The sequence below is a fragment of the Dipteris shenzhenensis genome, chromosome 15 (genome assembly GCF_047967505.1).
Source record: "Dipteris shenzhenensis isolate YYH24624 ecotype China chromosome 15, Dip_SZ_1.0, whole genome shotgun sequence".
NCBI lineage: Eukaryota > Viridiplantae > Streptophyta > Polypodiopsida > Gleicheniales > Dipteridaceae > Dipteris > Dipteris shenzhenensis.
The window spans coordinates 40,983,098-41,271,455 of record NC_141610.1 but is presented as its reverse complement, the minus strand read 5'-3'; the positions used below and the strand labels follow the sequence as shown (position 1 = coordinate 41,271,455).

The window sequence follows — 288,358 nt, the reverse complement described above, 5'->3', positions numbered from 1 at the left end:
TCATCAATGCAACCTTCCACATAGGTGGGGTGTTTCCAAGGACTCCTTGCATGGATTAGTCTAGATTCCATGCATATGTAAATGCTTAGCTTTTTTAACTCTGTTCACTCTTGGAATGAAACCCATGTTTCTTTGTTACTGGGAAAATATCCTTCCCTAATGATTTATTCTTACCTCCCACTAATCTAACCAAAGCAACAAATTAACCACAAATTCATATTTTGGTGCATTAAATTTTACTAGATGGTACACAAAGACATGATAATCATCTAAAGTATGCGTTGCCATTTCATTTGATATGTAACATGACCCTATTTGGACTTGTAAATCAAAAGATCATACAAGGATGTGAAAATATCCTCTTTTGGGCCAAAACAGGGACCGCGTTCCCTGTTTTGGCCCAAAAGAGGACATTTTCACATCCCTTTATTTTTGCAAGATGTCAACATATGATTTTTTTGGCCCAAAAGATGAGTTTTTAACATCCCTACATCTTTTTATTATCAAATATAAATGGCATAATGTTACATATCAAATCAAATGACAAGGCATGATTTAGATCAATATCATGCCTTTTTGCACCATCTAAAAAAATTGTGTGCATCAGAATATGAATTTTGTGAAATTCTGTCCAATTTTTTGCACTAAAGCAAGGTTTCCCATAATGGGGAGTGAGAAGACACTATCTATTTTGGCAAAAAAAAAACCAAAATTTAAAATCCTCTACCTTTTAATTGTACTCTAGGATCACTCTTCATAAACCCATAAAGCATGTGCAAGCAAGCATGTATTAAAAATTACCCCTATTCTTACAATTTACATTGTCATGTAAATGGTTAAACCCATGTATGTGTTTACATTTTAAAATATCTACATATATAAATTACATTAAGTTGCTATTTTATAAATCCCCTCATGCACACAAACAACATGTAAGTCCCCCCACTAAAAAATACCCCTCAATGCACAAAAGTGGTATGTTACATGTTTATGAGTGACCCCCCAAGATAATTGCCAAACCCAAATGGGGTCATGTTACAATAGTCCTTAACTTTAGACTAGTCGATTTCAAGAAATGTGACACATAACCACTCTTTTGAATACTTTATACTTCAAGCAATTACTTTATAAAAAACTTGGATTCTTTGTTTGCTTGCTTGATTTTCCAATCACTTCAACTAATTGTCGCTCGCTTTTTTGGGCTTGCTCGCTTTTTCTCGCTTGCTCTGTTGACTGCCTCATTTCTACAGTGTGCAATTTAATTCTTGCAACCAAATGCATTTTAATTAGTACGATTGGCATTTTAATTAGCATGATTCCACACACGTCTATAGCCGATGATTATAATTCCGAATAAAACATTACAACTCCAAAATGTTTAGTTCACAAGGCATTCATTTATAGAACATTTCACAAGAAAATTGAACTCCTTCATCTAATGTCTATAGATATAATTTTGGCCTTTCTCATGATACTCATAAGCAAACTACATAGGTCATTAGGGGGATTTGGGACTCAAAAAGTGCCTCATAAGGAGTGGATTAGCAAAAGGGATTCAGAACTAATAAGGCCTATAGAGGGTCACATCACCCCATATGGGGACAAAAAGGTACATCTCCCTATAGGCCTGTGGGGGTCCCAAATGTTGAGAGAGAAGAAGAAGAGATGATAGACACAACAAATAAACTCCCAAAGATTGATTCATATTGATCACAAGTTACACATATATAGGTGAGACCTAGTTCAAGTTAAAGCGAGCTATATATAGCTCTAACACCCCCACTCAAACAAAGGTCTCTAGCTACGATGAAAAAACCATTGGGGAGCACAAGGGGAAAACCCAAGCTCCTATATACAAATATACAAGTTGATCATAGAGTTAAAGTGATGCATTTGTACAATTATTTACAAGTATGTATTGCTGATCATAAATTGCCAGCAATGCAGATGTGCATCTATATACAAATGTTAAAAGTCAACCATAGGTGTGTTAATCTTGGAAGAGAGGGGCTGCAAGAACTCCAAGTTCTCGTCATAGCATTGTGAAGCATGCCTCACTAAGTCCGTTAGTGAGAATGTCCGCAAGCATCTGAGAAGTGGGACAATGTTCAATAATTATCATCCCTTTCTTCACTTCATGTCTAACATAACGATAATGAACAGCAATATGCTTGGATTTGTTATCCTAAACATAGTCCCTGAACATAGTCTTTAGCCAGACTAATGGCACTTTGATTATCACATCTGAGAGGAATACTGGATGAGGGAGGATGTCCAATACCTGTAAGCAATTGGTGCAACCAAACAAATTCTTGAGCTGCTAGAGAGACCATTACATACTCAGATTTTGTGGTAGAAACAGCAACACAATGCTGCTTCTTACTTGCCCAAGAGATCAAGCAACCATTGATAAAGAAGCAATTACCACTTGTAGACTGCATAGAGAAGTGAGAGCTTGCCCAATATGCATTGTATATCCCAAAAGATCAAGAGACATCACAAAAGATGATTTTGTATGACATCGATAAACTAATCCAAAGTCAGAAGTGCCTTTCAAATACTTTAGAACATGTTTTACTGCAGACCAATGTTGCATTGAGGGAGTAGCCAAATATTGACCTAGAAAATTGGCATTAAAAAGAATATCTAGTTGAGTGTTCAACCCAACAAACTACAAGCAACCAACAAGATTGGCATGGGTTTGATGTGAAACCACAACATCATGAGTTGATCGAGTAATTTTTATAGAGGTCACAAGACAAGGAGTGGTTGTAGAGTGAGCATTCATCAAGCCAAACTTTTGAACTACATCTTGAATTAATTTTGTTTGTCAAAGTAGCAGGATTCCCTTGTGACAATATCACTGAACTTGAATACCAAGACATGAATGAATGTCACGAAGATCAACCATATCAAATGCTGAGGATAAAATTTTCTTGACATGTTGCAAGAAACCGAGATTGTTGGAAACAAGTATGGTGTCATCCACATAAAGAGCAAGGATGACAAACTGTCAGCAAGCAGGGTCTTGAACTTTGTTGACAAAGAAATAGTTCTTGGCCATTTCTAGAAGTTCGAATTCTTTCTGCATGTCAGCTTCCATATTCTTGTCATAAGTGTCCTCTTCTTATGTGAGGGGAAGGTTGAACACATACGAGCTGACAGTTGGCATTGCCATTAGAGTAGGTCTCATCATTCATCCAGTCTTTTAGAAGTGCTTGTATAGCTTCATAGCATCAGGCTAGGACTTCCATGTGTTAGAGGGAAAATTTGTATAATCCAAAAGATTAACTTTCTTCAGCCATTTGATGTGCTATGTGGGGTCGAGTGACACATAAAATTCCTTGAAACTTGCCTAGATCATTTACTTTTTTGTTGGGTGCATGATATATTCATGATCTGATTCTTCATTTGGAAAAGCCATGGCAATGAGTTCCGAATCTGCAACTTCCTTCTTCCTTAGGCTTTTTTGAATTTGTGTTTGGCCTTTCTTCTTTCCCATTGTGTCCTCTTGTATAGCTGTGTTGCTTAGCAACGTCAATTGCAAGCTTGCTACTACATTTTCAGATGTATGGGCGAGTGCACCTGAGCATTTCAGGGCCATATAGATGGAGAAGCAATATTTGGAGCTCGAGTAGGCTATAAATTAGAGATCACAGAGTGTGAACTGGGCTAAAGTGTGCATCCTGCTTGTAGTCAATGGTTGGCACTTGTGAATGTTGCACACATCCAATGAATGTTGATGGATGATCACTATGCATGATAAGTCGGGATCCAATGGAATGTTTGATTTTTGCACCCAAAATGCATGAGAGAGCTTGTCAACAATGAGTTTCATGTGATCCCATACGTCCAGCTTTTGGCCTGATGATAGATGTTCCTTAGTTCTCATGGTCGGAGCTGTGGGAGGTAGTTGGATGTATGTATGGTGGAGTGCAGTCGGATCCTGAGTTATCTTTATTGGTCAAATCAATGTCATATGTACCAATGGGATCTCAATAGTGTTGTTGCTAGTTGGACTAGCATCGAAAATCCTTTTTCTTTTTGTGCCTTGTAGAGTCAGATCCTGGTCGGCGGACCCATTTTTGGTGGAGTGTAGTCAGATTCCATATTTTTTATTATACCTGGCAAAATGTTCTTTCAATGAGTATAGGCCATTTATGGGCAGTCGGCTAGCTCCATGTCATCACTGGGTGCCATATTGTACTAAGGATTGCAAACGGTTGGACTTGTGACTCTTTTTATGTGTCGATTGGGTGGTACCTTTGTCCATATGAATGTGCATGGTCACGGATAGCTTTTTGCCTTGCTTCTTGATTGCGCCTAGCAATCCAATTTTGCATATGTGCCATTCTTATTAGACTGATTGCCATTGCACTGTTGCTCCATGTTGCATCCATGAGGCTTGTCTTTGCTTGAGTTTTGGGGTGTTGGTGTTGCTGGTGAAGTTAATTTTCCTTTGAGTATGATATGGGTATTGGTTGGAACAGTTTTTCTCTTCCTCCACGTTGGGTCGGATTAAGATTTGGATAGTTGTCGATGACTAGTTGTCTAGAGTCAGTTGTCGTAGTCTTTTCCAATTTTTCACTATTCTCAGTGGTGTTTCCATGTCATCATGAGAGCTGCTTCTCTCAATTCATTTTTCATTTTCTCTTTTTGCTCCTTATACTTTGGGTATGTCAGGGAATTGCACATATATTTTGCCATTGCATTGATTGGAATCAACTTACTAGTAATAGTTGGCACTACAAAGCTAGTGATATCCTATAATTGAGCAATTGGCTTGTGCTCAATTGGGGTAAACTGGGACTTTGGTGTAGCTATTTGCTCTTTGGCAGTGTCAGATTGCTATCGGCAGCTTGTTTTCTCCATGTATATCATATTGATAGTAATCACAACTTGATATACATCAGTATAGGCTTGGATACATACCAGATTAATCTTTGTTTTTAATAGATCAGGACCCGCATATGGTTTGAGCCAAATCCATTAACAAGCTTGTCAAAAACATTGCCATGAAGATCAGTTGGGCTGAATGTTCCTTGATTAAAAACTTCCATGACCCTGAAAGGTCCATGAAATCTTAGCTTGAACTTTCTTGGCCTCTTGCCTAGATTTGTGTTAAACATTAAAACTAGATCGCCTTTTTGGAACAATTTGAATTTGACATTTCTGTTGATCCAAGTAGCTCTTCTCTTTTGAATGATGTTTGCAATGTATGAGCTCTGAAGCCTGTCTTCATCTAATTGCAATAATTGCTGTAATTTGAAATTAACTTTTCTTCTATTGAAAGAATGTGCTCTACAATCACTCTTAGGCTTCCTACAAAAAACTCCATTGGAACTATAACCTCACAACCATAGACCAATCAAAATGGTGTCAGACTTGTGGCAATTTTTTAGGCTATTCTTAATGCCCATATGACTGAATCCATTTTTTGATCCCAATCTATAAGATTGTCTGCCACTTTCCTCCTGAATATCTTCTTCATTATTTTTTTGGTACTTTCATCTTCACCATTTCCTGGAGGGCAGTAAGCTGTTGACTTTCTATGTAGCATCATGTGGAGCTTTGTCATTTTCTTGATTGTTTTGTTAATGAAGTGTGTTTCTCTGTCTGATATAGGTACACCAAATCTTGTAATGATATTATGATATATGCAATAGTTCTAGCTTTATTGTCTTTGAGGACTACTGCTTCCACTCATTTTGTGCAATAATCAGTTGCACCAAGTATGTATTGATTACATGTGTACTTTGATTACCTGTGCACCAAGTATGTATTGATTACCTGTGTACTTTGTTGCTAGTTTGATAGGTCCTACCAAGTCCAGCCCCCACTTTTGAAAAGGTCCTAATGCTAGAATGGGCTAATGTGGCATTCTATCATCATCCAGTGGCCTATCATCTCTTTGGCATGTTAAACAAGATTTTGCATAGTTATGAGCATCTTTTAGGACTGTGGGCCACCATAGGCTTGCTTGCAATATTTTTCTACCTGTGATCTCTCTTGAAAAGTGTCCTCCTACTAATCCTCCATGAGCCTCTACCAAAACAGCTTTTGCTCATGAGTTTGGACACATCTTCTAGTGACTTGGTCTATTCCTCTTCTATAGAGAACTCCAGCAATCACTAGGAAGGGCTTGCTCTATAAAACAAGCTTTTTTCTCTGATCTCTAGTCAAGGATTCAAGGATTATACCATCAATAAGAAAGACATTAGGGGAGAATTGGGGTCTCAAAAGGGCCTCATAAGGAATGGATTAGGGAATGCTTAGTGGGCTAATGCAAGGGGCTTGGAGGGTCCCAAAGAGGCCTAACTAGCCCAACCTAGGTGGGTTACATTTGAGCCCACCTCTCCCCCCATGAATGAGGGTAGGGGGCCACTTTTTGAAATTTGAATTTTAAATTTTGAATCTCTGTCCCTCCCTCTTTCTCTCTCTCCCTCCCTCCCTCTCCCTCCCTCTCTCTACCTCCCTCCCTACCTCCCTCCCTCCTCCTCCTCCCTCTCCCTCTCCCTCTCCCTCCCTCCCCCTCCCTCCTCCTCTCCCCTCCTCCGTCTTGCTCCTCCTCCTCCCTCCTCCCTCTCCCCTCCTCCTCCTTCTGGCTCCTCCTCCTCCTTCTAGCTCCTCCCTCCTTCCTCTCCCCTCCTTCTCCAGCTGCCCAGGATCCCTCTCCTTTGCTCCTCCCTCCTGCAGAATCTCTCCCCTCATCCTCCCTCTTGTAGCATCTCTCCCCTCCTCCTCCCTTCTATAGCAGCTCCTTCCCTCCCTTCTACACCTGTCGCCCTACTCTTCTCCTCCTCTTCCTCTTGCCCTCATCTGCTTCTCCTCCTCCCTCTTCCTTGCTACTCTCTCCCTCTCACTACTCCATCTTTGCTAGCTCTCCCCTACAGTTTAGCCTACATCACTGATACCTCTCTTTAAGTACTCATGGCACCATTCGAGGACATATCCAACAAGTACCATGTGAACCTACAACTGGAGGCAGAATAGCCAAGCACACGTTCTTTGGGATATAGTGGAACTCCTCAAAGTGTGCTCCACAGTCTTCGATTGCAAGAGAAGAAGCATCTTAGCCTTTGGGTGGATGGAAACTTGTATCCTTTAGACCCTGCCACCCAAAAGAGTCCTCCTTTTCATACAGTGCATGATGTTGTTCGGTTTGTTGGCAAGGGACATGCTAGATTGCTCGATTATTGCAATCGATTGAACCATTCTCAGACATTGGCTATGCAAGCAAGCGAGATGTAGAGAGCCTAAGAAGAAGAACTTGCACGTTTGGGAAATATTACCATTGTGGCAATGCATAATAGTATGCAGGATCTCCAATTGCAAAACAAAGAACTGAGTGACAAAGCACATGCACTGGACTTGGAGTGACATGAATTGGAAGAATCAATCCAGAAGCTTGCTAAAAGCAAACAAGATTTGGAAAGGTCTATGAGAGGTCTATCTATGGCCAAGTTCAATGTGCTGTGGAGAAGGAACGAGAGAAGTCGATAGAACGAGTACAAAAGTTGAAGGGAACACCTTTGGGACTGAAGGAGAGGAAAAGAAAATTGCAATCTATGGATGCATTGTCAACCAATAGTGGTGCGTGAAAGAGGAGAATACGGGCTGCAAGGTTAGCTCCCCAAATTTTCAATGAAATTTCTTACCCCAAAATATTTGCGGTGTTGCATTCTTTCCACTAAGACTCATTTTACTTTACTTTAGGAATTTCATGGAGGATGTGATGGCAATGATGGAAATGGATGATAGTGATCCTTCATATGTTCTAAGAAGTTTAATAAAGCCAAGTGATGTCATGGAAGTGTTGAAGGACCCTAGACAAAAAGGGCTACGTAAACAAGTTGCTAGAGAGGTAATGACGGATTTCAAGGGCCTTGTCCAAGCAAAGGAGGTGCTTGGAACTTGTGATGCTGCTGGCGTAAGTCGTGAAGCTTACAACTCTATTTTTAAAATTGCCAAGTCTGCTATGGAGGAAAACTATAAGATATCTACAATGCGATTACCAACATCATGGTCTGTAAGGCTTGCATGTCAAGAAACAAACCAATGTGCTAGAGAAAAGCTTGGAGAATACCATTGTGTAAGTGGCACAATGACTTGGAAGAGTAAAAAGAAATATGGCATCCAAATGTTTGAGAGGAATGCATTCAAAAATTTTTTCGTGGATGTAGAGAATTTGCAGAGAGCCATGGTCAAATTCTATGGGATGAGCCAAGAAGGTAAGAGAAATTCCCTCTTCATATTCAACTTTATTTCTTTTGATTTCTATATCCTTACTAAATTTCTCTTTCATTGTACAGATGGCAAGCTAGTATTTGTTATAAAAATGGATGAAGCTCAGTTGGTAAAAGAGCACAAGCTAGAGAGGGTGAGCATTTGTATTATGAATGATGCCTTGCATTTTGCTCAAGGGGATGAGGAATTTGAGCAGGGTTTCTCAGTCCAATTTGAGGACATATGGTGGCTTGCAGCCTTTGAGACCCCAAAGGAGTGCCACGAGACATTGAAGTGGGTTTTGGAGAGAACCGACATCTCGTCGATTATTCGAAGACAAGAGGCAGGGCAAACAATAATTGTGGATGGGCATGGAACATTTCAAGTTGAATGGCACCTAGCTAGTGATTTGAAGACCCTTAAGTGCTTGTATGGTTGTGATACAGGTGCAGATGCAAAATGGACATGCTTGTATTGCACCCACTCTCAGAAGATGCAAAAGGAAAGCCTACAATGGGAAAATGGTATCCTTTCTTGCAACCAAAGTGCAGCCCCTGATCGTCACAAAAAGGATCCTAAGTGGGACCCCATTCTACCAATTCCATTGGAGCGGGTACACGTGTGTACTTTGCATGTTGAACTGCGTATGCTTGATAAGTTACTCTATCTCCATCTAGTTTATGCTTGGAATTTGAGGCCACAGCAAGTATCTGCACAATGCATTGCAAAAGCTGAAGAACTACTCTCACTAATGGGACTTCACGGAGGCAATGTGAAGCTTAAGCAGGACAAAAAACAATCAAGAAAGACACAAAATCTTCCTGTTAAAGTGTCCATGGGTGGAGGAAAGGCAAGGAGGTTCTTGTCCAACCACAATGCTGATAAAGAAAAACATACATTGGCTCAAAGCACCCTAGGTTGGGAGTATTGGAAAGATTTGTGTGAGTGCACCACAAATCAAGCTTCACATCTGCGAATTGCTACTTTTAGAGCAAAACTGTGGACAAAGCTTGATGCATTTATAAAGTAGCTTAGACAAGGTCAAACAGATGAGCTTTATTATGAGAGATTCAGGACAGCATTGGGAGAATTCATATCATTGATGGTAGAAGCATGGGGGGAGTCACATATTACACATTACATGGTAATCCTCCTTGGGTTGAAATTTTGTGCTTTAAACTTGAGTCAGTTTATGTTCCTAATACAATGTTTTTCTTTACAGCATATTCTTTATGCACATGCACCATGGTTTGTGGAGCAATGGGGCCCTCTGTCCATTTGGAATACTCAAGGAATGGAGAAATCACACTACAGAGCAAAGGCAACATACTTCAAGAATACAAGGCATGGGGGTAGTATCGCCCGAAGCAATGCACTACACAAAATGTTCGATTGGTTTTATAGATGTCTAGAGGCCAGGACTCTCAAGCACGATAAGGTAGAGTTCTCAAGTCTCAAAAAAGCGGTTCAACATGTCAAGAAGACAAGGAGATGTGTTGCTTGGAAGTCCTCAACAGGGAGCCAAGGGGTTGCGGCTTTGGTTGCAACGTAGAGTCAAATAGGGGAGGCGTTGGATCCTAAGAGAGCCCCAAATGTAAAATGTTTGATGAATAAAGTTAACACTATTTTGAGTCAATTATAGATTCCAAAATTCACAAATTTGTTTGGAAATTGTAGAATTGCATGTGCAACATGGCAGGGCAGAGGGGTGAGTGGGTTGGGAGGGAGGGTGGTGAAGATTAAGTATTATAGAATTGGCAACAAAAGACTAGGGGGGAGGAGGTGCACTCAAAAAACCCTAATTGAAAAGAAAAACCATAAAGTGCTTTAAAAAAGACTATATAAAGCACTTCAAAACCCTAAAATCCCTCATTTCTATAGCACGAGTTAAACAAACTGCTAGACCCACTGGATGCCGTTTAGACAATGCCGTTTAGACACTACCCGTTGTCCTCCTCACAACACACTGCAAGCCCACCAGTGGCCAAGAGGGCAATGATCACCAAGGATCTGAAGGCGGTTCTCCTCATCAAGAGTCGAAGCAACACGAGTCCCCACCATCCGACTCTCATGGGGGATCCCAGGGATCTCAGCACCATGAGGAATCCCAACACGATGAAGGATCCAAGCACGATGAGAGGTCCTCTTAGTCCTTCCACACAACTAATCGTAGAAGTAGAGAGGTCTATCGAGAGGGGCAAAATAGTCCAATCAATCCTGATCAACTACCCTCCCTCCTCCGTGGGGTCCTGGTGTGGAGCATCTAGACCAACAAGGGGAGCAAGAAAGGCAAAGAGAGGAGATGGAGAGATTATAGGGGCCACAACAAGAGGAAGTATTTGGCGGGCTTACAGATATAATGAACCTTGGCCCCAATCCTCCAACCAAGCAAACTGCACGAAAGAGCACCATCAACCCTTTGTGCCTCGAGATGATCAGATATGAGGAGCCTCTAGTACGAGCTGAGCAAGAGCCTCAACCTGTTGTCTCATAGCCTCGTGAAAAGGAAAAGAGACCAAGGACAAAGCAGACCCCTAGGTGCAAGAGGCCACCTTGAATGACCCAGCAGACATAGGAAGAGGAGTCTAAAGAGGTGGTTGCAAGTGAGGAGAGGCGAAAGAAGTTCAAAGCATACAAGCGGCCATGGAGCCATGTCCAAAGGCCAGTGCAGGGTCCCCCAAAGATTAAGAGGTGCAAAAAATCAGGAGTGAAGGCACTTCAGGAGATTCGCAAGTTCTAAACCACTGTGGGCAATCTCATTCCCCGTGCACCCTTCCAGCGTGTTGCATGTGAAATAGCACAGCATTACAAGAGTGATGTGCATTTCACTTCACGTGCTATGGGAGCAATTCAGGGGGCAACAGAGCAGATAACAATAGGTCTTTTTGAAGATGCAAACTTATGTGCTATCTATGCCAAAAGAGTCACAGTGATGGACAAGGACCTTACACTCGCCAAGCACATCCGCTCCGATCCCTCCCTTAGGCCCTAGATGTTGTTTAGGTTCATTTGTTGTAACCTTAATCATTTTGTAAATCTTTGCCCTTTGAGGCCAATGAATAAAAGATATTTTTATGTTCTACTACTATTCCCATGTTATTATACATGTTACGTGATGCTTTCCATCAGTTTATGCAAGTTCAGTTGGTCAAATGATGTTTTTTCACCATGTGGCAGAAGGCAAATGTGTTCGGCAAGTCAAACAAGCCCCATATGCACCATAGAGCGTTTTGCCATTTTCGGGCTCCTCACACGATGCCGAACACATTTGCCTTCTGCCGTGCAGTGAGATTCTTACTGGATTGCTCAGAAATGACAATTATAGTGCAAATATTTATCTGATTGCATGCTTTGAATAGAATAGTGAATGAAAATATTAATGCCAACAACAATTAAAGTTACAAAATACAATGACAGTATAAAATAAATTTTGTATAAGAACACAAAATGGGGCACTGTATAAAAAGTATAGCTGTATTCATATAAAATAAAATTTCTATACAATAAGGCTTTAGAGCCTTTCTCTCTTCTCTAAAACACTAAGAACATTGGGCTTTGAATTCCCAAATACACTCCTAGCTCTAAACCTAGTCGATAGAGAGTCATTGCTATTGTCGTTGCTGGCTAGGGACATGGTTGCTGCCGTCAATGCCATACCTTGAAAATTGGTTCCAAAGGCATTGAGGGTAGCCATGCGGTTCACAAAAATGACCTTGTCAGCATTGCAATTGATGTCATCATGACCAATCACTCTTGACGAGGCCTTGCACTTCAGGAGGCCATCAGTGCCATGTGGAAAAAACTTTTTGTGGATAACCACAAAGTGCCCTTTTGCTTGGCCAAGGTAATGTGCCAGTGAGTGATCTCGGCCGAAGCTACTGCAAACAAGGTGTTGTCAAGATGAGAATAGGTCGACCTCAAATGCCTCCTGCAACAGTCCAACATTACATTAGAATTCCATTAAAGCAAAATTATACCAAGGGAGAAGAAATTCAAAGCTCATAGTTTCTTACCACTATGGAGTCATCATGCTCAATCCCTTCCTCTTTGTCAATGAGGATGGATCCAGAGGCCTCTTGTTGTTTAGAGTGAGATGTTGAGGCTTCTTCTAGAACATCAGGTACGTCGGAGTAGATTGATGTCTCTGCATCTTTGATTTGGGCCAGTGTTAAAGCAAGAACCTTTTCTATTGAATCATTTGCTCCCAAAACCCTAGGTTCTTGCATAGTCGTGTCGACCTCATATCCACATAGGATACAAGAGCTTCATCCTCTCGGAGACCAAACATAACCTCTATGTCATGGAGAAAGAGGTATTGTTCTCCATCAACAAGAAGGGGAGCAAGAAACCATATCATTGTTGCGGGGTCAACAGAGGTGGTGCCCAAGGTGGATGGAATTTGAGAAGTAGAATGGGGTGCAGGAGGTCGCTGGAGCACTTCCAGGGCCAATGCAGCTTCCTACTCCTCATCTTCTTCATCTATGTGCTCTTCATTGTAGATGTTGGGCTCATCTACAGAAATAAGAGGATCAAAAATGGCAAGGGCAGGGTCAGGGCTTGAGGTCGAGGCCTCCTCTTCCATTTGTCCCTCCTGGAGAAGGAAAATAAAGGTCATTTCCTAGGATAGTAACCTATTTCCTATGTTTTCGATGACTCCACATGCTAGGAGGTCATCAGGGTCCACCTCCCTAAACCCTAGGGGTGTGAACTGGGCGATCTAAATGCTTCATGAACCTGGGTTCTTGATTGAACAAGTACTTCAAATAATCAATTGGGACCCATCTTTTGTAGACTCATCAAGTTGATATGCAAAACTCACAATGTAGTCTTGCATGTACTTGATGAGGTCTTCAAAATCATCTCGGTCTCCCAAGTAGGTGCCTAGGACATCTATGCTCTTATCAAAGACTGGAAATAACTCCTCCTCTCTTTCAATTAATGGAGTACGGGAGATTAAATCATGGAAGGCAAACCTAGCAGAATCCATGGTAGTTTGGTAGCTAGGAGAACTATGGCTATGATAGTGAAACTTTGAAACTAAAGTAACTTTATAACCTATATATACCCAAATGTTCTAAATATAAAAAATAAAAAGAATCATAAAATTATTGGGAAAAACTTCACATTGACATGAAACAAAACCATTCAAAACATCAAAATTAATTGCACCACTATTAATTGGAAAATGTCAAAATCCACAATTGTCCCACCACACATTTTCTAGACAATCTTCAATATTGCAGGAGGGATAAAAGTGGCACTATGCACAAGCTTCTCTGCATGCTTTCCTACCTCTTAACCATTTAAGGTAAAGTGAAAGGACCCAGACATGCCATTCTCCATGACCAATAGGTATTCCTGCACGTCCCTGAGAGTCCACTGTGACGTGACAGTCACATTCTTAACATCTCCTAAATGAGAACCACTACATAAACTTACCCCTATATTATCATCATTGTTAGAGTCAAGGGGGAGCCAATTGTCACCTGTTTTCTTCTAGCACCTATATTGGAAAGCAAAATATAACATTTGGCGGGAGATGTGGTACTTGACAACCACATTGTCCTTACATACATGGCATTGAAATAGATCACCCTTTTGTTCACCTGACCTGCTTCCCCAATTCATCCCAAGCAATTCCTCAAGGGAATTCTCATGTAGGCACTTGCATGACCACATGGTTTTTGTTCTGTGCATTTGGATATTATGAAAACAAGAAGCAAAAATGTGCAGAGGCATAAACCAAGACAACCTTACCCATTTAGAGCCAAATGTAAACTTCATGGCCATGTCCACATCCTTTGCAATCTTTTCCTTGTATGATTGCATTGTTCTTGTGTCCACCATGCTACAATCCATGTCTTTAAGTTGTGGTGTTGCAATGCATTGAAGATGGCCATAGCCTGATGCCATCCTTGGAGTAATGTACTTGGCATTATACCAATAGATATTTCTCTGTTTCAAAGTAGAGGACTTCTCTCCAGCATGCATTTGCCTTCTAAATCCTCATGAATGGCAGCAAACTTACCTAAGAAGCACTCGACTGGTTGCCACTCCTCAAAGTCTGAAGGAAATACATCTGCTATACACAAGTGCTATTTCAAAATACAATTTCAAACTGACTCATTATACTGGTTCTATTTCAAAATACAATTTCAAGCTGACTCATTACACTTCAAAATCTTACACAAAATGCAGACTTACAATGCGATGGTATTGTCGATTGATTGCTTGACAGAGGAAGGCGCATGTCCTTCCCCATGTAGATGTGTTGCACCTTTGCAAGCAATCCTTTCTTCCTAAGCTTGAACTTCATGATGCGGCCCTTCCATTCGTGCAAAAAATCACCTCTTTTGCTCTTGGGAAGCTTATGTGGACCCTTGGCAGATCCTCTCATGACTATCTTATCATTCAAGCTGTAGGTGCAAGGCACCCATTCACCTAGTGCATTTTTGCTCCTGTGGGACATAGAGTACATGTATGGTCTCCTCACCATTCTTGTACAGAGGTCACAATAGCAATAGTGGACTAAAAAGTGCAGCTTGGAGGGAGAGAGTAGCTCCGATAGAGGGAGAGAGAGGGAGAAGGTATAGAGGGTGCAACTGAAGCTTGAGAGAAGCTCCAAGAGGTGCTATAGCTAGGAATGGAGGGAGAAAGAGTAGAGGGGGATGAGCAGCTGCTCTAGGAGGTGTTGTAGCTAGGAATGGAGGGAGAAAGAGCAAAGGGGAATGAGCAGCCACTACAGGAGGTACTATAGCTAGGAATGGAGGAAGAAAGAGCAGAGGGGGATAAGCAGCTGCTTCTGTAGGAGGTGTGTAGCTAGGAGTGGAGAGAGAATGAGCAGCTACTACAGGAGGTGCTGGAGAGAGAGAAACATAGTGGACTAGAGTAGGAGGGGGCAGAGAAGATGCCAAATGCATTCCCACATTTGAAAAATGGAGGGAGAATGGAGCTGGACCAGAGAAGAGGAGTGGGCAGGCCTGTAACAAGCTGAGGGGGGAAATTTTCACCTAGAAGGGCCCACCGCCTCTTGAATGACTTGTAGGTTTGTTTGGGGGAGGTGCATATGGGAGAAGGGTCAAGCATGGGTTGAGGGGGGGGGATGGTTTGAGTGGTCCCCGATGTAAGAGGAGTAGCCAATAGGGGCTGCTTGCAGGTCTGCCCACCCTCCACCTCAACATGGCATTGCCCCACAAAAACGAGCACTCCCATTGGTACACCTCAAATACCTCACTAATCCCTTGAAATTAGGAAACACTAATTGGGGGCCCTTTGGAGACCCCAATTCTCCCCTAATGATTGCCTTTTTTCATACCAATCTAAAGGATCCTCTATTTGGACCATAAATATGCCAGCATCAGGCAGGTCATCTAGAATCCCAATTGGAGCTTCTCTTGATGTTAGTCTGCTGAGATAATCTATAATAGCATGTTGTTTTCCAAGTCTATGAACAATTGTATAGTCAAATTCTTGTAGTAGGAGCATCCACCTAGCAAGTCTGCCTGTGAGTTGTGGTTTATTAGCCAAATATATCAATTCTTGGTGGTCCACATGAAAATTTATATTTGTTGCCCAATAGGTAGTGTCTGAACTTATGAAATGCATATACCATCCCAAGTGCTTCTCTCTCAGCTAACAGCATAGTTCCTTTCATGCTTTGTGAGGATTCTACTTGCATAGTTCACTAGTTTGAGCCTTTTTTTTTTCTTTTTTTGCATTAATACTGCACCAACAGTTGTGTCTGATGCATCCACAAAGACCTCAAATGGTAAACTCCAATCAGGTGGTTGCAAGATGGGTGCTATAACTAGCATCTTTTTAAGGATATTGAAAGCTTCATCTTTTTCTTTTCCCCATACATATGGCTTTATTTCTCTAGTTATCTTTGAAAGTGGATAGCATATCTCAGCCAAGTATCTCAAAAATCTACAATGCCATTTGACTTTCCCAACAAACCTTTGTAATTGTTTCACATTCTTTGGTGGACTTGCCTTTTGAATGATGGAGACTTTCTTAGGATCAATTTCCATCCCCTCCTCTAATATGATATGTCCTCCATCACTCAAGACATCTGAGTATTCTTTGCCTTTTGTACTCAATATTAATTGTTGGAATTGTATAATCCACCTCTTCTATTGTTGATGTATAGATTTCTGGAGATTCCTCTTCAAGCATAGTTTGTGGTGCTTCTGAGAATCATGATAACTTCCTCCAAGAACACTCTCTTGGGCTTTTATCTCTAGAATGATTCCTACAGCAGTCGACTGTTATCAGACTACAACCTTACTGATGTATTAGTCTAGTTTTGTCTCAAGCAAAGCTGGGTTGTTCAAAGATTAATACAATAAGATAGAGCTTGTGTTCAGCTCTCCTATACATTTGGATGCTTTGAATTATATTTGTAGTCCTTCTTTTAGTTATCATTTCTATTTTCAACCGTGTGTTGCTCCCCAAGATTTCATTGCTTATAGTTAAAGTTATTTAAGTGTTTTGCATTGTGAATGAACCTGGAACACATTTGGCAATCTTACTCAACGTTTGAACTCAGAATAACATAAAAATGGTGCTGAAAGGTGATGGACAATAATCAAAGAACATTCTGATTCAACAAAGAGCAACGCAACAAGAAAACCACTTCACCACATGTGACCTCCATTGCCACATTACCCTCCATCCATCTCATCCTTTGATCACCCTCTTGGGATCCTCATCATCGAAACCACCTCTTGATCCTCTTGAGTGCACCCAACACTCAAAATGAATTAAGATAAAATTCTTTGGCTGCATTTTGCAATTCAACATGTAGTCTAGCTGTAGACTAGCACCACCATAACGGAGATCCAACTCCACCAAGCCAAGTAAGCCATTGCCGCATTACCTGATTAGTTCCCATTGGCATCAATTTCATCAGATCTATCATTGATATACACATTCACACACTGACACCAGTTTGGTTCTCTTGGCATTTGGCACTTTATCACCTCAGTGTGACACTTGGCAGAGTTCTCCCTCTTAGATTCAGGATTGGCTGCATACTTCTTACATGCACATATGCCACCCATGTACAGTCATTTTCATTGACTATTTTTGGCATTGGTTCCTTGCACATACACATCAGTCTTGTACAACCTCTTGGCTACTCTTGACATGCAGTTGTCATCGCTTTACTATAGGCTTGATCCTTGGCATACAGATGTTCTCACATGGCTTGGTCTTGACCGTTCAGTGTAAGCCCCCCAGTGGCAGCTCTTTCACAATGTTCTCATGGGTAGACACCCTCGCCGGTACATAGGTAAGCCTCTTGCATAGAGCACCAGACTACCTCCAGCATGGAGTTATCCACATCACTTCATTGATGATACACTAGTCATGACTCCGGATGAGATCCGTGAGTGGAAAGAGAACCTTCTTTGACCATTCATTGCCATAGGGTATGTACTAGTCTATGATGCAGACTCAAGCCTCATTGGCCTTGACAGATCAGATGCAGATGCTAATACTTCACATGTTAGCATGGATCAACCTGTAGTTTCTGATCATGCACATTTTTTAGTAAGCCCTTAGCATGAGGCACACTTCTCAGTAATCCCTCAACACGAGGCACATTCAATAGTAAGCCCTCAGCACAAGGCATATTTGACGGTAAGTCCTCAGTACGAGGTAGCCCCATCTACATCATCACAGCCTAATTCTAGTGAAGTATAGCCATCACATTCATGCATGGATCCGACTCCATCCTTTACCACAAATGCAGATAATCAGTAGAGGTTCACCATTGATCATGCAATTCTTTAGCAGGTGAGTCCTCGGTACTACAAGGCACTCACATCTCCAGCTGCATGCGGAGATATATGCCACAGTGCATCCATCTCTTCATGTGATTCCATTCCAACATCCATCACTGATGCTTTCACCTCTGACATAGGGTATACCATGGATTTAGTTCCCTTCATCAATTTAGATCAGCAGATCAGTCTTTGAGACGTTTTGCCATCAGCTCAGTCATGCCGCATTGCACCCTTGGATCTAGTTATTACCACCACTTTCGATTAGCATATCATTCCTCAACACAAGGATACCTATACTATGCATAAGTGTGGTCCTGCCCCAGTGCAGTGGACATCATCAGGTTCAGCCATAGCAAAACCCAGGGAGACTCAGTGTTTCATCATGCACTTATGGTTGTCGTATACAGTCCATACCTGATGCAAATCAATGGTTGGTGGATCCAAGATTACAGATCAGTCCCTACATCAGTATAAGGCACAGCATATGCTTCAAGGACTTTTATGCATTCACAGTTGTGCTTCAGGCTTCTAGGCCTTTCTATTGTTAGCTCCTTCTTAATGAGCCTTTGTTAGATGCTACATCCCATTCTGATGGATGTTTAGCCATGCACACATCACCTTCAACTCATGACAGTTGAGCATATAGGTTTGACAGGCTCCTATACCTTGTCATTTGTATGGACCTCCTCTTCAACAAAGCAGTGTATCATACTTGCACCTTCGGCCCCATATTTTTGGCCCCTAAATCACTCGATCCACATCGACTATGCAATCTTCTTTGACCCCGCATCATTCAACAAAGATTAAATTACTATAGCATACCTTGCACATTGCTATCAGTTCTTTTGTGTTGGTGACACCCTTGTATGTCACAACCTACCGGATCACATCGCCATAGCTACATCGACTAGCCTCACATTCGGATTCCTCTTCTACAGAGCAGTTGCACAATCCATGATGACTTATGACATGTTCAGTCTTGACATGTCTAACATGCAGCCATATACACTGTTATTCACGCAGTCATCTTTTGATTGACTAGTCTTTGATCTAGGTGGACCTGACTTTCTGCATATTTCCTTCCTCTTACCTTCATCCTATCTTCTGGGTTTTATTCCCAAAGGCAAAGTATGACCCACAAATTAAGAGGGGGAAATCCACATTATGTAAAGGATCGTAAGTTATACTCATTGTACATGCTTTTGTTACATAGTCACTATGTTCACATACGCACATACTACTCTGATTTCTTTTAGTTTTCTTTTCTAGTTTTGGATGCTATCATACACACCAAATACACACCAAATGAAAAATCACAAAAAGGTCTTATACAAGCACCCTCTACTTACCTAGTGGAATTTAAGAGGGGGTGTTAAAGATAGTGTAAATTGCACTATCCACATAGGCGTAGGGGCAAACCCTAACCCTAACCCTAAGGGGTTCACATGTATATCTTCACGTTCATTGTCAATACACTTAGTGTACATGTAGCTATATCATGTGCACTCCTCTCTCTCTCCCTCTCTCACTTCCGCTATCATGTAACATTGGTATAGAAGTAAAAGGTGAGCTACACGAGGGTGGGCGACCATATGGGTACGAGGTGCAAGCCATGAAACTTTCCTAGAAGCAAGAGCCTCTTCTATAATCCTATGTATTCCATTAATAATTGAAAGAAAGTGCATATATTTATATCTATCATTTTTTAAATCAAATATTGGGATGAAGAATAGCTACCTTGCATAAAGAAATCATAGCAATGCTCATCACTGCAGCTCTCCGTTACATCGTCGGCCATTGTAACATCCCAAAATTCCTTTTGACAACTTTGCAAAGCTTTGGATCTAGTCCTTCTACAAAAAGGATTTGGAATTGTTGTTCACTGCTGCCATGATTAACAATTGATGTAAAGTAAGCATAGAAGTAGGAGAGAGCATGAGGATTAGAATATGATACTTGCCTTGGAGCCGAATGGGCCCAAGTGGTTGTAAAATGAGAATGAAGGAGGTACATGAGAGTACAAGGGTAAGCCCTCCATTCAAAAGGTGGAAATGTATATAAGGCCAAAAATTTAACTTTCGTCTTTATTGTGTACTTGCAAGTTTTGGAATAGAAGCTCTCTCTTCTCTTCATTCTCTTGCATTGAGTCTTCTTGCTTCCTCTTTCTAATTTGTCTTGTGATTGCCACCTTCCCTTACTCTCATCCTATTCTTCCTTTCCCTCCCCCCTTCCCCCTCTCTCTTTTCGGCCTCCTAGAATCCCTTGCACACAATCCCCTCGATGCTTGGGTGACACAAGCAGTTGTCTTGCACATACAAAGATCCCAAAAGGAGTTGTTTGGGAGTAGAGGCTTTGACGGCATTCTTCTAAGATCCCCACGACACGTGATTCATAGCTCAAACTACACATTTTTGGTGCCGCTACCAAGGAATTCGAGGTATGCTTTCATATTGCACAAGCCCTCTATTGCTATCTACCCATTGCACAATGCTCCTAGCTTATCTAGAAGTGTTGTTAGTGGAGTATAGTTTGTGTTTGAAGGAGGAAGGTGTGAGTTTGGAGTAGGGAAAGTAGAAACTGACACTTCTGTCCAAAGAGTGTTTTTCACACATTTGAGCTTGTTGTTTGGTGCTTTTTGTTTTGTCACATTGTGGGAACAGATAATTGGGATGATCATTAAAGTTTGTGTGGTGTTAGATCTCACTTAAAAACACTAAAAATTGAGTTCGAATCAGATTGAGTTGACACAAGAGGGAGTTCTTAGCCACCCTCTTCAAAAATCTCACATTTGATGCTTTTAATTTGTTATTTTTTGTGCTTTTTGGTTTGGGTAGGTAGAATAGGTAGTATAGCACCCATTTATTCTCACGAACCTTGCATAAAAACTCAAAAGTCTTCAAAGAGCATCAACAACTAGTCGGCGATTAAGCCAAACTATGAGTCACTACTTTACAAATAACCTAGTGATTCAGTCAATCATTGCTACTTTATAACACAACGAGTGACATGTCGACTGCTAGTTGGCCACCCACCTCACCTAACACCATGTGGTAGTTAATGAACTCACAACTGTCACTTCAGATGTCAACCCCTGCTTTAAGGCTATATTTGACTCGCTACTTTACTAGTCACCGCTGTATTTGACCCATTGTATCAAGCAATTCTTGCTTTATCGATCACCGCTTTAGCAGTTGCCTACTTTACCAATCATTGCTTTACCTAGTCTCGCTACTATACCATCTTGCTGCATTATTCAGTCATCGCCACTTTAATAGTCGTCGCTGCTATATTGCTAATGCAATGACGATGACTACTATTGTATTGCTAACGTGGAGACGAATGACAACATAGCAATTCCTAGAGTCACTGCTTTAAGGCTAACACAACGACTAATGTTTTAAGGGACAGAAAGGCATAGAGATTGGTTTTGCTTGGGCATCCACACTAAGTAGGCAACATATGCACTTGAGGTCTATGAGAGTGCTCTCAACAGAAGTAAGAACGGAAGAGGGAGAGAGAGAAACAGAGAGCCACACAAGTTTTGGTGGGTGCAAAACCACCCTAATCTTCTTTTTCATTCATTTATATATGTGTTTGAGTATTGTACATAACCGGGGTAAAGGCACAGTGACCTTTAACCCCCACAACCTCCCACTTAAAGGACAATGTGCCTTTAAGGGAGAACAACCAGTGAGCATACTATCCAATGCCCATCAATACACGACAATACTCAAACCGCTGACTAGGTAGACTCTTTGTCAGCATATCTGTAGGGTTATCATCTGTATGAACCTTGACAAGCTCTATGCGCTTGTCCTCAAGTACCTCCCTGATGAAATGGTACCTGACCTCAATGTGTTTGGTCTTTGCATGAAAGACCGGATTCCGTGCTAGCTGAATAGCACTCATGGAATCACTATGCAATGTCAGTACACCTGTATGAATCCCCAAATCTCCCACTAGCCGATCAAGCCATATAGCCTCCTTGCAACCCTCTCTACAACATACTCAGCCTCTGTGGTAAACAAAGCAATGCACTTCTGTGTGCAAGACATCCATGACACTACACCACCTACAAAGGTGAATACATAACCAGAAGTGGATCTCCTACTATCCACATGCCCTGCATAGTCTGAATCTATGTACCCAAGTACACGCATGTCTCCTTTACCAAAGCAGATGCACATCTCCTTGGTACCCTTCATGTACCTCATGATGCATTTAACTGCCTCCCAATGCCTCTTTCTTGGATTAGCCATATACCGGCTAACAACTCCCATTGTAAATGTATCCGATCTAGTAGCTATCATAGCATACATAAGACTTCCAACTGCTGATGCATAAGGAACCTTGGCCATCATGGCCCTTTCCTCATCTGATTTGGGACTATCTGTATGACTTAGTTTCACATATGGAGGCAATGGAGTACTCACTGCCTTCCCCCCCTCCATATTGCAACGCTGCAATACTTTCGTAACATACTCTTTTTGTGAAAGCCAAAGGAGTTTCCTACTCCGATCATGCGTGATGCGCATACTAAGAATATGACCTACAAGTCCCAAATCCTTCATATCAAAGGCCTCATGCAACTTGGCCTTTAATGCATCTCGCTCATAAGTATTCTTGCTAGCCAATAGCATATCGTCCACATATAGTGCTAAGATTATCAGGCTACTATCCTTAGCCCTTTTAGTGTAGAGGCAGTGATCAATTTCACTCCTTCTAAAACCCTGGGACCGAATGAAAGCATCAAACTTCTGATACCATTCTCTAGGCGCTTGCTTAAGACCATAGAGACTCTTCTTCAGCTTGCAAACTAAACGCTCTTTGCCCTTTTTTTCAAAGCCTTCCGGCTGCACCATGTAAATTTCCTCATGCAAATCCCCATGCAAGAAAGCTGTCTTGACATCCATCTGCATAAGCTCCATATCCTCTGATGCCACTAGTCCAAGCATGCATCTAATTGTGGTCATCTTCACAATCGGAGAGAATATCTCATCAAAGTCCACACCCTTCTCTTGCTTGAACCCTTTAGCGACCAAACGGGCCTTGTACCTAGGCACATCATCACTTGTGACCTTTTGTAGACCCATTTACATGGCAATGCTTTCTTTCCATGTGGCAAAGAAACCAAGTCCCAAGTCTTATTCTTCATAAGTGAACTCATCTCTAATTGCATAGCATACTCCCACTTGCGTTGATCCTCACGCATTATAGCCTCTTTGTAGCAAGAAGGCTCCCTGTAATCAGTAAGCATCACATAGTCTACCCCTGGAACAAACCTATCAGGCAGTCTAGACACTCTAGATGATTTTCTCAAGGGCATTTTAGCTTGTTATCCCACCTGCATATCAGCCACATTTGGCTCATCATTTCCACCAATAGATGATCCATCATCTACCCTTGATTGTATACCTGTGGGAGTACTTGGTGGTACCATTTCTTGCACATTTTGGTGCATGGACAACTTGCTGTCTATCAACATATGTAGGTGGATTCACATCCTGGAAAGTGATTCCCCTCATTTCCACATCCCCCATGAGTGCCTTATGCATCTTCTTCTCATTGAATACTACATCATGGCTGCGTATGATCTTCTTTGCTTCTGGATCCTAGAGACGATAGCACATTTCTCCACTTTCACCATAACCCAGAAAGATGCATTTCCTAGACTTAGGATCTTGCTTCTTTTGAAGGTCTTTTGGCACATGTGCATATATATGCCTCACACCCAAATATACGCAAATGAGAGTAAGAGGGCTTCTTGCCACTCCATGCCTCTTCAGGAATACCACCATCCAAACTCTTACTAGGTGATCTATTGATCACATGCACTACAGTCTTCATTGCCTCAGCCCAAAAACCACCAGAAAGACTTGCATTGGAAAGCATGCATTGCAACCTTTCTTGAATGGTACGGTTCATCTTTTCTGCAACTGGATTTTGCTCTGGAGTACGAGGGGATGTGAGCTTCCTCTTAATCCCACGTGTATCACAGAAATGCTGAAAGTCATGAAAGAGATACTCTCCACCATTGTCAGTCCGTAGGCATTTAAGTGTTCTACCTGACTGATTCTCAACCAAGGCCAGCCATTTCTGAAATACCTGGAACACATCACTCTTCCGAGCTATAGCATAAGCCCACACTTTCCTAGTTGCATCATCAATGAACGTCACATAGTATTCAGCCCTGCCTAATGACCATGTAGGCACATATGTCTGAATGCACCAAATCAAGCTTTTCAAACTCTTTCTTTCCCCCTCTTTTATGGGCTGATTTAGTCTGCTTCCCATAAAGATAGTGCTCACAAAATTCAAAATCAAAGAAACTCAAATGCGGTACATAACCCGAACGGCATAAGAGTTTCATTCCATTTTGGCTCATGTGCCCCAACCTGCAATGCCACAAAGAAGTGCTTGGCTGCTTGGTTATTGCAACAACATGATCAAATACCCCTGATACATGTAAGGGATACAAAGTCCCACACTTGGCACCCCTGGCCAAAAGCATAGAGCCCTTCTGAATTTTCCAACTCTGAAAGCCAACAAAAGTGGTGTAAAAACCAGCATCATCTAGCTGACCCACTGAAATAAGACTCTTGGTCAACTTAGGCACATGTCTCACATGTTTCAAAATAAATACAGACCCATTTGCAAAAGAAAACTTTATGTAACCTCCTACTCCCACTATGTCACATGCATAGTCATTTCCAAGATGCACACAACCTGTTTTTCCACTGTCATAAGTGGAGAACCATTCCCTGTGGGGAGTAACATGGAATGAAGCACCAGAATCCAAAATCCAATCCTGGGAATATGCATCATCTGAAGTGGTAAGCAACTCTGTAGATAAACTAGACATGAAGAGAACGTCATTATCACTATCATGTGTGACTGCATTGATCTCCTCGATATTCACTTTTCCTTTGTCCTCCCTTGGACTCTCTTCCTTTTGATTTGCACCCCAATTTGCATTCTTTTTCTTATCCTTTTGCTCTCTTTTCAGCTTGTAGTAATCCTTTTTCATATGGCCCTTCTTGCCACAGTGGTAACACTCAATGTTCCGTGCCCTAGATTTGCTACGAGACTTCCCTCTTTCTTGGGACTTCCCCCTGAACTGTGATCTGCCCCTTTGCACATTTAAGGCTGCATCCTACTTGTTGCCATCCATAAACTTCCATCTAATCTCCTCGGCCAACAAGCTACCCACAACATCATCAAATTTCAGTACTCCACCAGGTGCAGAGTTACTAACAGCTGTACGGAAGGTATCCCATGAGGATGGCAATGAACATAAGAGAAATATTGCCTTAGTCTCCGCATCAAAATTCATCTTCTGAGCCTGAAGCTCGCTGAAAATAATATTGAATTCATTCAAGTGAGAAGCAATGGAGACCCCTTCCTTCATCTGCAACTCAAACAACCTCTTCATGAGGTAAACTTTATTAGAGGCAGTTTCCTTTTCATAAGTGGCACACAGTTTCTTCGACAAATCTTCCGTAGTCTGCTCATTTACTACTGTGAAATAAACTGACTCTGCAAGATGAAGTCTAATAGTAGATTTTGCTAATGCATCCAACTCATTCCAATCATCCTCAGACATATTTGCAGGCTTAGCTTCAATCCCTGCCAAGGGTTTAATCTGCTTCTTTTGAATAAGCACATCCCTTATTTGTTCTTTTTACAAAGAAAAGTTTGTCCCATCAAACCTTTTAATGCTAAAAAACTCCTTTTCAGACATGGAAGAGGATGCCATGATGCAATTGAAGCAAAAATCCCAAATGCTAGTGCCTACAAGAGAGAATCACACCAAATACCAGATGCACCCAAATGTGTATGCCACAATAGAGTGAAATATCACCAAAACTCATGTCTCAAAGCATCTGACTCATGTGCATATACTATGCATCCATATGAGCAAATCTGGCCCAAATGAAAATGCCAACTGCAATGGCAATCCAAAATGCCAATAAGTGCCAAATGACTCAAGCATAAATACCGTCCACTGGCATATGCATTAATAATATCTCATCCAAGAGAGCATAGCACTATCAGTGCATCACCTGCAATGTGTCAAAGCTGTCCCTCAGCATAAAATAGCATCCATGTGCAAAAAATCCATGTGCAAAGCATCCATAAAAATAGCATCCCACAAGGCAATTTGGGCCTATCAGCACATCCAATAAGGACCTCAATGCATCCAAATGGCCTATAAATCATCCACTACAACCCAATGCACACCATGAATGAGTGCACAAACTGCGACCAAAGTGATCTGCATAAGGTATGGTCAAGAAATCATAGTCCCACGGTAATGACCCCTACTGAAAATAGAACCTGAGATGCCTCAAAACATGGGCACCATTGCATAATCGGACTTAGCAAGAAAATCTACAAATATCTCTCTTCTACTGGAACTCCAAAATCCCAACCGATGAGTGAGAAATGGGAGTCAACACTTATCCACTGCCATGTGGCATAAATCTAAGGTTTCAAAACCTTAGAATGAAAAATGCATAACAGAGAGACGAAATCGATTACATAGAGATCTATAACTCTGAAAATCCTCCACCGAATCACATAAGAACTGATAGCTAGGGGTTTTTGGGCGTCCGAAACGCAATGGGACAGACGATTTTGGAAACCGTGGTCTCAATCACTGGGTGCAACACATGGACTCAAAAACGTTTTTGGAAACAGAGCTATTTGTAAACTCCACCGGAGTGCGAATGATGAGCAACATAGAAGTTTTAGGACCTCCTGAGTCGACCGGAACTGACAGATTTGCAAATAATTGCTCCAAACTTGAGTTCCAACACCCGGGCAGAAAAACGCAAAAACTGACACAGTGAGTCAGAAATCCAATGAAATGATCCCAGATTCAAGAATGAAGGTGTTTCCAAGCTCTTGAAGTGAAGTGGACACCAAAAGCAAGCAATAATTGCCTCTACAAGTCAATACGGAGTCTCTGTCATCGAACAGAACAGGGAAAAGCTCAAAAAACGACTTTTTCTTTGAAAACACTTAACAGGCTCTCCGAACCACTTCGCAAAACCAAAGTGACTTTTCCAAAGGTTCCTCCAAGTCTCTACACACTCGGATGCAAGTAAAGTCACCCACAAAGCTTCCCACAGAGCTTCTCCTTCCTCCCACAGAGCTGTTGAGCTTCAAGCATTCATGCACACTCAGCTAGAGCACCCGGGCTCTGATACCAGTTGAGAGTGCTCTCAACGGAAGCAATAACGGAAGAGGGAGAGAGAGAAATAGAGAGCCACACAACTTTTGGTGGGTGCAGAACCACCCTAATCTTCTTTTTCATTCATTTATATATGTGTTTGAGTATTGTACATAACCGGGGTAAAGGCACAGTGACCTTTAACCCCCACAATCTGGGAGTGTGATAGGTATTGAATCTGAACTGGAGGATAGTGCTTCAAACAACGTCCTAATCAATCCATCTAATGCCGCACTATCAGTTCCATCTGGGATATCAACCTTGAGTTCATACTCAGTTTACAGTCCCCCACACATAAAATCCTCGATTTGGGAGGAAGCTATGATCTTCAAAGTTTAAATGGGAGAAAACTTGGCTCCTAACTCCAGCTCTATACGACCCCAATCCCCCAATCCTTCTTCTACAATGAGGAAGTCATTCTCCAATCTCATGGAAGAGCTTGCTTGTCTAACCTCAACCTAGTAAACCCCTTTGCCAAGCAAACTAGAGTGGCCGAGGGACTACAAGACCCCCCACCAACATCTGTATCAGGTAATGCTCAAAAAAATTATATACATGTCTTAGTTGGGGAACCTACAAGGCCACATGTTCAATAATATGAGGGTGAAGCATCCTTCACAAGAATGTATGAGCCTTGGGTACCTAGAATCTAGCCACCAAACCGCAATGGGTAGGGAAATGATCAAACGGACTTTGGGGAAAGCACCTTACCACATCCAATGGTCCCTCATCCAAATTTGTACACCACTTGGGGAGAGCTTTATAAGGTACTTCTTTCCCCATGGCTCCATCTTACAAGCCTATGCCTAATGTAAGAATATCTATGCCAAGGCCCATATCGATGAGACCAGTAAACCCAAGCCCACCATGGATGTTGACCCTAGGTCCCACAAGGCCAGGACTAGCGAACCCAATTCCTATCTGACTGCCAAACTTCTATAATCCACCCCAAGGTGTTCAATAGTATTGTGTGGGGTGAATATGAGCTGATTGTGGAGGAGACTGTTGCTCCCTCCTGGTTGCTTCCTATATCTCTCTTCTTGTTTTTTCTTAATATGGTATCAAAGCTATCATTCCTTGCCTTCTAGTTACCCACTACTTGTGGAAGCTTGCGGGAGTGCTTCTCCTACTCTGAAGCTTCGAAGTGATGAGAAGAGATCTTGTTTTTTGGACTGAAGTGGCAATCTCCAGCTTTTGTTTGGCTTGGGAGCTATCCAATTGATGTCTTTTTGCTAAGGGGAGATCACTATTACCCATATATTGCTCGTGGGAGATGTATTTTGATAAAACACGAGTCGTTTTTACTGTTTGGGTGTGATAGAATGGAGCTGATCTCTTTTCTAGACAACTATTACTTGGTTTGAGCCAAGCAAGAGATATATACAGCAGTAAGAAGCAAAAATGTCTCTTCAAACCTCATGGCACAGCTCTCTGGAGGTTGTTTGTGAAACGTCTCTCCAAACCTCATTGCCCAACTCTCTAAAGGTTGTTTATGGCTGGAAAAACCTCTCCTACATCTCCTATCAAGTTAGGAGAACCTTCGGCTTGTAGATCTCGTTTTTTTGCTCCTGGACAGCATTTGGAGACTTCAAAAGTGATATATGACTTGCTTTCTTCCTCTTCCAGCACCCCAAAGGTTTGCTACATGCTCATACATCATTTTTGTGGAGTCTTAGTCTCTCTCTACCAAGACTCCCGTGTTCCTCCGAACACAAAGTGCTACTGCTGCTTTTTTGTTCAAAAGTGATCGAATTGTCACTTTTCGGACTGTTTATTTCTCAAACTGTGTGGATTTGGATGTTGGTCTGAACTGAGAAGTTTGAGGCAAGTATACAAGCTCCGACTTTGCTTTTGGAAGCAAGTTCATTTGGATTTATTGTCAAAAGTTATGAGCTTGGGAAAATCAGAAAAAGTCACAGTTTACAACTTACTGTCAAATTGTCAGGTGCAGTTGCAGGCATGATACTGCAATGTTCATGGATATATGTGATGGTATTTGGATGCCTAGTGGTTGGATGTTAATGTCAAGTAGCTTGACAGATGCTATGCCTTGTCAGTGATAGTAGCAAAGTGGCATTTTGAGTCCGGTTGATCCCATTGGACTACTAACTAAAGTTTCTAGACTGCTGTCAAAAGTGTGCAGGTGCCTATTTTCAGTAGTCGATATCAGAAAATCCTTAAGGAATTTGGATCTACACTAAACTGGAAGTTTGTAGATCCATGCATTGGCTACATTTTTGCTTTTGACAGTATTTGCATCCAAGCTAAGTTGTGAAAGATATTGATAGTCCAAAACAATAAAAAGTTGTAAGAATCTGTTTTTTTGTAATTATGGCAAATGCAAGTGGGTCTAATAATATCATTCAGATTGTTGGTGAGAAATTAGATTACCATAACTATTCCATTTGGAAATTTAGAATGGAGAACTTTTTGATTGGAAAAGGCTATTGGGATTTGGTTACAGGTGATGAGAAAGAGCCTAATTTGCCAGAAAGAAATGCCACTGCAGAACAAGTTAAGAATCATAAAGCTTGGCTGGAAAGAGCATGGAGGGTACTTCACTGGTTTTCAATATCTATTTCAAATGCCATGGTTATGCAAATTTTGAACTGCAAGTCTCCCAAGAATGCATGGGATATCTTGACAAGATATTATGGCACAACTACAAGTGCCAGGAAAATTCAGTTGAAGCAAAAGTTCAATAATATGTCAAGGCGGGGTAGAACAATACAGGGGTACGTGATTGAAATCAAAACCATAGCTGATCAATTAGCTTCTATTAATGCTTCTGTGGATGATGATGACATGGTTGCAGTCACTTTGAATGCACTTGGTCATAAATATAAGTCTTTTGACACTTACTATTTCTATGAGATAGAATATGCCAGATTTCAATGAGCTGGTTGCTCTTTTGATCCATGAGGAAGTGAAGTTTGGGCTGAATACCAATGGCAGTAGCTCAAGGAATAGTGATGCAGTGTTACTCTGATCAGAGAGGCCATGGTGGACGACACAGAGGTTCATTTTGTGGTAGAGGTGATGGCAGGCATGTCCCTAAAACCCCTAGTCAGTCACCTCAGAGAGGAGGTAGAGCCTTTAGAGGTAGGGGGACAGGTGCTTCTCATGGTAGAGGTACTTGGCAGCAACCGCAACAAATAGTGCATAATCCTAATAGTGATAAGACATGTCATTACTGTGGCAAGGTTGGCCATATTGCCAAAGATCTATTTCAAGAAGCAAGCAAATCAAAGAGGAAAGGCAAATCAACATGGTCATTTTGCCTCTTCTAGTCATGCGCATGAGACATCCTCAGATTAGCTATTTGCTATGATGCATGTGCAGGATCATGAGCCTACTGATGGTGGCTTGGATGATATATGGTATATTGATTCAGGAGCATCTAATCACATGACACCACATGGAGAGTGGTTTGATGAAATGACTCCTAGTGTGCATGGTTATGTTTGCATAGGAGATGATACAGAGCATGACATTACACACAAGGGTGTTGTGCCTCTGGTGATGCATGATGGTCAGACCAAGAAGCTGTGTGAAGTGTTGCGTGTGCCTTTGATCACCAAGGACTTGTTGTCTGTTGGACAAATGGCTGAGCAGAACTTGCAAGTCTGGTTTAATAAGGATGGATGCTTCATTGAGGAGTTTGGTAATGGCTACAAGTTGATTGCAAAAGGGAAAAGGTAAGGAAGAATGTTTACTTTAGATGTAGGCATGCTGGAACTAAAGGCTGCCATGTTTACCCATGGTACGTGTGTTGTCTCTGATTTGAAAATTTGGCACAAACGCATTGGTCATATTAATATTCAGAAGCTGAAAAATATGCAGCATAAAGGCATTGTTGTTGGCCTACCAAAGTTCAAGTATACTGCTTTAGAGCATGTTTGTCCTGCATCCCAGTTTGGAAAACAATCAAGGTTTCCATTCACTAAGCATCTGCGGGAGAGTAGTAGACCTTTGCTGTTGATTCACTCTAATGTCTGGGGTCCCACACACACTACCTCGATGGGAGGTTCATCATATTATGTCACATTTATTGATGATTTCAGCTAGTATACATGGCTGTATTTTTTGAAACATAAGGATGAGGTCCTGCCAGCCTTCAAGCATTTCAAGCAACATGTTAAAAAGGATTTTCGGTCATATATCACATGCTTGAGATCAGATAATGGAGGTGAATATATGTCAAATGAATTTGATGACTTCTTGGCCTATCATAGGATTAGACGCGAGCTTACATGCCCATATACACCATAGCAGAATGGAGTGGCTAAACGTAAGAATGGGGTGATTGGTTCGTGTGGTAGAGCCATGTTGAATGAAAAGAACTTACCTAATGATTATTGGGTAGAAGCACTTGCAACTACAGTGTATGTGCTGAATCGCACTCCTACTGCTAGCATTCATATGCTCACACCATATGAGAAATTGTATCGACAGAAGCCTGATGTCAGTCATTTAAAAGTGTTTGGTAGTTTGGCATATGTGCATATACCAAATGAAAAGAGACGGAAGTTGGATCCCAAAGCTGAAAGATGTGTGTTTATTGGCTATGCACAAAATCGAAAGGGTTACAAATGCTACAACCCATCGACCAAGAAGACTATGGTGAGTCGAGATGTTGTTTTTGATGAGCTGGAATCTTGGTATGGCAAGCCAAAAGTGGTTGTTCCAAATGATGCATCTGCAAGTCATGCATATGATAAAAATCAGCAAATTAGTACATCCATATCTAGGCCTACATCTACTGGTTCTACTACAGTGAATCCTTGGTCTATTAGGTTATGCAATTCCACTGACACTTCTATGTCAATGAGGGGGAGAGATAAAGGGAAATCCAGGGTTGTTGAGGTGCTTCGCAAGCTGAAAATGATATCCTTGGGACATCAAATTGTGGCTATGATTCGTCATGTAGTGACAGTTTGGATAGTGAGCTGGGTATACCATCTGTGTCTACACTTGGAGTCAAGGGAAGCAGGTACATACCTCCTCATGAACGTGGAGAGTCAAGCACTCTAGTAAGAAGGTCACAAAGAGTCAGGTATCCTATTGACAGGTTAACTTATATTGGTTATGCTACTCCGCATTATGCATATATGACAAAAGTTATGGGACATACTAAGCCAACTATCTTTGGTGAGGTTGTGCAACATGGTCATTGGCAGAATGCCATGGATGAGGAGATGGATGCCCTTGCCACTAATCAGACTTGGGATTTGGTGGAGTTTCCTGAAGGCAAGAATCCTATTGGTTGCAAATGGGTCTACAAAGTAAAATACAAGTCTGATGGATCAATGGAAAGGTATACAGCAAGGCTGGTTGCCAAAGGGTATGCACAGCAGTATGGGCTAGATTATGAGAAAACTTTCAGCCCTATTGCCAAGATGGAAACTGTAGAACTATCATAGCATTGGCTGTTGCAAATGGCTGGAAATTATAGAAAATGGATGTCAAGAATGCTTTCCTAAATGGTGACTTGTTGGAGGAAGTCTATATGGTTCAGCCCGAGGGTTATGTACACCCTGACTATCCCAACTATGTTTGCAAGTTGAAGAAAGCTCTCTATGGGCTGAAGCAAGCACCTAGAGCATGGAATGAAGGATCAGTAGATACCTACAGGAGCTTGGTTTTGCAGTTGGGAAGGCTGATCATTCACTGTTCACAAAGAAGACAATTGCTAGATATGTTGTGATCGTGATTTATGTTGATGATCTGATTCTGACTGGTAGTGATGATGATGGCATTGTTGAAATTAAGAGCAAGCTGAAAATGGAGTTTGATATGATGGATATAGGGGACTTGAAGTTCTTTCTTGGCATAAAGGTGTTGAGAACACCTGATGGCATTTGGTTTATAGGTGCACAAATTGATGGAAGGTTTTCTAGGGATAGAGGTATACAAAACTGTCGAGCCATGCTCATCCAATATGGATTCATTCCACATAACTGGCTACTGCCCCAAGCTTTTAGAATGAAAGCCATGAGAGGGGAAGAAGTAGAGTACAAATGTGCAGCATTAGCTGCATGTGAGATTTCTTGGCCTCAGAAGCTTTTGCAGGATTTGGGACTGCATGTGGAAAAACCAATTAGACTTTATTGTGACAACATGAGTAGTGTGCAGTGTGCAGTTGGCAAGTAATCCGGTTTATCATGCTAGAACTAAGCATATTGAGGTACACTACCATTTCATTAGAGAGATGGTGTTATCAAAGAAGATTGATCTCATACATGTGAAGACTGAAGATCAGGTTACAGATATCTTTACCAAGTCATTGGTGGGTAGAGATAAGTTTACATACTTTAGAGAGCTACTTGGTGTTATGCTCCCTACTTGAGCTTGAGGGGGAGTGTTGGAAATCAAGCTCTCGGTTATTGTTCCTGTTGTGTGAGTAGGTGAATAAGGTGAGTCACACTGACTCAACCATAGTTAGTTCTTATCTACTATGTATGGGTGTGGTCTTAAAAGTGTTCAATAGTATTGTGTGGGGTGAATATGAGCTGATTGTGGAGGAGACTATTGCTCCCTCCTGGTTGCTTCCTATATCTCTTTTCTTGTTTTTTCTTAATAATAATAGTAACCAATTAGAACATGCCAAGGTTTGCACCATGCTAATGAGTGTCTGTATGAGGTAGTTGCCAATTAGGACATTGCATGTTATAAATGCCAGGGACCTCACTTTCTTCAAGACTTCCCCTATAAGGATGACCAACTTGCACCTGAGACCCGCACCTGAGACAATAGTAACCAATTAGAACACCCCCTTTTGCTCCAATTATGGTGTACACCATCTGTATAAAGATTGTCCCATGAGGAGGGCTCCCAAATCGGCTCCTCTGACCCTAAAGTTAATACTGAGTATTGAGAGAGGCTAATTGTCCTTAGTATCACTGAATGTGATCACAAGGGCCTAGACTAAGGCCATGAATAAGGAGATCCACAAATAGGCTAATAGGAAAAAAGAAACCACCTCTCAATCTAAGGGTAAGGGCCGTGCTAGTGCAGTTAAGGTAGGAAAAGGCTTAGATCACGGGTCATCATCCAGAGCACTCAGATGAGGAGACCATAATGGTCTCTACCTCCATAGGACCTACACGGTTGATCATAAACCCCACTACACCATGGCCTAAGGAGAAGGGTAGGACAGGTGAAGCATAGCCACAAAGATGGGATGTAAGTCTAGTGGATCAAAATAAATACCCTGATCCAGCCATGGAGAAGCAACATCCACTGGCAGAGGCACAGTAGTTAGTCCGATAATATCAAGAAAGATTTGAGCAGTAGCTCAGGACTAACAAAGGCATCGACACCATCCATCCCAAACATTAGATCCCAAAAGGGGGTTTAAAGCCCTTGACTACCCTAGATAAGGTGGATGAAATAGTCACAAATAGCACATCATCAGGAAAGTCTCTCCTACATTATAAGATGTTTGATGAAGACCCTACTTGCCAATAGGTTGTAGATGAGGACCTCACATCCTTTTATGGGTTGGAAGAACCACAGTCTAAAGGCCAAGATCCAGTTGGCCAATCTTGGGATGTTGCCAAACTTGCTGCATTCTTGTCCACAGAGGTAAAAATGCCCATAGCAGCCCTATTAAGAGGCCTTTAAGAGGGAACCCCATCCTTTGGAGAGATCTCTCTAATTGGTTGAATGGATAGATGGTCACCCTAGAAGAGGTGGCTCCCAAGGAAGTCAAAGCTCCTCTTGAAGAGCCAACATTATTCAAGACACTAGTCAACAAGTTGGATCAATACTCTCTAAGAGTGATGACACCAATGCTATAATCCCATTCTTCTACCGAAATAAGAAGGCTATGATAATATTGGATGGTGGAGCAGGTGTCAGCATTGCCAAAAAATGGTTCTTGGCAAGATGGGGAAAGCGTGAAATGGAGAGCACCAACTTGATTGTAAAACTAGATGATGGTGCTATGGCCCAATGGGAGTCCTAAAGAACATAAAGATCAAGACATTTGGTCTCACCTACCTATTTTGGTTTGACTTCCACCGACAAGCTAGATGGCTATGATGCCATCCTAGGAAGACCCTTTATGCATGTTGTAGGTCTAGTGGGCCTCGAATAGCGTTTATTTGCTCAAGGATGAGGTCATGATAACATCCTTGGTTATAATGAACATGTGCTTGACTAGATCATAGTCAATATCCCTTCAACTCTGTAGCATATTGAAGAAAAATACACTTAATTGATTTGACATCAAAATTAGTCCTAAGTGTGTCATTGAGCATAAGAAAGAGAGCCAAACACTCTCAAGTGATGAATAGAGGGCTTTGTTCCTATGAATGCCTCTTCTGGTGTCATGTTTTGTGTTGAAGTAGTGGGATTCATCACGTACACAACTGTGTAACATGCCTTGGCCCAATATTGTCTTGGAACATTCTTCTCATCAAGCATCCATCTAGATGACTCTACAATCACCCTGTTCTTTTGTTCACCAACCCCACTTTGTTGAGGGTATATATGCATGTGAACTGATGTGTGATGCCATGACATCTGCAAAAGTCGTTGAGCTCTATGGACTTGTATTCACCTCCATTGTCACAATGGAGGACCTTTAGGTACTTGCCAATCTACTTTTCTACCAAGACTTTGAAGTCTTAGAAAGTGTTAAATGCATTAGACTTCTGTTTTAGGAAGTAGATCCAAGTCTTCCATGAGTAATCATCGATGAAGGTCATGAAGTACATAGCCTTGCCAAGAAACACTACAGAAGTTGGATCCCATAGATCTAAGTGTATGATCTTAAGGACATCAATGCTTTGAGTTGAAGATGTTGGAAAGGGCTATCTCTGTTGCTTACCCATGCAACAAGCCTCACATACATCTTTTTGAAAGTACAACTATAGAAGCCCTTGTACCTTGTTTGTCTTTATGAGGGATAGAAGGCTTTTGAAGTTGAGGACTCAAGTGCCACAATGTATTCGAATAAGCATTCTTATTCTAATGATGAGCTACTAGGGCTCTCTAGATCAACATGGTAGAAGCAATCTTGAACATTCTTCCAATCTTGATACCCTGAGCAATAATGAACTTGGGACTCGAGAGCTGTCTCATGATGCATCCATACTTGTTGAAGATGACTTCCATATCACTCTCAATCATCTTTCCAACAAAGAGAAGGTTTTTTTCCATTGTGGGGACATAGAATGCATCTCCAACACTGCGTGCAGTGCTTGCATTACTATGTAGGGGTATGCTTTTGATCCCTTGAATTTCCCATCATGACGTTCTCTCTTGGGTTCCGGTTGGGATGGAGATTGGAGTACCATTATTTCTCAAGTGTCATGTGGTTGCTTGCACCAGAGTCAAAAAGCCACCATGTGTCCTCATCCTTTTGTGTCTGAGTTGTGGACTTCTCAAATTGAGCATATTGTGATATGAGAACTTTGTGCTGATAGTCTTGATAGTTGTCTTCATCATAGGCATAGTGGATAGATTGCCATTGATGATGGTTGCCTCGATGAGGGTTGTGAGACCTGCTTGACTGGTGTGCATTGGCTAAATCCCTTTGTTTCTTTTTGCATTCTGGATCCCAATGGCCTGGGATGCCATAATAGTTGCAATTTCCATCTTGTTTAAGAGTACTTTCCTGATTTCCTCCTCTTTCAGAGTTACCTCTACCTTTGGGATTGCATGTCCCCCTCTATACGAGAGGACCATGACTCTGAGTTAATGAAGATGGAGACCATTTGCCCTGGTATTGACCTTTTCCTTGATTACTAGAGCATCCAAAATTCTTGCATCTTCCTCTGTATGACCCTCTTTTGCTTCCTCTTGCTGTGAAGGTGGTGTCATGATTCTTTGAATTTGTTTTGAGACTGTGTCTCAATTTCTCCTACATGAGCATGTCTGACATGAGTTGAAATGTTGGAGGTGCATCTCAAGTGACTAATGCAGTCACAAACTACCCATAATCTAGTCCAAGTCCATTGATGGCAAGCTGGACTAGTCTCTCTTCTTTGACCTCTTGCCCAAGTGATGTGAGCTTATAACCTTAAATTTAAGTGATGTGAACTTATAACCTCATAGTGCCACCTCAGCATCAGTGCTTCACATCATAATGATGTGTGCATGTCCAAAAGCACAATGTGCTTGTGAAGCACTGATGCTGAGGTGGCACTATGAGCTAGCACTACCACATGTCAGGTGACGTGGCTAACTAGACCTATTGATGTGGTAAGGTTTAGTCAAATTTAACCATAGTTAGTTAAACCATCATTAAAGGTAATCATGGTCAAAGGTAATAGGAGTGGTAGATAAGGTTGGGAAAGGGTGCCACATGGCTAAAAATTGACCACCCCCAAACCCAAGTTCAACTTAAGCTAGGCAATGGTTGAGCTCATCTACCATGTGGCAGAGAGACGATATGCCATGCGTTAAAGAGATACGAAAGAGAGAGATTATAGAGAGAGGTATAAGCTCTATGCATGGGGATTTAGAAGCCAACAAAGGAGATGGATGTTTGCTACTAGTCTATATTGTAGGAGCCGTGGGCTTCATTGCATTACATGCCTTGCCTGGAGTAGGAGGAGTAGGAGTGGAGGATCAACTACTTAGAGTCCAAGTCACTGTAGTGGAGACTAGAGGCGACTGAACTCCATCTGGTTGTGACCCGCCAGTATGCTCTATTGATCAAATCTTGAGAGAGTGCAATGCAATCATCGTGTCTTGAAGATGGCACAATGAAGACACCCTAAGGTCATGGTTGCATCGCCTATAGAGGCTAGTCTTTGAGCTAGGACATTGCTCCTAGAAGCCTAGAGGTTGATTGACATCTAGTGCAATTGGCTACTGAGCTACATGCAAGGGTGCTTTGTATGGAGTCTATGCATTGAAGTTGGCCATTTTCTCGAGGCTTTGTTGCAGTAGGTGAGGTCAAGGAGTTGAGTTTTTCATTGAATATCCGATCCGGGAGCTACTAAATAGTCGAGAGATTCTATGGAGTCCTCTATTGCAAAAGGCGCTAGAGATTTCCATGAAGGTCATTGATGGATTTACCCATCTTGGTTGTTGGAGCTGCACATCATCAGCTATTAGGAGGTGATATTTGAGTGCCGGTTTGATGAAGGGTTGTTGGAGGCCATTTAGTCATCGATAGCCTTCTCGGTTAGAGTCGACAGGTCAAGCTATAGTCCATTGCAACGTGGTCCTTGGCATTGGACACAGATGTCTATAGCCTCTATTGGTTGGTGTCGCTGGTGGTTTTGGAGTGCTACAAGTCATTGCTTTGTTGCTTTGAGTCACTGCTATGCACCCATGTCTAGAGTATGTTTCTTGAATGTGAGCATTGTGGAGCTTAGTAGATGGTTGTTGGCTACAAGGGATGTGCTGCAGTCCATTGCTGAAGGGAGCCTAGAGGTCATTTATGCCTTGTTGGTAGCTTTTGAAGCTCCTTGCTTATCTCTCTTCAAAACAAGGTCTATGAGACTTACTATGTCTCTCTCTCTCACACAAGGAAACCTTCTCTTAATCAAGGAGAATGGATCTCTCTCAATCACTCTCTTAAAGTCAAACTCAATGAATCTCTCACACAATGGAAATGGACCTCTTCTCACATGAAATTAAGAAGAAAGAATGAAAACTCTCAATGGAACTAATGAAAGCTCAAACCTCACATAGCAATCTCAAAGAATGCAAGTGATGGATGGAAATCTCTCTCAAATGGATGGAAATCTAAAGAACTCTCTCAAACTCTAAAGCTCAAATGCCTCAATGGAGGGCTTATTGCCTCATCTCCAATCCCATTCTACATTCATAAAAGTTCAAGATAAGCCATGGCAGAAGGCCAGTTCTCGAAGATGCAAGCAAACGAAAGGTCAAAGGCGGCAACACTCCTCGTGGAAACCCAAAAAGTTGGTAGAGGCTCAAGGGTTTTACCAAGGCAATAGCGTCATATGGGTTCCTAGAGTGCACAAGCCTCTAGTGGGTACCACTCAATGCCCTACATCATCCAAATTCCATAGTAGTACCACAAGAACCTGCCTCTAAAAATGAGCTAAATACACAAGAACCTACTATTAGAAGCCCACAAGAACCTACTATTAGAAGCTCATAAGAAAATACAACCGAAATACTCCCATGGGACTCTCCCATGTATCCTCGCATGATCATGTTGTAGGAATCAGCAACATGAGCAATTGTGGTAATTACACAAGAACTTGCTCCTAAAAAGGGGATAACAACACAAGAACCTATTGCACTCAAAGGGAAGGGCAAGGCCCGCTAGTTTCCTAAGTGCACATGCTTAATTTCATCCTTATGTGCTGCTTCGACAACAACACCCAACATGGTAGACCACAAGAACTTTTCCCTAAAAAGGTGATAGACCCACAGGAACCTACCATTGTTCTTGCACCCCAAACACTAGATGAGAATTCCAATTCCCTCACAACAACTTCTGGATCTCGATGGATTGCACAAGTTTATGGCGAGCTTCAAGAAATGCTACAATCAATTGAAGAAGGCACCAATGAACATGTGACACCACTTTTGCAAGCATCCTGAACACTCTTTACAAGCATGCGAAGCAAGTATGCTACCTAGAGAGATGCAAGGTACTATGAATTTTAAGGTTTTTGGTCCATTATCCATGAAATAGGCCTAGGTGAGAGAGTAGAGAGTCAATGTGATAGGTGAGAATAGGGCATGGTCCACACCACATCATCATTCGATAAAAATGAGTTCTTGCCATCCATTGTTGAGGCCTCTACTTCGTAAAAAGGGTTCAGCCCATCTCCTCTAGGTGACTAGCTTCCACACGTTCACTTGCTCTCCATTCACCAATTCACTCACCCACCAACATGCGGCCATGGTTACATCATAATACTTTCAATTTTCACGACTGTTGCATCATCCGCACCACTTCACATGCACTCACACACTAAGGTGAAGTCTAAAGCAGTGAGTCAGGTAGTCAAATTCCTCAACAAGGCCCACAAAATTGATTCACTGCTATAACGATAGCACAAAATCATAACGCGATGACTGACTAAGTTGCGCTACTATATAACTAACGCAATGATTCCCACCCATTGTACTAAAAATAATGCTAGTCTCATTGCTATAATAATGCCACTAGCTACTTACTGATAATCCCCCCATCTCTAATGTAGCAACATGTCATCCAATTAATGCCAATCATTTCTTTAACAAAGCTAAACACTGCTATAATAATGCTTACCCATTACTTTATTAATGCTGAGTCATTGCTATATTTCACTGGTAATGCTAGTCACTGCTTTATTAATGCTAGCCATCACTACATGAATGCTAAAGCTACATCATTCTGCAAAACCTCACTTTCTCTCTTACCAAAACTTTGCCGATATTTCTTTTGAATTTTGACTTCCCTTAAATGCTCTCAAAATCACTCCCACTCCCCATCACTCTACATGTCCACCACCTCCTTGCACTCCATCAGTGTCCATGACCTCTTTTCCGTAGAAGAGCTAACCAACAAATTTTCATCTGCCATCCCCCACTTTGCTACACCTTCATCTTCACATACCATCTCCATTCCACTACCCATCCAGATGGAGCAAGAATAGTGCGCTCAACAAACTACCTATGAGCCCAAATCCTCCGCTCAGCATTTGACCACTTGCATGCTCCACAAGCATTGCATCCTAGATACCATCGACATCTATAACTTTTTAGAGCATGTGACCTAAGTAACCTGGTTCTCACCCCTTGGACAAGATTGGCTCGAACAGCTTCAGGTCCGTAGCTTAGAAAATGGTAGGGAGTGTATTGAGAGATTGAATGCATGCTAAACCATTTCTCTCATGAATTGGTAGTAGTGATACTTCCCATCTGCATGTACCTAGTGTGAAGAGAGTGGGAGAGAAGTAAGGAGTCTCACTTGTAGCTTTCTCACATACACAATGGGGGAATACACACAAAGGTGGAGGCTGAAAACAGTTTTCCTCTTCTTAGTTGTGAAAGCCAAAAGAACTCTCTAAGTACAAAAGGAATACGTGAACCCTATATGTGGGTCTCAAACCAAACTCAGCTAGCCTAGGTGGCATACTAACTGAGCCACTAACTAGAGTACATAAAGATAGCTGTCATCCAGCTATTATTCATGGGTGGTGTACCAACCGCATCTACAGCTAACAAGTCAGTGACATAAATGCACAATGGTCACCTTGGCATATCACGAGTGGAGCTCGATATCTCAACACTCCCCCTCGAGCTTGATCCTGATTCTTGCACACCAAGCAGGTCTCTGAACTTGCGCAGCTTCTCTATGCCCAATGCCTTCATGAATATGTCAGCTACCTAATCCTCTGTGTTGACATAAACTAGATCAATAAAACCTACTAGAACCTTCTCCCACACATAGTGATAATGGACCTCAATGTGCTTTGTTCTAGCATGATAGACTGGGTTATTTGCCAAGTGTATATTGCTCATGTTGTCATAATAAATGACAACTTGCCCATCTATAGACTGATGCATATCATAAAGTAGCTTATGCAACCAAGCTACCTCACATGCAGCCATTGCTGCACCCCTGTACTCAGCCTCTGTGCTCGACAAGCAACTGTAGGCTATTTCTTACTGCTCCGGTTGACTGCAGCACTCCCAAAAGAGAACACGTATCCACTGGTAGATTGTCTATCAGAAATACTACCAGCCCAATTAGCATCAGTGTATCCATGCAACTGTATCTGAACCCCAATCTCATAAAATAGTCCATATTGCAATGTGGACTTCATACCTCAATATGCGTCTAACTACATTCATATGTGGTTTCCTTGGAGCTTGCATAAACTAACTTACCAACCCAATAGCATAGCTCAAATCTGGCCTAGTAATAGTCATATAAATCAAACTTCCTACTATGCATCTGTACATAGTAGGGTCTTCCACACCTGCATCTGTGCTCAACTTCACATTCTGCTCCAAAGGAACTGAAATAGGCTTACAGCCTGTCATCCCATATTTGGATAGCATGTCCAATCCATACTGCCTCTGTAAGAGCCATATCCCACTTGTGGATCTAATCACCTCAATGCCCAAGAAGCAATGCAACTCTCCCAAATCCTTCATCTCAAACTTCTGCTTCAATAGCATTTTCATATGAAGAATATCTTCATCACTATCACCTGTGATGATCAAATCATCAACATAAATAACAAGCAGCATAATACCTTTCTCTGTTTTTCTCACATAAAGTGAGAAATCTGCCTTGGAAATCTGAAAGCCAATAGTGACAAGATACTATCCTATCTTGTCAGACCATGCTCTGGGTGCTTGCTTCAAGCCATACAAGGCTTTCTTCAACCTGCAAACAAGCTTAGGATGAACAGCATGAACATAACATGGTGGCTACCCCATATAGACCTCCATTTTACCACAATAGTAGCATTCAACATTGTTGTTTGCATTTTGGCCTCTCTGCCATCCACCACGACCTGCCACACCACGAAGAGCGTCCCAATCTGAGATAGTGACTCTTGCACTTTCCGGCTATGCTACCTATAGAGATTTGCTCCCAAACTCAAAAAAGGTAAGCAACATTGATCCTCTTACCAAGACACCGTGAACTTGGTTTGCTTTCTTGAGCTCCTTACCACAAACCGAGCTCTAATACCATGTGAAGAGAGTGGGAGAGAAGTAAGGAGTCTCACTTGCAGCTTTCTCACGTACACAATGGGGGAATACACACAAAGGTGGAGGCTAAAAATAGTTTTTCTCTTCTTAGTTGTGAAAGCCAAAAGAACTCTTTAAGTACAAAAGGAATACGTGAACCCTATATGTGGGTCTAAAACCAAACTCAGCTAACCTAGGAGGTATACTAAGTGAGCCACTAACTAGAGTACATAAAGATAGCTGTCATCCAGCTATTATTCATGGGCGGTGTACTAACCGCATCTGCAGCAGCTAACAAGTCGATGACATAAATGCACAACAGTCACCCTGGCATATCACGAGTGGAGCTCGATATCTCAACATCTAGCTGGTGGTGCTCGTCGCTTGATTGTAACAGTCAATGAATTTGATTGCCTGTGGTGGAGATTGAAGTGGCAAGGAAATCTATTGATGATTGATTGCAGACTCAATGATCACAGGTAAGGTACCACATCAGGGTCTCGAAGCACCTAGTAGTCTACACCATTGTTATAGTATTGCTAATAGTCCTTGGGATTGTATTTGAACTATGAATGTATCACCACCCCTTCATGGAGAAGAGGTTGGATACGATGGCCGACTATAACCTAAAAGTACACTAGGGTGACATTCCCATTAACCTCATCAAGGATGCAATATTGGCTCTCGAGCAGCTCACGCCATCACCTTGCTTGTGTAGATCTAACTTACAAAGCATCACAATGTGGTGCTATCCAATTTCTTGGCTCGCCTCCACAAGACCAAACCCATGAATTGGGTAGATTTCTTCTATCAAACAAGAAATTATCGGCATCTGCACACATGGCAAAAAGATTCGCAACTTGATGTTCTTGATGCCCATCATACATCACTTGTCCAATGTGGGAGACATGGGAGACGACATGTGAGGGATGAAGCAACAGTAGAGCAAAGGTAGAAAAGGCACAGGAGGAAGCAGCTACTAAAAGGTAGCAAGACAAAGAAGCTACACCCAGACTCCATAAAGGTGTAGGATTGTCCAAGTCTATTGGGTTTATCTGGCCTCCCGATCTTCTTTTTTGCCCCCTTGTTCTTTTAGCCACTTTCATGCCCGCTCTAGTAGATGCAAGTGCCTTCGCCTTGCTTGCTTCACTTTCCTATAGTGTAGAGTCCTTTGTAAGTACATAAAATAACCTAGAAGAGAAATCTTTTGGGGGACACTTGAGTTTGTACATACCGTCATTGCAAGCTTTTGTGGTTCTTTGGGCCCCCTTAGTTTGTTGTATGTTATGTACATTTCTTTCTCCTCTCATGGGTGCTCCCCTTCAAGGTAATCCAAGAATAGTGGGCACTCTTTGTACACTTCCTCTAGCCACTTTTGATCCAACTAGAACTCCTCATACATTGATACATCCGAATCATGAATCGTGGCCCAATCCTCTCGCCCGACAAATGGCGCACAGCCCAGTTTGCCACTTCTGTAGACATGAAACTGGCAAATCCAAAAGGACGAGCCTGCCAGGTTAGTCTCTTGTGTTTGAAACACAAATTCATCTCACAAAAAAACATGTATCATGAAAGCATACCGATACACATGCCTCCAGCTTGTGAGCTTTGCACCTTCTTGGGCTATCAAGGCAATATCGGGCTTGAAATTTTTATGGACCTACATGAAGAGGCGCTCCTTGTGTTTGTGCTTGGTTTCTTGCATGTGTCTAAATAACTTATTCTCATCACATTCAATTGAGTAGAAATTTCTCCAGTGCAATAAAATGTGGAGTCCAGCTTCATGCATTTTGGACCACAGTGTCTCCCATCTTAGCCAAGTCCTGAAAACCACACTTCCATCTGCAGAAAAGTGCCCAAAACAAGTGTTCATCAATTGAGCAATGACAACACGATTCAAAAGCAAAGCAGCGTATTCACCATGGGTTAAGGGTGTGCTGAAGCATACACTCAAGAATGCCCGTCATGACACGCATCTCCTTCTCGTCGCTTGCTAGAGCTTCCATAGAACTTACTTTATCATCCTCGATCGTGACCTCGACATTGTGAGGCTATACAGCCTCTCCTCATTGATCACCCCCGGGGGCTTCATCCTCCAGTCCAAAGTGGTGACAGTCCTGCAAACCAAAAGTGGTTTTAATAAACAATCACTTTATACATAAGATTGTCATCTAATCGTTGTCATTCCACATGTAATCCCCACAATTTACTTACTTGTACCATCTTGCCCCTAGTGTGGGGTCAGCCAACTTCAGGAGTCGACGCGTATGCTTTAAGAGCTTGTCGTTCACACTGTAGTATGCTTCGTTCCATTTCTTTCGAAAGTCAGCATCTGACAACTCGTTGTGGTTGTGCATGACTGGATGCAAGTGTTTGTCATACGTGTCCTGCACATGCATTAGTTGCCTTGTCATCAAACATATTACAAAAACATATTACGAAAACTAGAGAAGGAAAGGGAAAAGTGTCCCATTATTGATCCTTACCTTCCACATCACCTGTGCGATGACTGGAAGAGGGTTTTTATCCCAATGCACTTTCATGATGCCTTCTTCTTGTGGACGTCCAGCCACTGTTTTTGCTCTGTTGATAATCTTCGATGGATTTCCACATCTGATACAGCACCCAACATTCTAGCCTTGCAAATGAGGTCCGAAAAAGTGGTGGTGAGTCAATCCCCTTCTGTGCTAGCCTGGAGTCAAAAGCAACATATTAAATGATCCTTCAGTGAGGGCGAGGCATCTAAAGACACAGTGCGTTTATCAAGAATCATCTAACTCACATATTTGTCCTTGATAACATAGATAATAACTCTTCTTCATCTTTCAAAGGCACCTCCACTACACATATATGCTGGCACTCGTCATTAGGAAAGGCTGGCATTCAAAAGAAAAAAAAGAATTCATGAGTTGAAAACAAATGAAACGTGGCTACTAATGTTGAATCACCCAAATCAATGGACTACAATACTTACATGTCCTAATCTCGATCATCCACCCTGTTTGGCGATGGTTCCCATCCCAAATATAAAATAAGGAATTCAACAAGAATGCCCACTCTGTGTTCTAATTTCTTCCTCAAATTCTTCGTGCTTCTGGTGCCAATGCGCATTCCACTCCCTTTTGACATCCTCATCCATGTCTCTCTTTTGCATCTTTGGTGTGGTGGTGGACATGATGAAGACACCCAAACCCGGCAAGTACCCACTTGAGAAGAATGTTTCATGCATCTCTTGGGTGCGGTATGTGATCTAGAGGATAGTAGGCATTGGGAGCAATCGACACAAGGGGATTGGGGACAGAGGCATATTTTTTTCCACCTACAAAGGAAATTTTTTTATTTAGCCCAAACATTCATTCTCACTCCATGCCTTGAGATTATAGACCTTCAAAAGACCGAACTACTCATAGTGAATGATTGTAGCTGGTCCTCAATGCATTCTCGCATGATTGTCTTATCGCAGGAGGCGCTCTGTGCCATCTCTCCAAGGACACCCTCCTCGTCATCATCCTCAGAATCCTCTCTGGCCAGTCACTTTGATGCACGTTGACCTCTACCTTTGTTGCGTCGCCCCTGGAAGAGGGTGTGCTCACACTTTCACTACGCTCACTGGAGTAACTATCCTCCTCCTACTCTTCTTGGCCTGGGGCCTTATCATACATGCACGAAATGATGACACCAACGTCGTTGGATTGAATGCCTTCTTACTCATGTGTCTGACGGATGTGTGCTTGAGCCATGGGATCATAATTGTCATCATACAAGATGATGATGTCATCTCACTTGAGTACGCATGATGCCATTCTTGCTAGGATGCGGATTGAGGATACAGTGGAAAGTTAGGGTTTGCAAGACCTACATTCATGGCACAAAAACCCTCATTACAAGACAAAAAAGAGAAAGATAGGGGGGAAAGATAGAGGCCTTTCTGAGGCACGGAGAGAGAGAGAGAGAGAGAGAGAGAGAGAGAGAGAGAGAGAGAGAGATGTGTGTGTGTGTGTGTGTGTTTCAAATTCATTATCCCCTCAATAATTGAACCATACAATCGATTCAGTTGGCCAAAAATCTAAACAATTAAAATTTTAAAAATAATTCAAATATGGAGATTTAAACATTTAAAACAAATGAGATATAATTTTATTTCGAAGGTATTACATCCAAACAAGGTAGGCTTACAAAAGTGTAGAATCCATCAAGTAGTCGAGGCTCTGAGGTCAGGGTTCACTTACCTACCACCATCCAAAAAAAATGAGGTATTAGAATATCATCATTTCAAATGGGTAGATAGGTAATGCCTATATCCCCTAGCATGTTATTGCTTTACCAAGGAACATAGACAACCGTCTAGATTCACAAGTAAATTTTTGAAAATACCATAAGAGAATAATGCAAAAGTAGCATCACATGTGACATCAGGGGTGTTCCATATCCATAATTAATAAACCTTTCAAAATCTCATAAATAAATAAATAAATAACCTCCTAAAGGAAATTTTACTAGAATTACTAGAGATAAAAGAGAAAAATTGAAACCAGCTATGGGAACCACCACAAAAAATATTATTGAGGGGGTTAGTCCATATCCTTAAATTTAGTAAAAAAATAAATTCTCTCTTTCTTTATAAAAACAACCAAGGGGGGTATTCCACACCCTTGTAAAAGAAAGAGAATTATCAAAGATTAATGGGACAAACTATGCCTAGGGGGGATTCCACACCCATAATGAGAAGCAATGAGGGCGTGGTCCTCACCATCATGACCTAACTGAATTAAAAGAGTTAAATTGGGGGGTACACCCTTCTTTCAAGAAACCAAAATTATTTTAAGAAAGTGAAAAAACAACTTAGCTCAAAAGAACTAAATAAGCATATTGTATGTTTAAGTAGAGTATATCTCAATTATCTATATTTAACTAAATAGGAAAAAAGGTTAGACATACAACCCAAAAAGGAAATCTTAGACTTTATTAAAATTACTAGTAATGCAAAAAGACTTTACACTTAGGCATATTTAATGTTTTCTTCTTTTTATTTTGTAAATAAATAAGCAACAAATCTTTGCATAGAACATTTTATGTTACAAAATTTCCATAAAGGAAATAAAGTCATTTACTTATTGTATGTATTTATTGGACACATTAAAATATGAAAGAAAAAAGGAAGTAAATTTATTTATACTTAAACAAAAGTAAAAGAGCATAGAGAAACAATAAAGAGAAAAAGTACTATAAAGAAAAATTGGGGTATCACCATAAAAAAGTACCTATATATATGGAAAAGAAGGCATCTATGATAATTCTCAAAGCATCGAACAGAAAACAAATGACTAAAAGAGACTACTCCACATAAGTTAAAAAACTAATAGACTGCAAATGAAAGAGTAAATTTTTGAAAAAAAGGAAACTAAAGAAAGAGGGGGGCCAGTTGAAACAACTAGGCAAAGGTAAGACAGTCAACCATAAGGTTGACTAGGTAGTCAACCATATGGTTAACTAAGTAAAAGGTAAAGGATTTGGTTAACAAATACATGGGGACCAAGTGTACAAGGCATGCAGCTACATAAACATGAGATGCACAATAGAAGATAATCGTGGAGCAAGGGAAGAGAAATGAGAAGCCACCTAAGGTGCTCCATGAGACAAAAGGCTAGCCAAAACTAGATGAGGTGAACGTGACAAGAGAGAAGAGGGAAGAATAGGACAAGAGAACATGAAGCCAAGTGGAGAGAAAGGGAGGAGCAAGAAGGTAAAGAGGATAGCTAAGAACTGCGGTTCGCAAGAGAGAAACTAAGGACCGTGATACGGGAGAGTAATCAAAAGGGTTTCACAGCCAAGTAGAGGAGCATCATCAGTACGTTGAGCTAGCTAATGATCAGTTCTTTGTTCTAAACCAATCTAAAAGGCAAAGCAACTATGGGAGAGGACAAGAACTAAGCCACTAGTGAATGCAAAAAGAAAAAAAGGAACTTGCGAAGAGTTACAGGTAATCTACAAACTACAACAAGTCCATAGTAGTAGGAGAAGAATTCTATAATAGTTGGAGAAGAAGTCGAATGAAAGGAGCCCAAGGCATTACAATAGAGAGGAAATTAGCACCGAGAAGGAGCTTTGCAGATAAGTAATAAGAGGGGCTTATCATTGTAAGAGAGGAAGGAGATGTGCATGCAGAGGCAAAGGAGATGAAGCACATAAGAACAAGTGCAATGCATCACTGCAAAGTACAATAGAACAACTATACTATTGCAAGTGCAAGTCTGAACCAAATAACATAAGCCGACCAAAAAAGGGGTACGTAATAAGCTTTAAAAACTATCAAAGAACTAAACAATCATTAGAACTGTAAGGACCTACGAAAGAGTTGTGGATCTAGTTGTCGTAAGTTATTTTGCCAACATGCTAGCCATCTACTAAGAGTAGGAGCAACACTAGTAATCAAGTGCTTAGGGCCAGTGAGTAGCAAGACATGAGACAAGAGACTCATTGTGCAATTGTGTAGCCCGAGCTTGTGAGTTGTCTAAGATAAGGAAGAATGTCTGCCCGAAGGTTACCAAGCCAGCCAAAGAAAGTGTTGTGAACATGGAGGTTGGGGAGTACATGGCCAAAAGGTCACAAGATGTACCTTAAGAAAAATTGGAGGAAGAAGATAGTCATGCTTGCATAGTTTGAAGAGAAGGCAGCGAGAAAGAAGAGTAGATAAAGGAGCTACAAACAAAGCTATGGATAGCGAGAAGGAGTCAGTACAAGAGCTAATGAACACTAAGAGAGCACACCTCACGGGGCAAATATAAACAAAAAAGTACACAACGGATTACCAAGAAAAGCAAGGGCGGTGGGATAACATTGGTAGTGGTGGCAATAAATAAACAAGTAGTTGGGAGAGGGTCACGTAACAGGGAGAGTTAGGTAGGAGGTGCATTAAAGGTTTGGAACTTTGGAGGTTTGGAAGATGTGGGCGTAAGATGTGGCTACGGGTTTAGAGAAGGTGTGTGTAAGTGTGAGTGTGTGTGTGTGTGACAGAATGGTTGGGGATGGTAAATTTTTAATGGGGGGTTATGGGTAGGTGAATTAAGTAAGCAAAGCAAGGGGAGGCAAGTAGGAGTAAGAGCAAGCATGTGGGCTACACTGATTGCTTAGATCAAAGGGAAACGAGGAAATTTTACTAATACATAACAATACAGGTGCAATTAAAGTAACTTAAAGAGGGTTTTTTGGGAGTAAGGTAGGGGGCTAGGGAGGTCCATATAGTTAAAGTGTATATCAGGGAGAAGGAGAGTTAGTAGCATAATAATAATTAAGCAATAATAATAATAAATTAAGCAATGGACAAAGAATAAAAAAATAAATATAAACATGAAGAGTTTTAGGGAGTAGGATAGGGGCCTAGGGAGAGGTTAGGGGGTATGTGCATGTGTGTGAATGTGTAATAATACATTGTGCTAAAAAAGAGACCATGGGGCAAAGTGTATAAATTGGGTGTGTGTGTGTGTGTGTGTGAATTAATAAAATAAAATGTTTAAAATGTAAAATAAATTTTATAAGGGTTTAATAAAATGTAAAATTTGAAACAATTAGACTATAAAAAATGAAAGAAAAGGGGAAATAGATACCAAAAGGGGAAGCAAAAAACTTTTAAAAAATACCAAACATAGAAGCGGAAACAAAGGGGGAAATTTTTTGGGAATTTTTAAAGAGAAAATTATATGCGTGTGTATGTGTGTTTGTGTGTGTGTGTGTGTGTGTGTGTGTGTGTGTGTGTGTGTGTGTGTGTGTGTGAGAGAGAGAGAGAGAGAGATGTGTGTGTGTGTGTGTGTGTGTGTGTGTATGTGTGTGTGTGTGTGTGTGTGAGAGAGAGAGAGAGAAAGAGAGATGGGAGTGTGAATGTGTGTGTGTGTGTGTGTGTGTGTGTGTGTGTGTGTAAGTGAGAGAGCAAGAGAAAGAGAGAGAGAGAGAGAGAGAGATGGGTGTGTGTGTGTGTGTGTGTTTGTGTGTGTGAGAGAGAGAGTATCATGGGGGGGGATTCATATAGGGTGGGGGGGGGGGGGGGGCCGGGGTAGCTTTTCCCAAAAGCATGTTTTTTTTGTTTTTTGAAAAGCTTGTTTTTTCAAAAAAAATATTTTTTTAAGGGAAATTTTTAAAATAGGGGCCATGTTTGGTGCCCAGAGGGGGGCGCTGGCACATGGCCCAGAGGAGGGTGCCCTCCTCTGGGTGCTAAACATGGCCCCTACGCCATCCTCTCGGCGCCAAACATGGCCCCTTTTTTTAAATTTTCCCTTAAAAAAATAATTTGTTAAAACAATTTTGCTTTTTTTCATATATTTTTTTTAATATCCAAAAAAAGGGTGAAGGTGCCCAAAGGAGGGCGCAGGCGCTTAAGAAATTTTTTAAAAAAAATTTAATTAGCTTTTTTTTTAATAGAAAAAATATCCAAATAAAGGGTGAAGCTGGCGCCCAAAGGAGGGCGCCGATGCCCTCCTCTGGGTGCCAACTTCACCCTTTTTTTGGATTATTTTTTCTATTTTTTAAAAAAAACTTTTTTTTTAATTCTTAAATTAAAATAACAAAAAAAAGGGCAAAGTTGGCACCCACAAGAGGGACTTTGCCCCTTTTTTTGTTATTTTCATAAATTAAAAAAATAAAAAAATTCACAACATGAAAAATTTTGCACAATTTTTTACCCCCTAGCAAAGAGGGCCCTTTTTGAGGGCCTTCCACTTCGAATTTGGCCAATGATGCTTCCAAAAAGGAAAATTTTGAAATTTGTGCATAGATCTCTCTCTCTCTCTCTCTCTTTCTCTCTCTCTCTCTCTCTCTCTCTCTCTCTCTCTCTCTCTCTCTCTCTCTCTCTCTCTCTCTCTCTCAAATCCCTCTTAAAATGGATGGCCCAATTGGTGTAGGGTCTAGCAACCTCAACGAAGTGCGGATCTATTTGGACTCCCTCTCGTCGGATCCAATGATACGAGATGCAAATGGCAGAATCATTGTGCTAAGTGAGGATGACCCTATGATAGGCAAGGGCATTCAGAGGCCATGGCACAGTACTGATCGATGATGACAATGATATAGTAGCCGTAATGGAGGGTCCTCAAGCAATCATTAGCATGTCATCGTACATCAGGTCAACATCATCGACTGCTTCATCAACTATTGCACAATTCAACCACAGTGGAGAAGTTGATGGAAGTTCCAACAATGTACAATGGGAATGTTGTGTTCGAATTGTCGCCCACGCCACATGGAGCGAGTGTAATGGACTGCATGGAGCAAAAGTATGATGGCCATTGTTGGACGAAACCAATGTCAACAACAATGACATTTCCTAGCAAAGTTCGTTGCCACGGTAGGTGTGTGGGGGAACTAGAGTGTACAAACCCCCTTTGGTTCGATAGGTCGATTAATGGATTATCGAACCGCACTGCATGGATAGGTTGGTCCATAGCACACCTATTGCCAAGAAATTGAGTTAGAGAATGTTGACTATGTCTCTTTGAGTGCATGTTATAATCTTCTCTCATTTGGTGTAGGAAAAATGAACAACAACATTCCGGCTGTTGGAATGTCTGCTAGTAGCTTGGGAACCTTGGCCTGTTTCTTTTGCAAAAGGTCCCCCATTCTTTTGAAGCAATGCAAATGTGTGGCATACTATGTGATGGCGGGGCCCAAAATGATGAGACTCTTTTTCCACGTGGGCATGCATAATCACGAGGTGCAAAGAGATACCTGTAGAGCCCACGTAAATACCTTAGGTGCACGGTCGAAGAGATGGTGAAGGACTTTAGTGCAACAGGTCCCAAACACCTACAAATGGTAGTCACAACAAAATAGTCTCAAGTGCCCTCATCCAGGCATCTCCCTTATGGATAATGAGTTGATGGCAATGCTTGAGGAGTTGGAGCCTCTTGTCCAAAGGCACAGGTAAAGCATACAGGGCCAACCCAATGGCAACTACATGCAAATGTGTTTTCTTTGCATTCTTAGAAGCAACATAACGCATAGCTGAATGGACAACCTGGCTCAGGTTCAAGCATATGCTCGTGCTGAAAGTGATGAAGGCATGGATTCCAGGGTCTTGAAGCTGAAGCAAAGATGTGCTTACTGATTTTTCCATGGGAGCCTCTTCCCTAGTCAAGCAGTCAATAATGAAAGCAAATGTTTTATCTTCAAGATGTCGACAATAGGGCCCGGTTTAGGGGTAGATTTGGTGAATTGCATGCGCTGCACTGGTGGTGGTGATCTACAAAATAGCTGGATATGTTTTGACCATGTACGGCACATATGCGGGTGGACAACGATGGATGCTCACGTATATGATCCTAGGTAATGCAAATGCTAGTATTCCTACATTCCCTCCAGCACTGAAAGTATGATGCTTATGCCTAACTTTAGTTGTATGATGCAGCGTCCAAGAGATGATGACTGTTGTCATGTGCGAGATGAAAGAGGAGGACACTGAGGCTTAGATCATTTTCTGGTTGAAGCTAAATGATGTCATGGAGAAGTGTGGGCACCCCACTGTGGACTTTAAAGGCTTCATGGTAGACAAGGCTGGCACAAATTGGAGGGCAGTACGAACAGTCTTCAATAATGGACAAGAGAACGTGATACATGGCGAGGAATGGCGGGGAAAGGTCTTGCCTTTTCCATTGGCAACAAGCCTACACATCCACACCGCGTAGTACGTGCATAGGAGCTTCCAAGATGAGCACAAACACCTATGCTGACTGTGGAGGTATGCATCAACAGAGGAGGATGTAACCACACAGCAAAGGTACAATTGGGCTTGGTGGGCCATAGGGAAGGTTTCTGATTCAAACATCCTTGTGATGGATTGTTGGCTGAGCTAGTGGCATGTTCGATATTCGCATTGGCAGAAGCACTTTGTTGGTGTGAGTATCCATTCACAAATACAAAATTTTATTTTCCCACCAAATTTTGCAAATGAACCACTCACTATACTTCACTCTTGATAGGATGTGGAGGACATATCGCATGTGCCCACGACATATCTTACTGAGCCTGTACATGCAAGTTGGCTAGCTACCAAAGGATTCAAGGGGATGTTGAATCTGTATGATACATGTGTCAGTGACTTGGCCAATGCATTATTGCAAAGCACCAAGAGACACACATTCATTGGAGGGAAGTATCATGGTGCCGCCAGCCCTAGTGCAAAGAACCTTGCAAGGCGAGCTCAGTAAGGGAAAAGCCCAACCCCTGTAGCAACATCGAGGATGGTGGAGGGTGTCATAAGCAAGAGACACACATTCATTGGAGGGAAGTATCATGGTGCCGCCAGCCCTAGTGCAAAGAACCTTGCAAGGCGAGCTCAGTAAGGGAAAAGCCCAACCCCTGTAGCAACATCGAGGATGGTGGAGGGTGTCATAAGCAGCACTCCTATGCATCAAGAGCCTGAATTTAGGGGCGACAACATAACAGTGGCTCATAAGCATAAAAGCATCAATAAGGTGACAACAAAGGAGGAAAATGCCACTCACAGGCTAGAATTTGTGGCAACAAACTAGCCTCACAAGAAAGGAGCAAGAAACTCAACTTTGAAAGCACAACGGAATAAGTAGAAACAAAGCCCACGATGGTCGATACATCTTTGGAGAAGGTGATGGAGACTGAAGTTCACAATATCGTATGGCAATTAGAAGGATCCCACCGCACAGCAGAGTGCAATGTCAAGGATGGCTAGGGGTACGATAAGAGAAGTGCAAGAAAATATCAAGAACACAGTAGTAGGAGTGCCAGCTCCATCCTTATGGGGGATGATTGAGTGGTCCACCTCACAAGGGCAACCAAGCAATCAATCGAGCTCGCAAAGGCAATACATGTGGTTTTGCAATGACCATGTTGACCATACTTGGAATATATGCTCCTCGATCAAAAATTCCCTAGCCAGAGTTCCACAAGTATGGCCAGTAGCTCATGGAACAAATCTCACTGAGAATGAGATAAACTCCCTAGAGACGAGAGGATTTCTTCTACACAAGGCCCTGATACAATGTCATTCGAATTCATCTGCACCAAGATATCGATCGCGAGTCTCAAAAGCTACAGCTACAAGGATCAATTTCGCCCTTGCTCTAAGCAACAATAAAGGACCACATAGTATTGAAAGCCTTAAAACATGAAGTTTTCAAGTTAGAGATTGAAAACTCTAGAGTGATGGGGGAAAGTTATAATGTTGACATTGCCAAGAACCCAGTATGTAGTTGTCGGGATTTCATGGATCAAGTGACAGAGGGGAAGGCATTCCTTGCATGCAAGCATTTGTATTTTGTTTACCTCCGCATGTTTGGGATGGATGCCAATGCGAACATTTTCATACACCAATCCATGCTTTTAGATGACAATTTGCAAGTCCTTTTCGGCAACAGGAGAACATTCCCAAAACCCCAAATATGTAGCAAAACTATTTATTTGCTTTTTTCCTTGGAACATAATTTAGGTGCAATTATGTATCATACACCAATATCATGGAGAAATTTGGAGTATTGTGTCCTTTGTAATGTTGGGTTTAATTTACCAAAAAAATGTGTGATTAGCATGGACTTGAATGCATTATTTTTTCTTCTTTCGTAGAAGTATTGTTGTTCTAAATGGTTTCTTGTTCTTACACAAAACTAGAGCACAAACCTTAAACCATCATTGTTAATTGGCCAATGATTGCAAAACCCATCATGAAAAATAGAATGCAAGGATTTTGAGTTTACAAAGCACATGCCATGTACAATTGCTAAAGACCAAAGAGAGAGAGAGAGAGAGAGAGAGAGAGAGAGGGGGGGGGGGGAGGGGGGTGAGAGAGTTATATGCACTCGCATGTGCACACACACACAAAGCTATTTTAATGTGGTAGGAACAATCCCAAGATGCCTCAAAGGCATATCCCACGATCCAAGTATTGAGCTAGGTGGACTCAACCTTGAATAGTTGAAAGAGATGTCACAAAGAGAGAGAGAGAGAGAGTTTCACACACACAGTGTTGGGAGGGACACAGAGAGAGAGAGAGAGAGAGAGAGAGAGAGAGAGAGAGCAGTTTTAATATGGTAGGAACAATCCCAAGATTCCTCAAAGGCATATCCCATGATCCAAGTGTTGGATACGGGTGGACTCAACCTTGAATAGTCGAGAGAGATGTCAGAAAGAGAGAGAGAGAGATCATCTGAGAGAGAGAGAGAGAGAGGACTAACTGGAATAGGTGGAATAAGAAATAGTGGGTTGCCAAAAAGAAATCACTCGAAAAACTTGCTCCTCGCACACACTCCATAGATGCCACCTATAAGACCCCCACATTCCAAGTCCTACCATATCCTACATGGCTACTATACTTGGGGGCATGCTAGATCTGACTGCTTTGGCCTATAAGCCTACACCTGGGGCAATGTGCCAATGCCCAAAGGACCATTGGTCCAACCTACAAAACCAAACCAATCCCATGTAACAATTTAACAAACTAGTGTCTTGGTGCTACAAAGCCAACTTTTGTACAACCTCCAAACACATGGGCTCCCACATAAGGACCTCCAATGTATGGAGCGAGATCCCCAACTCCTCAAACCCCACCTATATCACAAATGGCTCTTAGCAGTGAGGCTATGAGAACCTTGGTGCAAGCACTAGGAAGGGGGGCACACCCATGCCAACTCACCCAAGGGAACCTAATCTCTCTAGAAGAAAACATGTTACAATCTCAAAATTAATCACCAAGTTCCTAAGAGAAGGAGACAAAATCTCCCATTTGGAACGCTTCAAGAAAATATGCAAAACCTTTGGTGAGTAGGGGATCTGAACAACATCGATGCTTTTGGTTTGAGTTTGGATGGCAAGGATAGACAATGGTTCAGAGCCTTAAACTAGGAGGAGAAATTAAATTGGGACCCATTGCAAAAATCTTTCATATCGCGTTCGCCCCTAGTGGTCCTAAGTGGGGTCCCATTAACCAAATTTACAATGTTAAAAACAAGGAGACAAAGTCCTTAAAAGACTATATCACCAAGATTAAACACTTGAACTCCTTACATTTATTTTTAAAAACTTGTAACATCAGTTGCACAAGAGGATGAGTGATGCGCAACTTTTGCCATGCTTCCTCATAAGGATATGAGATTATGAGCTTCATGACCATCTATTTGCCATGAATCCCAGGTCATTTGAGTTATGTAGCAAGATGGAAATATGCCTAGGATAACATGATGAAGGAGGCCCAAAAGTTTGAATACTCAACCACCTTTGATGTTAATTACTAGCCCTATGATACTAGTTGGAGTGTAATTAAAGATGCTTGAGTGTTAGAGGTTCTCCTCCAATTATGAAAGGAAATTTTTTTGTACTTTGTCAATTCAACGACAACCCACATTAAGTTTTGTTTAAGCCAGCAAAAGCCAATTTTGATAAGTTACCTGACATTGGTGCTACTAAAAAGCTAATAATGCTCACTACCATTTAAAGTTGGACATTGGTACATGTGCCTACTATGAGAGTTTAGGACTCAGATTTATCTCCCTCCCTCCGTCCCTCCCTCCCTCCCTCCCTCCCTCTCTCTCTCTCTCTCTCTCTCTCTTACAAATTTTACTTAATCATGACATGGTCTTTCTTACTTGGGCTCTACTTTTTCAAAGCTTAAGTTTGCATATTCTTCTTGCTTCTCTTGGCATGTGGTCCCTTTTTTGCATGTCCTCCCTTCTTTTTGCCTTGGCTTTGGGTTGGTTGACTTAGGCTTTCATTATATCTTTGGATTATCGCTTTGTATTTGGATCAAAATGAGAAAAGGAAAAAGGGGAGTGTTTGCTCACCCCTCTTTCTCACTTCGTTGTTTGGGTCTTTCTGTAGCTATGATAAAAACCTCTTTTGATGCAATATGCCATCCAAATCCTAATAGGTCTTTGACATCTTTGTGTGTATACATATTTGGGCCGTTGCTTGGAGGGGGGGGGAAGAGAGAGAGAGAGAGAGAGAGAGAGCATTTTCAAAGGATCAAAGAGTCTATGAGACTGAAAAAATCAAATACAATGAGCTGGATGGGTGGTCACTAAGGAGGTATAAATACCCAAGACAAATAGAAATATAGATACAAATACTAATGGAATGGACCCCATGGAAAGAAAGAACGATTGGCAATATTGTATCATTTTTTGTGGTCCTTTTTATATTGTTTGAGGAACTAGGTCCATCAAGTGATTGAGAATGGATAGGAGGGTCTCATTAATAAAGGCTTCGACGGAGGTCTGGGATGTGGAGGGATAAAACCCATGATAGAGCACTGATGTTGATCAACTTGCATGGTCTATTGTGGTCTCCCCATAGTAGCTTTCAATCAGACAAGTGCTATGTCACCCCCATCGGCTTAGAGCTCTATCGGATCTCTCTCTTTCACATGGATCTTGGTTGCATTCTCCTTGGGGACTTTTGGTCCATGCTATTTGGATTGAAAAAATTAGTAATCACCCTCTATGTGAGCCTAGTTGGGTCTCATGGTCTCATCTTTGTATAATCGATCGCTGTGTCATATGGCCATGTGAATGAAGATTGCTACTCATCTATGACTAAAGTGAAGCAAGAGGCTAGAGAGGGGTTCAAATCCATCTTAAAAAGACAATGATGGTGACCTCGATTCTCATACGACAAAAGACATTTGAAAGAAAAATGCTTCTTTGAATTGACCTCCTATAGATTGCAGAGTGTACCCTCCCTAGGTATGCCCTCAGCCTATTCGACCTCAATATGTGATCAGTGGGAAGAAACACAAAACTACCCAATCAAGAACCTCAAAGAGTGGGGAATGTGGATCCATATATAGGCCGATGGGTCGATGAAGCCCACCTCTGATATGAGTAGGTAGTCTCTCTATAGAAGCTAAGCTTTATGGGCAGCTTGCTATGTGCCAGTTGGGTCCTCTGTGTGTAGGCGTATGAGATCCTCTTAAATGCCTTGGTTAGCCTCATGACAAGTAAGCAAAATAGAGGCTGCCTCAAGGCTATACTAAAAAGAAGGCAACCTATCCATGTAAATCCCAAGGCTCGCAAACTATCTACATATATGGGCATGCCAACACCTCTGGTGACCCTCAATTTTGCTAACTTCATGGGATGCTAATAAGGCCACCCATGGTAATCTCATTGGCCTGAGGTCATGGAACCAAATCCCTAACTCAATAGAGGTATATGGTCACTTGGAATGATGCATTAAGCTAGAGTGGGAGACTCAAGATGTGGTCAAGATGATCAGGTGTGGGATTGATGGCTTAAGGGTCCATGTGTGGGGAAAATTGATGTACACCATTTCTTTAAAAGATTTACCAAGATCAGCAGGGCTAGGGTACTTAGTCCAGATACAATGTATTCAGAAATGCAACCCCTCATAATGTTTGTCTCGGCCATTATATAGCTTCAAAGCTATGTATCGAATGTCACCAATGGTGAAAAATGCACATTAGGTGGAGCAAGGTAGCCATTATAGGTCAGAGTGATGGCTAGTGCATAGGAATGCCAAAGTTTCATGTTGGTGAGAGGAGAAGGGTCCTATCACACTTAAGAAACTTCTGCTAGAATTCTTTGGAGTTCTTGCTAAATAGGATGTTTAGCAACACCCCCTCATTTGGCCAAACAAATTCCTACTTCTTTTGGTAGACTAGATAAAAAAAAGAGGGGACTGAGCCAATAAGTTGGAGGCAAGAAAAACATGTCATGTATGAAAGGTGTGGAGGTGAGAGTGCTCTCAACGAAATTGGAATGGAAGAGGGTGAGAGACAAGGAGAGCCACACAAGTTTTTTGGTGGACCCTAATAAATACTCAAATACATATATATATATATATATATATGTATTTGAGTATTGTACATAATTGGGGTTAAGGTACAGTGGCCTTTAAACCCCAGAACCTCCCACTTAAAGGCCAATGTGCCTTTAAGGGAGAACAACCAATGGATATACTATCCAATACACATCAATACATGACAATATTCAAACCAATGACTAGGTAGACTCTTCATCAGCATATTGGCAGGGTTATCATGTGCAGGAACCTTGACAAGCTCTATGCGCTTGTCCTCAAGTACCTCCCTTTAAAAATGGTACCTAACCTCAATGTGTTTTGTCTTTCCATGAAAGACCGAATTTCATGTTAGGTAGCTGAATAGCACTCATGGAATCACTATGCAATGTCGGTACAACTATATGAATCCCCAAATCTCCCACTAGCTGATCAAGCCATATAGCCTCCTTGCAACCCTCTATGGCTACAACATACTCGGCCTCTGTGTAAGACAAAGCAATGCACTTCTGTGCGCGAGACATCCACGACATTGCACCACCTGCAAAGGTGAACACATAACCAAAAGTGGATCTCCTGCTATCCACATGCCCTGCATAGTCTGAATCTATGTACCCATGTACACATATCTCTCCTCTATACACATCTCCTTGGTACCCTTCATGTACTTCATAATGCATTTAATTGACTCCCAATGCCTCTTTCTTAGATTAGCCATATACCGGCTAACAACTCCCATTGCAAATGCAATGTCCAGTCTAGTAGCTATCATGGCATACATAAGACTCCCAACCATTGATGCATAAGGAACTCTGGCCAACATGGCCGTCTCCTCATTTTATTTGGGACTATCTTCCTGACTCAATTTCACATATGGAGGCAATGGAGTACTTACTGCCTTCCCCCCCTCCATATTGAAAAAAGGCAAAACTTTTGTAACATACTCGTTCTGTGAAAGCCAAAGGAGTTTCCTACTCCGGTCATGCATGATGTGCATACCAAGAATATGACCTCTAGGTCCCAAATCCTTCATGTCAAAGGCCTCATGCAACTTATCCTTCAATGCATCTAGCTCATAAGTGTTCTGGCTAGCCAATAGCATATCATCCACATAAAGTGCCAAGAGTATTATTCTCTTATCCTTAGCCATTTTAGTGTAGAGGCAATGATCAATCTCACTTCTTCTGAAACCCTGGGATCGAATGAAAACATCAAACTTCTGATAGCATTCTCTAGGCGCTTACTTAAGGCCATAGAGTCTCTTTTTTAGCTTGCAGACCAAATCGTCTTTCCCACTTTTTTCAAAGGCCTCTGACTGTACCATGTAAATTTCCTCATGCAAATCCCCATGCAAGAAAGTTCTCTTGACATCCATCTGCATAACCTTCATATCCTCTACTGCCACAAGTCCAAGTATGCATCTAAGTGTGGTGATCTTCACAACTGGAGAGAATATCTCATCAAAGTCCACACCCTTCTCTCGCTTGAACCCTTTAGCAACCAAAGGGCCTTGTACTTAGGACCATCATCATCTGTTACCTTCATCTTGTAGTCCCATTTACATGGCAATGCTTTCTTTCCATGTGGCAAAGAAACCAAGTCCCAAGTCTTATTTTTCATGAGTGAATTCATCTCTGATTGCATACCACACTCCCACTTGCACTGATCCTCATGCAGCATAACCTCTCTATAGTCCATCAATAGATGATCCATCATCTGCCTTGATTGTGTATCTGTGGGAGTACCTGGGGGCACCATTTCCTACACATTTAGTGCATGGACATCTTGCTTTCTATCAACATATGCGGGTGGATTCACCTCTTGGAAAGTGATTCTCCTCATTTCCACATCCCTCATGGGTGTCTTATGCATCTTCTTGTCATTGAAGACCATATCATGGCTTTGTATGCTCTTCTTTGCTTCTCACTCCAACAGACGATCGCGCATCTCTCAACTTTCACCATAACCTAGAAAGATGCATTTCTTAGACATAGGATCTAGCTTCTTATAAAGCTCTTTTGGCACATGTGCATATGCCTCACACCCAAACATATGCAAATGAGAGTAAGAGGGCTTCTTGCCACTCCATGCGTCTTCGGGAATACCACCATCCAAACTCTTACTAGGTGATCTATTGATCACATGCATTGCATTCTTCATTGCCTCAGCCCAAAAACCACCAGAAAGACTTGCATTGGAAAGCATACATTGCAACATTTCCTGAATGGTGCGGTTCATCTGTTCAGCAACTAGATTTTGCTATGGAGTACGAGGGGCTGTGAGTTCCCTCTTGATCCCACATGTATCATAGAAATTATAAAAGTCATGAGAGAGATACTCTCCACCATTGTCAATCCGTAGGCATTTAAGCATTCTACCTTACTGATTTTCAACCAAAGCCAACCATTTCTAAAATACCTGGAACCCATCGCTCTTTTGAGCTATAGCATAAGCCCACGCTTTCCTAGTTGCATCACTAATGAATGTTACATACTATTTAGCCTCGCCTAATGACCATGTAAGCATGGGACTACATACGTCTAAATGCACCGAATCAAGCCTTTCAAGCTCTTTCTTTTCCCTTCCTTTATGGGCTGATTTAGTCTGCTTCCCATAGAGAAACCTGGGGTGCCAACTCCCTTTAGTAAGAAAACCTATCAAAATCTTGAGTATGAGATGAATTTAACAATATGCCATGATTAGTAATTATTCAAATTAACATGGTTGTGTTCTACACTATAAGAGCTTCAAATATGTCTTTACACCTTGAAATTGGGGCAACACATGCAAAAGTTACATTAATTTAAAAGGATATGGGTTTTCATATTTTAGTGTATTTTTTATTTTACCCCCCCTCATCCAAAAGACCCCCCCCCTTGAGCCTCACACATTATGAAAAATAACAAATCTTAAAATCTTGCATATTTTTCAAGGTATATACCTTATATTTTGTGGGAGGGGGGACATGAAATTTTCATATTTTTCCCTTGCATATTTGAAATTTTTAAAGAAAATCCATGCATATTATATATGGACCTTGTCCCCCCATACCCTAGATTTTGGACAAGGGTAGTAACATATTACATATTGAGTTGGTGCCCCAGGTAGAGACAATACTCACAAAATTCAAAGTAAAAAAAACTCAAATGCGGTACATAACCTAAACGGCATAAGAGTTTCATTCCATTCTGGCTCATGTGCCCCAACCGACAATGCCACAAAGTACTTGGTTGCTCAGTTATTACAACAACAACATGATCAGACACCCCTGATACATGTAAGGGATACAAAGCCCACACTTGGCACCCCTGACCAAAATCATAGAGCCCTTCTGAATTTTCCATCTCTAGAAACCAAAGGTGGTCTAATAACCAATATCATCTAGCTGACCCACTCAAATGAGACTCTTCGTCAACTTAGGCTCATGGCTCACATTTTTCAAAATAAAAGTAGACCCATTTGCAAAAGAAAACTTTATGTACCCTACTCCCATTATGTCACATGCATAGTTATTTCCAATATTCACACAACCTATCTTTCCACTATCATAAGTGGAGAACCATTCCCTATGGGGAGTAACATGGAATGAAGCACCAGAATCAAAAATCCAATCCTGGGAATATGCATCATTTGAAGTGATAAGCAAGTCTGCAAGTAGACTAGACATGAAGAGAATGTCATTGTCACTATCATTAGTGACTGCATTGATCTCCTCAATCTTAAATTTTTCATTTGTCCTCCCTTGGACTCTCTTCTTTCTTATTCGCACCCCAATTTGCATTCTTTTTCTTATCCTTTTTCTCTCTTTTTGGCTTGTATCAATCCTTTTTCATGTGGCCCTTCTTGCCACAATGGTAACAATCAATGTTCCATGCCTTGGATCTGCTATGAGACTTCCCTCTTTCTTGGGACATCCCCTTGAACTATGATCTTCCCCTTTGAACACTTAAGGCTGCATCCTGCTTGTTGCCATCCATAGACTTCCATCTAATCTCCTCGGCCAACAAGCTACCCACAACATCATCAAACTTCAGTACTCCACCAAGTGGAGAGTTACTGATAGTTGTATGGAAGGTATCCCATGAGGATGGCAATGAACATAAGAAGAATATTTCCTTAGTCTCTACATCAAAATTCATCTTCTGAGACTAAAGCTGGTTGAAAATAATATTGAATTCATTCAAGTGAGAAGCAATGGAGATCCCTTCCTTCGTCTGCAGCTCAAACAACCTTTTTATGAGGTAAAATTTATTAGAGGCAATTTCCTTCTTATAAGTGACACATAATTTCTTCTGCAAATCTTTTGTAGTCTGCTCATTTACTACTGTGAAATAGATTAACTCTGCAAAATGAAGTCTAACAGTCGACTTTGCTAATGCATCCAACTCATTCCAATCATTCTTAGACATATCTATAGGCTTAGCTTCAATCCCTGCAAAGGGTTTAATCTGCTTCTTTTGAATAAGCACATCCCTTATTTGTTCTTTTCACAAAAAAAGGTTTGTCCCATCAACCTTTTTAATGCTGAAAAACTCCTTTTTAGACATGGAAGAGGAAGCCATGAAGGAAATGAAACAAAATCCCAAATGCTACTACCTATAAGAGAGAAATCACACCAAATACCAGGTGCACCCAAATGTGTATGCCAAAATGGAAGGTGATATCACCAAACCTCAAAGGCTGAAAGCATCAAAATGCATCTAACTCATGTGCATATGCTATGCATCCATATGAGCAAATTTGACCCAAAAGAAAGTGCCAACTGCAATGGCAAAACAATGGCAATCCCAATGCCAATAAGTGCCAAAATGCCTCAAGCATTAATGTTATCCATGAGCATATGCCTCAACAAAATCCCATCCAAGAGATCATAGCACAACTTGTGCATCCATTGCAATATGTCAAAGTTGTTCCTCAGCATACAATAGCATCTATGTGCTAAACATCCATCAACCACAAGGCAATGTGGGCCTACTAGCAAATCCAACAAGGATCGCAATGCATCCAAATGGCTTGTAAAGCATCCACTGCAACCTAATGCAAACCACGAAGAACTGCACATGGCTCAGACTGCAACTAGAGTGATCTACATAAGGTATATCCAAAAGAATCACGGCCTCACAGTAATGACCACTAGTGAAAACAGAACCTAGGATGCCTCAAAACATGGGCGTCATTGTATAATCAGAATCAAAGAAAATATGCAAATATCTCTCTTCTGCCACGACTCCAAAATCTCATCCAAGGATGGAGTAAGAGGCAGTCAACCCTTGCATTTACTTACAAAAATGAACCTTAGAAAACTTAAACTTAGCCAAATTGCCATGCGGCACCTGTGTAGAAATTTCAAGAAATCTACAACAACAAAGAAGAAGAACGTCGACTCGAAGAATACTTCACTGAATTGTGCAAGAATTTACAAATAATAGTTCGGCCATCCCCAATCCACCAGAATAGATAGATCTAGAAATGATGGCTTCGGGTCCAAACCATGGGCGTCTCGATGTAGGAAGAGCTTAGAGAGATGGAACTTCTCCAAATCTCCACAGAATTGGAAGAAGCTTCACAAGTAGAAGTTTTGGACCCACTCTGAATCCACCGACAGTGTCGAAACTGCAAATGGTGGTCTCTACGAGCGGGTCTAGCACACAAGCATCGAAACATAGAAGAGGATCAAAAACTCGACACAAATTGTTTTCTTTATCCAAACTTGCTTAGTTATTGGTGGCTACTCAAGCTGCTGTCCTCCAGGTGCGGCTTGTTGCTCATAGCAGTAGAGTCTCTCCAGAAAGTAACTCGTTTTTTTTCTTTTGAAGGCCAAAAAACAGTAAACCACAAGTTGGAATCACGCTGTAGGAGGTCGTTTTTGCTTTCCAGGGGATAATAGTTTACCTTCTGCTCTTGAATCAAGCCACAAGCTATCCAAAAGGGAGGGGCAGCCTATTGTATACACCTCGAATAGTAAAAACAACCTAGAATATGTCAAAATATAGCTCATGAGCACAAGGAGACTTCACACAATAACTATGAGCAAAGATAACCCTTCCTAGGTTGGAAACAAGCAAGAAAGGAAGCAGGAAACAGGCTGGAATCACTGCTGCAATAAGAAAAATGAGATTCCCTTCCTCTATTTCGAAGCCACAAGCGAATAGAAGATCTCCCGCAAGCTTCCATAGTAATAGGGAAGCAAAGGGCAGCAAGAAGGCAAGAAATGATAGCTCTGATACTAGTTGAGAATGCTCTCAATGGAAGCGGAACCGAAGAGGGTGAGAGAGAGGGAGAGCCACACAAGTTTTTCGGTGGGTGCATGTGTTTGAGTACTATACATAATCAGGGTTAAGATATAGTGGCCTTTAGCCCCCACAAGAGGTAGTCTCATGGAGGGGATGGGTGATCAGAGTAGCTCAATCTTCTAGGTGTAGAATGTCCTCAAGATCCATGAGCAAGGTAGAAAGACAAGCAATGTAGTCAAGGAATGAGCTATAGTCAAACTTGATGTGATGGTATGCAGTGTATGTAGATGGTATCATGGTGTGTCTCCTTGGTGTGGAATGATACAATAAAGAAAAGATAAGTATGACCAGTTCTAGATGGCAGTGCAGAAATCGAGAACTTAGAGATGAAGAGAAGGCTAGGGATCCCAAGAGGTAGTCAAGTATGCTAGAACAACACTTGCGCCACCCCCCCAACCCCTACCCCCACCTCTCCCCAATGTGGGAAACAAATGAATCCACCGAAGGAGGGCCAATGGTCCAAATCATTGCAAATGATAAGATCATTATCAACCCATGTCCAAGAAAGGATGCCCATGTGAAGTGATTGAGGCTCACTTGACTCTAGAGGTACTCAGGATCTCTTTGCCCCATCCACATCAACATCAATCCCTCTAGAATAGAATCTTCTCAAAAATCAATAAGCAGTACCTATTGTGTAGCCATCCTTGTGTCAAAGTCTCCAACAAAAAGGACTTTCCCATGGCTTAAGAAGTCCAAGACATCTAGATGTAGGGTTGCATATGGTGAGGTCTCAACTTCCTCATAGAGATCTCAAGAAAAATGTAAGGTATTGGGGAATAATACCCTACACTGAAGACATCGTGTTGAGAGATGCATCGGCTCCGAATCCCAAAAAATATGGCATTTGAGTTATGCCTCTCGACATAGATCATCCAAGTGAGAGAGAGAGGGGTGAGAGATGATGTGTATAGTATAGCTATTCCTCCTGATCACGAACTTCACTTGTCTCTCAAGTCTTGCATTGGTATGCTTACTGCCATTTATATATGCAAACTAAGGGTAAAGGGTTCCCTAAGCCTCTGATCGGTCTCAATGTAGAAAACTATATCTCATCCTGTGTATGACTCTAAGATTTTCCCTATATCAAACCATAGGGTAAAATTACATCCCCAAATGGTACAGGTCAAGGTATAAGTGCTCTAAGTCTTATAAACCTTATCCTATTATGTCAGGGATCACCGTCAGATGCCCATTACGAGCGTATTAGGAGATTCCCATCTTAAACAACTGCCCACTTCCCCTCATGTACTTGTAGGGGTATGAGGCCCTCATCCATGTGAATTTGGGGATGGCCATGTAACACTATATGCTTTCATAATGCTATAAGATAGGTGTGGGTATCTCTGAAACAGATGATAAGAGGTTGATCATGAGTGGTATGGCAACCTATGCATTAGGTACCCTCAATGCGATGCTCCTCAATCCACGGGGGGGATGTCATGAAACCGGTAGCATCAGTGCATGGGATCCCCCAAACTCTGATGTTGAGGGCCCTATTAGCTCTTTGCTGCTACTCAAGAATGGTGGTTGAAATGGTGGCATTCATCGGATCCCATTTTGCAATGTCCAACCATCCATTAGGTGACTGCATGGTGGCTACCCTCTCCTCCACTATTTGTCCATCACTTGGTTTGCCATTTGATGACGTAAATTGACAAGCACTTTATGGAGATGTGGGACCTCTACCTAAGGCTTTAAATATAACTATCATGTGCGACCTCTCACACATGAAGACAATGAACCTCCACGAGAATTTGCTCCAAGACATCCAAGGCAACTGAAATTTTCCTAGCAATAAAGAGGGAGGTTCGGAAAGGGGGTTCGATTAAGACAAAGAGCCTCCACAAGGATTTGATTTCGAGAGGTTGGAAGGGGTCAAGGGGCTAGGGAATCAACAAGTGAGGGGTTTATAGATTCAAGGGGGGGGATAGAGAGGTTCGAAGGGGTCGAGGAGGCAAGGTGAGCTAGAGCACTACAAGGGGGTAGAGTGGAGCATTGGAAGGGGGTGGGTTGGAGCGATGGAAGGGAGGCACATTTGGAGTGACGTCAAGTTAGATGGCATTGAAAAGGTGGGTGAGGAGAAGAAAAAAGTTTCTTAGCAAGGTCTGTGTGTGTGTGTGTGTGTGTGTGTGTGTGTGCATGTGTGAGAGAGAGAGAGAGAGAGAGAGAGAGATGCACTAGCGGTAGAGCTAGTATATACCTATTATGTCAATACTTATCTCCTTTACTATCTAAGATATCAATTACAGTGGAAGTCAAGGACTAATCACTAAGCTAGTATATCCCTATTATGTCAGTACTTCTCTCCTTTACTCTCTAAGATATCAACAATAAGAGTGGAAGTTAAGCACTAAGCATGAGATTCAATGAACAAGCATGAGATTTAATGAAAGTTAAGCGCTAAGTATGAGATTTAGTGAGCAAGTGTAAGCTTGAGCAGGAAAAAAACTCATTCCAAAGTGACTATATATCCTGCCAAACTTATGAAATCAAGCTCGAGGGACAAAAAACTCATCTCAAAGTGAATATAAGTTTGCTAGATATGGCCAAACTTACAAAGGTAAAGCTTGAGCAACAAAAAAACCTCATCCCAAATTGAATCCCAAACTCATCCCAAAATGGGTGGTGATAGGGGGAAGAGAGAGAGAGAGATCGGGCACATGTTTGGGGGAGATTGCAATCTATGTTTAATGCTGCCTATCGAATTCTATCAAAATTATCGGGAGTCGGCCGGACCTTATCAGAGTTGAGGACACATGATCCTTCGGCAATCCTCTATTTATGAAGAGATGGAGTGGCTCATCATAATGCAGACATGGTGTCACGTGGCACCTTTTTACTCGTTATGGTAAAGGGACCGGCCTGCCAAAAGGCAACCATTTTGGGTATGTTTCCCTGCCATGGGGTGCAGTGGCGGTGGCATTAGATTCTGCCACTAGTGGCCAATAGAATCCACATAGGCTCTCGTGGTCTGTTTTGGCCAAATGCCCATCAGTCATTGTCAAACTCCTGGGTGCGCGCACTTGCATGGTGCGGAAACAAGCCCTTTCCAGCCCGCCACCTATCCAAATGTCTAAGGCTTACGTTCTGTACATATTGGGCCAAAAGTATGAAATTTTTAAATCCACATTACTGGCACTGAGGAACCTCTTAATCGTAATTTCCTGCCATAGATTCCAGGTACACAATCCTTCAAATGGAGTTGGCAGAACTTTGAACGGAGGTTGCTAGCTACATTACTAGCACCTACCTTCTCTTTCATGGTCTTATCTGTCACATATTTCCACCTGCGTAATCCTACAACAGGCACAATCGTGGCTCTAGACATGCAAATCTCCATCATTTATCACAGCCACGCTACTTTGCATTGACCGTCTTGTAACCTCTTGAAGTCCTTTGTGCTGAAATCAACGGCCCAATCCATCTCATTGTCCCACAACCAATCAAGGTAGTCTTCCCAAGTTTGCAAACATCAATAAGAATAATAGAAATCAATAGAAAAATGATGCTCAAGATGCAATCACTTGAGCCACCCTGTGAATGCAAAAAGTGCTTGATTGAGAGATACCCATTCTTAAGCGACATTCTGTGTTGTGATGTCTTGCTTCACTCCAGAGGCTTTAGAGTTTGTAGATGTGGGGGGATTCACATAAAACACTGCTAGACACAGCCAACAAACAAAGGTCTTTGCAAAGCCACCTCATATGATTCTAATCAAGCAACGTCAAGTGTAGCACCAACAAAAAAGAAAAGCAAGTTCTCCGTTAGAGACTACGATCACCTGCTTCAATAGATGTGAATGGTTCGTGACGTTGCCTACTCATTTTGTTAGGCTTTAACATTTCTAACTCATGTTGTCAAGCTAAAGCCTTGTGACCAAAATAGAGCCAAGTCTCTCATCAAGCCATGTTGTCTAGTCACTTATCCTATTTAAAAATGCATGAACATCATCTATTCAAGGTTATTTTGCTTTTTGGGGATAAAATGATGTGGTCCACCTAGATCTGTGAAAACCAATTGCTACTATAGCACAAGCTGCAAAAATGGAGATAAATGGCATTGTCTAGCCACAGTTGTGAAAATAAGCTACTAATGCCTCACAAGCAGCAAAAATTCCTGATGTTTAACAATCCTATATAGTAGAAGGTCATTAGACTGTCAAGATTTTATCCATATATGCAAAATCAATTTAGATGCATAATTAGCATTGGTTATGTGCTTAGTTGGCATCATTATGCTTAGTTACTATCAGCTTATATGCTTAGTTATTTCTTGTCCTTTCTTGTTTCTTGTTTTCTTTCTTGTATTCACTTAGCATTATTATGCTCTTTTACCATTGATTGTCTTTCCCTTTTGTGTTTGGATAGAACAACTCCACATATTGTTGTATGTGTTTCTGAACACACACTTCTGTTTCTCAACACACGACCACCACACACTATTTTGTGTGTTTGTCAACACACAACACAAGTGCATTGGTATCATGAGAACCATGAAAACGAGAAGCACTCAACCTTCTAAAGGAAGGAGAGAGAGTTCCCATTGCCTATTTAGAAGACCAAGAGTGTTATGGCCCTCCACAAATGCGTGGTCCCCCACCAATGAGTGGCCCCCCAATGGTTATTCATCCTCTACCAACTGCATGTGCAATCCCACCAACAAGACCTGCTTGTACCAAGAAAAGAGTAGAGAGAGATTGGACTGAACAAGACATGCATGCTGCAATGGAGGCACATGAAAATGGATTGTCAATGCAAGTTTGCTCAAAACGGTGGGGCATGAGTTGGTCTGCCTTGGCTGCACGGTTGGAAGGAAGAACAACTAAAAAACACAAGGGACTAGCACCTGTACTATCTAAAGAAGAGGAGAAGGCATTGGTGAGTGGTGCTTTGGAATGCAAGAGTCAACAAGTCGGGGCATTATAGTTTATGATTTGAGCCTGAAAGTAGCCACTATATGCCAGACACGGCACACCCCATTCACAAATGGTGTTCTTGGCAAAAGTTGGTGGATCTCTTTCGCAAAAGGCATCCAGAGCTAGCATTTTGAGTTGTAGAGCCACGATCAGTGAGTCTTTGCGCCGAAATAGTTGCTTCATTCCATGACAACTTGGAGACAATGTACAATACCCACCTCATAACATATGGAATGCAAATGAGACTGGGGTGCAAGGCTCCAAAGATAGAGGAATGAAAGTGCTTACTCAGAAAGGGAATACTACATATTCAAAGGCAAGAAAGCAATGCAAAACTATCTAACCAATGTGAGGATGGAGCTATTACATCAATGCAGAACAAGGCTTGTACAACAGGCCAACTGTTTGCTGTAAGGCTTGAGCACTTCAAGAACTCCCTTCCAAACGGAGTCACACCAATCAATATAAACTTGCTTATAATTGATGGACATGGGAGGCACACTGGTTTGGATGTTGTGGCTAAGGCAGCTGAATGGGGTGTTGATATTGTTACATTATCGGCACACACTTCCCACAAGCTCCAACCCCTTGATGTTTTAATCTTCAAGTCTCTCAAGAGCAACTTTAACAAGGAGAGATCAGTTTGGCTAATAAACAAATTTTGCCCCCAAGTTTCAAAAATTGATCTTGTTGGCATATCAGCCCGAGCTCTAGCTGCCACTCTCATAGAGTCAAACATAAATGCAGGATTTTGTGCCACTGGGATTTGGCCATTCAATAGGGAAGCTCTTTGTTTTGATCACTTGCCATGTAGAAGCATTCAGGTTAGATGGATACCATGCGAGCCAAGAATGCTAAGAAGATGGAGAGAATGAAAGAGGCAAGGAGGAGGAAAAAAGAGCTAAAGTAAAGGGAATCACAACAAGCAACACTGGCCAAGGAAACACAAAGAATTGAGGAACAACAAGCCAAGGTAGCCAAAAAGGCATGGGAGATTCAACAAGCCCAATTTGAGGTGCAATTAAGGGGTGCCCTCTTGGGAGGTGTTCCTCTGCATAGTGAGAGTCAAATCTCCCTACATGCTCCTGCTATGGAGCAGCACATGGCTCGTGTCCATCAGTTTGAAGCTTTGAGGAGTAAGAGGACACACAATCGACTGAATTTGTATGCCCCCCTAACCTTTAAAATGGAATGCCCATCTGCTTGCTGCACCTTGGGCCCAACACCTTTTTGGAATGCCCATCTGCTAGCTTTATCTTGAGCTCTATCTTACGTAGTTGATTGAAACAATTTTTGAAAGCCAAGCATTCATAAATGATATAGTTGCTAAGTGAATACATGATGTAGTTGTCATTAAGGAAACAAGTTTTGAAAGCCAAGCATAAGCTACAATCTGGGTGTCTATCCCTAAGTTTTTAGAACAATGTAGATCTTATATTCACTTCTTTAAAATAATTTGTAACATGAGGTCAATTGTTAGAAACATATTCACCGAGATTTTTTGGGGCATTTTGTACATCAATATATGACTCATATTTACTTCCTTCCATGTAGACATGTATCTACATTGCTTCAGTTGAGCTTACCTTGTTGGCAAATGTTGAAACAATGGTAACTGCTAACCTAATATGGCATCACTCCTTCCGTTGCATCTCGTTTGCATTTGATAAAAGAGTCTCGCTGATGATTGTTGTGTCCATGCTGATCATACATGCTGATCATACATTGCAATCAAAACAGTCCATGTAATTGCATCTCCAAGACTTATATCAGACTTGAATCCCATGCTTACATATTGAGAATGATAGCTCCAAGACCTTAGCACCTGACTCAAGTCCCCTCCTTACAATGCGAGAGTGCATCCATTTGCATTCAACTAAAGCTGCATGGCTTGTGTACACAGGAAGAATGCTGACAAATGTGGCCTTCTCAGGGATCAAACCTTTAGGTTGCATTTGTTAAAAGAGTTTAAGGGCTTCCAAGTGCTCTCTAGAGATATGCAACACTCAGGGTTGCAATAGTCTTGCTTGGCCGCCACATGCATCAAGCATGGTGACAAAGGTTACCTTGGTTGGTGTCAACCCTTGCCTTTGCATTTATTCAAAGAGGTAAAGGGCCTCCTTGCCTTGGCTGTTTTAAGCACAGGCTACGTCGATCATGGCATTCTAAAGAATAACATCCTGCTCAAGCATTTTGTTAAAGATCCTCCTTGCTTCCCATAAACTCTCATAGACAAAGATTTTCTTTTTTGGCATTCCACCTTCCTCCTGCATTCTTTCAAGAAGTCCACAAAATCATTGGCTTGCTCATGCTAAGCATATGCTATAATAATGGTATTCCATAAGATCACGGACAGTCCACTATGCTGAGCTTCATAAGCATGAGTGACATTGTTGACAAGACAACGTTGCAAGTATTGGTTGCTTGTTGGATGGCATTTACTTTGTTGTCTCCTAGCTCATTCATACATGCAATTTGTGGCTTCCCATATCACTAGTCTCTAACCCATACGATCACAAGTCTATGCCATGAGCTGCTTTTGGTTTTAAACACAACATAGTAGAATAATTAAAAGTCTCTGCAGCTTTTTGCCTCTAGCGACTGTTTATTTACATCAAACGTCTCCTGTGCTTCAAACATTTATTAAACCTCTGGTGCCTATTTATTCAGCTGCAAACAACTCCTAAGCATTTTCTACGCATAGCATCTTGAGCATCCTCTATGTTGATCATCCCCTATTGCCAAATGTCTCCTTAGCATCCTCTATGCTGCCACATTAACATGCACTACAATCAAGGAAGTTGCAACAAAGTGGTGTGCCTAGAATCCATTTGTACTAATGCAAGCATCCATCATATTACCTTTTCATAAGGTTGTGTTAATAGAAGATGCAAGCAAGCATGGCGCAATGCAATGCTTGACGTCTAATAGACCTTGAGATTTCTGGACCACCACTGGAGTACTGAAGTTTGATGATGTTGTGGGTAGCTTGTTGGCTGAGGAGATTAGACGAAAGTCAATGGATGGCAACAAGCATGATGTAGCCTTAAAAGTGCAAAGGGGAAGATAAGAGTTCAGGGGGATTTCCCAAGAAAGAGGGAAGTCTCATAGCAAATCCAGGGCACGAAACATTAAGTGTTACCACAGTGGCAAGAAGGGCCACATGAAAAAGGATTGCTACAAGCTGAAAAGAGATCAAAAGAATAAGAAAAAGAATGCGAATTGGGGTGCAAATAAGAAGGAAGAGAGTCCTAGGGAGGACAAAGGAAAAATGAAGACCGAGGAGATTAATGCAGTCACTGGTAATAGTGACAATGACATTCTCTTCATGTCTAGTCTACTTGTAGACTTGCTTGCCACTTCAGATGATGCATATTCCTAGGATTGGATTTTGGATTTTGGTGGTTCATTCCATGTTACTATCCATAGGGAATGGTTCTCTACTTATGTCAATGGAAAGACAGGTTGTGTGCATCTTGAAAATAACTATGCATGTGACATAGTGGGAGCAAGTGACATAAAGTTTTCTTTTGCAAATGGGTCTGCATTTGTTTTTAAAACTAGGAAAGTGTGGGCTTATGCTATAGCTAGCAAGAGCGATGTGTTTCAAAAATGGTTGGCTTTGGCTGAAAATCAATCAGGTAGAATGCTTAAATGCCTACGGACTGATAATGGTGGAGAAAATATCTCTCATGATTTTCAGCATTTCTATGATATACGTGGGATCAAGAGGAAGCTCACGTCTAATACTCCAGAGCAGAATCCAGTTGCAAAACAGATGAGCTGCATCATTAAGGAAAGGTTGCAATGTATGCTTTCCAATGCAAGTATTTATGGTGGTTTTTGGGCTAAGGCAATGAAGACTGTAGTGCATGTGATTAATAGATCACATAGTAAGAGTTTGGATGGTGGTATTCCCGAAGAGAAATGGAGTGGCAAGAAGCCCTCTTACTCTCATTTGCGTATATTTGGGTGTGAGGCATATGCACATGTGCCAAAAGAGCTTCGAAAGAAGCTAGATCCTAAGTCTAGGAAATTCTTTTCGGGTTATGGTGAAAGTGGAGAGATGGGCTATCGTCAATGGGATCTAGAAGCAAAGAAGACCATACAAAGCCATGATGTGGTCTTCAATGAGAAGAAGATGCATAAGACGCGATGTGGGAATGAGCAGAATCACTTTCTAGGATGTGAATCCACCCGCATATGTTGATGGACAGCAAGCTGTCCATGCACCAACTGTAGGAAATGGTACCCCCAGGTACTCCCATAGGTACACAATTGAGGGCAGATTATGGATCATGTATTGGTGGAAATGATGAGCCAAATGTGGCTGATATGCAAGCGGGAAAGCAAGCTGAAATGCCCTTGAGAAGATCATTTAGAGTGTATAGACTGCTGACTGAGATGTTCCAGCAGCAGACTATGTGATGCTTACTCATTGCAGGGAGTCTTCTTGCTACAGAGAGGCTATGATGCACGAGGATTAGTGCAAGTGGGAGTGTGCTACGCAATCAAAGATGAATTCATTCATGAAAAATAAGACTTGGGACTTGGTTTCTTTGCCACATGGAAAGAAAGCATTGCCATGTAAATGGGTCTACAAGATGAAGGTAACAGATGATGATGTGCCTAAGTACAAGGCCCGTTTGGTTGCTAAAGGGTTCAAGCAAGAGAAGGGTGTGGACTTTGATGAGATCTTCTCTCCAGTTGTGAAGATGATCACACTTAGATGTGTACTTGGACTTGTGGCAGCAGAAGATATGGAGCTTATGCAGATGGATGTCAAGGCAGCTTTCTTGCACGTGGATTTGCATGAGGAAATTTAAAGACACGAAAATGTTGCAGTAGCCCATGTCTGCCTGATGAAGCACACCCCTTTTTCCTTGTTGTATTTTGTCAATCCCTGCAAATGATGTGTTTACGATTGCTGAATTCTGCCCAAAGTTTTGTTGGAACATGATCTTTGCACCTCGAAGGCATTTCCCACTCCAATTGTGTAGAAGAACACCTAAATTGGATGCCGAGCGACCTGCAAGGTAGGGGGTATAACACTGGCCCCTTTGCCCTATTGGCTGATTGCCTGCTTGTGCACTTCGAGGTGCAGGGTGTGGGGCACGGGAAAAGCCTTCTGTTTGTTTTGTTCTGTTTTGATAGTAGTCGGCTTTGCTATGTGAGGCAATTACACCCACTAGACATCTCATGGAGAACACTTTCCCCTCAAGTTATGTATTCGATGCCAAAAGCCTTTTGTTGTCGGGCTCGAGCATAGAGTCACTCAGGGTGAGCGAGATGATGAGTATAAAACAAGTGTGGAGGAGGAGAGGGCAACAAGAAAGGAAGATATGACAATATCGCCAACGTTCCAATCGATTCTGCCCATCACCACCTTCCTTCTGTCCTCAACCCTAACAGCAACAACAAAAATAACAACAAGGGCCTTTGTACATCTTCCCCAATGCCCCCTTAAACCTCCCAAAAACCCTTTATCTTTCTGCCCTGCCGCTCTTCTTCCGCCCCTTCGTCCATTCCCACCTCCTCCTTCCCCTTTCTGCTCCATGGCTTCCCTCGTTGCTTCCCCCGAATCCACCTCCCTCGACAACCCCTTGCTCCTCCATGGCCCCTTCCCTTGCTTCGATGCCGTGCAGCCCCATCATGTTGTCCCTGGCATTCGTTCTATCCTCCAACAGTTGGTACCTTCCAGCTCCTTGCTTTTTCGGTTCATTTTGTTTTGATTTGTGTTCCCTTGCTTTTGGGTTTTCTCTATTAGTCTATTGAATTTGAATTCACTCATCCAAATCCATCATTTGGAGATATCTCGCACTTTCGAGCTCGGAGCTTGTTGATAGTTTTGTTCAAGTGAATTGGATGAACTTTGTGATTCGTCGAAGGCTTTAACGTCTTGACCGAATACTCAATTGCTTACAAGTTCGTGTCCCAAATGCTTATGTGTTTTCGGCGTCAGAAGTCAATGGTCTTAGTATTATTGCCGCTATGCCCTTCATTTGTAGCTCGCTCACTTTGCATCATGTTCCTACTACCGCCCTCATTTGAATTTGAGCATATAATCACTAGCGCGCCGCAATCACAATCCTTTCTTGTTGTCCATTAGCCGGATAAAGCTAAGAACGAGACGTTCAAATTTGCCATGGCTAAGCTGAGAAATATTCTCATCAGTGTCATAGATCAAATTGCAAGGGAAATCACTATCAAAGCAGAACGCTTCCAAGCTTTATAATTGAAGCCAGCAAGTATAGATTGCGGCTGATTCTTTAGTGTCCGTGATCTAAATTTCTAATATTTACTACTTCCGTGATTTCTTCCTCAAATTTTCAGAACGCTTACTTTTTTAAGGTGTTTGAATTGGTACTCTGAGTACGTTTGCTTGCGTTGCATCATTTTGGGGAACTGACCCCATGTCTTCTTTTGAGCTTCCCAACCGTTTCTTACCAGTGGGGTGATCCAAAGCCCATATCCAGCTAGATACAGTCTTTGAAGTTTGATCAATGCACTAATAGATTCAGGACTTCATTTGTTGATGTTCGATTAGTTAGGATTGAACTAACAAACTAGACATCATTGCAAACAATTTTAAATAAAAGAGTGATATATTCCATTCAAAACAAATGATACAACAGGTGGGAGAGAAAGTACTCAATCCCTAGCCTCAACAATGTGGCAAAAAAGCCATGGAGGTGGTCTAAAATGCCACAACATCCCAAAAGGGGTCAAATGAAAAAATAATGAGCAGTCCCATGTCCTCATGAAGGATATAAGTCTCCCACGAGCTGCCAAAGAGGTGCCTGTACACCACTCCCACTAACTCTTGAGAGTGAAGATAATCTCCGCCCAAATGGAAGCGAGAGTGTCAGCCTCCGTGCATAAATGGCCCCCAAGGACAAAAGAACATTGTGAACACCATATCCGCCATAGGGTAATGCTGGAAGTCACCTCCCAGGCTGACCCTGCAGCTGAAGTAGGCATGGAATCCTGAGCTGGTACCGGTACCAAAAGTAAATCCTGCGGCTCCATGATGCTGGCCTCTGTGAGACCCTGTCTCTGGCGACGCTGCATGAAGAAACCGTGGTCTCTTGGCTCTGACTCAAAGAGAGTAAAGGCTCCAGATCCTCTCCCCCAAAGGGCAGCGCCCCAAGTCATCAGAAAGGACTCAGATGTAACATATGAGAACAACCTGAAGATACCTGTCCATACCACTCTAGAGCTGGTGCAACTCCATAAACAATGCTTGCTAGATTCCTCTGCAAGCTGACAACGCATACACAAGGAGGGTCTACCCATCTGTTGAAGCCAAGTACCCCTAGGTATGCCCCTATGTATAGTGAGCCAAAGAAAGTAGGAGACTTTCTTGGCTCTACTGATGCCCCAAAAGTGGGTCCAGTAGCTCTGCAAGAGCTCTGCAGTAAGTCCCTGTGCGTGCCAATGCTGGGAAGCGGATGGTAGGTGATGAGAGTCTCTCTGCTGAAGCTTGTAACCTGCCCTCGTCGAGTACTGGAAAAATGAAAGAGGACGAACGCCTGCCACCGGAGCACGTCATGCCCACTCACCTGGGTCCCAGTCAAGCTTCGCAAGAGGTCGACCCTGAAAAATCCAAAGTCTCCATCTAGTATCCTCTGCAATGGTCAACTTGGAGGATCTGTGGCCCATTCCTTACCCAGGCAACCAATGACCCTGTCTCTCTGCCAAAGGAGCTCGTGTCGATCCAGGGGCTGAGTGGGATGATACGATTTGTGAGAGGAGTCCATCTCAAAATAAATAAACGGTGCAGGTCCTAAACGAACTCCAATGCATAGCCTAGCCTCACTAAAACAACCTGACCAAGTAGAGATGGGATGAACATAGTCTGGATCTGTAAGTATATCCCTCCACTCATGAGGAATAGCTCTCGTGGTCAGTAATCTGGTGGCAGCAATCTGTCCAAGTGGCCCATGTCTATCTCTGATCATCTCCTCTGACATCTCCACACCTCCTGTGAACCAATCTCCGACTGTCACAACCCCCTGAGCATGCCATCTGGCCAAGGGAGTCCTAAGTTCTATACCAGGGGATGATCCCTGGTACTGAACCAGGGGGTTATGGTAAAGTGGCTGTCTGGTAATTTCCTCTCTGGAGGAGGAAACTGCTCTGATGAGGTGCTGTAAAAAATGATCCCATATTTGAATAAGCCTTTTCACAAGTGGTGAGGAAGGTTGAGAATGCTGGTCCGTCAGGAAGATCCAACTGACTCTACCTGCCCACTGACCTGCTGCTCTTGGGGTGCACTGGTGAATCCCATGCAGGAGGAACTGCTTCCAACGGCTGGTCTCCTGGAGTCAAACCTCTAACAAGAAGTTTGACTAAAAGGACTCTGCTCTGCATCTTCGGATCAAGATTCCCAAGTCCTCCCTACGAGAAGGGTAAAGTGATAGTATTCCATGAAACTCTGGCCCTAGTGTCCTTAGAACCATCACCACCACTCCAGAGAAAGTTCCGAAGCAATCTCCTCACCTGACGGATCGAGTCAGCATGAAAGCACCAACATGACGCAACGTACCACATAGTCGCTAGTAGAACCTGGTTGAGTACCAGCGCTCTTTCGGCCAAAGAAAGTCTAGCCGTACTCTAGTAGGCTAGCTTTCTCCGGATACTCTCAAGAACTGGGGCAAACTGTTGCGTCGGGGACACCTCAATGCCAACCTGGAAGCCTAGATATCTCATGGAGGTGCCTCTGGGTATCCATACAAAGCCTCTGTCTCCTCCCCATGTTGGGGTATCCTGCTGAGCTCCAGTCTAGATGCCTTTTGATTTGTTCCAATTGACAAGTCCCCCTGAGGCTAGGCAGAACTTGTCAATTGAATTTGCAGCAGTAGCAAGACTATATGCATCTCCTCTGACTGTCAGTGCCGTGTCATCAGCAAACTCAGTGTCCAGAAGCTCCTACTCCTACCGGATAGGTAGATGAAGGCCCAAAGTGCCATGATTGGTAGCCTGCATAAAGTATCCCATAGCCTCCGCTACGAAAAGGAAAAGGTAAGGTGCAAGCGGGCATCCTTGTTGTGCCGATCTGGATAGCTGAAAAGCCGGTCCTCTGCCTCAGACCACCATCTTGCTAGAGGAGTGAGAGTAAAGTGAGGAGACCCATAAAATCCATCTATCACTGAAGCCTAGCCTCCTCATAGTGCCCTCTAAGAAACCCCAGTCCACCCTGTCATAAGCCTTCTCAAAATCGAGAAGGAGAATTGCAATCTCCTGCTGACTCTCCTTTGCTCAGTGAGTGGCCTCCCAAAAAGTGAAGATATTATCCAAGATACTCCGATCTTGGACAAATCTTGTCTGAGTAGCTCTGATGATATTTGGCAGCATAGGCTTTAAGCGAAGAGCCAAGGTCTTCGCTAGGATCTTGTAGGCTATCCCTAGAAGTGTAATGGGTCTCCAATTACGTAGGATTGTCTTGTCTCCCCCTTTCGGGATGAGACAAATCGTACTTGTGCATAATGTCTCACCCAAAGATCCTGTATCGAGAGCCTCTGAAAAGGCTGAAAGTAGATGAGGCCCAATCGTATTCCAAAGAGCTCTAAAAAGAAGTGGTGACAAACCGTCCTCCCCTGGGCATCTGTCTCTGGGCAGCTCATGTAACGCATCCGTGATCTGTAGGAGTGATAGTGGGCTATCCAAAACATGACTCATCCTGTCTGAGACCATCTGGGGGACATGACTCCAAATCTCCTCTCTAGCTCTGATCATCTCCTCAGTGACTAGATTGGCGGTGTAAAGAGTGGAATATAAATCAGAAGTGATCTCAACAAGACGGTGAGGGTCCGTCTGAAGAGACCCGGCCTTATGCACAAGTCTACAAAGACTGTCCGAAGAGTATCTCTGACCCACTGCCCTGAAGAACTCTCTAGGGCATCTATCCCCCTTCTGGATCCAGAAAGTCTGCTGGGAGTAAAACCTGAATTGGGCCCTCCTGCCCTGAATCTCCTCTAGTCTCTCCTGAGCCTCCGAAAGCTGCCCTTTGATGAAAAGAGAATGAGGAAAACTCTGATTCTGACCTTTTCCTTCTCCTCTTTTGCCCTCAACTAGCAGGCCATGCTGACTCTAGCCAAAACCCCCTCTACCCACATCAACCAGCCTTGATCCACAGGAGTGTCCTCTGACAACCAAGCCTCTCTCAACCGTTCCATGAACTTTGTGTCCTGAAAAACAAAGTCCGGAACTCTCATAGAGCCTGTGCTCTCCAATCGAGAGGTAGGGAGAATGTGTAATAGTACTGGAGCATGGTCAGATAAAACATAACCCGGATCCCAATTTGTCCTCCTCTGGCTTGGCCCCATTGGCCAATATAAAACCTATCAAGTCTGACCAAAGAAAGAGAGCCATGGCAAACCCCGGACCAAGAGAATTGAAGACTGTCAACCAAGTGACGAAAGTCGTCCAATCGAGCTGCATCATGAAGTCCAGCATGCAAAACAAAACTATCCCACTCCACTCTCTCCCTATCAGAAAGGCCACCCTCTGTTTGGCCCGACTTGTCTTCAGAGAATTCAACCATGTTGAAATCTCCTCCAACAATCCAGGTGTTTGCCTGAGGAAGGGACTCTCTGAGCTGTCTCCAAAAAGCCCGTCTGTGGGCTGGATCCGTGGGAACATACATATCGAGAACACCAACTGCTGTGCTCTGAATCTGAAGAATAACATAGCATGCCCTGCTCTCCACTAGTGTACCCTCTTGGGTGATCTTTGAGGCCCACTTGGCTGAAACTGAAATGCAAACTCCCTCCCTTGTGCCATCCGCTGGGCTCCAATATGTCCGGCTCTGTCCTTTGAGTAAGGATCTGCATCTGTCAATCCTGTCTTGGGAGAGCTTATGCTCTTGGATAAGCACAATGTCTAGAGGGGACCCTGAGGAAATAAACCGAAGGGAGGGGACCCTGAGGAAATAAACCGAAGGGGTCCCTAAGCAACTGCAATCTAGGAACTCCCGATCTATGACCATCTGCATCTGAGGTAAATCTGCAGCTGTTCAGTCCTCTCACATTCCAAGAAATGATGGACAACCTAGACATCAGATGGAAGTGAGGGGGTGCTAGTGGTAGCGGCACAAATCACTCTCTCTGACGGCGCAATCCAAAGTCGGTCTCTGATCAAACTCAAAATCTGCCCCAACTCATGTAAAATGGCTCCATCCAAGGGAATAGTACTCTGGCGTGAACTGAGGAGCTAAAAGTCAAACCAACCAGCACTCCTGGGCAAATCAAAGTCTCCATGAACCTCAAAGAACAGAAATAGAAAGGCCCTGCCACCGAAGCCAGTCGAAGAGTCCTAGGGCAAGAATGAATCTGCGAGCCGACAATACGGTGAACTGAAGAAAATTGAGTCATGCTCATGAGCTGTCTAGCAATCTCGCTGTCAAGTAACTCAGCTGACCAGCTTTCGCTCCTCCGAGATTGAAAGCTGTTTGTGGAGAAACGAAGAATGTGCCCCTCTTTGGAGAGAGTAACATATCCCAAGTACTCCTCTACCTCCTCTGACCGTCGACAAAATACCGGGAGAAGTTCCAATCGAGTGAGGGAGTCTGTGGAAACCCCTCGAGCCAAAAAGGCCCAAATCTCAACGGGTAACTCTCTGTCAACCATCCTGGGGTCAGGTCTAGGAGTCAGAAGAGCTGAAAAGGGATGAGCCGTCCTAACTCTGCTCCTGGAATAGGTGAGAGGGAGAGGAAGAATCTGCGACGAGGTGCCTGTAAGCATGAGTGACTGATAATCTCGCTCGATCTCCCAACCCTCACGCCTGTCTGGGTACTGAGCGAAATCTGTGACCGCACTCGCAAAAGATCTGGATAAACGAGGAATGAAAAGCTGCGAGGACGAGGCTGTACTGGGAGGGGTGTCTAAAAGGACACTCCGCATAGCAACAAAAGAAGGTACTGTGCAACGGGGAAGAGAAAGAGGTCTCGAGGGAACCTCATACAGGCGCATGAGATCTTGGGAACGGGCTCTGACTTTGACCTGTGTCGTGAAATACCACTCTCTCAATGGACTGTTGGGAAGAGGCATTCGTCACCGTAACTGCAGCTTGAGTAGTCTCTTGCTGGATAACTGTCTCAGTAACCAAAATCTGAACCTCCGGGGTAGTAGTGTCAAGAGTCAACAAATCGTGAGCTACTATCTCCTGCACAGTGTGAAGACCTCCCTGCGGATGGTCCTCCGCGCCTCCCCTTTTCGGGGTCTCCTGCACGTGTGTCTCGACTCCCTGAGCTACCATCTCCTGCACAATGTCAAGACCTACCTACGGATGGTCCTCTGCATCTCCCCTTTCCGGGGTCTCCTGCACATGTGTCTCAACTCTCTGCCATCTGTGAGCTCGTACCTGGGGATGCTCGTACTGCTGACTCTCCCTCTGTCTCTGTCTCCTCCGAGCTCTCCGTGAAAGTTGTTCCGCTGGAGGCACCCCCAAGTCCTCTGAGTCCACTGGAGGCTCCCCCGGAGGAGTCTCCTCTCGCTCTGTGAATGAGTCGAAGCAGGCTCAGAGACCCCTGGAGGCTGAGCTGTAGGTTCTGGGTCACTCGTAGAATGAGGTGGATCCGGAGTCTCTGATCGAGGCCGACGACTGGGGCAATCCCTAATAAAGTGACCTCTCTTCTGACAAAAAAGACACTGATCAGGAAGACCCTCATACAAAACCCTTTGCGCATTTGGATCCCATCTCCCGTGGAGTACAAAATCAAAGTAGGCAAAGGTTGAGGAGGGGGGAACTCTGAAGTGAGTCTGACCCTTGTAATACCTGTACCAGCAAGTGACTGAGCATAGGAAAGTCTAGCACCTGATGGGATGACTGTACCTGCCACACTAGCCATATGCTCCACAACTCTGCGACAAGAGCTGACCTCATTAGGAAGTCCAAGGAAAAGCATCCAAAAAGAGACCTTGCGCGGTCCCGGGGAGGTAGAACTGAAGTGCTTCTGCCAAGGCCACAAATGGATGACTCTGCTCTGAAACTGAATCGGTGAGCTCATAAGTACTCTTTGAGCCTGCTCTGTAGACTGAAGGCCAAAAGAAAAGTACCCTTTGCCAAGCAATCGGAAAACCGTAACTGAGACACCCAATGAGGTTATGCTGGTGTACACCCAATCACGTAACTGTTGGCCTCTACCGGGTAGAAAGCCAATGATGTGCGTCAAACGAAAACCCTCCTCTGCTACCTCAATCATCTGCACAATGTCGGGAGGAAAAGAAACTGTGACTTCAATCTCCTCAGGTTCGGCGACGGGAGTGGCATTAGTGTCCTCCATTGTCTCAGCTTGCGCTGTCCTGAGGGGAGGAGCTACCTCTGCTGAAAATACCCACCAAGAACTCGCAACCAACCACAAGTAAATCCCCAAAAACCTGTATAATGAATGCCCCGAACTTCAGCCTGCGTGGGATGAAAAATAGGCGGCTCAATGCTGAAGCAGAAAGCTCCGCCAATGCCTGGAAACAGCCCAGGAACTCAGCTCCCCGGAACACGAGCAGAACAGCCACGGAGAGGGCCCTGAAGCAGCCCAGCCTGAAACGCAAGGGAGGGGCGGGCAACAGCAAGGGAGGGGCCTGAAAGGCGGCCTAGATGGCGGCCTGAAGGGGTGACCTGAAGGGCAAAGGAGCGCGACCAGCAGGGCGCAGCCAGACAGCAGGCTGAAGGGGGGGTGCGACGCGCGGCCAGACGGGCTGAAGGGGGGGTGACCTGAGCAGGGCGCTGCCAAGGGAGCCTGTGCGGCCAAGGCAGCAGAGCGCTGCCAAGGGAGCTGGGCGCAGCCAAGGGAGCAAGGCACTGCCACGGGGCTGGGTGATGGCGACGGGCGGTGGCGGGCAGCTGCAGACGGGAGCTTTTCCAACGATGATTGCTTGCAAACAATTTTACCTAGTGACAAAGGGAATTGGGGTTAGGCCAAACCCGAACCACAATCCCGAACCACAATGACCCTTTAAAAGCATGACCTAAGCATTCAGGCAATTGTGCAGAGTCAAAGAGTGTATAGGTGAAGACATTATCGAGGGGGTTTCACTTCCATATGGCATTAGCCTATAATCCCTACTCTCTTTTGCCACCGTATGGTTGTCTCTAGTCAGTATGGCTCACACCTCAAAGCCATACTTACTTTGGGGTGTGCTATTCCAACTATTTATGTTTATGTGAGTCGAGATGTGAATAATCACTAGCACAGAACCCAGCTAACTTTGTTTTTTTCTTTTCCAAAGAAAGGAACCTTCTATTAATGCTTGAAAGATTTCATACAAGACAGCAGCCCCGAAGGTGCTAAGTATGGAAAAAGCCGGAAAAGGCTGAAAGAAAGAAATCGTCCTGTTTCAGAGAAACCCAGCTCACTGCCTAGGGGATCTCTGGAGTTGGGGCTAATAGCTAAGTGGGGGGACTATACAGCCAGCGAATCCCTCGCGAAGTGAAGATGTAGAAAACACCTGCAGGCCAAGTCTTGCAGAAATGGGCACGCCTTTCGATAGTCGCCTTGGAGCCTGGAGTCCCACGCTCCCAGGTGGACCGTAGAGTGTAAATGATATCTTGCCAGATGGCAACTAGGGTAGTCGAGGGTGGAATTGGGTGCTCACCCATCACAAAACTGCAGCGAGCCACCCAAATGTTCCAAGCCGTGATGTTGGCTACCACCTCCCAAACACTGTCCTCCCTAGGAGGAGGAGGAGCTAGGCTGTCAGGAGGGACTGCCTCATGGAGTGCAATCCTTTGGATGCTCTGACCCTGTATCTGGTAGGCTGGGGAGATCTCATCAATTTGAAACACGTGTCCTCCCTCTATCAATCAAGCCACCATCCCCTAGGTGAAGTCTCTATGAAGACTCTGCATACGTGTCATGATCCCGAGGGCTCTCATCCAGATCCTCGCTGCGCTACGGCAGCCCCATAGGCGATGCGGGCTAGTCTCCAGGACACCATTAGAGCAACAATGGCATTGCCCCTCCACTCGCATCTGCTCCAACCACGGTCTAATGGGCAAGCCTTCGTGGGCGGCCAGCTAGAAGAAGTATGAGATCTTCCTCGACTGCATGTTGGACCACAACCGCGTCTAGAACCTGGAGCACACATCTCGGGGCACTCTCTAGGTCACCCAATGTCTCTCCCTCGAGGGGGTCCATCTGAAGCCTCCTGCCAATCCGTGTGGTGTAGGAAAAGAAGGGCACCTCATCCACCGGCTCAGCTAGGCCGCCCTTGGAGGGTCAAAACCACTCTCCCGGATCCCACTGGACCTCCCTCAGGGGTCTACCGTCCCACGGCCAAAGGCGCCATCTAGAGGCGTCTTGCTCTGAGACATTGGGAGGGTCAATGTGCCACTCCTTCCCCAAACGTCCTACCACTGTGATCATCTGCTAGTGTATCCCATCGAGACTCCCATCCATCTCGGGGTCCCTCTTAGTGAGTGGCTGAAGTAGGCCTCCAGGTCCTGCACGGAAGAAGCCGGGGTGCGTGCTACTGTGCTGCATCAACATCCTCAAGGGAACACCAGTAAGGAAAAACTACCCCAACCGTCTGCTGTCTCTCCAAATGTGAAGTCCTTCCCACCAGGACTCAGGAATGGCTAAGCCAATGAAACGAACCTATTCTATATCCCTCTCTTGGTCTTCCTAATCATGGGCGATGGCATTCGATATATCCACCCAGCCTTATTTTCATGGATCGCATTTCTTCAGATACGTAATTTTGTCTCATGCCTATCCACAAAACCCACAACTCCCTAGATGGTTCCCTCTGCCACATGTCATCATTTTAGCCCTTTTCTTGGTACACCATTTACCCCTCTCTTGGGGCCCAATTAAACCGTTTGCCCCTTGGCATTATTACACATTTAGGTGCACCTAGGCCTTAGCACTCAGAACCACCTAGTCAATGCCATTTCACCCTCACCTAGGACCTTGGCAGTTACTTCTCTTGACCATTTTATTTACGCACATTAAATATTACAGAAGTCGGTCATCTAAGAGAAAATGCCCACCGATCTTTCCGAGGTCATGCTATCTCAGCTAGAGCATAACATCCCTTCCCTCTTCAAGCATCAGCGTCCTCGATGATGAAATCTGGGAACACTCTCCGCAGCTGGTATATGGATTCCCAGGTAGCTTCGGATAGAGGCTGACCATGCCATGCAACCAACACCGTGGGTATCTTCCGATTTTGTATTTGCATTGTTCCTCGGTCTAGGATTCTTGTTGGTTTGCGCCTTGCATTATCCTCTATCTCCTGAGACAAAACCACACCTTCGATTAGTGAGTCACCAATATGCAAAAATTTCTTTAAACGAGAAACATGAAACACTGGGTGCACCTTACACCCCAGTGATAATTCTAATTTATAGGCTACCTTGCCTATTCTTTTTAGAATTAACCACGGCCCACAGTATCGAGGTGATAACTTAGCACACTCTCCTGAAGTCAACGACTTCGAGTGCGAAGGAACTCTGAGAAAAACTTTTTCTCCTTCCTTAAATACTCTTATAGACCGGTTTTCATCCGCATACACCTTGGCTCTATCCATAGCCTGGCGGATATTAGCTCTCGCAAGTGCTAGCATCTCCCGCATCTGAACCACAAAGTTCGCGGCACTAGGCACTTTCTGAGGTACTCCAACTATAGTTGGAGTTACTGGTCTATAACCATAGTTCAGCTCAAACGGACTGAACCCTATAGAGGAATGTTTTCTATCATTGTAGGCAAACTCCAACAATGGCAACCACTTGTCCCATGTATGTTGCCTCAATGACACATATGCCCCTAGCATATCCTCTAAAGTCTGGTTGACTCTCTCCGTCTGACCATCCGTCTCAGGATGATCCCCACTACTCATTCCCAACTCAGTCCTTAGTGTCTCAAATACCGCTGTCCAAAAATGACCGGTAAATCTGACATCTTTGTCTGACACTATGGATCTAGGCAATCCATGCAGATGAAATATATGTCTAATAAATAAATCCGCCACTTGCGGGGAACTAACAGACTCTCTGGTCGGAATGAAGTGAGCCATCTTGGTTAGACGATCAACCACCACAAGGATAGAATCATACCCTCCTTGTGTCGTAGGCAGCCCTACAATAAAGTCCATGGAAATGCTCTCCCACTTACTTAGTGGTATTTCCAAGGGCTGTAAAAGTCCGGGTGGCTTCACCCGCTCAGCCTTACTTACCTCACACGAGAAACACCGTGTCACATATTCATGAATATGCTTTTTCATCTTTGGCCAAAAGAAATCTCGCTTCACGAGATCATATGTCTTCTCGACCCCTGGATGTCCCGCACATGGGCTATCATGGCATTATCGAATGACTCTCTGCTTGAGATCATTCTGACTAGGTACTACAACCTTGCCATTTCTTTTCAGCATACCATCCCTTATGGTATATCTTGCATATGTTTGGCCTTTTCTGGATGCCAGGTCATCCTTTTCATTTTCCCCGGGTTTAAACACATGAGCTTTAGGCCATAAGCTCTGGACAAACTCGTCCACCCTTTGAGTTTCTCTGATCTCGGTCATTAGAGCACTCTCTAATACCGTGAAACTCATGTTGTGCATAATGCGAGACAACGCATCAGCAACCTTATTATCTTTTTCTCTTCGGTACCGAATTGTTAAATTAAACTCCTGCATGAGCTCTGCCCACCTAGCTTGGCGGCCCCTCAAGTCAGGTTGTTTACAAAAATGTTTCAGAGTATCATGATCCACATCCACATAAAACTCTGAACCATACAAATAATGCCTCCATGTTTTCAAAGCATGGATAACAGCATACAACTCCAATTCATGAGTTGGCCAATTCCTTTGAGAGGAAGAAAGCCTCTTGCTTTCAAAGGCTACTGGCCTTCCCTCTTGAAGGAGAACTGCTCCTACTGCAATGCCACTTGCATCGGTTTCCAGGAACAAAGGTTTCTGGGGATCAGCTATTTTTAACACCGGTCCTGTGACCACAGCTTCTTTTATGGTGTTAAAGCTTTCTTGTTGATTTTGTCCCCATATAAAAGGTACTTTATCTGAGGTCAGATCAGTCAATGGCGATACTATTTCGGAATATCCTTTGATATGCCTTCTATAAAATTGGACAAATCCCAAGAATGATCGCAACGCGGTCAGACTCTAAGGGATTGGCCAAGTTAGTATCGCAGCCACTTCCATTTCTACCCCCTGTGGAGTAATTATGAATCCTAAATATTCAAGCCTAACCATACACAGTATAGTTTTCTTTTTATTTACATAAAGACTGGCTTTCCTCAAAGTACTGAACACTAATCTCAAGTGTTCACGATGCTCAGTAATACTTTTACTGAACACTAGAATATCGTTAATAAAATGTACTACAAACTTTCCGATACACGGACGTAGTAAATCGTTCATAAGCATGACGAATGTCGCTGGAGCATTGGTAAGTCCAAAGGGCATTATCAAAAACTCAACCTGCTTCTGAAAGCGGTTTTATGCACATCCTAGATCTGATGGTAGCCACACTTAAGATCTATCTTATTGAAAATTACGGCTCCATGTAATGCATCTAGCAAATCATCAATCCGAGCCATCGGATACCTGTGCTTAATAGTGATATTATTTAATGCTCTGTAATCTATACAGAGGCGAAACGTATCATTCTTTTTCTTCTTTAATATCACTGGCGAAGCAAAAGGTGAGAAACTTGGTTGAATCTGTCCCAACTTGAGGTATTCTTCCAGTTGTCTATGCACCTCCGCCTCTTCAGTAAAGCTCATTCTATAGGGAGGTCTATTTACAGGTTTTGCCCCCGGGATCACTTCAATCTTATGCTGAACTTTCCGCTCTGGAGGTAACCCATAAGGTAGTTCATCCCTAAAACATTCAGAGAACTCCTCTGATATCTCTTTAGCCAACTCGGCCATTTTCCCATCTTGGGTAGCCTCAGTGCTAGTCGATGTATCATCAATCGACTCTACCGATGGTATACACAGACACAGAAACTCTTTCGGAGTCTTCCAAATTTCCATGGCTGAAATCAATGGTCCTCGAGGTAAATCCTTTTCACCTCGCAAAAGATATTCTACCCCGTTCATCTTGAACTGGTAAATATGCTTTTTCCAATCAATGGCTGGAATTTTCCAAAAATGCCAAGCCATGCCTAGGGCTATATCTGCGTGAGCAAGTCTGGTTAGTTCAAAGTCCAGCTTCTCAACATAGTCCTGAATTCGAAGTTCCAACTGGGTAACCCTTTGGTCACCCTTTGGTCCCATACTTCAGTTGAACTTCCGTCCGCCATCTTGACCGTATAAGCATAGTCAGACGGACTAGTTTTCAACTTGAGCCTTTTAATAAGCTTCGAGTTTATTACATTGTGTGTTGACGCTGAGTCAAACAACACAATCACATCATGACTGGCTACTTGTCCTTTCATTTTAATAAACTCGGGCTCATCGAAAACCGTATACCCCGTTGCTGCGGGCTTTGAAAGGATGTTATCAGGTGCACTGCTTACTAACTTAGTAACAGACACACTTAACAACACAGGTACTAACCTCTGAGAAGGTCCCGCCAATTGCATCTGCATATGTTCCGCATTAGGACTCTCCTGCATTTCCACGTCGCATTCAGATATTATCATATTAGTCGTGCGGCGGTCTTTATTCAGTGGACAATCTTTCCACTGATGTCGCTGAAGGCAGCCGAAGCACAATCCTTCTTTTCTAGCTTTCTCTTTTTGTTCAGGGGTCAACGAGGACTCTGACCAAGCCTGGGCTGCCATTGGAGTTATTTTCCTTTTCACCCCAACGGTGGTACTTGTTTTTGCTGGTCCCTCAACCAGCTTCGCCTGCTTGGTTTGGCCACTTGGCTGGGAGACACTTGTCTTTGAAATCCATTTCCTCTGAAATCCCCCTTTCCTCGGGTACTCATACTGAGTCCCTGCCTGCACAAATCCACCAGATCTGCCTCTGGCATCCTCATAGTTCATGGCTACTGCAATAGATTTATCTAATGTAGTCACATATTTAGCCTGAACTTCCATTTTAATTTTGTCGTTCAGTCCATAGATATAGTCTTTTAACTGAACCGACATAGGGAGAGGGTCTGTTATCTTCATAACACATTCCCTGAACTTGTCAGTGTACTCTGCGACCGACAGATTCCTCTGACGAAGGTTTCTATAAGCATCCCAAGCTTGGGACTCTTCATCAGGTGGAAGAAAGTGTTTCTTAAATTCAGCTTTAAACCCTTCCCAGGTGGTAGGGGCAACTTGATCTTTCTGTTGCTTTATCCACCATCTATCCGCTGCCTCCATAAACAGGTGAGTGGCCTCACGGATTTTCTTTAGATCAGATCTGATTTCTCAAATGGCGAAGGCTTCTTCCCACTTGTGTAACCAAACCTCGATCACATTAGAATTGCGCTCGGGCATTCGACCAGCATACTTCTCCGGTCTATAGTTGGCAATAGCAGGCACCTTGACCTTCGCATGCTCTGATGAGTGTATACTAGGCTCTGGCTCTGCTGGAGCTTTGCCCTTATCAATTCTAGATGGCCTAGCCGACAAGGCTTGCACCATCTCCCTAATCTCATTCTGACCAGCGTAAAACGGGAATGTCTGTTTTGTTTTTTTTCTCGTCTGCTATTACGCAGGTTATCGCCCCGCTCCACCTTCGCTTGACTCCACGCGGGTGCACGTCGGTGCTCAGCAAAGCCTTACGTCGTCAGCCCACCAGGGAGGTCCAGGCCTGCAACTCGTTTCCTTGCAGAATACGTGTAAACTTAGCATCTGGCATAACCACTACCCGCAAAGCCCGTCCGTCAAGGGTACGCCATGCTATCGCAGCACGTTGCCAATCTGCTTCGCTAACTTTCCCCCTCAACTCGAACTCAGCCACCATGAAGGTCTTCGTCACGGGCAGCCAATTATCACGCCGCACTTCATCAACTGCCTTACGGGATTCCCCGCTCCAGCAATGGCTTAGAAACGGGAAGGTTAGTAATACGCCTTCCTTCCGTCATAGACCACGGGCAGCGCCAACAGTTTCGTCAAACACCCGGATCGTCTCTCTAATCCTTGCCTTGAGCTCTGATACCAAAAATGAAACGAACCTATTCTATATCCCTCTCTTAGTCTTCCTAATCACGGGCGATGGCATCCGGTATATCCACCCAGCCTTATTTTCATGGATCGCATTTCTTCAGATACGTAATTTTGTCTCATGCCTATCCACAAAACTCACGACTCCCTAGATGGTTCCCTCTGCCACATGTCATCATTTTAGCCCTTTTCTTGGTACACCATTTACCCCTCTCTTGGGGCCCAATTAAACCATTTGCCCCTTGGCATTATTACACATTTAGGTGCACCTAGGCCTTAGCACTCAGAACCACCTAGCCAATGGACCACTGTCCCAGTGTGCCCAACCAATATGAGTCCACTGTCCGAGCATACGTCCCTCCTAATCTCTGATCTCTGGGTGCCACATAAGGGGCTGGCGCTCAAACTCCTCTCTGCATCTGGGCAGAGCACGGATGAGACCCCTTGCCAATCTTTGCCATACCCTACGAAGGGCCTTGGAGAAGATCCATCTATGTGAAGGCTGCCACTATCCCCTAGTGCGTGGGGTGTTCCTCAGAAGCCCTCGTTGTAAGAGGAGCTTCTAAGGCTCTGCACCTGGGGTGAGGCCACGAACCACCAACTTTCCCAGAAGGGCCCTTCTCTGCATCTCCGAATCAATGACACCCAAGCCTCCCAGTGCCTGCGGTATGATCACCGTTTGCCAAGCTACTTGGGCCCTAGTGTTCCTCATGCCGACTGAACCTGACCAAAGGAAGTTCTGTACCAACCGTTGGAGCTGCCCAATGCATCCTGTGTGAAAGCACCAGCAGGAGGTGATATACCAGGTTGTGGCGAGAATGACCTGGTTTGCTACTAAGGTGCGACATGCTAGGGAGAGTTTGGCCGAGCTCCAATAGAGAAGCTTGCGCCGAACACTCTCAAGGACCTGGGCAATCTATTGCTCTGTTGTAATGTCAATACCCACCTGGCATCCGAGGTATCTCAGTGTTTGGCCCCGCGGTATCCATCTGAAGCCAAAGTCACTCCCCCACTCACGGATCTCCTGTGTCTCCTTAAAGCTTGTGAAGAAACCTATAGATTTCGTCCAGTTGATCCGTGCCCCCGAGGCCTCACAGTAAATAGCCAAGGCGCCCCTGACTCTCTCCAGACTCGCTGTGGTGTCCTCAACATACAAGGCCGTGTCATCCGCAAACTTCGAGTCAAGTAGCTCCTCCTCTTGTCTGATTGGGAGCCTCAACCCTGTGAGATCCGCCACCTGTGATCTCAAATAGTAGCCCAAAGCCTCCGCCACAAACAAGAAGAGGAAGGGAGCGAGTGGGCAGCCCTGGCGAACCGAGCGAGAGAGAGGAAATGCCTCGCCTGTGTGTCCTCCAGTAAGCATCTGACTAGAGCTCTGTGCACATAGTGCTGAAACTCTGTTGACCCGTCTGTCTGAGAAATCCAATCTCCTCATAGTGCCCTCCAAGAAAGACCACTCCACTTGTCGTAGGCCTTCTCAAAGTCCAAGAGAAGGATGGCTAGCGGCTGTGACTCCTCCCTGGACCAATCCAGTCTCCCAGAACATGAAGATATTGTCTAGGATGTTGCGCTCTTGGACAAACCCAATGAGTGCGTCATGGATGATGTCGGTAAGATGGGGCCGAAACGCAAACTGAAGACCTTGGTGAGGATTTTGTATGCAGTATCAAGCAAAGTGATTGGCCTCCACTGTTGGATGTCTGACCTATCTCCCCCTTTCGGGATCAAACAAATCCACCCCCTGCTCAAGGACTGAGGGAGAAGGCCTGTGTCAAAAATCTCTTGGCAAGCTAGATGGAAAGGGGTGGAGATAATCTCCCAAAAGTTCGGGAAGAAGGCCAGAGTCAAGCCATCCCCACCTGAGCACTTCTGGGTCGGGAGAGCCTTGAGGGCTTCCCAAAGCTCCTCATCTATGAAAGGCTCCTCATGTCTGCTGCATAAGTCCTGCGAGACTACTGTTGGAACGTGATCCCAAACTAGGTCTCAGGCCACAAGACCAGCGAGGGTCATCCTCTCCGTCTGAAAGAGCCGGCTGTAAAAACCGGTGGTCATGTCTAGAATCTCATGCGGGTCAGTGTGCATGATGCCCTGCGAGTCTTGGACACGCTGTAGCTGTGTGCCTACTGATCGGGGTCCAGTGGTCTGAAAGAACTGCTTCGTCATCCTGTCCCCTTGCTGCACCCATCGGGCCCGGGAGGAATGATAGGAGAACTGAGCCCGTCGTAACTCTGTGTCTTGAAGCTCGAGACGAGCACTGTTGAATCTGTCACTAAGCCACTGAGAAATTGGGTCTTGCTCCTTGAGCCTCTCGATGGAGGCGAGGTTTCTCCTCAAAGTCCCCTCACGCTGTTGAAGGGTCATCCTCCGCCTAAAGGCATGAGCCTGCAGCTCCTCACTGCTTCTCTGAATCGCATCGGCCACCCACGCAGCCCAACCCTCACACGGTGCCATCTCTGACTGCTCCCAAATCCTTGCCATGACTTGCTGAATCTCCTCGTCCTGTAGGTCCTCTGGAATGCGGACCCCCTTCTGGGGGAGACCTTGGCGGGGCTGATCCAAGTGAAGTAACACTGGAGAGTGGTCTGACATTGTGGTACCTATCAGAATCCTGGTAGATCCGCCTTTGTGTAGTGCCCAGTCCCCAACATAGAAACGGTCTAATCTCTCGAGCAATCCATCGTGTCTCCTCTGTCCAAAGGAGAAGAGAAGGCTGCCAGGTGTCCTACTGAAATCTGGCTCTCTCCACGTGTCTTTGCCACTGATCATGAAAATGAATTGCTCCCAGGTGACTGCTCCCAGGTGCTACGCTTTGCTGCTGGCATTTCAGAGAACGAGGCTTGGCCTTGCTTGTCTTCCCCAAACTCTAGGTTGTTGAAGTCACCTCCAACAATCCAGCAGTCTACATCCAGAAGACACTCTGACAGCCTCCTCTAAAAGGCTGGGCGGTGCTGTCTTCACGCTGGGGCATACACGTTCAGGATCCCGATCTTGGACTCTCCCGTCCGAACTCCCATCCAAACTGCCCGTCATGGAATGAGATCGTCGTGATCGTAGACCTCTGGAGCCAAAGTCTATGAGACTGAGATGCAAACCCCTATGCTCCATCCTACCGCAAAGGACCACTCCTCTGGACCTCTCCTTGGGAGAATTTGATGGCATCGTCTGATGTCTGTGGCTGAAAACATGTGCTCCTGAATCATAAGGATGTCCACTGCCCGCCCTACCACTACCCTTTGCAACTCCTGTCGGAGTATCAGATACTGCGGCTGGCTACAAACACGGTCATGGAGCCCGTGTACGTTCCAACTCACTATCGTCCAGCTCATGAGGACGGGGGAGTTGGGAACAAGGCTCTTCTGTGAGTGAGTGCCTGTCCTTCAAAGACTGCCGTGTGTGATTTTGCTAGGGGTTTAGAGGGCGCATAGTCAGTGTCTGTGTGTCGCCGTACTAGGGTGGATACTGGCTCAATACCGATCTTCCATGCCCATTTCATCATGAAAGAGGCTTCCACCCCGAATAGCTCCGCACACTTTTGGAGGGGCCAGAAGTGTGCCTGCTCCACCTTTGCCTCCAGCGGCAATCTGATAACTCCTGTCGCCAAACCACACACCGGCTCCTTGCGCGTGAAGCTCAACTGAAACTTCACCTCCGCACCATGGGCGTACCAAAGGTCTAGTTCCTGTGGCCCCATCCACTCGTCCATCATGAGTGTAATTTGATTTCCCAAAACAGCATCGAACACCTCCAGGGACCATTTCTCCAACCCTGTGGAGGCAAACGGAAATCTCCAAATGGGGTGTGTCAGAGATCCCAGTGCACTGATCAAACTCCCCTTCCGGAGCTGAAGGACCATGAGCGTTACCTCCAATGGTAGAGGATATGAGCCCGGAATCTCCAGATAGTTCCAGGGTCCTAACCTCCAAAAGTCCCGCGGTAAGGGATGCCCAGGCTGGAGGTTGGGAGCCGTTGACTGGGAAGACGAGCCTTGTCCCTCAGGATCCCTCCTTAAACGGACCTGCTGCTGCGATGAGGAAGCAAAAGGGGGCGTCATCTTTCCCTTGCTAGCTAGTAGGGGTGTTGAGGCGGAAGAACCTGCTACTAAAGTGGAGAGGGGGGCGGTGGGAGAGGGAGAGGTAGCGACGCGGGGGATAGAGGGAGGGGGGTGGGTGGTGAGAGTGACCATAGAAAGGGTGGCTAAGAGGGGAGGGGAGGGGGCGGGGGGAACCCTGGAGGGGGAGGGGGAAGTGAAGAGGAAGAGGGGGAGGGGGGGGAGGAGGAGGGATAAGGACGACCTCAGGCCCCCTTGCTGATTAGGCTCGTCGGGGCTTTGGATCGGCTCCTCTGCGGCCCCCGTCGGGCTAGTGTCTGCGGCTTCTGCCATTGCCGCATCTGGAGCTCCTGGGGCTCGCTGTTGCTGCAAGGGTGGGTGCGGAGGTTGAATCTCCGAAGCTGGAGGACTGTCTAGATGGGTGGTGGCCCTTGTCACTGAAGGAGGTGGCTCCTAATGTTCCTCCTTCGAGGCCTCTCGGTCAACCCTGTCCCTCTCTCTGTGATTGGTCTTGTGCTTGTGGCGCTTGCGGGCCTGCTTGCTTGGTTTCTTTTTCTTTTTAACCTGGGTCCAGTCCCCTTCTGAGGGGGTAACCCATGGGTCTGAGACTCCTGTTGCTCTTGTCTGAGAGGACGCTGGACTCGGGTCTGCTGACTCTATCTACTTTGCGGAGGAGGAGGGGAGGTGCACGAGGGAGGCCACGGGGGCAATCTCTAGCGAGGTGACCCATCTGTCTGCACCGAAGACACTGGTTTGGTAATCCAAAAATCTCCACCCTCTGGCGAAGTGTGTCTCCTTCAAGGGTCTCGAGAAGGATCAACTCTGGGAGGGACTCTGGGCTCTCAACCACCAATTTGATCCTGGGGACTCCATCATCTGCTAGAATTGAGGCTGCCGACTCTCGAGCACTATGCCAAATGCCCGACCAATGGAAGGGAGGATGGCTCGATACTCCTTGAGAGCCCTGGGAAGCGGAGTGTAACCGGAAAACGTGGAACATGGTGTGTCGTATCCATGTCCTCCACTGTGAACCCATGACACCAAGGAAAGAGGTAAACAAGATGTGGGCCAAGGAGGATGGGGCTCTGCCCCACAAGTGTCGAGGCAGTGTCGGGGGAGCTAAGGAAAACGCCTCGTTCATAGATGGTGACCTCTTGGATGTGGTCTCCCTCTAATGCCAAGCTCGCCTGGATCCTATCTTGCATTTGTCTCCGTGTCGGCGTGAGGCCCACAATTCTGCGCACAAGCACCTTGTCTTGGAGGGACTGAACTACTTGTTGTATCTGTTGCTTGTCAGCTGGGGAAAGAAGGACCTTAACGGCTGTGGGATTCGAGGGTGCTGCCATAGAGCCCCTCTAGCTAGAGCAAGGGTAACCACCAAGGTTTTCTTTCGCCTTAACAAGCACAAATGCTCCCATTGCGGAGAGGAATAAGAAAAAGGAAGAAGAGTGGCAGAGGGGGTGGTGGAGACGAGGCGGGGTGAAAGGAAGTAAGGACGAAAGTGGAAGGAGGACGGAAGGCGGAGAAGGAGGGGGGGACGAGAAGGCGAGGAGGGAGAGGAGGAGGAAAGGAGAGGAGGAGGAAAGGAGAGGGCAAGAGGGTGAAGAGGAGGTGGGAGAGGAGAGCCGGCGGGGGGGGGGGAGAGGAGGAGGAGGTGGAGAAGGCAGAGGGGGGAGGTGGTAGGGGCGGCAGGAGGTGGCAGAGGGGCAGCGGAAGGAGACGGGAGGGGCAGCGGGGGAGGCGGGATGGACAGCAGAGAGGGGAGGAGAGGAGGGGGAGCGGAGGAAGCAGAGAGGGGAGGTGGGGTGAAAGGGGGTAAGGAGGGAAGTGAAAGGAGGGCGGAAGGTGGAGAAGGAGAGGGGGGACGAGAAGGCGAGGAGGGAGAGGAAGAAGAAAAAGGAAGAAGAGTGGCAGAGGGGGTGGCGGAGACAAGGCGGGGTGAAAGGGGGTAAGGACGGAAGTGGAAGGAGGGCGGAAGGCGGAGGAGGGGGGACGAGAAGGCAAGGAGGGAGAGGAGGAGGAAAGGAGAGGGCAAGAGGGCGAAGAGGAGGTGGGAGAGGGGAGCCGGCGGGGCGAGAGAGGAGGAGGTGGTGGAGAAGGCGGAGGGGGGAGGTGGTAGAGGGGCGGCAGGAGGTGGCAGAGGGGCGGCGGAAGGAGACGGGAGGGGCAGCGGGGGAAGCGGGAGGGACAACAGAGAGGGGAGGAGAGATAGAATTCAATTTTAAGATGGATTTCTTGGTTTTTGGCTTTTGCACCAAACACTGTGTTCAACTCATCCCATGCATCCTGTTGGGTTAATGATATTTCAACAAAGCAGCAGATTGCCCCGATTCTAGAGAGTGTTCGACCCAAGTTTTTGTATTGGAGCTCGGCCAAACTCTCCTTAGCAAGCAGAGCTTTAGTCGCCAACCAAGTTGCCACAGCCTCATACCATAGCCTCCTGTAAGTGCTTTCATAGGGGGTGCATGGGGCAGCTCAAACCCTTACAGCACGACTTCCTATGGGCAAGAGCAGATGGCATGAGGAATACAAGAGCTAGAGTTGCATAGCACACAGTGATCATGCCACACGCACGAGGAGGTTTGGGCATCATTGATCTGGAGATGCAGAGCAAAGCCCTCCTAGGCGTTGTGTGAGGTCTCACTCCACGCGCAGAGCCCTAGAAGCTCTTCCTCCAGTGGGGCTTCTCAGGAATACCCCACGCCGTGGATAATGGCAACAATCATACCATTAGATTTTTTCTAAGGCCCCTCTCTTCTCCATTTATGTGAAGCATGTACAGGGTTTCGTAGAGACTGGCAAGAGGACTTATTAGGGCTCCACCTTGTTGCAAGGAGTTCAAGCGTCAACTCCTTATGTGGCACCTAGAGATTAGGGATTAGGATGGTCTCATGCTCAAACCACGAACTCACATAGGTTTTGCACAATGGGATAGCGGCCCAGCCATCTCTTTTGGACATGGAGTAGGCTTCCACAGAGGCAGAGGCGCGGCTGGAAGCCATCTCTCATCTACGAGGGGCATGGCAACAAATAAAGAGATCGATGAGATCGATGCAACCATCCCTAAGCCATGGCGGACAGCACTTCATATATGGGCAGATAGCAAGGTGGTTGGAACAGTTTTCCAAAACAAGGATACCCTTGAAGATAATGATTGTGCGAGGTAGTGACCGACAAGGGGGACCCAGAGACAGATGGGAGCTTGGATTCAATTCATTGGCACATGATGAGGGTAGTGGGTCGTCTATGCAAGGCGTTGTTCATCAACCCTCCTAGCATCTCAGATAAGAATGCCCCCCGATGGCGATTATGGCTCTGGGAGGGCCAGCCCCTTTGAGAGGTCCAATGGGATCCAAAAGTGGTTTTGGTCATCTAGAGTAGGCCACATGGAGCGAGTGGATGAGATGCCCTTCTGCACGTACACAACGGATAAGACAGTGGCTCCAGATGAAGGCCTCGACATGGACTCCTCAAAGATAGAGAGAGAGACACTAGGCTAAGCAACAGGTGCCCCAGACGTCTCATCTAGATTGTCTCGTCTAGATTCTAGATGCAATCATGGTCCATCTTGCAGCCACAAAAGATCTCTTGTTTCTTCGTGTTTGTCGACCACGAGGGTCTACCCATAGGGTCGGAGTAGATGCAAGTGGATGGGATGCCACCGCAGCACAGACGGAGCTCTAACAATGATCCCGCACTACTTATGGAGTAGCCATAGTGCTCAAAGGATTTGAATGGGGTCCCTACGTATTGTGGCTTGGATACGCGAGATCCACCGAGACTTCACTTGGAACACAGCGGCCTAGTTGACAAAGGGGAGCCATGGCTTCCAAATTGACGAGGTCTCCTAGCATATTGGATACAAGAACAGAGCATTTACGGGATCGAGCTACATGAGGTGATCGCACATGTGCGGCATCGTCCTCTCCCCCCTCCAAATGACGGTGTGTGGGAGACAATGGCCACCATCTTGACGTGGAACATCTGCATTTCGCATTACAGCCTAGTGATGGGCAATGATAGTGTTCCAACCGCGGCCACTCTAATTCGCCATCTAGCAGGATATCATCTATAGCCTGCGCGCCACTTGGGAGCGCAAGACATCAAGTTCAAAAGCGACCACCAAAAGGCAAGACCGCTTCTGCAAGGCTTGCCCCTGCATGCATATTCTACAATTTCCCACTGCGAGGGATTCGCTGGTTGTATAGTCCTCGTCCTGCATTGTTAGCCCCTGTTCCATAGATTCCCTAGCCAATAAGCTGAGTTCTTTGGAAAAAGGATGGCCTTCTTTCAACGAGTTTTTCTGATTTCGTTTCCCATGGTCATTGCCTTAGGGATAGCTTTTGAATTTTCTAAGCATCAATAGAATGTCCTTCTCTCTTTCTTTTTTTAAGGAGTTGGTCGAAGGTTGACTTCTACAACATTTGTAACTAGAGGACAATTCCTATGACCCAACAATCGCTCAAGTTAAGTTGGCTCATCACAAAGTTAGCTAGGGACACATATCTTCATAGGCAGTCCTAGGACCCTTTTGCTACAACTGGCTACTCCCGCTGCCCCCTCCCCGTCATCTCCTCCTTTCTGCAGCCTCCCCCGTCTCCTCCTCCACCATCGTCTCCCCTTCTCCCCCGTCTCTTCCGCCGCATCCTCCCCTAACCTCCTCTTCTACCTTCTCCACCCCCCCTTCCTGTCTCCTCCCGCCTACCCTCTCTGTCATGTGCATGGTGTACCTAGGGTTGGATAGCATGTGAACATGGGTTACGGGATAGCATAGGGCTCGATGGCTATTTTTAGCTGAGATTGCTATATATATAGATTGATTCATATATAGTGCTCGCTTTATATGGAGAGAGCTATTCATAGCATTATGCTATTTATAGCGAGTTTCCTTCTATCTAGAGGGAGGGCCAGTACTATTCTGTAGATCAGTTGAGCACTCAACTGATGAATGGGGCTTGGACCCAAGCCGAGACTCTAGCCATCTACATGGCGGATCATAAGTGGTGTATTGAAGGTCCTCTAGATGGGCTCAGGTGGTATGGGACGCCTAGGTTAGATACAGGCCTATGGATGAGTCGAGCTGTAGCCCACGGGCTCGGAGGTGGTCGGGAGGATCGAGGCGCCTGCGCTATGATTCTGGTTGGATTGAGGACGAGATTCTAGGTCAGTGATAGGGTCAGATCCTGCGGGGTTGTGTCATTTGGTATCGCAACCGTCCTATCACAATTGAATTCAACGCGAGGTATGCATAAAAGATGTCTTCTAGGTATGCTTTTTAAGATTGCTCTTGCAGATCTGAATTTCCGCTCATGTATGGGCTGAATCGTTGGCTGATGATGTGCGCTCATGATTGAGAGATTTGTGGAAGAAATAGAAGTCCATAGGCTGTGTGCTCTCTCGGTTGCTACATGTTTGGAAATCGTGATTCCCTGAGAAGGGTAAGCGATGAGAAGACTTGATGCTTTCAGCAAGAGATATGAGGATGGATCGTTTCTGGCCTATAACTTCCCACGCTTGGGTTGTTGATGTGATTGGCTGTGTGGGGACGCGTGAGAGTGGGCTGGTTAGGGAAAGAATTTGCTCTAGGTTCTCAAGAATGAGATTCCTACCCTAGAGACCTAGATTTGCTGCAGTTGAGAAGGAGGAGGAAAGAGAGGGCGTTCATAAGCCAGAGAATGGCTTGTCTAGGAAATTCGGGCATCAGAGATAGGGGCGATATGATTGGGGGCAGGCGCTTGGCTTTGGGAAGGAGCGTATGGCCTGATTTTAGCACATTTTGGCTATTTTTGGCTGGCTGGAGAAAAGCGGGACCAGATCTATTAAAAGCGAGACTGTTTTCGTAAAAAAAAGCAGGTTGCTTTTTTGTTTTTCTCTAGCAAGGAAAGCATTTGCTCTAAATCAAGCACCCACCCTAAATTCGCCTAGCTTTGGCCCTTCCTGGCTATTTATATACCCGGGATTCCTCTCTCTCTCTCTCTCTCTCTCACACTTCAGCACTTCAGCACATGAAGGCGAATTTCCCACCCTCTTTCTGTCTGAGATCAGGATCAGATTCCACCATCTTTCTTGCTGTCCTCTACTCGCCTTCTTCCTTGATTCCACGCAGCACCAGATTCTCTCTTGGGAAGAGCACGTGTTTGGACACGGCTGTTTTTCTTCTAGTCCCTCTCCCGTGCGAGATATTTTCCAGCATGGAAGGACATCAAAGTAATCAGACACCTACGTTGGATTACTGTTTTATTGAGATGGAGGACGAGGCTACATCGGAGATTATTCCTCGTAGACCTCATGACCTGCTACGAGAGATGGATTCCTTGATGGATGACCTCTGGGCAGCTCTTCACTACTATAAAACCCCTCAATACTAGAAATAAATTGAAGAAGGCTCATGCTGTTCTAAATGTAGATAGCTTGTTTTAGAGTCTTTATACCGCTTCCGAGTTATTGAGAAGCGATGAAGAGGTTAAAATCCTCAGTTTTGACCGACACCCAATTATCTTTGGCTCAACTGGATCTTTTGAACCACGTTTGGTTCAAGATGTTCCCCAATTTTGTATGAATTGTAAACTGTCTTGTTATTAAATTGACCAGGTTTTGGTTAATTTGGGTTTAATTTGTAACTGGTGGCATCTATAATTTGATGGTTTTTTTCAAATTATACTTTTCGTGCATGTATCTTGAAGTTTTTTAGATATATGGTACATTGATGGTGCCCGAGTATTTGTTACATATTAGATCGGATTTAACAAAGGCAATTGGATTTCCCTTTCTCGAATCTTGGTGCATAAATTCCTATTTGGTTTCTATTTGAAGTTTTAATCTCGATGTGATTGTGAGTTATGGCGTTTCTTCGAGTTACCGTTTGGACATATGAAGGTTCTTATTGATTAGACCAGGATGAGTCTTGTTGGATACCTTCTTTGAATCATGTCCAAAGGCGGGGTCATTGTGATTCTCACTCTTTTGGCCCGAGGTCATGGATAGTCAAGATTCAAGAGTTGTTAGGGATGCTACCTACTTGTTTTCTTCTTTGACCTATTGGTTAGGGTATTGTAACACAAGGGGATGATATAATCACATTAAGAAAAGAATTGAGAACGGATTCGCCACCCTGACTCAATCTCATGGTCTGAGTAAAGAGGAATTGGCTACCCTGCTTCACTCATATTGTCCACTCAGTTTTTTATTTGCAGTATACTTTGGTGGTATGGGACACTAAGGTATGTTACATTTAAGATTCTCTAACGTGGTGGTATAATCCAGCGTGAAATAATACCCAAGGACCTCTAGGTGAAGTACAAGTAGGCTGAATTGAAATGGGGACAACCTGATCAGATTTTTGACGAGGGCTGACTAAGATTCTTTACACTGAGAGAAGCTATGTTTTTTTGTTTTTTGTTCAACCCTGGAGCTCCATAGTCTAGACTTAATCTCAGGGAGGGTTACCACATCTCTTCTGATGATGGTCTATCAATGCCTTGTTTGGAACCTAGTGTTCCTAGATAAGAGATCCTAAGAATTGGATGATCCTGTGATAGGCGCGGTTTATTGTGCACAAGTTTATACAGGATATCCGATAGTGGATCTTATTTTAAGAGATTTCGGATTGTATATTTTTGCGTAGTCTTTGGATCACATAGGATGCTATTCCTATGATGGTTGACTATATACATGTCTAGAACAGTACCATTGACTGGATATAGCCAACTGAATTTTTACTGATTATCCTCATGTAGGGGCATTTCGAGGATAGATCAAGGAGACCATATCTTTGGTTAGGATTTTGCCCATTGATACTTCCATGAAGATTCTTCCATCATGAGTTATGTGTAAGAAAATAATACAACGTCTGTGCTCAACAGATAACAGGATCTCGTACGCAAGAGAGAAAACAAGATAGTATGGAGAATCAAAAATTTGATTACTGTAGAACTAATACAATACATGGCGCTGTCTCCCAACCGTGCCCTCCTGTGAAAGAAGCTTCGATGACGTGCTGGAAACAGTAGAAGACGAAGGCTGGATGCTAAGGAATCAGGGTTGCTGTAGCCAGTGATAAAATGGGCTTCACGGGCTTACTCTTATATAGCCACCAATCATAGTCGGTTATGCTCGATTGGGTGACCGATCCAGTCCACCCAAAACGGTCGACTGGGGGTCGGTCTCGAAATAGGCCACCGACCATACGATAGAATCGGTGCGTAAGACAGAGCAACTGACCTATGGTCGCCGTTCGGCCCAGAGCCATCCGAGATCATCTGAGGCTCCAAACGGGCCCCGCAACCCGAGAGTGGGTTGCCTCGAAAAATGCTCTGTCTACCCTCAGTGCGATCAGTCAAGGGATGCCTTCCCGCACTTATATGTAGCCTAGTTAGCCGTGTGCCAACTCTATCTGAAGCCGTGCAGCCATCAGGCCACACATGGCCTCCATCTAGTGTCCAAACCAGGACCTACCAGATAACCGAGCTACTCAAATGCCTTCTCCTCATATGGGGGGCTTACAAGTAGAGTTAGCTGGTTCCCGCGTAGCTACACGAGAGTAGAGCATTGATATCTAACACCCCCCTCAATGTCCACCCGCAAGTGAACTTACTTTTTCAGCCCAATGCCAAGTCGATGAAGATGCCTCTCTAGCAAGTCTCGTCCAAGAGCCTTTGTGAAGATGTCCGTAGCATTCTCTATAGTCGGACAGTACACCAAGTCGACCTCTCCATCCATGATGAGCTCGCGTACAAAGTGATATTGAATCTCAATGTTTTTTATGCGAGTGTGGAACACCCAGTTCTTTGCAATCGCCATGCAACTCTGATTGTCACATGATAACTACGTAGGCTTGTTTTGCACTGCACCCATGTCTCCCAAAATCCTCCTCAACCACACTGTCTCGCAAGAAGCAAAGCATGCAGATTTGTACTCGACCTCGGTAGAAGAAAGAGCAACTGTGGGTTGCTTCTTGCTGACCCATGACAACTCTCCAGATCCAAGTGAGAAACAATACCCTATCGCTGATCTCCTGCTGTCCACGTCTCCTGCCCAATCCGAGTCACAGAATCCGGTCAAGATGTTGCCCTTGGTATAGGTGATGCCATAATCAAGTGTACCTTTGAAGTATTTCAGCACCCGCATCCCTACCCTCCAATGGTTCTCTCGAGACTTACTGACAAACTTGCTTAATACACCAGTCGCAAAACTGATGTTCAACCATGTGTTACACAGGTAAATCAAGCTGTCCACAAGCCTTCTGTACTTCGCTTCGTCCACCAGTGGTGATGAATCCTCATTTGAGAGCTTCGCGTCAACCTCCATAGGGGTACCAACTGTCTTGCACTCAGCCATGTCAAATGCCTTCAGTATCTCTCCAGCATACTTCAGCTGTAAAATGAAGATCTGTTTCGGCTCCTGCCAAACTTCAATCCCCAAACAGAAATGCATCAGTCCGAGGTCTGTCATTTCAAACTCTCTTCCTAGCAAATGCTTCGTCTGCGAGATCTTCTCTTCATGGTTCCCTGTTCTGACAAGGTCATCCACATAAACGACCACGATCATACACCTGTCTCCTTCTCTGAAGATATACAAATTTGCATCAGATGGACTCCTCATGAACCCGTTTTGCAGAAAGTAGGCATCAATTCGCGGGTACCACGCTCGTGGGACCTGTTTCAGCCCGTAAAGTGCCTTCTTCAGTTTGCAGACTTTATCTTCTGAACCGGGGATCTCAAAACCTGGTGGTTGTTCCACGTATACCTCCTCCTTGAGATCTCCATTCAGAAAGGCGGATTTCACATCCATCTGAAACACGGGCCAACTTCCTTGGACAACTAAAGCCAAAACACATCACATCCAAAAACTCTGAAATGTGCAGTTGAAGGTTTCTTACCAGAAAAGGCTTGCAGTGGAGTCATCCCGTTCACAGCCTTCGTGTAGCTACGATTCAGAATGTAAACTGCAGTGTTGCATGCTTTCGCCCAGAAAGTCTTTGACAAATCTTTTCCTTTCATCATACTCCGACCCATTTCGCAGATGACGCACATCTTGCGTTCTGCTACTCCATTTTGTTGTGATGTATGTAGCGGGGGTTTCTGCGTCTTGATTCCGTAACTTTTGCAGTAACTTTCGAATTCAGTTGATGTGAACTCTCCACCTCTATCTGATCTCAACTTCTTCACCTTCCTCCCCGTTTCTTTCTCAACCATTACATGTCATTCCTTGAACCTACTAAAAGCCTCGTCTTTAGTCTTCAGGAAGTATATCCATATCCTTCTACTGTAGTCGTCGATCAGTGTCATGAAGTAGTAGGAACCACCCAAAGCTTCCGTCTCCATCTTTCCGCAGAGATCCGTGTAAACGAGCTCTAGAGGAGCCTTTGCCCTGCTGACCTCTTTAGAAAAGGAATGCCGATGCTGCTTGCCCATCATGCAAGCTTCACATACATCGGGCAGATCTGAAATTTCTAGTAGGTCTGCAATCATTCCACTTTTATGCATCTCCTTCAAAGAACTAAGATTTAGATGACCAAACCTCTCATGCCACAGCTTAGTGTTCTTCACATCCGCTCGAGCACTGAAAGCTGAGAGTTCGTAGATGTTGTTGCACTGTGTACCTTTACCAACAACCTTCCCTTGAAGATCCAGAATCTGTGCACCATTCTTATCGAATTGAACTTTGAGGTCCCGATCCGTGATCGCAAAAACGGACAACAAGTTCCTCTTGATATCTGGCACATAAAGAACATCGGACAACTGTTTTACAACTCCATCTGACTTGAGAGCAATCGTACCTTTTCCTTTTGCTGGACATTTTGCATCATTGCCGACTGCTACCAGGATGTCATTCCCTATCGGCTGTAGAGAGGTATACCAATCCTTCCAACTGGTCATGTGGCGCGATGCACCACTGTCAATGATCCACGATTCATCCGCAAGTACATGAACTACCTCCGTGCAAATCTCCTCAATTGCGACGAACAGCTCTACTAGTACTGCCTGCGCGCTGTTGCTGGACTCTTTCTTTACTCCGTTCTCATCTGCAATTTTCTTTCGGCACTCATTCTACTTGTGCCCTGCCTTGTTGCAATAGAAGCACTTGATCTTCTTCTTTCTCTTTTTATCATCTGAAGAAGATGGGTTACCAGAGTCCTTACCCTTACTTTTCTTTGATCCGGTCCAAAATGCCGAATCTTCTCCAGTCCTCGTCTTTTGACGCATCTCCTTCTCCAAAAGCATCGCGCTGAAATCCTCAAAGTTGAGGGACGGATTTCTATTCTGCGTATTCAAAGCCGTAACAAGACCGTCGTACTTTGATGAGAGAATTTGTATGCATTTTCGTGCTAGATTCTGGCTGGTGATGGTGATGCCAATCGCAATCATCTGATCGCGTAGATTCTTCATCCTAGTGATGAACTTCTCTGCCGCTTCAGACTCAGACAACTTCTCGTTCGCGAGTTGAGTCTCCAGAATCTGAATCCGCGTCTGATTCGTGATCTCGTACTGATTTTTCAAGACCGTCCATGCCTTCTCCACTGTGGTGACATGTTGAATTAATGCCATGACGAAATCACTAACACTGCAGACGATAGAACACAGCGCATCTGCATTTCTTCTTGTCCACGCGAGAATCCCATCCACAGTTGATACTATCTGTTGTCCTGCATTGGCTGGATCCGGTCTCGCAACCGGCCTCGCATCCACCCCAGGAGCAGTCCCCCAAAGCTCGTATGCGCTTAGGATGGTCTTCATCTTGAACTTCCAGAGTGGATAGTTAGAGCCGTCCAACTTTTCGCTTTCGCCGAACGGTGGGATTCGTAGTCTTGCGGACTGGGCCATCTCTCACAATCTGCTCGCAAACAGAAAACACACTACCAAATCTTTCAGCTAGAGTCCAGGCTCTAATACCATGTAAGAAAATAATACATCGTCTGTGCTCAACAGATAACAGGATCTCGTACCCAAGAGAGAAAACAAGATAATATGGAGAATCAAAATTTTGATTACTGTAGAACTAATACAATAGATAGCGCTGCCTCCCAACCGTGCGCTCCTATGAAAGAAGCTTCGATGACGTGCTGAAAACAGTAGAAGACGGAGGCTGGATGCTAAGGAATCAGGGTTGCTGTAGCCAGTGATAAAATGAGCTTCACGGACTTGCTCTTATATAGCCACTGGTCGTAGTCAGTTAGGCTCAATTGGGTGACCAACCCAGTCCGCCCAAAACGGTCGACTGGGGGTCGGTCCTGAAATAGGCCACTAACCATACGATAGAACCGGTGCGTAAAACAGAGCAACAGACCACCGATTATCGTTCGACCCAGAGCCATCCGGAATCATCTGAGGCTCCAAACGGGTCCCGCAACCCGAGAGTGAGCTGCCCTAAAAAATGCTCCGTCTACCCTCAGTGCAGTCAGTCAAGGGATGCCTTCCCGCACTTGCATGTAGCCTAGTTGGCAATGTGCCAACTCTATCTAAAGCCGTCCAGCCATCAAGCCACACATGGCCCCCATCTGATGTCCAAACCGGGACCTACCAGATAACCGAGCTACCCAATGCCTTCTCCTCATATGGGAGGCTTACAAGTAGAGTTAGCTGGTTCCCGAGTAGTTACACGAGAGTGGAGCATTGATATCTAACATTGTGAACGGACACCTAATTGTTCTGCGATGGAAAATCTGTCATGTATTTCAACCCAAGAATTTGAATTACAAGGGTACTCCGTTGAGGGATTTTCTGAATACTAAGTAATTCATGACATTAGGGTTGATAGAAATTGCAACCCAGAAATTGACCTCGAGGGGCTCAATTGATGGGGTTGTTCGAACAATGATTCCTCGATCTCAATCTAAGATTTTTGAGTTCAAGGGTATTTAGCATGATGAATATTTTTTCGTGAATTCCCAGTTAGAACTCAATAGATAAGGTTGATAGAATCATTTACCTTCAGGTACGGATTTTACCATGCTTGTGTATGGATGTCAACGAAACTAACTCTCTGGATTCAAGCGTTACTTGATTTCTCGAGGAGAATACTCGATGATACGTAACCTTGTTTAGATTGAGAGATTTACTTTCCTTAGGTTGGTTATCAAAGATTGTGGCTTTCGCCTTAGATTCTCTTTGATTGGAATCTCATGGAAAGTATAGCACACTCAAATTGATAGTCAGAGTATAGTTATTGGCATTGACTCATCTTCACGGCAAGTTTTCGAGCTTTCTAGTGAACTCAGAGGTGAGTTCTTAGAGAAAGGGGAGTATGTCATGTGCATGGTGTACCTAGGGTTGGATAGCAGGTGAACATGGGTTACAGGATAGCATAGGGCTCGATGGCTATTTTTAGCCGAGATTGCTATATATACAGATTAATTCATATATAGTGCTCGCTTTATATGGAGAGAGCTATTCATAGCATTATGCTATCTACAACGGGTTTCCTTCTATATAGAGGGAGGGCCAGTGCTATTGTGTAGATCAGTTGAGCGCTCCTCAACTGATGGATGGAGCTTGGACACAGGGCGGGACTCTAGCCATCTACATGGCGGATCATAGGTGGTGTATTGAAGGTCCTCTGGATGGGCTCAAGTGGTATGGGACGCCTGGGTTAGAAACGGGCCTATGGATGAGTCGAGCTATAGCCCACGTGCTCAGGGGTGGTCGAGAGGATCGAGGCGCCTGCGCTATGATTCTGGTTGGATTGAGGATGAAATTATAGGTCAGTGATAGGGTCAGATCCTGCGGGGTTGTGTCACTCTCCGCCTCTTCCACCTCGTCTCTCCGCCTCCCCCCCCCCCGCATCCCCTCTCTGCTTCCTCGTATAGTCCTGTCGCACTCGTCTCTCCATACATCGTCAGCCTCTCCATACAGTCCCGTTGTATATGTCGTGCAGTCTTGTACAGTCCCGTCGTATGTGACTCTTCGTTAGTCGTACCTCCGTAGTACTCTCCCGGTAGTACCTCTCCGTACAGTCCTTTCCCTCACCCCAGGTTGAGCTGACGCCTGTGGCTTAGCTTGGGGGTTAGCGTCAACAAAAGGGCACAGGGGTTAGTGTCAACAAAAGGGCACATCAAAGTTTGCACAGGTCACTATAACTCTCGAAGATGAAGACTTTCGCCTCTACACTGATTAGAAAGCCCTCCTACTTTGGCGTTGCAGCCTCCATATCGACACTTAGCCCCTATGCATTGCACTACAAGCGGAGGATTGGATCTGATCCACAAGAGCAAATATACTTTCTACAGCAAGAAGTGAGAGAGCTCAAGCTTATGGCTGCAGCTCTTGGAAGAAAGGTGAAGGAGATGGAGAGCAAAGGCAATTAAGAAATTAATGCAGAGGTTATGGAGAAATACAAAACATCTCTAGTAGAGCCAACGCTTGTCTCCACGGTTGAAGAGATGATCACCACTCAGGTAAGCTCAGCCAAGAAAGAGATGGCTATTCTAGCCAACAACAAAATCAACAAGTAGATCTATATACAGAGGTAAAAGAGTAGGAAGCCATAGCAAAAAAACAACAAGAGATTGCGCATAGGGGGGCTGCGAGAGAATTGTATGGGCTGTCCTGCAAATGATTTTACGGAGGGATACACAAGTCTCAAGAAGGAGATACCACAGATAGAATGGGATGAAACTGACATCAGTTGGTTCTCTCAGAAGGGGACACAAGTACAAGTTGAGTTCACAGAGAGGGCAGGTAGAGTCAAGATTCTCCGATAGACAAAGGCACACGAGTATGGATATTTGAGGAGCTTACCCTGAATCAGCTCCAACAAAGGAATGTTGAACTTACTAAATTGAAGGATGCACACAAAGATGGAAAATGGGCAGTATATAGGGATGGACAAGCCTTGATCCATGATTTCAAATCTAAATCCAAAGACTCGCAGTCTTAAACTGATGTTGCTCAGGCCATTTTCTTTTTCTAAGATAAAATTAGTAGCTAGTTGTGCATCTAAATAAATTGGGGCTGAGCTGATATACTCCCCCAAAGACTCTCAATCTCTAACTGATGTTGATGATTTTGGTGTGTGTTTTTTTGTCCCATAGACCCGCGAGGTCTCCTGTGGATGTTAAAATATCGTCTTCTTCTTCTCTCTCTCTCTCTCTCTCTCTCTCTCTCTCTCCATCCTTGAGCTAGGGCCCCAAAGGGAGGACTCCATGATCCATAGTCGCGACTAGCACTTGGACAGGAGGATGATTGGGACTCGCCATTGAAGCCAATATTGCTTCCACAATGAGGTCCATGGAGAGGCCTCTATTTGGTGCTGCTTGCTAATACAAGTGGTGTAGGAGAAGGGTACCATTTTGATTGTGGGTTTGCTTGGGCCAAAACCACTTGCCAACATGCAAGTCATGGGCTATTGACCCACAACCAGCGAGCCACAAAGACCAATCGTTGTAGAACTTTGGCGACGGGAGGGTCATCCCCCTCAGGGAGGTACAATCGAGGACCGCCCCACAATGGGACATCATGAATGACCATTTACATAACATGGTTCGAGTTGCAAGATGTTGGGGTGGTAGTAGTACTAATGTGAGGGGACCCCAGTGGCTCATTGGTCTTTGGAATTCATCCTAAAGAGCTTTGAAACTTGAGATGCGGTCACCTTGGAGCATTGTGACATTGTAATAGATGCCCATGTCTCCTAAATGGTTGTCCCATCTATGAGCCATCTAGATCCTCATGTGTGTTGCAAGGGAAAGTAAGTTGGATAGCCTAAGGTCTATGTGGGAACCAATGATGTGTTCAAAAGGGATGTGCTCTGAGTGGCACGATATTGAATGCATTCATGGCAATGCCCCCAATGTGGTGTGAAAGAGAAGGAAGTTGTCTACCTGAATGAATTTAGGGTCAACCTTGTCATGAGATATGAAATGGTTGATGTTGAAGGATTAGAAAGAAGATCTTAGATATGGGTAGTCATATAAGACCACACCACTCGACCAAGGGAGCGTATAGATCATTTAGTTCGATCCATCCCAAAATACATGCTTCACAAATTTAGAACTTGATTAGACAAGCAATTTAGGTCATGCCTTGCCAATTTCCCCAAGGACAATTTTATCTCGATGTTAGATTTTACTACAAAATTACTCTTTTCAAGAACAAGGAGAAATACAAAGTGCACATTGGTTCAACAAGAATAATTTGAACTCAACTTGATGTTTAGGAGTCTAAGCCTTTTAGAGTCGTGCCTCCACGATGGGCGTTTGTTTCTACTTGTTGAAAACCTAGTCAAATGGCTGCTTTGGAATTAAGGATCAGAGTTGTCATATTTTCTAACATGAGGCTATTTTTACTTTTGTATTGATAAGATAGTTGACCAGGTTGACAAGTGTCAAGATGATCATTTTAAATAGACATATTCAAATAATGTAATCACTTATGTTAGCTGCATTTTGCATAGCTGCATTTAAAGGCATTAAATGTGTTCAATGGTGATGTCTTCTGTAGGAAGAGGATCTGACCAAGCTGGAGCAAAATGTAGAGCCGTCATGGACTGGTTTGGTTGAACCTTTGGAAAGAATTGTAGATCGCTTGACTGTTGCGTGGGGTGTTGTGAGCCATCTGAAAGCAGTGAAGGATTCAAGTGAACTACGGGCAGCAGTTGAGGAGGTTCAGGTGTGATATTCAAAAAACTTCGTCCTTTGTTGCTGAAATTGAATGATGCTATTGCTCAGATGCTGTAATTCCATGTTGATTGACTTTCTTTATTAATGATGCTGTGTTTTTTATGCTCTTTAGTCTTGCATTTAAACATTATAGAAGCTATTATGCAATCTTAACAGTACTTTTTGTACTCAAATTATGGATGTAGCAAACAAATGAAAGCAATGCCTTAACAGGGAGGGCTTGGGATTCAATATTTTCAGTCTACTTGAGCACCTTAGGTGCATCTCCTCGTAATTGATTTTGGAACATCCACGGGGGTTGTTACCATGGTTAACGTCAAGCAATTGGATCCAAGACCATGTTGGAAGAAAGGGGTGAGAGAGAGAGAGGAGTGCACACACCAAGATGACTAACTACTCTGCTTGGTTAAAGAAGGGACTAGGTCCCTTGAGCTGAATATCTTCTAGGCACAACCACTCTCTGGTACAATTTACCAATATCTTCCAACAAAGTATTCTCTAAGAAGAGACTAACTTTTACTAATTAGCAATTTGCTTGAGAAAACTGTTCTTGAGATAGAAGTTGGAGTGGAGGTGTTTTATCAAACGCCACTCTAGAATTTAATGAGCCTCATGACGTTTCACATCTTAACATTAGTGATTGAGCTGGTTTTGCCAGATGCTTTGGCACATTTTGATGAGGCACATGATGACACCAATGGTGGGGACAATTGTTGGAGAAATCATAGCCAAAGAGTGTGTGTGATGTGTTGTACTAGGAGATCTAGTAGCGGTTAATGTGGGAGTGCCACGTGTCACCTTGGGACTTACCCCATATGCACTTGGTACTAGAGTGTGTGTGTCTAGCCTATAAAGGCTTGTAGTACTTCACTTGTCATATCATACTTGATGAATGAATGAAAGCCTTTCATGATGTCTTTATTTGAGTATCGTTTCCTCTCACCTAGCCTATATCTCTCTTTCTCTCTCTCTTACACACACACACACACACACACCCCCACCCCATGTTTCCTTCATGGTATCAGAGCAGGTTAGTCTTGCCCTAATCGCCCTACCACGTCATCATCCTTTCAATCCTAACCGTAATTTTGTCTATGTTGCCTCCTCTCTCCGCTAGCTCGTTCCGCCTCTATTATGCCGCCTCCTTGCAGCCATTTGCTTCAGTTGTCTGTTGGAATTATTGCCATAATTCATGGGAGTGACCAATGTATAGTCAATAAGTGAGTTAGGTGCACTTTTTCCTCATTAGAGGTTTTTCCCCCTAACCACAGTTAGGATCCCTAATTACAGTTAGTGGATAGGTTTAGGTTTTGTCACTTAGACAAAACCTTCACCTCTTGTATGTTTTCCTTTATCTTATCTATTCTATGTTTGCACTCTTCTTGCTCCCTCTTGCATCCTTCATTTGGTATCTAAGCGCGTAGCTTTGCTTACTAAGTTTTATTCCTTTTTTATTTTTCTCATTTACTCATAATTCTGTCTAAACTTGCAAACTTCCTTCTTTCCTTGTTCTTTTGCTCATTCTATAAAAGATTTTAATTTGTAGGATTTGATGTATTCTAATCTTATGAAGGTATATATAGGAGATTGGGGCAAGTATGTTCGAGTGAGGATCATGCATTTAGTTACAAGTTGATCTTGAAGTGGCTTGGTACGCTTTACATTTTTGATGTGATAATTGGGATACTCAAATTTTGAACTTTGCAGCCAGAGAAAGTTGCATTTCAACTAAAGTTAAGTCAAAGTAAGCCTATCTATGAGGCATTTAAAGCAATACGTGAAGGCTCTCTCTGGGATACATTGACCGAGGCACAACAACGGCTTGTTGAAGGTATGTTTTTCTCATAAGTATGGTATTTGTATATTTATTGAAATAGAGGCTTGCTATAAGCATGTATGGGTTCGTAATCTTCAAGTCCTTTTTCTGAAATACGACCAAATGGGTTCACTAATGCTTAAATTGATGATTGTGTTTCCTATGGTGTTGGGAGTAAAACCACCCTACTAACCTTGGTTATTCAATCCAAACAGTTAATTTATTAACAATGGCCTATTTGGTGTGAAAAGTGCTAAATCATGATAGGATTAAGCTTGTCCGCATGCTATTTAACCATTGGAATCTATTTGCTCCTCATGTGGAACAGGAGGAGGTTGTTGTAAATGCTGATTTTCAGCAGGGATGTCATATGCGGAACCCAAAGCAATGGGTAGTAATCCCTCAAAAACATCATCCGATGTAGAAGAAGTTGGCACATTAAATTCAACTTGTGTATGTGCTGAATTTTCTGAAAAGATTACATCTCTACTAACAAAAATCTTACGTGTAGCAAGATTGTAGAGACGGTACTATATCCAACAAATATGCATTTAAGTGTCTTGTCTGACAGCTTACGTCGAAACTCAACAAGCACATGGGCATATGCAACACATCCAAAGACACGAAAATGTTGCACTAAGGGCTTTCTCCCATGCCAAACTTCATAAGGAGTCTTTGTTTTCAAAGCCTTAGTGGGAGCTTGGTTCAAAACATAGTTGGCACACATGAGACCTTCAAGCCAAAACCCGTGAGGCAACTTTTTGCTTGTGAGCATGCATCTATTCATCTCCATAAGAGTTCTATTCTTCCTCTGAGTGTTGGGTGTTGGTCCTTGGAAGCAATGGAAGCTAAAAAATGGAAGCACAATGGAGAAAAACGAGATGCTGTAATAGATTGTTGCAACACTGAAGTGTGGAGGTTCAAGGGAGAGCCAACATAACAAAACCCTAGGGTTAACTGTCCTAACTGGACTAAGTGTTCTAACTGACCTAGATGGTACATAAACTAATTGTACCAATAGTCCTAACTGACTATTGAAGGGCCTGAAAGGGAAAGAAGAGCAAGAGGGAGAGAGTGAGAGAGAGAGAAGACTCCAAAGATGCGGGTGTGAAGTGATGAGCCACACCACAAACTCATTAGTTTTATTAGGATCAGGTTTTATCCTATGACTGACAGTCATAGATGTCTTAACTTTAATAAAGGGGTGGCAATGTGCCTTTACCCCAACAACCTCCCACCTAAAGGCCAATGTGCCTAAAGGGGAGAAAAGAATAAAAATTACAGCAATATACAGTTACTGTATACAGGACCATAAAATAAGAATGGTCTCATCCTAATCCCATGATGTGGCGGCAATGTGCAAACCGCTCAGTAGGCAAGCTCTTAGTGAGCAAATCTGCAGGATTATCATCAGTATGCACCTTCACAAGCTCAAGTCGCTTGTCTTCCAGTACCTCCCTGATGAAATGATATTTCACGTCTATGTGCTTGGTCTTCTTATGAAAGACCGGATTATTTGCCAACATGATAGCACTCTGACTATCACAATGCAAAACCGGCATATCTCTTGTAATGCCCAAGTCTCCCACCAGCCGAGTAAGCCATATTGCTTCCTTGCAAGCCTCAGTGGCTGCAACATATTCAGCTTCAGTAGTTGACAGTGCAATGCATTTCTGCAACCGAGACACCCATGATATAGCACCTCCTGCAAATGTGAAAATATAACCGGTAGCAGACTTCCGGTTATCTGCATTCCCTGCATAGTCTGAATCTGTAAAACCATGCACCAATGCATCCTGCCTACCATAGCATATGCACAAGTCTTTGGTACCCTTGAGATACCTCAAGACACCTTTCACTGCTTCCCAGTGTCTCTTGCCTGGATTTGCCATATACCTGCTGATGACTCCCACCGCAAAAGCAATGTCCGGACGAGTGGCAACCATGGCATACATCAAAGATCCAACTGCAGATGCATACGGAACCTTGGCCATTTCAGCCTTATCATCATCTGATCTGGGGCTGTCCTTACTGCTGAGTTTTAAATGTGGAGGCAACGGGGTACTAATAGACTTCCCCCCCTCCATTTTAAAGCGCTGCAGTACTTTGTCAATGTACTCTTTCTGTGACAGAAACAAAAGTCCCTTGGACCTGTCACGAGTAATCCGCATGCCAAGAATATGATTTGCATCACCCAAGTCTTTCATGTCAAAAGACTTATGCAGTTGTTTCTTCAAAGCACTAATCTCATGCTGAGATTTACTGGCAATAAGCATGTCATCCACATATAGGATGAGTAGCATCAAACTGCCATCCTTTGCCCGTTTGGTGTACAAGCAATGATCAGTCTCACACCTATGATACCCTTGGGACTGCATGAAGGCATCAAACTTCTTGTACCATTCTCTTGGCGCCTGCTTGAGTCCATACAAGCTCCTCTTGAGCTTACACACAAGCTGCTCTTTCCCTTCAACAGCATATCCCTCTGGCTGACTCATATAGATCTCATCATGGAGATCTCCGTGAAGAAAAGCTGTCTTCACATCCATCTGACATAAATCCATGTTGTCATGAGCAACAAGGGCTAACACTGCTCTCAAAGTAGTCATCTTGACTACAGGGGAAAAGATCTCATCAAAGTCAATGCCCTTCTCCTGCTTAAATCCCTTGGCAACCAATCTGGCCTTATACCTCGGTAAAGCATTTGAATCCACTTTGACTTTGTAAACCCACTTGCATGGCAAAACCTTTCTGCCTGCAGGTAACTGCACCAAGTCCCATGTATCATTTTGAAGTAGGGAGTCCATTTCTGACTGCATGGCTTTCTCCCACTTCTTTTTCTCTGTTCTTCCCATGGCTTCCTTGAAGCTGGAAGGCTCACCACAATCTGTCAGCATGATAAAATCAGCCACATTATTGGCTCCTGGAACAAACCTGGCAGAAGGCCGTTGTACACGGGTGCTCCTCCTAACAAAATGTTCCAGATTAGGCTGCTGTCCAGCCTGTTCTTCATGCATGACGGGTGGCTGTACCACCATATCTGGCTGTGCTACAGCTCCATCTGCTGGCATATCCAGTGGTGCATCATTGGCAAAATTATCTGACTGATTTTCAGCCTGTATACCCTCTTGAACAGGGTTATCTGCAGCAGGCTGCTGCTGCATATAAATGGGCATTCTTTGCTGTCCAACATCATCATAAATAACCCTCCTGTATTCCACAGGTTGCACGGGTTCTTTGTGTACACTATCCTCTTTAAAGATGACATCATTGCTGCGTATAATCTTCCGTTTAACGGGATCCCATAACCTGTACCCCATTTCACCTTCGTCACCATAACCCATAAAGATGCATCTGATAGACTTTGGATCCAGTTTGGAGCGCAGTTCTTTGCGTACATCAGCAAAGCACTCGCAGCCAAATACACGTAAGTGCTTATATGAAGGTGGCTTGCCAGACCACACCTCCTCTGGCACTTTCAACTCCAAAGCCTTGTTTGGCGACCTGTTAATAATGTGAACTGCTGTTTGCACGGCTTCTGCCCAAAAGCCATGGGGTAATGCAGCATAAGACAACATACATCGAACCTTCTCCTGAATAGTTCGATTCATCCGCTCACTTGCACCATTTTGAGATGCATTATGAGGAGCTGTGAGTTCCTGTTTGATGCCCTTAGCTTGGCAGAACTGCACAAAAGCATGTGACACATACTCACCCCCATTATCGGATCTGAGGCATTTCAGCCTGCGACCTGTCCGATTCTCAACCTGAGCGACAAACTTCTTGAAAGCATCTAAGGCATCGCCCTTATGCTTCAAGAAATAGACCCACACTTTGCGTGTGGCATCATCAATGAAAGTAATAAAATATTTTGCACCCCCTAGTGATAACTGTGGCATCTCACTCAAATCAGTGTGCACTAGATCAAGTGGTGCTCTATTCTGGGGAATTCTCCTCTTATGAGGAGTCACAGAATGCTTGCCAAATATGCAATGATCACAAGTAGGCAAATCTGAAAAAGAAAGAGACGGCAGATAACCCAAACGTGACAGTTCTTGCATTCCTTTAACAGACATGTGTCCCAACCGGCTATGCCACAATGAAACCTTTGGCAGCTCGGTTATGGCAACAACATGATTACCCACACTGGAAACATAAAGAGGATACAAGGTATCCCTCTTAAAACCCTCAGCCACTACAGCCTGGCCATCAGTAATCACCCATTTGGAATCCCCAAATGTGGTGTGGTAACCACTGTCATCCAATAAGCCAGTGCTAATCAGATTTTTCTTGATTTGCGGCACATGGCGGACACCATCAAGCATGAATATGCGTCCATCAGGAAATACTATCTGTATACTGCCAATCCCTGCAATCTGACATGCATAGTTGTTCCCAAGATGAACAACCCCATGAGTACCTGTGTAGGAAGTAAACCACTCCCTATGAGGAGTAACATGAAAAGAGGCACCTGAATCCAAGAGCCAGGTGTGCATGTCATGGCCATCAATAACCAAAGCATGTGCTATTACAGCAGAAGAGCATAAAACATCATGTATGTCACTGTCACTGTCCTCTGCTGCAACATTCACTGCATCCAAGTCATCTGCCTTGGCCTTGCCTTTGCCTTTGCTTGCATTTCCTGCATCCTTTGTTTCAGCCTTCTTGGCTTTCTGATCCCGTATGAACTTGAAGCACTTAGACTTCACATGTCCCTTCTTGCCACAATAAAAGCATTCAATATCCTTTTTACCACGGGACTGACTTCGGGATTTGGACTTACTAGCAGATCTCCCCTTGTGCTGAGTCCTGCCTCTATCCTGTACCTGCAAGGCATTTGAAGACTTGCTGCTCGCATTATTCTTCCTGCTCATCTCCTCCATAAGGAGTGAGCTCTCTACATCAGCATAAATAAGAGTGACATTCGAATTTGACAGGGTGGTCTTGAAAGTGTCGCAACTCTCAGGGAGGGTACACAGCAAGAAAGTAGCCTTGAACTCCTCATCAAGGTTCAATCACTGTGCAATCAGCTGTGTAAAGATGGCATTGAACTCACTCAAGTGTGAGGTCATAGCTGTACCTTCCTTCATGCGAAGATCAACCAGCTTCTTCAACCAATAAACCTTACTGGCTGAGCTCTTTTGGACATACAATTCTTCTAGCCTTTGCCATAGACCATAAGAGGTCTTTTCAGCCTGAACATTGAACACAAGAGTGTCAGAAATAGTGAGCATGATAGCTGCCCTTGCGGACAAATCAAGCTCTTCCCAGTCATTTGCTGCCATGTCAGATGGCTTGACACCCTTCATCCTTATGGGCTTAGAAATCTTCTTTAATAGAAGTACATTCAAGCACTGTTCTGCCCATAATGCATAATTGTGTGCTCCTTCCAGTTTCTTTTTATGTTCAGAATTGAAGAATCACTTCCCCCTGATGCCATATCAGATAAGGAAAGTATCTAACTCACTGGAAGTAAAAAGACTGAATAAAAATTCTGATTTCTCAGAAAAAACCTGCTCTATCAAGAGCCAGGAGCACTTACAATAGTGCTGTTTTTTTTTTTTTTACTGTCAGGAAAATCTGCAGCAAAACAGTAAATGACCCTGCAAATACTGTACCTTCTGACACACTATACCGTGCTCAAAGAGGCATAAACAGTAATTTCAGAATGCTGCAGCTGATCAACATGTGCTTAACAGTGCATAATAAGCTGACAAGGCTCAAACACTGGTGTAAACACTGCTGTACTGGCTGTACTGGCTGTACTGATCACTTCTCCCACCTCAGATGAGGTATTGCACTGAGTTAATATGCATAAACCACTTGGCAAACACCCAAAAAAAAAAAGACACTTCAGCCTGTCACAAGACCTGCAATAGAAAATGGGATAAATCCCAAGCAATCACCCTTCTGCCAAGGGGATAAAATGCATCTGAAGATCTCTGTCGGTGACCCAAGTGCTATCATACAAAATCTGGGCAAAAGCCCCTTGATCTGACACCTGAACCAAGTGAAAAACACCTCAACACTGAGGTAGTATGCAATATGAAAGTCTCTCTGACAAAATCAACCAACAGTGTAATGCATATACTGCCCTTTGTAGAAATGACATACACAGATCCCAACGTACAAACACTCAATGATGAACCTTTTGAGCACTGTCAACGATGGACAGTTAGGGACCGAGTAAACTCGATGCGCCCTGGCCAAGCGTGGCTCAACTGAGGTTCTCTGAGTGTTGCACAAGAAATGTGACCTGCAAGAAAATGTCACCTCGACACTGCGGAAATCGAGGCAAATGTGTGCTCTCTGGCACCACACTACCTCAAGGCATACAAAGCATCGACTGCCAGGCAAAAGCCCTATGATCTGCTCACCCGGAAACTGAGATTCAAGCCCAGTAAAAGCATAAAAGTCCTCTGCAAAATCAAGGCATTTCCTTCACGAAAACAGATAACTGTGCAATCAACCACACACTGTGGTTCTCTTCACCTCAAGCACGAGGTAAATGAAGGTACTTGCTGTACTTTCAAGATAACACAGTTTTGAGAACTGAAAAAATGACCCTGAATCAAGAGCAGAGAGCTCTTTCTTCTTCTTTTCTTCCCAAAGAAAAAATCTGCGCCTGCTGTACTTCCTGTACCTGCGCAGTGTACGGAATCCCAGAAGAGGGAAAACAAAAAATTTCGAAAGTTTTGCCCTGATGTAGCTCCCTGCAGGTACGGCGGCGTCGTCCGTACTGTACGGACGCCCGTCGTACGGACTGCCGTACAGTCGTGTACCTGTAGACTGTGCGACGCCCGAGAGCTGCTATGCAGCTGTAGCAGTTGCTATGCAGTTGCTGGTGTGACGCGGCGCCGCCCTGCTGCAGTTAGCAGCTGCTATACAGCCCGCGCCCGCGCCCGCGCCCTGATCCGATGCGTGCCCACGCTCGATGCCCGCGCCCGCGATGCAAGCCGTCGCTGCTCGATGCCCGTCCGTACGGATGTACGGACGACGTACGTCCGTACGGCGCTGCTGCTTGCTGGCTAGGTAGAGGTGAAAGGTGAGGGCTAGGCTAGGGTAGAGGGGAAAGGTGGCTCTGATACCAGTTGAAGGGCCTGAAAGGGAAAGAAGAGCAAGAGGGAGAGAGTGAGAGAGAGAGAAGACTCCAAAGATGCGGGTGTGAAGTGATGAGCCACACCACAAACTCATTAGTTTTATTAGGATTAGGTTTTATCCTATGACTGTCTTAAGACAGTCATAGATGTCTTAACTTTAATAAAGGGGTGGCAATGTGCCTTTACCCCAACAACTATAACTAGGCCTACAAGGCTCATACCAAGGTATAAGTGGCGTCTATGGATAGCCCATGAGATAGCCTACAAACCCCCCTCCATGGTATGGGTTTAAGTATCCTAGACATGGCTCAGGATACCTAAATATCTAGTGTCATGGTTGCACATGTTCGTCCCGTAGGATATAGACCTATGAGTGTACAGAGTACAACAAGTACTAAGTTTAAAGCTTGCCGAAAACCCTCAATAGATGCATGGGTCATAGGCTAAGGGTAGGTGTAAATGGGAAGATGGAACTTGAGTGATCTCAAGGGACATTAATGAAAGGGTATCACCCTTTCATTGTGAATCTCACGTAGCATTCTCTCTACCAAGCATTCTCTCTATCACATTGCATTCATCGGTCATCTCTCTCCCACCTTGCATGTAGGTTGAAATAGAAACAAGTACTCTCACGAGGGCGCTCTTTCCCATTGGAGGGCCAATTGGCATTCAAATTCTGCATGTATTGCACACATTTGCATTCTCGAAAAGTGTGGATTTCACATTTGGTATCAGAGCGGTGACGAGATCCACGAGCGGGACGAGAAGAGGGCGACAGTTGCGGACGACTGAAGTCGCAAGAGAAGTTGCGGAAGAGAATCATGACCGATCGATCTCCGAGGTTCTGAGACAAGGGATTTTTCTGAAAATTTTTGGTCTTGAACGGTGAACGGGGTGTCCTCATGAGGTGAATTGCCCCCCCCCTCCCTAAAAGCCTTAAACCGTGAGGAAAAGGGATCCCCCGTTCTCCCCAACGGAAAGTCGGATCGGAATAAGATTTTAAGGGGGTGATCCACCCATCAAGTATCCCCTATAACGGTATCTAGAGCTCCAATCTACTCAAAACAAGTAGCACAAACGGAGCGTACCAGTTTACAGCAGAAATACAAGAAGAAAAGCTTGAAAGAGAAGGGAAAGGACGCCATTTTAAGTGTCTTCTCAACACAAACGAAGCGGGAGTCAGATAAGTACCACCAACTCTACAACACTTGACTTTTGCTGTAAAATAAACCTCTTTTTTTGTGAAATTACAGCAAGACATTTTCTCTCTTGTATTACTAAAAGGAAAGAATGGAAGGGGAAGGGACATATAACAATGAACTTATTCCTTTTCCTCCATTACCCCAAGGAGAGAGAGAAAGAACACCTTCACCCCTTATTGAAGAGGATGGATTAGGTGAAAGTTATACACATCTTGAGTATGATAACCCACAAATAGATTTACAGCAGTCTCTCCTTCAAGAACCTCTTGATAGGGAGTTCTCATTTCGTAATGAAAGAAGAAATGAGACCAGCCAAGAACAAGGTGATGAGTTCACGCCTTCAACTCAAAACCCAGTACACATGGATTATAATCCAAGTGCAAGAGGAAGAGAGGAGACTCTTGTTGATAAGCTGATTTTCCAATATGATTGAGCAGTCCATTATGACAAGATTAGGGACTAAGAGGACTTTAAACTTCGGGGATGAAGAGTTGAGTACCCCTTCTAAGAGGTCCAAATTCCAACTGCGAGAGAGAATTGAGTTCCCCAAATATGATGGGGCAAGGGAGGCTAACAAAATCCTCAATTGGATTTGTCATTTTGAGCCATACTTTGCCCATCAAGACAAGACCGAGCAGGAGAAGCTTGCTCTTGCCACATTGCATTTGCAGAAGGATGCTCTAATGTGGTGGTTCTTGTCACAAACAGGAAAAGAGCCTATTCATGAATGGGCTAAGTTCGTGGAGCAATTGAAAGCCACTTTCATGCTACCGAGGCATGAAGAGAACCTAACCTTCTGTTGGGAGAGGTTTAGGCAGTTCGATAATGAGAGTAATTCAAAATTTACAGCCAGATTTTGGAAACTCTCTCTAGAGTTACCCGAAAAGAGTGAGGAAGATAGGAGAAAGAAGTATTTAGCAGCCTTAAGCCCAAAAGTAAGGTACGAGGTTGAAATGTTTAACCCGACCACGCTTAAGGACCTCACTAAGCTGGCTGAAATAGTCGAGAGGAAATTGAATCCGCGTAAACCCTTCAACAAAGGAAATGTGAAAGCTATTGTACAAAATGTTAATAGCCAATCACGTCTTGGATGGATACCGTTTCCTTCCATGATTGACGATGAGAAGAAAAAGCTAATTAGGGAGGGAAAATGTTTCGGATGTAAGAAAAATAAGCCAAGGCATCCATGGCATAAATGTCCTACTCTATTAGCCAAAATTGTCAAAACCAATTCTGTAAAAGGGAAAGGCAAAGCATCCAAGTAGGAGGGTGAGGCTTCTACCTCCTCATCCCAAGACTCTATGATGAACATAGAACCAAGAGTAAATGCTATCCATTCAGCCAACACTGGTGTATGGATGTGTGAACTGAATAGAGAGTAGGCATACTCATTGTAGAGTATGGATAGAGAATAAATATTTTTCTCCTCCGTGTAGAGCGTCTGATAAGATAAATAGGGGTAAAATAGAAGAGTTGGAAAAAGAGATTGAAGGTCTATAGTTTCTATAGACTAAGTAGCTCAACATTGCAAAATCATCCATAGCTAAGGTCTACCTAGTTCAATGAAAACATTTGGGTGAGAGAATCGTTTTAATACTGACCAATTTGTTGAGAATGTGTTTAAGCTTATTGAGCAGGTTACTGTAAAGAGATTTCAGCAGCTAAGTATTCATAAGAGGATTTTGAGCATGAAGAGATACTGAAGAGGCACTGCAGTGGTACTTCTGCATTTTGAATATTCAGCATCAAGAGGAACCAGAACTTGAAGATGAGATTTAAGTTCGGATTCAGAAGAGATCGTGTACTACCAGGAGAAGATTATTTGCAGATTATTGTAGGTCATCTTTTGGTGGTTCTAGTGATGCCCTATAGGCCATGGTATGTGCCTTGTAGGCATAAGTGTAGGCACTTATTGTGTTAGTGCTTACTATGCCACGTAGGACACTTAGTCCTATGTGACACCTAGGACACTTAGTCCTAGGCCTAGATACAAGTACTTTGTACTTGTGTTTAGGAACCTTATCTATCTAAGTTGACGTGACTTCTTCTTCGACTTGTCCTGTACTGCACACACTCTCTCTCTCTCTCTTCGTTTAGCATCTACAGTGGTATCAGAGCAGGTATTGCTGTAGCCTTTCAGCTCTCCTCAGCCCGAGTACTCCATTGCTCATTGGAGAGTTTTCTGCCCTGCTGGTCGACACTCTCCCAGATCTGGTTCGAGGCTCTTCATCGCTATTTGCTCCGTCGTACCTTCAGTGGTACCTGCGCTGTACCTGCACGTTGCATCGCCGTACAACGTATGGTCGTACAACCATACCTTCAGTGGTATTCGCGTCGTACAACCGTACGGTTCTGCTATGTACTGTGCATCGTCGTACCGTACTGCCCGTCGCCGTACACCTGCGCGTCACAGTACTGCCCGTCGCCGTACACCTGCGCCGTACACCTGCGCATTGCTGTACGGAATAAGTATCTGCGACAGCCGTACGCTCTTCTCCGTACAAGTGTACTCGCACCGTACCTGCTTTGTACAGGTTCATTTGCTCCGTACGTTCACCTGCAGATCAGATGTCGTACAACTTGTACCTGCATTCCGTACACGTGTACTTTGAGAACAGCTGACCGTACAGCTTGTACTTGCTCTGAGTGTTTTGTACAATTTCGAAGTGCGAATTTACTTTCAGTGGTATCTACATTTGCAATTTGGGGCTTTTGTAGGACATTGCAAATTTTGGGGCTTTCACACATTTGCCCTCTTTTTGGCCTATTTGCCCTAAATAAATTTGGGGCATTTGCCAAATTTGCTGTTTTTGCATCAGATTGCAGTACATTAAATCAGATTGCAGGACATTCAGTTACATTTGCAGGACTTTGAGTCAGATTTGCATACATTGGGTCACATTTGCGAAATTTCAGCAAGATTTGGGGCTTTTCTGAATTTGCCCTCTTTTTGGCTTATTTGCCCTCAATAAATTTGGGGCTTTTGCCAAATTTGCTGTTTTTGCAGTGAACATTGCTTGTCACAGTCACATTTGGGTCAGATCTGCATTTGCCCTTTGATTTGGGTCATAAATTTGCAGATATTTGCTGTCATTTTTGGGACAGCCAGCTTATTGCAGTGATAGCCTTGAGGCTTTTGGTTTTTCAGGTCTTTTACAAGTTATCACAGTTGCTATGGCTGGGAACAATCAAGATTTATTTGGAGTTCTTCGTGAAGATGATAAGTTGGATGGCACCAACTATCCGATGTGGTCTTATCTCATGAAACATATTCTTGTTGCAAAGCATTTGTGGAATATTGTTTCTGGGGCTGATCTGAGGCCAGCCAATCCTTCAGTGGTTGTTTCTACTGCTGCACCTTCTGCAGGTGGTACTTCTCCTGATGCCTCTTCCTCTAGCACTCCTACTGTTGCTCTTCCAACTCAAGAACAGTCTAGATGGGATGCAAGAGATGCAAATGCACATTCATGCATTGCTTTATCATGCAAGAGAATCATTATTCCACACATCGGTTCTTGCAGGACAGCAAAGGATGCTTGGGATAAATTGGCTTCTCTATATCAGATTCGCAATGAAGCTCGTGTTGCATATTTGAGAAGGCAATTACAGGAAGTGAATATGAATGAAGGTGAGTCAATGGATGCATATTTGACAAAGGTCAAGGACCTCATGGAACATTGACGAAGTGGTGCCAAATTCACAGCTTGTCAGTACTACATTGAATGGACTACCAGATACATATCAAGGGTTTGCTACAACCCTTCGATTAGTGGCCATGGGTAATCCAGACCACTATTCTTTTGATCAGCTTGTTACTTTGCTTTTGCAGGAAGAGCAAAGTAGAGCTAACAGACAAGCCATTATTCCTGATCATGCATTTGCTTCACAGCAAACAGGAAGAGGCAAGGCTCCCAAGCCTATGAACAAGCCAAAATCTACGCATAGCATCTGCAATTCCTCGCAAGCCTGGACATGACATTTCAGAATGCAGAAAGCGCATTGCTTCGGAGAAAAAGAAAGCAGGATTGACAGCTAATGCCTCACATGCCATTGAATCCCATGAGCTATCAGATGCTTCACATGCACATGCTCTTCAGGATGATTGGGCATGGGCTGTCCATTGCTCATTTGATCCATCCAAAGCTGATGCACTTTTTACTTCTAATGATGCTCAGTCCTGGTACTTTGATAGTGGTGCTTCCAAGCATGTCACATCTTGCAGACAGTTGTTTCATTCTTTAGCTGATGCACTTAGAGGGGGGACTGTTACATGTGCCAATAATGCTTCGTATGCTGTAAAAGGAGTTGGAGATGTGCAGCTCACATCCATTTCCAGCCATCCTGTCACTCTGACAAATGTTCTTTTTGTGCCTGGAATTCAAGTCAACTTGATTTCAATTTCAGCAATTGCTACTTCAGGTTTCGGAGTAATTTTTGATGGCTACAGATGCCTAGTATATGATCTTCGTGAGGACAATGCCATAGTTCTCACTGGCACTTTGCGAAAAGGACTTTATCACCTTGATCATCATGCAGCTGCACTTTACACCGAAGCATTGGCTATTCAGATTCACAGCTTGCTCAAACTCATCTGTGGCATGAGAGAATGGGCCATCTCAATTATAGAGCTCTTGCAAAGCTACATTCACAGCAGATGGCTAATGATGTACCTCAGACTCACACAGTTTCTAAACATGTGTGTGAGGGTTGTCTTTTGGGTAAGATGCATCGATTTCCTTTTCAAAAGAATTGACCAAAACTTTCACAAAGGAAATTGTCTGTGGCCCAATGAGGACAAATGCCATTGGAGGATACAAGTATTTCATGACTCTCATTGATGATTTCACAAGGTATTGCTGGGTATATCCTTTAAAGGCCAAATCTGAAGTTTTGTTGTGCTTTCAGAGATGGCTGAATATGGTTGAGAATGAATCAGGATGCAAGCTTGTCACCCTCAACACAGATAGGGGGGGTGAGTATATGTCAAAGGAGTTTGATGCATTTCTTTCCTCACGGGGCATTATTCACTCATGCACTACTCCTTACACTCCTCAGCAGAATCCTGTTTCTGAAAGGAAAAACAGGTCCACAATGGAGATGGCTAGATGCATGCTTAAGGCCAAGTCTTTGCCCAATAAATTTTGGCTTGATGCAGTAATGTGTGCCAACTATGTGCTGAATAGATCACCTACACGGGCATTAAAGACTATTACACCTTATGAAGCATGGAAAGGCAGGAAGCCTTCACTTTCACACATGAAAGTTTTTGGGTCTCTTGCATATGTTCATGTACCATCTCAGCTGAGACATAAGCTTGATGACAAGGCAATCAAATGAATATTCATTGGTTACAGCCAGGAGAGCAGAGGGTATCGGTTATATCAACCAAATACTGGGAAGATTATTGTCAGTAGAGATGTGATCTTTGCTGAACATTCAGCTTCTCCTCTTGTGGACTGCAAAGCAAAGCCAGATATTGACATGTTTGATGCCTTTGAATCTTGGTTACCTCTACCATCATCAGAAGAGGATTTTGAGCAGCAACATGCGCCTCCTGCAGGCCCTCCACAAAGCAATAATCAGCCTCAACCTCATGCTGATTTGCAGGTTTCTCTTCCGGCACAAAATGATCCCATTACTCATGATGCAGTCATTGAAGAAAGAGCTGTTAATAGACAGCAAAGGCAAGTTCCCAGATGGCTTCTTGATACATTGAGGGACAGCAAACAAGATCAGCCTTTTGCTGCCCGGACAAGATCAGGGAATAGACAGCATGGTCACTTTCTTGAGTTTGCACTCCTTGCTACAGCTTGCAATGAAGAGCCTTTGTGCCATAAAGATGCTTTTGACAGCAAAGAGTGGATGGATGCAATGAAAGCTGAGTTACAATCTATTGCCAAAAATGACACTTGGGAATTAGTAGATCTCCCACTTGGCAAGCATGCCATTGGAACGCGGTGGGTCTACAGATTAAAAAGAAAATCTGATGGCAGCATAGATCGATACAAAGCCCGTCTTGTTGCAAAAGGGTATGCCCAACAACAAGGCATTGACTTTGAGGAGACATTTGCTCCCACATCCAGGTTTACTACCATTCGATGTGTCATTGCCATTGCAGCCCATCATCATTGGCAAGTGCACCAACTTGACATCAAGACTGCCTTTCTTCATGGGGATCTGCAGGAAGAAGTCTATGTCACTCAACCTCTTGGTTTTGAGGTTGTTAGTTCTGAAAATAAGGTATGCTGGCTTAGAAAAGCCCTTTATGGTTTGAAGCAGGCACCCAGGGCATGGTATGCCAAAATTCATGCACACTTACTATCCCTTGGTTTTCAAAATAGTCCCATAGAACCCACTCTTTATTTCCGTGGGAGTGGATCTGATTTTTTAGTGCTCATATTATATGTGGATGATATGCTTCTCACGGGCCTAGATACTCAGCAAATTGCAGCTTTCAAGGCTGACTTGCAGCAGATTTTTGACATGTCAGACATGGGACAGCTCCATTATTATTTGGGCATTCAGTTTGCTCATGTTGAGGGGGGTATCATGATGTCTCAGTCCAAGTATATTGGACAGCTCCTTGATCGTTTTCAGTTTGAGGATTGCAAGCCAATCTCTACTCCAGTGGACCCTGGCTTCAAATTCTCAGCTCATGATGGGAGCCCACCATGTGATATCACTCTTTATCAGCAGGCTGTTGGATGCCTTATTTATTTATGTCACACCAGACCTGACTTGCAGTATGCAGTATCTCAGCTCAGCAGATTCATGCACATGCCCAGTTCACAGCATTGGCAGGCAGTGAAGAGAGTCTTCAGATATCTCAGAGGCACTCAGGATTTAGCCCTCTTCTATGGTGATCAGGGTTCACTTACCATGCATGCTTACACGGATAGTGACTGGGCAGGATGTTCTGACACCAGAGTGTCACATACTGGCAATTGTTTTTTGCTTGGCAATTCATGTATTTCTTGGCTCAGCAAGAAGCAATCGACAGTTGCCACATCTAGTTGTGAGGCTGAGTACAGGGTAGCCTTCACTGCTACAGTAGAGTGTGTTTGGCTTCGACAGTTACTTACAGATCTTGGTATTTGCCAGACATCCTCCACTATTGTCTACACTGACAGCCAGAGTGCTTTGGCCATTGCGCGTAACCCAGTGTTTCATGCGCGTACCAAGCATATTGAAGTTCACTATCATTATGTTGGGGAGTGGTTGTCAGCAGGCGACATAGAGTTGTCCTATCTTCCCACAGAGGACAACATCGCAGATATGTTTACAAAGGCACTTCCTCGTCCCAAGTTCGAAGTCTTCCGACAGGCTTTACACTTGGTTCCCTTTGTTACATGATCTGACATTCCTTGTACATTCATAGGTGGCTATATCCTTTTGGATGAACATGTGCCACCATGACCAGAAACTACCAGGTATTCTGAGACGTTTCCAGAGTACTTCAGCCCATCCCATGGAGGGGGGTTTGTAGGCCATCTTTTGGTGGTTCTAGTGATGCCCTATAGGCCATGGTATGTGCCTTGTAGGCATAAGTGTAGGCACTTATTGTGTTAGTGCTTACTATGCCACGTAGGACACTTAGTCCTATGTGACACCTAGGACACTTAGTCCTAGGCCTAGATACAAGTACTTTGTACTTGTGTTTAGGAACCTTATCTAAGTTGACGTGACTTCTTCTTCGACTCGTCCTGTACTGCACACTCTCTCTCTCTCTCTCTCTCTCTCTCTTCGTTTAGCATCTACAATCATGAAGAGGAGATGCAAATGCAGAAGTCAGAGAAGTGTACGCAAGAGAAAGAGACGAGAGAATCTAGAAGAGGACTTCTGCCCATTCAAGCAGGAGGGAGTGTCATGACAAGAGAAATCACTAATCTGTGATTAGTAGACATTAAAACATTATTATTATGTTATACGCCAATGGTGTAACATGTATTTGTATTTATGATGGACATCAAGCTTATGTCTCAGCTGAGATGGTACATGAAGATATGCAAGAGACCCAAAAACTCTCATGTGTGAAAGTGAAGGCTTCCTGCCTTTCCATGCTTCATAAGGTGTAACAGTCTTCAATGCTCTTGTAGGTGATCTATTCAGCACATAGTTGGCACACATTACTGCATAAGCCAAAATTTATTGGGCAAAGACTTGGCCTTAAGCATGCATCTGGCCATCTCCATAGTAGACCTGTTCTTCCTTTCAGGAACAGGATTATGCTGAGGAGTGTAAGGAGTAGTGCATGAGTGAACAATGCCCCGTGAAGACAAAAATGCATCAAACTCCTTTGACATATACTCTCCCCTCCTATCTGTGTTGAGGGTGACAAGCTTGCATCCTGATTCATTCTCAACCATATTCAGCCGCCTTTGAAAGCATAAGAACACTTCAGATTTGACTTTTAAAGGATATACCCAGCAATATCTTGTGAAGTCATCAATGAGAGTCATAAAATATTTGTACCCCCTAATGGCGTTTGTCCTCATTGGGCCACAGACATCACTGTGTACTAGCTGCAATTTCCTTTGTGAGAGTTTTGGACAATGAAAAGGAAACCGATGCATCTTACCCAAAAGACAACCCTCACACACATGTTTGGAAACTGTGTGAGTTTGAGGTACATCATTAGCCATCTACTGTGAATGTAGCTTTGCAAGAGCTCTATAATTGAGATGACCCATTCTCTCATGCCAAAGATGAGTTTCAGCAAGCTGTGAATCTGAAATAGCAAATGTTTCAATAGAAATTGCAGCTGAGTGATGATCAAGGGGATAAAGCCTCTTTTGCAAAGTGCAAGTGAGAACTATGGCATTGTCATCACGAAGATCATAAACTAGGCATCTGTAGCCATCAAAAATCACTCTGAAACCTATTGCTGAAATTGAAATCAAGTTGACTTCAATTCCAAGCACAAAGAGAACATTTGTTAAAGTGACAGGATGGCTTGAAATGGATATGAGCTGCACATCTCCAAAACCTTTTACAGCACAGGAAGCATTATTAGCACATGTGACAGTCCCCCCTCGAGGTGCATCAGCTAAAGAATGAAACAACTGTCTGCAAGATGTGACGTGCTTGGAAGCACCACTATCAAAATACCAAGACTGAGCATCATTAGCAGTAAAGAGTGCATCAGCTTTGGAGGGATCAAATGAGCAATGGACAGCCCATGTCCAATCATCCTGAAGAGCATGTGCATGTGAAGCATGTGCTGGCTCATGGGATTCAATAGCTTGTGAGGCATTAACTGTCAATCTTGCTTTCTTTTTCTCCGAAGCAATGCGCTTCCTGCATTCTGAAATGTCATGTTCAGGCTTGCGACAATAGTTGCATCTTTTCTTCTTTGACTTATCAGCTGTATTTTTAGATGCATGGGAGGAATTGCAGCTGCTATGCGCAGATTTAGGCTTGCCCATAGGCTTGGAAGCCTTGCCTCTTCCTGTCTGCTGTGAAGCAAATGCATGATCAGGAATAATGGCTTGTCTATTAGCTCGACTTTGCTCTTCCTGCAAAAGCAAAGTAACTAGCTGATGAAAAGAGTACTGGTCTAGATTACCCATGGCGACTAACCGAAGGGTTGTAGCAAACCCTTGATATGTATCTGGAAATCCATTCAATGTGGTACTGACAATCCGAGAATTTGGCACCACCTCATCAATATTGGCAAGTTGTTCCATGAGGTCCTTTACCTTTGTCAGATATGCATTCATAGAGTCACCTTCATTCATAGTGACTTCCTATAACTGTCTTCTTAAAAATGCAACACGTGCCTCATTGCGAATCTGATAAAGAGAAGCCAATTTGTCTTAAGCATCCTTTGCTGTCCTGCAAGACCGGATGTGAGGAATAATGATTCTCTTGCATGATAAAGCAATACAGGAATGTGCATTCGCATCTCTTGCATCCCATCTTGATTGTTCCTGAGGTGGGGGAGCAGAAGCAGGAGTGCTAGAAGATAAGGCATCAGGAGGAGTATCCCATGCAGAGGGACTAGCAGTAGAGGCAACCACTGTAGCATTGGCTGGCCTCAAATCAACCCCAGAAACAATATTCCACAAATGCTTTGCAACAAGAATATGTTTCATGAGATAAGACCACATCGGATAGTTGGTGCCATCCAACTTATCATCTTCACGAAGAATGCCAAATAGATCTTGATTGTTGCCAGCCATTGCAAATGGAATACGCTGAAAAAGACCTGAAAACCCAAAAGCCTCAAGGCTATCACTGCAAAGAGCTGGCAGTCCAAAAATGACAGCAAATATCTGCAAATTTCCAACCCAAATCAAAGGGCAAATGCAGATTTGACCCAAATGTGACTGTGTCAGGCAATGTTCACTGCAAAAAACAGCAAATCTGGCAAAAGCTCCAAATTTAATGAGGGCAAATAGGCCAAAAAGAGGGCAAATGCAGAAAAGCCCCAAATTTTGCTGAGATTTTTGCAAATGTGACCCAATGTATGAGAAGTTGACTCAATGTCCTGCAGAAAAGACTCAATGTCTGAAAATCGGACTCAATGTCCTGCAAATGTGACTCTGTTCTCCAATTTGACCCAATGTATTGCAATCAAATAAGAAATTGCAGATCAAATCCCAAAAAATAGCCTTAAGGCTTGCGACTGCAAAATTAGGACTTGCTGTCCACAAATTGATTGCAAAAGTGCACCTGTCCCAAAGTATAGACCTCAAGATGTAGGCTTTCCAAACTGTTGAAATGACGTGAGAAGATTTCAAACAGTAGAAGGAAGATAAGGATAGCAAAAGCCCTCAAAAAGCTAGAAATTCTGAGAATGCCCTGCAAAAGGCTTCACACGTGCCAAGATTGTACGGAACTCTCGGGACAAGTACTAGCTATACGGAGAGGTACAAGTTGTACGGGTCAGATACTTTGTACGGAGTAGGTACTCTGTACGGAACAGGTACGTTGTACGGAAGTTGGAGGTATGTCTGTTGTATGGAGCATTGTATGTCTGCTGTACGGATGCATATATGTGACTGTACGGATGTAGGTAAGAAGCAAGTACGATGTACGGCTCATATACTGAGCACTGTACGGAATGTAGGTACAATGTACAACACAAGTACGTACAGGAATAGGTACCACATACGGTTGGGCAAAGTGTACGGAAGAGTACGAAACACAGGTACAATGTACAACGGTGCAGGTATGGCGGGTGACCCGGAGCAAGTTGTGCGTACGGGTGTCCGTAGAGTCGTACGGACTATACGGATGGAGGAGCAAGTAGGCTAAAGGGAGCTGGTGCGAGTCCAGGAGCAGGAAACGAGTCAAAACGTGACTCTGATACCATTGTAGGATCGTTGAATGAAAAGAGAGTGCAAGGTACAAAGAGTCAAAAGAAACAGCCGTCACGTCAATCTTGAGTATTGTGTAAAAAGAAGTACATAATACTTGTACCTAGACCTAGGACTAAGTGTCCTAGGTGTCACATAGGACTAAGTGTCCTATGTGGCATAAAAGGCATAAAATAAACTAAGGGCCTATACCTATGCCTATAAGGCACATACCAGGGCCCATAGGGCATCACTAGAACTGGGAGAAGATGGCCTACAGCACTTTGGAGCAACTCTCGTGTAGGGAATTGTTTTTCGGTGCATTTTCCAGCCTGCTGCAGCAAAAAACGACCACATGCAAGCATTTACAGCATCTATACAGAATTTCGAACCTGTCAAAAAAAGAATAAATTCTTGTACATGCGTCAGAAATGGTACGGAAATCTGTACATGCGTAAAAAATTGTACGGAAATCCATACATCTGTCAGAAATTGTACGAAAATCCATACATCTGTCAGAAAATTCCGTCCTTCTGTCCGGTTTGTCAGAATTTCAGTACATTCACTACAGTACAGGCTGCCTCGGGGTGCATGCCAGTCATTTCTCAGATTTTCCAGCATTTCAGACTCGCCTCGAACTGTGTGCCAGCATTTCAGAGCTGCATCGAGCTGCGTGCCAGCATTTTGGAGTTGCCTCGAGATGCGTGCCGCCATTTGGAGCCATTTGGAGCTGCTGAATTGATCTGGAGACTTCTCTTTGAGCCCTTCCCTGCTCATTTGGCATCCCTTTGCCTCGGGCTGCGAGCTTCTCTCTGTCTCTCTTCATTTCTACGTGCTCTCCTCCTCGTGGGAGCACTTCTTTTGCTGTAATTCTCATTTCCAGCCCTCATTTGCTTGCTTTCAGAGCCTGTCACTGTTGTTCATCATTGGGTAAGCCGTTGTTGCATTGGCTTTTTCCAATTTCTGCTTCATTTCTCTTTTGGATCGGCCTCGTGTTGCCTTTGGGGATTTTTCTTGCAACAGGTACACCGTAGGACAGTAGAGTCTTTTGCAGACATAAGCTTTGAAGCTTGGGTAGTTTTTCGGCACTTGATTCTGAGAGGTTGCCTTTCTCTCATTTGCTTTGCCAGTTGGTGCATTTGCCTTGTATTTCAGCACCATGTCTGGTGGCAAAGATGATTTGTTTGGGCTGACTGGGGCTGATGGCAAGCTTGATGGCACCAGTTACCCCATGTGGTCATACATGATGGGACATGTTTTGGTTGCCAAGAATCTGTGGCATATTGTTTCAGGTTTTGAGGCCAGGCCTACACGCACTGTTACTGGTGCTACGCCTATAGCCTCTGCTTCTTCAGGTGATGGGTCTTTAGGTGATGGTTCTACTGCTACAGCCAGGACTCTTGCACCTCCTGCTCCAAGTGCTTTGCCTCCTTCACGGGAGCAAATTCAGTGGGATGGTCGTGATGCCAAAGCACATGTCTTGATCGCTCTTTCAGTGAAACGGGTTATTATCCCTCATATTCGGTCTTGCGAGACAGCTAAGCAAGCATGGGATCAGCTTGCATCTTTGTATCAGGTGCGTAATGAGGCGAGGGTTGCCTATCTCCGCAGGCAATTGAAAGATTCAAAGCTTGATGAGGGTGGTAATATGGATGCCTATCTCACTAATGTGAAGGATTTGAAAGAGCAGTTGGCCAACATTGATGAGATTATGCCTGATTCTCAGCTGGTTTCTAATACCCTTGATGGGTTGCCTGATTCATATCAAGGCTTTGTTACTACATTGAGGTTGGTTGCAGGGGGTGATCCCAATCATTTCTCATTTGACCAGCTTGTTGCTCTTCTTCTTTAGGATGAGCAAAGCTGTGTGAATCGCAATGCTACTATGGCTAGTGATCAAGCATTTGGTGCCCATCATAAACGCAAAGGTAAAGGCAAGGTTTCAGCTGGAAAGCCCTCTCATTCCCATGCTGATCATTCACATGGTGCCTCTTCTTCAGGGGATCACAAAAAGAAGAAGAGATGTAACTATTGCAGGAAACCCGGGCATGATATTTCTGAATGCAGGAAGCGCATAGCATTTGAAAAGAAAAAGAAAGAGTCTGGTCTTGCAATATTTGGTTCTTCTAGTGCAGAAGATCGACCCGAGTCCGCTAATTTCGCACAAGACCACCATTGGGCTTTCTTGGTTACATTTCAGTATAATCATGATGTTCATGATGATTGTATGGCAGTTTTAGATGTTCATGATGCCTGGTTCTTTGATAGTGGTGCTAGCAACCTCATCACTTCCTGCAGGAAGTTATTCAGCTCATTGGAGCTTACATCTAAGGGGGGCAGTGTCACATGTGCCAATAATGCATCATATACTGTGAAAGGTATTGGGCAAGTTGCTTTTACTTCTGTCTTTGGTGGTATTGTCACTCTAGAGCATGTGCTTTATGTTTCAGGCATTCGTAAGAACCTCATTTCTATTTGAGTCATTGCTACATGTGGCTTTCATGTTATTTTTGATGATGTGAGGTGTGCAGTGTATGATGTTACACATACCTCTATGACTGGCACATTGTCTAGCGGTCTTTACAGACTTGATGCTTATGACAGATGTTTAGATGATGATGTTGCACTCGCCGATGCACATGCCTTTGCTATTGATTCTACCATGGCATATACTCATTTGTGGCATGAGAGCTTTGGACACCTTAATTTTGGAGCCGTGGTGAAGTTATATAAGGAAGATATGGTTGTGGATCTTTTCAAAATGTCTACCAAACATGTTTGTGAACCATGCTTACTTGGTAAGATGCACCGTGCTGCGTTTCCCAAGGATGGGAGAGTTGGTGCTTCACATAAGCTTTATCTGGTTCATAGTGATGCTTGTGGACCCATGAGGGTTGCAGCTCTTGGGGGGTTCTACTATTTTGTTACTTTTATTGATGATTTCACCAGGTACACTTGGATTTTCGCATTGAAATCCAAGTCTGATGTTTCTTCATGCTTCAAGCACTTTATTGCCTTGGCTGAGAATGAGAGTGGGATGCACATTGCTTACATTAATACAGACAAGGGGGGTGAATACATGTCGAAGGAGTTTGTTGTTTTTTGGGCTTCCCGTGGCATTAATCATCGATGCATGGTGCCTTATACTCCTCAACAGAATCCCATGGCTGAGCGGAAGAATAGATCAACGATGGAAATGGCCAGATGCATGTTGAAAGGCAAACATTTGCCTAATAAGTTGTGGTTGGATGCGGTCATGTGTGCAAATCACATCTTGAATAGATGTCCTACAAAGGCATTGCAAACTGTCACACCTTATGAGGCTTGGATGGGTCGTAAGCCTCGCATTTCCCACCTAAGGACTTTTGTATGCTTAGTTTATGCTCATGTGCCTTCACAGAGACGCACTAAGTTGGATGATAAAGCTGTTAAATGCATTTTTCTTGGGTATAGTTCAGAGAGCAGGGGCTATAAGCTATATCAGCCCCGCACGGGCAAGTGTTTTGTCAGTCGAGATGTTGTGTTTGATGAATCTTCCACTATGCCTTTGCTGGACTGTCAAAAACAGCCCGTTGTTGATGCCCCAGACATATTTGACAGCTTGATGCCTTTGTTTCCATCCGATGCTCGGGATGATGTTCCATCTGAGGTTGTGCCTCCTCCATCTATTTGTCATTTACAGGTCCATGTGCATGCAGAAATTCAGCCTAATATGCCTATCATTGATCAGGATCATTTGCACCGGGCTCTTGACCAGGAAAGAGCAGAAATTCAGGAGCCTAAAAAGGTACTCCGTTGGCTCCTTGACACATTAAAAGACAGCAAACAAGACACTCCTCTTCCAACCTATACGAGAGCAGCGGTCCGGAAAGAGCATGCTAGTTTTGTTGCTTATGCTTTGGTTGCCATAGCATGCAAGGAAGAGCGATTATGTCATCAAGATGCCTTTCAAAATGATTGTTGGATGAAGGCCAAGCAAATTGAATTGGATTCTATCCATCAGAATGACACTTGGGAGTTGTGTGATTTGCCTTATGGCAAGAATGCCATTGGAACTAAGTGGGTTTACAAGATCAAACAGAAAGCTGATGGTTTAGTGGACCGTTACAAAGCTCGTCTTGTTGCTAAGGGCTATGCTCAGCAGCATGGCATTGGCTTCGAGGAGACTTTTGCTCCCACTTCTAGGATCACTACCATTCGCATTGTTATTGCCTTTGCTGCCCACTTTCGTTGGCAGATACATCAGCTTGATATGAAGACAGCTTTCCTTCATGGGCATTTGCAAGAAGAGGTCTATGTTTCCCAACCTCTTGGCTTTGAGGTTGAAGGTTCTGAAAGCAAGGTATGCCGCTTGAAAAAGACCCTCTATGGATTGAAGCGGGCACCTCGGGCTTGGTATTCGAGAATTCATTCTCATTTGCTCACACTTGGCTTTCAGAACAACCCTACAGAGGTTACCCTTTACATCCGCAAGCGTGGGACAGATTTACTGATTTTAGTCCTTTATGTGAATGACATCCTTGTAACTGGGACACATGCTCAGCAAATTGCAGATTTTAAAGTTGATTTGCAGCAAACATTTGCTATGTTTGATCTCGGTCTTCTGCACTACTATCTGGGCATTCACTTTGCTAGCAGTGAGGGGGGCATTTTGATGTCACAATCCAAGTACATCGGACAGCTTTTGCAGCGTTTTCAGTTAGAGAATTGCAAGCCAGCATCCACACCATTAGAGATTGGTTTTCACTTCTCTTTTGAGGATGATAGCGGTACATGTGATGTCACTCTCTATCAGCAGGCAGTTGGTTGTTTGATTTACCTATGCCATACGAGACCTGATCTATAGTATGCTGTCTCACAGTTGAGCACATATATGCACAGCCCATCCATGCGCCCATCCATGCACCATTGGCATGCCGTGAAGCGTGTTTTTAGATATCTTAAAGGCACTCAGCATTTAGGCTTTCTTTATGGGGCTGATACTTCACTTGTCATGCATGGATTCACTGATAGTGATTGGGCTAGTTGTTTTGACACTCGTGTGTCACATAGTGGCAATTGTTTTATGCTTGGTACTTCATGTGTTTCTTGGTTCAGCAAGAAGCAGAGTACAGTTGCTACTTCTAGCTGTGAAGCTGAGTACAGAGCGGCTTTTACAGCTACACTGGAGTGTGTTTGGCTTCGGAAGCTACTTGCGGATCTTTGTGCATGTCAAACTGCTCCTATCGTCATCTTCACTGATAGTCAGAGTGCTTTGGCTGTCGCACGGAATCCAATTTTCCATGCTCGCACAAAGCACATTGAGGTTCACCATCACTATGTCAGAGAGAGATTATTAGCAGGTGATATTGAGTTGTCTTATGTTCCCACTGAAGACAACTTGGCAGATATTTTTACGAAGGCTCTACCTCGACCTAAGTTTGAGGATTTTCAGCAAGCGTTAAACTTAGTATCTTTTGTAACTTGATTTGTTGTACTATGTACAGTCATAGGTTGCTATATCCTACGGGACAAACATGTGCAACCATGACACTAGATATTTAGGTCTCTCGAGCCAGGTCCAAGATACTTCAGTCCATACCATGGAGGGGGGTTTGTAGGCTATCTCATGGGCTATCCATAGATGCCACTTATATCTTGGTATGAGCCTTGTAGGCCTAGTTATAATCAGTTAGGACTATTGGTACAATGAGTTTATGTACCATCTAGGTCAGCTAGGACACTTAGTCCAGTTAGGGCAGTTAGCCCTAGGGTTTTGTTATGTTGGCTCTCCCTTGAGCCTCCACACTTGAGTTTTGCAGCAATCTATTATAGCATCTCGTTGTTCTCTGGAGTGTCGACAGAAACTCAGTACGAAGACTTTGTATAAATGGATGCTCAAGTATGTGTGGATGTGTGGATTTGTATGTGTGAGAGTATATTTTTATACTATGGTCTACACCCACTGTTGGGCGCTGATGACGTCAGTGGGGATGTCATAGTAGCTAGTCCCTGCTATGCACGATGGAGTTTATGGTTTTCAACCTTGTGAGTGACTATCATGAGATCGAAACTGCACTATGTTGTGTTTTTAGAGGATGAGTTTGGGAATGTTCCTGGATTCATCTAGGTATAGGCTTCTGCCGTATTAGCGGACATGCAAATTTCACCTTGTGAAGTTTTCGTCCAAGTTGCGGCCTGCTGGTATTGTGATAATTCTTTCTATCTTAAATGGTGCATTGCCCTATCAGCTAGATTTAGATTTAGATGCTAGTTGGGGAGAGACTAAAATGAAAATGTTTAGACTTCACAAGCAGTTGTAGCTTGAATGAAGAGATTTTGGACTACCTTTTGATTAGCCTTCTCCTTTAGTGCTAGCCTTCATCATGGCTGAGTTTGCCCTTCACCTCCGGAGTGCCGACAGAAACTCAGTACGAAGACTTTGTATAAATGGATGCTCAAGTATGTGTGGGGGGGTGGATTTGTATGTGTGAGAGCATATTTTTATACTATGGTCTACACCCACTGTTGGGCGCTGATGACGTCAGTGGGGATGTCATAGTAGCTAGTCCCTGCTATGCATGATGGAGTTTATGGTTTTCAACCTTGTGAGTGATTATCATGAGATTGAAACTGCACTATGTTGTGTTTTTAGAGGATGAGTTTGGGAATGTTCCTGGATTCATCTAGGTATATGCTTCTGCCGTATTAGCGGACATGCAAATTTCACCTTGTGAAGTTTTCGTCCAAGTTGCGGCCTGCTGGTATTGTGATAATTCTTTCTATCTTAAATGGTGCGTTGCCCTATCAGCTAGATTTAGATTTAGATGCTCATTGGGGAGAGACTAAAATGAAAATGTTTAGACTTCACAAGCAGTTGTAGCTTGAATGAAGAGATTTTGGACTACCTTTTGATTAGCCTTCTCCTTTAGTGCTAGCCTTCATCATGGCTGAGTCTGCCCTTCACCTCCGGAGTGCCGACAGAAACTCAGTACGAAGACTTTGTATAAATGGATGCTCAAGTATGTGTGGGGGTGTGGATTTGTATGTGTGAGAGCATATTTTTATACTATGGTCTACACCCACTGTTGGGCGCTGATGAGGTCAGTGGGGATGTCATAGTAGCTAGTCCCTGCTATGCATGATGGAGTTTATGGTTTTCAACCTTGTGAGTGACTATCATGAGATTGAAACTGCACTATGTTGTGTTTTTAGAGGATGAGTTTGGGAATGTTTCTGGATTCATCTAGGTATATCTCGTTTTTCTCCATTGTGCTTTTATTTTTGAGCTTCCATTGCTTCTAACACCCAACAGCTTTGCCATTTTGCTGAGGGGTAAGCCTCACTGTAAGTTGATGTGTGATGCCTCTCTTTCAAATAAGCCTCAAATTCATGATACATATACTCCCTCCCTCTATCTGTGCGTAGAATCTGAACCGTGAGTCTTGTTTCATTCTCAACCTTTGCCACAAAGTGTCGAAAATGCTTAAACACATCTGATCTTTTCTGTAAACCATAGACCCAAGTGTAGTTTCAGTAGTCATCAATAAATGCGACATAATAGAGATAACCATCCAATGCAGGAGTTCTCATGGGACCACGGACATCACTATAAATGAGCTGAAATTTTCGAACAGCTCTTACTGCACCATCCTTTTTGAAGGGAAACCTGTGCATCTTCCCAAGTATGCACCCTTCATAGGCATGAGGAGGAGGTGACTCCAAAGGAGGCAAAGCATCAACCATAGAATGTTTTCGAAGTGTTATCAAGCTGTCATAACTCATATGCCTATATCTTGCATGCCATAACTCTGCATGCTGCATAGCAACAATGGGAGAAGAAACTGCAAGTGCATCATCTAGTCTTTTCTAAAAAACATCAAGCTGAAAAAGACCATGAAACAGCGTGCCAGATAGTCTCAAGGCATAATCATCTTCCCTATCTCGGTTTGCATACTTGTCATCTTCAAAGACAACCCGAAATCCTCTTTTATTGAGAGAGGACACTGAAAGCAAATTCCAGGTACATAAAGCACGTTATGAATTCTGAAATTTGTGCCATCTGTGGCTGTAAGTATTATCTCACCAATACCAGGAACTGAATAAGAAGAATCATTTGCATTTTTTCAGCGGGTGATGGATGCAGAGAATCAAACAAACACTTCCTAGTGCCACCACTATCAAAGCACCAGTTATTCAATGTCTTATTGACATTGAAAGCACATGAAATCTTAGAAGGATCATAATTGCGAGTTAGAAAAGCATAAGTGTCATCCTCAGATGTGGCTGTAATATCCGGAGCAGCCACCTGAAAATCAGAAATGCAAGTAAAAAAGGCACAGTCTTCTTCCACTAAGTTGGAATCCTTTTTCTTTTCCTTGGCAATTCTTTTCTTGCATTCTCCTATGTAGTGACTGGGCTTCTTGCAATAATGACAAACAACCTTCTCTCGGGCTTCTCAGCTCTATTCAGCGTGTGCTTTATGCTGATGTGAAGGCTGATTTGCATGCGGCTCATGCTGCCCCTTCCCTTTGGGCTTGAATTTCGAAAGCATGGCATGCTCACCAGCCCGTGAAGCCATGCTCTTCCTTCTTCCTGGTTTGTTCTTCTTGTAACAAAAGCCCTATCAACTCATGAAAGGTGAGAGGGTTGCTACTCGTCCTTAAAGACAAGTTCAATGAGGTGTGAAAACCAAGATAAGACTGAGGAAGAGAATTCAAATTGGTAGTGACCATCTCTGAATCTGGAATGATCTCATCAATATTTAACAATTGCTCTCTCAAATCTTGAAGTTTAGTGAGTTGTATGGCTGCATGGTCGTGTAGACGTGTATGGAAACGACGACACCTGCAGTATGAAAATCCGTACGTGGTACGGATGTGCTACAAAGTTGTACGGAAGCAGCTCCGCAAGTGGTACGGATCCGCACGTGTGCTATGGTTGGTAGTGAAGGGCTTAAAGGGGGAAGAAGAGCAAGAGGGAGAGAGTGAGAGAGAGAGAAGACTCCAATGTGCGGGTGTGAAGTGATGAGCCACACCACAAACTCTTTTGTTTTATTAGGATTAGGTTTTACCCTATGACTGTCTTAAGACAGTCATAGGTGTCCTATCTTTAATGAAGGGTTGGCAATGTGCCTTTACCCCAACAACCTCCCACCTAAAGGCCTATGTGCCTAAAGGGGAGAAAAGAATAAAAATTACAGCAATATACAGTTACTGTATACAAGACCATATAATAAGAATGGTCTCATCCTAATCCCATGATGTGGCGGCAATGTGCAAACCGCTCTGTAGGCAAGCTCTTAGTGAGCAAAGCTGCAGGATTATCATCAGTATGCACTTTCACAAGCTCAAGTCGCTTGTCTTCCAGTACCTCCCTGATGAAATGATATTTCACTTCTATGTGCTTGGTCTTCTGATGAAAGACCGGATTCTTTGCTAACATAATAGCACTCTGACTATCACAATGCAAAACTGGCATATCTCCTGTAATGCCCAAATCCCCCACCAGCCGAGTAAGCCATATTGCTTCCTTGCAAGCCTCAGTGGCTGCAACATATTCAGCTTCAGTAGTTGACAGTGCAACGCATTTCTGCAACCGAGACACCCATGATATAGCACCTCCTGCAAATGTGAAAATATAACCGGTAGTAGATTTCCGGTTATCTGCATTCCCTGCATAGTCTGAATCTGTAAAACCATGCACCAATGCATCCTGCCTACCATAGCATATGCACAAGTCTTTGGTACCCTTGAGATACCTCAAGACACCTTTCACTGCTTCCCAGTGCCGCTTGCCTGGATTTGCCATATACCTGCTGATGACTCCCACCGCAAAAGCAATATCCGGACGAGTGGCAACCATGGCATACATCAAAGATCCAACTGCAGATGCATACGGAACCTTGGCCATTTCAGCCTTATCATCATCTGATCTGGGGCTGTCCTTACTGCTGAGTTTTAAATGTGGAGATAACGGGGTACTAATAGACTTCCCCCCCTCCATTTTAAAGCGCTGCAGTACTTTGTCAATGTACTCTTTCTGTGACAGAAACAAAAGTCCCTTGGACCTGTCACGAGTAATCCGCATGCCAAGAATATGATTTGCATCACCCAAGTCTTTCATGTCAAAATACTTATGCAGTTGTTTCTTCAAAGCACTAATCTCATGCTTAGATTTACTGGCAATAAGCATGTCATCCACATATAGGATGAGTAGCATCAAACTGCCATCCTTTGCCCGTTTTGTGTACAAGCAATGATCGGTCTCACACCTATGATACCCTTGGGACTGCATGAAGGCATCAAACTTCTTGTACCATTCTCTTGGTGCCTGCTTGAGTCCATACAAGCTCCTCTTGAGCTTACACACAAGCTGCTCTTTCCCTTTAACAGCATATCCCTCTGGCTGACTCATATAGATCTCATCATGGAGATCTCCGTGAAGAAAGGCTGTCTTCACATCCATTTGACATAAATCCATGTCGTCATGAGCAACAAGAGCTAACACTGCTCTCAAAGTAGTCATTTTGACTACAGGGGAAAAGATCTCATCAAAGTCAATGCCCTTCTCCTGCTTAAATCCCTTGGCAACCAATCTGGCCTTATACCTAGGTAAAGCATTTGAATCCACTTTGACTTTGTAAACCCACTTGCATGGCAAAACCTTTCTGCCTGCAGGTAACTGCACCAAGTCCCATGTATCATTCTGAAGTAGGGAGTCCATTTCTGACTGCATGGCTTTCTCCCACTTCTTTTTCTCTGTTCTTCCCATAGCTTCCTTGAAGCTGGAAGGCTCACCACAATCTGTCAGCATGATAAAATCAGCCACATTATTGGCTCCTGGAACAAACCTGGCAGGAGGCCGTTGTACACGGGTGCTCCTCCTAACAAAATGTTCCGGATTAGCCTGCTGTCCAGCCTGTTCTTCATGCATGACGGGTGGCTGTACCACCATATCTGGCTGTTCTACAGCCTCATCTGGTGACATATCCAGTGGTGCATCATTGGCAAAATTATCTGGCTGATTTTCAGCCTGTATACCCTCTTGAACAGGGTTATCTGCAGCAGGCTGCTGCTGCATATAAATGGGCATTCTTTGCTGTCCAACATCATCATAAATAACCCTCCTGTATTCCACAGGTTGCACGGGTTCCTTGTGTACACTATCCTCTTTAAAGATGACATCATTGCTGCGTATAATCTTCCGTTTAACGGGATCCCATAACCTGTACCCCATTTCACCTTCGTACCATAACCCATAAAGATGCATCTGATAGACTTTGGATCGAGTTTGGTGCGCAGTTCTTTGCGTACATGAGCAAAGCACTCGCAGCCAAATACACGTAAGTGCTTATATGAAGGTGGCTTGCCAGACCACACCTCTTCTGGCACTTTCAACTCCAAAGCCTTGTTTGGCGACCTGTTAATAATGTGAACTGCTGTTTGCACGGCTTCTGCCCAAAAGCCATGGGGTAATGCAGCATAAGACAACATACATCGAACCTTCTCCTGAATAGTTCGATTCATCCGCTCACTTGCACCATTTTGAGATGCATTATGAGGAGCTGTGAGTTCCTGTTTGATGCCCTTAGCTTGGCAAAACTGCACAAAAGCATGTGACACATACTCACCCCCATTATCGGATCTGAGGCATTTCAGCCTGCGACCTGTCCGATTCTCAACCTGAGCGACAAACTTCTTGAAAGCATCTAAGGCATCGCCCTTATGCTTCAAGAAATAGACCCACACTTTGCGTGTGGCATCATCAATAAAAGTAATAAAATATTTTGCACCCCCTAGTGATAACTGTGGCATCTCACACAAATCAGTGTGCACTAGATCAAGTGGTGCTCTATTCTGGGGAGTTCTGCTCTTATGAGGAGTCACAGAATGCTTCCCAAATATACAATGATCACAAGTAGGCAAATCTGAAAAAGAAAGAGACGGCAGATAACCCAAACGTGACAGTTCTTGCATTCCTTTAACAGACATGTGTCCCAACCGGCTATGCCACAATGAAACCTTTGGCAGCTCGGTTATGGCAACAACATGATTACCCACACTGGAAACATAAAGAGGGTACAAGGTATCGCTCTTAAAACCCTCAGCCACTACAGCCTGGCCATCAGTAATCACCCATTTGGAATCCCCAAATGTGGTGTGGTAACCACTGTCATCCAATAAGCCATTGCTAATCAGATTTTTCTTGATTTGCGGCACATGGCGGACACCATCAAGCATGAATATGCGTCCATCAGGAAATACTATCTGTATACTGCCAATCCCTGCAATCTGACATGCATAGTTGTTCCCAAGATGAACAACTCCATGAGTACCTGTGCAGGAAGTAAACCACTCCCTATGAGGAGTAATCCAAGAGCCAGGTGTGCATGTCATGACCATCAATAACCAAGGCATGTGCTATTACAGCAGAAGAGCATAAAACATCATGTATGTCACTGTCACTGTCCTCTGCTGCAACATTCACTGCATCCAAGTCATTGCCTTGGCCTTGCCTTTGCCTTTGCATTTCTTGCATCCTTTGTTTCAGCCTTCTTGGCTTTCTGATCCCGTATGAACTTGAAGCACTTAGACTTCACATGTCCCTTCTTGCCACAATAAAAGCATTCAATATCCTTTTTACCACGGGACTGACTTTGGGATTTGGACTTACTAGCAGATCTCCCCTTCTGCTGAGTTTTGCCTCTATCCTGTACCCGCAAGGCATTTGAAGACTTGCTGCCCGCATTATTCTTCCTGCTCATCTGCTGCATAAGGAGACAGCTCTCTACATCAGCATAAATAAGAGTGACATTCGAATTTGACAGGGTGGTCTTGAAAGTGTCCCAACTCTCAGGGAGGGTACACAGCAAGAAAGTAGCCTTGAACTCCTCATCAAGATTCAATCCCTGTGCAATCAGCTGTGTAAAGATGGCATTGAACTCACTCAAGTGTGAGGTCATAGCTGTACCTTCCTTCATGCGAAGATCAACCAGCTTCTTCAACCAATAAACCTTACTGGCTGAGCTCTTTTGGGCATACAATTCTTCTAGCCTTTGCCATAGACCATAAGAGGTCTTTTCAGCTTGAACATTGAACACAAGAGTGTCAGAAATAGTGAGCATGATAGCTGCCCTTGCGGACAAATCAAGCTCTTCCCAGTCATCAGCTGCCATGTCAGATGGCTTGACACCCTTCACCCTTATGGGCTTAGAAATCTTCTTTAATAAAAGTACATTCAAGCACTGTTCTGCCCATAATGCATAATTGTGTGCTCCTTCCAGTTTCTTTATGTTCAGAATTGAAGAATCACTTCCCCCTGATGCCATATCAGATAAGTAAAGTATCTAATTCAGAATTGAAGAATCACTTCCCCCTGATGCCATATCAGATAAGGAAAGTATCTAACTCACTGGAAGTAAAAAGACTGAATAAAAATTCTGATTTCTCAGAAAAAACCTGCTCTATCAAGAGCCAGGAGCACTTACAATAGTGCTGTTTTTTTTTTTTTACTGTCAGGAAAATCCGCAGCAAAACAGTAAATGACCCTGCAAATACTGTACCTTCTGACACACTGTACCGTGCTCAAAGAGGCATAAACAGTAATTTCAGAATGCTGCAGCTGATCAACATGTGCTTAACAGTGCATAATAAGCTGACAAGGCACAAACACTGGTGTAAACACTGCTGTACTGGCTGTACTGATCACTTCTCCCACCTCAGATGAGGTATTGCACTGAGTTAATATGCATAAACCACTTGGCAAACACCCAAAAAAAAAAAGACACTTCAGCCTGTCACAAGACCTGCAATAGAAAATGGGATAAATCCCAAGCAATCACCCTTCTGCCAAGGGGATAAAATGCATCTGAAGATCTCTGTCGGTTACCCAAGTGCTATCAAACAAAATCTGGGCAAAAGCCCCTTGATCTGACACCTGAACCAAGTGAAATACACCTCAACACTGAGGTGATATGCAATATGAAAGTCTCTCTGACAAAATCAACCAACAGTGTAATGCATATACTGCCCTTTGTAGAAATGACATACACAGATCCCAACGTACAAACACTCAATGATGAACCTTTTGAGCACTGTCAACGATGGACAGTTAGGGACCGAGTAAACTCGATGCGCCCTGGCCAAGCGTGGCTCAACTGAGGTTCTCTGAGTGTTGCACAAGAAATGTGACCTGCAAGAAAATGTCACCTCGACACTGCGGAAATCGAGGCAAATGTGTGCTCTCTGGCACCACACTACCTCAAGGCATACAAAGCATCAACTGCCAGGCAAAAGCCCTATGATCTGCTCACCCGGAAGCTGAGATTCAAGCCCAGTAAAAGCATAAAAGTCCTCTGCAAAATCAAGGCATTTCCTTCACGAAAACAGATAACTGTGCAATCAACCACACACTGTGGTTCTCTTCACCTCAAGGACGAGGTAAATGAAGGTACTTGCTGTACTTTCAAGAAAACACAGTTCTGTGAACTGAAAAATGATCCTTAATCAAGAGGAATGAAGAGCAGAGTGCTCTTTCACCTCTCTTTCTTCCCCAAACAAAAAGTACCTGTTGTACTTTCGTACTTGCTATACCTGTGCAAAAGCCAGATCCAAGGAAAGAAGTTTCCTCTGACACAGATCCCAAAAAAAAATGTACCTCCCTGCTGCAAAAATCGGAAGCTGCTCCCTGCAGGTACGGCGGCTTCGTCCGTACTGTACGGACGCCCGTCGTACGGACTTCCGTACATTTGTCCTTGGAGTAGACTGTGCGACGCCCGAAGGGCTTAGCAGCTAGCAGCAGCTGGTATGCAGCTGCTGGCTGCTGGCGTGATGCGGCGCCGCTGTGTTGCAGCTAGCAGCTGCTATACAGCCCGCGCCCGCGCCAGCTCCCTTGCCCTGCTCGATGCCAGCGCCCACGCCCGCGCCTTGATCCGTGCCAGCGCCAGAGCCCGCGATGCAATGCCGTCGCTCGATGCCCGTCCGTACGGATGTACGGACGATGTACGTCCGTACGGCGCTGTCAGTACTGCGCTCGACGTATGTCCGTACAGAGGGGGGTGGGTAGGTTGGTCAAGGGTAGAAGGGAAAGGTGGCTCTGATACCAGTTGAAGGGCTTAAAGGGGGAAGAAGAGCAAGAGGGAGAGAGTGAGAGAGACAGAAGACTCCAATGTGTGGGTGTGAAGTGATGAGCCACACCACAAACTCTTTTGTTTTATTAGGATTAGGTTTTACCCTATGACTGTCTTAAGACAGTCATAGGTGTCCTATCTTTAATGAAGGGTTGGCAATGTGCCTTTACCCCAACAGGTAGGTACGGATGGTTGGTACAGTCGGGTACGGATGGCGTCGCTTGCAAGTACAGTCGTACGACGTCCGTAGTTAGGGATCCTAATTGTGGTTAAGGGGAAAAATCTCTAATGAGGAAAAAGTGCCCCTAACCCACTTATTTGTCATACATTGGTCACTGCCGTGAATTAAGGCGATATTTCCAACAGCTCTTTTATGGCATCCAATTCATCAGGATAGGCAATAGAAAGGGCAGAAACCTGTGGTTTCTTGGATACTGCATTTGGAACTAGCTTTCTAGAGAGTGCATCTACAACAATATTCTTGTTTCGAGGAACATGCGCAATCTGAAAATGAAACATAAACATAAAATTGGCCCAGCGCATGTGCTTCTCAGAAAATCTTCTCTGTGTAAGAAAATACTTCAGCGAAGAATGATCCGCCTGAACATTAAAATCAGCACCCAACAAGTAGTGCTTCCACTGTTTGAGAGCATGAATTACAGCAAGCTTTTCCTTTTCATAAGTCTGAAAATTCATCTCCATGGGCTACAACACCCTGCTCTCATAAGCAACGACTCTTCCATCCTGCATAAGGACGACTCCAATGCTGTTGCCACATGCATCACACTGGACAACGAATGGCTTTTTGAAATCTAGCAAGTTCAGGACGGGGTCAGAACATAACTTTTCTTTCAGCTCTTCCAAAGCTGCAATTTCTTTGGAAGTTCAGTGGAAAGATACTCCCTTCTTTTGCAAAGCATGCAGAGATGAAGCAATCTCAGCAAAGTAACAAATAAACCTCTTGTAGTACGAGCACAACACAAGAATTCGTACTTCGTGGATGTTTTTGAGTGGTGGCCAATTCCTGATCGCTTCAAGCTTCGCTAGATCCATCCGAACTCCATCCTTGGATATGATATGCCCCAAAAACTGAATTAAGCTTCAAACACAAACACCAGATGCTTTCGATGCTCTTCCTCATTCTTGGAGAAAACAATAATGTCGTCGAAGAATGTGCCCACAAAAGACCTGTGTTTCCTAAAAAACCTGTCCATCATTCGGTTGAAGGTGGCGGGAGCATTACTTAATCCGAATGGCATGACAAGATATTCATAAAGGCCAAAAGTGGTGCTAAAAGCCGTCTTATGCTCATCTTCTGGTCGAATGTGGATCTGATGATACCCGCTCTTCAAATCAACGCGGCTGAAAATGAAAGACCCTTCTAGTGTATCTAGAATATCATCAATCCAAGGAATGGGAAACCTGTTCTTCACCGTGATCTTGTTAAGTGCTCGGTAGTCGGTGCACATCTGCCAAGGTCCATCCTTCTTCTGCACCAACAGGATGGGAGAACAATATGGGGAAAAGCTTGGCCGAATCAGCCCTTTTTGCAGCAATTCATTTACCTAGCTCAGTATTTCTTCCCGTTGGGCTGCGCTGACCCTGTACGAGGGTATTTTCGGAGAGCTACTACTTGGCATAATACCGATAGCATGGTCCTTAGGCCTCTCGGGCGGAAGTTCCCTTGGTAAAGACTCATAAAAATAATCTTGAAACTGAAACAAGAAATCTGTCCAGTCTTTATCCATACCAGAAAGAGGCGGCTGATCATCTTCTCTCTCTTTTTCTTTTGCAAAAATCAAGTATACAGAAATATGCTTTTTCATTGCTGAAGTAATGACAGAAGCAGATACAACCAGAATGGACTCTCCTTAGAGTTTTACATCGAGCACATGAGTCTTTTCCCTGTGAGTCAAGGTGACCGTTTTATTGAAAGTATCTATAACGATAACACCATGGAATGCCCAAAAATACGTCACAACCATTCAGAGGCATGATGTAAAATTCTTCAGTATCGACATAGCTCTGGATATGAAGACAAAGCTTCCCAATGATCAGAGTGATGGATGTACTCAGCCCTATAGCAGCCATGTCTGCTTGCGCAAGTGAACCCATCTCCTTGGGGTGTATACCCAGTTTACCTACTAACTCCGGAGAAATAAAATTCGCTTTAGCACCTAGGTCAAAGAAAAATAGAGCGGTTTGATCACAAACTTTGTCCCAAGATCTACAAAGCTCCGTATCGTCTTCCTGTTTCTTATTAATGATCATGTAAGGTATAAAGCCAGCAGATGGCTTTTGTTTCTTGCTCTTCGGATCAGCTTTGGGTTCCGCCTTCTATTCATCTCTATTTTCCAAGGGATGTTGTCTTTTCTTCTTGAGTGGACATTCATGCAACTGATGGCCTTCCTCTCTGCAGGAGAAACATTTGTTTTGCTCTCTAAGGACCTGTTTCTCCTCTTCTGTCAACTTGGTAGGCCGTGATGACTGGAGAACATGCTGTTGTCCTGCAACCAAAGTAGCTCTCGATGGTCTTCCAAATCTGTCCTTCTGTTTGAAGTCCTCCTTCCTTTTGAACTCTTCTTTATTTTTGAATTCTTTTCTCTTGCTGCCCTAAAAACCAGTTGTCCTACCCAGTAGCAAAGCATAAGCTGTATTGGCATTCTCGATCAACAGCAACATGTTAGAAGCCTTGGACTTCTTGCAGAAGTCTCAAATTTCCTTTGGCAATCACATCAATATTTCTCTACTTGCTCACACATTCTTGATCAATTGCGACATGTTAGAAGCCTTGGACTTCGTGCAGAAGTCTCGAATTTCCTTCGGCAATCCACATCAATATTTCTATACCTGCTCAGACAACGGAACATGCCGATAGGAACTAACTGGCAATAGAGCTGTCAACCTCAAATGTGGTGGTCAACCACGGAGTTGAAAAGACCTGCTTAAAATCCACGCATGTGGTGGGTGCTCTCCCTTGCAAAAGAAGATTCGCCCACCATTGCAAAGCGTTTCCCTTTAAGAAAGTCGCGGCTTTGTGAATTTTGGATGACTCTGTAAAATTCCCACTTGAGTATGTTGCATCAAACTGTTGAATGAAGGTGAGAGCTTTCAACCTGTCTTGGCTCCCATTGAAAGTGTAGAATTTCACAGCTGAACTGCCCCTTTCTGCTTCCCCTTGGGCATGAGATTATCATAAGTAGGTGGCTGTAAATACGGGGGCTGCATCATATTACCAAGATTTGTGACACTCTGTCTACTATTGATTGCAGGATTGACCATTCCTGGCCCCATTGCATTCATTCCAGGCATTCCCAAAAAATTCCCCATCATAGGGCATGGCAGTTTGCATCCCTGGCTGCATCCCAATGCTTCCATACATCATAGCCGGCATACCTCCGAACATCCGTCCCTGATAGCCGACAAGTGCCCACGGCTTACCATAAAGTTCTCCAAAAGCTTGAGGGCATCCCAAAATGTATCCTTACATGGGTAAATAAAAGCTTAGCTTCTTGGGGCATCTAGATGTATCCATAGATGGGTAAAGAAAATCTTATCTTCTTGGAGGATTTAGATATAACATGTCTTATTATTGGCAATGAAGATTACCATTTTTGAAATCATGTCAACCATTCCCTCACTATAGGATTATTATTGGCAATGAAGATAACCATTTTTGAAATCCTATCAACCCCTTATGAACCACTACCATTGTGAGGGAATGGTTGACATGAAGTCCATTCCAAAGATATTGAAACTTGGAAGAGCTGGATATACACCAATTCACTTCTTGGGACACGATCGGGAGGCTCGGGAAGCAAAAGAAGAACGCGATTCGGAAGCTCAAGAAGTCGAAAGGGCAGCTCGAGAAGCAAAAGACGAACGTGATCGAGAGGCTCGAGAAGCTAAGGAACTCCGGGACCGCGAGGCTTAGGAGGCCAAGGAGCTCCGAGAACGTACTGCTCGAGAAGAGAAGGAAGAACGGGATTGGCAGCTTCTCATTTCTCTACTTCGACGAGGGGGGGCAGAAAAGGAGAGACTTTCATCTCCAGCCAATCCTTCTTTTCTGGGAAAGCTCAACTTCACACGGTACGATGGTAAGCAAGAACCCTTAGTGTTGACTTCACGGCTCAATCAGTTCGAAAGTTATTTTTCAATGATGCCTACGAAGGACAACGAACGGTGCATCCTAGCATCCATGCACCTCACAGGCGAGGCAGTCACTTACTATGATGCAGAGGAGTAGACACCTCTCTACATTTGGACGGAATTCGTGAAAGATCTTTAATCACGGTTCTTGCCACGGCAGTACCTGGACAGGCTCCAGAGTCAGTTCACGAGCTATGCCAGGGAGACACCGAGACAGTGAATCATTATGCCAATAAGTTCACTCTGGTGTTTATACAGCTGCAGTTGGAGGACAGTTAGAAGTTGAGCAAATTCCTCCATGGCTACGAAGGACAACGAGTGGTGCATCCTAGACCTCACAGGCGAGGCAGTCACTTGGTGGCTCAAGTTGCAGAAGGACCACTATGATGCAGACGAGGAGACACCTCTCTACATCTGGACGGAATTCGTGAAAGATCTTCGATCACAGTTCTTGCAACGGCAGTACCTGGACAGGCTCCAGAGTCAGTTCTACGACCTATGCTAGGGAGACACCGAGACGGTGAATCATTATGCCAATAAGTTCACTCTGGTGTTTATACAGTTGTAGTTGGAGGACAGTCAGAAGCTGAGTAAATTTCTCCATGGCTGCGTACAGACATCCAGTGGTATGTCAGAAGTTTCAGGCCACAGGATTATAAGTGTGCATATGAGCTTGCTCAGAATTTTGAGCTCATGCACAAGGGTCAAGGATCCAAGCAGGTCAACAGTAAGAAGTCCCGAGAATGGACAGCAGAAGAAGAGCTGGATGGCGAAGGATGGCAATGGCTATGGCGGGTACTTGGATACAACGACACGAGCACTCTATGCCAAGGAGAACCGATGCTTCCATTGTCATGTGCCGGGCCATAATAAGAAAGATTGCCTGCATTACCAGAAGCTTCTAATAGCAAGAGCTGCGTCAAGTGGTTCAACAACAGCTTCAACAACCTCAGTAGTCATTGAGTAGCTTGATGAACAACAGAATACAAGGACAACCTCAGTAGTCATCCAGGAGCTTGAAGCTCAGCAGAAGGGAAGCCTTGTCAGTTTCCCAATATGTTTCATTTTTATGGATAGGTCGGTGGTCAGAAGATCCTTACGTGGCAGACTCAGGCAGTTCTGAGGACTTCATCTCCACCAAAGCAGCTCAAAAGGCTCAGTTGCCTCTTACACCCACAGAACCAATGACCTTGAATGGTGCATTTCCAGGGCAGCAGATAGAGAGCAACATGCAGGTAGCTTCAGCCACTCTGAAGATCTCAGGGTGGGTACACAGTCGGCGCAACGGACGTCATGTGGGGAGCAGGATGGTGGCACTAGTTTGAAGTCCGACCAGATTATCAACACCACGGCTTGGATGCCAAAATCCTAGGCCATGGGTCCAAGATTTTTATTGGAGTAAGGGTGTTCCACCTCGACCTTTGATATCAGTCATTCAAGGGGTTCGAGGCTAGCACCAACAAGAAACAATATTACAGCAGGATATAGTATTACAGCAGGCAACAGGGTTACACCAAGACCACGATGCCCTCTCAAACCCAGTCTTCCTCTGTCCCTATCACCTATATGCACTGAGGAAAACCAGGGGAGCATCATCCTGGAATATTAACCCACATCAAATATTCATACCAGCAGTTAGCACCAAATCTAGGCATTCAGTACTTGCAGACCAAGATTCATGAGTTCAGCAATCATTTTTGGATTCAAGAACCAGGCATTCGGATCAGGATTTATCATCTAGGTATACCACAGACAGTCACCTCTGTCAGCACGATGGAAAGCCTCTTTCGTACCCTAGTTCGAGTTTCAGCAGAAGGGGATGTCACGGGCATCCACACGCTCGTGGCCATGCTAGTTGGTGACAGTGCAGGCAGCCAAGTCAACGGCCACGTAGGCATTCGTATAGCCACATAGGCAGCCCTGCGCAATCAGCAATTAACACAGTCATCGGGAAGTCAACGCCACGTCATTGTAAGTCAAAAAACGTAGAGTTTGCTTTTTGGTAAACATTGACTTTTTGATTGACTTGGTCAATGGTCGACGTTGACCAACCGACCAAGGTCAACAGTCAGAGTTGACCAGGTCGGCCAGGCTGACCTACTATAAAAGAGCAGCCTCCGGCCCTCATTCTTCATCCGCTCCTCAGGTTCTCAAGCCTTCAGAGCAACAGAGTCATGCCTCCTTGCAGAAGACCAGCAGGGTATTCTTAGTCTTTTCAGGGATCTTGTGAGGATTCACCTCCTCTAGGTAGTCTAGTCTTCCAGTTTTGTAGTGAGGGTTTCAGCCCCTTCATACAGTTGTATTCAGCCCTTTGGGCATTCATTATTCAGTTGTATCTATTTTCCTCTTCGGAGGTCCACTACGTTCTCTCCCTCTGATTCTCTCACTCACATCCACAGCTCACTTTGTGTATTGAGTGCATCATCTTGCAGTTGCAGTTAGTATTGAGTAGGAGAGAGAGTGAGGATGGTCTATCTCCCGCTACAGTAATACTGCAAAGAGCAAGTCCAACTATCCAACACCTCCCGTGTGATAGTGACTTCTCAGTCAGCTTGCGACTGGCAAGGGCGAACAAGTGATGGCAAGGGCGAACCATCACTTGTCATCCTCCCTTACTTTGAACTGGGTGGTCAATACCATCAACCAAAGTAAAACCACAATACAATCATTTTTGGGGGACAACCCAGGGCAGAGGACCTCTTATTGACTCCAAAGACATTCAATTTAGAGGGACAACTCAAGGTTGAGAACCTTTATGTGACTTAACACAAACACACATGGAATATTTTCATTCATTTGATGCATAGCAAGGGAAGAGAACCCATGATCCCGAAGTAGCTACCGCACAAGAGTGTGCACATCTTGATGCGAAGAGGTATGTCGGTGAAGAACCAGGCGAGGATGCCCTCAAATGATGTGTCAATGAAGGCCATAGGAGCAGCTACCAAGGGACATCATGTCATGACTCTCAATGTGCCAATCGGAGAGTCACCGAATTCGAAGAAGAGCCTCAGAGGCTCCAAAATGTAAACCCTGATCAAAACACAACAAAAGGGTGTCCGGAAAGGAAAAACCTAATAAAAAAGCAGCAAGATCACACCTCGAAATGATGCAGGACAGCTCTAAAGTGAAAAGCAGCTCTTTGGAACAGCTCCGAATGCTTCAGATCTTGTGTAGATGTTCGCAGCAGGCTGTAAATGCCCTAAAATACACACAACAGGGCCCAAAGTCCAAAGGCGGTTGCTGTAGGTGCTCCAGAGGCAAAGGCGGGTCTCGAAATCTGCAAAGCGGCTCAGCAAGGCAGTCCAAAGTGCTGCAGCAGGTCACCACAGTAAAAGTCGGCTGGTATATGTATGCTGGAGCGCTGGAAATAGCTCGGAACTGGCTCTGTTGAAGGCGGCTATGCAGCAGCAGCACATTAAAAGTCGATTTTGGTGATGATGAACTTCGAAACAGCCGAAAGGTCCACACGTGCAGGCGCAATGAGACGACCAGCAAGTAATAGGCTGCCAAGGGTGCCTAAAGCTCCAAAAACTTCTGAATGGAGGCGGCAATGAAGGCAGGCTCTGGAAAGGCTCTAGTCGGGTGCAAACAGCTAGAAAATGGAGGTAAAGTAGGGCGAAATGAAGTAGGGCTGAGGCGGCTGCAGGCTGCAGGAAGAAGGGCTGAAGCAGAAATAGGGTTAGGGCAAGGGTGATGAATTAGGGTTAGGGCAAGGGTGACATGGCAGCAGCAATGGAACCTGGCTTTGATACCATGTTAGAAACATGGTGAAGGGAGAGAGAGAGAGAAGGTTAGGGTGTGAGGAAATGATGCTCAAATGAAGACATGACAAAGGCTCTCATTCATTTATCAAGTATGACAAGACAAGTACAAGACAAGTGAAGTACAAGCCTTATGTAGGCTACTCACTCACACTCACTAGTGCATATGGGATAAGTCCCATGATGACACGTGGTACTCACACAAGACACACACACAAACTAGTACTAGATCACCTAGTACTACACACTAACACACTCTTTGACTATGATATCTCCAACATTTCTTTGCGTTAATGTTTGGACATATACCCCCCCTGGATCCGAACGTAGAGTCTGTATTTTGCATTTATATTGATTATCCACAAGGCAAAAAAGTACTTCAACATAGTGTATACTTGGTATTTCTACTTGAAAACACCCAAGTAAGTCTCGTGAGGTCATCTATGAAAGTGACAAAGAAAGATAGCCCCCAAGCGATGTTGTCCGCATTAGACCGCAAACATAAATATGTACAAGCTGAAATTTTCTTGCAATCTAGTGTGCACCATCCTTTGGAAAAGAAAATCTATGCATTTTCCCCCAAAATACAGCCCTCACATGTGTGTGGGAGGGGTCTCCATAGGAGGTAAGGCATCAATCATTTGAAATTTTAGGGGAAACAGAAACGGGGAAACGGGAAATGGAAATGTTTCGAGGTTTCTGGGAGGGCTGAAATGGGGAAATGCCATGTCATCAAGGGAGGCGGGTAGATGGAGGGAATGGTGGATGATGGAGGGGGGCTGAAGGGGAGTGGATGATGGAGAGGGGCTGAAGAGGAGCGGATGATGGTGGGGGACTGAAGCAGCTTGTAGGAGAGAAAGAACTCATAGGGAGTGAATGGGGCTCAAGGAGGGCTAGAAAATCCACAAAAGTCTAAGAGGGTGAGGTTGAAGGGGTGGAGGGAGTGAGATTGCAAGTGGAGCCCAAAACGGAAACGCAGACAGAGAAAAACCCGTTGGTAGAAATTGCAAAATAGAGGGAGGGGGGTGTTACTTGAAGCGGCCCATTTCACCTTTGAAACGCGTTTCAGCTGGTCTGAAACATTTCAGCTAGCCGTTTCAGTTTCAGCCTTGAAATGCCATTTCTGGGGTGGAGGGAGTGAAAGATTGCAAGTGGAGGCCAAAACAGAAACACAGATAGAGAAAAACCCATTGGTAGAAATTGCGAAATAGAGGGAGGGGGGTGTTACTTGAAGCGGCCTATTTCACCTTTGAAACATGTTTCAGCTGGGCTGAAACGTTTCAGCTAGCTGTTTCAGTTTCAGCCTTGAAATGGCATTTCTAGTTGGGGCCTTTCCTGAAATGCGTTTTAGGGCCCTGCTCGTTTCAGCATATCTATGATCAAATACCATGTCTCTACCATCTCATTTACACTGAAAGTGCGTGACTCCCAAGAGGCATCATAGCTGTAAGTAAAATGACCAATTGTGCTCAACATTGTGGGATGAGATAGTTCCCTACATTTGTTAGAAACATGGTGAAGAGAGAGAGAGAGAGAGAGAGAGAGAGAGAGAGAGAGAGAGAGAGGGTTAGGGTGTGAGGAAATGATGCTCAAATGAAGACATGACAAAGGCTCTCATTCATTCACCAAGTGTATATCAAGACAAGTGAAGTACAAGCCTTATATAGGCTACCCACTCACACACTAGCACCTAGTGCATATGGGATAAGTCCCATGATGACACGTGGCACTCAAACAAGACTCACTCACATAGACTAGTACTAGATCACCTAGTACTTCACACTAACACATCGCATCACCACACTCTTTGGCTTTGATATCTCCAACACCCCCTTCAGAGCAAAGAGGTGTGAGACCCAACACGCAAGAGTAGACCGATCCCCCCTCCAACGCAATATTGCAAAGAGCAAGTCCAACTATCCAACACCTCCCGTGTGATAGTGACTTCTCAGTCAGCTTGTGACCGGCAAGGGCAAACCATCACTCGTCATCCCCCCTACTTTCAACTGGGTGGTCAATACCATCAACCAAAGTGAAATACAATACAATCATTTTTGGATGACAGAAGTGTTGCTTTGCTTGCTAAGTATGTCTTCCTTTTTTTTTTCATAAACGTTTTTGTTTACCTCTTTTTTCTTCGCTATCAACAAAAAATCTAAATTTGTATGATTGGACTTATTCTAGTCTTACAAAGGTATATACATTTTTGGGGGACAACCCAGGGCAGAGTACCTCTTATTGACTCCAAATACATTCAATTTAGAGGGACAACTCGAGGCTGAGAACCTTTATGTGACTCAACACAAACATAGAAATATTTTCAGTCATTTTATGCATAGCAAGGGTAGAGAACCCATGATCCCGAAGTAGCTACTGCTCAAGAGTGTGCACATCTTGATGTGAAGAGATATGTCTGTGAAGAACGCGAGGCTAGGATGCCCTTGAATGATGTGTTGATGAAGTCCATAGGAGCAGCTACCAAGGGAGATCATGTCATGACTCTCAATGTGCCGAACGGAGAGTCACCAAATGCAAAGAAGAGCCTCAAAGGCTCCAAAATGTAAACCCTGATCAAAACGCAGCAAGAGGGTGTCCGGAAAGGCCAACCCTAATGAAAAAGCACCAAGAATACCCTCGAAATGCAGCAAGACAGCTCCGAATGCTGTCGCAGATCACGAGGTGAGGGAGATCTTCACAAGTCGGTGGTGTAGGTGCCTTGAACAGATGCTAAATGCCAAAGTCGGCTGAAATATCCTCCAAACAGCAAGAAAATCTCTGAAATGTTGAGGCGGTTCTGCAGCAGCAACCCTAAAATGAGTCGAAAGTGCAATAGGAGCTCCAAAACAGGTCGAAAAAGCCTTCAAAAGCCTCGAAGTGCTGCGCAAAGCGCTCACAGGTGGTCAGCAGCAAGTTGAGGCTGTGCCCAGGGTAGTCAGAGACAAACCACTAGGACTAGGGTTGATAGATGTGTGATAACTAACTCACCCACAAACTCAACCTCTAAATTGTAGACTAGGGCAAGCAATGGAAGCTCAAGAAAACAAGGAATGGAGGCAAAAACGAGCTGCTGTAATGAATTGCTGCAATCTCAATGAGAGAGTACAAGAGACACCCAATATAACAAAACCCTAGGATAGGGTGTCCTAACTGGTACATGTACTAATTGTACCAACTGTCCCTACTGCCTATAACTAGGCTTACAAGGTACATACCAAGGAATGAGTGGCATCTATGGATAGCCCATAGAATGTCCTACAAACCCCCCTCCATGGTATGGGCTGAAGTATCCTAGACATGTCACTAGGCTGTAAATATTCCAAAGTCAAAGGACAAGTTGACCATGTATTGATAATAATTAATGAGTTCTTCTTTTATTTATTTATGTTCAAAGAGTTACCTTTATTTGGTCAAAGTCTTGACTCCGGTCAAAGATACTTAACCTCGGTTAAGTAAGCATAACCCCAGTTAGGAATATCTGGCTTCAGCTTGTAAATATCCCAAAGTCAAAGCACAAGTTGACCATTTATTGATCATAATTAATGAGTTTTCTTTTATTTAATTATGCTCAAAGAGTTACCTTTATTTGGTCAAAGTCTTAACTCCGGTCAAAGATACTTAGCCGCAATTAAGTAAGCCTAACCCCGGTTAGGAAGATCTGGCTTCGGCCAAGATGGTTAACCATGGTTAACCAAGCAATTAAAGTGCTGACTTCTGTTACAGAGTGTTGATTGTGGTTTAACGAGACTTGGCTCACGCCAAGAGGGTTAACTTCGTTATCCAAAGTGCGCCAACTTCGGTTTGAGAGACTTGGCCATAATTAAGGTCCTTTGACAGATGGTCGCGCCCCTTAATTACGACCAAGAGGGTTGACCTTGGTCGACCTGAGAAATTATTCTATGATTATGCGTTATGTTTGCTTGGTGGGGATGCCCACAATGACTAGGATTAGTCCAGAGATTATTATTCGCATGCGAAGTGCTAACAATTAATGGATGCCATGGTTATGCACTTTATTTAATTGTTGCAGGTATAAGAAAGTTTCTTGACTTGGGCATTGCGGAGCCTCGCGAGTGATTAGGAGTTATTCGCGTGACTAAGTGCTAAGAAGACCCGAGAAGACCTCACCCATGGACATGGGATTAGTATTAGGCTAGGAAATAGACAAGTGGCAACTTGCTAAAAGAATGAGCCTTGAGCTCCTTTGTATTTTGATTCATGTTGGAATTTTTGTAACTTAGCTTCCTCGTTGAACTCTCTGTACTCAAACCTTAAAAGAAATAAAATACCTTGGGGGGGGTCCAGCCTGACAAGTTGTCTTGGGCCCTAGTGTGCACAGAGAGAGAGAGAGAGAGAGAGAGAGAGAGAGAGAGAGAGAGAGAGAGGGGTTTGTTGTTATGCCATAGTTTGCAGAAGAGAGAGGTTGAGAGAATTGATGTAATGGCATAGCAAGCAGTTTGCATTGGTGAGGTAGCGAATTCTACAGCATTGGATATGCTGAAATGCTATGTGGGTGACCAAGGTTCAGATTGGGAAAAGTACCTACCACTGATGGAGTTTGCTTACAATAATATAGTACACAACTCTACAGGGAAAGCCCCTTTTGAGGTCATCTATGGGAAGGTGATTCTACCACCTATCCTGAGGACCAAAGATGAAATATTCACAGCTGATCAGTTTGTGAGAGACCTCTAGACAGCTTTTAGCCAAGTCGGAACAGCAATTGAAAGGTCTCAAGAAAAGCATAAAAGAGCTGTAGATAAGCATAGGAGACAGTTAGATCTCAAGGAAGGGGATTGGGTACTTTTGATCGAGAAAGATAAGCTCCGCAAGTTTAAAGGCAAATAGAAAGTGTATGGAAAGTCATCTGTCAGATATTATAGCCCTTTCAGGGTCACTGAAAAGATTAATGAGGTTGCATTCAGGTTAGCATTGCCAGAGCATTGAAGGATTCACAATGCTTTCCATGTGAGCCTTCTAAAGAAATTCCAGGGGCCAGAGCCTACAGAGCCAGTAACCAAGGATCCACCAAAAGTGGATGAGCTCGAGGAGGTCCTTCAGCTAGAGCAGATTGTGTATCATACTGCACGCAAGGGCCCTCAGGGCAAGGAGGTTTACGGGTATCTTGTAAAATTCAAGAATTATTTGGCATTGGATGCTAAGTGGATGGATGAGGACATGTTGTCCGATCATCCACAGCTTTTGGATGTTTACAAAGAAGCTTTTCAGTTGAGGTCAACTAAATAGAAGCCGAGGGGATGTAACCAGGCTATAAATATTCCAAAGTCAAAGCACAAGTTGACCATTTATTGATCATGATTAATGAGTTCTTCTTTTATTTAATTATGTTCAAAGAGTTACCTTTATTTGGTCAAAGTATTGATTGCGGTCAAAGATGCTTAACCCCAGTTAAGTAAGTGTAACCCTGGTTAGGAAGATTTGGCTTCAGCTTGTAAATATTTCAAAGTCAAAGCACAAGTTGACCATTTATTGATCATAATTAATGAGTTCTTGTTTTATTTAATTATGTTCAAAGAGTTATCTTTATTTGGTCAAAGTCTTGACTTTGGTCAAAGATACTTAACCCCGGTTAGGAAGATCTAGCTTCGGCCAAGATGGTTAAGCATGATTAACCAAGCATTTAAAGTGTTGACTTCTGTCAGAGAGTGTTGACTGCGGTCAACAAGACTTGGCTCACGTCGGTTGGGAAGATCTGGCTTCGGCCAAGATGGTTAACCACGATTAACGAAGCAATTAAAGTGTTGACTTCTGTCAGAGAGTGTTGACTACGGTCAACGAGACTTGGCTCATGCCAAGAGGGTTAACTTCGTTAACCAAAGTGCGTCAACTTCAGTTGGAGAGACTTGGCCATAATTAAGGGGCTTTGATTGATGGTTGCGCTCCTTAATTACAACCAACAGGGTTGGTGTTGGTCGACCTGAGAAATTGTTCTATGTTTATGTGTTATGTTTGTTTGGTGGGGACACCCACAGTGGCTGGGATTAGTTGAGAGATTATTATTTGCATGCGAAGCGCTAACAATTAATGGGTGCCATGGTTATGCGCTTTATTTAATTGTTGTAGGTATAAGAAAGTTTCTAGACTTGGGCATTGTAGAGCCTCGCGAGTGATTGGGAGTTATTCGCATGACCAAGTGCTAAGAAGACCCTAGAAGACCTTACCCATGGACATGGGATTAGTATTAGGCTAGGAAATAGACAAGTGGCAACTTGCAAAAAGAATGAGCCTTGAGCTCCTTTGTATTTTGATACATGTTGGAATATTTGTAACTCAGCTTCCATGTTGAACTCTCTGTACTCAAACCTTTAAAGAAATAAAATACCTTTGAGGGGGTCCAACCCGACAAGTTGTCTTGGGTGCTAGTGTGTACAATACAAGTATATGGGGCAGCTTTTGCAGCGTTTCAGTTTGAAGATTGCAAGCCAGTATGGTTGTTCTGACACGTGTGTCACATAGTGGCAATTGTTTCTTACTTGGCACTTCATGCATCTCTTGGTTCAGCAAGAAGCAGACTACAATTGCTACTTCTAGCTGTGAGGCTGAGGACAGAGCAGCTTTTACAGCTACAGTGGACTAACTTCGGCTCCTGAAGTTACTCGCAAATCTTCATGGATGGCACATTGCTCCTACAGTCATCTTTACCGATGGTTAGAGTGCTTTGGCTGTTGCACAGAATCCAGCTTTCCATGCCCGCACAAAGCATATTGAGGTTCACTATCACTATGTCAGAGAGAGATTATCAGCAAGTGATATTTAGTTGTCTTATGTTCCCACTGAAGAAAACTTGGCAAGTCTATTTATGAAGGCTCTTCCTCGACCTAAGTTTGAAGCTTCCGGCAAGCTTTAAGCCTAATACCTTTTGTGACTTGATCTGTTATGCTCTGTACAGTCATAGGTTGATATAACCCTATAGGATGAACATGTGCAACCATGACATTAGTTTTTCAAGTATTCTGAGATGTGTCCTGCAAACTGCTTGCTATGCCATTACGTCAATTCTCTCAACCTCTCTCTTCTGCTAATTATGGCATAACAACAAACCTCTCTCTCTCTCTCACACACACACACACACACACACACTCACACACACACACACACACACATAGAGACATCAAAATGACCCCCTCATTGCTAGCAATTTGAATGCCCAGATACTAATGCAAAAAACCAAGATCAGACATCGCAAATGTCTTCGGCAAGTCAAGCTTAAAAGCTGCAATGTGCTCAGCATGTGTCTTTAAATCAGCAAATCTGTCCCACTCTTATGGATGTAAAGGATAGTCTCTGTATGGCTGTTTTGAAAGCAAATGAGCATGTATCCTGGAATACCAAGCCCGGGGTGCGTGCTTCAATTCGTAGGGGGCTTTCTTTAAGCCTGGATACCTTCCTTTCAGAACCTTCAACCTCAAAGCTAGGAGGTTGGGTAACATAGACTTCTTCCCGCAAGTGCCCATGAAGAAAAGCTGTCTTAATATTGAGCTGATGTACCTCCCAATGAAAGTGGGAAGCAAAGGCAATAACAATCTTGATAGTAATGATCCTGGAAGTTGGAGCAAAAAGTCTCCTCAAAGTCAATGCCTTGCTGCTGTGCATAGCCCTTAGCAACAAGACGAGCTTTCTAACGGTCCATTGAACCATCAGTTTTTGGTTTAATCTTATAGATCCACGTAGTCCCAATGGAATTCTTGCCGGGAGGCAAGTCACACAACTCCCAAGTGTTATTCTGATAAATAGAATCCCAATTAGCTTTGCACAGCCTTCAACCAACATTCATTTTGAAAGGCATCTTTATGGCATAATGGTTCTTCCTTGCATGCTGTAGCAACCAAATTAGCATGTTCTTTCCAAACAGCTGCTCTAGCATGGGCTGGTAGAGGAACGTCTTGTTTGCAGTCTTTTAGAGTGTCAAGGAGCCAATGGGGGATCCTATTGGGCTCCTGTATTTCAGCTCTCTCATGATCAATAGCCTTGTGCACAATATCTTGATCAATAAGAGGCATATCAGGCTGTAAATCGTGCTGATTTTAAGATTGCACATGTGGCTGCAAATGACCAATAGAGGAAGGAGGAGCAACCTCTGATGTGACATCATCATGAGCGTTTGACGGAAACAAAAATATCAAGCTATCAAAGAGATGGGGGGCATCAACAATGGGCTGTTTTTGACAGTCTAGCAAAGGCATAGAGGAAGATTCATCAAAGACAACATCCCTACTGACAAAAACCTTGCCTGGGTGGGGTTGCTAGAGGTTGTATTCCTTGCTCTCTGAGCTATACCCAATAAAAATGCATTTGACAGCTTTATCATCCAACTTTGTGCGTGTCTGAGATGGCACATGTGCATATGCCAAGCATCCAAAAGTCAAAAATCGTGGGCTTATGATATGTCCAAGCCTCATAAGGTGTGATGATCTTCAATGCCTTTGTGGGACATCTGTTTAAAATATAATTTGCACACATAATGGCATCCAACCACAATTTGCTAGGCAAATGGTTGCCTTTCAACATGCACTTGACCATCTCCATGACAGATCTATTCTTTCTCTCAGCCATGGGAATCACTGAGGAGTGTAGGGCACAGTTGTATGCCACGTGATTTGGCACAGTTGTATGTTGAAAGCATGCAAAAACTTCAGATTTGGATTTCAAGGAAAAAATCCAAGTATATATGGCGAAGTCATCAATGAAGGTGACAATATAGTAAAATCCCCCGAGAGTTGCAACCCGCATGGGTGCACAAACATCACTATGAATCGAATATAGCTTGTGTGAGGCACCAACTTTCCCATCCTTGGGAATTGCAGAGTGGTGCATTTCTTCCAAGCGACATCCTTATGCAACTTCACCAGAGCCCCAAAGCTGAGGTGTCCAAACCTCTCATGCCACAAATGAGTATCTGCCATTATAGAAGTATTAACAACATAGGCATGTGCATTTGCAAGTCCTCATCCAAGCATCTGTCATATAAATCAAGTCTGTAGAGCCCTCTAGTCAATGTTGTTAGAAATGAGAGAGTGAGAGAGCAGGAAGCAAGAGAGCTGAACGTAGTGTTTGCAATAGAAGAAGTGACTAATACAAGGAGTGGGATGGGTTTTGTCTAAGTGACAAAACCTTATCCTTCACTAACCGTAGTTAGTGGACTAACTGTGGTTAGGGAAAAAAACCTCTAAATGAGGGAAGAGTGCCCCTAACCTACTTATTACATTGCATTGGTCACTGCTGAATTATAATAATAATTCTAACACCCCCCTGCAGTGCCAATGTCATGTACAAGGAAATGATCAATCACCAAAAGGAAATAAGTTCAGGGCACTGCGAAATGCCTCAAACTTTTCACGTGGAAGTGCTTTGGTGAAGATATCTGCAACATTGTCATGTGTTGACACATAGATAATACTGATCTCTCCTGCATGCAACTTCTCTCTCACATAATGATAGTGAACCTCAATGTGCTTTGTGCGAGCATGAAACACAGGATTCTTTGCCATTGCTATAGCACTCTGACTATCAGTGAGAATCGGAGAAGGACCCTCCAATGAAAGATGAAGATCAGCAAATAAACGACGCAGCCAAACACATTCAACTGTCGCTGTGAAAGCTGCCCTGTACTCAGCTTCACATGAGGAGGTAGCCACTGTAGACTGTTTCTTGCTCAACCAAGAAATGCAAGCATGTCCTAGAAAGAAACAATTCCCACTAGTGGACTGCCTAGTATCATAGTCTCCAGCCCAATCTGAGTCACTGTAAGCAATGCATCTGCAAGTCACCCCCCCTGGGAAACATTAACCCAAAAGACTTTGTACCTTGCAAGTAACGGAAGATGCGTTTTACAGCCTGCCAATGCATAATCTTTGGGCTGTGCATATACCTGCTCACCCGAGAAACTGAAAACTGAATATCAGGTCGTGTATTGCAGAGATAAATGAGGCATCCAACAGTCTGACTATAGAGTGTGACATCAATTGATTCACCCGCATCATGCATTGTAAGCTTCAGCCCCGGCTCCATGGGAGTGGACATAGGCTTGCAATCATGCATGTTGAATCTGTCTAAGAGCTTTTGAGCATACTTGGACTGAGACATAACAATGCCACGTTTCTCTTGAATAAACTGGATCCCCAAAAAGAAATGTAACAAGCCCAAGTCTGACATATCAAATGTAGCTTTCAATTGGGCCTTGAAATCTGCAATTACTTCCTCATTTGATCCGGTGAGCAGCATGTCATCTACATAAAGAATGATGACCAGAATATCCCCCCCATCCTTCTTGATGTAGAGGGTGCTCTCAGTTGGACTATTGTGCAGCCCCTTGCTGGTTAGAAAGGCATCAATTTTGGCATACCATGCACGTGGGGCTTGTTTCAGCCCATACAAAGCTTTATTCAGCTTGCATACCTGAAGTGCATATCCCCCCCATCCTTCTTGATGTAGAGGGTGCTCTCAGTTGGACTATTGTGCAGCCCCTTGCTGGTTAGAAAGGCATCAATTTTGGCATACCATGCACGTGGGGCTTGTTTCAGCCCATAAAAAGCTTTATTCAGCTTGCATACCTGAAGTGCATTTTCTGAAATTTGAAAGCCCGGAGGTTGTTTGACATAAACCTCTTCCAACAAGTCTCCATTAAGGAAAGCAGTTTTAATGTCCACCTGATGAACATTCCATTCAAAATTTGCAGCCATGGCTATAACTGACCTGATGGTTGTCATCCTGGATGTAGGAGGAAAAGTCTCCTCATAATCTATGCCCTTTTTATGAGCATATCTTTTTGCAACCAGCCTTGCCTTGTACCGATCAACAGACCCATCTGGCTTTCTTTTGACTTTGAAAACCCACCATGTACCTATGGCATTTTTACCTGGTGGCAAATCCACAACATCCCAAGTCTGATTTTTATTAATGGACTGCAACTCATCGTGCATGGCATTCATCCAATGCACATTATCTTTTGCTTCTTCAAATGTCTCAGGCTCCTCCTCATCTAGAAGAGTACCTACATAAGCTGATTCAACTGAATGAGCTCCCTCCATATGCCTGACTGCACTACGAGTTCTGCCAGGCAATGGAGCTTCAAGCCTACTCTCCTTGAGAGTCTGAAGTAGCCAATGCGGGACTGTTTTGGCTACGTGTATCTCTTGAATTTCTTGCCTGACAACTTCATTTACACCCTGAGGTTGTACCAATTCAGCTGGGGGCTGAATCTGTACTTGTGGAGCTGGTGGAGGTTGCTGTAAATTCTGATTTTCAGCGAGGGAGCCAAATGCTATAGGAAGCATCCTCTCAAACACATCATTTGAAGAGGCCGGAATTTGAAATTCAGCATTTGTATGTGCAGAATTTTAAGAGAATATGACATCTCTACTGACAAAAATCTTGCATGTAGCAGGATTGTAGAGACGATAGCCTTTGCTTTGTGAACTATATCCCACAAAAATGCATTTTAGTGCCTTATCTGACAACTTGTGTCTGAACTCCACAAGCACGTGGGCATATGCAACACAACCAAAAACTCTGGAGTGGTCAACTGAAGGCTTTCTCCCATGCCATGCCTCATAGGGAGTGATACCAAATGTTAGAAATGAGAGAGTGAGAGAGTAGGAAGTAAGAGAGCTGAATGTAGTGTTTGCAAAAAAAGAAGTGACTAATACAAGGAGTAGGATGTGTTTTGTCTAAGTGACAAAACCTTATCCTTCACTAACCATAGTTAGTGGACTAATTGTGGTTAGGGGAAAAAACCTCTAAATGAGGGAAAAGTGTCCCTAACCTACTTATTACATTACATTGGTCACTGCTGAGTTATAATTATAATTCTAACAAATGTGCCGGTCAACACCATGGTAAAGCATGTATAGCATCATAGACCGCACACCGAATAGCATCAACGAGAACCTGATGTCCACAAGTAGCTATGGGTGAAATGGATATGAGGTTCTTGCGGATGCCTAATACATAAAGTGCCCTAGCGAACAAAAAGAGCCACTGTCGTTATGATAGTTGCTTTTAGTCCCATAGATCTTGTAGGGTCTCAAGCAGACTTCATAGGCCACCACATGGTTCCACGCATGAGGTATGCCCATTGTTCGTCTCCCTCCATATCAGTACTCCGTAGATGTATCTACTCTACGGTTGATACAACAGGAGATCCATCTGGTTATTCGGGATGATTTGTGGTAGACTATGATTAAATAACATTGCGTTGTTTTGTGGCAAGATGTACTTCTCAATACATCTCAATGGCTCTTGTGTCTCACTCGAACATCACCCAACAACAATGCCGTAAAATAACAAAGAAATGGCCAAGTCTGATTCCCTCCCAGACCCTCAAGAGAATCTACAATTCATGACCAAATGTGGTACACCCTCAGGCACTCTCTTGCTTGTAATTAGTAGCTTGCTACCATATTGAAACAGCCTTGTGTATGATTATCCAAAGAAGACAAGATTGCTTTTCAGAGATTTCATGATCGCAACCATTTTTCGTGAGAGTATCTAGCACCTCCCTCTTCAGTTTGTACATCTCCAATGTCCATTAGTCTCTCTGTCTTGCCTCCATTTCCGCTCCCTCTGATCCCACAGCCCCCCCATGTTCTTCGGGCCATTTCAAAATGATGCCAAATGGTCTAAAAGCCCAAAAAATTATTTCTGCAACAGTATTCCAAGGTTTTGCTGCTCTTTTCTTCCCACAACACAAAACTAAGCAAATTTATTGCACAAGCAGAGTTCGCATGTTAGAACATGATTCCTTGAATGAATGTTTGGCTGCACATTTCAAAAAAGATACTAGTTCAGATGAGATAATCTACCATGGTGATTGTGTAGCGTAGTATATTCTTGGCTACTCTTGCAAGTAGACAGCATGCAATTCTTCTATGCTACTTGATATACACTTGTTCTTATATCTTGTGGTTGCTAATTTTGTTTGTAGGGATCCACCATCTAATAAATTTTTCTTGATGAGATTACACTATTTTAGCTTGCATGTAGCCAGCAATATCAATTTGTGTGTAGAGGATGTTGAACTCTATTGAACTCTTAAAAACAATCTTTTGTCATGGTGATTGGAGTAGGTGAATGGTGGAATCTTGACCTTATCTAACTATTGGAGATTTTGTTGGTTGGTTATGGGAGATTTGACTGTGAAAGCTTCTTTGGAGTTTGTTAAATAGTTAATAAAAAAATACAAGCTACAAACTCAATAATGCCATCTAATGGACTTGAATATGCAATGTACTTCTCAAATTAAGGTAGTTGTGTGTTAATATGATGCAAGGTGAACTGAAGGAGGCAACTCTTAATGGTGTGGGATTGGATGGAGAAGCAAAGATTCGGTTCAATGAAATTCGTCAGGTTTATGTCTTCGTCCTCTTCTAAGATTTTCGACACAGGCGTGGTGTTAACAACAGAGTGAAAACGAGGGTTCATAGTAGCAACTTGTCTTCTTCCTTTCTAAGATTTTCGACATAGGCGTGGTGTTAATAACAAAGTGAAAATGAGGGTTCATAGTAGCAACTTGAAGGTAGAAAGTAGAGGAATAGTGAGAATGATGATAATCTGAACATCCACTAGAGGTTGAGTAGCAAAAATAGAATTTTTTCGATGTGAAAAGCAACCTTAAGGGTTAATGGTGCGTTGGTGCCATCCGCAAGTTTGAAGTGTGGCAAGTGAAATGAGCATTTTGTGGGCACTACTAGGCTCCAAAGCGTGTCCCTATACCTTTGAAGTATGTTGAAGATTTTATTGAAGGCATGCTTCACTTTGGTGAATCGGCAGTCAAACATGGGGGGGAACACAGTATGGCACTACAGCCTCTAAGGGGTGAGCTTTGCCTTGGTTCCTAGTCTGTGTAGGCTGTCTCTAGAAGAGTGTGTAATTGTGTTTTATTGAGGTTCTTGTTTGTCCATGAGCCTTCTAAGCCTAGCACGATGCTCAGTAATTTGAAAGGCAACGAGGGCTGCACAACATTGGAATGAAGGTCAGCCATTGTCCAATAATGAAAGGCCATCAATGAAGTTAACCCATATTGGAGCACAACTAGAACCATCCTAAATAAAACTCTCAAAGAGGCTTTGACTAGTAAAAGATCTAGAATAGACTTTTTAAGAATATTTGGATGTACGGCTTATCTCTGCATTCCAAATACTCATAGAAAGAAATCGGATGATAAATATTGCTTCATTAATTTATCATGATTCATCCAATCTCTTTCAGGGATCTAATCGGTCCACTATTCCACTGTGCCCATCTAATGTGAGGCCGCTACCCAAGCATGCGTCCCTCCGAGTCTTTTATCTCCGGGTGCCAAATGAGCGACCATCTCTCAAACTCCTCTCTACAAGACGGTCTAGCCGTTATGAGTCCTCCCGCGATCTTTGCCACACTCGATAGAGGCTTCTCATCAATGGAGAACCCTTCCCTATCAAAGGAGCCTCAGAGAAGATCCAGGCATCTAGGATGCGGACATAAGCCATGCAATCAAATATTCTTAAAAAGTCTATTCTAGATCTTTACTAGTAAAAACGTCGTCAAGAGTTTAATTTAGGACTTAGTTGCACTGTCGTTATGACGGTACACAACTATATTTATTTATGCAATAGTACTCCAAGATAGATAGTTATACGTTGGGCCTCAAGCATGCTCGTGGTTTGTTCCTCAAAAGTATGGTTCATGCATTCAGGAACACCGTTTTGTTGGTGGAGGAAATAAATTGACAGTGGGGGAGAAAATAAATCAATAGAATCCATTGAATTTTGTAATGAAAAGGGAATTATAGACATTATGGGCATTAAATGGGCGAGGCGAGCAGCTCTTTGTCCCTGTGAGCTTGTGCCACTTGCAAAACGTCGTTCACCATGCCGCACATTGTAGACATTACTAGCATTAAAGTGGTTGAGGCGGATAGCTCTTTGTTACCGTTACCCACCAGTTTTAAAACACTGTTCGTCGTGCCACATAGCTTTGCTGGGGTCCGTTGTGTGTTGCTGTGCTTTGTACAACTCATCTGTGCCATTGCTTACTCGTTTGTAGACACGTGCCACTGCTCGTACTACTTGTTTTTGTAGTTGTTTGTACATTCAACTACCATACAGCCGTCACACCATAGATCCGATTTTTCATACAGCTGCTGTTTCGTATGGATTCATGGTACATAAACTAACTGTACCAATAGTCCTAACTGACTATAACTAGGCCTACAAGGCTCATACCAAGGTATAAGTGGCATCTCTGGATAGCCCATGAGATGGCCTATAGTCTGTACAATCTTCTGCTGATGTATATTTTCGACTGTACAGAATTTGTTGTATGAATTGGTCCATATAGATGTAGGGTACATTGTTTGTTGTGATTAGTGCTTGTCCTATCGTTTGCTGTCTGCTTTCATATTTGTCTGCTTTCACATTTAGACATTTGTAGTATTTTGCTTCGTTGGCATTTCAGATAACGGGGCTACTATGCCATACACATCATAGAGAAATGGTGTTGTTTAAAGGAAGGACATGACCTTGATGGACATGGCAAGCAAGATGCATGGTAAAGGGCAAACATTTGCTTCACAAGTTTTGGTTCTGTGTGGCACACATTTTGAATAGGTGCCCTACAAGGGCTTTAAAGGCCATCACACCATTGAGAGAATGCCTAAGATTGATTGTCTTAGGACTTTTGGTAGCCTTGATTATGTTCATGTGCATTCATAGATGAGAGGCAAATTTAGATGACAATGTTGTCAAATGCATCGTTGTGGGTTGCAGCAATGGCAGTGAGGGATACCTTCTCTTTGATTCATGCAAGTAGAGGGTCTTTGCCAATAGATATATATATCTGTGTGTGTGTACACACACACACACACACACACACACACACACACACACACACACACAGAAATATCTTTAGAACAATAAAAATTCTAAATTTGTATGATTGGACTTATTCTAGTCTTAGAAAGGTATATTTTTCTCTCACCTTAGCGGACATGCAAATTCTTTGAATTTTCGTCCATGTGGTGATCAGCTGTTCAACTACATCGATTTATCTTATGCGGTTGCAGAAGCCCCAATAGCTAAAATTCTTTCTTTAGAACAACAAAAATTCTAAATTTGTATGATTGGACTTATTCTAGTCTTACAAAGTTATATATATATTTGTGTGTGTGTACACACACACACACGCGCGCGCGCACTTTTTGTTTTTGGTGAGAAGAAATATTTTATTGCATTGAAATAATTACATTCATAGATACTCCAAAAGTGGAGTAACTACAGACATCATGATCAATCAGATGAGTCTGAAAGCAATTATAAAACGATTGCCGTGCAGAGACCGTTTGAAAAAAATGAAAGATGGAAAGGTAGGATCACCAAAGACTCTATGATTTTTGTCCATCCATAGAGTCCAAAGTGCCCAGTAGCGCACCCAAACAAAAAATAGATCAAAAGCCTGTCTAGCGGGATGAAAACCAAATAACCAGAAGAACCTCCCAAAAGTAACAGTAGGAAGTCTCGCTTGAAGCTCCTGACGAATGAGAGCGAGGAAATCACAAGTATGTGGACAATGCCAGAAAATGCGAAGCACAGATTCAGCAGAACGTAGGCATCTGTGGCAAACTGCCGGGGCAATATGTCTATGCGCAAGTAATTGCCCAGATGGGAAAATGCCAAGTAGAACTCGCCAGAGGAAAAGTTGTTGCCGAAGAGGGACTTTGTAGTGCCAAAGGAGACGCAGCCGCTTTCTCCACCACTTTGATGGACGATCCATATGGCAAACAGAATTGGCTCTGTCCGAAACCCAAGGCGGAGGTAACAACACCTTATACAGAGAAGGTACTGTGATATGTGAAAGCTTCAAAGGACGGGCTGAAGAAGAGGAAGAATGGAGAGTCCAATCCTCAAGCGTATCCTGAAGTTCCAAATGAGGTACCGGTAAGAAAGGTTGAAGCATTTCTGAAATTTTGTGCCATAAAGGACGATAATGAGCTCCCAAACCATATTTGCTAGCAGCAACAGAGTGCCATCATCCTGAAGTACATCCGCCACAGTAGCAATACCTTTGAAAGATATAAAATAGGAACGCCTGGGTTCTTGTATAGCCATCATCCTGAAGTACATCCGCCACAGTAGCAATACCTTTGAAAGATATAAAATAAGAACGCCTGGGTTCTTGTATAGCCAAAGGAGAGTGGAATACTTTGGACCAATAAATATTCTCAGCCCTCAAGGAATTTCCCAACAAAGAATCCCTGCCATTCCATTCCAAGTGGGATAAAATATGCTTCCAATCAATTAGCAAACGAGACACAAAAGGGCAGTGTATGATCTTGCCTTGAATAGAGCCAAATAGAAAATCCCACTGTGTGGGCTGCCAATGCCCAAAAGCAGAAGTATCAATATGCAACAAAAGAGAGCGGATCATGACAGCCCAAGACTGAGCCCCTTGCATAAAGTGCAACATCATTTTTCCCCTCTGAGCAATTATATGCTTTTGAATATTGAGTATGTTCAAACCCCCGTGCATCTTTGGAGAACAGAGATGATGCATTGAGAGTAATCTGAGACTTTTCTTGCCATTTTTTGAACCCTAGAAAATCTCCATGATAGCAGACAGAAAGGAAACCAAATCTGCCTTAGTAAACATGATGAGGGGCAGATAGAATTGTATGTATGCTATGAAAATGGATTGCGTTATTCGCAAGTGAACATGTAATGGCCAAGTTGCAAGCTTCCAATATTCAAGTTTTTTCCTTAGCTTTGTGAGCACCCAATCAGTTTGTTGAGAACGAGTGAGCCCCCAACCTAGAGGATAGCCAAGATGTTGAATCAATTGAGAAGGTGGAACAAGTTCCCCTGGCCACAGAAGACTATGCCAGTCTTTAGCATGCAGCGGCAATAACTTGGATTCTTGAAAATTCACATGAAAACCAGCAGCTAAGCCATATGTGGAAAGAGCTTGCATAATCAAGGAGAGATTGCTCTGAGTATTTTTTGGGGTAAAGAAAGAATCATCTGCATATGCTTGAGCGATCATGCTACAGCTGCCAGGAATTTCCAATCCATGCAACATGCCAGTGTCTAGTCCATATATTGAAGCATTGGATGAGTGGCTATGGCAAACAGTAAAGCATTGAGGGGACAGCCTTGCTGAATAGAATAACCAAGAGTCCATGTTGTAGATGTGAGAGGGAGAGTGAGAGCTGAAAGCAATAGTTGCAATAGAAGAGTGTAGTATAACTGAAGAGTGGGATAGGTTTTGTCTAAGTGACAAAACCTTATCCTTCACTAAAACCTCTAAAATGAGGGAAAAGTGCCCCTAACCTAATTACATTACATTGGTCATTGCTGAATTATAGCAATTCTAACAGTAGAAATATCCCCTGAAAGTATGTAGGCAGCTTTACTATCTTGATATAGCCAATTGATAACCTGCTGCAGTTTTGTGCCAAATCCCAAGGCTTGCATGGTCTGTGAAATAAAGTCCCATTGAACAGTATCAAAAGCTTTGGCAATATCAACTTGCAATAGCAAAACATCCTGTTGCATATATTTCGCATATTCGATTCTAACATATCCATGGATATCGTTGCATGGCATCCCAAATTACACTTCTATTCCAAGAAGATTGAGGTGCATATACAGAGGCAAATTCAAACACCTCGCCTTGAATGATGCATTGAAGAATAATCCATCTGCCTTGATTGTCATTGAAAGCAATGACTGGCTGAAGCTCATGCTTAATTAGAATGACTACACCTGAGAAAGAGTGCTCCCCAGCATAAAATATATCATAGCCGCAGTAATGACCTGTCTTTCCTGCATAGACATGCTGATTGTGTTCTTGTAATGCCACTATATCAGGCTGTAATCGATTGATATACAGCCACACAGATTTCCATTTCCTACTGTCGCACATCTCCTGAACATTTAAGGTAAGGCATACGATATGAGCAAGCATATTTATAGATAATTATAGGAAAAAAACAAGTATGTACTGCAGCAACCTTCAGGATGTCAACCCTGCATTTCTACCTCAGGGTCAGGGCCTCTTTCCTGAGAAGAAACATCTGCCTGAGGATTGGACAGCAATGCAGCAACCTCTTCTTCAGGGAAGAGGGTTTTGCTAGTTGTCACTGCAGCCCATGTGATTCCAATTCCTGAGTTGACCTTTGGAGAATTTCCACTAGAGGATGCACCATTCCAAGTGCGAGGGGGTGGAGGTTGTCAAACAGAAATAACTTTTCTTGGGCTTTGCCATCCATCAATTGGAGTTTTTGGGCCTTTTGCTGAGGGTTGAATAGTAGGAGGCAAAGGGGAAGAAGCACTCCCATTTGAGCCAATTGGGGCTTTGCCTTTATCATGATTCCCAAAAAACTGTCTATTACCTTTATTTTTATTTCCAATAGTGGCAGGAGCATCCTTATTGGGCATCTGAGCAGGCAAAGTAGTAGGAGGCATTTTATGCTGACTCACTGGGCACTACGAAGCCATGTGCCCAAATTTTTTACATTCAAAACAAGCCCCTGCAAATAATCCCCATTTCAATTTATAAAATGTACTTCCCATGTCAACATTGTTCACTGTGACTGAATAAGACTCCGGTGTGGGATTATCAGTATCCCAGCGAATGCATAATCGATTGGAGTTGCCGTTAGGCCGCGGTGGGCAAACCACTTTGCCTAAAGTTGCTACACTTTTAGGCAAGAGTGAAGCCATGCATTGCGGGAAGTCTACAACTTCAACCCAGACTGGACAATGATATCGAATCAGAGCCTGATAATCCCTTGTGGGGGACCATGGCAAAACGTGCACTATTTACTGCCCAAAAAAGAGTGGCGAATGTTCCAAAAGCATTTGCCTGTGAATCTCATCTACCATAATGACCTCAAAAAAGCCTCTAGCTGCATAGTGTACCTTACAAACAAACGAGCCAGCGAGTGTGCGGGTCAACCAGTTGCCTACCTTTGCAACGGGTAGCATCCGACCTGGGAAATAAAATAACTGCATTTTTGGCATAATCTCTAATTGGATCCACAATTTCATCCACTTCAACCATGAGACCACCCGATGGAACATAGTCTTTCCACTCTTTCCTTGTGTCTGCAAATCCTTCGTGCATGACATCATAAACTAGTTGTGCTTCAACCGAATCATGCACTGGGTCATGCTGACCCTCAGCCTGCTTTTGCTTTTTGCATTGAGCTGATCAAACCTTTTGAAAAGTTTTTTCATAAGAGTATTCAGCCATGTCTTCTGGAGAGGATGGAACCCAAAAAGGGGGTACCTATAAAGTGATAGGAGAGAAAAAAACAGCCCACAAGGAAGAGGAAAATAGTATATTTGCAAGGAGAAGAAGAGGAGAGATATTTAAGGATTTAGAGAGAAGAGAATACAAGTTTTGGAGAAGGAAAAGAGAAAAAACCAGAAAAGGATCCAAGATGAACTAGAAATCAGAGAAATAAGAGAGATTCTGGCAATGAAAAGAGGACACAATACCCGGGAACCAAAAAGGGGAGAAAGGAGGAAGAGAGAACCCTCAGAGCCAGCGATTAGAGGCAGCTCGTAAGTAAACCCGGTACAAACAGCGACCCAGGAGCAAGAAAGGAGCCGGCAGCAGCAGCCTGAAGAAGGCAGACAGGGCCGTACAGGTCCGTACCCCTGTACGGAACTGTACGGAGCTATGGCGGGCTGTACGGCAGGTAATTAATGCCCCAAAACACCGTTTTTTGGATGCTGATATGGCGCAGCAGATAGCTGAGGCAGACGGGCTGGTCTGAAGAGGCTATGGAGCTGATGGGAGGGATGGAGCAAGGGCTGCAGGTCCTTTCTCTCTCTCACCACACACATACACCAAGTCACACACCACAACCACACACACACACACACACACACACACACACACACACACAGAGTAACCATAATCACAAACAAAGGTCAGCAAACTGCAGACGCTTGCAAACGTGGGCAGGGAGATCATGTGAAACAAATGCAGGCCTTATGAATTGCAGCCTGCAAAGTTGTTGTCGGCTACCTTTGCTCAGAAGGAAAGTTAGCTACCACATTTTGCAGCCTGAGGCGTGTACTATTGCTGTTTTTGAAAACGTTAGCTTTAACAAGCAAACAAGTTTGTTTGCAAGTATGTAAATAACTCACAAACATAAAGGATGACTATCAACAAATCCCCTCTCCTTGACATAGATGGTACTTTCAGCTGGACTGTTTTATTTTGTTTTGTTTTTCCCAATGAAAAGACTTCTATTAAGTATGAAAAACGCCCCAAAGAGCAATGATCATGGCAAAAAGACATTATGGATAGCATGAAAACCAACATCCCTTGAGTGGGCAAACAACCTGCACATCAAAAAGAGCTAGTAAAGCACTAAGGTTGAGGCTGAAAATGCCACCTCAAACCTATGGTGGACTTTGAGAAAAAAAGGGGAGCCACTTCACTCCTTGAGGAAAATAGTTTTGGCAGATGCAGGCCGGGAAGATCCCTACGTGCTCACCCAAATGGCCATCAAAGTGTGTACAGTGTCTGCCTAAATACTTGCCAATGTTTGGTGAGGGTGGACCAGGAAGCGATCGTCTGGATCTCCAAATAGGCCATGCTGAAATGCTCACTTAAATCTCCCAAAAAGTATCCACTTGAGGCATATGTAGGTGTGTAAGGAGAGCGGGGAACATCATCAGCATGACTCAATTAAATGTTGTTGAACCAAAAGAGCCCAAGAAGAGTCATGCATCTCATAAAAGATTCGAGGCCTCGAAAGAGAGAGCCAAGTCATCGAGGCCGAGGTCATGAAGAAGGGAGAGGGAACAAAAGTACTTGAAAGTCTAGCATTCCCGTTCTAGATAAACCTCACCTGTCTACATATCAATAAACTATGCTGAATGGATTCCTTAGCAGAAAGGAAAAGAGGGCAAGTTGGTTTTTGACCCAACCTTGGACCTACACAGGCTCACTGCAATCGCTCCATAAGAAAGCCATAAGAAAATAGTGAGGGATTTCCAAAGTCTTCTCCAAAAAGATTTCTGCAAGACTAGAGAATCTTGAAGTTCTCCTAGTGAGTAGCTATGGTGGGCTTCCCTGTCCCTAAGACTGAGCTGAAACCTCTTGGAATTGCTAACCGTGTAGTGAAAGAAGGGGAGGCTCTTCTTATGCTTCCTTGCATCAATTCATTCCCACTCCCTAGGGTCCAACAGCAAATACTTAACATCTTCATAAAGCTAATCCTCCATGAACCCAGGGGACTGTGATCTGTGTTTGGGTTTGGGTACCGACCTAAAGTCAAGAAACACTGCTCTACTTGGCCCACCGAATAGGCTAAAAAACAATGTCTACAAGGATATCATCATCCTAGACCCGCTGCCGCTAGAGTGAACATCGAAAACCAAGGCATCCCTGTTGAGCCTCGATGAAGCCCTATTAGCTGTTGTTTAGACCGTGGTGGTCAAATAAGTATGATCTTCTCATACCAAGCCCATGTAGCTTGTTTGAGCCCATAAATTGCCTTATGCAGCTTGCATATTTAATTTTCTTGACCAAGTATCGTGAAACCAATAGACTTCCTCATTCAAGTCCCCATTTTAGAAAAATTTCCAACTGATACACTTTCCAGCCATGAAGAGCAGCCAATGAAACAACACACCTGATGGTGGTCATCGTGGAAGTGGGTGCAAAGGTTTCATCATAATCTATCCCCTTTTATAGAGAACAGCCTCTGGTACCATTAAATTTTCTTGTAAGTTTGTACACCCACTTAGTCCCAATAGCCTTTTTGTCAAAGGGCGGATCCACTAAAATTCCCATGAGTACTTTTTGTGGATTTAATGCAATTCTGCCTTCATGGCTCTCATCTGATGCTAATTGTCTTGAGCATCCTTAAAGCTGTCAGGTTCTTATGGATCACAAAGTGTGCCCATCCATGTGAAGTCATCATATTGTGCTCCTTTTGAATCTCTTGAACCAGCCCTTGTTCTATTGGACCGAGGTGCTGACAGCTTACTGTCCTGCATCGTTTGCATAAGCCATTGGGGGATTGATCTGGCTTTTGTAAAGCTGTTTTATCTTTTTAGACGATTTCTGTGTGTTATAGGCTGTTCATGACCCCGATCTAGAGCATCCAAAGTCTGCTGTGCAGGCTGCAAAATATTGATCTTCTGCTGGTGGTTCTAATCTACTATCAACTGATAGTGAGGGCAACCTTCCAAATACCTCTAGAAAACATGCGGGCAGATATCTTTCAAACTCGGTCAAGGACACTGCAAAGAGCACATTTATACTGACAAAAATTTGTTGTGTGTGATGATTGTAGAGACGATAACCCTTACTTTAACTGCTATAGCTAACAAAATGCATTTCAGTGCCTTACCATCCAGTTTTCCTCTGTGCCTCAGAGGCACATGTGCATATTGCTATGCAGCGAATCATCATAAGGTAATCAACCTTGGCCTTCTTGTCATGCCAAGCCGGGAAGTGTGTGCTGTTTTTCAAGCCTTTGGTCAGGCATCTATTCAAAGTATGTGTGGCACACATAACGACTTCCATCCAAAATTTGTGAGGCAGCTTTCTACCTCTGATCACTCATCTGGCCATCTTCATTAGAGACATTAGGAAAAAAGGGAGCTCATTTTGGGGCCCTGTAAGAAATTCACTATTTTCTCTTTTCTCTCTCTACAAAAGCAAGAAAATATGGATACTTGCGTGAGAAATGTCAGTGTGAAAAGGAATAAATATATTCTTTCACATGCTTTACATTCAATGTTCATATAAGAGCAACACTTTTCTGTGCAGAGTTGGGCGATTTTGACACCGCAGATGCGTCCGGAACAGCCCAAAACCCCAAGAACGGCATTGGAAATGCTGGAATCGGACATCCGGAGGCCCGGAAACGGCCAAAAAAGGCCGAAAAGTGAGATTTGCAGAAAAACGCGATTTTGAAAGGTACCAAATCGTGTTTTTCTGCAAATCTCACTTTTCGGCCTTTTTTGGCTGTTTCTGGGCCTCCGGATGTCCGATTCCAGCGTTTCCAGTGCCGTTCTTGGGGTTTTGGGCCGTTCCGGACGCGTCTGCAGTGTCAGAATCGCCAAATTTTGCACAGAAAATAAATTTTGTAAAGATTCAAATTAGATCACCTCATTAATGTGACATGCTTCTACGAACATATAGTACTATTTCTTTTTCTTATTTTCATCTTCTTTTGTTGAATTTTCAACGTTACGTTGGCCCAGTCCTGATTGGTTGAGAGCCTATTTTCTCTCTCTTCTAAAAGGCCCCAAAATGAGCTCCCTTTTTTTCTAATGTCTGTTTTTCCTATCAGTGGCACCATTTTGCTAAGGTTGTATGGCATTATACACCAGTGCGCAATGCCTTTTTCCTATAAATATGCTCTAAAAGCATTTGACAAGTATTCCCTTCCTCTGTCCTCAGACTGTACACCTTGCACGTTGCTGGGTATTTGGCCATGACAACAAAATGTTATAAAAAAAAGGTCTCAAGACAGATGCTTTCCCAGGGATGGTGTCCTAATGGGACCACACACATCATTGTGTATGAGCTGCAATTATCTGATAGCTCTAATGGATCCATCCCTTGAAAGGCATTCCTTTGCATCTTTCCATTTGCCATAGTTCACATGGCTAAATCTGCCATGCCACAATTCTGTATCTTTGGTTGCTGAAGTTGTTGCCACTTAAGCATTTTTGCATGCTTTTGTCATGTGTATCCAACTGATATAAACCATGTTGTAGAGTGCCTTTAGTGATTATCTGGTAGTCTTTTGCTCTCTCTCTTACAATGCTCTAAGCATCCTCAAATGTGACAGCATATTGTCTTGTACCAAAAGAGGAAATGGAAAGCAAATTCTTCTTTATTCTTGGAACATAAAGGGCATCTGGAAGACTCAAATCATTTCCATTTACTGGTGACAAAATAATCTTTCCAACTTCCTGCTTTGCCAAGAGGAGCAGGCTGCAAAATCAACAAACAAATGTTTCCTGCAAGTAATATGTATGGATGCACCACTGTCAAAATACAAAATTGATTCTGGATTATCACTCACAGGGAGGAAAATGAGCTCAAGATTGGGATCATAATTGCATACCAGGAAGGGCCACCTTTTTGCCACATAATTTCTTAAAGCTGTTGGATTAGGGTTGGTCACCTGCCAACCTGTGAGCCCCGAAATGAGGGTACTGGGCAGATTAGGGCCACCATAGTGGGCAGAAATGGTACAGCAGTGCCACGGGGTTGTCCATGGATGGAAAGGACAGGCATGTGCAGGAAACCAGCAAGAGATGACTGTGTGGACAGGCGGGATGACATCAGCCAGGGTACGGAGCTGTACGCACCTCAGTACAGACTGGTAGGAGGCTTTCCAAGACCTGGAACAAGGCTGAACAGAGGCGGAACCAGGGCAGGAAGAGCTGTTTGGCAGGGTTTTTGAGGCAGTGTAGGGGTATATGTAGTCCCTAACAGCTTGGGCCAGTGGCTCGATGCCACATGGACAGGCGGGGCAGCAAGAACCTGCAAGAGAAGGCCCAGGAGGGTTTTCATAGGCCTCCCCATCCAGTCGGCTGGTAGGGGCCTGGCTGGTTGGTTTTTGTGAAGAGGACTTAGCCCCTATATAAGGGGGATTTGGGCCTCCTCAAGGCATCAATTGGAGCAGTCCTCAGAGAGCAGATAGGAGCAGAAGAAGAAGCTTCCTTTGGCCTATATTCAGGAGGTGAAGGAGACCTACAAGAAGCTGCAGACTAAGCTTGAGGTACAGAGAGTGTACATAAGCTCAGAGGAGCGTGCGAGCTCAGAGGTCTAGACGGTTTGGTGGGACTCCGCATCTCTTTTTGCATTGTTTCTGGTGTTGGACGGACGGAGATATATCAGTGTTGCTTCTATACTTGTCTTGGATGCAGTGTCTATTTACTGTTCTGCACACGTCTATGATAGTGAAGTACACACAAGTGAAGAAGTTTGATTCCGTAGTGAAAGACTTCCGCGTGTAATCCTTGGGCTCATCTATCAGTCTTCCACCTGCGGAATACCCTCTGGTGGGATTTCCATTTTCTAATAGAAGCTTATCCTTGTCAAAGGTGAGGTTCAATGATATACCACAAGGTCTTGAAAAAGAGAAGAGACAAGCCATCCTCTCTTAGGCATCTATTCGTGGAAGCTCTCATAGTGCATTTGTAACCTCTTGAAGTGCAAACCAGCATCTGACACATCCTGTTTGAAACATTGTGGGACATGATCCCAAACCTCCTCCCTTGCACTAGCTATCTCATATGTCTTTGGATTTACTGTATGGAGACCAGGTTAGAAGTTAGACGTGATCTTCATGAGACAATGGGTTTTGCCTATAGTACACTTGCATCATCTCTAAGTCTCCGCAGGCCATCAGAAGAATATCTTTGTCCTACCGCTGTGAAGAACTTGTTGCCTTTTGGCAAGACATTGCATGGGATGTTAGCATGTTTTTGCTAGGCTTGGTCGTCTATATATCTACAGGGTGAGGATTTGTTGGATGTGTAGTCGCCCTCCCTTGTTGTTGGCCCTTGTTTTGAAGATTCCTGAGGATGTTGGTGCTTCTATGTGTTCATAGAGCAAGGTATTCTCTAGATGTATGGCCCCCCTTTTGGGTTGTTGGCCCTTGTTTCATGGATGTATAGTCCCCCTTCCTGGTTGTTGCTCCTTGTTTCAGAGATTCCCTAGGCAGAAAAATAGAGGGCTGCCTGCTTTTAATCCACCCAACCACGTGCTCGTGAGGAAACCGGTCTGGTGCCTGATAGAGTCGTCTTCTGCGTGTTTCTCTCTCCTTCCACCTTGGGGTTCTCTCTAGAACTCTCCTCCGTGCCCAATGCTTGCCATGGGGGTTGCTTTTGCACTCCTTGGGAGCTGCCATGCGCCCTCCCTAAAGCAGTTATACTGGAGGGTTTCTTGCTGTTCCATAGACCTTTTGGTCTCCAATGGATGTTAATAGACTTTCTTTCTCTCTAAAGGGCCTTTCCAATTGCCCCTTCAATCAATGCATAGGTCTAGTCGACCTTTTTCTCCCCTTTGCCTCTCAGTTAGCCCATGCTCCCACACCGTGCTGGGATTGCCTCCTCCAGGTCACTATCATCTCCATACCGCACCCATCTCACCCAGTTATCGCCCAGCCTCCAGTCTCATCCTCACACTTTCAGGCCTCAGTCCTTTCAGTTTCCGTTAGAGCACAGACGAGCTGACCCATCAGAGGCTTGGGAGTACTTGCTGATGGAGGTCCAGAGCATCCGAGAGCGCGAGAGGGAGCTGTCACGCTTCGGACAGGAGCAGACACGCTTCACCTAGGAGTAGGCACGTCTCATGCAGGAGCAGTCTCAGGCTATCTAACACCAAGCTGATCTTATTCAGGGGCTCAGACAGGAGATCTCACAGCTCTGACAGGAGGTCACTGCTATACGTACAGTCCTAGGGAGTACCTGAGTTGTGGAGGCACAAATTGCGAGCATGCAATCTACCATCGAGGAGATGTGTAGATGGGTCGACGTAGCCAAATGGGAACTTGCAAGGGTAACCGCTTTGGCTACCCTCTTGGAGCAGCAGCAAAGAGCCAGCAAGGCTCTCAACATCAAAGTACGTGGGATTCCCCGCACTGAGGCTGCACCGATGGTAAATGCGTAGGCCTTCATGACCACTATCCTAGGGGCGATTGAGCATAGGATTGAGAGAGCATGGCGGGTTGGGAGCGACCCCAACCGAGAGCAGCCCCTTATCGTACGGTTTCATGATGCCCAGGCACGACTTTCGGCTTTATGTCGTAGGTCAGCCTTATGAGACCAACCAGCGATCTCCATGGATGAGGACCTCACCCCACTACAGGTTAAGGAGAGGCATTTTCTGTTGCAGTAACGGGATGAGGCCCACAAGGAGGGGAAGTGGGCAGTAGTACGAGATGGACGACTCCTTATAGGTCCCCATCGGGCACCCACCGCTCCTCCCGCATAGGGAGGTGAGGTCTATGAGACCCAGACATCCGAGACCCTATCTTGTACCATCTAGAACTGTAATGGTACCTTATGGTCAGAATGAGAGAACTTCTCGGAATCCTATACAGGTCACGACATAGTCATGTACACAGACACATCAGAGTTCAGAGCGCCCACTACCAGTAGTCAGCAGGTATATATGAGAGTCTGCCTACAGAGATGAGACCAGGATACAAGAGGGGCTCGAGGGTCAGCAAGAGTCGCAGTCCTTACAGATCCACACTTTTGGGGGCCATCTCAATGGAGCAGAGAGATCCACGCTCCAGGTTTCTCTGGATCCGGATACGACATATGGATAGCTGGGATCTGTTTATTGCAGTTTGCTACTTCCCTCCCGAGACCTCTCGCTTTGCCAAAGATATTCGAGGGGTGGATGAGACATCACCATTTGTTGCTTTTTATCAGTCCATTGTTGACTTCTTTAGCCGTGGGGAAGTCCTCCTAGTTTGGGACTTCAACGCGAGGACAGGCGCTCGTCAGGCACTACTCCTCTACTTCAGGGATGATTCCACTTTACTGCCAAACATTGACCTTGAGGAGGCAGGTGTGCTACGAGTTTCGGCTAATAGACGAAGACCGCTCACATCCTATGGGTAGGTCCTATTAGACCTTGGTAGGATGCGTGATCTCATTATCTATAATGGTCTTGACAGATGGCCCGCTTTAGGTGGCCTCACTTGCTTTCCACATGGGGGAGGCTTCAGTGTTGTGTTCAGTGTTATGGACTACATCATGGGACCCCCTGCCTTCACATCTCGCATCATTGACTTTACCGTAGCACCTCTCCCTACAGGGGCTGATCAGACCTATCTTTTCTTTAGCATTTTTACCCCCCGCGGCACAGCACTTTCTACCTAGTTGAGTTCTTACTCCACCTACCATGATATACTCTTTGATCACGATCACTTACCTACTTACTCTGGCCGTCTGTACATACTTCCCGCATACATTGACTTATATCCCTATCAGGGGATCGTGTTGCCCTAGTCACTCGCTCACTACACGAGGTTGCTCTTCATGTCTTCCTCCACACCACCCGCTCCACCCGCCCACCACCACTTGGGACTATGCCATGTAATAGCTGGTACGATGATGAGTGTAAGGCTTTACGCCGTCAGCTCAGATTTGAAACAAAAAACAGCCTTCCGAGCGAATGAGACGCTACACGAGTACCGTCGTCTGGTACGTAGGAAGAAACTTGACTCCGTGTGCCGAAACGAGGAGGAGCCACTGAACATTCTGTTCAATAACAACTCTAAGGACTTCTGGTGGACATTTCTAGAGGGACGTTCCCCTCCCACTCACTGATGTGGTCTGATTATGCACACACGCTCTATGATGTCCCAAATCAGCCAGCCCCTAACCTATCACATATGCCACGCCCCATTTCTTGCACCCTCTTCACTAGGGGGGGGTAAAGGATGCCATAATGAAACTTCATAATGGCCGAGTGAAGGATCATGAGGGACTATGCACTGAGAGTTCATTGCATATGGGATTAACCTCCTAGTCTCAAGCTATTTAATGAAGCTGTTTGCTAGGGGTTTCCACGCACCTGGACCATCAACACTATCTCACCCATCCACAAGGTAGGGGATCCCATGAACCCGAAGAACTACAGGACCATTATGATTGGACATGTCATGTCCAAGATTTATGCATCAGTACTTGATTCTGAGGTCAGTAGATTTGCGGAGTGTTGAGGACTCAGAGCAGTGCGACAGACCGGTTTCAAGAGACTCACAAAAGGACTGTAGTGTGTAAAGGTGTCTCTGGAACCCCTCTGCTGAGAAGGACAAGAGAGCGTAAAGTAATATCCGGATCAATGTGCCGGCAGGAGAGCAACCTACCCCACCCTGTGCCTACATCACTGTCTCGAGCTTGTCGATGTAGAGGCCAAACAACGTAGGTGATAATAGACACCCTTGTTTGACGATAGTGCTCATGATCTCTTCTATCCGTCCAAATCCTGTCCGGACTCTACCTGAAACTCGCTCATAAAGTGCCATGATAGCGCAAATGATCTCCTCGTCGTAACCCAAATCTTGTAGGTGTCGTATGAGGCAAGCTCTCGGAACGATGTCAAATGTCTTCTGGAAATCCACAAAGCAATAGTAAACCCTCTGCTTCCGTGCCGTCACCTCCTCGATGATACATATGAGCGCGAGAATATGGTCCATGGTCCCATGATCCCCATGATTTGAAGGTCAACTTGGGTAAAACCTAGGTTATGATCTTCAATACATCTCGAGCCGTCATGCGCTATGAGGATGGGTCCCTTGTTGAGGTAGTTTCATCATACACTTATCTTGGGATAGTCTCTTCCGGACCCATCTTCACTATGAGACCCGCGATGCATGCACGCTCGAGCAAAGGATATGCTTGATTGGCTAGACTAGAGAGGCAGTGCTTCCACTCACTTTCAGGATCCATGGACCAAAGGGTTGCTTTTTGACTCCTTGGTCGGCCCAGCAAGGATGTATGGCAGTCCATGCTGGGGGCCAGACTTGTTGGATACAGAGTGGGCCAGGGTGGAGCGGCTACAGGTTTCATGTTATCACGGATGATCCGTGGTAAGCCATCCGTCCCTCACCCGATCATTCGAGCGGAGTTTGGGTCACCCCCATTATAGCTAGATGTTGCATTTCACGTCATTACATATCTATACCAAGTTAGGGAGTATGGGGATTACACATCCGGGTGTAGCAGGATGCCATGGCTAGCACTGTCCTCTTTTGTGGCACTTGCAGCAGGAGGAGACCAGAGGTGTTGGTATGCACACACAGAGAGATGGTTTGCAGGACTAGGGCTTCACATGGACATACTATCTCCTTTCAAGTATGGATGTTGCTTTCTCTCTCCTCCTATCACACGAGGTCAACCAGGTTATCCGTGAGGATCTACTACAGCTACACACATTTCGGACTTGGTTGGGCCTGAGTGATCTTCCAGTGAAGCTAGGCTTCTACAAAGATCACTTCTTACATATCAAAGCGGAGGGTTTCATTGATCCACCAGGATACACGCAGATTCACCTACCTACCTCACTGAGGATCTCTCTTGGGTAGTTCTGGGTCTCTTCACACAGACTTCGGATCGAGAGCGGCATAGCAGAGCGGTTACCTAGGGAGAGGCGCATTTCATCTTTAGGTGTCCTGTTTACTATGAGATCCGAGGGCGTTTCTACTGCCTCTTCATAGATAGTTATGGGGTTTTGGCCCGTTTCCTCTCCTACCCAGACTAGCGATGTTTGGTTGGTTTGATTCATGAGGTGCTCAGACACCACGATATGATACTCTGAGTATGGAGACATGAGCAGACTTCTTCCTTGACTGATATCTCTTAGAGCAATCACGGAGTTCTTTCAGCCAGATCACATAGATCCCCACTAGGGAAGACCTCGGCATGACTGTGACCCAGAGCCTGTGACCCGACAACTCAGACAGAGGGTTGACTCACAGATCATACCTGGGGACATCCCCTCCTTATTTAGGGTCGGAGCCCGACCGATGGGGGTCATAGTGGCCCTAGTTAGACACAGAGCTACGACCAGGAGACATACCAGGACTGCATCCTTGGGGGGGCGACAGTGCTCTATTGCTGACCTCATGCCTCTACTTCCACACAGCCTCATCCATCCTGATGTCTTGTTGTTGATGATGATGATGATGATGGTTGTGATGATGTTGACGACGATGCTGAGATTGATTGATATATATAGTTGAGATATGACTATGTTGTACTTAGGATTTAGTACTGCCATTTTGCATTTTTTTGCCTTCTGCATTGGTGTGGGTGCTCGTTTAGTAGCTCCGCTACCACCGCTCATTGTATTAGGTTTTTCATAGTCTCATAGACTCATCGGTCTTTCGAAGACCTTAATAAACTTTATTTATTTATTTCTTTCTAGGAATATCCCCTACACCCTAGCCTTTTGATCCACGTTAGCAAGCATTGTCCAGCCCTTTGGTTTCCCTCGTCGCCATAACCACACCGCATGGTTCCAGGATTATGACTGACGTAACATTTCCTTCCCTTTTAGAATGGTTTACGTCCTTGAAAACAAAATTGGGGCTTTCCCTCCATACCTTTCCATATAGCAACGGTGGTTCTTGTTTATCTTGGAATAGAGATTTCTTGGTGGTGACCCTTGTCTGACCAGAGGGGCTCTCATGGTCGCACCCTTGAATCCCACTACCATCAGGGTCCTTTGTGCGGAAGATAAGCAACATGTGAAACAAGGAGTTCAGTTATTGCATGATAATGCAGTGGTAGGCAAGATCATGGGCCTTACTGCTATGAGGTGACAGGTGCGTGATTGGATCCAGTCGAGCTTAGCACTGGAAGGTAACCACCTTCAGGACGTCACCATCTATGATAGGGGAGTCTTTCTTCTCCAGTTGCGCTCACTGGAGACTAGCCTGACCCTCTGTGGAGCAGAGCACGATCTTCCTCGGCCCGCACTTGGTGTACCTTTTCCCTTGGTACCATGGATTCAATGTGGAGAACATGGACATGATGCACTGTGTACCCCGCTTTCAAGTCACGCTTCGCTTCTTGGGGCTTTTGAGAGAGTACAGAGCCATCCTCTTGTTTATAGGTCGAGCTTTTAGCAATGTGCTGGAGTCCCCATCGGACACATTAGCTTCAGTTGTAGCGGATGACGGGTCACCAGACTTTGACTAGTGGTGGAGTGTCTGGAGTCTCTCCCAGAGGAGATCTCTCTAGAGACTCTAGACCGGGGGGTTATAGAGGGTAGAGACCTTAGGGTTACCGAGTTAGTGTCTTCAATGTCGGCTGATTGGGCAGGTAGCACGGGACTGTCCTAAGGGTCTCTGGAATCCTTAGAATTCATATGGGGTTCAAAAACAACTCTTCGCTTCATGCAAGGGCTCGAAGTTTGTTTCATCAAAGCTGGACTGGAACCATCTACTAATTTGATTCAGCCATATCGCTTTCACCACGGCTGTCATTACCAGGTCTTTTCGTGCTGTAGGCCTTTGTCAGGTCAACAAAATTACTCACACGCTCTCCCTTTTTTCCTTCGCCTGCAATCTGATCCCTCATACTTTCTGTGTGTCTTGGAAGAACTGATCACTCTCAGCCTCTTATTAGCCACTGTTCTGAATCAGAAGAAATCAGAACTTGAGCAGACAAAAAAAAAAAACAGCTCTTCAGCCAAGAGCCACGAATCTTGGCTACTATTGTGAATCAACACATGGAGATCTTGGCTTTTTCCAGAACTTAATGCTTCAGAAATCATGCGCTTTAATTCTCTCTCTACACCGCATGTATCAAGGGTGTTCCTTCCAAATCCTATTCAGCATAAGAGAAGAAAAACGCTGCTGCAACATAAAAATTTCAGCTGGGAGTCATATGAATATAGGCGCATCTATCATGTGGAACGACAGTGTTTTAGATGATCTTGGCAGGCCACTGGGTGCCTCACTCTACATGCAGTGGGCCAGGTGGGAGAGGGGACCTGCTTCTTCTTTGGGATCTTGGAAAGCTTTCCGTAGACTTCGAGAGGAAACCAAATCAAGGTTGACAGGACATCTCAGAGGGATTGCAGGGAGGATCTTGCAGATTGAGGCAGCCCTTCCAGAGGCTTGGATAGACACAGATGATATGCCACTCACTTCCTCCACTTGGGCAGGTACTTTCTCGAGAGGCGGGGTTCCGCTTCAGGTCTTAGCTTTCCGAGATGCACAGGAGGATGCTTTGGTTTTTAGTGTCCAGGATGGTGGCAGATTGCTCAGGTCCACAGAGGACATCTTGCTTGAGTCTGCTTTTCAGCCTATCAGGGTTGTAGGTCTTTTGATGCAGGGATCAGATTCAGAGTGGTTCTTAGACCCTGACCCCCAGCTACTCTCCACCGGGTCTTGGAGGCTCTGGCTCGAGGAGTTCCCATCAGGTATTTGAAGGGGGGAGTGTAGGAGGAAGAAGAGCAAGAGAGTGAGAGTGAGAGAGAGTGACACTCAAGTGCGGGTGTGAAGAATGATGAGCCACACCACAAACTCAGTTGTGTTTTATTAGGATTAGGTTTACCCTATGACTGTCTTAAGACAGTCATAGGTGTCCTATCTTTTAATGAAGGGTTGGCAAAGTGCCTTTACCCCAACAACCTCCCACCTAAAGGCCAATGTGCCTAAAGGGGAGAAAAGAATAAAAATTACAGCAATATACAGTTACTGTATACAAGACCAATGGTCTCATCCTAATCCCATGATGTGGCGGCAATGTGCAAACCGCTCTGTAGGCAAGCTCTTAGTGAGCAAATCTGCAGGATTATCATCAGTATGCACTTTCACAAGCTCAAGTCGCTTGTCTTCCAGTACCTCCCTGATGAAATGATATTTCACTTCTATGTGCTTGGTCTTTTGATGAAAGACCGGATTCTTTGCCAACATGATAGCACTCTGACTATCACAATGCAAAACTGGCATATCTCCTGTAATGCCCAAATCTCCCACCAGCCGAGTAAGCCATATTGCTTCCTTGCAGGCCTCAGTGGCTGCAACATATTCAGCTTCTGTGGTTGACAGTGCAACGCATTTCTGCAACGGAGACACCCATGATATAGCACCTCCTGCAAATGTGAAAATATAACCGGTAGTAGACTTCCGGTTATCTGCATTCCCTGCATAATCTGAATCTGTAAAACCATGCACCAATGCATCCTGCCTACCATAGCATATGCACAAGTCTTTGGTACCTTTGAGATACCTCAAGACACCTTTCACTGCTTCCCAATGCCACTTGCCTGGATTTGCCATATACCTGCTGATGACTCCCACCGCAAAAGCAATATCCGGACGAGTGGCAACCATGGCATACATCAAAGATTCAACTGCAGATGCATACGGAACCTTGGCCATTTCAGCCTTGTCATCATCTGATCTGGGGCTGTCCTTACTGCTGAGTTTTAAATGTGGAGGCAACGGGGTACTAATAGACTTCCTCCCCTCCATTTTAAACCTCTGCAGTACTTTGTCAATATACTCTTTCTGTGACAGAAACAAAAGTCCCTTGGACCTGTCACGAGTAATACGCATGCCAAGAATATGATTTGCATCACCCAAGTCTTTCATGTCAAAAGACTTATGCAGTTGTTTCTTCAAAGCACTAATCTCATGCTGAGATTTACTGGTAATAAGCATGTCATCCACATATAGAATGAGTAGCATCAAACTGCCATTCTTTGCCCGTTTTGGTGTACAAGCAATGATCGGTCTCACACCGATGATACCCTTGGGACTGCATGAAGGCATCAAACTTCTTGTACCATTCCCTTGGTGCCTGCTTGAGTCCATACAAGCTCCTCTTGAGCTTACACACAAGCTGCTCTTTCCCTTTAACAGCATATCCCTCTGGCTGACTCATATAGATCTCATCATGAAGATCTCCGTGAAGAAAGGCTGTCTTCACATCCATCTGACATAAATCCATGTCGTCATGAGCAACATGAGCTAACACTGCTCTCAAAGTAGTCATCTTGACTATAGGGGAAAAGATCTCATCAAAGTCAATGCCCTTTTCCTGCTTAAATCCCTTGGCAACCAATCTGGCCTTATACCTAGGTAAAGCATTTGAATCCACTTTGACTTTGTAAACCCACTTGCATGGCAAAACCTTTCTGCCTGCAGGTAACTGCACCAAGTCCCATGTATCATTCTGAAGTAGGGAGTCCATTTCTGACTGCATGGCTTTCTCCGACTTCTTTTTCTCTGTTCTTCCCATAGCTTCCTTGAAGCTGGAAGGCTCACCACAATCTGTCAGCATGATAAAATCAGCCACATTATTGGCTCCTGGAACAAACCTGGCAGGAGGCCGTTGTGCACGGGTGCTCCTCCTCACAAAATGTTCCGGATTAGGCTGTTCTTCATGCATGACGGGTGGCTGTACCACCATATCTGGCTGTTCTACAGCCCCATCTGTTGGCACATCCAGTGGTGCATCATTGGCAAAATTATCTGGCTGATTTCTAGCCTGTATACCCTCTTGAACAGGGTGATCTGCAGCAGCCTGCTGCTGCATATAAATGGGCATTCTTTGCTGTCCAACATCATCATAAATAACCCTCCTGTATTCCACAGGTTGCACGGGTTCCTTGTGTACACTATCTTCTTTAAAGATGACATCATTGCTGCGTATAATCTTCCGTTTAACGGGATCCCATAACCTGTACCCCATTTCACCTTCGTCACCATAACCCATAAAGATGCATCTGATAGACTTTGGATCCAGTTTGGTGCGTAGATCTTTGCGTACATGAGCAAAGCACTCGCAGCCAAATACACGTAAGTGCTTATATGAGGGTGGCTTGCCAGACCACACCTCCTCTGGCACTTTCAACTCCAAAGCCTTATTTGGTGACCTGTTAATAATGTGAACTGCTGTTGGCACGGCTTCTGCCCAAAAGCCATGGGGTAATGCAGCATAAGACAACATACATCGAACCTTCTCCTGAATAGTTCGATTCATCCGCTCACTTGCACCATTTTGAGATGCATTATGAGGGGCTGTGAGTTCCTGTTTGATGCCCTTAGCTTGGCAAAACTGCACAAAAGCATGTGACACATACTCACCCCCATTATCGGATCTGAGGCATTTCAGCCTACGACCTGTCCGATTCTCAACCTGAGCGACAAACTTCTTGAAAGCATCTAAGGCATCTCCCTTATGCTTCAAGAAATAGACCCACACCTTACGTGTGGCATCATCAATGAAAGTAATAAAATATTTTGCTACCCCCTAGTGATAACTGTGGCATTTCACACAAATCAGTGTGCACTAGATCAAGTGGTGCTCTATTCTGGGGAGTTCTCCTCTTATGAGGAGTGACAGAGTGCTTGCCAAATATACAATGATCACAAGTAGGCAAATCTGAAAAAGAGAGAGGCGGCAGATAACCCAAACGTGACAGTTCTTGCATTCCTTTAACAGACATGTGTCCCAACCGGCTATGCCACAATGAAACCTTTGGCAGCTCGGTTATGGCAACAACATGATTACCCACACTGGAAACATAAAGAGGGTACAAGGTATCACTCTTAAAACCCTCAGCCACTACAGTCTGGCCATCAGTAATCACCCATTTGGAATCCCCAAATGTGGTGTGGTAACCACTGTCATCCAATAAGCGAGTGCTAATCAGATTTTTCTTGATTTGCGGCACATGGCGAACACCATCAAGCATAAATGACTGTCCATCAGGAAATACTATCTGTATACTGCCAATCCCTGCAATCTGACATGCATAGTTGTTCCCAAGATGAACAACTCCATGAGTACCTGTGTAGGAAGTAAACCACTCCCTATGAGGAGTAACATGAAAAGAGGCACCTGAATCCAAGAGCCAGGTGTGCATGTCATGGCCATCAATAACCAAAGCATGTGCTATTACAGCAGAAGAGCATAAAACATCATGTATGTCACTGTCACTGTCCTCTGCTGCAACATTCACTGCATCCAAGTCATCTGCCTTGGCCTTGCCTTTGCCTTTGCTTGCATTTCCTGCATCCTTTGTTTCAGCCTTCTTGGCTTTCTGATCCCGTATGAACTTGAAGCACTTAGACTTCACATGTCCCTTCTTGCCACAATAAAAGCATTCAATGTCCTTTTTGCCACGGGACTGACTGCGGGATTTGGACTTACTAGCAGATCTCCCCTTCTGCTGAGTCTTGCCTCTGTCCTGTACCTGCAAAGCATTTGAAGACTTGCTGCCCGCATTATTCTTCCTGCTCATCTCCTCCATAAGGAGAGAGCTCTCTACATCAGCATAAATAAGAGTGGCATTCGAGTTTGACAGGGTGGTCTTGAAAGTGTCCCAACTCTCGGGGAGGGTACACAGCAAGAAAGTAGCCTTGAACTCCTCATCAAGGTTCAACCCCTGTGCAATCAGCTGTGTAAAGATGGCATTGAACTCACTCAAGTGTGAGGTCATAGCTGTACCTTCCTTCATGCGAAGATCGACCAGCTTTTTCAGCCAATAAACCTTACTGGCTGAGCTCTTTTGGGCATACAATTCTTCTAGTCTTTGCCATAGACCATAAGAGGTCTTTTCAGCCTGTACATTGAACACAAGAGTGTCTGAAATAGTGAGCATGATAGCTTCCCTCGCAGACAAATCAAGCTCTTCCCAGTCATCAGCTGACATGTCCGATGGCTTGACACCCTTCACCCTTATGGGCTTAGCAATCTTCTTTAACAGAAGTACATTCAAGCACTGTTCTGCCCATAATGCATAGTTGTGTGCTCCTTCCAGTTTCTTTATGTTCAGAATTGAAGAATCACTTCCCCCTGATGCCATATCAGATGAGGAAAGTACCTTACTCCCTGAAGTAGAAAAGACTGAATAAAAATTCTGATTTCTCAGAAAAAACCTGCTCTATTCAAGAGCCAGAAGCACTCTCAATGGTGCTGTTTTTACTGTCAGTAAAATCTGCAGCAACACAGTAAATGACCCTGCAAGTACTGTACCTTCTGACACACTGTTCTGAGCTCAAAGAGGCATAAAAACAGTAATTTCAGACTACTGCAGATGCTCAACAAGTGCTTAACAGTGCATAATCATCTGACAAAACCACCAACACTACTGACTGTACTGATCACTTCTCCCACCTCAGATGAGGTATTGCACTGAGTTAAATTGCAGAAACCACTTGACAAACAGCCAAAAAAACAGTAAATGACCCTTCAGCCTGTCACAAAACCTGCAACAGTAAATGGGATAAATCCCAAGCAATCACCCTTATACCAAGGGGAGAAAATGCATCTGAAGATCTCTGTCGGTAACCCAAGTGCTATCAAACAAAGTCTGGGCAAAAGCCCCTTGATCTGACACCTGAATCAAGTGGAGAACACCTCAACACTGAGGTAGCATGCAATATGAAAATCTCTCTGACACTTGTACCTGACAATGTGCAATGCATAAACTGCCCCTGTGTACTCAGTAACAACACAAATCACAAAGTACAAACACCAAGAAGAAAATCTTTTGAGCACTGTCAACGATGGGCAGTTAGGGACCGAGTAAACTCGATGCGCCTTGACCAAGCGTGGCTCAATTGAGATTTTCAAAGTGCGTACAAAGAATGTGACCTGCAACAAATGTCACCAAATGCACTGCGGAAACAAAGCAAATGTGTGCTCCCCGGCTACACACTGCCTCAAGGCATATACTGCAAACACATCCAGGCAAAAGCCCTTTGAAATGGTCACCCAAAACTGAGAATTGCACTCAGTAAATGCATAGAAGCTTCTGCAAAACAAGCATCTGACCTTCCTGAAAGACAAGTAACTGCGCAAACACCACCACTGTGGCACAAGTCACCTCAAGCGTGAGTGACACGAGAGTATCTGCTGTACCTCAACAAATGCACAGTATACAGCTGAAATGCTTCAGGAATGCATCAGGAATGCTTCATGTACTGCGTGTACATGCACAAAGCAGAGTGCTTCAGCACTATTCCTCTTCCAAAAAAAAATGTGTGCCTGCTGTACTTTTCTGTAACTGCAGAGTAGGCACGCTTCCCCAAAAGAAATCTGTCGAGTCCTTGAAATCTGTCGAGTCCTTGCAGAAAAAAAAACGAATGCCCTGATGGGTGAAGGAGTCCGTACGGCCGTACGGACAGTCCGTACGGCCGTACGGACAGTCCGTACGGCCGTACGGACGACTGTACGGACAGTCCGTACGGCTGTCGTGGAGTAGCTGCGCCGAGCAACTATGCAGCTGCCTGATGCAGCTTCGCACTGCTGCGTACAGCAGCTGCTGTACAGCCGCAACCCGACGACGCCCGCGCCCGCGCTGTCGCCCTGCAGCCCGCGCCTTCACCCTGCAGCTCGCGCCCGCGATACACTCTAGCCAGCGCCCGTGCTGTCGCCTGCAAGCGGAATGCGCCGCCGTACCGTTCGCTGCCCTGCGCAGATCTGTTGAGGTCCGTCCGTACGGTTGTACGAACGACGGATCTGTCCGTACGTACGTACGGCCGTACGGATCTGTCCGTACGTACGTACGGAAAGGGTAGGCTAGGGAGAGGAGGCTAGGTAGGCAAGGGGAAGCTAGGTAGGCTCTGATACCAGTTGAAGGGGGGAGTGTAGGAGGAAGAAGAGCAAGAGAGTGAGAGTGAGAGAGAGTGACACTCAAGTGCGGGTGTGAAGAATGATGAGCCACACCACAAACTCAGTTGTGTTTTATTAGGATTAGGTTTACCCTATGACTGTCTTAAGACAGTCATAGGTGTCCTATCTTTTAATGAAGGGTTGGCAATGTGCCTTTACCCCAACAGTATTTACAGTGGGACCCCGGAGAGTGGGAGTGGATTGACGCGGGACATCGAGAGAAGAGCTTCCCCTTCTTTCGTTACACGGTCAGTAATGCCAGGAGATTTCAGCTCAGTAGTAGAGGTTGGAGACCCTCCAGAGTTCCTCATTGGGAGACTTTTGGTATTACTGCGGATCAGCAGAGGTACTTCTGGAGGAGGCTCTGGAAATCCCACAGGAATAGAAAGATCACTATCTTCTTTTGGCTTTCTATCCATGGAGGGATTGCAGTGAACCTTTTTGGAGGTCCAGATTCGGAGCCGACCCTACTTGCCCTCGTTGCCTTTCTGCTTCGGAGTCTATTCAGCATTGCTTATGGGATTGCAAACAGGCGAGATTGATTTGGATGGGGATAGCTAGGATCTTCAGTCACTTTGCCCATTCCCCACTTTTTATGACTTGGGGCTCGGTGGCTTGGCTTTCTCTTACAGGACCTCAGGTTTTCTATGAGGGAGTTGACTCCTCTCGGGCCATTTCGGTTCGACGTCATCGGGTTGAGTTCTGTTCGTTGGATGTGGTACCACACCGTCCTTTTACAGCTGTACATGCCTCTGTGGATACTTCTTGGGAGATTCTAGCGAGCATAGCAGCCTGGCATATCTAGAGAGCCAAATGCACAGAGACTATGGAGGGTACTCAGGTTCATCCCTCGCACACATTGGCTAGTATCTGGACAGACATCGTACACAATCTGATGGCCGTATGGACGGGTATGCAGGGGGACTCCCGTGCAGCCTCAGCTAGGAGGGCTTCTTTCTTCAGGGAATGGAAGGATTCTCCTTTCTTCTCTGAATCTACTACAGGGTTGAGATGGCACTTTCAGCCTCAGCCTTGGCTTCTTTCCACCTCACTGTGAGGGGTTTTTTTAATTTATCCTCATGATTTCATGATGTATTCCGCTTTGAGCTTGCTCTCGCGGGTTTTTGTTCTTACTTAATAGAAGTCTTTTTCATGGAAAAAAAAAAATATAGGCGCATCTTCATAAGCATAAGCGCAGCTCATAAAGATCAAATTGCCCAAGATTTGGAATGTGCATGCTACATAGAGATTCAACGTAGGAGCTAAAGCTGCCTCTCTGCCAAGATATAAAGTCATGATACAAATAACTCTTCGTAGTTCCGCCTTGGCCGCACATGACATGATATCCTTCTTTAAGATGAAGCTGTCCATACTTTAGAAAGTAAATTCTATAGCAGCTTTCTTTAGGCCCACTCTTGTCACTAAATTAGCTACTATCATAAATTAATAGGCCCACTATCATCGATTAATAGGTCTTCTATCATCGACTTGCTGGTCCTCCAACCTTCTTAGATCGTCTCCACCAAAAGGAAGTGGAGAGCCCATGCTCTGATACCGCTGAAACCGGATCAAAAACCCTAAAATGAACTAATAAGCAGACTTGAAACCCTAAGCGAACTTGTAATCAGCCTTGAACCCTAAAACGAATTGGTGATAGTCCTGAAAATCTAAAAATGAATCATTCTTGGTAGAAACGCAGCCTGGATCCTTGATTCACCGCAGATTATGACCAAGATACATTTCTAATTTCATAGATAAAAGTTGACGGAGAGCTGAAACAGATTTCTTGTGGGAAGAAAAATAAACTGAGAGAGGGGGAAAATGAGCAGAGAACACACACACTAGGGCCTAGAAATAAGGGTTGGATTCCCTAGAAGGTCTTTATTGCAATAGAATAAATTTTGTACAACTGGCTCATAAGAGAACATTAGGCTGAGTACAACTCTTGAAAATGATATGGGAGCTATGAGGCCCTTCTTTTATAGACTTGGGCTAGTGAAAAGCTAGACCCGCTTGTAATAGCTACTTTTTACAGCAATAGACTTTCTTGCTTTTTGCCCACCGTGGGGCCAAAACCCCGTGGGGTTTTTGTTAATGGTGCTATCTCCTTGGTTCTTTTTGGCCTGATGGGACTTGCTTTTTTGCGCGTGCTCCATCATTTCCGAGCGTTTTTGCACTTTTTCAAGTCCTACAAAACACCAACACTTTAACCCATTGATGGTTAGCGAAATGCACGCATTCCTAGCTCTTGGACTAATCCTAGTCTCTTTTGGGCGTCCCCACAGTTCTCTTTTACCAATGCAAAGCAAAATTAGAAACAACAAAACTTATTTTAGTTAACCAAAGTTAACTTTCTTTGACCATAGTCAATATGATAAAGCCTCTTTATTTCTTGGGAGAAATACCAATTGGTGACACGTATGGCACGAGGAGCAACAGGGCCCGGGGTTGCATTGTAGACAGTAACATGCCGCAACCTCGAAGAGGCATGAGATGCCCTCTTGGGCAAGCTCAGGAACACCGCACGTACAGGTGGTTAGTGGCAGTAGTCTCATCGATGCTCTTCTTGGAGGCCCCCCTCGTAAGGAAGAAATCCCCACTGATGCAGATCCTTTTCAAGGTGTCGCGGAGACTAGAGGACTTATACGGGCCCCACCTTGTTGTCGAGAGGAGTTCGAGTGTCAGCCCCTCATTTGGCACTTGGAGGCTCCAGATCAGGATGGATGCATTCTCGGGCAGCTAACACATATAGGCTGGGCTCAATGGGACAACGGTCCAGCGAGCTCCTTGGGGCATGGACTAGGCTCCCACATGCGATAGAGGGCTCTCTCTCTTCTCCGAGGAAGAGCACATCGGATGAGAGGGATAGACGCAACCATACAAGGGATGTGTAGGGCAGCACTGCAAACTTGGATAGATGGCAGATTGCTAGGTCAATTTTCCAGGATTGGGGTTTCGTTACGGGTTATGATGAGGCGAGGCACTGATCAAGCCAGTTTCTTCAAAGTAGGGCCTAAGGGACTTCTCTAGCCATTTTTAGAGAGACACCCAGAGATGGATGGGAGCCTAGACTCACTCCACTGGTAGCTGATCAGGGTGGTGGATGTGTAGGGCAGTACTGCAAACTTGGATAGATGGCAGATTGCTGGGTCAATTTTCCAGGACGGGGGTTTCGCTATGGGTTATGATGAGGCGAGGCACTGATCAAGCTAGTTTCTTCAAAGTAGGGTCTAAGGGACTTCTCTAGCCATTTTTAGAGAGACACCCAGAGATGGATGGGAGCCTAGACTCACTCCACTGGTAGCTGATCAGGGTGGTGGACCGTTTAGGCAAGGCATGGTTTTTCGATCCTCTCGCATTTCGGATCTCAACACCCCTTTGTGGCGACTTTGGCTTTGGGAGGGCCACCCCCTTCGGGAGATCCGGTGGGACTCAAGAGAGTGATTTTGATCGTCCAGGGTAGGTCGCATATAGAGGGGTGGAGGAGATACTCTTTTTCTCCTACACGACATGGATTGGACGGCTACTACAGATGGAGACATCGACGTGGACTACTTCGAGAGACATGACATCGGACTGAGCAGCAGGTATCCCAAGAGGTCCGTTCTTGTTTCTGGATGAGACTCTGGTCCAGCCTTTGGCCATGCAAGATCTCAGAGTACTTCTGGGTGACCGCTCATGGAGGTCTACCCGTAGGCCTTGGCTAGAGCAAGATGCGGGTGGACGGGCGTTGCCATAAGTGCATGGACGTTGTCTTAGAGACGATCCCACATTGTCTTGGGAGTTGCCCGAGCGCCTAGATTATTTGGCTAGGATCCCTTTCGGATTGTGGCCCAAATGAAGAGTATTCACTGGGATTTCACTTGGGGCATGGCGGCCTGCTTAACAAAGGGGGATCATGCCTTCCACATTGTCGAGGTCTCTCCATCTTACAGGATCATAGACAGAGCATTCATCGGATTGATCTGTATGAGGCGACCCCTCTAGCTTGACAACGTCCTCTTCCAACTCTTGAGGATGGTGTATGGGAGACAATGGCTAGCGTTACACATGGAACATATGGGTCGCGCGTTGTAGCCTTATGATGAGAGAGCATCGTGTTTCACCTACGGCCACTCTGGTTGCTATTTGGCAGGACATCATCTATACTCCGTGCGCCACTTGGGAGCACGTCGGATTCTTTCGCGACCGTCGAAAGGTGGGAGCATTTTTGCAAGGCATGGCTTGCAGGCGTCTGCTACATTTTTGCACTGCGAGGGATTCGTTGATGTATAGTCACGCCCCCCCCTCCCCCGCCGCCAGCCCCCAACCTCCCCACCCTAGTTAGTCCTTGTCCTCAAGATAGTCTAGGCGGTGAGTTGGGTTCTCGAGAAGCAGGCTGGTTTTCTATCTGCAAGTCTTTGGGTTTTTTTAATGGTCAGCGCCTTCAGGATAGCTGACTTGTATGTTCATTGTTCCAAGCGTTAATAGAAAGCTTCTTTTTTGGTTTAAAATAAAATGAAATTGGGAAACCTCCTCTGGAGATTGCTTACCCTTTTCCATGTTGTACTCTCTTTAGGTCTATATTTCTGCTTAACCATACATCCTTAATATATTGTATGTCTTGTTCCTTTTGGCCTGCCACAGGTAGGCCTAAGTGAAGGCAACACTTTTTGGAGAAGCTATCTTGTTTCTGGCTTGTGGGGGAAAATAGGTGGCATGTGATTTCCACCTTTTCTTCTCTCTTTCTCTCTCTTTCTATTTCAAGGCAAGCTCTCTCTCTCTCTCTCTCTCTCCCCCCCCCCCCCCTTCTCTTCTCCTTGGTGTGAATCCAAGTCATCTCTCTCTCATTCGCGCTCTCACTCTCTCCCCCCTCTTTTGCTGGTTGCACGGCAGGCCACTTGAACGTCGTTCACCTTGTTTCTTTTCTATCTAAAATTCTTTTTGGTTCATGTGGTAAAGTAGTAAGCTCATTGAGTTCAACTAGGAATTCAGTTCCCATGAGCTCATCATCATCTCCTAATTTTCTTTTTAGCCTACTTACATGAAAAATTGGATGTACTTGGTAAGGCTAATTTGTAAGCATGATGTCCAATTCTCTTCAGTATTATGAATGGTCCACAATACCTAGGAGACAACTTTGGACATGTACGTTTCTTTAGAGATCTTGAAGATTCAGGTACCTTGAGGTAGACTTTCTAATTTATTTTCTTCAATCTCCCACCTTCTACGTTGGGGGTTTGCTTACTTACCTTGTTTCTCTTTCCTTCCACCTTGGAGTTCCCTCTAGAGCTCTCTTCCGTGCCAAATGGTTGCCATGTGGATTCTCCTTGGTGTGTGACGTGTCCTGAATGGACCTTATATTAATTCCCTCTAAAGGGCCTTCCCAATTGCATCTTTAGTTAGTGCCTAGCTCTAGGAATACCCCCTAGACCCTTCCCTTTTGATCCACATTAGCAAGCATTGTCCAGCCCTCTTGTTTCCCTCCTCACCATAATCCCATCGCACGGTTCCAGGATTATGGCTGATGTAACAGAAAGAGAACTAGCCTTCTCTAGAAACAGGGTGTTTGACAGCTATGTCTTTTCCTTTTGTTTTATTCCACAATCAGTGCCACATGGATTGCTGATTTGTGTGGTTGGTTTCTTTTCAAGCATTAATAAAAAGTTCTTTTCTTTGGGGAAAAAAAAGTATGAATGCTAAGTACACCAGGAGCAAGGACTCTTAAGCATCTTTTATGGCAGTAACTCTTTCAAAAGTCTTAGAAAGCTCACCTTGACCCATTCAAGACACCCTCATTTGGAAATCTTACTCTTGTAGGGTGTATCTAATCAATCGACTCCCAATATCACCAAAATATCTAATCAACCCACACCCAACCTTATGAAGATACCTCATCCAACCTAATCCACAATTTTTACCTCCTATTGTCTTAAAGATCAACATCCCAGTACAGCCCACAGTTTCCTTCCACTGTTTGCATCTAGGTACATGCCTTAGAGCCTCATCTCACATATATGCGGAGAGGGACCAGTGTTCCCACCGCTTTAGGTCTTGCTTCTAGTTTGGGAGGTGATACACTGTCGAAGTCAAACTCTTGTAGGGTCTATTTAATCAATCCACACCCAACCTTTCCAAAACACCTAAGCAATCTACACCCAACCTTACTGAAATACTTCATCTGACCTAATCCACATTCTTTACCTTCCTGTCTCAAGGATTGACTTCCTAATACAGTGTACTGTTTGCTCCTTGGTACATGCCCTAGAGCCTCACCTCCCATATTCCGGGAAAGGGACAAGTGTTCCCATGTAGTCTCTCACTTTAGGTCTTTCTTCTAGTTTGGGAGGGGATGCGTTGCCGCAGATGATTGTGTTTCCAGGACAGATGGTGAGGGTGGAGGTGCTATCAAACTTGGCTGTGCCTTTTTGAATGTGCCAAAGAGGTTTCGTTTTTTTGTTCGGAATGTTATGCAATGGATCTAGCCTTTGCAATGGGCAATGTGGAAAATCATGCCATGAGAAGCAGGGGCTGTGATTAGTAGCAATCCTCCAGTCACACATTGGTTCAGAATTTTGCCTTCCTATCTGTATGAGACTGTATACTTGACACACTTAAAGAGCATGGAAATTATTGGGGCATCAAACTTCTAAGTGAACATCACAACATCAGTTAGAAGCCCAAGGATGGCTAGAAACTTCTGCAATTGGTACTGAGAATCTCAATAGGAGTCAAGCTTGCAATGACACCCAGACGTGCATTTTGATGTTTGCAGGAACTCGAAAAGCTGTCAACAAAGTTCAGTGAGCATGTATTGGATTCAACTAAAAAGTTTGAAAAGCTGATAACTAATAAGGATGACATCATGGGATTGCCAGCAACGGCTCTTGGTGTTGCCGCTCAAGCAGCAGTAGGAAAGGTATCAATTAGGGCATGTATTTTTGCGGCATGATGATGTTTTTGATATGGATGCTAACCTTGCATTCACTCATAACTATGAGTTATCTGGCTTGGATAGTTTGTTACATTTTTTGTATCATTTAGCCGATCAGGTTTCTTTCTTGAATTTTCTGATTCCAGAGCTTTGCTGTATTGTTTTAATCATCTATGTAGGGTTATGAGGGTGCAACAGCAGAGAATGGTCCATGACTTATCACGTTGGACTTTCCTAGCTATATGCTAGTTATCTGGCTTGGATAGTTTGTTACATTTTTTGTATCATTTTAGCCGTTCAGGTTTCTTTCTTGAATTTTCTGATTCCAGAGGTTTGTTATATTGTTTTAATCATCTATGTAGGGTTATGAGGGTGCAACAGCAGAGAATGGTCCATGGCTTATCACGTTGGACTTTCCTAGCTATATGCCAGTAATGCAACATGTGCACAATCGTGCACTAAGGGAAGAACTTTATCGTGCCTATATGACACGTGCTTCCACAGGGGAATTGGACAACACTCCTGTTATCAGCCAGATTTTGCAACTTCGTCTGGAAAAAGCAAAGCTCCTTGGCTACAACAATCATGCAGAGGTAATCATTGCACATTCAAAGCTCTGAATGTCCAGATGCTCTATATGATGTTAGAAGCCTCACGTTTTCTATGTTGGGTTTTGTGATCTAAATCTCTTTCCTCAGGTAAGCATGGCTATGAAAATGGCAACTTTAGAGAAGGCAGAGGAACTTTTAGAAGATCTTCGGAAAACGTCCTGGGAGCCTGCTCTAAAAGGTTCTTGCCACTCTGTCAGTCTGCTATCAAATAACTCCAAGCAGTAATTCTAGGCAGAGATTTGTATAGTGGTAATATGTCTTGAAATATGTTAAATTGGGATCAAGACCATTTATGGGGTGCGCTAAAGTTGGTGTTTAAAGCTTGAACGCTGGATCTTGTACACATATTTAATATTTTATGTTTGAATGCAAACGGGTGGTAGACCTTGAAGATTTGAAGACCTTTGCAAAAGGAAAAGGTGCACCTGAGGGAGACAATATGTGCAATTGGGATGTCAATTTCTGGAGTGAACGGCTCCGGGAGGGAAAATACAGCATCAATGAGGTTCTTCTATCTTCCATATAGCTGGCCATCTGCTTTGTGCAATTCTGTAGGAAAAAATGTAAATAGAAGACATAAGAGCACGACAAAGATCGGGGCTTTGAATCTGTAGTGAATGTCAGGGCATAAACAGAATGGATTAAATGTCCATTAGGCTTTAAGCGCATTGTATGGTGGGCTTATGACAGCATAATTCACATCATTGTGTTGAAGTGTTGTTTTGCAGGAAGAGCTGAGGCCATTTTTTTCTTTACCACGTGTTATTGATGGCTTATTTGGGCTTGCCAAAACTATATTTGGGGTGGACGTTGAGGCTGCTGATGGCCTGGCTCCGGTAAATGTTCAGCTCCTTGTGCTTGTGTCTAACATAACCTCTGGAAACTGGACAAGGAGAAACTGTCACTGTAAGCACATACATTATGTCTGTGGGTGCAGGTTTGGCATCAGGATGTTCGTTTTTTTAGGGTCAAGGATTCAGCTGGGGAGACAATTGCTTACTTTTATTTAGACCCTTACTCAAGGCCCTCTGAAAAGAGAGGAGGTGCTTGGATGGATGAAGTTGTAGGCCGCAGCAGGTTACTGGCACCAGAAGGCAGCTCAAGAAGGCTTCCTGTGGCACATATGGTCTGCAATCAAACACCACCTGTTGGGGACAAGCCGAGCCTCATGACATTTCGTGAGGTGATTTTGTTTCTGGAACTCTGTTTTTAATGATGCTACAATATGGCAAGCAACATATTTGATAAGTAAACAAATTGTTGTTGTAGTTATTACAGTTTCTCAATCAAAATCGTGCTATGTAATAGTTCATTGTAATTATACATGTCTCTCATTATTTACTTGTTTGGATGGTTTTTCTGATGGCATTACAAAGGTCGAAACTGTCTTTCATGAGTTTGGGCATGCTTTGCAACACATGCTCACTAGGGAAGATGAAGGCCTGGTTTCTGGCATCCGTGGTGTTGAATGGGATGCTGTAGAGCTTCCCTCTCAGTTTATGGAAAACTGGTGTTACCATAGGTAATCTTTTCAGATATATAGTCTTTACTGTTTGTAGGACATTAAATGCATTACTAGTCTACATAATAATGGGCCATCATAATTATGAAAATTTTGAGGCGAGTCTTCAGTGGTTTTGATTTTTATTAGGGGATACACTTCAGGCATACTTACAGCTGTTTATCTTTGTGTGTCCTATATGTGTTTGGCCTTTACCAGATGCTTTATGAACGTCTGTCCACAGGCTATGAGTATAGAGAATTTTTATTTTTTCGCTCATTTGGTTGCTTTTCTTTTGTTCTTGTGTCTTTTAGACTTTGTGTTCTCTTACTGTAACACAGTAAGCTTTAGCATCAGGGTTTGATGAGGATTTCTGGAAGCAGGTGGCTTCTTCATACAGCACTCTTGGAATTTCAGTCCTGGGATGGGTAAACTCCGTTGTGGTTGCTGAGGGCCAACTAATCCTAGGCAGTGATTGGATAGTTTAAGATGAAATTTCCATTGCTAGGTCTCTTTCCCATCCTTTCTTTCCTTAACTTTTGGGAGAAAGGGATTCCCCTTTTTCTGTTTATGTCTTGTTGGAGATGAAAGGTCGGTTCGCCTAGCTTAGAAACCATGTTGGCTCACCTTTCACAAAGATCTGCTCTTTTTAACACTTTTGATGTGTTGGCATAGTATCAATTTCATATGGCTGCTAGAGTCATGGTGTTCAGAATTTGCAAAGGGAGCCTGTAAAGCTCTAGTGTTGCCTGTCTCTATGAAACTCCCAAGTGTCCAAGCACCAATCTCCTCTTAGCCACCACCTTCTGTAACCCGCTTTCATGACTCATTCATTTCCAGTAAACAGAAGGTGCCCCGATTCACTAGAAGGCTCCATGCTATATTTAACTGCTTGCTAAGTCCTAATCCCCACTCCATGCATTTAATCAATCAAGCCCTTTTGGGTCTTCAACTAATTCACTAACATATATTATTGCCCAATAGGCACATACTACTAGGTGCATAGTTAATGAACTAACACACTAATATGTATGGAGGCCTCAAAGCCTTTTAGTCGTCTGCGGCCCTGATCATCAAAGACCTCTATAGCTAAATCTTGGACTAGTCCTTGTGATACACCAAAACAATCAACTATTTACATTTAGATACATTACCATTGGTCTCTCTAAGGACTTTTTATCACCAACCTATGTGAGCTCCTGCTACATTCTAACCTATGTGAGGTCCTGCTACATTCTAAATGGAAAGTAACATTCCTTCCCTCTTCAAGCATGAAAGTCCTCAATGGTGAAATCTGAGAAGGCTCTCCATATCTGGTAAGCAGATTCCCAGGTAACCTCAGATAGAGGAAGATCATGCCAAGCAATCAGCATCGTGGGTATCTTCTGGTTTTGAACATTCATTTCTCCTTGGTCTAGGATTCTGGCTGGCTTGCGTGTTGCATTTTCCACTAGTTCCTGTAACATAACAATCCTAATCAATTAATGAATCAGTTGTCACAAAAATCGTTTTAAAAAAGACACATGAAACAATGTATGTGCCTTGCAAACTTATGGTAATTCTAATCGATAGGCAACCTTGCCTATTCTCTTGGAATTGGCCACCGCCCACAATATCGGGGTGATATTGTCCTGTAACTAAGGATTTAGCATGTGAAGGAATGTTGAGACTCTTTCTCCATCTTCAAATGTGAAGGATTTAGCACAGGTGGCACTGTTCCGTCTCCAAACAAAACAACATAAGAAAATCCAAAATACAAAAATAAACTTGAAAACCATGTACAACGTCAGCTATCCATGAGGTGTATTTTAACAAATAGAGTATTTTAATACTATCTGTAAGTGAATATGCAAAGGCAATGGAGCATGTTCAGATGAATTGGGAGCTTGCCGGTTAAGTTTGTTTGGTGATTTGGCAAGTGATGTTCAAAGAAGTGAATTGTAAACAAAATCTTAGCTTAATTGAGCATCAACAGTGTGATGTTGACACGGAATATGCAAAGGCAGTGGAGCATGTTCAAATGAATTGGAAGCTTGCCAATTGAGTTTGTGTGATGATTTGGCTATGGTATTCAAAAGAAGTGAATAGAATGTACGGTTTAATGGTGACTGAACTATGGTATTCAAAAGAAGTGAATAGGATGTACGGTTTAATGTTGACTGAACTAACATACTTGTATGTTTCTAAATTGCCATTTCTTGGATAGCTAATAGCAAGACACAATGCATGCTGATATGAGATGCCAAGACTCATTATTTATCAAGTGCATTTGCTATAGGAAATGGTTGGAAATTGTTTTTGTGAGAATGGAGATGTATGGTCTCTCACAAGTTTACTCTAGGAAGATGAGGCCTATTATTAGAAGTTTTTTAAAGTGATGGAATTGCACCATATTTAACTTTGATTCCAAGAATCCTTATGCACAAGAGATTGTGCATGGAGGAGGATATGCATGTTTTGGAGTATGCACAATTATTGTAGAAAACATAGTACAATGTTTTGAAAAGGATTAAGGTTAGTCCCCACCTAAAGCTTTGAAATTTGAAACCGATTAAATTTGTGCTCAATGTAAAAGGATGATTTCTATTGATGGACTTTACTATATCTTGAACTTAAAACTGCCATGGAAACTTTAAGAACATAAAATATTGAAATGCCATACAACGGGAAGGGTTCAAAAAGGAAACATAAAGAGATCCGATGCAGCATGGGGGTGTGTGACGGCCACTCGAATAATGCTGTGTGCTCGACCTCCTTGCTAGCTTGCACCCCCCTCTCTTGTTTTCTCTTCTGTTTCCCTCCCTCTCAGGCCAATAGATCTCAGCCCGTTTTTGGCTGGTCTTCTTCCTGTGAGAAGTGCAGCAGAAATGCACAGCAAACAAAGAGCACAAACACTGCGAAATGGAAGGCAAGAGAAAAGGAGACAAGACTGCACAAGATCTCCGGGGAAAGCCTCTACTACTGGCTGGAAACCCTGAACAAGATCTCCAGGGATAACTGGCTGAAAAGGCCCCTATAATTAGGGCCCCCTCCACTTGCCCAGAGGGGCCGATTCATCCGACCAGGGCCAACCCTGGGTCGGGTCCCTACACCACGGTTGGGGGCCAGGTTGTCCCCCCAACCAAGGTGCCACCTAGGCTCCACGTAGGTGGCCTAGTGGCAGCCCTAACCAGGCCATGGGGGCGGGCAAAAACAGCCCCGCACCCCTCTCCATGAAGCGCGGCTGACGCAGCCCCTAGACGGTACTGTATGAACCTGGGAGCGGGTGAACAAACAACGCCGCACCCCCGAACCTGTCTGGGATAGATGCGCCTCGAGCAAAACATTCCCATCTACCTCTCTTGGGTGGGCAGACCCACAAGCCAGGCCCTCACTCTCCCTCACATGGGCAGGCAGACCCATAACCAGGGCCCTCACTCTATGATACATAAGATGTCACCTCTAATACCCTCTCTCAGCTCCCCGATCATGGATCAACCTCAAGGAGCTGGAATGATCTCCAAGTAATTGCTGTGCCAAGGGCTTGGTGAAGAGGTCCGCCTTGTCCTCCGTTGTACAGTAGATGAGTTGGATCATGTCAGCGAGCACCTTCTCCCGGACATAATGGTATTGGATCTCAACACGCTTGAAACTGGCCTTCGATCAACAATAGGGCAGTGTTCTTCTTCTACTTAGTCATAAACTTCATAAATGGCCACAATGCAAGCTTCAGTGACCTCAATCAATTAGCACAACTTAGAAACAAACTTCAACAACAACAAAGGTGAGGCTAGAATGCCCCTGCTCAATGAAAATGGTACACAGTGCACCCACTGGCCCCAAATGCCTTGGCGCCCGTTACGGTATTTATTTAATGCTTCTAAATTGAAATGTTTTACAACAGGGGTTCAACCCTGCGTTCCTCTTTGCAAATCCTCTACCTGTCTTCAAGTGCACCACTAGAATTCCCACTGGCAAGGCATACTCAGGCATCCACTTCTGAGTAGACTCAACTGAGAGGCATTTGGGCATCCATACCTTTGACAAACTGAGCTCAAGGGGGGAGGTGCTACCATCCTCTCGAGCACCAGGTAATGCTCCAAATCTCTGCTGTTCTGAACCTATAGGAGCTTGTACCGCATTGGTGGGCGCAAGCTAAAACGCGTCCAAGTAGAGCTGCAAAATCTGAGGTGACTCTGCTAGGTCACCCTCCTCCGTCCACCTTGCATCCAGTGCAGGATAATTCGTGAACTTCACCAGGTAGCGATGGGAAACTCTACCTTTCACTTTTCTTTCCATATGTGCCAAAATCTGTTACGGAACCAAGATTTCATCCAAATCTTCCACCTCGGGCTGATCCTCATGAAGCAAGTAAGGAGGCACGTCACCGTAGAAAGGCTTCAATAAATTCACATGAAAGGCATTGTGTATGGTCCAAGTGGCAGGTAGCTTCAGCCTGTAAGCTACATCATCAATGCATTCAAAAACCTGAAAAGGATCATAATACCGCATCTTCAGCTTTGTGCACACTCAAGGGTAGTGGGAGACCTTGTGGTGGAGATGAGTCCCTATGTCTTTATTGCAAAGGTGCATGGAAAAGGTGCTTCACTAGAAAGCTATATGCTTTTGGCTGCATGGTAACTGAAGAGTTGTGATGGCTTTTTGAAAAAGGATGGTGATAGCTCATGGTTTGTATGGGCCTAAAGGTTTCAAAGGGGTTCAGGAGCTGAGAGAGGAGTTGACACGACAATAAATGGTCGTGTGGGAGGATTGCTGCCTTCATGCTGGTGAAAGGAAAAGAGGATGAGAAATTCAGCATGGTACCCATATTCTTTTTTTTTTTTTCCAAGAAAAAGACTTCTATTAAGTAAGAGAAAAACCCGCGAGAGCAAGCTCAAAGCGGAATACATCATGAAATCATAAGGATAAATAAAAAACCCCCTCAGAGTGAGGTGGAAAACAACCAAGGCTGAGGCTGAAAGTGCCACCTCAACCCTGTAGTAGTTTTAGAGAAGAAAGGAGAATCCTTCCATTCCCGGAAGAAAGAAGCCCTCCTAGCTGAGGCTGCATGGGAGTCTCCCTGCATACCCGTCCATACGGCCATCAAAGTATGTACGATGTCTGTCCAGATGCTTGCCAATGTGTGCGAGGGATGAACCTGAGTACCCTCCAAAGCCTCTGTGCATCTGGCTCTCCAATATGCCAGGATGCTATGCTCGCTAGAATCTCCCAAGAAGTATCCACAGAGGCATGTACAGCTGTAAAAGGAAGGTGTGGTACCACATCCAACGAACAGGACTCAATCCGATGACGTCGAACCGAAATGGCCCGAGGAGTCAACTCTCCCATAGAAAACCTGAGGTCCTGTAAGAGAAAGCCAAGCGACTGAGCCCCATGTCATAAAAAATGGGGAATGGGCAAAGTGACTGAAAATCCTGGCTACCCCCATCCAAATCATCCTCGCCTGTCTGCAATCCCATAAGCAATGCTGGATAGACTCCGAAGCAAAAAGGCATGGAGGGCATGTAGGGTCGGCTCCAAACCTGGACCTCCAAAGGTTCACTGCAATTCCTCCATGGATAGAAAGCCAAAAGAAGATAGTGATCTTTCTTCCTGTGGGATTTCCAGAGTCTCCTCCAGAAGCACCTCTGCAGATCCGCAGTAATATCAAAAGTGTCCCAATGAGGAACTCTGGAAGGTCTCCAACCTCTACTACTGAGCTGATATCTCTTGGCATTACTGACCGTGTAACGAAAGAAGGGGATGCTCTTCTCTCGATGCCCTGTGTCAATCCACTCCCACTCTTCGGGGTCCCACTGCAAATAGCTGATGGGAACTCTCCCATAGAGCCAGAGCCTCCAAGACCCGGTGGAGAGTAGCCGGGGGTTTGGGTCTAGGAACCACTCTGAATCTGATCCTTGCATCAAAAGACCTACAACCCTGATAGGCTGAAAAGCAGACTCAAGTAAGATGTCCTCTGTGGACCTGGAGCAATTTGCCACCATCCTGGACACTAAAAACCAAAGCATCCTCCTGTGCATCTCAAAAGGCCAAAAGTTGAAGCGGAACCCCGCCTCTCGAAAAAGTATCTGCCCAAGTGGAGGAAGTGAGTGGCATATCATCTGTGTCTACCCAAACCTTTGGAAGGGCTGCCTCAATTTGCAAGATCCTCCCTGCACTCCCTCTGAGATGTCCTGTCAACCTTGATTTGGTCTCCTTTGGAAGCCTGCGGAAAGCTTTCCAAGACCCCATAGAAGATGCAGGTCCCCTCTCCCACTTGGACCACTGCATGTAGAGTGAGGCACCCAATGGTCTGCCATGATCATCTAAAATACTGTCATTCCACATGATGGGTTGCCTATCAATCTCTTCCCGAGAGGAAGGAGGAATCCTCCGAAGAGTGCTTCTGAAACTGGCCCAAGCTTTCAGAATGGCAACCATGAGAGGGGACGAAGGTGATCTGAGGTGTGCTGTGGTGAAGATCCATCTAACACTGCTCATCGAGTCTCCTCCTGAAGAAGGTGTGCACCTCTGTATGCTGCCGATAAGAAAGTCCTTCCACGGTTCCTGCCCTGGCATAAGTCCCCGCACCACCATCTTGCAAAGTAAAGCTCTGCAGTGTAAATCTGGATCAATAATATTGAGACCCCCTTCCTGTGTAGGGAGGATGAGGGTCTCCCAAGCCACCCTGGCTAAGGCATCTGCTGTGCCGTCAAGCCCACTCCAGAGAAAGTTACTGATCGGTCTTCTGAGCTGAATGATGCAGTCCCTAGAACGGCACCAACATGAACAAACAAACCAGGCTGTGGCGAAGAGGACCTGGTTGACCACCACAACTCTAGAGGCAAGATCCAGCTTGGCTGAGCTCCAAAAAAGAAGCTTCCTTCTGATGCTCTCCAAAACGGGAGCAAACTGCTGCGTGGTAGAAATATCCAAGCCAACCTGGCAGCCCAAATACCTGATAGGCTCAGCCCTCTAAACCGAAGTGAATCCTATGTCAAGCCCCCAAACTGGAGTGTCCTCATCACTGATCCAAAAGCCATTGGATTTATGCCAATTTATCTGCGTCCCTGCCGCCAAGAAAAATAAATCCAATGCTGTCCTGAAAGAAGTGAGCGTCTGTGGAGTGGCATCCAAGTAAACTGCTGTGTCATTTGCCAACTCACTGTCAAGTAGCTCCTCTTCCCTTCTGCTGGGAAGTCTCAGCCCAAAGATGTCAGCTTGAGATCTAACATAGATACTCATAGCTTCGGCCACGAACAAAAAAAGGAAAGGAGCAAGGGGGCATCCCTGACGGACTCATCTCGAAATCTGAAATCTCTCACCCCTTACCCCACCAATAAGTACTTGGCTGTGGGCTGATCTGTACAAAGAGGAAACACCTCTGATCCAAGCATCAGTAAAGCCAAAGTGTAGAAGGGTGCCCTCCAAAAAACCCCAATCTACTCTGTCATAAGCTTTTTCAAAATCCAAAAGTAGAATGGCAAGATTGTGGCCACTCTGCATGGCCCACTCTGAAGCTTCCCAGAAAGAAAAAATGTTATCAAAAATGCTTCTGCCATGCACAAATCCCGTCTAAGTGTCATGAATGAGATTAGGGAGAAGTGGCTGCAATCGGAGGCTGATAGCCTTGGCCGGAATCTTGTAACAAGTCCCCAGAAGTGTGATAGGCCTCCACTGGTGGGACACTAAATTTCTGCTACCTCCTTTTGGGTTAAGGTGGATGAGACCCTCTGTAAGCGACCCAGGCATCTCGCCAGAGTCCCAAATGGCCTGCAGGGCTGAAGTAATAAAGTCTCCAATCATATCCCAAAATGCAATGAAAAAAGACGGGGTGAGGCCATCTGAACCTGGGCACTTGCCCTTGTGAAGGGCTGAAAGTGCAGTCCTGAACTCTGTGTTGGTGAAAGGTGCGTCGAGTAGAACATGCATACCCGGATTCACCAACACAGGGATGCTCTGCCAAATAGCCTGTCTAGCATCCTCTCTATCATGTGTCTTAGGATCAGCAGTAAGAAGGGTGGCATAGAAATCTGAAGCTATGCGTAAGACATCATCAGGCTCTGTCTGTAAAACCCCATGTGAGTCAATAAGCTGGGATACACTCTCTCTACTATGTCTAGGGCCAAGAGTAGAGAAAAAGTGTTTATTGACTCTACCACCCATCTGAATCCAGAAGGACTCCCGTGCATGAAAGGCATACTCTGCTCTCTGATCAAGCAATAAGTGCAGATGAGCCCTTGCTGCAGCAAGGCGCTCCTGAATCCAAACATCTGAAGGCCGTTTCTACTCTTCCCTCTGCAAAGCTGCCAACTGCTGGTGAACACCAATCTCACGTCTGAGAATATCTCATCTCCTGGTACAAGCAACTGAGCGGTAGAAGTCGCTAATACCAGAAAGGGCAGCGGCTACATGTGATGGATATGGCTGCCCACCCTCGACATGAGCAACCCATATTTGCAGGGCTGCCTCTGTAAGGTCCTCCTCTGTGTAAAAGGCATCTGGAATCTTGATGCTGGCAGACCGGCCTCTCAAGTGAGGCTCTGAGATAGCCAGCACAATAGGAAAGTGGTCTGAAGTGGAAACCCCAGCAGCAATGCATACCGATCCACCTCTGTCTAGTGCCCAGTCATCTACATAGAATCTGTCAATGCGTGCATGAATAGGCATCTGCTGCCTCCTATTCGATCAAGAGAACAGGAGGGATTGTGGCTGAATAAGAAAGGCATCATCACACCAAGTATCTCTGCCACAGAAGTGAAAAAGGAAGGCATCCCAAGCTGCTCTCTCCAAAGAGTGAAGTCTGCCTTCTCTACCCCCTTTTTTGTCTGACGGTAACTCGACCATGTTAAAGTCACATGAATCCACAATGGGGGCCCAGGAGAGCAAAGTCTTCCACATAAGGACATGTTCCCCTCTAATGTTTGAGGCATACAGGTTAAGGAAACCAACCTTACGCCCTCCAATCAAAAGAATAATCCACTGAGCTCTAGAGGGAATAATGACTCCGTGCCCAACAACTAAGGGGAGAACCGACCGCGAAACTGAAATAGAAGTGCCCCCCCTGGTGCCCAAGGCAGGCGACCAAAAAGTATGGCGAGAAAGCAACTTGCCTGACTTGGCACAATCTCTAGAATCCAGCTTGTGCTCTTGAATAAATAATATATCAATGGAACCCCCAATAACACCTGGATGAAGCTGATCCCGGATCAGCTGTCTACGGCGGCGATGTGGGACGCCACCTAGGCCCTGTATGTTCCAACTAATAATCCTCATCGACGGGAGGATGTAGAGTGGAACACCTTACCCGACCTAGTGGCGGAAACAAACCCCTCAACAGGAGAAGACCTCCTACTCGAGGAGGGAGGGATGGAACCAAGTGGCGGAAAATCAACAGGGGAAAGAACCGTGGCACCTGAAGAAGAAGCCCTGTCAACAGGAAACCCAATCACTGGCTCCCCAAAAGTAGCGGGCACAAACTCCTCCTCTGGGAAATCTGAACCCTCTGCCAAGGCTGAAAATGAGTTCCTGTGGAGCAAGCCAGACACCAGAGTGCGAAGGATCCCTTGTGAGGGAAGAGGATAAATAGTGTAAGCTATCCCCTTCCCCCTATCCAAGGGAGGAAGTGAGGAATGCTCTCTATCCTGTGTCTGTCCAGCCGCAGAGACCTCTCCTGCCTCAAGAAGAGCATTTGGCACCGCTGGATCTAGGGAAGAAGCTGCAACCGAGGAGGAGGTCGAAGCTTCAGCGTCTCGGACTGTGCAAGGTTAGAGTGGAGGGACAGCTCGAGGTGAAGCAGAGTCCACTAAAGTACCCTCGTGAACTAAAGGAGGGATTTGCACACGTGCCGGAACCCACTGGAGAGCGTCGCGTGCCCCTGAGGTAGGTGGGGGTCGAGGAGCAGGTGATGGACCTGTAACATCCCCTTGTCGAGGCCGAGGAGCAGGTGCTGGACATGTACCACCACCAATCTGAGGAGGACCGCCATGCGAAGGTCGAGGAGCAGGTGCTGGACCTGTACCACCCCTCTGTCGAGGCCGAGGAGCAAGTGCTGGACCTATACCACACCCCTGTCCCCCCTGCTGAGGCCATGGGGCGGTAGCTGTACCAGAGGGCTTCTTGGGCCTTTTCTTCTTCCTAGGGCAATCCTTGGCAAAGTGTCCAGAGGTCCTACAAATCCTGCACTGGTCCTGTCTGCCTGAAATCTCTCCTCTCTGGCGAAAAAAGGAACCATCCAGGCGCTGGATCATAACATGATCCATCTTGAGGTTAGGATCCTTGCAAAGGACCCTAACTCTAGGTACCCCATCAGCCTTGGTTGCCTCTACTGCAGTCAATGGCAACCTAGGGAGGGGTGGGATCTCAGCAACTGTGCCAAAATGCTCCCCAATAACAGAAAGAAGTCGATGGTAAACCTGGGGAAGCCCGGGGAATCTGATGAAGAGCGAAAAGATTTTCTTATCTACCTCCACTGGGTCGAAACCAATATGAAAGGCTTCAAAGAAGATCTTCCTGTGTCCCAGGTGTAAAAACTCAGCCTTGAGCACAGTGCTCGCAGCCTCTGGAGTGTCAAAAACAACCTGGAAAAACCTCGTCCCAGAAGATGAACATCTAACAATCATGGAGTGAGGTCTGGGGGGAGAGCCGCAAGCATCCAGTCTCTGGCTTGGGATCTGGAGGGGTGAGACCCGAAGATGCGTGCTAGCAACGTGGTAGAGCATTCAATCTCTACATCCTTCTTGAGCTGCTGCAACTCGTCTTTAGAAAAGGTAATAGTTTTCGCGGCCGGTGGAGGTGGAGTAGGATTGGCTGACGGAGTATCCATCGCCAATTGAGGTGAGGAGGCCGACTCTAACAAATTAAAGGCTCCTTCTGTTCCAAAAAAAGCTGCGGGAGAAAGGGGGGTAGAAAAAAAGGGGAAGGAGGCGAGGAGGGAGCAGGGGGAAGGGGCGAGAAGGGGAGGGGTAAAGGGGAGAGACTGAGAGGCTGAAGGGGAGAGGGGCATGCTGAGAGGGAGGGAGGGGGCAGGCTAGGAATAGGAAAGGGAGAGGAAGGAGATGCTGGAAGGGGGCGGTCTGGGAGGGGGAGGGCTGAGAGGGAGAGGAGAGGAAGGAGAGGGAGAGGAAGGAGAGGGAGAGGAAGGAGGGGGAGGGGCAAGGAGGGGGCGAGGAGCAGGCTGAGAGGGGGAGGAGAGGGAGCGGGGAGTGAAGGGAAGGGGGAGGAGAGGGAGAGGAGGGGTTGTGCTGAGAGGCAGAGAGGGGGCGGAGAGGTAGGGAGGGGGGGGGGAGCAGGCAGGGAGGGGGCGGAGAGGCAGGGAGGGGGCGGGGGAGCAGGGGGCAGGCTGAGAGGCAGAGAGGGGGCGGGGGAGCAGCAGGCAGGGAGGGGGCGGAGAGGCAGGGAGGTGGTACCCATATTCTCAAAGATACCTCTCTAGAAAAGACTTGTCATCCGCGGGTCTCTATCACTGACAATTGATTGAGGCATTCCGTGATGTTTAAACACATGAGACATAAAGAGTCTTGCCATCTGGTCTGCTGTAATTTTCTTCCTTACAGGAATGAAGTGGGCCTGCTTGCTGAATCTGCAAATAATGGTCCATATCTCATCATGTCCCAATGGTGTACGAGGGAGATCAAAGATAAAATCCATGGCAATGCTCTCCCAGGGTCGATTGGAATAGGTAGAGGATGCAGCAGTCCAGCCAGCTTTTGCCTATCATATTTCACCTTTTGGCAAGTGATGCATGTCCTGACATATGCCTCGACATCCTTCCTCAATGATGGCCAAAAGAAATAGTGCTCCACAGCTTTGATGGTGGCATCAATGCCTGTGTGTCCTGCATAGGGTGGAGCATGACTCTCTATCAACACTTTGGGCCTCAATTGTTTCGTGACACACAGTCTGCCATGCATCATCAAAAATCCGTCTTTGAGAGTATAGTGCTCATGCCTCTATCCATCAACCAACTGAGCATAAATACATGAAAAATCTGCATCATGGGCATATTGATCCTTCATGGCATCAAGCTCATCATGATATGCAATGGTCACTGCTGAAACTTGTGGCTTAACAGACACTGCATCTGGAGTGGGCTTTCGTGAGAGTGCATCTGCAACAACATTCTTCTTCCTAGGCACATGCACAATCTGAAAATGAAACATAGAAATAAAATTTGCCCACCTCATATGCTTCTCAGACAATTTTCTCTGAGTGAGAAAGTATCGCAGTGATTGATGATCGGCCTGAACATGAAAATCAGCACCCAAAAGATAATGCTTCCAGGTCGAAAGAGCATGTATGACAGCCAGCATCTCTTTCTCATAGATGCCAAAATTCATTTCAGCATCTTGGAGCACTCTACTCTCGTATGCCACGACTCTTCCATTCTGCATATATACCCCTCCTATGTTGTTCCCACGTGCATCTGCTTGGATAGCAAAGGGTTTGCGAAGATCTGGCAAAATAATCACAGGATCTGAGCAGAATTTCTCCTTCAGTGGGTCAAAAGCTATAGTTTCTTTGGGATCCCATTTGAAAGTGACCCTGCAAACCGGTTTAGGAAGGTTGACTTGACATTCATCTGATAAATTGGCCATTGCTAATAAGCAGTAACCGCCAAGGCTCTCTTGAGAGTGGCCTTTGGGAGTGGGGTCAAAGGTGTCGTCATAATTGATGTTAGGTCGCTGCGAGTACGTTTGGCCACGAGATGGGCTTTATGTTTATCCACAAGACCATCGGGTGAGTACTTGGTCTTGTAGGTCTTGTAAACCCACTTGACACTAATTACCAAACGGTGCTTGGGTCTTGGAACCAACTCCCAGGTCCGAATCTTTTCGATGGAGTCTAAGTCTAGCTCCATGGCCTTCTTCCAGTGCTCTTGAGAGAGCGCTTGTTGGATTGTTGGGGGCTCTTTGTCTTTGAGAATATGGGACATCAAGGAGTAGTTGACCTCTAGCGGGGTTGCTTCCAGAACCTTCTCCTTATTATGGTGAGATCAAGGTGGACCGCCCTCTTCTCTGAGCCATGAAGGAGGAACATCTATGACGCTTGAGTCACGAAGAGTCTCAATCAACCATCTTGATACTTTTCAAGAACCTGACCCTGAACTTTCTTTTGCAGCTTGAGGAGGTGGGGAATCATCTGGCACACGATCTAGGTCACTCTCAAGTCCTCAGGCACCAACAGATCTGATCCAGATACTCAACCTAGGGATGGATCATCAACGCTATCATCATCATCAACTGGCTTTGTAATAAGGGGACAGGATCATCAATACGATCATCATCATCATCAATTGGCTCTGTAACAAGGGGTGGTTCATCTTCAATCATGGGGGATGGAATCTGATCATTAAAGACAACATCCCTTTGAGGACAATGCCCGCCTCGAAGAGTCATACAACCTATAACCTGTCGATTGAGAGTTGTAGTCCACAAATATCATCCGAGTGGACTTAACATCCATCTTCCCCCTTTGTTTCTTGGTAATGTGGACAAAGGCATCACATCTGCATATGCAGAAATAGGATACATATGGTTTCCTTCCAAAATAAGTCTCAAAGGGAGTGACCTTTGGAACAACAGTGTTTGGAGAATGGTGAAGGATATGTACTGTTGTAGCTGTAGCCTCAGCTCAGAGGAACTGAGGAACCTCACGGTGTGCTAGCATGGTCCGAGACATTTCCACCACGGTCCGGTTCTTCTGTTCAACTCTCCCGGCTTTAGAGGTAGTTCCAGTATTTGCAAATTCCCGTTGAGTGTCCTTTGTCACGCAAAATTCTTCAAAGACATGGGAAGAGAGCCAAACTCAGTTTTGACAAGAGCACACCATTCCCTGAACCGGGAATAAGCCAAAGCTTTCTGAGCCAGAAAACAGATCCACATAAATCGGCTGAAATCATGATCCAGCAGCATAAAATATAGCGCACGTATGAGATTGGGGACTGCCATAGGTTCACATAGATCTATGTCAACCAGCTCCAAAGGTGTAAAAGCCCACCGTAAGGCTTGCTTCAGAAACGCGTTCCGGTGTTACTTTCGGCGAATACATGAACGGCACGGACCGTGCTTACTGCCCACAGTAGTTAGACCAAGGACCATCTGTTCCTTGCAGGTCTACTTAGTGCTTCGACATTCAGGTGACCAAAACAAAAATGCCGCTAGTCACCTCGAGGGGATAACTTGATTGAGGAAAGAGTGGACAAAGTATAAATCCCATGATTCACCGTACTAGGGTGAACTACCTGGCTGATTGCTTTATCCTTGACCTCCACAAACTGTCCACCAAATAGAATAGTTGTGCCAAACCTACAGGTCTCATAAACTGGCAGCAGATTGAAACAAAGAGAATAACCTCATGTGGAAGCTCTTGGACCTTGTTGATATGCTCTTGCATTGATGAAGACTTTGCCGGATCCAACACCCTCATCTGAACTTCGAGAGAAACCCTCTTCATGGGGGAGCTTCCGTTATACAAGGATGCCAGGTGCTTCCAAATGCTTTTGGCTACTGCCATATGCTTTACATGATTTATAATTTGAGGGGTAGAGTAAAAAGAAAGGAAATAATGTACCCTTACATTGACTCTATCCCAAAGCTGAGCCATATTCTCGGCCCCCTACTGATTGAGGATCCCTAATTTCTTTGCAAGGGGGTCTGGCCTTTTGACACCCACAAAATGAAGTCTACCAAGTCATTTGACTGCAATACAGACTCCATCATAAAACACCAAACACCTTAGTAATTCTCATTCAGTTGACGATCTAGCAGGAATGTGGGTAATATCAGAATCTTCGCCTTATTCTCTGCCATCTCTGACATGGTAGCCATTTTGAACGGAAGAGGAAGTAGAACAAAAGGAGAAAGGCGGGTGGGAGGATAACAAAAATGGGTATGAAGGAAGAAGAGAGGAGAGGGTTTTTGGCAAGAAAGAAGGAAGGAAGTTTGCATCAGCCACTACCTCCAAGTTCCTATAGTCTGGCCCTCACAAACACCACCTCTCAGATCTAAAAACACCCATCAAAGAAATCACCCTTTTTTTGGTACTCCAAATGGTCTGTACCTCCTTGACCTCCTCTGTGAACAACTCCAAATAGTCACCCCAAAAAAAACTTTCACAGCTTGCTGGTGCCAGGCCCTCTCCAGAGCAAGGTCCTCAATCTCCCTCACATGGGCGGGCAAACCCACAACCATGGCTCTCACTCTATGATACAAGGGATTTTACCTATAACACTTCCTATACCGCCCCTACCTTCTCACAAGGGGCTCTTGGCAGCCAGACAAGAACATTCGATGCCCATGTTAGGGCTGCCGCCAACCCTCTTTTTTTGCCCCCTCAAAGGCTTTGCCCCGCCGTCGAGCCTATTTTCGGTTGCAAGTAGTTTTAGGACCAGTGCTAGACATCTCTCCCTCGTGCCCTTCAATCGGTTGCTTTCGTCCCCGTCCCTCCCCTTTTAGCCACAAACCAGCCCACTTCTCCATCCTCTCATCCCTCTCTACCCTAGATCTTCCTTTGCCAACTATGCCCCTTTTCATCCGTCCTCCTTCTAGGCCCTTGGCTCCCTAACCTCCTAAACCCACCTTGCAGGATTGTCGGTCCTCCGCCTTCCCTCCCCCTCCCAATCAAAGCCCTACCTAGGATTCTTCAAGTTCTTTATCACCAAGTCCGAGCCCAATGTCTTTCCCAAACTTGACCTCATTGATTCAGCTTCCAAGGCCTAAGCTTTGTCAAAGCAACCGCTCTCAGTTCTGGCGCCTAGGGCCCTATGATGACATAGAGATACCAAAGGAATACCCTCTTCCTTGGAGATCTCAGGACTGATCTTACAAGCTTTGAAGGGGATGCCAATGGAACAGTAGGTGGCTCCAATTGCCCCTTTTGGGCTTTCAACTTTGCAACCAGAGGAGACAAGTAGTGGAATCTAATTCTCATAAACCTCATGGTCCAAATGATGGAGATGATGGAGGTGTGGTTGGAATGATAGGTCAGGAACTATGGTCACAATGCCGCCTTTCAGATTGCTTTTCTATGGTAGATATGGTTGTGTTGGCCCTGCGGGGTGTTATTATTTTAGAGAGCAAAAAAAGCCTACCTAAGTGTTGCATAGGCCCCTGCATTTCGGACTACTCACCATCTAAGCCCTAAAAAGCTACTCGATACAAGCAGCCGTGCAGGCTTCCAACCATTGAAAGGCCTTATTCACCACTCACCCATTGTCTCCAAGAGTTGGACGCTAGTGAATTGGAATGTGCACGGTTTTCATTATCGAGCACAGTAGCAGTTGCTGCCACCTGATCTCACCGTCTGAGTTGTAGAGAGGCCTTGTTGAGTGATTAGAAGATATTCTCATGCTCCAAAGGTGTCTGTTCTTACTCGGCTCTCCAAAATCCTAAGGAGAAGTTGAGCACACTTGCCCACTTGAGAGGGGCCATTAGCAAGATGTAGGAGATCGAGGAGGCATATTGGAGGCATGGTTCGTGCAAGTGTTTTGCCATGTTTCATGTGGCCGTTTCAAGGTTTTTTCTGATTCGCGGTAAGGAATGTAGAGCATCAATTGTTCTCTATAATAGTTATCTGGGTCTCGATGCTGATCGAAATGTGTGAACCTAATCACTTGTGATTTCTTCAACTTTTTGTAGGTTAACTTGTTGTATTCCGATACAAATTTGGCAAGTGAAATTAGCTCGAGGCTTGCTGGTCGTGCGGCGTAGTGATCTGTAATTGACGCACACATGATGTCGGTCGAGTCATTGGGTAATGTTTGTAAGACTTTATTAGGTTTTAGCACAGCTGCACGCTGCTGCAATGGTGCTGTATTTATGAACTGCACTGTACGAGAAGCGTGGTGCATCGCCAGTGAAAGGATTAGGTATATTGCCTGCTGTGTCGACATGTGTTGCAAGTTTAAAAATGCAGCTCCCATTTTCTTGATTCGTTCAATCATGTCATCGTTGTCTTGGTTGGATTTCTTTATTATATCGTTAAATGCTCCAGTGATTGTGTTGTCTACCTTTGTGAGGTATAAAGTGCAATATGCGGCCACTGCATATGGGTCCAATATGAACTGAGCATCAGTGTTGGCATCCCATAACGTAGTAGGATCATGGTTGGAGTAGATGAGAGTAGATGGGACCTATCAACCAAGGGACCTTGAGATGATAGCCCATTGTATGCGCAGCTGTCCAAGGGCTCAGAGGATCTGGAGTGCTCCCACATGATGGTGGCCATGATGCATTGTAATGTAGGATGCCACTTGGGGCATGGCAACTTGATTGATAAGAGGGATGAGAGGCTTTCCCCATTGAGATGATATCTCCAGCCTACAAGATAGAAACTCAGGAACTTAGTATGAAGACTTTGTATAAATGGATGCTCAAGTATGTGTGGGTGTGTGGATTTGTATGTGTGAGAGCATACTTTTATACTATGGTCTATACCCACTATTGGGTGCTCATGATGTCAGTGGGGATGTCATAGTAGTGCTATGCGTGATGGAGTTTATGGGTTTCAACCTTATGAGTGACTATCATGAGACTGAAACTGCACTTTGTTGTGTGTTTAGAGGATGAGTTTGGGAATGTTCCTAGATTCATCCAGGTATATACAAGATAGTTGGTATGAGTGTCACTCTCTTGGATATCCAAGACACGATCCTTCCTTCTCGCCAAATAGTTGTGTTCTTTTTTTAAGGACGGCATCTTGCGAGATGATGGCCAGCATCATAGCCTCGGATATCTGGGTAACGTGCTGCTGTATAGTGATGGGGCGCAGCAATTCAACCGCAGCCACCCTCGTCAACACATGGCATAATATTGTCTGCACCTTGCGGGTCACATGCCCGGAGGGATTTAGGAGACTTTCGAGGGCGAAGTGTTTTTTGCAAGGTATGGCATGTAGGCATTTTGCACGTTCTCACTGATTGAGGAATCCACTACTTGTACAGCCCCCCATTGTGGTTGTTGGCACGTGTTTTCAGGACACTTTAGCTTGTGAGTTGGGGTTATGAGAAGTAAGTACCTAGCAGCCAGCTTCCCCTTTTTACTTGGTTAAGCGTCCCATGGATTGCTGACTTGTATCATTTTCTTAATTTCCTAATAGAAGGTTCTTTTCTTTGGGGGAAAAAGAAGCAGCTAAAAGGCTAAGAAAAGGAGTAACAACATAAGATTTGCTTTTGTTTTGAGTTAATCAAACTAGTAGCGCATGACCAGCCCTGCTTGCAATATGTCTTAAAAATTTTGTACATGTTTTTGAAGAATCGAAGGGTTGTTCTATTTTGGAAAATTTACTTTGATTCATTATGTTGTGTGTTTGTCGAAACTTGCATGGTTGTTCATCTTAATGGCAACATCGGCATCACCTTGTTTCACTTAGTTCTACAAAAAGATGAGGAAATATTAGTAGTTTACCTATAGGATTTAAGTTTGAATGTGACTCCATTGATTGCGTTGAGGAAAGCCCAAAGAGTGACCAGGAATCACGGTGATGAGGAACAAACCAACTCCCACGTTAGTGCATGCAACCTACCACGTGTGTTCTTTGATGTCCACTTTGTCCACATCAGGTTTGCCAATACCAACATACCACAACCAAATTTAGTTCGTATAGCTAATACCTATGCCCAAGATAGAGAGATAACTATGGCGATGAGCTAAAAAAAACAAATGGGTTTGGTTGTTATCCCCAAGAAAAACATTAATTTTGGGTAAACAATTTCATGTGATTATTGTTGGGTTTAAAGATTTATTTCTTGTTGTGCTTCTACGTGAGATGGTGCATGTTCGGTCGGTTCTTGTGAAGAGGAACATCTCATAAAGATACTTGACACCTCTCTTGTTCTTGGCCGTACGTCAAGTCCTTTTTTTGGAGTTTTCGTAGACTTATATTGTGTGCTTCTCCTTCTATACCTCCCACACAAGCATGGCATCTTGGTTGATCTCCCAAGCTTTTATCGCTTACCTCTTCTTCTAATTCTGATTCACGTATTGCACCGATCATGCCCTTACAATCGTACCCATTATCCTAGGGCCGTTGATTTTCCGTCCCTTGATCGAACACGTTACACACCTCATCCTTCATTCCCATTTTAATCAACTCATTCCTCCTCAAAGACCCTTCTGTGTGTGATATTATTGACACTCACACTATATTTGCCACGACACAAAAATTGCCGAGATGGCCGACATACCGGCCTAATGAACTTCGAATCAAGAGACCTTGCACTCAAGACATGGTTTCTTGTTTCATCACACAATGCTTCCTCCTCTACCACTCTATTTGTTTTAGTAACTTGTAGCATAATACTTGCCTCCTACTCTACTTATACATAGGAAGAAGACAACCAAATTCGTGGCTTTTTTCCCTACAACAATCCCATAATCCAATGCCTAGTCCATCATTGCTACACTCCCAGCAGATCTCATCCATGAGCTTCTCTATTCTTCATTATGCCCTTCACGACCATGACCAGGATTCGTTACTGCAGGCATCTTAACTTTAGGGCTTGTCACTAGGAGTGATTGGCTGGACAGCAAATGCTAACCAAAGAGCCATCACCCTCTTGAAGTAGAAATATAAACATGAATTTACTACCACTAAGTTGAAGATGACCAATGCGCTAGACTCACTGATGAAGATGGCCGGCCAAGAACTCATACAAAAACTCTCATGTGACAGTTAACATGTACATGAATAAAATGAAAGAGCATGAAAATAACTATCCATGAGATATAGTAGGTCTATTAGAGAGCCTTATTGTTGTCTAAGATCATGGAGAAACATTGTAGAAGTTTACGTAAGATGAAATTGGTAAACAACGTTTGACCTTGTAGATGATGCTACTTATCCTTATGATGGAGATATTTCTTAGTGAAAGCTAGGAAACAACATAGCGCACCAAAAATGGAGTATACCTTACTCTCATGAGGTTCTGCTGTATAGAGACCTTGGTAATTGTATGAGTTGCTGTAAATGATTGTAAAAAAAGGGCTAGATATTAGCTTCATCTAGATCTAACACATCATTCTTTGAACTAAGGTTGAGATAAAACAGTGCGTCTTCCTCAACTCCTGATTCTTCAAGTACCTTCAGATAAAATTTAAGCAGATCATCTCACATGTGAACCCCAAGTCTAATAATTCTTATAGCAATTATCCAGAAATAGTTCCAAAGGATAGGCCTTAAAAGGGGAACTCCTGGGCTTCTAGAGGTCATAAGTTCTAGACTATGAAGAGATGTGATTGGAGTATACGTTTTCTTTGGTAGTCAGTTTTCATTCACCACCTTGAGAAAGGGAGGTTGGATCATTTACGTTAGTCTGAGATAAAAGTCAAATGTTGGTTCTTGTCTGTTTCTGTTGCTTTCATGTTCAATGATTTGTGTTTCTCAGCTCTTCTTTATAATTGCAGAGCTACATTGCTGGGAATAGCTAAGCATTATCAGACTGGCGAAACTCTTTCTGAGGAAATTTATCAAAAACTGCTAGCTGCAAGGACATTCAGGGCAGCTTCCCTCAGTTTGCGTCAGGTAATATCGTCAGTCTTCTTCATATGCCTGCTTTAATAGCTCCGGTCTATATTGCTTATTTTTTTGGAAGAAAGCTCAAAACTCTCTCCTCATGGTGTCATATAACTGCATGCATTGGAACCTTTCCATGGCAGATTGGAGCATGCCTTTAAATGATGGTTCTCAATTGGTCTGCTTGCTTCTGTTTTCTTTGACACACCATAATTGAGATGGTTTTCTTTATAGAAGAGCTTGGTTTTATAAAGACAGTTCCTTTTCAAGCCTAGATGCATTGTTTTTGTTTCGTATGTTCCATAGATACACTTTGCAAGCGTTGATTTGGAGTTACATTCGAAGTTTGTACCTGGTGGAGAGGAGACCATTTTTGATGTAGACAGAAGAGTGGGACAAAGAACTCTGGTTATCCCATTAATTCCAGAAGACAGAATGCTTTGCAGCTTTCAACATATTTTTGCAGGTGGTTGTTGGGTCCTTGGGTATTTATAGAAATTGCTGTAAAATATAATAAGGATATAAATTTACCATTGCAGGAGCCTGCTATTTAAAAAAAAAGCAATTTTAGTCTCCTGGCTTTGGTATTGTCACTGCAATGACCTTTGCCTTGTCAAACAGGTGGTTATGCTGCAGGTTACTACAGCTACAAGGTAAATTTCTTTTTGTTCCTTTGCAAGGTTCTACTATTTACTATTAGTGTGACCTACAGATAGTAATTAGAAGAGGATGTTAATGGTGCCTAATTCCAGTCTGATGATTTCTTCTGGATTTCCTGGAGAAGTTGTAGCTCATCTAGCTGTATGAATTAAATAGTGATTTATTACATCTATTTCGGGAAGTTGTAGCTGATTTATTACATCTAGCTGTATGAAATAAATTGTGATTGGTTTGATTGGCAGTGGGCGGAAGTATTATCAGCTGATGCGTTCTCTGCATTTGAAGAGGCAGGTTTAGATAACGAGATTGTGAGTATTGCTTTCAAGTCCTTGCACTGCTGAATTGTCGTTGACTCATCTGCATTCTAAACCAGTAGCGCTATCATGTTAACAGGCCGTGAAAGAAACTGGACAAAGGTTTCGTGAAACTGTACTTGCTCTGGGTGGAGGCAGACCGCCATTAAAGGTCTGAACATCTGGAAATTCACTTTTAAAGCTTATCTTCAAATCTCAGTTTGATTTGAGTGCAGGAAATTGTCGCACTGTCGCATGTTTTAGCAGGTTGAAGTGGGTGTCTTCTTGTCCCAGGAATAAATAGTGCGAGTTGTCGCATGTTTTAGCAGGTTGAAGTGGGTGTCTTTCTTAGGATATTATCTTCTTGTCCCAGGAATAAATAGTACTCGTGGACTGCTGAACTGATAATAGTATCAACAAACAAAGTTATAAATTACAACTTTTCAAAAGATATAGCTTCAGTTATGGTTTGCATTCTATGGGTCTTTAGGAATAATTGCCGTAATAGGACCCCTCATAAGTGTTTAGTTTAATGATGTGACCAATACATACGAAAACGGTACTGAAGCATGGATTGCATTAAATCAAATGAGAGAGAGAGAAAGAAATAAAGAAAGAAAGAAAGGTGTATTAACGTCTTCAGGAGACCTCGCGGGTCTATAAGACGAGATACAAGATATATGTAACCCATACAAGCCACTGTGGGCTGAAGCAAAGGGCTCACTAAGGCCCTTGCTGAGTGCCAAATGCTAAGAATGCCAAAAAAAAAAACTAATACAACTAGTACAAAACATAGTAGGAAAAAAGAGGGCAATCAACTGCTTAGAACCAGAGCTCCAAGTACGTGTGGAGGCTCTATATAGCCCGGCTCCCTGATGGCCCTCTGATGTGATACAAAGAGCTCACATATCTCTGTCTGTCGGGCTGTCTCCCACGGTGGCGGGGGGCGTGCTCTCTTGGATCTTTGTATCCGATGGGCTACATCGAGAGTAATGCCTTGTCTCTGGCGGTCCCCTTTGAGAAGCGCTGAGATAGGTCCAACCTCAACCGTGCGTGCTCCGGTCGCCCCACGTGTTGTGTGTGGTCTCCGCGTCTCTCGTCCAGCCATATCATGGTGATGACGGGTCTCATTGCTGATCCATAGTGCTCTCGTCTCCTCGAGTTCCTCCCCCTCGATCTCATGTGGCGCTGGCTCTGATGCGTAAAAATCAGTGACGCATGTCTGTGCTCGGTCTAGCTCGGTGTTTTGAGGCATCGACTGTGGCTGATCTCTAGCCTGCCACACAAGGGGATCTGTGTGTCTTCGCATCTCAATCAGGTAGAGCCCAATGCAGACCTGGTCGGGAAAATGTATTAGCCGTGTAAGTGGTCTGAAGAGGAGCCCCTCCTGAAAGAGATAGTGGTATCGTCCTCGGATCTCATAGTAGGTCGGACAAACACATAGAGAGCGCTCCTATGTCTCGATCTCCTCCATCGTGCATAGTCTATACACCCACTACTCTCGGTTGCTCTCTCAACCTTAATCCGCAGGTAATGGGGTGAGACTCGTATCTGTCCAATAGCAATCCACGAGGCGTGTGAGGCTCTCTTATCCTCGAGGTACTGGGGCCTAATGATGAGACTATGCTCCGATATCCTCAAAAGGGAAAACGGCCCATTCTCATCACGGACCCAGAGATTTGGCATAGATATGCATGCTCCTTATACAACATCCTAGGTCAGATGCAACCAGACATGTCCTCTATGCCCAGACCCACTACTTGTCACTTGTTCACTGCACAGAACGTGAGGTATGCCCTCCTTCGTCTGCACAACCGAGAGCACCAAACCATGAGGGTCTACGTAAAGAGCAGTTCGTACGTGGACAAGAGGTCTTGGCCCCGGTTCTAGCACATTTGTTCAACCATGCAGCATGTCACGGGTCCCCACCTACTTGAAGAACTACCACCATTGTACCCATACATAAGGCAAGGAACCCCATGGATACTGGGAACTAGCGCACTCTCATGATTTGGCCACACTTTGGCTAAGATTTATGGATCGATACTGGAGAGGGCGATCAATAGTTATACAGAGGATCATGGACAGCGGGATCTTGGGCAAGCAGGCTTCCGAAGACAACACTCCACACTGGACCATATTTTAACCCTGAGAGCCATCATCGAGGACAACCCTGAGAGCCATCATCGAGGAGAAGTCGAGATGCCAGAAGGTCTACACTTGCTTCGTGGACTTTCGGAAGCCTTTTGACACAGTCCCTCGCTCTTGCCTATTCAGGCGACTACAGGAGCTACATCTCCCAAAGGTCGTGATCTGGGGAGTGATGCGTCTATACGAGTCCGTCAAAGGGCGAGTCCACGTTCCTGGGGGGCTATCAAATTGGGTTGAGAGCACCATAGGGGTGAAGCAACGTTGCCCCTCTCACCGACTCTCTTCAGGCTATACATTGATGAGATCACATCCTTTGTTGATCGCCTAGGAGGAGAGGGCTCCCTATCGGCTAATTTGATGGTACAGATACTACTATATGCAGATGACATAGTCCTCATTTCGTCCTCAACCGAGGGTTTGCAGAAAACACTTGGAGGCCTTGGAGATGTTCTGCAGAGAGAGGGACTTGACAACCAACCTTGGGAAAACCAAGGATATGATCTTCAACACATCCCAAGCAGTGCTTCATCAACATCGACGTCAACATAGTTTCACTTACTGTGGGGAGCCAGTGGAGATGGTGCAGTCCTACATGTAAATAGGGGCGGTATTCACGGACCCGGACTTCACGGGACCAGGTTTCATGATGACCCATGCTGCCGAAGCATGACTCATACAAGGGAAGGATGCCCTGGCCCGATTCGAGAGACAGTGATTCCAGGGGCATTTCCAAGATCCACCGACGAAGGGATGCCTTTTTGACACACTCGTGAAACCAACTGCCATGTATGCAGCACCTTACTGGGGGAGTGACCTTTCAGCTACTCACTGGGAGGGATTTGAGAGGCTACAGGTGATCATGGGATCCAAGATGATTCGGAGTAAGCCTTCAGTTCCCCATCAGATCATACGGGTAGAGTTCGCCATGACACCGCTCCAAGTGGACACCCTCTTCCAGACCGTGACGTTTCTCCACGGAGTTTGGGCCCTACCTCAGTGGAGATTACCGAGATTGGCACTGGAGTCATCCCGACGCCTGGCTTTGATACAACATGGTATGCGCGAGTCTCTACATGGTGTGATAGCCACAGTATCCAGATGGATAGGCTCCCCCCCTTTCAATACAACATGGATGCGCCACCGGAGCTCCTTTCACATGATGAGATTAACCATATCATACGATTAGACCTTCTCCAGCTTCACACATCCAAGGCTTGGAGGGGGGATCAGGAGTTCCCCACCAAGACCCAGTTCTATCAAGACGACCAAACACACAAAGGGACAAGCAAATGAAAGCGCAGCGGGCCAATCAATAAATTTCTATCGCTCATCTCAGACACTCCTACACATCCTTGCTGTTGTTGCGAAAGGTTACTATTCAAATACCAAATCAAAGAAGCAACTGAAGAAATCATTGCGCTGCTAGTGGAGACTGTAGCCATAGATGAGGACCGTATCAGAGCATCCAGTAATTCTATCTGTTCTAGCTATAAATGGCAAGTTGAGTGTGGCCAAGTGCCTACTTTAGTGTCGCTCATGAATATGAGATTGAATAGCCCAATTGAACAAGTACAGCTATTTACTGAACTTGAAGAAAGGCTCGTTGCACCACGGGCAACCTTCGGCCAAATACGATAATATTTACACTTTTGCCAGTATTTGCTAAAAGGGAGTATCATAAAGGCTGCAACTAACTTAGAGAGCATTCAAACCATGCTTCCGCGACAACTAGACGATAACATGACAATTGGAGTCGCAATAAAGCGAAAACTAGAGTACCAAACTCCATATATTACTAGAAATGTTCGCCCCAATCTAGTAATAAAAGCATTAAAAAGGCTCATTGAAACACCCTTGTACAAGCAAGAGGGTGTCTCAATCTCACAACTGTGGCTTCCACATTTCCAGCTTAGGATGAATGCACAATGCAATACCGACGCCTGCTTTACAGAGGAAAGTATGACTCCAAAACAAGAGGCAGACCCCTTCACAGACACACTAGTACATGGATATGTCGACACAACTGAGATTTTTGATACAATCTCAACCATCACAGTGATTGCTCCAAGCGAAAACCAAAAGCCAATGGGTATATATATAGACAAGCATTTCGAGGAGCTAAACTACCCAACGCTATTGTTTGGTCAGCCAAGGTATGAGCATATGCTCAATATGCTCAGCTACCAAAAAGTTGACCAGTGGGAGATCCTGCACAGTGACCGACGCTTTGCAACTCACATCCAAAACCTTTTCTTCAAAGCAGTAAAGATCTTAATGCACTTTGTTGCTAGTGCAGTGTGGATTCACGAATGTATGTGTAAGGCACAGTTGAACGGTAGGGTTATAATTGCTAAGGATGTCAAAACCAGACCCAGCTTAGATATACTCCTGAAATTAGATATTGGTTGCCGAGAACTTGAAAGCATCCGGACATCTCCGCACTACTTGGAACGCCAGCGAGAAAGATTGTTTGCAATGGTTCGCCAACTAGGCCCATCGACATTCTTCGTGATGTTTACAAGTGGAGAGAGCAATTGGTCAGCGTTGTTGGACGGACTAAGGGAGTTACGGTCAACTGAGCGCAATAGTAATAAAACCCAGCTTGCAACGCACGAGCTGGTCCGTGATGACCCCGTCACTTGTGCATGGTATTATGATCACTGAATGCAAGCCTTGAGAAAGCTTTTGAAGGCTGATACACAATTTTTCAGGAAGATCACAGATTTCTACTTTGCGACCGAATTTCAAAACCGTGGTAGTAGCGAGCATGATCATGCCTTGCTTTGGGTGGAAGGGGCCCCTATTTTTTATGGTAAATCAAGCGAGCCTGTAACACACTTTGTGGATCAATACATATCCTGTGATCTGTCATTGCTCCCTGAGTCATTGCAATCAACACAATGCCATAGACACACATGCACATGCCAAAAAAAAGGCAAGGCAATTTGTAGGTTTCATTTTCCAATACCACCAATGGATGAAACAACAATCTTGGAACCTCTCCATGATAACTCCTTGCATATCAAATCTAACCTTGCGAGCACGACAAATAAGATTCTTGCTCAAATAAGATTACTATCACAAGCAAGAGCGACAAATAAGATTTGACTTACTATCACGAGCAAGAGCGACAAATAAGATTTGACTTACGAGAAGAATGAAAGGGACTTGACAAATAAGATTTGACTTACGAGAAGAATGAAAGGGACTTACGAGAAGAAAGTATCAAGAAGAATGTTGAACACAAATTTGAATTCAAAAGGAACGTACAAGAAGAAAGCTGAACGACTCGACCTTTGCTTCATTGCACAATTTCACATAATTTTTAAATAAATTAAGACTAACCAAGGAAGAATGTATGCTGTGTTTGCGAGCAAATTTAAAGCGGCCAACGCTCTTTCTTCAAAGGAAGCCATTCGGATGCTTGGACAAACCCATTTGCAAAGTTGTTGGCATCGTTATGGGATGCCAACACTGACGCTCAGTTCATATTGGACCCATATGCAGTGGTCGCATATTGCACTTTGTACCTCACAAAGGTAGACAACACAATCACTAGAGCATTTAACGATACAATAAAGAAATCAAACCAAGACAGCGATGACATGGTTGAACGAATCAAGAAAATGGGAGCTGCATTTTTATACTTGTAACACATGTCAACACAGCAGGCAGTCTACCTAATCCTTTCACTGGCGATGCACCACGGTTCTCGTACAGTGCAGTTCATAAATACAGCACCATTGCAGCAGCGTGCAGCTGTGCTAAAACCTAACAAAGTCTTACAAACATTACCCAATGACTCGACCGACATCATGTGCGCTTCAATTACAGATCGCTACGCCGCACGACCAGCAAGCCTCAAGCTTATTTCACTTGCCGAATTTGTATCGGAATACAACGCACATGCAAAGAGAGAAAATTCAATGCAAAACCTATAAAATAATCAATCGTAATTTAATTGTAGTTTAATGAAATTAAAATTATTGGCAATGATGAAGGATTTGTAGCTAATTTTTCCATAGATTATTAGAAATATTAAGTATGTATTGGTCTTACTAACTTCAATATGTACTCACTAATGGAGTATTTTTTCAATTTCTTTGAGATTGATGCCATGTAGTTAAAGAAGAATCTATTCAAATTTTCTTCTTTTTTGTACCAAAATTATCGATCCCTTTCTTTTAACAAGAAAATATAACAAGATCTTACTCTATTAACACATTTCCACCTTAGCTTTTCTTACCCTATTGATAAAGCATAGCTTTGAGAGATGGTGCCTTGACAATCCATAAACGGTATCATTGAGAGATGGCGCCTCTACTCACTACAATTGATGACGCCTTGTCCATGCTTGCTTTGTGACCTTTGAGGAAAGTTGTCCATATGATCATTGGTTATGGTCACCTAATTGATGGCCTCATTGGTGCGCCACCTGCACTTGGCATCAATGAAGGTAGTTGCTTAGCCGAGTGAAATCAATGTGACAAGTACAAGAGCAAATAATTTGGTGATTGACATTGCACTCCTTGATGCACGTAGGGTACCAAGGTCTTGTATGTTATGTGTCATCCAAGATCTAGCATGTTGTGTTGATGGGCTTGTTTTGCCGCTTGGTGAAGATTCTCACTCTTGCATTCCTTGCATGAAGTCAATGCTTCAATCAATGTCCTAACCTCAGGGTGTGTTGGGTAGATGGGGTTTACACTTGAGCTTGCCTGATCCTGTGTAAGAAGACTTGGCATGAAAGAACTCGGTTGCCTAACCACATGCTTGGCTAGTGAATCTTGGAGTTGGTCAAGCTAATCACATGGCTGATTGTATGTTCAACCTCAGTTGCATGACTAGGAAAGGGTTGTAAAGACATGCCGTAAAAGCTTGATCGAACATCTAGCCTAGGTCTCATATTAGCGAAGCCTGAAACTCAAAGAGTATGCCTCTAGTTGGGGGAGGTCTCTGAGCATCTCCTCGTATGTGAGCAATGCTAATGGTTAGGATTCGTTAGGGAAAATTAAGGAATTCCAAAGTTAACAATCTCAAAGTGGTTAGGAGTGTGTCCGTTACGGTAATTTGTTGAAAGGGGTATCAAAATTGTAGTGTTGGAGAGTGGTATTAGGGTTAGGCTGAGGGCATCTTAGCATTGTGCGTGGCATGCATCGAATTTTAGGGTTTGTCTTGTCATCTGAAGTGTTGACCCTCTTTTGCTAAGAGCTTATGTGGGATTCTTGTGGAATACTTCACATTTGAACTTTGGTCATCTTCCTCTCTTCTACTTAGAAGAGGTTGTGGTTACTCTTCAAAAAATAAGGACAAGGTCTCTCCATCTGGTGGATGACCCCTAATATGGCAGGTTTGGTGCTCCCAAAGGCTAGTGCAAATAACATGTTATGTGGAATGCCAAAGAGTGGCTTGTGACATCTCCTCCTTGATGTGTCTTATTTTACTGATCTACAAAAGAAAATTTTGAAACTAGAGGGATCTTTTCCATTATATCGCTAATGTAAAGACTAGGTGTGGCATTGCTAAGAAACATTCATAGCAGCACATGACTGAAGCTACCAACGTCTCTCTCTTGCGTAATACAACATAAAATCCAAGGCACATTTAATAGTGCAATAAGCTCACTTCAGCTCTTAAAGATGTGAAGCATAAAGATAACATATCCCATTCCTTTTTCATTTACTTCAAAATGCTTCTTATACTGTAATGAGGTGAAAGTATTACATGCTTCTTATACTGTAATGAGGTGAAAATCCAAGGCACATTTAATAGTGCAATAAGCTCACTTTAGCTCTTAAAGATGTGGAGCATAAAGATAACATATCCCATCCCTTTTTCATTTACTTCAAAATGCTTCTTATACTGTAATGAGGTGAAAGTATCACATGCACCCCTGCACTTGGGTGCAAGGTGACAATTGGTTTCATCGACAAAGTGCTAATAGCTCCTATGATAGGATATTTTGTCGTATGCCATGACCCATTATGAGCCCTTGTCCAGGGACAGTCAGGCACGAGCTATGCAGGTCAGTCTCTCAGCCTTAGGTCAAGCCAGACGTCAGGTCCTTGTTCACTAGTACCCACTGGAGAACAGTAGGTTAGTGTTTCCATCTTAGGGTTTTAGCTAGGTGTAGGGCTCAGCCTAGGTTAGGAGCCCAGAGGGGCCCCCAAGGCTGGACCAAGGAGCTCCCATGAGGGGAGAATGGGCTGGGGAAGAGCTGCCTTTATAGGCTGCCCTGTGCCGCTCCCTAGGCAGCAAGGGGGTTGGGATGTGAGCTCAACCAGCCAACTGGCTGGTCGGTTTATTTGTGGCTGGTTGGCTCAGCCCTACCACCCCCATAGCTCCCTCTTTAAAGGGGGGCTTGCTGCCCTCATTTCTCATCCAGCTCCCTAGCATTTCAGCCTCAATTCTCGAGCCTGGTGCAGCCCTGAGCCCTTCCAAACATCACCTGCAAGATAGCCCTCAGTTCAGCAGTCCCTAAGTATGTCTTTCTTTTGTTTTTCTTAAAAGTTTTTGTTTACCTCTTTTTTCTTCTCTTTCATATTCTCTTTTATTTTCTATGTAGATTTTTGATCTTTAGAACAACAAAAAGTCTAAATTTGTATGATTGGACTTATTCTAGTCTTACAAAGGCATATTTTTCTATCACCTTAGCGGACATGCAAATTCTTTGAATTTTCGTCCAAGTGGTGATCAGCTATTCAACTACATTGTTTTATCTTACGTGGGTGCAGAAGCCCCAACGGCTAAACTTATTCTCATTTATTCTTATTATTATTTTAATCCTTTTCTTTTTGTTTAATAATTTAATTGAATTTTTATTTTCAATTCTCTCTCTCTCTCTCTCTCTCTCTCTCTCTCTCTCTTAATTTGAGTTTTTTTTTAAATTTATTTCTTTAAAAAGTGTGCTTTTGCATTTTGTTTTAGTTGCTCTCCTTGGTTTATTTCATTGTATGACCGCTTTATTTTTTATTTTATTTTATTTTTTAAATTATTGGTAACTTTTCTTTTCTTTTTCTCTTTCTGTGGTGCTTCTAGGTTGATTAAGCTCTTACAGTAGCCTTGGGGCCCTGGCTAACCCTAACTGTAATCGCCAGTTTGGGGGTATAGTGGCTTAGCGATACATGCTATGATGAATTTGCCTTTTGGAAACCAACAGGGCGATCTCTTGGGATGTCATGTGGCTCCTGTGACATTCCCTGGTAGTAGCAAGGGAGGAGTTACCTTGGGACGAGTAACGACTGTGCAAGCAAGCCCCCTCCTAAATACTAGTCTCGCTCTTGCTAGAATTAGTGGATATAGCAAGGGAGAAACTGCCTTGGGATGGGCAGGGAGAGTGCAAGTAAGTTCCCCAATGTTGGATCGTTTGACCTCACCTAACAACATTGGAAATACTAGTGATGGTCTTGTCTCTTTGGTAGGTGATTTAGTTGGGTCTAGCTCGGTAAATCAAAACAAAAAAGTTAGAAGAAACATATATAGAGAAAGGTTTAACTTTTTAGCTAGGTCAAACATGAATAATCTTCATGATTTGGGGAAGGTAACATTAATTGGTCTAACTTTAAGGCTTTATGAGTTAGCAGTCATTATACTAATAATAACATAAGAATTCTTAATAAACTAAGACGTCTTAGAAACAAGCATCTCAAGACTTCTGTCTCTATTGGTCCTATTCATGCCACGCAAGTAATTTATGTTGTCTATAACATACATCTTCGTAAAAATAAAAGAACCTTTTGATGTGGAGAACTCATATCAAGCCCTTTAACATTCCTCATTACGAACATAATCATACACCTAACATCGTATGGAAACCTAAAGTCATGTTACGAGGTTGTCCTAGCTCTCCTGTAATCTCACATGTTGTTCGTGAGTTGCCTCCCTCACTTCCTCTTCCTCCACTTCCCCCTCCTTTAGTTCCTTTAACTTCCTCAGTTCCAAGAGTTTTTGCTTCTCGAGACTAAAAAAGAAGACTACTCTACCTAGATAGATTAATGTCTCTGGGTCTTTTTTCAATAATTTTTTTTGAAAAATATAATGTCAAGGTTTTTTTTAAACTTCAATACACCTTGGAAAAGTAAATAAGCTCCATTTTATACAACTTAAAACTTTGTTGGATCGCTAAAGTAAAAGCTTCCTTTCAAAGTAAAGAAGTCTATCTAACTAAGGAACTCTTGATTTGTATTTTTACTTCTCCCTCACTTGACAAGATACGCTTAAACTCAATTTTGAAGTCTCCTGAAGTAATGAAATCACTCCCTCATTTTGTGAGAAGAATTTGGAAGCATCCAGCAGTAGCTTGGAAGTATGTAAAAACTTTAGGACAAAAGGCTTTCAACTATGGAGAGATAGGTAAAAGGCTTTCATAGCATTCAAAATCTTCTATCCTTAGAGAACCTTGTTGTTGTAAAAGTAAGAGATTCCAAAGCTTTATTGATGCTGATTTAGGACATGTAGTCACAATTGATACCTCAATTTTGCTTTCTAGTAACTTAAGAGACCTTTTCATGAAAGGCACGAAATTTCGATTGGACTCTTTTAAAGAGTCTTGCCTTTTAAAAGCTATCGATAAGGGAATCTCAAAGTTTGTTTTGCAATTAGAACAATGTTTAGGAGTTCAAAATATCTTATCAGAATGGAAAGGGAAGATTTTGAAGAAAGTTGCTTTGAAACTAGAAGAAGTCCCTTCGGTTAATTGCTCAAAGCAAAGTAACCATCTTTCTAAAGAAGATGAAACTCTTCTTCGAAAATTCCATAGGAATTTTGTCATTTCTTATATGGACAAATGTTCCAATAACTTTGTTTTTATTTGCAAAAAGTTTTACTGAGAATGTCTTTTGAGAGAAGTGAACTCGCTTGCCAAAACTTACACCCCTGCCTTAGTTTCTCAAAAGGATTTGATCTCAAAACATCAAAGTTTTTGCAAGTCTTCTGGGTTTGTTTGCAATCCAAGTATACCTTTTCTTTGTGCTGCTTGGAAGTTTCACAAAACTCCCAGATTTATTGTAGCTGCTTGTGAGACTACTTTGACGGATGTCTCTAAATGGCTAAGCTACTGCTTCAAAGCCATGTTGCCTAGTGTCCATGAACTTTGGAGGGACTTATTAAAAGAGGCAGATGTCCCCTCGCACTCAAGCTGGATTTTAAACGACTGTAGGAGTGATTCCTGTTGTAAAATTTTTTAATTCCTCTCGAAGCATTCAGGAAAAAGAGTCTCCTATTCTCCTTCAAACCTATGATTTTACGACACTTTACACAAAGATTGAGCTGGAAGACTTGAAGCTTAGAATAAAAAAGCTAGTGGCTGAAGTTTTCAATCTGAGATTTGACAAAGATAGATGCAAAGTGCTAAAAGTTGAGAAAACAGCCTTATGCTTTGACTCCTTGTGGCTAAAAAATGAAGATCATGACATAGGTTCTAAACAGAAAAGATACACAAAGGTAGTAAGTGTGGAAGATGTTTGCTCTTGGATAGATTTTCTTTTAGATAATCTTTACATCACAATAGGTGATTCTTTGTTTCAACAAATTATAGGAATCCCCATGGGCACTAATTGTGCCGTCTTTTTAGCAAACCTTTATCTTTTCACTTATGAATTTGAGTTTATGCAACGTCTTATTTGTATCAATACGTGCCTTATCATTTTACATATGCTTAGCCAAGTTAGGCGTTTTATAGATGAGTGTCATTTGTATCTTTTGCAGTTCTCCAACTATAAAGCAAATTCTTCCCTATTTGGGGAAGGGGCCCCTCAGTGGGTACAGGGCTCCCATTTGGTGTCATCTACCTTCTCTCTCTAACCCAAATCTCTCTCTTCCTCTTATGGTGCATATGCATACGCCTCGCACAAAGGTTTAAAGGTGTTGCTTACACATTACACGATCATTGACCTTTGCATGTTACAAAAAGGGTTTTCCATAAACTTTGTAGCTTTGATCTGCAAGACGTGTTTGTTGACTTCTGTGTTGTTTGAATTAGCTCAGATGAGATGCTTGTATGAAGATGAGATGCCCTTGGAAGACATATGAAGATCCATGAAATGAGCAGAATCTAGTTTACATGTTTGTAATTTCAGTTGTTTTATGGCTGTCATCAAGTCATTCTTTTATTAGTTTTTGTATCAAACTAGTTATCAAATGGGGTCAAGGACAACCACCATAAACTTCTGCTGTTGTATTTCTCAATCAGGCCCAATCCTGACCGCATGGACTTCTAACGATAGAATCTGGTAGCAGAGTATGTTGGCAGCCATGTGTTGTAGTATCAAGCCAGTTTGGATGTTTTTTAAAGCCTTTTGGAGGTCCCATCCCATTGGAGCTAAGAGACCTTGGCGACCTTAACAATGGCATACACTACTTCTGTGTTTTGCGTAGTGTGTGTGTGTTGTAGTATGGTGCACAGCAAGGTCTCTCTTGCAATCATGATTCTGATATTATTCTCATATCGGTATCACAGCAGGTTGTATATGCAGAGCTTGCAATAGAGTAGCTCTGATATGCGGCTCTAGAGTTTGGTTTGCATGTGCAGATAAAGATAGATTATGTCAGAGAGAGAGAGAATATGCCTTCTCTGCTTCTGCTTTATTTTTTTGAACTGAGAGAGATTCTGTCTTTGCGTGACGTTTGTTTTCTCAAAACCTTCATGAGTGGAGTCTATTGTCCACAGGAAAGAAAAAGAGCACGTTTATGACTACATTCCTGTTTGATTGTGTTTGCAATTGTAGGTGTTCATCGACTTCCGAGGCAGAGAACCTTCCTCTGATGCCCTTCTTAGACACAATGGACTGTTGAAAGTTTCTGCATAAAATATTCTATTCCTTTTCATGGTTTAAGGAGACTCATGCTGGATATACTAGAATGAGCTAAAGGACATGTTGACAGGATATACTCTATTTCAAGTCATGTGGCAGATAGGAGGCATTATTACTTCGATTATTGCGGTTTCTGTCCGTCTTTGGAGTAGTTTGTATAGAGCTAATTCTTTTGCTGTCATCGACAATGAGCGAAACTGTTATGTGACTAATTGATCACATTGGGTGCACTGTTTGCCCCTCTCAAGGAAAATCACTGGATGCATAATGGACCTTCAAGTTGATAAAACACTTCCTCACCAGGAATTACAATAATAGCATTGGGGGATATGAATAATCGTCTTGAAGGACATGCCCTCTGTAATACATGCTGCTTTCCTTCAAATGCAGGCATGTTTGAGCGATTATCTGATATAGAAGATATGTTCTTGCTTTTAGATGGTGTCAGTGTAGCGCTGCATATCTTTTTGAAGCCTATTTATGCCTTGTCATATAGGAAACACTATATGTTGTGGCAGTGTTTCACAAATCTCCCCTTGCATTCACAAGAAATAGGAGGAAAGTTCCCTTAATATGGCCGGACTTTTCTGTGTGTGTGTGTAGCTACATAAACTGTGCTAGACACCCTACACACGTTTCCTGAACATTATGTATTTCAGCTTTTGGTATTTTGCAGATGTTAAGAAGCTTCTCTCTCTCTCTCTCTCTCTAGTCTGAGACATCATCCTTGGGAGTGGATGCCCGCTTTAGTGGCACCACACTCTTGTCGTCCCCCTCCCTACCTCTCCCATCTTAGCTTAGTGACTATGTGGGGTTTCTTCTCTATCTTTGTTTTTTGAGTCATTGTCCCATTTTTTATTTTTGGAGCTCCATTCTGTTAATGTTTTTATATATGGATGCTCCGTATACTGAAGATTTTTTCATAAATCTTCCATTGCCGGTGGAACAAAACATAATCTCTATTCTAGCATTGTACCTCGTAGAAGAGCTAAATATAGTCATTGGTATTGATTCTTGATTGTGAAGTTGAAGTGGACACGTGGTTCTATTCTAGCAGTGTACCTCATAGAAGAGCTAAATATAGTCATTGGTATTGAGTCTTGACTAAGGAGTTGAAGTGGACACGTGGTATATCGATTAGTATTGATTGATTGACTTTGATAAGTATTTTGCTCCTTGTTTAGGTCCCATGATATCACATAATTAAATGCACACTAAGAATTTTGTTGCTCCATTGATCCAACTCATTGTGTCTATGGTGTCACAACATGTCTTTCAGGAGTCATGGAGCCTCACCAAGAGCTAACCCAACCTTTGTGTAGTGTTAATTTAGCAATCCCAATGTTCTTTTAACATGCATTTAAGCAATGCACGTTCCTCTTCTTCCCTTTTTGTTCAACCTACACATTTAGCATAACCTTTGGTCTTTTCAGATTCCACTCCAATGCACAGCAAAGATCGACATAGAATATGATGGAGCACCACTACACCGAGTAGTATCATTCTACAAGCACTTAGGGTTGGAATCCACAGAGGACACTTGAAGATGTGCATTGATAAGAGAGCTACAGAGGGATTTTGAGCACTTGTCAAGATGCTCCATGTTTGTACACAAATGGTAGTGGGATTTGAGAAGGTTTGTGTGCAATACAATGGTGCCAAGAGTTTTCCTCTTGACTGTCCAATATGGGACTTGGGCTTTTCATAAAGTGGTGGGTTGTTGAGGATGTAAAAGTGATTTTTGTTAATTGAGCTTGGCTTTGAAGCACAAACACGAGTGGAGACTTGGCCTTGATGCTAGTTGAGACAAGTTTACTACCAATGGAGGTTGAACTCTCATATGTACAAAGGGAGCAACGCCGTGAGTATACTAAACTCCTGTTTGTAGCACTTGAGGGAAGTAAGGAAAGGGGAATGTAGCTGAAGTTCTTACTTGGGTGAGTAAATAGAAGGCTCAAGAAACAAACATTATCTAAACTATCCGATTGGAGGGCTTGGTACATCAAAGAGTCATTGATACTTTGTGGTAAGGGGCAGAATGAATAAATGGTATTTTACAAAAGGGAGATCATTTGGATGCATGTTTATGAGTATCAAGAGTACGGGAAAGCACAGATCTCAATCCAAAAAGGTAGATTATAGCTTAGTTCCAACTCAGTTCTCACCATCTTCAAATTGAAGTGGGTACCAAGAAGAAGTAGCTTTGTCTTCTCCTTGGGGATATTATGACGATGCCATTAGGATATATTAGGAGCTTGATGACATAGTTAGCAATAGTTATATCAATAAAGGGAATTTGTACATGGCGTGAGCCATCGCGAATACTCCTTAATGGACTTGTGAACTAGAGTTGATGGTTCAACTTAGTGTGTGGATGTGAGGGGATGATTGTGTTCCATTGGTAAGTATGTCTCATCTTGGTTTTTTGCTTGTCTCTAACTTGAGAAGAACTATCAAGGTGAAGAACTATCGTCTCTTTCTTAGCTCATTTGTTTTCTTAAGTAGGGTTTAGGTGTCTTGGTTATGGCTTTGATACTTGAAAAGAAAGCTTAAGTGACAAAGCTTAAATAAGCCAGTAACTTCATGACTAAGCCAAAAAGACAAAGGAGCTAATAAGAGCTCGTGGAAAGGCTTTGTGACCTTGGTGACAGATAGAGTTGGTTGATGCCTGTGCAACATGAGGAAGGTAAGGAGCGAAGCTCTAAGAAGCAACAACTTGACAAGGAAAGTCAAGCACAATTGTTTTCACTACAAGGTATTCGTCTCTTTTCAATCGCATATTCAAATATGTTGGAAATATTTTTTGGTTGCATGGAGAAATGTTCGTATGGCTGTCGATATGTCCATCGAAAAAGATCCATTAGTATAGGCATTGGGCCTCGATTGTAACCGACAGCCTCAATATTGAAGTCGGGCCCAATGTGTTTTAAAATAATGATTGTGTAGTAGTATGGGGTTTGTTTCGGCCCCATTCATCCCTACTATATATCTTTAGTTACAAAATTTCCCTCGAATGCATGCCATCCAAGCTAAAAGGGCCAACTAAGGAGACATAATAGGATTCTATATCCATCCTTGAACTCGGGCTACTAGATTCTATATCTCCTATTCGCTTCCTCGCTATCTCTCTTATTAATTAATTTCTCCTCTTGCTCCCTCGCCCTCGTTGACTAGCATTAACCTATTCATTCGCATTGATTAATCGCCAATTAACCTATTCATTCGCGTCTTTGATCAGCCCTCCCAATGCTCTATCCCACCCTCAGCCTACGCTCACCTCTCTCTCTCTCTCTCTCTCTCTCTCTCTTCTCCCCCTCCCCCCCCCCCCCCCCCCCTCTCTCCCACTTTTCCTATTTCTCACTTCTCTCTCCTTCCCTCTCTCTCTCCCCTGTCTCCCACTTCTCCTATTTTGTGGAGAGGCTTTTCACAGGCCTTCCTCCTCCTCTATCCTACTCTCGTATTTATAAGAGTAGCCTGTTGCCCTGGTATTTATAAGAGGTCACAGAAGCTTATGGAGAGAGCAAAAGCTTTTGCAAGAAGCTACCCGGCTCTCGATTTCAATTCTGCTTTAGATTAATGGATTTCAAAATTTGTGGGTGCCACTGGCTTACGTTAATTGGACATTTGCCCTTCCCCTTCCGCGCATAAATTAATTAATAGGGCCTCAATTTCAATGTGGGGGTCCCTAAAAGGAGTAATGGAGCAAATGTAGCAACCACATGAGCTAGAGACAATTATTATGCATTCTTTACATATTATCACAACTTATGCTAAGTTTATGGACGAAGTATATCCACTCAGTAGAACTCACAAAACAATCCTAGCTACCACGTTTGGTAGAGATGATCATTGGAGACTATTTAAATATTTCCACACTTATGTTAAATTGACGGACAAAGTATATCAACCCAATAGATCCCCCAATTGAAAAGAAGTAAAAAATGTATTAATTAGTGGAAGAATTAGGAAGAAAAGAGAGGGGAGGGGTAAAGAGCAGAGTGATATACTCTATTTCTTTGACACATCCTTGAGAGTGCATAATGATGTAATGAGCTCAAGTCCTTGAAGCTATTCCTTTGACCTTAGCTTAACTAGGGTACTCCACATTTTCACGTAATAAATCAATTGAATATCTCTATTGGAAAATAAACACTTGTCAATTACCATACTCCTTAGATTAAGTTTTACATATGGGACAATTTTTGAGATGAAGGGACTTTGGAATAGGTATATGGAAAGTATAGATGAGAAAACTAATGAAGGAATTAGGTGAAGGCCATTAGGTGAGGTTTCTTTGCTAAAACTCAAAAATAAATTATAGAAAACATCAAGAATCCATAGATGAGTTTTTAAAGAATATTACATTATCTAATTTGCAAAAGGCATGGCAGTAAATTTGAGTCCATAGTGCAAGATATTATTAGTAATTTTCACAGTAAATTAATTTGGTTCAGAATTGGTATATCATTCATTAAGAACACGGTCAATGCCTAAAAATTAGAATCAGAGGTATAATCTTCCTATGTACAAGAACCACAATTTGAGATTATTAAAAACATTTAGGAAGTAAGTTTGGATATAGCACCCAAATAGTTTATATATGAACTTGAAAGTTTTTATATAGATGTTAAATTCCCTTGATGAATATACCACTAATAAAGTCACTACCCAAAAGTCCAACTTTAAGGAGTTTGAGAGTAAGACCAAGAATATAGAGATAACCTAGTCATATGAACCATTAGTAAATTACTATGTGAGCTTTTAATAAGAATTAATAATCGCAAAGCTTGAATAATCCATAAGTTAGATAGAAGGCCAACAATTTCTATAGCAGACTATAAGGATTGCCGTTACAAATAAAGGTAACACTTCATTTTTTGGATTTTGACACCATTAATAGGTTCCAATCCCTTTCATAAGAGGATATAACAAAAAAATATGTCCTAGAGTCCATATAAGGTGGCATTTTCCCACGTAGTCCTCAATAGAAAAATAGAGAAACTAAAAAATATTTGGGTCTTGTAGCTAGGAATATTTAACTTTTATAAATAGCTATAACTCTTAATGGATTAGGTAGGAAGGGGTAGAGCTCCAACTAATCTAGAGTATTAATAAAAAAGATACTAAAACAAATAAGCTCTAAGAACATCCATGAAGGTCTCATTCTTTCATCTAAAAGTAAATTAGATGGTAGCATATATCCTGAAAATCTTTGTCTAGATTCATTACTATAGTATCACTAGTTTGGATCATAAAGATTAATCATATAATGAAGTTATAAGTAAGTAGACAATTGTGTACACAAGTATATGAAGTGCCATTCATGCACATTAATTTGTAATAGATATTGTAAACCGTAGACTAAATATTATAAAGGCAAAAGCACCCAAATTTGTGCACATTAATAATAATCCCCAAAAATTAGATAAATTAATTTTAATAAATCTTGGTGAAAGCCATAAGTTTTAAAGTTTATGATGACTATTTATCAATCCATAAAAAAGCCCAACTAGTATAGGTCCCATTTGTTCAATATCATGCATTGCAAGTCCACATTTGAGCAACTAAATCTTATGGTTTTTAAAAGTACACACTAGTAAATGGATAAAAATAAGTTCATTATTGTATAAGTAAAATAGGAGTCATCGGTATCTAGTGATGGATTTGGGCCATATGACCTTAGAAAAACCTAGCAAAAATCATACACTAGATTAATGGAATGTCCATTTTGGGTCCAAATATCATGCATGAAAAATATTATGAGGAGGTTTTGGTGAATTTTTCTCACACCTTAGCCTAATTTATGAAGGATTTATTGGAGAGCTAAAGGAAATGAGCTTTAATCCATCGAAAACCCAACTAGTACACCACTAATACACCAATAGCCTAATATCGCACATTTCATATCTATTTAAGCAACTATTTATTGTAACCTTTAAAAAATACACACTAAATCTAAGTTTATTAAACTGCGAGTGACTAGTGATGGAGACCAAAACTATTGTAACCTTTAAAAATAGACAATAAATTTAAGTTTATTAAAGTGCAAGGAAAATAGGAGTGACTAGTGATAAGTGATGGAGACAAAGTTGTGACTATATGATCTTGACCAAATCTATGGAAAAATATCACACTAGAAGAATGGAACATCACTTGGGTATGACTTTTCACAACTTCACCATAACCTAGCAATCCAAAAACCACACCATGAATTTTATAGCCACATTAAAAATAGTCTATTTGGTAGCCTTCTAGAATGAAGGTACAAGGCCCTTCACTTATAGCCATGAGGTAGCACTTTTTAGATTACCATTGCTTGTTCCTCCCTTTAATACATTATTGCATTCTGCTTTGTCCAAGATTTGTGGATAATTTACGTCCATAGTGCATGACATTGTTTGATTAGAGGAAGGAAAAGATGGAGTTGATACTCATATATATATAACAATGATCATTGGGGTCGGAAAAGGATTTGAGTATGCAGGATGTATAATTTTGGGGTTGGGAAAGGGCTTAATGCATAGGAACGAATTGGGGGTCGTTTGAGATGATTTATGGCTCATTTGGGTACATTTTGAATATTTTAAATTTTTTGAAGGTGTCATGCAAGAGACACTTTTTGGGGATGTCTTCTAAAAATGAGGAGGTACAGTTTTTACCAAAATGTGGGGAATGCCCAACTATAGGAAGACATGATGAGACTCCTCTAGGCACGATTAGCCCTTAATTTATTTTTCTAATCCATTCTTTATGAGGCTTCTTTTTAGTCCAAATCTCCCTTAATAGTAGCCTTATCCTCAAGATTTCTCTCTCTTTATTGGGTCATGAGGTACCGTCGAGTAATTTCACCTTGGATTGGGTGGTCACTTGCAATCATATAGTAGATCCCCACAACATGGCCTCAACCTTTGAGATTCAATACATACTATAGCTAGCTTGTAGTACATTGTCCACTCCAATTCTATTAGGGCATAACCATGTTTGCAATGGTGTCTGAAAAAATGGTTTGGTAGATATCACCTTTGATCTTTCTCACCTCATAATCTAGACCTTGAGGTTCTACATGAGGCTTACTTTGTGTTCACTAGTAACCTTAGTGCAATGGGAGATACAAGGTCCCTTATTTATACTTTTTATTGCTCCAATTTGATGGGTTGTTAGCAAATTTTTTAGCCTTTTGTGCAGGGAAATAAGTTGGGTTTTGAGCTTGGCTTTGCATTGGGCCTGAAGCTTGGTTTTGGTTTCATCCTTCATGAGATCAATCACTTGAGTGGCCTCTCGCGCTCATAGTTCTCCATCAAGATATCATTCAAGATATCATTCATTTGATTTTTTTTCTTTGCTTTGCCTAATAGGAAAGATAGGAAAGACTATATTCTTCCCCTAGTTGTGTTTGTTGTTGAGAACTGCTATGGGTAGGTTCAATGGTTATAATAGAGGTCCTTGGCGCTATATTAGAAAATTTTGAACCTTTAGGGGCTAACTCTATACCTTAGTCATCCTTTCATAGAGCATTTAATTGGGAGGGCTCAAAAGGCTTGGTCAATAACTATAATAGCTCCTCCACCTGAGCTTGTAGTCCATCTCTTTGTTATCAAATGCTATAAAAAATTCTAAAGACATTGTTTGTGAAGCTGGACTATACCTACTTAAGCTTTGATTGAGGCATGGGCACCCTATCTATTTCTTGATCCACTTAAACCTCGAGGATCTACATACATGCTTTTAGATTGATGTTGTCATCTTTATTTTAATCCATTCATTCTATCATGACTGTGTCTCAATGCTTCCTTATTTGATTGACCCATTTTGCCTTGGCTAGCTTATCCTTGAGAGAATGAATTTCTCAATTTACCTCCTTCTCCCTTTGGGTAGCTTAGGTGATGGTATCTTGCACTTTAGCTTCTTTCATGTTCCATTAATTGTTCTTAGATTTCAAAGCTATGCACATTGCTTTGATTCTCTACAAGGACAAAGGATGAGGAGATGCACCACTAAGAAAGCCTATGTATCACATGCACTTAAGGGGTATGTAAAAAATCTCTCCCCTAATAAAATTACTCCTCTCTACTTATGAACTCTACTTATGAAGTAATGTATTTTTGCTAAAATTGAATTAAAGAACCCCACTTATGATTGTAATCTTGCTAAATATTTTCTCAAGGTTGAATTAAAACACACATGGTACACTAACATTCTGTGAGGTGAACCCCCCAAAGCAACTAAATTTAGGAAAGATATACAAATAGGCTTCCTCTTAACAAGGATATTTGCAACAAAACATGTGGGTCTTGTATGGTGAAACTGATTATCACCTATGCCCTATATCATCACCAAGTCCACAATTACTTTGCTACCATGTGAAAGAAGGCACACGGTCCTCACTTCATGTGCATAGAAAAAAGGATAACAGAATCATGCATAGTTGGCTATACAAATCTAACAACCAATAACATAGAATCATAACTCTTACCTACCAAGCATGAACTTTAACTGCTTTGATACCATGTGAAAGAGGACACACAATCCTCAACTTGAGCATCCATATTATTGAACAGGAAGTTGATAAAATGCACATACATTTGGATGTACCTACATACACATGTATGAGCGTGTCTCTCTCTCTCTCTCTCTCTCTCTCTATATATATATATATATATATATATATATATATATATATATATATATAGTACTAAAATAGATATGTACTAAATCATAATGAGGTAATTCAAACTGCCAAGAGCGAGTTGTCACCCAGTCATGATTTTGTATTACTTACATATATATGTCACTCAAAGCCTCCTCAATGCGAAGTGATTCTAACTAGCATATACGAGCCATCACTTGGTTTTGAATGATAATTATAAACATAAGTAATGTACACATAAACATAGACATTTCTCTCTCTCTCTCTCTGTCTCTCTCTCTCTCTCTCTCTCTCTCTTCTTCTCTCTCCTTCTCTCTTTGCACATCAACAACATTGATGCCATTAAACAACATTGAAACCATTGAATAGAGAATGATGGGAGCTTATAATATTATGATCTAATGTTTAAATTGAGTGTCCATATTACCAAATAGAAAATTGATAAAATGTACATACATTTGGAACTTAAAAATTATAGTAAATAGTACTAGATATCTGATAGTAGTATAAAATAACCTATATAATAGTTATCTACCTATGAAACTTTGAAACTTGCACCAATTACTAATTACTAGTTAAGAAGATGTTATCAAGGTAGTGTGAGTTAGAATAGGAAACATGTAACAACATCATGTAACCAAGATGATCTAGATCATTGTTTGTGACACATCTGGTTTGAAAGATTGTTAGCGAGAGTCATCATCCGGATAACAACTAGCTCTACTGGCACGTATGTACATGTGTGATACATATAACACACACACACACACACTTGGGGACCCTTGCAATCCTTGGGGTTTATCAGCACTTTAATGATAATGATAATCATTACTGATAGTGTAAGATCTATAGGCAAATTGTAACCGTGGAAGTGACATAGTCTAAACTTCAAAATAGGTTCAGCATCCCTAAACATCATTTTTATATTCTAAGCTAAGCCATGATCCTATATGACCAAGCCATTAACATGATTTAGTATGCCATGTGATCTCCCTTATAAGATTATATATAGCTCTTTGTAGGTGCTTTTCAATTAGCACTAGGCTGCTATGTTTATTGACTATGAGTGCTCTCATTCCAGGCTTTGACATGCTCTCATTTTTTCCAGGCATTGACCGAGACCTTCCACCATTCTGCCCATTATTCTAAGGCTTTTGGCCTTAAAACTGCAATTTGTGCCTTTTTTAGCAATAAGTTCCCCCATGCCTTTAGCAGTGAATGCTTCCTTGAGGCCTTTAAATGACGTTGATAGACTCTAGAGTATACTTTATATGAACTTTGAGTCTTCGATGTCAAATCCATTCTAAATTAGCCTATCGCTCAATACATTCATCGTGTTCAAATGGTCCATAATTGCATCCCATTGTCTCAAGTTTTTCAATTGAATCTTGGGAAATTTGAAGGATTAGGGGAGAGAGTGGAGTATACAAGATAGCTAACTATACACTATGTTGTATTGATCATAAACATGAATATATACATGAATCCCTTATGTTAATCTTAGAGTTTGACTCTATGTCCTATGTCCATGGTGCAATTAACACCATTCTTAAGACACCTTCTTACATGGGGTAAGGAGAGGATGCATGTACAAGATTTTTTTTAAGATTTTGCTAGTGTATATGTTGTAATAACCAAGAGTGAACTTAGAAAATTGAAAATCATCATAGTAATATGTGCATGCGTGAGCATGACTACAATGAGTATGTCTTCGTAGATCCTATATTTAACACACATTTCCTCCTCTTAAGTTGTACATCATACTTCTCCTTTGGAAACAAACCCCAACAATAAGCCAAAGGGATGAGGGAAGAATGCAAAAAAGAATGAAGTCTACCTAGATCAAAGAATGGCCAATAAATCGATGACTATGTGAAGAACTGCATGTATGACAGCATGCTAAGTATGTCATAAGTCTCTATGGATTGTGAAGCTACTCAAATGTAGCTATGAAGCAATAGTGTGGTAGGTTGTGACAAACAAGAATCACCAGCACTGTTTGAGGTATGCTACAATAGATTCAAGTTTACCATAGGATGCAGTGTCATTGAAGACTGCATGGTTGAGGTGGAGAGAGTGATCTAGGGGCTACATTAAAATTTAGTGCAGAAGGTGCAAGTATGCGGGTATGCTATGTTGAAGACGCACAAAAAAAATTGACAAGCATGGTGGCCTATCAAATTTACAACGATCATGAGAAGATCTTTTGAGATTGGAAGTGGAACTCTCAAGAATCTTAGTAATGACCATGGTAGTTGGTGTATCCACTATGTAAGGACCTTTTCTTTGCCTTTACTTTGAGTGGTCACTGTGGAGTACATACTATCTGACTCTGCAGGCAAAGAAATCTAATGTATCATTAGCATTGGTGGTAGAGGCGGAGTAGAAACTATAGTTGGAGTGTCAAAGTTTGATGAAGCCTCATCAATGATAACATCCCTAGATATAATCAACATCTACTTGACTGGATCATAGAGTCGGTATCCCTTCGACTCTACAACATATCCAAGAAAAACACACTTAATTGATTTGACATCAAGGTTAGTCCTAAGTGTGTTAGGAATATGAGCATAAGAAAGAGAGCCAAATACTCTCAAGTGACAGATAAAGGGCTTAGTTCTTGTGAATGTCTCTTCTAGTGTCATCTTTTTGCAATGAAGCAATGTGATTCATGTTCATCAAGTACATAGCTGTGTCACATGCCTTGGCCCAATATTTTCTTGGAACATTCTTCTCATCAAGCATGCATCTAGATGACCTTGCAATCACCTTGTTCTTTTGTTCACCAACCCCATTTGTTGAGGGGTATATCTGCATGTGAACATACATGTGACGCCATGATGTGTGCAAAAGGCATTGAACTCTATGGACTTGTATTCACCTCCATTATCACAATCGAGAAGTCCATTGATGGCAAGCTGGACTAGTCTCTCTTCTTTGAACTCTTGCCAAAGTGATGTGAGGTAATCACCAAGATCCTTCAATCTAACTAAGAAGTCAGGACTTGATTCATTTGGAAGCATTGGATTGTTTTTCAACGGATTCTCCAATAAGAGAATATTTGACATGTTGTTGGCATTGTACCTTCTTTCCAAATACTTCCAAGCATATATAGTTGAGTTCTGTCCATGAAGAAGAGGGATCATCATATTCTTCACATTGAAGTTGATGATATTCAAGGCAAGCTGTGCCTTGGTATCCCACTCTTTTTGTTGCTTTGTAAGCTCTAGTTGCTAATTTGTGGTAAGAGGAGTTGTCAAAGTAGGGTCAGGACTCTTTTCATCTTCTGTGACAATGTCCTGCAACCTCTTTAGCTAAAAAATGTTCAACATTTTGAACTTCCAATTGCCATAGTTGTTATCATCGAGCTTGCTATTTTGATGAAGAAATATGACATCATCATGTGATTTTGCCATGGTGCACCAAGAATTAGAACTTGTATACAAATAGCAACCAAGTGCTGATGATAGAGAGTATTTACAATACAATGCAAGATGCCAAATCATCAACTAGTGACTTTACAAGGTAGCATGTAAGTGCAAAGGTTCCAAAGGCTTTGAAGAAGCAATGTGGGATGCCAAATATTCAGCTTGTGACTTTATAAGGTAGCATGTAAGTGCAAAGGTGCAACTACCCTGAATCGGTAACCCCAAATGCCAATTGACTCAACAAGATTGAATCTTCCCTTTGTCAAAGAATGGAACAGGTATCGATATGTGTGAGATAGGTTTTGTAGGGATAGACGCTGATTGGGAACTAATCAAGAATTTTTGGGCAGGGCTTCAGTTGGCTTGTTTTTATTTCTCTTCTTATGGTAGCTAATCTTATAACTAGTGTACACGTTGATTGGTATTAAAAAGAAACAAAATAGATTTTATCTTGATTTGGTTTGTGTTGGGTTTGGAGAGGATGTGATCTGATCAAAAGAGGTGTCGATGAAGGGGTTTCTACAAATCCTACAAAATGGAAATCCCAAATGTGAAATCTGATGTGATAGGTGCACAGAGCATGAGCAAGTTTACTTTTTGGAGTGCCTCCAAATTATGCCTGGATCAAAAGATATGACCCACAAAAGGATAGTCAAATTTTGACCTCAAGAGTTTCCAAAAATGCATTGGTGATCTGGAAAGTTTGTGCATGTATTGAAGCATAATGTGCCTATGAAGCATTGATGCTGAGGTGGCACTGTGAGCTGGTTTTGCCACATGTTAGGTGATGTGGCTAACTAGACCTGATGATGTGGTAAGATTTAGTCAATTTTAACCATAGTTAGTTAAATCATGGTTAGAGGTTGGCTTGAGACAAGATCTCGAAGTTCAAGAAGGGATCACGAATAGTGATAGTGAAAGTGTATCAGATCTTCATGAGAGAATAAATTCTGATGATATTGTAGCACCTCCCCCGCCATCTGCGATTTGGTCCCCGTCCAAATTAGAAGAAGGTAGATCGCCTTCCAGTGGTAAGTAGAAACCTCCTGGGAATTGGGAATCACATTAGGCTTTAAACAATCTTCTATTGTATACAACATAGTGTAAGGGCTTGGGGCAGCCAAATTTTACAATTTTGTATTGGTCCTTTTTGTTGCGGGGCTAACCACCTATGTAACATCATATGTACATGGATGATGACCAGTCCAATGACCCACATACTTTTGCAGTATTCAAGCTTGGACTTAGAACTTTCACCATGCCATGCATTCCTCTAAGGATTCTTGCCTTTGAAGTTTATATTGTGTATCTTTGCCTCCAGTGCACCCTTGACATGGTCATCACTCAATCCTTCTCTTAGATCAATAGGATTATCAATTAATTTGATTTGATATCTATGCCTCTAGTAATCATCGCCACCTTGAGGCTCTCAAGGACAGGGGTAAGATTTGGAGTATCCTTTCCACAAACTCCATAGCATTCATATCAAATCCATTCTTAGTCAATATACCCTTGAGAATCTTCATCTTGTTCAGATGTTCCAGCGCAGTATCACCTTCTTTCATATGAAGATTTGCTAACTGTGTCTTTAGACTCAAGTGTGTAACTAGTGTTTTGCCCTCATAAATGGACATCAGCATTGTCCATACCTCAAATGCATTTGTCAAATGCAAACACTATATTTTTGAGGCATATTGTGAAAATATCTAGTGCTCTAGCATTTAACCTTCCTCATAGGAATCCTTCTATGCTTGTGTGGCATTCTCCACTAGAGGTGTCACTTTGCCATCAACAAATGTCCACAACTTTCTACTAATAACCAAATTCTCTATGCAGTATTTCTAGATATGGAACTGCATATTTCTAGATGTGGAAGACTGTAGTGTCTAGCACACGAAATTCTCCCATGGATGTTATTCTGGTGATGACTCAAGCACCGACACTTGGATATCTAATTTCATTTCCCACTAAGCTTTGTAAAAATTCCAAATAAACAATGCACAATAAAGATCCTAATGTGCTCTCTATTCTAGTTTAAGAAGTTTTGAATTTGGACTTATGAGCAAAAAGTTATGCTCCCTAAAAGCCAAAAATGATGGAGTTGGACCTTGGAGTACCCCAAAAAAAAAACTTTGGAGAGGACATGAGGATTTTGGAACCTTGAGAGCCTTTGGAGTCTTTGGAGACCTTGACTTTCCAATTTGGGCTCAGTAACTTTTAGATCTTTCCTAGGGAAAATAAAATTTTTGGCTTTGGAGCTTTGGAAAATTTGGAGACTTCATGTGTTGGGGAAAATAAATTTTTTGGCTTTGGAGCTTTGGAAAATTTGGAGACTTCACGTGTTTTTGGAGTTCAAAATACCCCTTCTTTAAAGCTTTGGAAAATTTGGAGACTTCATGTGTTTTTGGAGTTCAAAATACCTTTTCGTGCAAAATAATCTTCTATAATGCACTTTTGAAGAAGAGAATGCACAACCTCTGGAGCATAGGGAAAGAGACCTACCACTGAGATAAAGTACTCCACGTCTGGGGAGAGGGAAAGACTCTTTATATGAAGAAGCTTTTGAGTGGGAATTTTGAAGGAAACACATGGCAATGGAAGAAATGGCCTTAGGATAGCCTAAATTTTAGGGGATTTTGAACGTTAGTGCCACTTTTTCTCCTCCTCCTTCTTCCTTGAATTGTAAAGTGCGTGAGTCAGTGATAAGAGCCATCGGATCTGGGCACTTTAATGGATGAAATCTATGTACATAATTAACTATAACGAACACCCATAACACTTGAACTAAACGAATGCTTAATGACCACATGTGCCAATGTAAGAAAAACATGCAACAACGAGCACTTAACACTAATAAACCCCACCCTCCCTCCATATATAGGGGGAAGGGTACTTTCCTAATTGGAAAGTCAAGGGAAATTGGCTCGTAGGCCATGGTCATACTTTTCTAGTTGGAAATTAGCTTGCAGGCCACAAGCCACCGTGAGCCAATTTCCCTGGAATTCTGATCGTGGCTTGCACGCCCATCTTCTTGGACTTTCCAACCAAAATAGTTTGACCACAAACCTTGCCTTCAATTGAAGCTCCCTTTCAATACTCTCTTTCTCTTCTTCCTTCTCCATGTCTCCTTACTCGGTTGAGCTTCCTTCTCCTCAGCTCAATCTCTTCCTCTCATTCCAAACTTTTTTGCCTCTCTCCTTCCAAAGCTTGGCTCTCCTGCACTTTCACCAAGCTTTTTCTTCTCAGCTCGAACATTGTATTGTATTGGCAGATGACCCTCTGTTCAAGCTGGATTGATTTTGCATAAGAGGGCCAACAGAGCTACTTGATATAGTGGAAGAAGTTTTAGCCTTTGTGAGAGCATTACCAAGCAACTGTTTGACAAGTCTAGGACTTGAGAAAAATAAGATGGGAGGTATGACCTACTCGGGGGCAGATTATTGAGTAGATGGTGTGCTATGGCTCCCCATTGTGCTGCAAAAGCATCTGCAAAAGCATCTTATTGCTTGTATGCCAAAGCTAGCACCTTGTCATTGAATGCACTAGTGGTCCATTCATAGTGTGTGATACTTCTCATACTGGATCATAGCTGGGATCCAGGGATGCCTCTTGAAACCAAATATTATGGGTAGGCATGTCTACCCATTCTTCTTCCATTAAAAAGAAGGGCCAAGGGGGAGTCACACCTGTTAGAACTTGCATGTGTTCAAGGAGTGCCCAAGTGTACTACTCATATGGAGCATCTTTTGCTACAAGATGTGACTCATCCCAATATTCAAAAATTTAAGTGGGCATTATCTTCTGCTCCATGAGTCAAAGGGGGGACGTTAGGGTACTGCATCAACAAGCACGTTGAGTTTGTGATGTAGGCTAGTCTGCCAAGGCCAAATCTACCTCACTTGAGTGAGGAGCTTCCTTGATGGAACTTGCTGCAGTAGTAGCAATGATGGCCTATAGGAACTGTGATGGCCACACTTGCACTACCACTAGCTATATTTGCTCAAACTATGGTTTTGGCACCTGAAGTCCAAGCTTGATCACCTAATTTAGTACTGTCTCCATCATCATTAGTCTGTTGTCTTCTGAGAGACTCCAGGTTGTTCCATGGGCTAGTAGAGCTCTTGTAGTAGATCTTGAATCTATTGGAGTTTAGCTACTCTCTGCCTCAAGACTACATTCTCCTCATGGCTCTACTGTAACTCTGCTCCTTTAAAGGTTTTGATTTGCTCCTCTTCTTGGACCATGGGTTGCCTTTCTGAAGCAATGGTGTTCTAAGCAACCTTCAAAGCGCTCAATTCTTCATTATAGTAGTAAGGTCTTTGTCGTGGTTGACTTGGAGCCACTTGAGTGCTATTTGAAGCTTGAGTGTATTTCTTGTCAGTCTTCTTCTCTCTCTCTCTCTCTCTCTCTCTCTCTCTCTCTCTCTCTCTCTCACTCTCTCTCTCTCTCTTTATTGGATGGACAAACCTGATGAAATGCAAGTAAATATAGAGATACAATAAAATTTAATAAATAAAGCAATTGTAATCCCAATAGTCTGCTAAGACGACAACTCATAGTTGCAAACCAAAACTCTAGACTCTATACACACTCCTTCTTGCCTCATCTTAGACTCAAGACTCTATGATCCAATATCTCAAACTCTACCTCTCTAGCCTCTATGCACAATCACAAGACTAGTCGGGTCAAAATGCCCGTTACAACTAACACTCTACCACTATATACTCAAACTCTCTGCCTAGACTAAGCGATCGAGTTAATTGTCTTCCTAACTTGTCTTTATAGATTTCTGGACTACTCCTACTGATTGGTCCATAGTCACTCCTTGGATCTTCGCCTCGTGAATTCTAGAGGCACTCTACTTTACTCATTGGTGTCAGTCAAATCCTTCATTGTTTGCCTATATAGTCTTGACCCTAGGTGTTGCAACCCAAGTTATGACCTAATTGTTAACCCAAGGTTTCTTGTATATCATCACACAGATGATAAATTAATTTACAAAATACTTTTCCTTCTTGAATTCAATCTAAATCTAATTGGCAACACATGCAATCTGTAATGCAAATGCATTTTCATGTGTACTATATTTAGAGAGAGTGTGTGTAATCTTCAAGGGGCCTATGGGAATGAGAGTCCATCCTATGATAAGAAACCCACTTCCATTAGTCCATATAATAATAGGTAAAATTTTTTAATAGATGCATGATGCAGTGCAAGTGGACACCATCGCACTCAACACCCCATGAGTTTATCTTCATCCATGCACATCTCAATACTATCTTCACAGTTTGCATCTATCTACTCATACTTACTCATAAACAAATTGCACATCACTTAGTTACTTCTATCATTTCTACAACACTCCACTATCTTCTCACACTCATCCCACTATAGAATCACTCTCCTATGCTTGTAGCATACAATTGACTAGTCTATATACTCTCCCTCCATCAGCTTCAACATATTTCCCATGTGTTGATGATGCCTCAACATGTATGAGCCACTAATAATAGTTGGCAAGGTGATATAGCATGATGTATCATCATAGCTAAGGTGGCATATTACAGGTATCCTATGGGGTGTCACCATGTGATAGGTAGAAAATAAAATGTTCTTGAAGGCATGCCCCTTTTTTAGGTGGCAATATGAGGTGGCATGGGAGGCTGACAACCATGCTGACTATATAAGATGATATGACAAGTTGATAATGCTACTCAATACGTTGAGTTGACAATGTGATAATTGGCAAGGTGATATGGCATGAGGTGTCATCATAGCTAAGCTGGCATATGACATGTATTGTATGATGGGGAAAGGGAAATTGATAGCCATTTGATTGTATAGGACGAGTTGGTAGGTGAATAATGTTGACTTGGTATGTTGACGTGCATGCTAATGTCAAATGTTAAGAAGGATAATGTGTCCCTTTTGGTAGTCTAGAAGGGCCTTCTACATGGAGAACTTGCCTCACTCAAAAGGTTGCCCGCTAGGCTTGGTATTCCCCTAAACATGGCTTTCCAAACCTAATAGCAAGCCTATATTGGACTATATTCCTTTTATGAAAGGGCAAAAGTTAATTCATTTTCCTTATTCAAATTTCACCAAACTTTGTTTTGTAGCTTCATCACATCAGCACGAGTAATATCATGGGAATTTGGATATGTTCGGAGTGTTTACAAATTATTGCATATGTTTCTAGTTTTTTTTACCATGCCTTTGAAAAATTAGGGTCAAATGAACGTCCCAACAAGATCTTAACTCTCTTAGTAGCATTAAACCATAGCCATGCAAGGTTATTTTGCTAAAGAAAACAAAAGAGGAGTGGATGAACAATCTTTGTAAATTTGACTAACCATGCTCCCATTAATGTTGATTATTCAAGCAGTATTGTAACACAAGTTGTGTACCATTTTGTAGAAATATGTTTTGAAGCTAAAATGCTTGATAACTTGTAGCATGAAATCTCCCCTTAGTCAGGCATAAACTTTGTGAAAGTTTGAACAACATAACCATGTTGCTGTCATCTACAAACATAAGCATCAAAGTATTGGCTCAAAATTATTGAGATTTCACTCACGTTTTGTAAGGCCTATTCAGCATTAAAATAAGTCTCTAATTTATAAAATTTATCTCAAATTATCTTTAAGCTCCATCATGTAATGGAGAGATCATCTAGACTGCAAAATTGGAAAAGTGTCTTTTTAATCCCTACATCAAATTGACAAATTTGCACATTTTGACTTAGTTGCCAAACTATTTCTACTTTCCTATCATCCCCATACATTTTACTACCTTGTCCATTAGTTTCTAAATTAAAAAATCAAAGAAGTGCTTAAACTTGTGCTTTCAAAAAGTTTTCTAGAGTTTGGGGCTGACACTTAACATGCCTCAAGGTAAGAATGAGCAACTTACATATTAGTTGCAAAAAATTAACCCTAAGAATATGCCTAACCCTTACCACATCCAATGGCATGCCATGATGTGTTTTTGATGTAGTCTTGAAGCATGACATAGAACATCCAACGTTTTTTGCTTGAAAGGGCTCATCACCAGAATTTTTTTGGTGAATCTCTAACCATTTCCCCTTAAATCATATGAAATGCCCCTTAAATTAGGCCGATTTAAGCTTTGAAACTTTTACAATATATCTGTTATGAATTAAGAAATGTATGCTACCATTGATGTTGTGTATATGTCATGCATTTACAATATAGTGCCTAACACACCTCACAGTTTTTTGTAGTATAACTTTTTGGGAGTTAATGTCCCTTTTCTATAATCTAAGACCTTTTTGGTCTAGCCAACCTATAATACAATCTTTTCTATACATTTTTTGGTCTAACCAACATTAGAGTACTAGATAAAAATCCAATGATTCTTGCTTGAGAGGCCTCATCATTTTGCTAGTACATTTCTAGCCATTTTCACTCAAATTATATGAAATTCCATGTAAATATTATTTGCTTGCAACTTATTGCAACTCTCAGTCAAGGTGATAAAGACCAGCTTTAGTGCATCATACTCCAACTATAGTTCATTGATTCAACTTTGCCTAGCTAGAGGTGTCTTGTGCTATATAAGTTAGCATTTTTTTTTTTTAAATTCTTAGTTTGCAGCATAGCAAGAAAGGTGTATCAATCATCCAATTTTTAACAATGTGATGCAGAGTGCAAATTGTTATGCCCTCTTCATTTCAAAGTGTGCGCTAGTTGCCAGGTACTTCATTGAGGGGAATTCTTGATTCATTAAAGAAAAAAAGATGAGGCACTCCTTTCTACTCTAAAGCCTTGAGTGATGGAAAAAATGAAGCTTACTTGGTAGGAGGCTATTGTGGATGAGTCTATGGTTGGGTTCATTCTAAGTGCAAGTTTTGGTTATGATTTGGTTCAGGTTGAGGGTCCTCTTGATCTTTGTTCTACTTAGAGGTAGTCTTTCCCTTATCTATTATGTCATGTTGCTCGAAAGCAATCTTATCATCATCTTTTGTTTGGTAGCAATGGTGTCTCTTTTAGCTTGTTGCTTGGTAGCGACCTTCTCTTCACTACATTACAAAGAGGTATCTGCTCTTCACCACTTGGTTGCTTGTTGGTAGCCTTATCTATATGTGTGTACTTAGAAGCACCCTTGTCATCACCCTGACTATTGTTTCCTTGTCCATCCTTGCGACTCTATATGCATATGAGGACGGGTAGCCCTCGTGGGCAGAGCGGTACTTGTTAGATTTGATCCAATCTCCTCTTTTTTGTCATGTGGCCTATCAAAAATAGTATTTGACAAGAAGAGATAGGATCATGCAATAGGGTGTCGTAGGGCAAGGAATATTGAATGATTAATGAAGGCGTAGGATTTGGGATAGGTGCTAGAGAACAAGTTTGAGAATATTGAATGAGTGATGAAGGAATAGGATTTGGGCCAAGTGCTCAACAACAACAAGGCACATTAGGGATAAGCTAGGTAAACCATTGCTATGAGAGAGCAAGCTAAGCTACTTGCCCACAAGTGAGTTGATACTAGATCATGCAGAGTGGGGCCCAAGCGTACAGTGTGCTTGGCCCATGTAAGCTATAAGTCAAAGAATTTGGAGAAAATGCCAAGCCAATCAATTGACTAGTCACTCTCCCAACTTGTAAGGCCTTGGCTACCAAGATCTAGGGCATATTTCTTGTGCTTTTCTTTAGTCTAATGAACTTGGACAAGAAATGAAATAATGGCCAAAACTTTACATCTACTATCTTGTTTATCAAGTACCTTGGGAGGTCAAATAGCTACCATTCAAAAAATAGGTGTCATAGTGATCATTCTTGGGCAAAGGGGGAGATTTTGGACCTCATGACAATGCAAAAACTTGCTCATATAGTTTCTTTGTAAGCAAGAAATACCCATTGTCAATCAGAAGATTGTGATTGGAAAAAGTGTATGCTTTTATCACATCATTTTCCATTGATAGGTTCCATGTCTCTACCTCTATCTCAACTTTTCCCACGAAAGCTTTGTGAATTGGTAGAGATGCTTCAAGAAATACTTTGTTTCATGGTGAGGTCCATCTAATGAGGATACATGAAGAAGGGTGCAAATTTCTTGCATTAGACATCAAGGTGGTCAAGATTGAAATCAAATCAGGCCATAGATATGAAGGCAAGAGTAGCACCAACTGAGAAAGAGATGAAGACATAGACAATGGAGGCAATAGGAATGGAGACAATGACACAAGGGCACACATAGGCCTCTACCTCTATCTCATGCCTCTACCACATGAAAGCTATGAATTGGTAGAGATGCTTTAAGAAATACTTTATATTCATGGTGAGGTCCATGGCATGAGGAGGCATGAAGAACGGTATGACTTTCCTCCCTTTTCCATCAAGGTGCTCAAGATTGAAAATCAAATGAGGCAATAGCTACTATGAAGCTGAGAGTGGAAATCAAGAAAGAGTTAAAGCCATAGAAAATGGAGGTGATAGGAGTGGAGACAATGACAAAAGCACACACATAGGGATAATATTGTTCAATCCTTAATAGGGTGAAAAACACATTGGCAGGTGAAGGGTAATTGGTATTGATCTCTCTTTTCATTTTGCATGGCATAACTGATCATCTTGAAATTTGCACTCCAAATTTAATGGTGCATGTGATTCGTTGGGATTAGAGATCTGCACATGATCACCATATTCACCCATATTTACACCCTAATTAGACCAATTATATGATGTGGAGTTAGCTCATCCAAGTAGGGCCTGGCCACTATGACAAGGAAGGTCTTTGCTTGGATTTTGTTGAAGAGCTTTGAGATTACATTCTATGTAAATAAGCTAGTTGCACTATCCTATTTAAAGACTTGAATGAGCCTATGTGGTCCATTCCATGTGAGTTTGAGATTGGGCTTGAGAGAACCCATCTTAGCACTATACAACATAATGGCCATTCCTTTGGAACCATTTACCTGTGATGCCAAGCTTTCCTTCTCCCCATGAGATGACTTGTTGATGCCAAGCTACTCAAAGCTATAGTCATCTAGCTTTGCAAGTTGTTGTAGTCACTTCTTGATTGCTTTTCCATCTTTGAGTGATGCTCAGTGGCTACTCAAAGAGTCAAAACAAGGGATTCAAAAGGAGCCACAACTTCCAAGCTAAATTCCATCTACAGGGGAGTTAAGCTTGTAGTGACCTTGTATGATGTAAAGATATGATCAATTGGAGCATGCAACATAATATCTCAATCTTGGTGATGTGTGCTAATTGTCTTAGTGAGAATTGACTTGAGTACCTTGTTGGTTGACTCAAATTGGGTATTGCAATGAGGAACAATGATTGGTTGCCACTTGGTGTATAACCATGAACTCAATTGTCAAGGAGGAAGTACCCAATGATGCATGATCCCATCTACCTCTTGGTGATAAAGCTACCTCTAATTAGGATATTATTTTCAATATTTCAAAGCTAACTACCTTCTCTTGTCACTCACAAGGCATACGATCAAGAAGTGTGGCCTTGATAGATATTGGAGCTTTTGGCCATACTCATGTTTAGATAGATCCACAACAAAAATATGAACCTGTGGAGGCTTGGCTATAACTCCTTAAGTTTGATTCAAGGTAAATGTGAGAGACAAATCTAGGCTTGCATGCGTCTTTTAGGATTTATGAATGATTTGAAAATTTGAATTCTTGCAGTAACAACATCCACTGTACCAGTTTTTCTTGGTGTTTGTTTTGTTAACTAAATACAAGAAGCCTAGTGATCAACAAAAAAGATGAAAACATTACACATGTAGATAGTGTTGGTGGAACTTATGAACACTATAAACCATCCCAAAGCCTCATGCTCAGTAGTGGTATAATTGCACTCGAGTGGTGAGATAAGCTAGCTAGCATAGTAAACCGGGTAATATAGTCTATATTTAGGTTTGCTAAGATAATATCATTGGCATACCTTGATGCATCTACATGAAAATGGAAGTTTTATCCCACCTAGATTGCCTCAAAATCGGTGCCTCATTTGCCCATTTTTTGAGAGCATGAAAAGATGCTCCTAAGTTCACTAAAAATTGGATCTATATTTTCTAGTGAGATCATAAAGAGGCACTTTAATCTTGGAAAAATCTTTAGCAAATCTCGTGTAGAAGCTTACAAACCCAAAACATGATATGAGCTATGTTAGATTCTTGGGTTTGAGATTTGCTCAATTTCTTATATCTTGCTAAAATTGGACCCAATGCCTTCCTTGGAAATAACATGCCTAAGAAATACACTAGTTCTAATAGAAGAAATAGACTTGGTTGCGGTTTCAAGGAGATTCCTACTTGTCTACACTAGCAAAGACTTCTCAAGGTAATAAGCAAGATGGAGTAAACATAAAAATAATCCAAATATATAGCAATGAACTTACTAAATACTCCTTGAATGTCTCATCCATGTATCTCTGAATGGATGGTGTATTACACATACCAAATGGCATAACTTTGCAGGGCCATATATGCATCCCATTCAATAATGAGTGGAATCTTCTATTGATCCTTGGGTGCCAATGAATCACATATACCACTGTACCCACGCATGACTGATTACATCTTGTGTCATGTAACTTGGTCTAGAATGCCACTAGTAAAAGGAAGTAGAAATGGATTCGACACAATGTGAGTATGAGTTTTATGTAGTTAAAAGATACTTGGAGCTTCCCATTCTTCTTGGGAACCACCATGATTGGTTGGCAAATTGCTTTGATACTTGGATTAAATATTTGAGCTTGGATTTGAATTCCTTGGCATAAATTAGCATAAATCAGATACATTTTTTATCCTTGTTGTGATAGATTCAATTGAATTTGATGCTAGCATATCTTCAGTGGAACGCCTTGTAACTTGGTGTAGCTCCAAGAAAACACATCCTTACGCATAAGTAGGGTGTTGATAGCATGAAATTGATCACCAACCACATTTAAACTTACCATGACCATGCATGGTTTCTTTGTTGTTCCTAGAATTAGTTTGCATGGTTCTAGAATCAAGCTTTCAAAACCAAGCCAAGTAATAGTTGCCTTGGTTCAACTAGTTCTAGTTCTCCAATAACATCTTTAGTGAAATGCATAAGAGGCAAGACTAGGGTCTTGATCATCTAGCTTCTAATCTTTTTCTTAAGTTTGGCAGATACCTTCAAAAATATCAATTTCATCCACATGCAATATATACAGTTCCATCAATTAGGATTCATCATGCTACTCAAATTGGTCATCATCGTCAAAATCCTTGGGCCAATATCTACTTGGTACCTTGGTTGGATTAGTGGGGATTTTCACCTCAGCTTCCCTAGTTTTACTTGTCATCTTTTGAGATCCCCAATCATGCAATACTTTGGCATTCATTTACACAGCAATGATAATCAAACTTATAGTATACTATACTCCTATTTTCATGATAAGGTCAAAGAGTATGCCTTTAGGCTCCATTGGTCTTTGGTCTCTCTTTTCATTTGCATGGCATAACGGATCATCTTGAAATTTGTGCTCCTAATATAATGGTGCATGTGATTCTTTGGGATTAGAGATCTGCAATGATCACCATATAGACCAGTTATTTGATGTAAGTTAGCTTATCCAAAAAAGGCCTAGCCACTATGATCAAGAAGGTCTTTACTTTTAATAGAGCGTTGCTTGGCATTTGTTGAAGAGCTTTGGGATTACATTTATGTGTAAATAAGCTAGTTGCACTATCCTATTTAAGGACTTAAATGAGCCTATGTGGTCTATTCCATGTGAGTTTGAGATTGGGATTGAGATGACCTAGCTTAGTACTATAAAATAGAATAAGCATTCCTTTCTTTAAGTGATTGGGAACAATGTGCCTGTCATTGCAAGATTTCCTTCTCTATTAGATGACTTGTTGAGGCCAAGCTACTCAAATTTGTAGTCACCTAGCTTTACAAGTTCTTATAGTCACTTGTTGATTGATTTTGGCTCTTTGAGAAAGCTACCTCTAATTAGGCTATATTCTTAAGATTTCAAAGCTAACTACCTTCTCTTGTCTCAAGGCATATGATCAAGAAACATGGCATGTGATAGATATTGGAGCATTTCACCATACTCATGTTCAGATAGATCCACAACAAATATTTGAACATGTGGAGGCTCAGTTATAACTACTTAAGTTTGATCCAAGGTAGGCATATGTGAGAGACAAATCTAGGCCTACATTAGACTTTTAGTATTTATGATTGATTTGAAATTGAATTCTTGGAATAACAACATCCATTGTACTGGTTTTTCTTAGATGTTTGTTTTGTCAATTAAATACAAGAAGCCTGGTTATCACCCAAAAAGATAAAATTATTAGACCAAGGAGATGGTGTTGGTGGAACTTATGAACACTATAAACCATCCCAAACCTTCATGCTCAGTAGTAGTATAATTGCACTCGGGTGGTGAGATAAGCTAGCTGGCATACTAAACCGGGTAATATAGTCTACCATCTGGGTGTGCTAAGATAGTACCAATGGCATACCTTGATGTATCTACATGAAAATGGAAGATTCATCCCACCTAGGTTACCTCAAAATGGATGTCTTAGTTGCCCATTTTGTGAGAGCATGAAAAGATATTGGTAACTCCTAAGTTCACTAAAATTTGGAACTATCTTTTCTAGTGAGATCATAAAGAGGCACTACAATCTTGGAAAAATCTTTAGTAAATCTCTTGTAGAAGCTGATAAACCAAAAAAAGGGTATGAACTATGTTAGATTCTTGGGTTTGAGATCTGCTCAATTTCTTGTATCTTGCTAAAATCAGGCCTAATGCCTTCCTTGGAAATAAAATGCCTAAGAAATACACCAGCTCTAATAGAAATGATAGACTTCATTGTAGGTTCAAGGAGGTTCCTAGTTGTCTACACTAGGAAAAACTTTCTCAAGGTAATAAGCAAGATGAAGTAAACATAAAAATAATCCCAATAAATAGCAATGAACTTGTTAAATACTCCTTGAATGTCTCATCCATGTATCTTTGAAAAATTTTGTAGTGCCTTACACATACCAAATCGCATAAATTTGCAAGGCCATATATGCACCCATTCAATAATGAGTGGAATCTTCTACTGATCCTTGGGCGCCAATGAATCACATTATACCACTGTAATCGTGCATGATTGAGTACATCTTGTGTCCTACAACTAGAATGCCACCTGCTGTAAAAGGAAGTGGCAATGGATTTGAAACTATCTAAGTATTGAGCTTCTTGTAGTTAAAAGATACTTGGAGCTTCCCATTCTTCTTTGGTACCACCATGATTGAAAATGGCAAATTGCTTTAATACTTGGATTAACTAATTGAGCTTGGCTTTGACTTCCTTGGCATATATTAGATACATATTTTATCTTTGTTGGTAGATTCAATGGAATTTGATGCTAGCATATCTTCAGTGGAACACCTTGTAATTTGGTGTAGCTCCATGAAAACACATCCTTATACTACAAAAATGGGTTCTTTATGGCATGAAAGTGATCGCCAACCACATTTAAACTTACCAAGACCATGCATGGTTTTTTTTTTGTTCCTAGAATTAGTTTTTGGCATGGTTCTAGAACCAAGCCAAGAAATAGTTGTCCTTGGCTCAACTGGTTCTAGTTCTCCAATGACATCTTTAGTGAAATGCTTGAGAGTCAAGAATAGGATTTTGCTCTTCTAGCTTCTAATCTTTTTCTCAAGTTTGGTAGCTACCTTCAAGAAGATCAATTTCATCCACAGACAATATATGCATTTCCTATGAAAACACATCCTTATGTTGCAAAAATGGGTTCTTTATGGCATGAAAGTGATTTCCAACCACATTTAAACTTACCAAGACCATGCATGGTTTCGTTTTTGTTCCTAGAATTAGTTTTTGGCATCATTCTAGAATCAAGCCAAGAAATAGTTGTCCTTGGCTCAACCGATTCTAGTTCTCCAATGACATCTTTAGTGAAATGCTTGAGAGTCAAGAATAGGATTTTTCTCTTCTAGCTTCTAATCTTTTTCTCAAGTTTGGTAGCTACCTTCAAGAAGATCAATTTCATCCACAGACAATATATGTATTTCCATGAGTTGGGATTCATCTCATCCTACACAAATTGATCATCAACGTCCAAATCCTTGGGCCAATAGCTACTTGGTATCTTGGTTGGATTAGTGGGGATTTTCACCTCAGCTTCCCTAGTTTTACTTGTCATCATTTGAGATCCCGAATCCTGTAATACTTTGGCATTCATTTCCATAGCAATGACAATCAAATGTGTAGTAAACAATACTCCAATTTTCATGATCATGTCAAATAGTATGCCTTTAGGTCCCATTGGTCTTTGATCTACCTACCATACACACATGAAATGGAGAATGCTTTAAAATTTTAAGCTTCTCATATTTAAGTTGCTTGATGAGGAATTCATAAAATTAAGGAGCCATATGTAACAACTCAACCATTGTAAGTCTACCTTTATATTATGGAATGTTTCTCATGCTTGGGTCATTTCTTACTAGCTCAGCTCGAGTTGAAACTTGCCCATCATTGCTTGGTTAGCTATCGAACTAGGTTTTGCTTAGATGAGAGAGCAATGGCAGGGGCTTTGCCCTTCAATTTCTATACCACCTTGGATGCCACTTATTTTATCTCCTTCCAATTGATGTCCTTGGCTTTGGGTGGGTCTCTTCTAAAACTTGGTCATTGGTTCTTGAGACTGAGGTAGTAGACATTAACATCAACTGAGTCTACCACCTCCTGTCTTTTAGCATTACTTTTGATAAACTTGATGTGCTCCAACCATAACTCACATTTTACCTTAGTGTGACCATGTTCTCCACAAAAATTACATCTCATCTATAGTGCTCCTTGGTGTTTTCCTCTGTCACTTTTGTCTTTGCAAATCTCCTTAGCCTTGCTTGTGCTTTGGAGGATGCTCATCTTTGGGCATGGATTTCTTTGCCACTTGGTTGACATTTGTAGTACATTTCTCGTCATACAAATACTTGGATTAATCATGTTCAAACTTTGAACATGCATCATAGTACTTGGTCATAATGGGAATATTTCTTACACCACTTCTAATTTGCTCTAGGATTTCCTTAGATGCGCAATTCCTGCAAACATTTCTTGTTCTTTGACTTAAGCTTATCCTTTTAGACAAGGTATCCTCTTCCTCACTTTCCTTACCTTCCTTATTTTTCTTGGGTTTGGATACACCACTTTTCTCCAATGCAATAGCTTGGTTCAGGAGTTCATATGTCTTTGTAAGACTCACAATCTCAAGGGAGTGCTAAAATCCATTTACATGCAACTTGTAATCAACCAAGCAAGCATAGATTTATCATTTGTTGGTGTACTACCTAGCTAATTAATGATGGCTTGCATTCTTGGCACAAAATCTTGGATAGACTCATTCTTTTGCTTCAAGTCACTGAGATTGATGCAAACATCATCCTTATTTCCTATCTGAACCTTCTAAGAAATGCCACTAACTTGTTCTATCAATCCGTAAGTAGCCAATCAAAAATTAGTTGAACCACCTTTGAGCTAGTTTGATTAGGGTACATGAAAAGTAGTTCATGTACTCTTCCTTGGTCATTGTGCCATTAATATGAACTACTTGTAAGAAGATCTATAAATTACTATAGGGATCTATGTCCTCAATTCCCTTCAAATCCTAGAGTTTCATCTTATTAATGGGCTCTGTAGATTTTAGATTAGAGCTCATTGCCTCGGGGCTCCTTGGTCTGGGTTATTGTCTCTTGATTTAGCTTGGGATTCAAACTCAATTTCTCACATCTTTGTGACCATTAAGCCCATATTCTAAATGTGACTTCACCCATGTCAGCAATAATTACTAGGATATGCCTAGATATATTGTTTTGTTTGCTTACCTCTAGTCTTCCACCGTGCCTTTGGGTAGGCAATTGTGGCAAGTTGTAATCACTAGTCTTCATTGATCAGATGCATATTTCACCATTAGAATCTCATGTCAAAGTTGGCATGTATCAGATCCCACTACATGTACTACTCATGATTGGTATACTTTCTTGTAATTGAGGCTTGATATCCCAAGAGAGCCTGGGATGCCGTGCTCATGGCTCAACTCTTGGATTTCCTCCCTTTCTCATGCAAGTCTTTCTTGTCTTTGTTCTTGGTCTAGGGCATCCCTCACATCTAGAATTGATGCACACTTGATTGGTTGATGGATGCACTTGTGGCACAACGCGTAGATAGATTTATGGATGGTTGCTAAATCCTAGCTCTGTGTGGGTGGATGCTCAAAGTCATCATGCCACCACCTCAAGGGTCATAGATAGACCCTTAGGATGCCTTTGGTGCAATTCAGGGATTGGTTCACTCCTTGTCTTGGCATAGTATTCAAACACCATTTTCTCTCTTTACATGGTTGAGCCTTCTTAGTCCTTCCTCCACAGTCCTTGCTCCAAACCCCTTTAAGGTTAGGGTTAGGGTTTCCAACCCTTTCCTTTTTAGCATGCACTCTTTTGGGTTAGTGCTATGCACTTATGGCTCCTCAATATCTTCCCTTAAGATCAACATCATAAAGTAGGCCTTCCCTCAAGATGATGATTATGGGGAATCAAAGAAGGGCTAAGCATTACATTCCATCACACCCCTTTAATGGGAATATCCTTCCTTTGTGTCAAACCAAGAACTTCTTGGTATTTCTCAAAAAACATTTTCCAAGTGGTTTCATAAAGATGTCCACAATATTCTCTTTGCTGTCATAATGTTGCAGTGTGATGTCACCAAGTAGCACTCTTTCTTTAATGAAATGCTCTTTGACATCAATGTGCTTTATCCTGGAGTGATGTATTGGTTTCTTGGCCAATGCTTGAGTCGATTGATTATCACAGTGTATTGATGTTGGCTTTGTCTCATCAAAGTAATCTATTTCTGACAATAGTCTTCTGAGCCATAGAGCATCACATCCACCTTTTGTGACTGCCCTATATTCTTATTTAGTTGTGAAGACAAAGAAATAGTTGGCTATTTGTTTGACAACCATGATATAGCACGTTTACCAAGGAAAAATGCATATCCTTGAGTGGATTGGATCTTCTAGTCTCACGATCTCCTACATAGTCACTGTCACAATATCGATGCAATATTGGATGACTTCCTCTTTATTCTATTCCAAAGTTTCTTGTTCCTTTGATGTACTTTAAGACTCTCTTGGCCACATTCTAGTGAGATTGTTTTGGATTTGACATAAACTATGTAAGTGAACTCACTACATAACAAATATTTGGCCTTGTGATAATAGACATTAACATCTAGCTAGTACACATTCCATCTACTGAGTGCCACTAGTGGTATAAAAAAAGTTATGAAATCCATCTTTGCTACTGGAGCATAAGTCTTATCGTAATCTTGACCATATTGATGTGCAAAACCTTTTACAACTAGTCTAGCTTTATATCTTTCAATGCTTCCATCTAGATTGTATTTTAACTTGTAAACCCATTTGTTTGCTATGGCCTTCTTTCATGGTAGTGGAAGGTCACATAATTCCTAGTTGTCGTTTTTATATAAAGCTTCCATTTTCTTCATTCATAGTAGTTTGCCATTCTAGCTTGTCAACTATGTCTTCAAAGTACACTGGCTCTTCTGACCATGATGGTGGTCATAAGAGCATAATTGGTGGTTTCAGTTTGAATCGCTTTCCCTTTTTGAGCATATGTCAACCTTGATGGAGTTCTACCTTCCCTCATGAACCGTCTGAGTTGTCGCTCTTCTCAGGTTTTCTCTAGCAATTCTTGCTCTTCTTCATCAACCTTTTCTACAATTGATAGAGTGATCTATGATTCTATCTCCTATGTATTTGATGTTTTCCATTTTGATTCTTCATCAAAGATTACATCTTTGGAGATTATGACCTTTTGGTTGATGGGATCATATAGCTTGTATGCTTTACTTTCTTCATTGTAGCCAACCATGATGCATTTATGTGACCTAACATCCAACTTTTTGCGATGATTGTCATGTATGTGGGTATATGCTATGCAACCAAATATGCAGAGATGCACAATGCATGGCTTGTATCCAGTGAATGCCTCATAAGATGTCATACCTTGAATCAATTTGGTTAAGCAAGTAATTTGTAGTGGCAATTGATTCTGCCCAATACTGATTTGCAAGATGCATTTCATTGAGCATGCAATGTTTGCTAAAGTCCCATTCTTCCTTTCAGCTATTACATTCTGTTGAGGAGTATTTGCAGATGTGAATTGTCTGCAAATGCCTTTACTTTTGCAAAAGTTCATGAATGCTGAAGACATGTATTCACCTCCTTTGTTTGATCACATGACTTTGATCTTTCTACCTGTGTGGTTCTCAACCATGGTTTTGAATTCCTGAAATCATGTGTGTCAAAAGACTAGGTTTCTCTAGATGGGAACCAGCCCCATTTGAGGTTAGAACAGCAAATCAAAGGTGACTATAACTAATGGGACCTCTGCACAAGGTTATAATCATACACATGGACTTGGCATTCATAATCACAATACTGGCATTGTGACTAGAAGATATTGGAGATGCATACCCCAAGTTATTGCGTAGACCTTGGTTATGGCAAGCAAGACTTAAGCAACATTGGCACTCTGGTTAGATGACCATCCCAAAGGGTAAAAGAAAATCAAACTATCTGTAAAATGTAAGAGGCTGATCTATACACATCTCAAGTCATAGGTTGTAGAAGGCATCAATACGTCTGATGGGATGGACAATGAGGAAAAGGATGAATACCTCAAGAACTACCCCAATGTCATCACTTTTCTCAAGATGGATGTGGAAGCGATGTTGTACAAACACTATTGTCACAACACACCGATAGTTTGATAGAATCCTACTCCAACATGTTGCATGAAGCAAATTTAGAAGTTGACACCAAAGTTAGTGGACTTATCAATGTCAAGGAAGGCTTTTAAGTGTAAACTTCTACAATCCCAATGGATCAAGGAAGATGATGTGTTCGATCTCAACCTCCAGAGAAAAGTTGGAGCCACAGTTTGTTTGGGTTAGCTCACGGCTCAACTCACTATTTTAGTCCAAGTTATAGACCCTGCTTGACTCTCTCCTCGATGTGTTTACATGAATCTATGTAGATATGAAGGGTATTAATCCCTAGTTTTCTAGCATCAGATTGCTCTCAAGGACAACCAAAGCTAGCTCAACAACATCGATGCTGAATGCATTTGAATTACGCAAGGAAGGTCAAGTAACAACTAAACCAATTGCTACCTGTTGGATTCATCTACTTGATTGATTAATCAACCTAAATCTCTCCCATTGTCAATGTCTCAAAGAAAATAATAAGCTATGGATCTATGTTGATTATCGATGGCTTAATGCTGCTACTGTAACCATCCCTTGAAATTTTCAGAAGTAGTCAATCAGGCAAGTGATGTTGAGAGAGAAAAACCAAATTATCAAGCAATAAAAAACGTGCAAAGCTGAAATGGTTAGGCTACAAGCACATAATCTCATTGTATATATTTACTCATCATTAATAAAGATTTATAGTGCTTCCTCAACATTGAACATGATTATAACATAATATTGCAAGTGCACATTAGTAATAGTATTCTATATTCTATGAGATGAGCTTAAATAGAAATGGTTTGCCTATCAACAATAGGTACTATATAGTTGAAGTGCATCACTTGAGAAAAACATAACCTCACTATATGTATGTGCTCATAGTTACTAAATCTTTATAGGATCACCATAATCTTGAAGATGATTATAACATAAGCTTGTAAGTCTACATTAGTGAAAGTGCTACTTATTCTCATGAGATGAACTTGCATAGAAATGCTTTGGCTACCAACAAGTAGTATATAGTTAAAGTGCATCATTCAATAAAAGTTTCAACATTGACCATGATCATAACATGTTATTGAAAGTCTGCCTTGGTAAAAATGTTCTATATATGTTCATCAAAAGAGCTTGAGTCTAGCATAGAAAACATTTTATTGTTTTTGTCCCAATATATATATATATATAGAGTTCTAACATGCTCCTATCATGAGTGGCCTTGCTCTAAATCTGGTGCAAGAAACTAGTAAAAATTCCATTAAATTCACATTTTGATGCATGAAATCTTACTAAATGTTGCAAAAGGTCATGATAATCATCTAAATCATGCCTTGCCATTTGTTGTAATATGTAGCATGACCCCATTTAGATTTGTAAATCAAAAGATATAGGATGGGATGAGGGGGGAATAGAACAACATGACTTCCCACCCTACACCTCAACACATCACTCTTCAAACCACATTTCTCCCTTAATGGTCTTATAATCATTGAGTCTTTAATTTAATCTTTCTCATTTTCTTGCTTCAGTTGTGATAGATTATGTGAAGAAGCAATAGTTTTGCTAAGGGAAAATTATTGTTATCTTTGATTCTTTTTGGGCCTGAGATTTTCCTTTTAAATTATATAGCCTAGCATTAGCTCATAATCGCTTATCCACTCTTTTGTAGATATGGGTTCACTCCACTTAATGGAACACATTGTATACTTGTGTACATATAGTTTGTCTTGCTCATGCTTCTTTATCCCTCTTATAAGATATTTATCATGGTATAAAATCTAATGGTGGCTTGTGTGTATTACATTTCTACCTTGCATTGTGTACTCTTTACTACATACTCAAGTTGGAGGGTGTGCTTTTAAGGCATTAGCTTGTCTTCAATTACATTTTGTGTTTACTAATAGCTATTATAACATGCTTGCTTCAAACGTGTCAATGGTGTACTCCCTAGTTCTGTAAGCATGGAGGATGCTTTGCATAGAGATGTCAAAGGTGTAGTCTTTGAATCTACGAGCAAGGAGAATGAAATTGGGACAAGGATAGATGGTCTATGACTACCAAGATGCATAATGGACCATATTGGCTCTATTGTATGGCACATATTTGGCTCTACTTTATTTTGAAATCTATAACTTTCAATCTACAACTTCATTGAGCATGATATGAAAGCCAACATTTTTTTACTTTTATTTAAAAAATCCATGCAAAAAACCAACTCAATCTACAGCTTGAAAATTCACATTCAGTAGACTTTATTAAGATAGTGCTAATCATGCCTACTACACTAACCTAACATGGATATCCTAACCTAACTTACCCAATATTATCTAACTTGACCTAGCCCAAATCCAACCTAACATAGCCTTATCTAACTTAAACTAACCAAACCAAATCTAATCTAATGTAACCCTAGCTAATGTAACTTAACCTAAGACCTAACGAAGGAGGTCTATGGAGAGGGGCGAGGGGGAATGTTGCTAAGAAGGAGGTGAGGAGGGAGAGGGGATGCAAAGAAGGGAAAGGAGGAATGAGGGGGGTGAGAGGGAGAGTAAGGAGAGGGGAGATGGGTGCAAGAGGTAGAAGAAGGAGAGGGGAGATGAGTGCGAGACATGGGAGGGGAGAGGGAGGCTAAGAGGGATGAGGGGGAGGCATAGCTAGGGGGAAAGGGCAGGGCTAGGGAGGTCAAGGTGAGGGAGATAAGGGATACTTGTTGGGGCAAGGTGGAGGGGGCCTAGAGTGGAGGAGGAGAGAAGAGAGGAGACGGCAGGGAGGCAAGAGGCACCTCAGAGGGAGGGAGAGGGGGAGGCAAGAAGGGGTTGAGAGGGGAGGAAACAAAGAGGGAAGGATGCAAGCTAAGAGGAGGATGAGATGAGAGGTAAGGGGAGGAGAAGAGAAGGGAGGAGAGGGGGTGGTGAGAGATGGCTGAGAGAGGAGGGAAGGGGGGATGCCAGTAGGGGCGAGAGGTGACTAAGGGGGTGAGAGGTGAGGCAAGAAGTGGCTAAGAGGGGAGGAAGAAGAGGGTGAGAGGCTCCAAGCCTAAAGTTGAAAGGGGAGGGAGAGGGGGCAAGAGGTGACAAAGGGGAGGGAGAGGAGAAGGCGATATAGGAGGGAGGCAAATAGGAGAAGAAACAAGGTGGCAAGGTAGAGGGCCTTGATTTTCTTTTATGGGAAGGGACAGGGAGCAAATGTTTTCTTTTTTAATCAAACTAATTCATGAAGGGGGGACTAATGAATTAAAATATCCACAAAAACTTCTAGTGGGAAATATTTTAGGCTAAAATTGTAAAAAATGAAGTACCATTGGTCCCATATAATCTTGGTCCCCTACAATAGCACTAATCAATTAATTTTATTTTACTTTTAAATTTGGGAGGATTTATTCCCCTCTTGAAGTGAGTACGTGGTGACTTGATAGACCAATTTTTTGATGGCAAATAATTGGGTCATACTTCAATGTGTGGTGACTTGAAGGCCTAATTCTCTAGGGGCATATATTTAGGTATTCTCAAGCCTTTCCTCGACCTCTGCTTCTATATACCCCTCTTTCTTTTAGCACTACTTCCTTAGAGGTAGTGCTATAGTGGAGAATTGGATTCTCCATTGTGAATGCCCACCTAGAGCCAATAGAAGTTCTTGCCTTTATGTGTGCTCGATGCAGTTTGTCGTAGGCCCATTCTTTTTCATTGGTATGGCTATTAGTAGGTTTGAAGTAGTGACTGTAGTAGATGAGGAAGCCATTGTTGGGGCCATTGGGATCATAAGCTATTTGTCGGCCTTCTTTGTTACATTGGATGCTTTAATGGAAGTCACTTCATCGATTGTGACAACCGAGATGCGACTGTTGTCAATTAGAGTTAATGTACATCGTGCTAATCAATTTTGCAGTAAATTGCCCAGCACCATGTTCACTTGAGAATGACATGTTCATCCATAGCACCTATTGGCATAACATAAAACCTAGTTGACATGCGATGGTTATTTCTTTATATATAAATTTCAATGCAACCTATAGAGGGCGAGATTTTTCCATTTATTGCACATATCATAAAAGCTGTGGGTTCTAGAGTTACCTGGAGTATTAGGAGTTTGGTACACATCTTGTAGGAGATCAAGTTGTGGGTGGCACCAAGATTGATGAAGGCATTGATTGAGCATATTTTTTCCTTGCACAATGGAAAATTGGCTTGTACCCTTGCAGGGGCCATGGTCTGGTCTTCTCCATGGATGCTTTATAAATTTATATAAGCCCTAAATTTTTTGCTTTGGCTTGACATGCTCTAGCCTCTACTAACACTTGCCACTTCATTCGAGCAACTTCATTTTTAAGTTCTTGCTCTCGATGGATAACTTGTAATGCCTACAGTGTCAATGGGCCATAGTAAGCTTACTACAATTAATATAACCATCCATCCCGATGCTGGCCAGTGTCACACTCCTGCATGACCCCTGAGGTGTGATCTCTACAAGTCGATATGGACCCATACCATGGTATTTTAGCTCTTGCTTGGTGTCCCTTATGCTATATAGAAGCACGATATCACCTTCCTTTAGGTCTTTCTTTGTAGGTTGTGGTCAAACCATTTTTTTATGGTGTAGCTTCTCCACTTTTATGCCATAGGCCACCCTCAAGCTTGTTTCATCAAGCTTTTCAAGCTTGATTAATCTCTTAGGGATCACCTCGTCCGATATTTGATCCCTAACTATGACTTTGAGGCTTGGCATAATAAACTCCATTGGCATAACTGCCTCTACCCCAAATCCTAGGCTAAAGAGTGCTCATAGCAACCTTGTAGGTAGTCTAGTATGCCCATAATGTTGTGGTGAGTTTGTACTCCTAGTCATTGTGCGACTGGCCTCGATGCACATCATAATGCGGCATAGAAAAGTATTTGTGCTTTGGACCTGTCCATTTGCTTGGGGTTAATATGGGGTGGATTTTTTATTCCTAATTAGGAACACACTCATCAATATTCTAATCATGTCATTTACAAACTGTGTCCCTCAGTCGCTCACAATTTGAATTGGAAGGAGGAAGTGGGATATTATGTTTTTGTATAGGAACTTAGCGGTTGCTCTCGCATCCGCTTTCCTTGTGGCTCTTGCCTCTACCCACTTGGTTGAAATAGTCCGTAGCCACTTTAATGTAGTGGGCATGAGTCACCTTAGCAGTAGCTGGACTAATTGGACCTACAAAATCTATCCCCCACTTTTCAAAAGGTTGGTCTGTGAGAACTCCGATCTATTGAGAATGGTGTGTAAAGTGCACCATAAGGGTTATGGGACAAAACCTAACCCAAACCCTAAGGGGTCCATGTATATATTCCTATTTTCCATGGAATACAAGTTAATATATAATTAGTATATTGTGTACACTCCTCTCTCTCTCCCTCTCTTAATTCCACTATCATGGTATCAGAGCCAATGGTGCTCATTGAAGCTTTAGAGTTTGAGAGATTTCTTTAGATTTTCGTCCATTTAAGAGAGAGTTCCATCCATCCCTTGCATTCTTTGAGATTCCTATGTGAGGTTTGAGCTTTCATTAGTTCCACATTGAGAGTTTTTGTGCTTTTTTCTTCAATTTCATGTGAGAAGAGATCTATTTCCATTGTTTGAGATCCATTTCCATTATTTGAGAGATTCATTCTATTTGATTTCAAGAGAGTAATTGAGAGGGATCCATTCTCCTTAATTAAGAGAAGGTTTCCTTTTGTGAGAAAGAGAGACATAGTAAGTCTTGTAGGTCTTGTTTTAAAGAGAGATAAGCAAGGAGCTTCGGAAGCTACCAACAAGTCATAAACAACCTCTAGGCTCCCTTCAATAATAAACTGTAGCACGTTTCATTCAGCCAATGACCATCTACTAAGCTCCACAACGCTCACATTCAAGAAACACACTCTAGCCCCATGGGTGCACAACAATGAGTCAAAGCAACAAAGAAGTGACTCATCACTCCAGAACCACCAAATTGGTTTTTCTTGTATTAAAAGTTTTTGTATTTTTTCTTTTCTCAAATAGGCATCCTTCTCTCTTACGAGACTTGTGTAGTGTAGTCTCAGTTTCAAGTTTAGATATTTTTGCATCTCAATCTAGCACACATCTCTCTATTGAGAGTTGTGTGATGCAATTTGAGTGTAGGATGCTTAGTGTGGCACTCATCTGTCACTTCAGAGATATGTGTGATGCAATCTAAGCTTAACATTTAGACCACCTTGCACAAAAATATATTCTGGCATACAACTATCTCTTGATAGTTGTGTGTTGAAGTCAGTTTAGTTTTAGATGTGTTTGCATAACATTTAGTCTACATTGAAACTTTTATAACTAGTTTTGGTTGTCTATGTCCTATGCTAACACACAAATCAAGTGTTAGTATTGTTCAGCTATTTATGAAATTGCTTGCATATTTATTTGCCATTGCCGACATTGAATCCAGTTTGAATTATGTACGGTAGCTTCATTTTAGACTAGATGGCACACAGGGATGAGCAAGAAGCGAGTTTTTCAAGTGAGTTGAGAAGCGAGTTTTTTTTTGCAACCACCATTTTTTGTTCCACCTATTCCACTTGTAACACCTCTCTCTCTCTCTCTCTCTCTCTCTCTCTCTATATATATATATATATATATATATATATATATATCCCTGCCTCCTTCCCTCCCTTTCTCTCTCTCTCTCTCTCTCTCTCTCTCTCTCTCTCTCTCTCTCTCTCAACATCTCTTACCAACACATTATCATTCTCCCTCTCCATGACCTATTTCTCTCTCTCTTAGCATAACCTCTCTCTCTCTCTCTCTCTCTCTCTCTCTCTCTCTCTCTCTCTCTCTCTCTCTATGTCTCTTACTAACACATTATTATTCTCCATCTCCATGACCTCTCTCTCTCTCTCTCATGCCATTCCAATGACTAATTGCATTGTGTCTTCAAGATCTTTAGCCTACACTCCAAATATTTATAGAGTGACAACTTTGCCAAAACCTCCAAAGATGTATGCCCGTGAGAAATTACTCTCTAACTTGAGAAATGGCCTACACAAAGTGAAAGGGATGCACAGCTTAGCTCATCTAGCTACAAAGAGGGTGACATTAGCTATGTTGGTGTACTTGAAACAAATGAGAAATGTCTTGGGTGCACAACATCAAATACATTGTCAATTAGAAGGACCAATGTGGCTCCACCGATGATGATAGGTAGCAGAGTGGAAGTGATGTAGCTCCATCTCGATGTGAGGAGTCAGTGGGCATCAAAATAATGCAAGAAGAGCAAGGACAGCTTAGGTGAGGAAATCATTGCTAGAGTGACATTGTTCTGGCACAATGTGAGAGTCTCTCCAAATAAGAAGGGCATCTCCAAAAAATGAACTAGATGCAAAGAGTTTGAGGAGCACATTAATACAATGCTTAACACAATGTAGGTCAACAAATGCTATTGCAATAAGCTAGGTCACCTTGGAGATCATGTGATTGTCCTTAGGCTAGCTAGCTCGTTGGTTAAAATTATTGTTTTGTAATAGTTTAATTGTTAAAGTTCAACCATGTGTTTTTCTGTGAGGAAAGAGGTGCATATTAATAAAACAAAAAATACATTGTTTTAGGTCCAAATATTGGGCTGGCTTGGAGTGCTAAACTAGTGCCATGGTTGGAATAGCAATATATCTCTTAGCTAGTTTAGGTCAAACACTAGTTAATGTGATTATCCTAAACCATCCCTATGGTTGAAACATAAATAAGCAACAGACACAGCTAGCATAGCAGTTGCAACTAGAAGGCTCATGATATAGATATGTCCAAGGGCCTTTTTGATGTCCAGATATAGATCTATTTTCTTCAAGGGATGGATATGTGTAAATACATATATCTAGCTCTTAAAGGACAATAGCATCTCTATGTGGACATCAAAAATTCTTTGAGACATAACCAGCCACATGTAGAAGTAGAATTGAAAGAGTTGAAGGAGGATTGAAGGAGTAGTCTTAATAATACACATGTTGCTACATGCAAGCCACATGTATGTATACTTCACATATATTGTGAATTATGTGTTGTGTTTTTCATAGGGCCAAAAAATATATTTTTCATGTTATGTTTTGTAATAGTTCAATATGTAGTTTTGCATCATGTGTTGTGTCTTGCAATATTTGATGCATGATTTCACATCAAACATTAGTTAATGTGATGATCTAGTTGGCTTCCATTAATCAAATCACAATATGGCCCTTCAGGGGTCCCTTTAGCACCAAGGGCCATATTTACAAGCCATATATGTCTCAATTGTATCACTCACATACCAAAAATAAACAATATATTTCACATGTAATATGTCTTGTTATTGTCTAATTCATATTCTTTGCATGCCTAAAATTGAATAGTTTCTACAAGAAATATGTACTATGTTTTGTTATAGTTTAATTGATGTTGCCTAAAAGTTTATTTTCCACTAGGTTAATATGATTATCCTAAACTAGCATGGTGATTTCCTATGTACTATGTTTGTTATAGTCCAATGAATGTTCTTAGCTAGCCCAAATTGTTTTTCCAACCATCTTGATGGTTGAAATAGTTGCATATTTTGATTAGTTGTTGAAATAGTTACATATTTTGATAGTTAAATTACACTCTTAGCATGACACTAATCCATCAAACAGGTTTAAAACTAGATTGTTCGTTGAACTAGCTCAATGGTTAGAATGATATGTTGTTATATTTGTTCATACCCAAAATTTTAATTTCCACATATTGGATGAGTAGATGGAATTGTATCATAGATTTACAAAAGGGAACCATTAACCTTTCAACTAGGAAAAGGAGCTTTGAGCATTGTAAGCCCTAGTACATCAAGAAACATGCATCGTCTTTTGGAGTAGAGTACTAAGATAGTATAAAGGAATGTATTCTCATCATGTACAATAAAATGTTTTTCTCTTATCCAATAAAACCTAAACTTTTTGTGGTTGTAGATAATCCCAAACCACTTATCTTATATAACCTCCACACTAGTTATAGTTAAGCTTAAATTGCTTAGCTTGTATAATGACTATGATGGTCATATTTAATCCTAAAATCATCACATTAGTTGTAGTTAATGTTGAATTACTTAACTTGTTGCAATAACTGTGCCGGTTGCAATTAGCCCTAAAACCACCATACTAGTTGCAATTAATCCTGAACCAAGAGAAAACAAATTTGCAAGGAAATGAAAAAAGTCAATAGCTATGAGCATTATAGTGAAAAAGAAAATTTTACAAGGAAAAAAAAAAAATCAGTAGTAGCATTGAGCGTTATAGTGATGCTCATGAGGCCGCAATCAACATTATGGTATGATTTACTCTAACACCAACCATAAGCATTTCTAAAAAATTTAAACACATTGATTAATAGTTTAAATCTACTAGTCACGGATTAAAATAGGTACTAAAAATATATGACACTTTATTGCATTAAGAGCATGTGAAAATATCTTTAAAAATAAATAACAATTCAGCAATAGACATTAATTTGTGTGGAATGTAGTACATAAACTTTTAAAAGTGTTTAAACACATTGATCAACAATTTAGAACTTCTCATTATGTGATATGTAGCATGTAATACTTTTAAAAGTGTTGTTGATTAACAATTTGAACATGAAGGAGCTGCATTAACACGATCCCAAAAAGCACTTGAATTAAAAATAGACAAACATTATTGAATTTCTCATCATGGATTTACATATATGCCTTTGAAAGATATACAAGTGTTCATTGTGGTATTGTACAAGAGATATTCAATCATCTATAGGTCTAAGTCCTAACCAGGACTGGGACTGCATCTCCTAGTAACATAAAAAATGATACAAAACTCTAAAGTGAAAGGACAAATTGTTGGTTCTAGAGACTTTCCACTTTGGGCTTGTTGTCGAGAAGCTTATCCAACAAAGCTTGCACTAGACCAGTATGAGTACATGGCTCTTTCCCATGGCTTCCGCAGGAAGAGTAGTGTATTCTCAGTGTACAAGGTTCTGAGGCTTTTTGTCACCTACAGATATATCAGTGTTGTTGTTTGTAGTATAAAGTGTAGCTTAGGACCTCGACTCGTATTCCGGTGAGAGATGTAGGCTTAAGTGTCGTAAGCAAACATAGTGCATGCATGTGTGAAAGGAATGTGCATCATCATGGTTGGGGAAATGAAGGCTTTCACCTTCATTGGGGGTTGAAGGGTTTAGGAGGAGTTTAAGGGTTGGAGGGAGGTTCAGGGTTTAGAAGGAGGTTCCAAGGTTCAGACAAATGTTCCAGAGTTTAGAAGAGGTTCCAGAGTTTAGAAGAGGTTCAAGGGTTAGAAGGAGGATCCAAGGTTTAGGTTAGAGTACGTGGTGGAGAACCCGTCACCCTCGTAGTTCATGGAGGTTAAGGGTTGAGGGACTAAATGTTTAGGGGGATCATAGAAGTGGAGGAAGAAGATGTAAGAGCATGGGGGGAAAGGAGAGAGAGAAAAAAGAGAGGAGGAGGAGGGAGGAAGAGGGAGGAGGAGGAGGAGGAGGGAGGAGGAGGAGGAGGGTGGAGGAGGAGAGAGGAGGAGGGAGGGAGAGAGGGGGGAGCAGGAGAGGGAGAGGATGGGTTGCAAGGTTGAAGAAGAGGGGAGGAGGAGTTGCAAGGTTAGGTTGGACATGGAGTGCAAGGAAGAATGGACACTTGAGACAATTGCTTGGAATACCAAAGTAGAACTCAACACAATGCCCCAAAGAGTGTGGGATTCATTCCATTATAGGGTATTTATCCAAGTTGGAGAGCTTCTCTCTCTGCATGTAGGAATTGTAAGACATTCTCTCTCTACATGTAGAACTTGCATATAGAAGTTGCATGTAGGAGTTGCAAGCTGCATGTAGGAGTTGCATGTAGCATGTAGGAGTTGCATGTAGAACTTGCATGTTGCATGTAGAACTCGCATGTAGAACATGCATGTAGGAATCGCATATAGGACTTGCATGTAGGAGTTGCAAGTAGAAGTTACAAGTAGAACTTGCATGTTGAGGATTCCTAAGAGAGATTATTCCTAGCCTTATGCAAGTACAAGTGGAGCTTTGCCGCTAAGTCCATGTTGGCATAGAGACAACATATTCCCGAATCCATATTATTACCCATCCCTCGACTATGGCTTATTGTGATCATGGAGTTAGTATGCCATGTGTGTAATCCAGTTGCTATGGAACTTGTGTCGTGCCAATAGATCCTACTATAAGGCCTTGGCACCATACAATTTTTGCTTAGTTTCCAAGTAGCCTATATCCACCATTTGTTCAAACAGAGATACGTAGCGTGCTTCTAAGAAGATGACTCTTTGATAGAGTTGGCTTGTAATCTGAGCATCAATCCGTTCATTGGGATTGAAACTGAGTGGAGGAAAATGGCAGTCAAGGTGGCTGGGGACCTCCAGAATGTATTCCAATGTTTTGCAAAAGATGGCACTTTGGCGAAGGAAGCGGTCAATGTTGCCGCGCATTATTTTCTCATACTATTGAAGTGCTCGGATCATTTTGCCTTGGATATTCCATTCTACACCAGAGCATTGGCCGATTAATGGTTTGATCTTCACCCAAAGTGTATATGTTAGCTTCCCATTTGTGACGTTGTGGAACTACATAGAACTTGGGATGGGTTCTGAGACATGGAGGTGCATGCAAGTACTCTTTCAAGAATATTACATTAAAGAGCTTGGGATCGTGCCAATCAGGTTGGGGATCCAACTTGCTTATCCAATCTTCAGTAATTTGATGCAAACGAAGGTTGGTAGGGAAGTTGCCTAGGGTCCATCCACCTCGACTTTTCATATCAGGAGGTTTGCTCCAAAATTCTTTGATGGGGTTACTGGGAAGTGGTATCTCATCAAAATCATACCCATCATTGAAATTTGGCATGGGAGTACGAATTGGATTATACGGATCCTGATATTTAAAATCAAATACTATCATTTTCTATTGATGGTAGCACAAGTAGTGTCGGAGGTGATGACCAGGCAAGGAGAGAATCTGGGGACATGGGGGAGAAATATGGAAGAGCATTAGTTGTGGAAGGGGGAGCAAAGGGGAGGGGGGGAAGAACTAGTTGTTTACACAAGTTGATAATCCTTGAGGGTAGCATTAGCAAGGGAAAGGAAGAAGCTAGGTGTGAGGGGCTCGTAAGTTTGTGACTGTTGGGTTAGTTGAAAATGGTGAGACGATGAAGGGAATAGATGTTAGGATGGAGCTCAGGGAAGGATAAGAGGGTGGTAGTAGCAAGGGTAAGTGAGGTTATGAGGTTGGCAAAGAGAGTGGTTAGATATGGGAAGTTGGATGTGAGATAGCCCTGTCATCTTCCGACACTTCTTTTTGCTAGTGCGATGGGATCATCAGTTGCTGCAAGGGTGGGATGTCGATTATGTCATGCCTTGCAAATAATAGTGATCGCATTTCTAGCAATGGCAACAAACTAGCAATAACCTTGAGGGGAGAACTACCCATGAGGCATACATATGCGGTGCTATAAACCCGGCATGTGTACACAGGCAAAAGATATTTTTATCATCTTCAGTCAAGTCTTGGCAAAGTATGCGTAGAGTTTTGGTCCCTATTGAACGTTCCCATTTGATTGTTAGATGAGTGGATATGATCCTGATTTGAATTTGCTTCCACCATTGGATAAGCACTCATGCGTTGAGGTGATCTTCCGCTTGTAGAGCCGCCACAAGCTCTTGATACACCACTGTTGTACTTTGTAGTGGGGCTTCATTGGTGTTGTCTTCCATTGCCTCATTGTTGTGCACTAGCAATTGGAGTTCGAGCTTGGAGATGATTATCTTTTGGGATTGCATCTCATCAATTTTTCCTTTATATCTATGGTAGATGGATGTATATGCCTCCTTTAGCTTTTTCATTGGCAAGGTGACCTTCGCCGGTTGAGGAATGTCTTCAGTGCTATTGGACCATTGGTCCAAGACTTGTGCTTGTGAAGTGCTGGCCTCTTTAGCGGTAGCAAGTTGGTCCTTTAAGATTCTACATTACCTTGTAAGCTTTTCAATGCTGAAGGTGCATGTTTCCAAAGACTACTGCATTTCTTGGATTAGAGTTAGTCACTGCCTCAATCAACTGAGCATGTACGGAGGTCAAGGAGTTATAGTAGGTCTGTAGGATTGCCATTTCTTGTACTACTACTGTTAGCTGTACTTGGCTTTGGTGGAGGTTGGCACTTCCTTCTCTTGAGCTTGGAGAGCTTGGTTCATGTGCACTTCTTCAACCTCCTTCTCATCTATTTGCACTTGAAGTGCCTTGACCTCTATGGCACTTGATGCACCTGGCCTTGGTGACTCTATAGGCGATCCATCCTCGTCGTGCATGGACTAGGCATTCGATACATGATGTTGATTGGTGTATTTGTGCTAATCCCTTCTTTGCAAAGTCGTTTACTTCTTAGCTTCCTATTTCCTTTGCTAGAAAGCTTCATTTACCCTTTGGTCTACAAGCTCTCCTTAAGTGTTAATTGAATCTCTAAAACATCACTTGCGAGACATTCACCCTATGTCTATTTTGATCCATGCCCTGCTCACCATGGGGGATCCTTGGTGTCTACTTTGATTAGTTTTGTGTTCAAAGTCCCCTATGACAACATCATCCAATCTTGTTTGGCCTTGTAGATTTCTTATCGTTGAGCGAGCTAAGCATGGAATCTAGCCTCTTGCTCCTTGTCATCTCACCGAAATCATGCCTTGGCCTCTTCTTCTTGTGGCCATGTCTTGCTCTCCTTGAGGGAGTAGGGTGTTGGTTGCTAGATCTTTTTCTTTCTAGGCCATTGGAATCTCTTGGCAACTTGGTCTTATTTCATCGTCTATTCTTCGTCCACTTCTTGGTTGCCATGTGCATTGACCTTTAGCTCTTTTTTTTCACTTGGTGGCTTTGTGATGGGGATCTTTGCCTTAGACAATCCAGTTCTTGTTGAAGGAGATGGGCCCAAAACACTTGTGCCACATTCACCTTTGTTGTCATCATCCTCTTGCTTTTTTAGCTTTTTGTGGTCCTGGGCCAGGTGAGGAGTTGGAGTAGCTCCCGCACTTGTTTTCATTCTTTCCTTTGCCTTCATATACCCTCAAAGATTTTAGATGCATCATTTGCAATGTCTCATGTACCACTTGAGGTTTTGCTTTTGAGAGCAAAACCATGTCCTCGGTCTTGCAAGCAATCAAAACAAGGAATGAACTGAAGGAGTAGTAACCCAGCCCAAACGAGCCAAACTCAGATTCTGGCCAATTCCCAATGCCCAGTAGTGACTCCCATATGATGTACCAATGACACCACCAACCCAGCTAGATGTTGAAACTAGTAACTAGGCAATGTTAGCATTAAAGATGGCAAGCCTACAACATACATGGCCAGTTCACTTCTACCTAAAATGGATCTCTAATTGCTTATTCTACAAATTAGATCAACAATCTCGGTAGGCCAAGGCCATGGAACAAAAATTCATGTCCATTCATGAGGCCAATGAAGGCTGGCATGAAGTACTACACTTGAGGATAAGATCAAAAGGCTAAAGCACGCCAACAAAAGGAGAAAGGTGCAAGCAAAAGATGTAGGGGTGCATAGCAATCGAGTAGATTGAAGACCCACGTCAAACTTCTCAAAGCACTCTATAGATTTATAGTCTTGGCCTCATCTCCGGTGTCTAGCTCATAAAGATTCTCTCATGAGGTAGCTATCAAAATTCCAATAGGAGTTCGCACAGTGCACCTTCCTTGAGCGAAGGTCATAATGTAACCGCAGTCATTGAGGGAAATGATCAAGAGGAGATTCCTCTTCAGATCGGGCACGTACATAATCACTTATAACCTAATGGTCATGCCATGGTTATACTACCAATTTTTAGTCCTTCCTACACGTTGGAATCGCCCATACAAACTATGCACGACTGATTGAACTGAGTGTAGCCTTGCATGAGATATTGTCATATGGTTGACATGTACCAACAATCACTGAGCTGCAACTCAGCTGCATTGACATCTTCCTTATTCTTCTTGGATACAGAAGCATCATCTTAAGGTTTGGCTTGGCAATCCCTAGGATAATGACAAGAAACACCACATACAAAACATTCAATTGTACGTACATCATGACGCTTTTTCTCACCAAAGTCGAATTTCTTGGGATTTCCTTGCTTCTTCACACTTCCCATGAAATAGACCGATGCCTTGTTCTTGTTTTTCTTCCTCAGCTCCTCCTCAAACACACGTGCACTTACATCATCAAATTTCATCACCTAAATCTTATTGCCAAGCGTGACCCTTGTACAAGTGTCTCATAGTCATGAGATAACCTATCTAACAAGGCCAACACTTGGTCTTCTTCATCAAGAGGAGCTCCAACAACAACTAGGAAACTTTCTCTATGAGTGCAGCCTCATCACTCTTCATTTTGAGGCTCATCAATTGCATCTTAACTTGTCGTCAACTGATGGACAACATTCATACATGGCTCATCACTCTTCATTTTGAGGGTCATCAACTCCATCTTAATGTATCGTTTGACTGATTGGTGACCTTCATTCATATACAGCTATAGTTTCTTTCAGACTTCACTCGAACTCTTGCACATGCGTGTCTGGTGAGCCGTCCCATCCTCCAAAGCACAGCATAGTGCAGACATGGCTTTATTCCCAAAGGAAGACCCTTTTGTCATTTTTTACATTTGCATGTATACAATGACTTTGAATCCTATGAGATGTGTCAACTATCATGCATGCATTGTAACTTAAATCATTTAATAGATTTATGCATGATTCATATGTCATGCATGCTAGCATCTTTCTCAAGGATGGACTCTTTTAAATTGGTAAAGGAAGGTGTTTCCTCAATTTCACCTTCAACTA

General features: G+C 43.2%; 1 protein-coding gene and 1 pseudogene across 1 annotated transcript; one reads left to right on the top strand and one right to left on the bottom strand.

Annotated features, from left to right (window-relative positions):
• Window positions 1-44,666: 44,666 nt before the first annotated feature.
• On the bottom strand, window positions 44,667-52,987 carry LOC147893820 (uncharacterized; annotated as a pseudogene).
• Window positions 52,988-76,173: 23,186 nt separating this feature from the next.
• On the top strand, window positions 76,174-241,041 carry LOC147893819 (putative cytosolic oligopeptidase A). Its single transcript, XM_087385768.1, has 17 exons — window positions 76,174-76,553; window positions 112,414-112,581; window positions 114,300-114,423; window positions 170,318-170,394; window positions 203,929-204,072; window positions 204,450-204,680; window positions 204,786-204,876; window positions 205,082-205,203; window positions 205,427-205,534; window positions 205,636-205,881; window positions 206,075-206,220; window positions 226,581-226,698; window positions 226,996-227,155; window positions 227,311-227,342; window positions 227,592-227,657; window positions 227,743-227,814; window positions 240,518-241,041. Exons 1-17 carry the CDS (start codon window positions 76,206-76,208, stop codon window positions 240,596-240,598), a joined length of 2,334 nt encoding a protein of 777 aa, XP_087241894.1. The 5' UTR covers window positions 76,174-76,205; the 3' UTR covers window positions 240,599-241,041.
• The last annotated feature ends 47,317 nt before the right edge of the window (window positions 241,042-288,358 follow it).

Excerpts from the sequence above, each read along its gene's own strand:
- LOC147893819 (XM_087385768.1), top strand. The coding sequence starts at position 76,206 with ATGACAATATCGCCAACGTTCCAATCGATTCTGCCCATCACCACCTTC. Across the intron at positions 114,424-170,317 it reads ACAACAACGGCTTGTTGAAG|GTGAACTGAAGGAGGCAACT; the intron begins GTATGTTTTTCT and ends ATATGATGCAAG. Across the intron at positions 204,073-204,449 it reads CTCAAGCAGCAGTAGGAAAG|GGTTATGAGGGTGCAACAGC; the intron begins GTATCAATTAGG and ends TCATCTATGTAG.